At 50.8% G+C, this 243793-nt stretch overlaps 8 protein-coding genes, 1 long non-coding RNA gene and 1 other non-coding gene across 38 annotated transcripts; 6 read left to right on the forward strand and 4 right to left on the reverse strand.

The window, feature by feature from the left end:
- The first annotated feature begins 7165 nt into the window (after window positions 1–7165).
- Window positions 7166–7329, forward strand: LOC114705373. Its single transcript, XR_003736379.1, has one exon. It is a non-coding gene; the product is annotated as a U1 spliceosomal RNA (small nuclear RNA).
- Window positions 7330–13851: 6522 nt separating this feature from the next.
- Mdfi (MyoD family inhibitor) lies at window positions 13852–30177 on the forward strand. 3 transcript variants are annotated; one of them, XM_037199896.1, is made up of 5 exons: window positions 13852–14115; window positions 15382–15468; window positions 21913–22095; window positions 25161–25388; window positions 29373–30177. In XM_037199896.1, the coding sequence occupies exons 2-5, from the start codon at window positions 15393–15395 to the stop codon at window positions 29627–29629; spliced, it is 744 nt and encodes a 247-aa protein (XP_037055791.1). In that variant the 5' UTR covers window positions 13852–14115; window positions 15382–15392; the 3' UTR covers window positions 29630–30177. The 3 variants fall into 3 exon arrangements, with proteins under 3 accessions (XP_037055791.1, XP_028743063.1, XP_037055792.1); XM_028887230.2 differs by lacking the exon at window positions 13852–14115 and adding an exon at window positions 15127–15167; XM_037199897.1 differs by lacking the exon at window positions 13852–14115 and adding an exon at window positions 15153–15206.
- A 5728-nt stretch (window positions 30178–35905) lies between these two features.
- Window positions 35906–36931, forward strand: LOC119086822. The gene is made up of 2 exons (XM_037200189.1): window positions 35906–36036; window positions 36211–36931. The coding sequence occupies exons 1-2, from the start codon at window positions 36007–36009 to the stop codon at window positions 36862–36864; spliced, it is 684 nt and encodes a 227-aa protein (XP_037056084.1). The 5' UTR covers window positions 35906–36006; the 3' UTR covers window positions 36865–36931.
- A 17205-nt stretch (window positions 36932–54136) lies between these two features.
- On the reverse strand, window positions 54137–106155 carry Tfeb (transcription factor EB). 2 transcript variants are annotated; one of them, XM_028887205.2, is made up of 9 exons: window positions 105898–106155; window positions 59919–60156; window positions 59586–59840; window positions 59114–59194; window positions 57509–57629; window positions 57356–57412; window positions 56143–56218; window positions 55529–55676; window positions 54137–55184 (listed from the first exon to the last, which is right to left on the reverse strand). In XM_028887205.2, the coding sequence occupies exons 2-9, from the start codon at window positions 60132–60134 to the stop codon at window positions 54702–54704; spliced, it is 1437 nt and encodes a 478-aa protein (XP_028743038.1). In that variant the 5' UTR covers window positions 60135–60156; window positions 105898–106155; the 3' UTR covers window positions 54137–54701. The 2 variants fall into 2 exon arrangements, with proteins under 2 accessions (XP_028743038.1, XP_028743036.1); XM_028887203.2 differs by lacking the exon at window positions 105898–106155 and having other exon boundaries at window positions 59919–60333.
- A 2996-nt stretch (window positions 106156–109151) lies between these two features.
- Pgc (progastricsin) lies at window positions 109152–117103 on the reverse strand. Of its 5 annotated transcripts, none has more exons than XM_028887239.2 (9): window positions 116957–117103; window positions 114776–114935; window positions 114301–114418; window positions 113336–113454; window positions 112724–112923; window positions 111342–111461; window positions 110660–110807; window positions 109793–109891; window positions 109152–109454 (listed from the first exon to the last, which is right to left on the reverse strand). In XM_028887239.2, the coding sequence occupies exons 1-9, from the start codon at window positions 117013–117015 to the stop codon at window positions 109302–109304; spliced, it is 1176 nt and encodes a 391-aa protein (XP_028743072.1). In that variant the 5' UTR covers window positions 117016–117103; the 3' UTR covers window positions 109152–109301. The 5 variants fall into 5 exon arrangements, with proteins under 5 accessions (XP_028743072.1, XP_037055869.1, XP_037055870.1 ...); XM_037199974.1 differs by lacking the exon at window positions 116957–117103 and adding an exon at window positions 116568–116652; XM_037199975.1 differs by lacking the exon at window positions 116957–117103 and adding an exon at window positions 116129–116537.
- Window positions 117104–147343: 30240 nt separating this feature from the next.
- Window positions 147344–164161, reverse strand: Frs3 (fibroblast growth factor receptor substrate 3). Of its 7 annotated transcripts, none has more exons than XM_037199600.1 (8): window positions 164075–164161; window positions 155513–155656; window positions 154885–154994; window positions 153850–154314; window positions 152917–153103; window positions 150267–150428; window positions 149317–149468; window positions 147437–148735 (listed from the first exon to the last, which is right to left on the reverse strand). In XM_037199600.1, the coding sequence occupies exons 4-8, from the start codon at window positions 153913–153915 to the stop codon at window positions 147785–147787; spliced, it is 1518 nt and encodes a 505-aa protein (XP_037055495.1). In that variant the 5' UTR covers window positions 153916–154314; window positions 154885–154994; window positions 155513–155656; window positions 164075–164161; the 3' UTR covers window positions 147437–147784. The 7 variants fall into 7 exon arrangements, with proteins under 7 accessions (XP_028743026.1, XP_037055495.1, XP_037055496.1 ...); XM_037199601.1 differs by lacking the exon at window positions 164075–164161 and adding an exon at window positions 163629–163897 and having other exon boundaries at window positions 153850–153938; XM_037199603.1 differs by lacking the exon at window positions 164075–164161 and adding an exon at window positions 163629–163897 and having other exon boundaries at window positions 147437–148699.
- Window positions 156076–156416, forward strand: LOC119086736. The gene is made up of 2 exons (XR_005090078.1): window positions 156076–156166; window positions 156338–156416. It is a non-coding gene; the product is annotated as an uncharacterized LOC119086736 (long non-coding RNA).
- On the forward strand, window positions 157861–164338 carry Prickle4 (prickle planar cell polarity protein 4). 5 transcript variants are annotated; one of them, XM_028887194.2, is made up of 8 exons: window positions 157861–157949; window positions 158374–158574; window positions 160147–160292; window positions 161279–161386; window positions 162044–162181; window positions 162470–162673; window positions 163237–163444; window positions 163891–164338. In XM_028887194.2, exons 2-8 carry the CDS (start codon window positions 158382–158384, stop codon window positions 164205–164207), a joined length of 1314 nt encoding a protein of 437 aa, XP_028743027.1. In that variant the 5' UTR covers window positions 157861–157949; window positions 158374–158381; the 3' UTR covers window positions 164208–164338. The 5 variants fall into 5 exon arrangements, with proteins under 5 accessions (XP_028743027.1, XP_037055499.1, XP_037055500.1 ...); XM_028887197.2 differs by having other exon boundaries at window positions 157866–157949; window positions 158539–158574; XM_028887196.2 differs by having other exon boundaries at window positions 157870–157949; window positions 158378–158574.
- A 168-nt stretch (window positions 164339–164506) lies between these two features.
- Tomm6 (translocase of outer mitochondrial membrane 6) lies at window positions 164507–166138 on the forward strand. The gene is made up of 3 exons (XM_028887198.2): window positions 164507–164778; window positions 165586–165686; window positions 165858–166138. The coding sequence occupies exons 1-2, from the start codon at window positions 164651–164653 to the stop codon at window positions 165680–165682; spliced, it is 225 nt and encodes a 74-aa protein (XP_028743031.1). The 5' UTR covers window positions 164507–164650; the 3' UTR covers window positions 165683–165686; window positions 165858–166138.
- Window positions 166139–171876: 5738 nt separating this feature from the next.
- Window positions 171877–242657, reverse strand: Usp49 (ubiquitin specific peptidase 49). Of its 12 annotated transcripts, none has more exons than XM_037199594.1 (9): window positions 241873–241936; window positions 237123–237204; window positions 218153–218227; window positions 181014–182388; window positions 179421–179625; window positions 173816–173924; window positions 173286–173340; window positions 173135–173203; window positions 171877–172273 (listed from the first exon to the last, which is right to left on the reverse strand). In XM_037199594.1, exons 4-9 carry the CDS (start codon window positions 182358–182360, stop codon window positions 171968–171970), a joined length of 2091 nt encoding a protein of 696 aa, XP_037055489.1. In that variant the 5' UTR covers window positions 182361–182388; window positions 218153–218227; window positions 237123–237204; window positions 241873–241936; the 3' UTR covers window positions 171877–171967. The 12 variants fall into 12 exon arrangements, with proteins under 12 accessions (XP_037055489.1, XP_037055487.1, XP_037055486.1 ...); XM_037199592.1 differs by lacking the exon at window positions 241873–241936 and adding an exon at window positions 241687–241816; XM_037199591.1 differs by lacking the exon at window positions 241873–241936 and adding an exon at window positions 240561–241543.
- Window positions 242658–243793: the final 1136 nt, after the last annotated feature.

The following is a 243793-nucleotide window of genomic DNA, read 5'->3' on the forward strand; positions in this document are numbered from 1 at the left end:
CCAGAGTTCAATTCCCAGCATCCACAGGGTGGCTCACTTTGTGTAACTCCAGCTCCAGGAAATCCAAGCCCACTTCTGGCCTCTCTAGGCACCAAGTGCTCATGAAACATACATTACATGCAGACAAAACACTCAAAGAAAATAAAAATAACTTTTTGAACATGGTGTGGTGGCGCATACCTTTAATCCCAGCACTTGAGAGGCAGAGGCAGGTGAATCTCTGTGAGTTCGAGGCCAGCCTAGTCTACAAAGCCGGTTCCAGGACAGCCAGGGTTGTTACACAGAGAAACTCTGTCTTGGAAGAAGTGGAGGAGGAGAAGGAGGAGGAGGAGGAGGAGGAGGAGGAGAGGAGGAGAGGAGGAGGAGGAAGAAGAAAGCTCCCTGTAGGGGCAGGCATTTGAACTTGGTCTTCAGTTAAGAGGTGGGGTGAGAAAGTGTTGCTTTTACTGGGGTTTGGCTTTGAGAGTTCAGAATCTCTCTGTGTCTGTCTGTCTTTGTCTCTGTCTCTCTGTCTCTCTATCTCTCATTCTTGTGGTAAAGATTCGACCTCTTCTTAGCCTCTTGTGCCTCCCTGCCCTGGTGTGTGTGTGTGTGTGTGTGTGTGTGTGTGTGTGTGTGTGTGTGTGTGTGTGCAGCTTTAGGGAGTCAGTTCTCTTCTTCCTTCATGTGGGTCCCAGGGACCCAATCAGACCATCAGGCTTGGAAGCAGGAGCCTTTATCCACTCAGCTGTCTAGACGGCCTCTTTTTTAAGGGATCTGATACAATCTCACTCCTAGTCCTGAGAAGGCAGACAGGCAATACCACACCTGGTTTTTGCTGAGCTTTAAAAAGTGTATTATTGCCAGGTGGTGGCGGTGGTGCACACCTTTAATCTGCACTCAGGAGGCAGACAGATCTCTGTGAATTCGAGGCCAACCTGGGCTACAGAGTGAGTTCCAGGACAGCCAGAGCTGTTACACAGAGAAACCCTGTCTCCAAAACAAAACAAAGTGTGATTATCATTACCATGGGCACACATATCACTGTGTACTTACGGAGGTGCTGGACTCTGTGCCTGGACTCGGCTCTGTAGCCCTGGCCATGCCGAAACTCACTACGTATTGTTGTCCTCAAACTAACAGAGGTCTCTCTGCCTCTGTCTCTGCCTCTCCAGTGAGGGCCTTTCTGACACAAGGTTCTTACTCTGTGGTTCAGGCTGACCTAGAACTTGGGTTTGTTGTTGTTATATTATTGTCATTATTTTAACTACATTTATTTATTGGGGGCACACACATGTGGAGATCAGTGGGTCTCGGGAATTAAACCCAGGTCATCAGACTTGGCACCAAGCACCTTTACCTACAGAGTCATCCCACCCCAGCCTGGAACATCCCACCCCAGCCTGGAACATCCCACCCCAGCCTGGAACATCCCACCCCAGCCTGGAACAGCCCACCCCAGCCTGGAACAGCCCACCCCAGCTCTTGCCTCAGCTCCCTGTGTTCTGGAACTACAGGTGAACAGCTCCACAGCCAGCACGGTGTCGTCTTGGTGATCGTTGTGGTTTAAGGAACTGCACTTGCAGGTCCAGAGGGCAGCTCGTGCGAAGGCACTGAGGGGTAATTTTTGCTCACCGACTGTTTCCCACAGCCAGCCGCACTTGTTAGCACATGTGCTCATTCCTGTCGCTGCCGCAATTACCGTGACGCCAGCCGCTAAGCCGTGTGAGTTTTTATATTATAGTTGGTCAGAGGTCCAACCAGGGCTGGCAGGGCTAACCTGACGGTGTTGTCATGGTTGTGTCCTTCCAGGGTGCCTTCGGGAGGGAAGGCTGAGTCCTCATGCTGGCCTTTCCCTGCCTTCAGTGACCCCGGGCACTCTGGTCTCAGCCAAAGGCTGATTCGTTTTGAGGATGGTGTGGTGCACTGGTCTGCCAAGGTGATCATCCTATTTCAAGGTCCTCGTTCCTACAAAGTCCTCTCCGCCATGTAAGGGAGTGTGTTCACGTACGCCTGGGATGCCCTTAGAGGCCGCTGTTCTGTCTGGTGCGGTGTGACACCTCACAGGCCCTGTACATGCTTTTTGTTGTTTGTTTTTATATTTTAAACATTTGATTCCTATGTATCTGTGTGTGGATTCACACCAGCCACAGCACGCATGTAGAGGTCAGAGGACAGTCAGAAGGAGCTGATTCCTTCCTTCTACATTGTGTGCTGCCTAGTTTTATGTCAGCTGGACACAAGCGAGAGTCATCGAGGATGAGGGCGCTTCAACCGAGAAGACGCCTCCCTAAGAGTGGGCTGCAGGCAAGCCTGTGGGGCATTTTCTAAATTAGTGACTGATGGGGAGGGCCCAGCCCATTGTGGGTGGTCCAGCCCTGGGCTGGTGGTCTTGGGTTCTATAAAAAGCAGGCTGAGCAAGCCACAGGGAGCAAGTCAGTGAGCAGCACCCCCCCCCCCATGGCCTCTGCTTGAGTGCCTGTCTCCAGGATCCTGCTCTGTTTGAGTTCCTGTCCTCGCTGCTTTTGATGATGAACAGTGATGTGAAACTGTGATTGAAATCAACCCTTTCCTCCCCAAGTTGCGTCTGGTCATGGTGTTTCGTCACAGCAATAGAGACCTTAACTGAGACTCTTGGTCATGGCATTTCGTCACAGCAATAGAAACCTTAGCTGAGACACTTGGTCATGGTGCTTCACCACATCCACAGAAAAGTAACTAAGACAATGGTTGTGAGCTGCCAGGGGTGTGGGGGACTGAACCTGGGTCTTCTACAACAAGTGCTCTTAGCTGCTGGACAATCTCTCCAGCCCCCCCCCCCTTTGAGATATGGTTCTACTATGTAGCCCATGGTGGGTGGGGTCATCCCTCCGAGGGGGGGCCTAGGTTCTATAAGAAAGCAGGCCGAACAAGCCTGTAACAGTACTCCTCCATGGCTTCTGCCTCAGCTCCTGCCTCCCTGTTCCTGCCCAACTTGGGTTCCTGTCCTGACTTCCTTCACTGTTGAACAGCGATGTGGAAGTGTGAGCCAAATAAACATTTTCTTCCCCAAGTGTTTCTGGTCATGATGTTTCATCACAACAATAATAATCCAGGCTGGAGAGATGGCTCAGTAGTTAAGAGCACTGGCTGCTTTTCTAGAGGACTGGGGTTCAAATCCCAGCACCCACATGGCAGCTCACAACTGTAACTCCAGTTCTAGGGCATCTGACATCATCACACCAATGCACATAAAATGAAGTTAAATAAATTATTTAAAAGAACAACAACAGCAATCCTTACTAGGACAGCAGCTCACAGCCTTTGTAGCTCCAGTTCCAGGGAATCTGACACCCTCTTCTGGCCTCCATGGACATCAGGCATGAACATGGTGCAGAGATATATATATGCAGGAAAAACACTCATGTAAAAAATAAAAAGAATTGAGAGGGGAAGTGAGGGAGGGAGAGACTTGGCAGTTAAATATGAGATGTCTTGCGCAGGATTCTGGCTCAGAGAAAAGATATTAGGTCAAGACTAAGGAACCTGAATTAACTGGGGTTTAGTTAGTAATGACGTGTCAACGTTGGTTTTTCGTTATAACAAATGTTAGTGGGAGGATTGACTGTGACATGTGTGTGTGTGAGCTCTCTGTACCTCTTTTTTTTTTCTTTTTCTTTTTCTTCTTCCCTTTTCCTTTTTATTCTCCCAATGTTGGGGACAGAACCCAGGACCTTGCTCTTGCTAGGCGAGTGCCCTACCACTGATCTAAACTTCCTAATCTTTTCTTGTTTTTGTTTTCATTTTCAAATTAACATTCCTTATTAATTTATTTGCTGTGGCAGACAGAGTGTGTGCACATGCCTGAGCACATGTGTGGGGTCAGAGGGCCGCTGCCACCGCCAGGTCCTGAGGACTAAACTCAGGTTAGCATGTTCAATGGCCTTCACCAGCCTGGTGTCTTTTTTTCCCCTTAGACAAGGCCCCACAAAACCAAGCCTGAGCAGCCAAGGATGAGCCAAGCCTGAGAAAACTCCCTGTGCAGCCAAGGATGTCTCTGAACTGCTGAGCCTCCCGCCTTTACCTCCCCAGTTCTGGTAATGCATGTACAAACCACCGCACCCTGGTGTAGGTGATTCTGGGGATCAAATCCAGAGTTTCCTACATGTTAGGTAAGGTCCTCTACCAACTCAGCTGTGTCCTCACCCTTCTGTGGGAGGCTCTGGTTTTTATTCAAGGTCTCACTCTGTATTTCTCTGTAAGTCAAGCTGACCTGGAACTCACTGTGTAGACCAAGCTGGCCTCAAACTTGTGATGCGCCCAGCTCTGCCTCCTGAGTGCTAGTGTGACAAGTATGGGCCACCAAGTCTAGCCTCAGTTTCTCCATGAAATTGTCCATGGGGCTGGAGAGATGGTTCAGGAATTAAGAACACATACTGCTCTTTCAAAGGAGCCAAGTTTGGTTCCCAGCACCCACCTTGGGCAGTTCACAACCTCCTGTAACTCCAGCTCTAGGGAATCCAGGGCCCTCTCTGGCCTCTGAGGGCACTATGCTCATGTGTACATACCCACACAGAGACACACATAAACACGTAATTTTATTTAAAATGAAATAATTCTCTAAAAGCAAATAACAATTTTCTAAAAGAAAACCATGATATAAAAAAGAAATACTTTAAAGGTTAATAAAGTCCTGTGAGACAGGTACGATCAGAATCCTCATTTTCTAGGTAACGAAGCTAAAGCATGACGAGCTAGCTTCCCTCATGGAGGCCAAGACTGGGAGTTCCGGCTACGAAGGAAGTCCGTTTCCCTGCCTCTGAGGGACTGTTCACTCTCCTCCCTCAGCCCAGAAGTTCTCCTGCCCTAGCCCCAGCCCAGTGGCAGGATGTTACATTATGAGGGCTGGATTTCTCTACCACTCTCTCCTGGACACTGAACATCTTCGATACATTCATGTCCTGTGTCTGGGGTCTGGACTCCCCAGCCAAGGGAGCTTTTGTCTGCTCCCCTGGGACATTTGGCTGTGTCTGGAGGCATTAAAGGGTCAATCAGTTCTCTCCTTATCCTCGGGGACTGAGCTCAGTTTGTCAGTCTTGGCCACACGTGCCTTTACCTGCCAAGTGATCTCACTGGCCTCGAGGTTTTTTTTTTTTTTTTTTTTCATGACCAGAGGGTTTCTGGGTAAATGCTACTGGTGTTACTGAGCAGAGGTCCTGCATGCTGCTGGGCATCCTCTAGTTCCAATTACAGCTTCCCACCAAGAATTACCCCCCCCCCACTGTCAGTGCTGCAAAGAGTGAGTAATGTGCTCTGATGACCTCCCCAGGACTGGCAACTTCCTGTTGTCCTAGGAAATAGGACATCCTGCAGGTCTGCCGAGAGGCCCCCAACAAAAGTCAGAGTCTGGTGACTAAAGCGAGACAAGACCAGGGTCCTCTGACAGCCGTGACATACACCCAGTTTTTTTAATTCTCTCGCCCACTTTCCCCGAGAGGACAATTGTATGTGCCTAACCACATGCCCGAGTTTTGAGTTTGGGAGCCGTGGTGACCACGAGTACAGCAGTGACTCTTGACTGAGAACCCCACCCTGGGGAACAGGCTCGGTCACTAAGACTCCCTGACCTCCATCGTGATCCCCTTGGCAGAGGTACAGGATGCTCTATTTCCCGGCGCAGGAGGAAGTTGCGGGCCTTCAAGAGGTCATGTCTGAGTCAGCCTTGGCCTCGGATCCCAAAACTCACAGAAACATGAAAGAGACATCGGCATCGTGGCTGGGAGCCACGGCACCGGCTGGGGAGGCGTGGCAGGGAACGGGCAGTGCTGAGTCAGCCTTCCTCCGGCTGCCTGCCGACAAGTCATGGCAGCTGCCGGAGTTGGGGTAAGTCCAGGTTCTCTGGACTCTGGCATCTCTGCATATAAAAGGCAGAGAACACAGGCCCTCTCTGTTGGAGAGAGAACCGAGTCGTCAGAGAGAGCATCTTTAGTGGGTACTGACTCAGCCCTGGGCGTAGCTTGTGGGAGAAAGTGGAGCGGATGAGACTTGTCTTTCGGAATGCCGTCCTTTGCTCTTATAAACCGTGGGTCCATTTCTAGTGAGGTGCTGGGAAGCAGTCAAGGTCAAACACAGCTTCTGAGGAGAAAGAGAGAGAGATGGGCTGGGGGTGTAGGAGGAGGGTTGTAGCTTTGGGAGCAAGCATTCAGCTTCATTTCTTCCCTTCTGGATTTTGCAAGGAGCTAAAAGCCAACAGATTGCATTCCCAATACTCCCTCCCCATGGGAGGAGCTAGTGAGGGATAGGAAGGCCCGAGGGTGGAGGCCCCCCTTCTCTGCTTGGGGAGGTGACTTCTGATGCACAGTGGCAGGCCATTGAAGGAGGTGGTCAGCAGGAGCAGGGCAGGTGTCATCCTTGGTGGCAGCCAGTTCCTGTGTCTGGCTTCCTACCAGCCAGCGTGGGTCCCTGTGTTCCAGCAGCTTCCTGGCCCTCAGTTGTCCTCTAGGACACCTGTAAACCAGCTCCTCCTTGCTTGACACAGCTGTCTCCTTGAAGTTTCTGTTTTCCTGATTGGACCCTGATTGATACAGAAAACATCACATGATAAAGGTGAAAATCTATTGCTTCTTATTATAGTGAGGTCCAAAGCAGAAAGGAACCCCCAAACTCTTGGTAATCTTCCCATTAGTGGAAGGGGCCATCACACATCAGCTTGTCTGCTTCAGGGTAAAGCAAAGTGACCCCCAACATGAGTTCACGGATACACAGGGCTACACCCGTCCTTCCCAGTTCTGTCACACACACACACACCACCTGAAGTCCTGTCTTATTCTTCTGCTATCAGGGGGTCCTTTCTTCTCACTGCCAAACCCAGCCTACTTTCCATGTATTTTTCATTTCTACTTTTTAGCATTAATGTCAAAGGCCCCCCAAACACCAGCTGACAGGGGACAGAGCCACAGAGGTGGCCAGATTCTCTCTCCTCAGCCCCTGATGTCATGCCATGGGGCTTTCTGGAGTTCAGGAATCTCCCAGAACTGTGTTGGGAATGCTGTTCACTTGCAGAGGATGTTATTTTGGAAAGGGAGCCTACAGCTCCATCAGAATTGTCAAAGGGATGTGGGACCCAGAAGAGCTCCAGCCAGGAGGTTAGGCTGCACTGTCGGCAGAATGAGCCTTCCTTCAGGCAGAGCAGTGCACAGCTGGCCAGGTGTTTACCTGGCAGGGCAGCCCCATGATGATGAAGGTCGTTTCCCCAGGGTAAGGCTCATCCGATGCACTCTGGGTGTGCTGCCCACTGTGGTTTCCCCCCAGTGTGGGAAACTTGACCGTGTAATCTGCGGTAATAGGGGAATGTGTTTGTGTTCTCCCCTGAGTTGGGGGAAACACTCCATTATCTCTACCACTGTGGAATTCATGAAAGTATGCTCTATTTGCTTGTGCTGTTTATACTACATTCTTGGTTTTGTTTTTGTTTAGCTTTGTTTTTTTTTGGGGGGGGGGACATGGTTTCTCTGTGTAGCCCTGGCTGTCCTGGAACTCACTCTGTAGACCAGACTGGCCTCAAACTCACAGAGATCTGCCTGCCTCTGCCTCCTGAGTGCTGGGCTTAAAGGTGTGAGTCACCACCTCCCGGCTTATACTACATTCTTTTACGATGGCAGCTGTGTACTCCAGTTTGTCCAGAGGGATAAATAATGTGAAGGTGGGCAGGCGGATCAGAGTGATAGGTCCACAAACCAAGGGATTGAGATTAGTGAGCTAGGATCTCTCTCTCTTTCTCTCTCTCTCTCTAATAAAGGGAATTATTGCTTAATTTTTAAAGAGTTTATGTTTGGGTTGATGAAAAGTTTTATAAACATGTTGTTGCACAATATCATGGGTATAACTATTCCAACTGAGTTGGACACTTCAAAATTGCTGAAATGAAAAAATTCTGTATTTGTTTTGGTTTGGTTTTAACTGCAATTTAAAGTAATAATGTAATGTAACAAAACCCACTGACTTGTGCATTTTCCTGGTTGGCTGTTGAATGCTGTAATAATTTGTATATGAAGGAACAAATAACCCAGAAGAGCCGTGGCAGTGACCCTTTAGGTACTACACCATAAAAGGCGTGACCCAGGAGAGAAGTAAGTGGTGAACTTGATTTAATTAAGATAAAAAAAAAATGTTAAGAAGAAGACAAGGCTGAAAGAAAATATTTGCAAAAGTCACATCTGAGAAAAGACTGACTCAACGGATGAAGAGTACTTGCTGTACACACTTGAGGACCTGAGTTCAAATCCTCAGCACCCACAATACAGCTGGGCATAGCCATACTGTACCCCCAGTGCTGTGGGGACCGAGAAAGGAGGGTTGCCGGGGTCTGCTGGCTGTCAGCCTATTGGGACATGCTCAGTGAGAGACCTGACCCCAGAAAACAGAGCCCAGATGTCCTGCATTGGATTCTGTGCATACACAGGTGCACTCCACACACACACAACTTTTAAATCATACAAGGAACTCTCAAAACTAATCCATAAAATAATGAACTACTAGACATGAGACTCAGACATCTCACCAAAGAAGATGTATAAATAATAAGATATATATGACAAAACAACATTAAAGTTATTTGACATCATATATTATTTTTAAAAATACAGGCCAGGGGTGGTGTCAGCAGCAGCGCACGCCTTTAACTCCAGCGCTCAGGAGGCAGAGGCAGGTGGATCTCTGTGAGTTTGAGGCTAACCTGGTCTACAAAGTAAGTTCCAGGACAGCCAAGGCTGCACAGAGAAACCCTGTCTCAAAAAAAAAAAAAAAAAAAGAAAAGAAAAGAAAAGAAAGGAGAAACACGAACTAGGGCTGGAATTTTAGGTGTGCACTGCCACAAACAGCTGTGTGCTGGAGACTCAAACCAGGGCCCTGTGATTGCCGAATAAACACTTCACCAAATGAGGCACATGTCTTGTGCTGGCTTCTTTTAAGACCAGGTCCTACTGTATATCCAGGCTGGCTTCCAATTTGGGATCCTCCTGCCTCAGCCTCCCAATTATTGGATTATTACAGGTATGTGATTCCACATCTGGACTTGACGAGCATCAAGGAAGGGTTTGAAGGGAACCAGGTTTTTTTGGGGGGTTGTCTTTTGGTGGGATTTATTTATTTATTATGTGTATGTGCATACACACAGAAGTGAGGAGGATACACGTACCTCGGTGGGCGTGTGGAGTCAGAGGACCACTTTGTGGAATGATTCTCTCCTTCCACTTTTACATAGGTGAACTCAGATTGTCAGGCTTACAGAGCAAGCACCCTGACCCACTCGGCCACCTCACCTACCCATATTCATTGTTCTTCTGAGTCAGGGTCTCATGTAGCCCAGGCTAGCCTGGATGTCACCATTCACCTGCCTCAGCCTCCTGAGGGCTGGATACAGGCAGACACCATTATGCCTGTAATTTCCATTAGAGCTGGAGAGTGATGGTTAATTCCTTCAGAGCACACAAACACACAGATACCCTCTCCACCCCCTGCCAGGTGTTGTAGCTCATGCCTGTAGTCCTGGCTAAATGGGACGCTGAGCCAAGAAGCTGGAGGTCAGTCTAGGCAGTATGGTGAGACTTCACCTCAAAACAAGAGCACTTTATACGACCCTCATCTGGGAGGGTCCTGCCTCCTAGAGACAGTGTCCTGTCTTCAGTTTCTAGGGCACTGAGACCACAGCTGTGGTCCAGCTGCAGCATCCAGACCAGCTGTCTGGCCTCTGTCCGAGACAGGAAGAGGGAAAGACGGGTGCATGCTGCTGGACACAGGGGGTGGGCACCCCTGGAGTGGCCAGGCCTCGTGAGTGCACTAAGAAAGAGTTGGAGAGGAGACTGGAAAGGGCCTTGTTCTACTTCAGAAGGCTGGGAGCTACAGAACTGTGCAATGACTTAGTTATCTTGGCTACTTCGAGGGCTCTGGAAGGGAGCTAGCGGAGTCCACGTTACCGTGTGTCCAGCCCCTCCCCTCTTGGTGTCTCCTCCCCCCTATACAGTTGGAGTGTGCATAGTGTTCCCTGGACAGACACCCTTATGCCTGTAATTTCCATTCGAATTTCCTAGAAAGGGAGCGTGCTAGTGGGCAGGCAAAGTCCTTGTCGTCATGAGCTTTCCTGCACCATAAAAGAGGAAATACAGAAACTGGAAAGGTGGCTCTTCCAGAGGAACTGAGTTCAGATCCCAGCACCCACATCAGGAAGCTAACAACTGCTTGAAACCCAAGCTCCAGGGGATATTCAGTCTACAGTCTCTCTAGGAACATGTGTTCATGTGCACACATACCTCCCCAAGAATGTGCACTCATGTGCACAGACACATACACATAATTAAAGATAACAAAAAGGAATTTTTCTTTAAAAAAAAAAAGAGGAAATACAGGGAGAAATACAGGTTGGGGAGATGGTCTCAGTGCCTAAAGTGTGGGGACTCGAGTTTGGACCCCCAGATCCCATGTGAATGCCATGTGGGATACAGAGGCCTGCCTTGGACTCAGCCTCAGAAGGCATAGTCAGGGGGCCCCTGGGACAAGCGAGGAAGACTAGTGAAGTGGGTAGCCATTCCAGCTTTAATCTGGAAGTTCCAACCCCCATTGAGGCTTCGGCAACTGTCACGCCTACAAGGCGGGGCCAAGGGAGGACCCTGGAGACCTGAGATGGAGATCTGGATGGGCCAGCGTGCTCTCTCTGTTCCTGGACCCTGACGGTGGAGGCAGACCGAGCAGAGCTCCAGAGAACACCGCTGGACTGCGATACACCTTCCCCAGACCCCTGCGACCTACCTTATCCCTTCATTTGTAAGTCACCCACTAAATAAATCTTCCTTTTGACTATGTGGAGTGGCCTGAATAATTTCACCAATGACTAGCCATGTCTGTGAGCACTGGGTTTGGTGGAGAAGAGAGCTTTCCTCGACAAGAAGGGGGGAGAGGAAGGCCCACATCAACCTTGGATCTCCACATACATGTACACTAATACATGCATGCCACCCATACGCACACACGTACATCCTATATACATGCATGAAAACAGAAAACAAGTAATAAATAAAAAGAGAAACCAGGCATGGTGCCATAAGCTTTTAATCCTGGCATTGGGAGGCAGATGGATTTCCATGACTTGAAGGCCGACCTGGCCTGCATAGGAAAAGGAAGTCACCTAGCTGTTGGGGGTCACGTGAAGGCAGGTGGGGTCTCCAGTTCCTGAGGCTGAGTTTTCCTCTGAACTTAACAATTGATTTCAAGAAAGGAAGGGCTGTGCCTGGGTGCACAGCCACCTGGGTGCACAGCCACCTGGGTGCACAGCCACCTGAGTGCACAGCCACCCGGGTGCACAGCCACCTGGGTGCACAGCCACCTGAGTGCACAGCCACCTGGGTGCACAGCCACCTGGGTGCACAGCCACCTGGGTGCACAGCCACCTGGGTGCACAGCCACCTGGGTGCACAGCCACCTGGGTGCACAGCCACCTGAGTGCACAGCCACCTGGGTGCACAGCCACCTGGGTGCACAGTCACCTGGGTGCACAGCCACCAGAGTGCACAGCCACCTGAGTGCACAGCCACCTGGGTGCACAGCCACCTGGGTGCACAGCCACCTGGGTGCACAGCCACCTGAGTGCACAGCCACCTGGGTGCACAGCCACCTGAGTGCACAGCCACCTGAGTGCACAGCCACCTGGGTGCACAGCCACCTGAGTGCACAGCCACCTGGGTGCACAGCCACCTGGGCACAGATCCACCTGGGCACAGACCCACCTGAGTGCACAGCCACCTGGGCACAGATCCACCTGGGCACAGACCCACCAAGTGCACAGCCACCTGGGCACAGATCCACCTGGGCACAGACCCACCCGAGTGCACAGCCACCTGGGCACAGATCCACCTGGGCACAGACCCACCCGAGTGCACAGCCACCTGGGCACAGATCCACCTGGGCACAGACCCACCCGGGTGCACAGCCACCTGGGCACAGATCCACCTGGGCACAGACCCACCCGGGTGCACAGCCACCTGGGCACAGATCCACCTGGGCACAGACCCACCCGGGTGCACAGCCACCTGGGCACAGATCCACCTGGGCACAGATCCACCTGGGGGCACAGACCCATCCGGGTGCACAGCCACCTGTTACACATCTTTGACCTCCCCCTAACTTATCCAGGCAACCTGGCCAGCTCCTTCAGGAAGAGACAGGGCCAGGGCCAGACTAGGTGGGACACCTGGCCCAGGTGAAGACTTAAAAAGAGCATCCCATCTCACCCATGTCAGTTCAGTCAGAATGGGTATGGTCAGGGAGAAAACAAAGAAACAAAAATAACACCACTTCAGGCAAGGAGCTTTGTTCATTGCTGGGGGAATGCAGGCCTGTGTGAGATGGAAATCCATGTGGATGTTCCTCAGAAACTAGGACAAGTTTTTACTAGGATTCAACCCAGCTACCATTCCTGGGTGCACACCGGAAGGACTCTACATCAGTTTACCACTGAGATTACTTGTGCATCCAAGTTTACTGCTGCTCTGCTTATAATAGGAAACAGAGCCAGCCTAGATGCTCATCAACAGATACATGGATTTAAAAAAAAAGTGCGGCTCACAAGTGCAATGGAATTCTATGCAACCCGGAAGAACAGCGAAACCACAACATTTGTGGAAAATGGATGAAACTGGAAATTATGCTAATCAAAATAAGGCAGACTCAGAAAGACAAATACTGCATGTTTTCTCTTATCGGTGACTTAAAATTACACATATATGTATATATATAATTATGTGTGTGTGTGTGTGTGTGTGTGCCCCTGCATGTGTATGTATGTGTAACTGTGTATGTATAGATGACAAAACTCTAGGAAAGGGATCTGAAAGGAGCCAGGGAAGAGCGAGGTGGGTGGAATAAATGTAACAAAGAGGGAGCCAGCCAAAGGAAGCAAGGGAGATGGCCGTATGGGAGGGAACAAGTCAGAAGTACGAAACATGTGCGTGGTGAATCATTACTGTATAAGATAATCCAAAAAATACTAGGAATAGCTGAATAGCTGGCCCTGGTGACACACACCTTTAATCCCAGCCCTTGGAGGCAAAGCAAGTGTTTGAGGGGTAGCCTGGTCTACACAGTGAGTTCCAGTCCAGCCATGGCAACATAGTGAGACCCTGTCTCAGAAACAATACAATAATAATAACTCCGTGAAGACCGGAGTGGAGGTGCTCACCTGTAATCCCAATAGTTAGGACGCTGCAGCCGGGCATCGGGAGTTTCAGGCCCGCCTGGCTACACAAGTGGACTCACCCAGATCCGCCCTCACTGAAATGCTTTTTATTCAAATACGGTAGCATACCAAAAGGTTCACGGTGGGGACATAGCTCGATTGGAGGAGCGCTTGCCCAGCATTCAGGAAACCCATCCCTAGAATAAGCCGGCTGTGGTGACCTGTAATCAGGGCCCTTGGGAAGTAGGAGCAGAAGGGTATGAAGTTCAGGGTCATTACTGGCTACACAGGAGTTTGTGGCTAACCTGGACTACATGAAAGCTGCCTCAGCAGCAAGAAAAGTACCCTGCGTGCTGAGTCCTCAAAGGGGGCACACCTGTGGAACCAGCGTGGCTGAGGTAAAGGTGCTCGGCAGCTAGCTACACAGAAGTCAACGCGGACTTCTGACAACTCACAGACGACTTGGAAACGATGAGGCTTAAGGATTGCGCTAGTTCCAAGGGCCTTGATCTGAAACAGAAAAGCGTAAAGGTGGGTCGCTGAAGCCAGCAGGAGACTGGAGCTGCTTTTGAAGGCAGGTGAGGCCCAGCCTACCGGCTCAGGTAAGCCGGGAAGAATGCAGCAGCCGCCAAGCCCTGCAAGCCGCGGGCGCGTCGCGGTGACTCAGCCCGTACCAGGAAGAAGGAGTGCACCCAAGCTCTCCTCCAGACAGCAGCCTGATCTCGGAGGGCTCTGGGGAGCCGAACCAAGCCCTCCGCGGCCAGCATCCCGGCATCCAGGGCGGGACCCCCTCCCGCCCCGCCTCCTTCCCAGAGCAGTCGCTCCAGCCCATCGCCGGGACGGACGAGGCTGAGGGTGGTGAGGGCTCTGCGGGCGCCGTGGGGGCCACGCGGGTCCTGGCCCCGACGGCGCCCAGAAGACCTACAAGAGCTGTAAGTAGCGACTTCGAGGGCTGGGAGGCGACGGTGGGCAAGGTCCATCCCTGGCGCCCCAGCTTCCCTCTGGCTGTAACGCGGGCTGGGAGGAGGTGGCCTGGCGCCGCCGCCGCCTCCCTAATTAGCCCTGGTGGTACCGACTCAGACGCCGGGCTTGGGGCAGCTCAGGTCCAGTGTGGGTCCCAGAGAGGTTTCCTACCGAGGATCACCTCCATGGGCCTGCCCGGCCCCACCTGGCTGCCAACAAGCTCTCGGAATCTGGTTCTGGGGTCACTCTGAGGGATCTCCGGACACCCACACACACCCTGATTGGTGACAGCTCCTCCCCACCATCAGAGTTTACAATTCCATCCGGGCCAACAAACTGACCTCTCCTTACCTCCTTCTACACTCACCCTCGTGTTTGAAAGTTGGGGTGCCGGCCTGGAGCGGGGATGGCAGGGCACTGGGGATGCTTCTGGCTGCTATGGGACGGAACGGAGTAGGGGGGTGGCTGGTGAGACACCAGAAACCGGAGGTCCAGTTTCTGGCGGGCTGGACCCCAAACTCCAGGCACCCAGCTTCCAAGTGGAAATCGAGGACGTGAACAAAGAGCACCAGAGGAATTAGTTTGCCCTCGTCTTTGGGACAACGCGACTTGAGGGCTACTACTATTCAGACCATTGTCCCGGGGTGATTGTGACTTCTTTCTTTTGGTATTCTGGAAACTTTTGCAAAGTTTAAGACCAGAGGAACACACGCGGCTCCTTGTGCAACCCGCGAGGTTCTCCCGGCCTGAGGAGGCGGAGATCTGGGGAGACTGGAGCCCCTGGCTCTGAGCGAGGGGAGGAAACCAGACGAGCTGGCTTCCTGTGGGGGCTCGGGCCTCGGACGCCCCGCGGACAGACGTGTCCTGCCCTGGCAGCGCCGAGCCCCGCAAGGGGGAGGGGATGCGTGGGGGGCAGGGGGGAGGCAGAGACAGCGAGGAGGGGGCGGGGACAGGGTGGGCCAGGGAAGAGGGGAGGAGCGAGGGGGCTGGAGCGAGAGAAGGAAGAAGGAAGGGGCGATCGGTGGGTGCGAGCTGGCGCTGGAATGGGAGCCAAGAGCGAGTGAGCGGGGAGGGGGCGCGGGCGACACCCAGGTGTCGCATGGTGGGGTCCACGCGGTGACCTGCCTGGGAGCACAGCTTGCACGCGTCTGTGCTAGGGCACCCCAGCCAGTCCCCGGTTCCCCACGCACACTCGGGGGAGGCCCGCCCCGCCCGCTGAGCGCTGTTTTCTCCAGGTCCCGGGCCGATGTCCCAGGTGAGCGGTCCGTGCCTTCCTCTCTGCGACGCGCCCCATGGAGTCCCCAGCGCTGCCCTGGACCCAGGTAGGAGCGGGAATGGAAAGCGAAGATGGACCGGGGTGGGGTGGGAGGCTAAGAGGGTTTTTCGGGGGTGGGGTTGTTAGTTCTCTAGCGGAGACGCGGGCGGAGAGCTCCCAGGAGCTTGGGTGGGAGTAGGGATGAGAAGTCTGAGTGTTGGGGACCCGGTCTTAGGGGAGTAGAAGGGAGTACAGGGCTAGGGTGAGGAGGCCGGGCCCGGAGCAGGCAGCCATGGCTGAGCGGAGTTGGCTCCAACTCCCCCAGCCCCAGCTACACACACACACACACACACACACACACTCCGTGGTGTCTGCCCATAATATTGGGATTTGTGTCCCAACCATTTCTGCCCAGTGTGTAAATATTTATGAGGGCCTTAGGCGGGGTGTGTGGCGAGAGTGGGGGGGGGCGGTGTCTGCGGCTCCCTTCCTCCCTTCCCCCAAACTAAGCAGAGTGTAGTTCGAGCGCTTTTTGAAAACTTTTGTTCCAGCAACCAGTGGCTACAAACCTGGCCCCTTCCCTCCTTGCTAGCTTCGGCTCCCTCCACCCAATCTCTCCCCAGCGTGGCGGGCACACACGCACACACACACACACACACACACACACAGTCTACAACGTAGGAAAACGCCCCTTCCCCCACCTCAGAGGCTAAACTACCCTGATTCTCCCAGACCCCACAGACTAAGGAAGGGTGTGCGGGGACCTCCCAACCTAGCTTCCCAGCCCCTTGTCCTCACAGGCTAGAGCCTTCTCTTAAGGACGGCTCTGTGGAAGTCCAGAGTCGGTCAGAGTCAGGGGTGAGGGGTGGGGTGCAAAAGTGTAGGCCCAGATTTTCTGACTGAAACCCCTGTTTTGGCTCAGTCAGAGACCCTGCCTTCCTCCCACCCAAACTAACCTCTCCCTTTCCTCAAACTGTCTCAGTAAGGACGATCCAAGCCTGGACTTCAAACTCCCCTCCCTCATGGTCCTAGACAAGCCCTTTCCCCTTCTCTGGCCTCAGTCTCCACCCCCACCTCCCATGCCCCACCCCCAGCCTGGCCACTCTTGCTGGTGTGTCTCTTTGGGGACAGCGGCCTGTCTACCTGGCAGGCCCCTCACAGCTGTAGAGGTGGAGGATCTCCAAACACGGAGGGACGTCGGGCCAATGGAGACGAGCGTGTCTGCGCTCTTGTCTTTGCCAGCCCTAAGTCCCTGGTCTGGTAGAGCCCTTGACTTAGGGCTTAGGATTCTGGGGACTACGCTCCTCCAAGGACCAGGCTCCTTCAGCTTGGAAGGACAGTGGGGAGCAGGCGGCTGGGAGGCCTTTGTGTCTGGGAACTTTCTCTGTCTCTCTTGGCCTCTCTCCCACCCGCACTTTTCCATTCTTCCTTCATTTTCTCTGCTCTCTCCTCTGATATCTCTTTCCAGACCCCTCTCCTGCCTGACATGCTCTCCACCCAGCAGGAGAGGAGGGGAGCAAAGTGTGCCCGAGACAGGCTGCAGAGTCCAGGGGGTGCTGCTGGGAAGCCTTAGTCCTGGGCTGTAATCTGAGGCCCCCAGTGTCTCAGCAAGCCCCCTCCCCAGCCTGAACGGGGCCAGACAATGTGGCTTTTGTAACACTTGTCCCGTTCTGTACTGTTCTGCCTGCTACCCAGGAAGCCCAAACCGCAGGAGATGCAGCCAGAACCCCACAGATGCCTGACCCTGAGACCAGAACCCCCCATGCCCCCTGTGCACCCACAGGACAGGAGGCCACAGCACTGTCCTCAGAGTGGAAGCTGCTGGCAGGACAGCCAGGGTGTGACATGCCTCCTCTTTCAGGCGTCCAAGATGTGGACGGGGCACAGAGAACTCAGGGCAGCTGTGGTTGGGGCAGCTTTCCAAGTCCTCACACTCGCGACTCTCCCCCTGGCCTCTACCCCACCCATTCCCGAGAGCCCCAAGAGCCTGGCTCCCTAACCCACAAGATTTCTGCCTAGCACTGGGGTGTCACATTTCTATCCATGGCTCTAAATTCAATTTCCTGGGAATTGAAGCCCTTGGACCTAAAATAAAACTGGATTGAGCATAACCGGCAGCTCAGATCCTCTCCAGGCCTCCACTTAGCGGCCTGGGTCTCTGACTAGTGGATTTGCTAAATGGACATCAAAATGGTCCACCTTCTCTGGTCTCCTTGGGCTTCAAAGCCAGATGCCATCGTAATCTTTGATGTGGCCCCTCTTTTTCCTTCCTCTAACCTGGGGCACTGAACTCCAACACTCAGCCCCAGACATACAGAGTAAATACTGACCGCCAAAAAAGGGAAGGAGATGAACAAGGGTCCGGTTTGTAGGAGAAACTAACACTTCATTGCCAAGTTGTCAGTAATGGGGCCGTGTGGAGGACCGACTGGTAACACCAGTGTCAGGGAAGGCTTTCTGGAGAAAGAGATGAGGTTTCATAGACCAGGGAGGATGGGAGGCCATGTGGCCGTGAGGAACTATGAACGCACAGGTACTTTGGCCAGAAGCTGTTGTGATGACCCAGGGGCCTGGACAGGCTAGTCTGCCTGGAACATGAGACCTTTGTACATTAACTGTAGATGTGTGACAGAGGCCGTGAATAGACATGCTGGGAGCGAATGTGAGGTCTCAGCCGCCACTCTCTGGCCTAAAGTCCTGGTCTTCTCTTTCTAGAGACAGCCATAGCCCAAAGGGCAGGGAGATCAGGCCCACTGTCCACAAAGACAATGCTGGGGGCCGGACTCGGAGCCCCAGAACCTGGGAACTGGCCAGGTTTGAAGTGAACCCATCCCACCTGGAAGAGGTTCTCCTCTTCCTTCCTGGTGGAGAACCACCCCCCCAACCTGGTGGATATCAGACAGAGGGAATCCACAAGGTCCCTGCTGCTGGAGTGAGTCTCCCCAACTTTCCTGCGGGGCGTGTGGATTTAAATATGTTCTTCCCACTCCTTTCTAGACAGACTTGCAGATCCCACGTTAGGGATGAGCATGGCTTGGAGTGACTCCTGGCTGGATTTCACCAGGGGTGCAGGACACTAGCATGTTTGAGGTCACTGTAAATTAAAGAATGGTGTCACTCTGGTCAGGTGGGTGAGACAGATGTACAGCTGGGTGGCCAGATGGCACCTGCTAAGACCCCAGCTGGGGACATCAGCCTCTCTCCATCGATGCCCTCAGCAGGGTCCTTTATGCATGCCCACAGTGTTCCCTCTTGGCCTTTCCCAACTCCACCTTTCTTCTGCCCTCTCTCACACCCACATGTCAGGAGATTCTCCTTAGAGGTACTCTCTGTTCCATGGCGGGACAGTGGAGTCTTCGGGTTGCAGAAGGAAAACCGGGCTCTTTAGCCCCTTGATCTGCCAGCCCTCCACCCACCTGTCCCCGGCTCTCCTGCCCCCTGTCCCCGGCTCTCCTGCCCCCTGTGCCCGGCTCTCCTGCCCCCTGTGCCCGGCTCTCCTGCCCCCTGTGCCCGGCTCTCCTGCCCCCTGTGCCCGGCTCTCCTGCCCCCTGTGCCCAGCTCTCCTGTTCCCTGTGCCCGGCTCTCCTGTCCCCACCTGCCCTACAAGTGCTGTTCCCAGCCCTGATGGCCTTTTTCTTCCAGCTCTGCTGGCCTGTCTCTGAGCACTTGCTTTGCCGGTCCTCTGCCCCCCACCGTGACCTTCAGGAGGTCTGTCCCTCCATGTTCAGGCTGAACATTGACGTGAACTGACATGGTCCCTGAATGGCAAACTTCCTCAGGCCACAGTCTGGTCTCTCTAGAATTTTTTGTTCCGTCCAGGTTCAAGATCACCAGCTTGTAGTGATTATAGGAGAGCCACTTGGGTGAAAGGGACAGAGACGGGGACTCCCATCTCCTCGAACCCTCTTTCTTGTCTTCTTCTCTGGCGGATAACAGAGCAGGAATCTTGCCTCTGTCTATTCAGGACTGTGCACTCTGGTGACCTCAGGAGAAAGTCTGGGAAACCGAGGGACCTCAGTGACCAGCTGCTGTTCTGGGCTCCCAGCCTCAGTAACACCAAATGACGTGTGCTCCCTCGTGCCCACCGAGCTGGTGGCTCAGGGTCTTGGTTCCCAATGCTCTTCTCAACACCCCCACCCACAATGATTGTTTAAGATTCAGTGGATACTGCCTTCTCCAGGGTACCTACACACACACACACACACACACACACACACACACACACACACACACACACACACCAGCAGGCTTTTAAAGCTTGTTTTGTTGTTGTTATTGTTTGAGACAGGGTTTCTCAGTTTAACTGCCCTGGCTGTCCTGGAACTCACTCTGTAGACCAGGCTGGCCTATAACTCACAGAGATCCTCCTGCCTCTGCTTCCTGAGTGCGGGGATCAAAGGCGTGTGCTACCAATACCCAGCTTAAAATTTTTTTTTAAAGACTTAGTCTCATGAGGCCCAGGCTGGCCTTGAACTTGCTTTGTGGCCCAGGCTGGCCTTGAACTTGCTTTGTGGCCCAGGCCGGCCTTTAAGCTTTGCCAGCATCTCTCAAGCGCTGGGATTATAAGTGAGTGATACCACTCCCCCTTGGCATCACTCACGGGGTAAAAAAGCTAGCATTGTTTGCGTTTGTTTTTGGGTTTCGGGTTTTTGGCAGGTGCTGAGAGTAGCAACCATGGTTCTTGTTTTCTTGTCAAACGAGTGCTTAACCGAAATACTGAAATACACTCCCAGCCCTCTTCCTCACCGAAATGCAACCTTTTTTTTTTTTTTTTGGTTTTTCGAGACAGGGTTTCTCTGTGTAGCTTTGCGCCTTTTCCTGGAACTCACTTGGTAATCCAGGCTGGCCTCGAACTCACAGAGATCCGCCTGGCTCTGCCTCCCGAGTGCTGTGATTAAAGGCGTGCGCCACCACCGCCCGGACTCTGCAACCTTTTTTTTTTTTTTTTTTTTTTTTGAGTCAGATCTTGCTGTGCAAAGCTCTCACACAAACGCCTCCTGCCCCTCCTCCTCTCTGCCCCAGCTCCCATGTGCAGACGGGGCCCGTGGTTTGCCCTGGGCAGGCAGAAGCATGCTCACTTAGGCCTGCAGTCCTCTGTGCCACCCAGCAGGCCTCTGGGATCTCCGTCTGCATGGCCAAAGGGAACTAGGGGCTGTTCACAGGGTCCAGTGAGGTGGCTGGACACTGGAGCCCCCCTAGGCCTACTTCCAGCTTCTGATCCCCCCTCCCGATCCAAGTGCCCACATCTTCATGGATGGCTCCGTTCATCTCCCTCCATGGCTGTCGTCCCTCTGAGAACATCGACGTAAGAGAACATCTTGTCGTCTCCGTTCTCTTCCATTTGCAGGACCACCCTTTGTCTCCATTTCTCCATCTCTTGCTGGGGTGGATGCTGATCTCTTATCTTGGGCATCACTGCTGTTTTCTTCCTTCTCCCTCCTCCATCTCTGCAGCCCGCCTCCCCACAGCCCTGCCCATCGGTGTCTGGTCTCTGAGTCTCTTGCTCCTGCCTCTTCCTTCTCCCAGCATGGAGAAGACACAGGTGGAATGCTCGGAGACCACTGCCATCCCACTGCACAGCACAGCCTGGGGTCTGCTGCAAGGCAGCTGCACCCCGGAAGTGTCCTAGCTCGGGCTTTACCCCCGTGGCCCCCGGCTTTACCCCCAGCCCCGCCTGACCCAGAGACTGGGCTCTCAGACACCTCCCATCCCCTGTCCTTTCCTGGGAGCCCACGGGCCCTAGACCTGCTGCTGAGGAGCTGTGCTTTGCCGGTGGCCTCGTTCCCTCACTCCGCCCACCCTGCCCAGAGCCACTCTAATTACACGGGCTGCGGCTCACCTCTTCCCCAGCACTCCTGGCTGTCTCCTGGCCTCTCTTCCTGCCTGGGGCCCCTCCCTGCTCCTCACCCCCAGGTTGCTCTCTGTCTCCCCTCCCAGTACCCCCTCTCTGACCCAGTTTCTCCACGTCTGCCCTCTTCCTGTCTCATAGCTGCTTCTCACCCTGGTGTGCCCAGGTCCTGTCTAGTCTTTGTCTGTCTTCTTCGTGGTGACTTCCTTGCTGGTCCCAGACAGCCTGTTACTAGGTCTCAGCAGCTCTGCCTTCCCACCCAATCTCCTGAGTTCTCTTTCAGCATCCACCTTGTAGAGCCCGTCGGTCTCCACGGCGGTCTCTTTGACTCCATTGCTGAATGGCCTGTCTGTTTTTATTAGACTGTGTGCCTCTCCTCTACCTGCTTCTCTCTATGCTACAGGCCCCTGTCCTGATGCCACATACATGTACTCCCCCACGGACACTTACATGCCCACATGCCCTTGCACACACGTGAGTTATGATTCAGGAACTTTCATTTGAAGGTCAAATACCGCAGCAGATAAGGTGATAGCTGGGTGATTTGTGAAGGGACCGGAAGTAAGGAGCTCATGGAGTGCTCTGGCCTGTAGGTCGGACCTGGGTCTGGGCACACAGGAGGACACCAGGAAAACAGTCCTGCATCGTCTGCTTTTTTTCTAGCCCAGACCATGTCCCTCCTCCCTGGGCTGGAGGTAGCAGCAGGATCCACTCACCCTGCAGAGGCATCGTCAGGAGAGGGCTCCCCGGAGGAGGTGGTACCCTCCATGCCCCAAGACAGCGGTCCTGGGGCTCACCAGGCTCTGAACAGCACTGACCTCGATGTTCTCACAGAAGCTGTGACGTGTAAGTCCCAGGGGACGGGGGCCTGGGGTGGCAACTTGCAAGGGTTGCCCAGGAAATGCAAACCAGGTGTGTCGTCAGGAGTACAGGTGCAGCAACTCTCTACCCCGCCAGAGGCCAGGCTCCAGGCAATACCCTTCGCCTCCAAGAGAGAGAACCGGTGTGCTGGGCAGGACAAGATGCTGGAACACCATACAGCGTACCCTTCAGGGCAGGACCCGGGTGCAAAGGAAAGAGAGAAGCCCCAGATGCTCTGGGGAGAATAGAGCGAAATCCATCTTCTTTAGCAGGCCTGGCTGGAGGTCTGCATGGCGCCCCGGGAGCCAGACACACACAGAACTGCTGCCTTCCCTCATGGTGTCTCAAAGCAAATTCCCTGTCTTTGAATGAGCTTGAGGGCTTTCCTAGAGAGGCTTCACCGTAGATGGGAAACTGAGGCAGAGACCCAGACCAGACCAGGACACAAGCCTGGCACTCAAGTCTCCTGGCCCCACTCTGCTGTGCCCACCTGCTTTGTTGGTATAAATAATATGCCTTCCGTACTTCTAGCGAGGGCATCTGGGGCCAAGCTGGACAGCCTGGAAGTAGGGTTCTTGACTCCCCTGAGAGCAGTGTCTTCCGTCTTCTGCATGCACGCGCACGTGTGTGTACACACACACACACACACACACACACACACACACACACACACACGAGAAAAGGAGGTCACGGCCGTGGCCACGGGGAGGGGCCCCAGGTGAGAGTGGGACAGACACCCCTGTGTCTGTGGCCTTGAGTGTTTGCACTGTGACTCAACACCACCCCCACCCCTTGGCCACCCCACAACCGAGGCCACAGGCGAGCTTTGTGTCTGCAGAACCTCCCAGGGCCCTGGGCTCACCACAGACTCCCTCCCTCTGGCCACTGTGCCCATGTTTAGGCAGCAGGACAAGGGACAGTGAAGCTGGCCAGAGGCTCAGCCAGTCTCCTCCGGAGCCAGGATGATTCAGGCCTGGCCACTCCTGTGGCTTTGCTCCTGCTTGCCAGGTGCGGGCCCCAGCCATGCCTTGCCCCCGCCACAGCATGGCACCTCTGTGTCCCAGCTTGTCACTGGTGGTGTCCTCCCAGACTCCAGACCTCTCTCTGTACTTCCTAGCTGTGGAATCTTCTGTGAGAACCCGGCCGGGCCTCAAGATTTTTCATCTGAGAAATGTGCCAATAACAGACTGCTTGTGATGTTTAGAGACATTACTCATAAACGCATCTTAGTACACTGTCTTGCCCTAATACCTACTCAAAACGTGTTAACTAACTACTTCTTAATCCCAGCACTCGGGAGGCAGAGCCAGGTAGATCTCTGTGAGTTCAAGGCCAGCCTGGTCTACAGAACAAGATCCAGGACAGGGACCAAAACTACAGGGAGAAACCCTGCCTCCAAAAACCAAAAATCAAAAAAAAAAAAAAAAAAAAAAAAAGTATGGCAGCTTTCCTCAGTCCCTCAGTTCCCTGCCTCTACCCCGCCCCTTGCCTGTGTGTTCTGAGCCCAGCTAGGAACCTCAGGTCAGCCCCACTTCTGCGATTTACCAGCTGTGTGGCCTTGGGAAACTTACTTTCCACCTCCTGAACTTTGTTTCCTCATCAGGGAAAAAGATAGTGGTTCAGGCATGGTGGTCTACAGCACGTCGCAAGTGGAGACAGGAGGATGAGGGACTTGAACTCCTGTTCAAGGTCATCATCTCAGCTACAAAACCAGTTTGAGTCCAGCTTTGGCTACAAAAGACTGGGGGAGGGGGGTCTTATAAAGAGGATTCCATGAGAAAACAATTAGCAAGTATTGGGGACAGTGACTGTCACACAGTGAGTGTTCAAGGTCAGTGACCGGCACACAGTGAGTGTTCAAGGGGATGGTGACTGTCACACAGTGAGTGTTCAGGGACAGTGACCGTCACACAGTGAGTGTTAAGGGACGGTGACCAGCACGCAGTGAGTGTTCAGGGACAGTGACCGTCACACAGTGAGTGTTAAGGGACGGTGACCAGCACGCAGTGAGTGTTCAGGGACAGTGACCGTCACACAGTGAGCGTCCAGCCCCCCAGTCCAGAGCGGCACTGAGGCCCCGCCTTCCTCTCTCCTGAGCACCCCTGACATCCCCTCCTGCAGAATGTAAATCCACGAGTCAGCCTGGAGAGGTGAGGGCTCTAGGACCCAGCTAAGAGAATGGAGATGCTCCTTGTTTGCAGGAGGCATTTAGCGGGGGGGGGGGGGGGGGGGGGGGGGGGGGGGGGGGGGGGGGGGGGGGCAGACCTCTGTGACCCCTTCTTACACCCCCTACCAGCATAACACACATACCCTCACCTCCTGAGACTCAGGTGGAGCAGCCTTGGAGTGAGATCTAGAAAGCATCTGAGGGCTTTGGGGCATCCCCAGGCTCAGCTTCCTAAACCGGGTTGCTTGGACTAGGAGGGTAACCGGCCCTCCTGGAGGTCTCTCTCCACACCAGCTCTTTTCCTGCCCCCCCACACACACACCTTGACCCAGAAGCCTCTCCGTCACTGCCCACAGCAGCAGGGCAGGATGGGACTGCGCAGGGCTGAGGGCAGGAAGCAGAAGGGGCTGCTGTGAGGGCCCTCGAGTCCAGGGCCAAGCATGCGTTTCCAAACAGATGTTCCCAATAAGTCACCCAGCAGCACCAGGGGCGGAAACAGCTGGGGGTCTGGCACAGGCCGAGGTGACGGTTAACTGATTCACTGCCACCTTAAGCAACCGCAGCCAACAGAGTCTCCCCGACCCCACCATTCTAACCCAGATCCCAGAGCCTAAAGCAAGAGAGCAGATTTCATGTGCAGAAAGAAGAGGGGGTCCAGGCCCCTGCTTTGTACCTTTGGTTTTGGTTTCTCTGCGATGAGCCCTGCCATGGGAGTTGGGAGCTGAGCCCCAGTCTCCGAATGTCCCACGGTGTCACTCTGGCTTAGTCATTTCTGGTTTCTAGGCCTCAGTTTCTCCACATTAAAGGACACAGGCAACTAAGAGTGAAGCAGGCGGGATTCAAACCACTGGATGGTGACCACCCTTTGTCTCCATCTCTCCAGGCCAGCCTCAAGGGAACCCCTTAGGCTGCACCCCACTACTGCCAAATGGCTCCGGCCACAAGCACCCCTCGGAACTGGGCAGTGCTGTGCCTGCGGGGAATGGTGCTCCAGGAGGCCCCAAGGCCCACCGGAAGTCGCAGGCGCACCCACCTCTGGGCAGCCAGGCCGGGAGGAAGAGCAAAGGCAGCCCTCGGTCGGCTTCCCAGGTCCCGCTGCAGGCACAGGAAGGTAAGACCCCTGCCATCCCACAGCCGTAGACAGGCAGCGTCACCCGCTGCTGCTTAAGAAATGCATAGCTCTGTGAGTTAGAGGCCAGCCTGGTCTACAAAGCGAGTTCCAGGTCAACCAGGACTGTTACACAGAGAAACCCTGTCTCAAAAAGAAAGAAAGGAAGGAAGGAAGGAAGGAAGGAAGGAAGGAAGGAAGGAAGGAAGGAAGGAAGGAAGGAAGGAAGGAAGGAAGGAAAGCCTAGCTCAGCTGGACACAATGCTTCATGCCTACTGGCTCAGCACTTAGGAGGATGAGGCAGGAGCATCAAGGCCGTCCTGGGCTACATAACAAGACCCTGTCTCGAGCAGCAATAAGCCAGGCGTGGTGGGCCACACCCCTGTTGTCCAGCACTCGGAGACTGAAGTAGGACTGACATGACCTGAGTTTGCTTCCTGGTATCCACACAGTGGATATGCTGACTCCTCCAAGTTGACCTCTGACCTCCACATGCATGTGGGGTGTGTGTATCGAAGGGTAGACCTCCAGCCTCCAGTGAATCATCCATGGGGCCCAGGGAAAAAGCAGCTGGAGGCTGGGCAGAAGCCAAGGGGGAGGTTGATACAAGGGGTCCAGGAGCCTGGCTCAAAGGCGCTCTTGACGTCCTAGTAGCTCAGTGGCAAAGTACACCCTGTCTGTGAAGTGACCTCTGTCCCAGCCCGACTCTCTCAGGCTCTCTGACAGGAATGTAGCCACCTGGGCTGATCCAGCTTAAGCCACTTTATTTCTGGAATCAGAAAATTTTCACCAGGGGGTTGTGGGGCACATGCTTAGCATGCACACCGCTCTGCTTTCCATCCCCAGCACCAAAAAAAATGAAAAAAAAAAAGTCCTTTAGGAGTGGACCATCTGTTTAGTCAAAGCAAAAGGAGAGAATAAAATGATGCTGAGCTGCAGGTGTGGGTGGGGTGGGGGTGGGAGGAAGTGGGGGCACCTACTCATGTTGGGGGACCCTGGCCTGGCCCCCTGCGAGCAGGATTCAATGTGTGCGTTTGTTGTTGTTTTTAAGATTTGTTATTTTATGTGTATGAGTTTTGCCTTCATGTATGTGTGTGCACCATGGGTGTGCCTGGTGCCCTCAGAGGCCAGAGGGGATGTCAGATCCCCTGGAACTGGAGTTATGAATTGGTTGAGAGCCACCATGTGGAAACTAGGAATCCAGCTGGATGGACTCAAACCCAGGTCCTCTGCAAGAACAGCAAATGCTCTTAACCACTGAGTCAGTCTTTCTAGGGTGGGCCCTTCCCCCCCCCACCTCCCCACCTCCCACCACACCCCCGAATCTGTTAAGTAAGGCATTCTGAAACCTTCTCACCCCTTGGGGCAGATTCTGCCTGAAGTATTTTATGACAGGCAGCCATTCACTTAACTTGCTCTGGGGAAGGCGGGGAGGAGGCGTGGCTAGGTGGTCGAGCACTTGTCTAGCATGTTCGAGGCCCTGGGTTCAATTCCGAGGGGTGCAAGAGAATAAATAATAATAACAACTGTGGGTTCTGGGCATCTCCTGCATGCTAGTTACCTCGCCCACGCCCTCAGTGGCTCTCAGGAGAAGGGCACACATGGGATCATTATCCACGTGACTGGTGCAGGTATAGAGATTGTATTAGTGTGGGAACAGCCACACCAGCGTGAGAGGCTGAGATGGGGATCCAGGTAGGGAACATGAACAGTGTTTGATGTGCTTGGCATTGGGCAGGCTGACTGGGACTCCAGGAGGCAGGGACTCTGGGAAGGTTTTTATTAACTATACCAATTATGTTGAGGGATGCAAAGATCACCTGCTGACACACGGGATGGCTAGGATGGACCAAGGATTTAATACTGCAGTGATTTACCACATTTGCATTTGAAGAGAACTACTGGATCCATTTGGGGCATAGATAGAAGACCTGACTGCCACACCGGATGCTGGATAGCATCCATTGGCAAAGTGTAGCTGTGGTGGGTCGGGCTGGTGTTCTGTCCCCTGGCCTGGCCCTCAGGAGGGCTCCCTGCCCAGCACTCAGCAGGGAGAGCTACAGGCTGCCAGTTCAACTGAGTGCCGCTGTGTTCACTTTGTGTAGCCCAAGCTGGCCTCAGATCCTCTGTGTAGCCGACAATGACTTTGAACTTCTTTTTTTTTTTTTTTTTTTAAAGATTTATTTATTTATTATGTATACAGAGGAAGGCGCCAGATCTCATTACAGATGGTTGTGAGCCACCATGTGGTTGCTGGGAATTGAACTCAGGACCTCTGGAAGAGCAGTCGGTGCTCTTAACCTTTGAGCCATCTCTCCAGCCCGACCTTGAACTTCTGATCCTCTTGCCTGTACCTGCCACGAGCTGGGGTTGCAGATGCCCACATCTACAACTGTACACAGTGCTGGGACAGGACTCGGGACTGTGTGACCGCACTTAGTAGGGAAGCGTTCTACTGACTGAGCCACATCCTGTTCTAGGGACATGTGGCACATCTGTGACCATGACCGACCCAGGTGACTGCCCTGGCAGAACCTGTGTCTTAGTCAGGGTTTGCTATTGCTGTGAAGAGACATCATGACCATGGCAACTCTTACAAAGAAAACATTTCATTGAGGGTGGCTCACTTACAGCTTCAGAGGTTCAGTCCATTATCATCATGAAGGGGAGCAAGACAGCGTGCAGGCAGACATGGAGCTGGAGCTGAGAGGGCTGCATCTCGCAGGCAACAGGAAATCGACTGAACAGTTCCACTGAGGGAAGCTTGAGCAAAAGAGACCTCAAAGCCCGCCCCCACAGTGACGCACTTCCTCCAACAGGGCCACACCTCCTGATAGTGCCACTCCATTGGGGGCCATTTTCTTTCAAGCCGCCATAACCTGGCAAGGGTGAGATGACCATCTGCTCAAAGCCTTTCATGCTAGGAAGACAGAAGTGTGCCAGAGGGTGGTGAGGGGTGTGCCAGGGTGAGGAGAGTTCTCCTTTCTACTGGGCAGGGGCAGTGGAGCCTGCTGGAGAGATGACTTTTGGAGAAATAAGGAGAGAAAGGAGTGAGACTATTCCAGACAGAGAGGGAGGTACCCCTCGGCCGTGCTTGGCTGGGGTTCCACCAGAAGGTCAGTATGGACAGAGCAGAGTAGAAGGTGAGCAGGAATAGTCAGGAGAGACGGCTCACCAGCCCGAGGGCCACCGGGAACCTAAGCTGCTCCCTGGAGGGAGGCCGCGATGCTCTGAGCGGGATCTGATACAGCCTCTGGTTCAGTTTTAGTTTTTCAGCCTCTATTTTAAAGGTCTTCCTGGCTCTGGGACAGACAACAGATTGGTGAGGTACAGCCAAAGACAGGGTGTGGAGCTTAATGAGTGAGGGGTGAGCAGAATTCTGGATTGCATATTGTTGTTCATTTGTTTCATGTAGCCCAGGCTGACCTCAAACTCACCAAGTAGCTGAGGATGCCCCTGAACTGCTGATCTTCCTGCTCCTGCCTCCCAAATACTGGGATCACAGGTGTGCACCACCACGCCCAGTTTCTGCACTGTGGGGAATTGAACTCAGGGCCTCCCGCATGCTAGGCAATCACTCTATTAACTGAGCCGAATTCCCAGCCCTTTGGATATATCTTTAAGTGGCTAATCTCTGTACCTCGGTTTCTTCATCTGTAGAATGAGGCTAATTACAGCCCACATCGTAGAGCTGTTGCGGGAGCCTTAGGAGGGTGTACTTCCTGCACGGCACTTAGGACAGGGCCCGGAACACCTCCTCACCCCAGTTTGTTAAATACATAATCAGAGGGCAGGGACTCCCGGTGCAGGCTGCCTGGGCTCCTCCAACCCCACTCCACTTTGCTCGCCTCCTGTCCCTCTAAAGACACGGGGTGTCCCCACGAGCTCACCCCAGAAGCTGGGTGGCACTGTAGGCGCTCAGCCGCTCTGTCGGACCGTTGGGGCTCCCTTGCTCACGCCTCTCACTCGCCTACCCACTGCCCGCAGATTGCTGCGTCCACTGCATACTGTCATGCCTGTTCTGTGAGTTCCTGACGCTCTGCAACCTCGTCCTGGACTGCGCCACCTGCGGCTCCTGCAGCTCAGAGGACTCCTGCCTCTGCTGTTGCTGCTGCGGCTCCGGCGAGTGCGCGGACTGTGACCTGCCCTGTGACCTGGACTGTGGCATCGTGGACGCCTGCTGCGAATCGGCAGACTGCCTGGAGATCTGCATGGAGTGTTGTGGACTCTGCTTCTCCTCCTGAAGCCCCAGAGCGGCCCCAGCGCTGTCACACAAAGCCTGACACCTCCCCTGACCCCAGGGCCCCCTCAGAATCCCAACCCACATGTGAGAAGGTGGCGTGGCCCAGGAGCCATCTCAGCCACGGGACAGGTCTGTAACAGACACGCCTGCTCTCCTCGATGGGTGACCAGGAACACGGCATCTAGAACCTGGTGGGACAGGACCCAGTTAGCCGCCAGGACTCAGAACACTGTGAAAGGTAGGGGTGGGGGGTGGATGGGAGGCCCATGTCCTTCTCTACCTCTCTGCTCCAGGTGCCCACCTCCCTCTGCTAGCCCAGCTTGGAGGACAGAAAATGTGAAAAGACACCTGCCCGGCCCACTGCCCGGCCCCTCCCCTCCTCCCCGGCTCAGTTAGACTCTTGTAGGGGCCTGACCCGTATAGCGACCCAAGAGAGTGGGGCTTGGGGTGGGGGTGGGGTGGGAGGGGGACAGTAAGGAAAAGACTGGAAGTGGGGTAGAGGGAGGGCCTGTGCTATCCGTTGCTGTAAATAAAGATATTTGTTCAGTCTCCACTTTCTTCGGGACTTGCGACAAAGTGTGGGGACGTAAATGCTCCAAAGCAAACCCTTCCCGCCGGCCCCTTGTGTGGGCCCCGGATGGGCTGGTAAGTAAAACACTCACCACACAAGCGTGAGAAATTGGCTTTGACTCCCCAGAATCCACATAGAAGATGGGTGTAGAAACCCGTGTCTGCCATTCCAGCTCCTACAGCAAGACGGAAGGCAGACAGGAGACTCTCGGGAAGCCTGAAGGCCAGTTGTCACACAAGAAATTGTTTTGAGGGCTGGAGAGATGGCTCAGAGGTTAAGAGCACTGGCTGTTCTTCCAGAGGTCCTGAGTTCAATTCCCAGCAACCACCTGGTGGCGCACACCATCTGTAGTGAGATCTGGCGCCCTCTTCTGACCTGAAGGGACACATGCAAGCAGAACACTGTATACATAATAATAAATAAATCTTTAAGAAAAAAAGAGTTTTGAACAAGATGGAAGGCGAGGGCTGACCCTGAGGTTGTCCTGTGGCTCTCTCTCTCTCTCTCTCTCTCTCTCTCTCTCTCTCTCTCTCTCTCTCTCTCTCTCTCTCTCTCACACACACACACACACACACACACACACACACACACGCACACACACGCACCGTGCTGCTCTCTGGGATCCCTTTGGTTTCTGCTTTCTTCTTCCTAAGAAGACACACTGCCCTTCTCCACGGCTCATGGTTTCCCTTCCCACACGGAAGGAAAAAGGATAGGTCCACTTCTCACCACCGTTCCCAATGCCCGCCCACTGACAGCGCCGCCCAGCAAGGGAAGAGTTAACCTTGGCTGTAATTAACAACAGATGTGTTCAGGCTTTGATTAATTAATCTCCTGCTGACTGCAGCTCCTCCAAGCTTCCCGATGGAGTTGCTCCAAGGCTCAGGCTGACCCTGTGTCAACTACAGAGGGGTGCCTTAGGAAGGGGTTACCCCAGGCCTGCACACCCTGACTTGTACCTGAGATCCTGGGGGTCGGGGGCTGATGTGGCCTGAACAAGGGTCATATCCCTGGCCCAAGTCCTGGGCCCCAGTTACCTGAGGCAGGAAGCTTCATCAGGACCACAGGAGCCTGGGAGGCCATGGGTCCAGTGACCCATTCAGGCAAAAAACTGCCCAGCAGTTGTAGACCTGGGTATCACTGATCTGCCCTGGGGTACGTAGGCCCACAGGGATCAGGATCAGGTCACATGGCAGGGACTTAGGGGTCCAAGGACGAGACTTGGCTGAGGAAGGCCTGTGAAACGGAAACGTACAAAAGTATGAGCGGGTGCCGTTTCCATCTCGATGGCTGGAGTGGCTCACGGAGTTTCTGAGGGAAGGACGGACACTCGGAAGGGCTGTAGGCAACCCAAACTCTTTGGGAATACTACAGAGCAGTGCGCTGCCCTGCAGTAGCAGGGGGCTGTGACAGGGTCTTTCTATGTAGCCCCAGCTGTCCTGGAGTTCACTATGTGGACCAGGCTGGCCTCGAACTCACAGATCTGCCAGCCCTTCCCTACCCTGTACTGGGATTAAAGGCACACACCACCACATGCAGATTCTTTTTGTTACTGTTTCAACAAAATTTGTGAAGGTGATTTGATCCTCCCGGTAACCCCAGGGCTGAGACAGAGCCACCGTGCGCAGCGGATGGGTGACTTGGCTTTATTCTCGTCCATTCTCAGCAGTCATGAACACACCCATTTACATAAGTGTGCTGTCTCTGAAGAAGATTCCAGAAATTGAAAGGTGGGTGGGTGTGACAGTGCATGCCTGTAATCCCACACTCTGGTGGCTGGGACAGGTTAAGTCAGCAACATGGTAGGGTCATGTCTCAGACAGAGTCTGGAAGTGGCATCCCTGGGCACACGGGTGTCTCCGACTCGGCAGGGCCCCCAGTGGGCCTCTGTGAATGTCGACCACACACACGGCCTCCTCGGGCTGTCCCGGGCTCCCCCTGCCCTCCGCTCTTTTCACTGGAGAAGACTTGGGAAGTGGCTTCTGTTCACCCTGGCAGCCTCAGATCTCCCTCCGTCGGGGCTTGGGGGCTGAGAGGTGGTCAGAGAATCCAGGGTAAAGGATGAGGGGCTCCCGACCAATTCGGCGTCAAGCCAGGTGGGCAGGAAGCCCCTGCTGGCCTCCCTGTCTGCTCACAGAGTGCTGGCAGAGGCAGGAAGAGGCACCTCTGCAGTCCAAACACTGATTTCCTGTTGCAGGCTCCAGGCTGTTTTCTTTAGGATAGTGGCTGAATCCGAGAGCTGAGCGGGGTGGGGGCAGGACACAGGAAGGGTTTAGCCAGGCTCAGCATGCACACAACTTCATGTGCATACTCATTCCTATGCACATTCCTTCGTGTGTGTGTGTGTGTGTGTGTGTGTGTGTGTGTGTGCATACACACACACATATACCTTCATGTATATACACTTTACTTGACACACACACATCTCTACAGGAACTCCCATTCATATGCACACTCATTCACACACAGGCCCTTCTACTCACATCCTTACACATACACACACACACACACCCCTTCAAGGAACACTCCTCAACATGCATACACCTTTACCAGAACACCCATTCCATACGTATTTTCCTTCGTATACACATACCCCTACACACACACACACACACACACACACACACTCCACACAATCACATGGCACTCCCCCATTCTACATTCCAGAACCGAGACTCCCCTACGGAGGTTGAAGTCCACCCTGGATTGTCATACCTGCCCTGCTTCCCCACCCTTCATCTTTCCCAAGTGTCTCCTCTCTTCCAAGAAGCTGAGAACATTCACCTAGAGCTGTCCTCTACCGTTTGCACCAGCCAGCCTCCCGGGAAGGCCTCCCAGGCACCCCTTCTCTCCCCGACAATCCTCTGATGGCACCTAGCTTTGCTTACAGCTGGACAGAGCTGGGTGACGGTTCTCAGCTGGCTCTGCTGTGGGTCCAAGAACAAGGCCGTCCCCCTCTCTGGGCCTTGGCATCCTTTGTGCACACTGGAGCTTAAGGGACTCTGGAGATCTGATAGCTGGAGTCGGGGAGCGCCTGCCTCTGCTTTTCCCCTGACCTTTGGAACACTACCCTGGCCACCCTTGTCCAGGACATTTCTTCACTCCCGAGCTGTCCACACCAAGGTGGCCGTTCTTACACTTGTAGATAAGACGAGGAGCCCAATGCAGATGTCCCTGGCTTGAACCATTCTGGGACCTCACGTCCTGCCCTGAGTGGTGCTGCCCAGTGGGAGAGAGGCCGCTTGTGAGGCAGGATGCTCACGCATGCCCTCAGCCTCCCTCATACTAATGGGCACTTAGAGTTCCAGAATACCACCCCTGGCTCCAGAGCTGCTGGAGGGGGCCAGTCGTGTCCTGGGCCTCTGCCAACCAGTTGTGGGGTCGGCGTGGTCACTGAGGCCACCAGGACTGCTGCAAACCCCTATTTCTGGGTAGGTGGGGGCAGCAGGACTCCACTGTAGCTGGGAAAGCAGCGTGGCCACAGACTTGACTTTGGGGACAGATGTGACGACAGGACTCATCGATTTCCTGAGCTCTGGCTTTCCCAGGGAGAGGGGGTCACAATCTGGGGTGACACCCATGCCACAGGACCTCAGTGGCTTTGGCTCCCTTTCCCATCTCGGCTACCAACTCTCTTCTCACAGTTCCACCACCTCTAAACCTGCCTTTAGGGGGATAGCATCCTCATTACTGCAGAGGGGCAGGGGCTAGGGTGTGTTGGGGGCGTTCATACACTAGCTGCCCACTACAGTCTCAGTTTGCACCCCTGAGAAATCCTAGATTAAAGACAAGGAAATACTAATTTACTCAGTTTATGCTACAGACCTAGTGCTGTGCTGAGTGGAGGGCTGTGATTGGCTAGGCCACGGTCACGTGACATTTCTATGACTTGGAGAAGGTGCATTTCATGGCCATCCCTCCAAAGCCCTGGAGAGTAGAGGAGGCGTACTTTGGGGCTGGGGAGAAGGCAGGCTGGGAAACGAAAACAATGGGAGCCGCTAGCAGATTAGAGTGCTCTGTGGGGCAGGAGACATGTTTGGTGGGGTTGCTGGCCTCGAAACCCCCAACAGTGAAACACAGCTCGGGAAGGATGCATGCCTTCCACATCAATGGCTTGGTGGAGATGGAGGCGAGGTTAAGGCAAGGGGCAGACGGATAGGAGAGGCTTCCAGCTCTAAGAAAGAGAGAGGATAAATAGGGTCCTAGGAGCTAACACCCCAAGTGCAGCTCCCCTGTTCCCAGACTGCTCTGGGGCAAGGGTTGTGATGGGTCCTTGTCCTGCTGTTGACCAGGTGACAGGAAAGACAGGCAGTGGAGTGTTATCCCAGGTGGCCCTCACGACGCCTTCTGAGACCCTCCATGGCTCACCCACAGGGACATGGCCATCTGATGAGAAAGAAATACCAGGACACACAGAAGATGAAGGTATGGGGTGAGCTGGAGAAAGAGAATCAGGGCTGGGGGGAGGCTTAGCAGGCAAAGACACACACAAACCCACAAATAAAATGTGATTTAAAAAGAAAGAACAGAGACAGAAGTGGTTGAGTAAGGCCCTGCTCACCAGGAGAGGAGGGTGCTGTGGGGACCTGGCCCTCAGCTCCTCCCAAGGTCACCCATCGTGGGCTGTGGGGGCAGTGATGCCCCTCAGCCTGGGTCCCTCCCCAAACATGGAGCTTCCACAGAACTGGGCAGCTTAGCATTAATTAGAGGCCCTGGCTAATGGCTTGGAAGATTGGCCAGTTCCAGAGACGCTGATGAATAGAGACCTCGGTGAGATTTATTTCTAATTATCTCATTTGTCTCCCCCCATTACTCTTTATGGCCTGGATTTATGGGACCATTAGGGCCTCCCCTCCCCTGGCCAGGCCAGCGTGAGCATCAGCCTTGGGATACTTCATAATAACAATAATAATGTGCTCCATGGCCAGATTGATGGAGAATTTGCCTCTTGTCCTCTTCATCCTTGTCCTTGGGACCCCAGATACCAGCTGCCCCATGTCCCTTCCCTTCTAGGACCAGTGGTCCTCAGCTCCAAGTCCTCAGCCAACCTGAGGAGTCGAAGCCTGTGACCTCCTCTGCCTTCCCACTCACTCCACGCTGCTCTCAGCCCCTCTATGACACCACAGCCCAGAAGCTAAGGATGACAGTGGGAAGATTCTAGTCCAGAGGTCTAAAGTCTTCAAACAGCAGAAACATGTGTGGGGTTTTGTTGCTGTTGTTTGCTTTGGTTTTTGTTGTTGTTTTTGTTTTTCACGACAGGGTTTCTCTGTGCAGTTCTGGCTGTCCTAGAACTCTCTTTGTAGACCAGGCTGGCCTTGAACTCACAGAGATCCGCCTTCCTCTGTCTCCCAGTGCCGGGGCATGCGCCACCACCGCCTGGCAGTGTGGTTTAATCTGTATTGTCTCCTTGACTAGAAGGACAGAGGTGATCCCGCTCTCCAACTCGCCCACTCTCAGGGTGGGGAATCCCAGCTTCCTCCACTTAGAGATAACTGTCAACTCTTTGGCTTGGGGTAACTTCCCACCTCTTGAGGGTGGCATGCACCTCCTACCCCTCATACGTTGCCCCTGCGACTGTAAATTGGGACATCTCCTTAGGCAAAAGCTACCACGTGGACACTCACATACCATATTACCTGCTAGCGGTGTAGAAAACACCGTGGACTCACAAACCAAATGTCATACTATTCACCCAAGTCCCCAGCTGGGAAACCTGACTGTCTCCTGCTGGCAGAGCAGACATACAGACCAGTGTATTGAATTTCATCCAGCAGGGAGAAGACAGGATTCGAACTGCCTACAACAACATGGAGAAATCTCCTGAACACAGAGCTGAGGTAAAGGGGCCAGAGCGTGTTGTGTGCCTCTGCTCACACAAGCTGAGGCCAAGGGACTCCCATCCCCAGTGTCAAAGTCAGAATCACTGTCTCCCACTGCTGCCCTAAGGGTGGGGCTGGAAGGGCCGTGCGGTGCTCCCAGGAAGCTGGCAAGTGTTTGGATTCCTTTCTTAGATACTTTCCTGTCGCTATGGCAAAACACCACGGGCAAGGCAGATTGTACAAGACAGAGTTGATTTTGGCTTATGGCTCCAGAGACGTGAGGTCCGTCGTGTCAAGGAAGTCTGGAAGCATGGGGCGGGCATGGTGGCTGCAGCAGGATGCTGGGATGGTGGTGGGATGCTGAGAGCCCACATCTTGGACCACAAGTATAGAGCAGAAAGCAAACTGGAAATGGCATGGGTCTCTCAACTCTCAACGCCACCTCCAAGGACATGCTTTCCCACAGCAGCACACTTCCTGGGCCTCCAAGCAGTGCCACCAACAGGGGACAAGATGTTCAAATGCCTGAGACTGCGGGACGTTCTCTCTAACCAGGTCCTCACTTCCTTCCCTTCCCTTCCTTTTACCTGCCCTCCTTCTCCTCTATCCCCTGAGCCGCATCCTCAACCCCTGTCTCGTCTTCTTTTCCACGGTACCCTACGACAGCTGGGACAGGATGGAGAAGCCTCGTCTCTGGGTTCTCACTGCGTCTGCAATAGCAGTGTGAGCAGGCAGCTGCCTCCCGTATCCCACTGCTGCATTTCTGGGACTCGGGATCACAGGGCAGGGGCGCGAGAAGGCACTGCAGAGGGAAACGTCTTGCCAGCAAGAAGATGGAACTCATAGCTAGTGACCATGTGTTGCTTCTTACCATTGCTGCGTAACGAATAAACCCAACAGCTTTGTACCACAAGGAACAGTCGTGGCTTCATGCAGGAACGCGATGCTGGAATTTTGCATACAGTAGAGCCGTGTGGCCTGGCTCAGGGTCTCTCAGGAAGATTCAGTCAAGATGGCAACCAGGGTTTCTGGGGATGTAGCTAAGTTGATGGAATACTTGCCTAGCATTCATGAAGTGATTGGTTTGATCCACAGCACCACCTAATCTGAGCACAGTATCATACATCTATCATATCACCACTGGGGAGGTAGTAATCAGAAGTTCAAGGTCATCCTGGGCTACAAAGTAAGTTCTAGACCAGCCTGAGCTATCTGAGATGCTGTCTCGAATGATAATGATTAGTTTCTTATCTATTGCTATAATAAGATGCCATGATCAAGGCAACTTATAAAAGAAAGCATTTAATTTGGAGCTCATGGTCCCAGGTTAGTCCATGGCTGTCACGATGGGGAGCACGGCAGGACAGAGGCAGGCATGGTGCTGGAGCTTACATCTTGACCAACACCCACAAGGCACAGAGAGCTAACTGGGAATGGCTTAGACTTCTGAAACTTCAAAGTCCTCCCTCGTGACACACCTCCTCACGAGGCCACACCTCCTCATCCTTCCCAAACAGTGTTTGGGGTGTTTGTTTATTTTATTGTTGCTGTTTGGTTTTGAGACAAAGTTTCTCTGTGTAGCCCTGGCTGTCCTGGAACTCACTTTGTAAGCCAGACTGGCCTCCAACTCAGGGATCCACCAGCCTCTGCCCCCCCCCTCCCCCAGTGCTGGGATTAAAGGTGTGTGCCACCATGCATGATGGCATGCCACAGGGATGTTTAAGTGGGCTCACCCAACGTAGCCAACTTCCTCTAGAGCAAATGATCCATTTCAGCCAAACGTCTGGAGCCCAAATGACCTGGGTGTCTGAGTCAGCCCTACTCAAGGTGGAAGACATCAAAAGGGTGTGAATAAGTGAACCTGGAAAGCTGGAAGCAGTGGGGGTCATCTTAGAAGCTGACCACTGCATTTACTACAGATCCAGCTGCACAGCCCACATCATCTTCACATGTTTGCTGCTGTACTGAGACCCTAGAACATGCTACATGCATCAGGGCTCAGCACAACAGGAATTACTGTCCCCGTTTTACAGACGAGGAAATCAACCTGGAGAGCCAGCTAACCATTGGTATTTTTCTTTTTATCAAACCCAGGACATTACAAATGCTAGGCAGATGCTCTGCCACTTAGCCATGTCCCTAGCCCCCTTTACATCTTTTATTTTGAGGCAAAACTCTCTAAATTGTCTAGGCTAGCCTTGAACTTGCTTTGCAGGCTTTGAAGTTGCAATTCTCTTGTATCAGCCTCCCAAGCACTTGGAACCACGGGCCAGCGCCACCTGGCCCAGCAACCTTCTCTAAATAACATGTCCAATGGGTACCCCGGTGAGCCTGGTCCTCAGATCTCCTGAGTATATCTCACTCTGTTACATTGTTTCATAGAGAACAGAGTGTGCCCTGGGCTGGGGGGAGTCCAAGTCCCCGGGTGCTGACATGGGCTTTCTGTTAACTCCAACTCTTGCTATCTGTAACTGATGATGCTGCGTTCATGGAGACAATGTCTGCTCTGGTTAGTTTCTGCTCATGTTAGTCCATTCCGCGACTCCAGAGCAGAAACTGGACTCTGTTCCTGAGGCTCCTTCCAACTCATTCCCGCCACGATTCTCGTTCTTGCGGTTCAGTACAGTGACACCCACATTCCAGACGGCAAATGGAGAGAAGACAGAACTGAGAGCCAAGGCTTATGCCAAAGTTCCCTTAAAGAAGATTCCCGAGAGCTACTGGAGCATCTGCCGCTTCCCATTGGCCGGAACGTTGCCACTGGTCACAGTCAGCTGCCTAAGAGGCTGGGAGTGTAATCTTCCTTCTGGGTGGCCATGCCCTCCGCCAAAATTTCTATAACGGAAAAAATGAGCTGAGAGTGTGGCTCGGGGCTAGAGTGCTTGCCTAGTGTGCGTGAGGCCTCAAGTTCAATCCCTAGAACAGAGAAACTGGGAAGAAGAGGGAGACGGAGGGAGGGGGAGGGGGAGGGGGAGCGGGCAGAAGGAAGAGGAGAAAGGGATGAAGAGGGGGAGGCAGGGAGAGAATAGAAAGAAAAAGAAATGGAGAATGGCGGCATCAGGCCCAGTATCTATCTATCTATCTATCTCTGTGTGTGTGTGTGTGTGATATGTGTGTATGTGTTTTAATGTGTGTGGGTGTTTTGCCTGAATGTATGTTTGTGCACCACATGCATGCTTAATGGCCTCAGAGACCAGAAGAGGATGTTATATCCCCTGGAACTGGTGCTGGGAACTGAACCCAGGTCCTTCACAACAGCAGAAAGAGCTCTTAACTGATGAGCCGTTTTCCCAGCCCCACCCATTTTGTTTTGTGAATAGACTTCTGCTTTATTTGACTCTGCCAGGCAGCCACGAGCTTCAAAGAGAGCAGGCCCCAGCTCCAGGGCAGGAATCATGATTGATCTAAGCCAGCCATGGTGCTCTCCTGGCCGGTGCTGGTGATTGCTTTAGGAATGGGTATGTGACACCATCCTGGCCAACGAAGCATGAGGGCCATCTGCAGAGGCTCCAAGGGTGTGTGCCAGGGCCAGTCTCGTCTGCCCTCAGTACTTGTGTGCTGTCTGCATGTGACCTGTACACTAACCTTTGCTTTGCTCTGTTCATCAGACCCAGGCCTTGCACACGCTAGGCAAGCTCTCCTGTCCCATGAAGGAGCCTGTCGAGGAAGTCAAGACAACTCCCCGAGGAGGCCAGGGTGGAAAGAAGGGACATCTGCAGCTGGATGTGGTGGGGCACCCCTGTAATCCCAGCTCCTGGGAGATGAGACAGAGGCACAGGGTCATTGAGAATTTGAAGGTCAGCCTGTTCTACTCATCAATTTTGAGCAAGGCTGTATAACCAGGCTGTGCCTCAGTAGCAGAGAAAGTCTCCCAATGTCATAAATGCCTGGAAACCACACTACCTCTGAACTTTCTGGTGTGTGGTTGCGAGTGTGTGTGTGTGTGCATGTGCACGTGGAGGTAAAGGGACAATTTCAGGTATCACCCACCTTGTTAGTGTTTTGTTTTGGTTTGGTTTTTGGTTTTTTGAGACAGGGTTTCTCTGTGTAGCCCAGGCTGGCCTAGAACTCACAGAGATCCGCCTGCCTCTGCCTCCCGAGTGCTGGGATTAAAGGCGTGCGCCGCCGCCGCCGCCGCCGCCGCCGCCGCCGCCGCCGCCGCCGCCACCCCTACCACCTCCTGGCTTCTTTTTTCTTTCTTTCTCAGCATTTAGAGCTGCACCTGGGACCCTGTGCTTGCTCTCCAAGCACTCTCCATTGAGATGAATCCCAACACCACTCCTCACGTTGTTCTTTGAGACAGTGTCTCTGATTGTCCTGGAGCTCACCAAGTAGGTGATATTGGAGAGCCAGAAGACCCCAGCTTGGTCTTTCTCCAAAAATCCTCAAAGGCTGAGGTGGTGGAGTGGTTGCCTACCAGCGATGAGGCCCTGGGTTCTAGTCTTGGAGAGAGAGGGTAACAGAAGGTATAGTATAAAACAGCTACAAATCGCATGTGATAAAACATGTGCATAGTGAATATATAAACGTACTAATCGTTTTTTCCTGCTGCTGGGACCACACACCTAACAAGATGAACAAGGGAAGAAGGCTTATTTGGCCCACAGTCCGAGGAACGGGGCCATCATGGGAGGAGGGCATGGCAGCCCGAGGCTTGTCAGAATGGGAGTTCACATCGGCCATTTGCTCAGCTCTCCACAAAGCAGGAAACAGGAAACACTCACACACGGAATGAAAATAAGTAAATCTTTTCTAAAGTCTACAAGCACATTTTTTAGTAATTACTTTTATTCTGTTTGTGTTTTGTCTGCAAACACAAACAGAATAAATAAATAATAAATAAATAAATACCACAGGCTGCAGTGCCCAAATATGTCAGCAGAGGGAGTGAGATCTGGAACTTTAGTTACAGGTGGTTGTGGGTGCTGGGAACGGAACCCTGGTCCTCTGCAAAAGCAGCCAGTGCTCCTAACCACGGAGCCATCCCTCCAGTCCCTCCAGTCCCAATCCTGGTAACTGTAGTAGGGTAAACTCTTAGATTTCACATCACTTGGCATCTCAGTTTTCTTACCTATAAAGTAGAGATAATGATACCCTTCTCATTAAACATCTCTCTGCCACTATGCACACGCATGTGCCCGAGTGTGCAAGCGCACTTCCTGGAAGAGTTTTCAAATTGGAAGTGACTGTCACTGAGAGCTGAGTGTGCATGTAGGTGCTAAAGAGACACAATCCCAGATGTCCCCACCTCTCGGGGTGTTGGTTATGGCTACAGAGAAATGATCATCTCCCGGCTCGGGGCTCGGGGACAGGGAGAAAACAGAACTGCCTGGGTATTACCAGAGTGCCTGCCTGCTCTTTGGACAAAGTCCTCCACCCTCGGAACAACCCAAAATGTTGTGGCAACACACTCTTCCCCCACTTCCCACCACCGGGATTACTGGCCAGTAATTAGCTAGCAAGCTAGAGAACCTCCCAGGACCCCAGTTAGGTACCAGATATAATTGGTCCCTAATTAGAAAAAGTTGTCAAACGGGAACAATTATATCTCTTCTCCACTTCATCTCCTCCCCTCTCAGCCAGATCTCTCCGCTTCCCCTCGCTCAGTGAACCTTCCTTCTGTGAGACTGGGGGAAGGGAGGCTAGCAGAGGCCCTTAGTAGTCAGGATCACTGGACCCAGCCCTCAGGAGTGGACCTCTGCTCCCAGGAACGCTGTTTACTCTGGGGCCATTTAGGAAACAGAAGCGGGACATGGGCTTGTCATTCACGTCCGCGGCCCCGGGGGGTGCAGAGGCCCAGGCCTGTGTCCAGAAAGTGCTCAGAAGTGATTGGGAGCTGCGGGGCCCAGTGGTCTGGGATAGCTGACGCTCGGCTCAGGAAATGTGAAGTTAAGAGGGAAAACCACAGGGCTGGGGATGTAGCTCAGCTGCTTGAGTGTTTGTCCAGCATTCAGGAAGCTGTGGGTTCAGTCTCCAGAAACTTCAGAAACTGGGGTGTTGTGGCACACATCTGCAATTCCAGCACTCGGGAGAGGGAATCAGCAGGATCAGGAGTTCCAGGACATCTTCCGCTCCATATTGAATTTAAGGTCAAACTGGGCTACATGAGACTGTGGGGTGGGGCAGAGAAAAAGGACAAAAACAGGGGCTGGTGAAGGAGTCAGGTCAGGCTGAACTTCTGGGAAGGCAGCCTGGAGAAGCAGGCAGTGGTCAGGCTTTGAGAGACCGAAAAGTCTGCCCACCCCCAACCTGAGGGTGTGTGGGCTTCACCTGGTGAGCACAGGGCTCACCTTCAGCTAGCTAAGGAAAGGGTCGCTGCCAGCCACACTCAGAACTGAGGGGCTGCAGGGCCAAGCCAGGCCTCCAGGACCTGGGTGACCCCAAATGGCTCCTCATAGACAGAGGAGGCGAAGGGGTGTGGGAGCAGATGAAACTTGGTCTCTATTACATTCCGTGGATACCATCCATCCTCAACGGACTCAAAACTCTTTGGTTGGATAGCATCTGCCACAGAGTAGGGAGGATTGAAGACAGGGGAGAGCTCGGACAGGGAAGCCCAGAGTCCTGTGAACTGCACAGATCACACGCCACTCCTGAGACACTGGACACGGACAGTGTCTGCCCAAGGGCATGCAGGGAAGGGAGGGGATGGCCGTGATTGCTGGTGGTTAATAGGTTTCGTATTGGTGAGATAAAATGTTCTACTCCTGCCTGGAAACTGAGCAAGGAGAGGAAAAGCCTCACCGTGTGACACATACCTAAGTGCGTTCTTTGTACAAGTAGGAGACCTCACGGTCCAGCAGGGCGCATGCTGCTCCACCTCCTGCCAGCCAGAGGGCAATGGGGTTCACTCTGTACCTAACCACTGGGTCTGGGTTGAATAACAGGGGAAGGTATGGTGGATGTCCTGATACAAAGGGTCATTAAGCTGGGCAGTGGGCACTTGGAAAGCAGAGGCAGGCGGATCTTTGTGAGTTCAAGGCCAGCCTGGTCTACAGAGCAAGTTCCAGGACAGCCAGGGCTGCACAGAGAAACCCTGTCTCAAAGAAGGAAAAAGAGGAGGGGGGGAGGAGGGGGAAGGAGGAGGAGGGGGAAGAAGAAGGAGGAGGAGGAGGAGGAGGGGAGGAGGGGGGGGAGGAGGAGAGGGGAGGAGGGGGGAGGAGGAGGAAAGGAGGAGGGGGAAGGAGGAGGAGGAGAAGCCGCCTCATGAAGCTGGGGCCAGAAGGAGGAGACAGGAGGGCTGGGGTGCAGCAGGGTTGGAAAATGCTCGCCCAGCCTATAGACAGCTCCTTAGGTCACAGCACCACAGCAGCAGGTGTGGCGGCCCACACCTGTGATCTCAGGACTTAGAGATGTGACTGAAGAGATGATTCACTGGATAAAGGCTTGTCAAACCAGCCTCAGGACCAGAGTTTAGAAACCAAGGGTGTATGTAAAAGCTGGGCAGGTGTGGCAGAGGCAGCGGGGGATCCCCAGGTCAAGCTGGTGAGGACGTCTAGCAGGTCTTGTGCCCTGGCTTCAACTGAGAGACATCAGGAGAGTGAAGAGTAATCAAGCCACCTGCCTCCAACTTCAGGTCTCCACAGGTGCACACACGCAACCCACACATTTGCACGCACACATGCCCACACCACATACATGGGAACACAATGCCACACACACACACACACACACACACACACACACACACACACACACACACACGCACACGCAAAGAGAAAGTTGAGATCATCCTTGCCTGCCTAAACCAGTTTGAGGTCAGCCTAGAATAGATGAGATCCCGTCTCAAAACAGAGCTAGAAATTAATTCTATCTGTTCTCTTCTTTGGACCCAGCACCTGAGGTGCCCAATTTTTAAATATTGTTTTGTATATATTATATTTTATACATATAGATACACAGACACACACATTTATGAGTGTTTTGTGTGCTTGTGTGTCTACATATCACGTTGTTCATGCCTGGTGCCTGAGGAGGCCAGAAGAGGGAGTCTGACCCCGAACCCGGAGTCACAGCTGGTCGTGAGCTGCCGTGTGGCAATGGAACCCAGGTCCTCGAGAAGAGCGGCCATTGCACCCAGCCATCTTGCCAGGGCACTAGATGCCCACAGGTGTGCCTGTTTTTTCATTCTGAAGACGTCTTCAGAACAGATACCAGGTGCTGGGCCCTGAGACCCGAGCAGGAAAGTGCCTGCCATCTGGAGTTTCCACCTCAGGTGGAGACAGGCACAGTGGTAACCCAGCTCCACTGGAGATACACCGCGAGCGTGCGCCGCTCTCCACAGGGCCCAGAAGCTTCTGTGACAGACAGAGGAGATGTTCATCTGAGAGAGCTGCATGAGGGAAGGCCATGGTCATCACAGAGCAGCCAGAGCTGAGTGAGTGCTGAGGTGCTTCTGGCTCCTGGTGAGAGCCGAGCCTTACATCCACTGTCACTGCAGGTCCTGGGGTCACTTAATTGGATGTGTGACCTTGAGGGAGTTACTCAAGCTCTCTGGGTACCTGTTTCCTCACCATCTACAGGAAAATACACAATGGTTTCCATAAAGCAAGCTTAGAGAATGGGGTGTGAACTGTAGCTTCCATGGGGAATCCAGGGGACGGGGTGCAGTAACTTAAGTTTTGGTTTTCCATAGGCGCTCAGCAGAGCATCATCACAAATGCTATTGGTGGCGGGGAGGGAGCCTCAGGTGACCACAGAGTCTCCATGTCACCAAGGGGAGGTATAACGGAGGCATGAGTCTCTGGTCCCCGGACTGGAAGGGTCACAAGAGAAAGTGGGGCCCTCCCTGTACCTGTTGTTTTTCCTTTACCCACCTCGCTTCCTCTACATTTTTCATTCCAGAAGCCTCTAGCATGAGGGTCTTCCAGGCTTCTCTGAAGAGGGGACTAATTAAACCTGAATTGACACAGCACTAATTAACTTCTTAATTACACGGAACCACATGATTAGAGGCACAGCAGACATTAATTGTTCATTAGAAAGCAGCCCTCCCCTCCCCTTCCCCAGACCCTCTGCCCACTGATGGCAGTAGCCCACCCCAGCCTAGCCCACCCCAGGGGATCTCTGGGAATGGTCACATTGTCCCAGTCTGGATTCAGGTGCCCTTCTAAAATAATGTCAATATACATGCTTCCCAGCTGAGGGTGGAGGTGGACACTCAGGAGGTTTTTTTGTTTTGTTTTGTTTTGTTTTGTTTTGTTTTGTTTTGTTTTGTTTTGTTTTGCTTATGAGACAGATTCTCATGTAGCCCAGACTGGTCTTAAGGCCTCATGTAGTCAAGGATAACCTTGAGTTCCTGATACTCCTCTGTCCACCTCCTGAGTACTAGCATCACAGACGTGGTCCACCATTCCCAGTTTATTTGGTGCTGGGGGTCGAACCTAGGACATCATGACATTGTGCGTGTAACTGAGCCACATCCCCAGCCCCTCTTTTGACTTTTTTTTTTTCTTTTTGAGACAAGATTTCATGTATAGCAGGCTGGTCTTGAAATCCATATATAGCCAAGAATGAGCTTGGATTTCTGGTCTTCTCCCCTTTATCTCCCAGGTCCGGGATTGCAGACGTGTGCCACCATCGCTGGCCCCACTCAGTTTCTACGTTTTGTTGTGTTTTGTCTTTCAACTTCAAGGGGACTCAAAAGGAGTCAAACCAGACCTATACTTTTGAGTTTTGACCTCTCTCTGAATTAGCAACTCAAGACTCAAAGATTTGTACTCATAGCTGGGCATGGTGGCACACACCTTTAATTCTAGCACTTGGGAAGCAGAGGCAGGTGGATCTGTGAGTTTGAGGCCAGCCTGGTCTACAGAGTGAGTTCCAGGACAGCCAGGGATATACAGAGAAACCCTGTCTTGAAGGGAAAAAAAATGTAACTGGAAGTTTTCCTGTGTCCTACCCGATCCCACAGTCACTCAGACCCAAATAAACATATAAACATACACAGGCTTATATTAATTACAAACTATATGGCCATGGCCTATGGCTCAAGCTTCTTGCTAGCTAGCTCTTATAACTAAACTCAGCCCATTTCTATTAATCTGTGTGTCGCCACGTGTTCCATGGCCTCACCTGTGTGTCATCACATGCTGCTCCCTGGATGTGGGAATGGCGTCTCCCCTGCCTCTCCTTTCGCTGTCTCCCTTGGATTTTCCTGCCTGGCTCCATCCTGCCCTGCCATAGGCCGGACAGTTTTATTTATCAACTAATCAGAGCAACACATATTCACAGCGTACAGAAAGACATCCCACAGCAAAAGAACAGAAAAGAAAAGAAAAAGAAAAAGACTGGTACTTACCTCTGCTGGCTACGTCAACAAGCCTCATCTGGGAAGAGGGAGCCTCACTTGAGAAAATCCCTTCCTCCCTTTAGCCTGTATGCAAGTCTGTGGGGACACTCTCTTCACTAATGAATGATGGGGAGGGTCCACCCCACTGTGGGTGGTGCCACCCCTGGGCAGGTAGTCCTGGGTTATACAAGAATTCAGGTAGGTGTGCTGGTCACCTCTTTAATCCTAGCATTTGGGAGGCATAGTCATATGGCTCTCTTTAAGTTCAAGGCCAGCCTGGTCTATGTAGTGAGTTCCAAGCAAGCCAGTCAGCCAGGAAAACACAGTGAGACCCTATCTCAAAAAAAAAAAGAAAAGAAAAGAAAGAAGGAAGAAAGAAAAAAAGAAAAAGAAAGGAAGGAAGGAAGGGAGGGAGGAAGGAAAAAAAGAAAAAAGGGACAGTTAGCTGAGCAATGGGTACAGAACAACGCTCCCCCATGGCCTCTGCATCAGCTCTTGCCTCAGGTTCCTGCCCTGCTTGGGTTCCTGTCCCGACTTCCTTCAATGAACTGTGAGTATTATCTGAGATACTTCTCCAAGATGTCACCTCCTCCTTCACAGACTCAGCCACCAGGTACATGACCCTCTCTAGGCCCGTTTAGATTCTCGGGTGTACCAACAGGGCTCGGGGTCGCCCTGCTCAAACTATGAGAGGTACGAGCAGGAATGCCATCAGCCCTGCACATAGAGCGGGGCCCACGTCTTCCTTCTCCCAGACACTCTCAGATGTCACCTGCTGCTCTGGTGTGACCGTCCACCTGGGCAGGTCACAGCTGAGTAGGAGAGGAGGCTGCTAGTGCACAGACAAGCTGCCAATAGTCCAAAGCCATCTTCTTCCCCGACCACTCCAGCCTCGGGTGGGTGCCCCTGCCCCTTCCTCCTCGGGGCCCTCCCCGACCACTCCAGCCTCAGGTGGGTGCCCCTGCCCCTTCCTCCTCCGGGCCCTCCCCAACCACTCCAGCCTCAGGTGGGTACCCCTGCTCTGCTTTCCACTGCCTGTTCCTTGGTGCCTGTCCCATTCTGAAGAACATTCTTTGCCAGGACATAACCCTCCCCAGACACTTATTAGGGTCATGCCAGACACCATGTGCTTTGCTCCTATAAACTCATTCAGCCGTGTCCACGTCCTGATGCCCTCAACATCCCCATCTTACAAATACAGAAATAGTGACAGCACATTTTGATGGACCCAGATGGAGAACCCATGCAGTCAGACCAAGTCCATGCTTTTAACCCCGACTATAATCACGTGACTGATAGATGCTGGGAGAGGCAGGATACCCACAGGACAAGAGCCTGTGGACTTTGTAGTTTCCCATTTTATTGGCAGGCGCTCTTCTCTTTTTTACATAAAAGAAGTCTATTTATTTTATGTATGTGTATGGGTGTTTTGCCTGCACATATGTAAGTGCATTACATACGGGCCCGTGCCAACCCAGGTCAGAAGAGGACATCTGATCCTGGAAATGGAGTCACACCTGGGTCCTCTGCAAGAGCAACAGGTGCTTTTAACTGTGAGCCGTCTCGCCAGCTGCCAACTGGCAGGCACTCGTGGGGTTTATGCCAGCACTGTGGGCATGCTCACAGCTGTGCATGGTGTGTGCATGTAAAGGCTGCATTCTGCAGTCGTGGGGAGCTCATATCCCACCCACATGGGAAGTGTGGGCAAGTGTTCAATGTGTGCACATGTCTGTGCACCCGGTGCGGGTCCTGTAGGGGCTGGGGGAGGGCACATCTCTGTCCTCTGTGTACTGATGGCATTCTGCCCTTCAAAGGTGAGGGCTAGAGTGGAGCTGTGGCAGTGTGTTTGTGTGGCATGTGCAGGGCCCCCCATTATGTCCCTGGCATCAAGAGAAGGTGTGGCTGGGAAGGAGAGTGGGTGGGAATTTATCCCTTCCCACAGGTCTTTTGTTTGGTTGGTTTTGTTTTGAAACAGTGTCTCATGTAGCCCAGGCTGGTCTCCAACTTTCTATGTAGTCAAGGATGGCCTTGAACTGGTCTTCCTGCCTCTACCTCCAGCGTGCTGGGATCACAGACAGCACACCCGGCTTGTGTGTGCTGTGGCTGGAGCCCAAGGGGAGCTCCACCTACAGACTCCTCTCCCCGCCCTTTCCTCTCTTCCCGCAGAGGTGGTGCAGAAGCCCGGGCAAGCTCTCTGACCATGCCGAGGCTCGGGGTGGCTTTCTCAAGACACGACACACATTGTGCACATGAAGACCATCACATGACCTAAGCATGTACATGCAGATGCTTATCTCTGTATGCTTGCTGGACCCCTTACATATACATGTTGATAGCATGTAGTCACATATTTAAACAGCATGCCAATATGGGTCGTTGGATTCACAGAAGACATATGTGACTTGTGTGATAAGTACATATGCATGTGTGTGCATGCCTGTCTGGAGAGTGGCATCCAGGCCAATGGAAGAAGGAAGGTGGAGGTAGGAAAGGTTACACCATGAAAGACCTGCCCTGCAGATCTGTTTCTGTCAGCACCTAGTACAGTGATCTAAGCCTTCTTCCTCATTTCTGCATTATAGGTGAGGATAATGACATAGTCAGGCAAGGCCGTGCATACCTGTCATCCAGAACTCAAGAGGAGGAGCCAGGAGGGCCAGGAGTTCAAGGTTATCTTTGGCTACATAGTGAATATAAGGCCAGCCTGGGCTACATTAGATGGCATCAGGGCCGGAGAGATGGTTCAGCTGTTAAGAGTATGTACTATTTGCCGGGGGGGGGGGGGGGGGGGTTGGGAAGAGGTAGCTCACACCTTTGATCACAGCACTCAGGAGGCAGAGGCAGGCAGATCTCTGTGAGTTCGAGGCCAGCCTGGTCTACAGAGCAAGATCCAGGACAGCCAGAGCTACACACAGAGAGAAACAAAAGCAACAACAATAACAAAAAAAAGAGTACATACTATTCTTGCAGAGGACCTGAGTTCATTCCCAGCACCACATCTGTAACTGTAACCACATCTGGCCACTCACCACAACCTGTAGCTCCAGCTCCAGGGGATCCAACACCCTCTCCTGGACTCTGTAGATACCTACCCACATATGGGACAGGTAAACACACAGACACATATGCACAAAATAAAAAATTTAATGTAGCCCTTGAGGAACTGGAGATATGACTCAGTGGTTAATAAAGGCTGCTCTTCCACAGAACAGGGGGGTCAGTTCCCAGCACCCACATGGCAGCTCATAACCATCTGTAACTCCAGTCCCGGGGGATCCGATGCCCTCTTCTGGCCTCCTTGTGCACAAGACACACATAGAGCAGATACACATACAAGCAAAACACTTAGGCACAGGAAATAAAATAATCAACAAATAAATAAAGTGACTGTGTAAAAGAGAGGCGGGGGAAGATGTGGGGCAAGGCAGTAGGTGCTCAGTGCATGCTCACTGAGAAGGCAATTGTGTGGGGGTTGACATGTGCCTACACATAGAACTTTCCGTGTTCACAGGGAGTATACTGGGAAAGCTGTGCATGTGCATGGGGCCAGATGCAGGGACGCATGGGAAACATGCCCAGGCCCTGGGGATGGATGCACAAGGCTGAGGGGTACCCGGTGGTGTGGCCGTGGGTTGTATAGCGTATGTTGGAGGCTGCAGCCAAGACCCTTATTCTAGGTGGGGCTGGCGTTGAGGGGGCCTGGCTGGGCCCAGGGGGTATCCCTGGCTGTCAGTCCCACGGTGGGTGGGGGTGTGCCCTCCAGCGGTGATTGAGCCTCTGCTCTCCCACCAGGCCTGCCAAAATACAGCAAGACAGGGTGTAATTACCAGCACTTACCGCGGCCATTACCCCCCTCGCTGCCGCCTGTGACACACGACCCGTCAGCTCAGCATTTGCACCATTAAGGGGCCTCATTAGCATCCCGGCTCTGAAGCAAAATTACCCTCACTGCTCATTTCAAGATGTCATCAATTTTAATTTAGGGCCCAAAGATAGTACAATGGGAAGGCCCTCCCTGGCCTGCTGCACACGGAGTGAGCCGGTGGGGGAGGGGCTGGGGAGCCAGGCCAAGGAGGGCATTGAGGGAGAGGGACCAGGCAGGCAGAAGGAAAAGCAGAGGCAAGGAAGAAGTCCACCCCCCAACAAAGGACATCCCTAACCCGGAGCTTCCAATGCTGCCCCCTCTTGGGGTGGGGCAGTGACCATCCACCCCCAGGATGTCTGGAGAGCTGAAAGCAGCGTTTAACCCCTCCTCCGTCCCTTACAGCAGCCTGAGTGGTTATAGATCTCCATCACAGATGGGGAAACTGAGGCACAGACTCTGCCATGCAGCAAGCTGTGTCAGAGTCCACCATGAAATGTAGATCTGTTTGGCTTTGCTGCTTCCAGCCTCCCAAGGCCCAGATGCTGTGGCCTTGTGGGACAGCCTCAGTCAACACATCTGGGGTGTGAGCAGGCAGAGGCAGCCGTACCCCGGCCTCAGACTGCCGGGCCCATCCGCAGGGACCCTCACTCATTTTGGCCTCTGCACCTTCAGGCCTTACTGCACACCGGCATCCCACACCTAGAGGGTCCCCTCCTCCTCCTGCAGGGGGAGCGCTCCCGTCAGCCTGGCCCCCAGAGACTCAGCTCACTGTCAACTCTGCCCCTTCCATCACTCCCAACCGTCACGTCTGTGTCCCCAGCTCACATGTCGAGCTCACTGAAACAGTCTAGTCCTTTATCCCGCCAAGGATATCCAGCTGGGGTCAGCTCTCAGGGAGTGCCTAGCAGTTACTCAGTGACGCTCCGCTAGCCGCAGGGGGCCCCACTCTCCATCACTCCAGAATGGCTGAGACTCCAGAGTGACAACTTCAGCCTGTCTCCCGTCGAACAAAGTGGCGCGCCGTGAAGGCGTGTCGGACGACTAGCGACCGAAGACAGGAACAAATGTGTCCGTGGGCAGGTCTCCCCAGGACAGACACCTCAGCTCCTCACCAGCCCCGCAGCCTCACGGGCACACTCCACGCCCTGTAATAGTTTCGGGACAGGAAGAGCAGACGCCACATTTGAACCTTGCCAGTGGAAGGTTGGTTGTCCAGACTGCCTGGCTTAGGGGACGGATGGAGAATAGTGTCTCCAGCCAGCTCGGCCTGGCAGCCGTCAGTCAACATGCTCAGGCAAGACCTGGTAGTCCATGAGCCTCAGTTTCCCCAAGCGTAAAGGACATTCCTCTAGTCACTGTGGGATGAGGCTTGAGGCAGCAGGAAGCAGGCTGGGCATGTGAGTTGAGGAGCAGGGCACTGCCTACTCTCCTACCTGCTGCAGCCCTTGGGGCCTCCTGCCTCCCCCCCCAACCCCCCACCTGCCTGGTGAGAGCAGTCAAGGGCCCATTCGCCAAGCCCGTGACAGGGTCCTCATGGCAGCCAGCTCACAGAAGACAGATCGCTGCCTTAATCACTCTGGAAAAGAACCCCAAGCCGATATAATATTATAATTAATTAATTCACTAAAAAGGTATTAAATTTCTCTCCCCCCTGTGGATATTATCTGAATTCATTGACCTTTAGAAAAATCACCCTCTAATTGTAACCAGGTCCAAAAGCATTTGCGGCCTATCCCTTTTACATTAATAATATCTTCCAGGACCTGGCTCTGGCTGCTTAAATATTGTATAAATTCCACTGTCCCCTCAGAAAAGCGAGAGCAAAGAAGAGAAGAGTCTGGAAGACAGCGGGAGGGTGGGGGCAGGACAGCGGGGTGGGGACCTGGGAGGTGGAGCAGGGAGGGCATTAAAGGCTCTTTCCAGCGGCTCCGATGGCCAGCCCGGTCGGCCAGAGGGCCGGGGAGGGGTTAGGCTTCGAGGTGGGCAGGGCCAGGTGTTGCTGAAGTCGGAAGGTGTCTCCGGGTGTGCAGCAGTGTGTCTCATCCTCAGCTTGGTAAAGGCCACAAAATAGCAAATGAAGAATCAGACTGGAAAGAATGGTGGGGATTGGAAATGCCAAGCAGGACCTTCCGGGCTCCCAGCTGTCCCTGTAGATGACAGGTAATCCAGAACCGGCAACCAGGGAAGAGGAGCCGCTGGTGTGGACAGACAGATAGACAGATGTAGGAACTGGAACTGAGGGGCCAGGGGATAGGACGCTATGGATGTGCCCCATCTCTGCTCCCCCAGCTCCTTCCGGATGCTCCCACATGGGACCCAAGGAAGGTACAGCTGCTGGGAACTTGTCCCACCATACTTTGTCCCCAAGGCCTTAAAGGGGTCTCCCTCGCTGGAAAGGGTCAGCGGGGCCATCTTTGCGTCAGAGCGCTGCACTCAGCTGCAACAAGACTTCCCCTTGCAGACGTCCCAAAGGTTACCCACCCTCTAAGGACGAAGAACAGAGTCCCCTGTTTAACCGGGGGAAAGTCATAACCCGCAGCCTGACTCCTTGCCAGCCAGTCTCTGATACATTTTCTGGTGCCTTGAAGTGCTGGAGGCAGCGACTGGGTGTGGATTTAGCCACAGAGGTGGACAGCAGCAGCCCCAGGCAGGAAGGGAGGGAGCCTTCCAGGCAGTGTGGACTGCTCAGTCCTGAGACTGAGTCCCCACACTGCTGCCTGAGCCCGCGCGCCCTCGTGTGGACAGAACCCCACTCACACCCCGGTCCCTCCGAGGTGCCACGCGGACCCACACTGCCCACACAGCAGGAACCCTGAGACCCGGAAGCTGCGGGTCCCGGTGACGGGGGTAGCTTAGTGTGGTTTTGAGGGGTTACATGAGGACGTAGAAGGTCACTCCCCAAGGTGACGGGAAGACCAGATCCACTAACCACCGGAAGTGCGGGCTCCTGAGTCTGTGGACCCCACATCCTAGGCTCCAGGAGACCTCACCCAGAGTTCAGGGTTCACTAGGAGTCTCAGAGAGAGGGTCTAGGGAGGAAAGGTCGTAGACAAAGAGAAGGACCCTGGACTGGAAGGAGATGTGCCCAAGCCAACTCAGGCTCTATAAGGCCATCCACAGCTCCACCTGACCTTGAGATCAATCCTTCAGCTCAGCCGACCCGGCGCCATCGCGCCCACGCTGTTGGGCGCTTTCTTTCTCCACATGTTAATTCTCCAGTGTTGATTAGATCTCTCATTCTTCGAAGAGGAAATTGCCCTCTTGGACATTTCATCCTGGGATTTTTAAAAATTCGTTTAAATTAGGCTTCTTTGGCCTTTTAGGGCCCTTTGAAGAGAAAGCCATTTTGGTCCCGTGGCAGAAGAGCCTTGAAAATCGAGGAACCAAGTAAAACCTGCCAAGGCCCTGCCGGGGCACCAGGTTCGCTTCCCCCTCCAGGGAAAGGGTCTAACATCCCAGAACCTGGAGCAAACGGTGTCCTGGAACCCCACTACCAGACAGTGCTGGAGCAGAAAGGAGGTGAGCCCACACCTTGGACTCCTAGCCAGGGTCCTCTGTTCCCATTTATTCCAAATCAGGTTCAAGCTGGTCCCTTTCCCCATAGCCATAAGGATACAGCCTGGGGGTCACCTCCAAGCGGCCTGTAGCTACCCAGACAGGGGACGAATGTTGAGGGCCCCACTAGAACACGGCCCAGCCAGAGCAACACCTGGGGAAGGCTCTGAGAGCAGACCTGTCCACTCTCAGCAGCACACGGAGCTGTGGGACCAGCATGGCTGCAGCGCCACCTTGTGGCGCCACTGAGACACAATGCCCCCAGTCGCACACCGTAAAGGTTTCTCTCTTCCCTTGGAGTCAGGGCTGAATTCAGGAGAACCTCCTCCAGACCCTCAGGGAAGGGGCCCACTGGGCTGGTTCCCGCCTGTTGTGAGCGGAGGCCGCATGCACCGCAGAGCCAGGACGACGTGATACAAAGCACAGTGTTTACTAAAGGCACAAAGTGGGAGGTCCGGGGGCGGGGGTGCTCTCCACCCTGAGCCCAGACTCCTCTTCTGGCCACCCCACCCTCATACCACCAGGGGAGAGCTGTTAGCACCAAAGGGGGGTGGGTGCCCCACCTGTGGGGGAAGTATCAGGCTGGGGGACAGGCTGGGCGCCATCTAGTCCCAGGAAGGCAGGCCTGGGCACCCCCAGACCGGCTGCTGCCTCAGAGGTACCTCTTATACCTCCTTCTCCAAAACGTCCTTCATGGAGGGACCCAGGCTCAGAAGAGAGGGCTCCCCTACCAGGGTTTCATCTTATCCCTCATTCACCCCACCCGTGTTCTTCCCCATCACGATTCTGCCCCCAGAGGAGGGGCCCATTGGCTGCCAGGCAGGCACTAAGTCCAAACGGGCCAACCACAGGGAAGGAGAAGCAGGGTAGGCGGCTACTTCACACCAAGTGCAGCCTGAAGGATGGGAAGGCTCTGCCCTGTCCTCCCAGCCCCCAGGCAGCCCCTGCTCCTTGGCACAGGGGCAGCCAGCGTCACAGAACATCGCCCTCCTCCATGCTGAAGCTGCTCCGTCGGCTGCTGGCCTTGGAGGCCTCAGGGGACATGGTGGAAAAGAGGGGGTCGGAGGCCAGGGGTAGCAGGGAGTCATCTAGGAGCATTAAGTCCAGATCCTTCTTGGACAGGTTGGGGAATGGGGAGGAGCCATGCTCTGTCCCCAGGGGATCATGGTAGCCTGTGGGCCCCTCATCACCCCCACCCCCAAAGCTCAGGCTGTGGCTGAAGTCCAGATGATGAAAAGGAGACTGCGGCTGGGCGGCTGGGGGCAGCGAGGCCTGGGGAGGTAGAGCCGGCATCGGCTCGGGGTCAGGGACCTCAGGCCCCAGCATCAGAGCCTCCCCCGGGCAATCTTCACCGGGCAGCTCTTGCTTCACCACCTGCTGGGCCAGCTCAGCCATGTTCACACCGGACGGCGAGGTGGTGGGGAGGCCGTGGACTCGCGCCTGCATCTCCAGCTCCTGTTGGGGACAGATGGGGTGGTGAGATACTCGATACCAGCACCAGGCTAGCCCTCCCTCTGCCCTGCTGCACCACCTGCCCCCTTCCCCTGAGACACTCAAGAACAGCATGTCTTGGCTGGAGAAGAAAGCGGGGCGTGGGGGAGGAGGGGGCAGCTTGAATCTAGACCAGGATCTATCTCTAAGTCACAGCTTTAAGCAGCAAATATCCTGACAGATACAGCTTCCTTCCCGAATGGGCTTTCTTTCCAGATCTCCAACCTCAGATGTTCACACCCTGACCCAGGGCTCTGGAGCCAGAGATCAGTGGGAGCCACCCGAGGAGCCCAAAGCCAGGGCCAGACCTGGATACGAAGCCAGAGCTGCTTGTTGGTCATCTCCAGGCGCCGGGAGTGGTTCTCCAGCTCCCGGGATTTCTGCAGATCCTTCTGCATCCTCCGGATGTAATCCACAGAGGCCTTGAGGATGGTACCCTTATTCCAGCGCACGTCCCTGCAGCCACAACCATGCAGAGTCAGAGGTGTGCACCAGAGGCCACCTGACCAGGTTCCTCCGACACTAGGCTTGGTTCAGAGCCCCAGCTGCCTCCACTCCTGCCCATGCCGAGCCTTGAGTAAAGGAGGTTTGTCCACAGCAATGACCAGCTCCTCTCTTGGGCTCAAGCAATCCGCCCGACCCATACCCATCACCCTGTCTTCAGCTCTCACTTGCCCTGCATCTCTCTCCTCTCCATCAGCCCGGGGCCCTTCCGACACTTTCCCATGACTCCTTCTCCAGGAAGTCCCCGCTGTACCCCAAAGCCTCCCTTCCCAACAGAAGCTGTCTTGACCCAGCAGAGGTAGGAACCCTCTCTTCCCAAACATGCTACCTGCATCATTGCCCTTAGCCACCGAGAACCGGTAACATTTGCAGCCGCTGCCCAGCCCGGCCCCTCCCCTCCCTCCAGAAACCTGCTCACAGGTCATTGGCCTTGGGGATCAGCATTCCCAGCTCCTTGATGCGGTCATTGATGTTGAACCTGCGTCTCCTCTCAACTACAGATTAAGATTCAGGGGCACGGTTAGAAAGGTGGGGCCCCACCTAAGAGAAGCCCCCAACCTAGAGTAGGCACCCCATAGAAAATCTTAGTTTAAAATAAAAGGGACCCAAGGCCTGGTATGATGGTTTAATCCCAGTACTCGGGAGACAGAGGCAGGTGGATCTCTGTGAGTTTGAGGGCAGCCTGGTCTACAGAGTGAGTCCCAGGACAGCCAAGGCTGCACAGAGAAACCCTGTCTCGAAAAAAAAAAAAAAACCAAGCTGGGCGGTGGCGGCACACACCTTTAATCCCAGCACTCGGGAGGCAGAGGCAGGCGCATAGATCTCTGTGAGTGAGATCCAGGACAGGCACCAAAACTACACCAAGAAACCCTGTCTCCAAAACAAGACAAAAGAAAAAGAAAGAAAGCAGAGTCCCGAGGCTGGGACTGCAGGCGGGAGGTCAGGGTAGTTTAGACAATTAGGGGTGGGGTCAGGAGACCCAGCCAGCTTTAGCCAGAGAGCTCCCTGGGGCAATCGCCTCCACTCCTATCGCCCCAGGCCCTGAAGACTGAAATCTAATGAACTGGAAAATTCAAGAAAATGCCTCCCAGCAGCTCCTCCCAGTTTCCTAAAAAGACTTAAAGCAGTGGGTTCTCGAGCTTCCTCATGCCGCAACCTTTCAATACAGTTTCTCATGCTGAAGTAAAAGGAAAATAAAATTCTTTCTTTTTTAGTTTTTCAAGACAGAGTTTCTCTGTGTAGTTTTGGTGCCTGTCCTGGGACTCACTCTGTAGACCAGGCTGGCCTTGAACTCACAGAGATCCGCCTGCCTCTGCCTCCTGAGTGCTGGGATTAAAGGCGTGTGCCACCACCACCCGGCTAAAATTATTTTCATCGCTACTTCATACCTGTAATTTTGCTACTGCTATGAATCATAATATACATATCTGATAAGTAGTATGTGGCCCTTATGAAAGGGATGGTTGACTCCCAAAGGTTGAGAACCATTGGCCTAGTTGAAAGGTGGGGTTTTCAGCGGCCCTGGAGCATGTGGTGACCAGGACTATGGCCTGCCCGTACAGGGCTAGGCTGGGGAGCGAGGCTGTGCCAGCTTCTCAGCCCTGGTCAGATGAGGGAGGGGCGGGACTCACTTAGGTTATGGTTGTCTTTCTTCTGCCGTTCCTTGGCCAGGGCCCGGCTCTCAGCATCTGGAGGTCAGAGAAGGAGAGAGGTGGTGGGAAGAAGGGAGGGAGAAAAGAGAAGAAGGGGGAACCCCAAGGGTACGGGAGAAAGGACGGCAGTACCTGTGAGCTCTCGCTTCTGGGTCAGGTCAGCAGGGCAGGAGCTGCTGGTGACACCTACCAGGGAGGCTGTGACCTGGGGGTCACTGCTGTACACGTTCAGGTGGCTGCTGGACAGGGGTAGCTGTAGAGGAAGGAGTGGAGGGGGGGGTGGTGAGTCCTCGCCTGGACCCATGGAGCCAAGAGCAGCGGTTCGAAGGAGTGGTAAAATTACCCGAGCAAGCCCCTCTCCAGGATTCGCTGTGCAATCTGAGAAAGCGTGGCCTAGCACAGCCCTGCCCTCAGGAGCCCTGGGCCGGGGCGGAGGGGTGGCCGGGGCGGGGAGGTGGAGGAGGAACCTAACCGGTGATGGGATTAAGTCCTGTTGGGAGGAGCTCAGTCGATTTGGAAGTTCCTGAGAGTATGGAACAGAGCAGGAACATGGATAATAAATGCTACAGGCAGGTCTGAGAAAGACTGGCTAGTTCCTACCACAGCCAGCCACGGGCCTGGAGACTGTGTGGATGGGAGCCACTGAGGGAAGAGACTGGATAATTAACTGCAGAACCCTGCTCCTGACCTCAGTGCCTACTAGCAACAGGTCTGAACTCGGCCCTGCCTCCTGCTCAGCCCCCTAGCAACGTCACCCGGGCAGTAGGAACAGAAGACGGATGACCTCCTCCGGGGACTTTCTCTCTTGACATGGCAATACGCGGTAGTCTGCTCCAGCCAAAGGACCCAGAGCAAACAGGTGAGCCCCAAGAAAACAGGGTCTGCTGCTGGGAATGGACTCCTGTCACCCACCGGTGCTCTAGTCTTCATTTTAGCTTTATGTTTACATTTTGTGTGTACGTCTGTGTCCACAGGCGGGGTTGTGCAGGGGCCCACAGAGTCCAGAAGAGGGCGTTGGATCCCCGGAGCTGGAGTTATAGGTCACGGACATGGGTCTGAGTTCCCAGACTCGGGTCCTCTGCAAGAGCTGTTCCATCTGCCAGCCACGGAGCCATCTCTCCAGCCCCACCCTCTCTTCGTCCCTTCTGATCTCCCCACAACCCAAGCCAAGAGTCAGAATGATCCTGCAGACAAGACTGTCAGAGAAAAGGGTCCTGTGGCTGGGGACAAGGCCAGCCCTACCAAGTGAGTAACCCAAACCCTTGGCCCTGGGCACCACAGAGGAGGGGATCCACAGATCCTCATAGGAACAATCAGTTCAGGGCTGACTGATTGGACACACTGCTGCTCTGGAAGGTTCTTCCAGCCCCCCCTCTACCCCACTCAGGGAACTCCCTGAGACTGCCCCAATCACATACACTGGCCAAGGTTGGGGCATGCCTGTCTTTTCTCCTTCTTAGGCAAGGTCTCACTTATATAGCTCCAATTGCCCTAGAACTCACTCTGTAGACCAGGCTGGCCTTGAACTCCCAGATTCACCTGCCTCTGCCTCCCAAGAGCTGGAATTAACCATACCCAGCTTGTGTTCCTTGATTCAGTTCTACTCAGGGTCCCTGAGTCCATGCCACAGTACTTGATGGAGGTGACTCTTGCCTTCACAGAGACACCAGCTCTGCTTTGACATCTCTCCAGCCCCGAACCCCTGTGTGTGCCGCCCCTCCCCCAACCCAAGAGTACCGTGTTTGGCATCTGCATCTCAGGGTTGATGTAGCCCAGCACATTGTCCAGGCGCATAATGTTGTCGATGACATCGTCAAACTAGAAGACAGAAAAGTCCATTTGGGGACGGCCCACCTCAAGAGGGGAGCTGTTCACCTCCCACACCACCACCTCACCCCACCTCCTCATCTAGAGGAGGAAATGGGCTGGAGAAGGGCCTACAGCTGAGCCTAAGGCTGGTTTAGCCTTGTCCCCAGGAACCCCTGGCCAGGGAGCTCTCCAGGGCTATGAGAGCGCTCGGCTTTTCTCTGAGTCTGCCTTATCTCCAGCAGAGCTTGTAAGAAGATGGTAACTCAGACGAGGGCTCCCTGGGGCAGGACTGTGTCTCCCTCAGACAGGAGCTCCCTGAAGACACAGCTCCACCTCGGCCACCGAAACCAGACTTTTCCAGACTGCCACAAGGGCCACCAAACGGGCGGCCCTCACTCACCTCCTTCTCAGGGTTGGAGCTGATGTGCAGCATGGCCATGGGACTGTTGGGGGCGCTGTTGCTGGCTGAGGTGGACAGTACATGGCCAGCCCGCACCCCGGGGGATGCTGCTGGCGGGGGTTTCGGGGAGCCTTGGGCGGGGCTGATGTGGGCCGCAAACTTGTTCCCGTAGGTCTCAGATAGGTACTCCCGAACCTTCTGGTGCTGGGACTGCTGCAGGTGGTAGGAGGTGGGGTTCTCCAGGTAGGACTGCACCTGGGGGGGAGGGAGGCACAGCTGTGGAGGGGGCTGGGACTCCTGGGGCAGGGGCGGAAGTCGAAGCAGGGGCCCTACCTTCAACACCTCGCCAGGCACGGGTGGCGGCGACTGGAAGTGGACTGGGGTGTTGATGGCCGGGGTAGGTGGTCCCCCCAGTTGCGGCTGCGGCTGCTGCTGCTGTTGCTGCTGCATGTAATGCATGACGGCTTGCTGCTGCATGCGCTCTCGCTGCTCCTCCTGCTGCGCCTGCTCCCGCATGAGCTGCATGCGCAGCCCGATGCGTGACGCCATGGCGGTTGCTGGCTCGGGCTCCCTGCAGTCGAAGGGAGACAGGTCCATGAAGTACTCATCGTCCTCGTAGTCTTTAAACGTGGGCTGGCACAAGTACGGTTGCTCCCATTGTACGTAAGGAGAAACTGAGTCCTGACAGAAGGGATTTGCCCAAGGCCACTGAGCAAGCTGAGCCATGAGCCCAAGTTCCCTGACGCCTAGACCAGAGCGAGCACTCTGTCCTTCAGCGGCTGCAGGAGCCCACCTGACCCCTCGCTGTCACGGCCACATCCTGAGCATTTCATACCTGGCCTCAGCTCCGTCCTCCTCTCCTGCCCCTCCCCTGGCCAGCCCGCACCACACCTCCTCTGAGGGCCTGAGGAGCCTCCAGATGCTCCTCCCCCACCATCTGCTCAAAGCTCCACCATCCTGTTAGTTCCTGCCTGCTCTCGGCTCAGAACTCTCCATGGCTCCCAGTTCACTCAGAGCAAAAGCCCAAGTCCTTAGACGTGGCCTCAATGGTCCTCTGTAATCTGCTGCCTTCATGGTCCCCCCCAGACCCCCACCCCACCCCTGCATGCTTCTCTCCCTTGTTCTACCTACTCCGGCCACACCTCCAGCCTTAAACTATCCTTCAAACACCCCAGGCACGCTTCCACCCCCGGGCCTTTGCACTTGCTGTCCCGCCACCTGGAACATTCTTTCTACAAACACCACAGAGGCTCGCTTCTCCTCCTCCAAGACTGGAGTGTCCCCGTATAGCGCCGCTTCAGGACCACCGAGTTAAAATGGCCTTATCCCTGACTCCTTGCTTCTCTGGATCAGATGCCACCTTCTAGGGCAGGGCATTTTTGTCTCTTCTTACATTACGTTTGGTGTTGCATTCCCTGTCTATCCCTTACTAGGAATGCAAGTCCCCTGAGGGGACGCATTTCATCTGTTGGTTTACTGCGCTACCTTCGGCCTCTAGCCTCTGGGGCATGCGAGACAGACACCAATGGTGAGGAGAATGGAGAGAATGAATAGTATCCATGAAGCAGACACTGGAGATGTAGTCCCCCCCAGCTCCTGGATCCCACGGTCTCAAAGAGAAAGGGGGCCACAGGCAGGTATAGTCCTGTGCCGAAGGGCCACTTCAGGGCTCCTCGCTGCTTGGAGCTTGACCCATTGTGGGGAGGAGTGGCTGAGGCCCCCAAACCTAGGCTGGGAGGTGGGGGACCCCGAAACTGGGCAGGCTCCGTCCCTGGGTCACTGGGTGACTGTGGCCAAGTCCCTTCCCCTCGCTGGGCCACAAATGAGAAAGCAGAACCCAGCAACTTCTCAGGGACAGCCCAAGATTGAGAGGCACAGGGCTTCGGGGTGCCTGAGTCCATGAGGGCACAGTTAGGGAGTGGGGGGATTTGTCAAGATGGACTCGTGGTCGAGCAAGGGCTTTTCCACGGGGTGGGTGGATGCAGAGCCTGGTTCCCACCTCTGTTGTGTGGCCTGGGCCAGCTGTTCAGTCTCCTAGAGCCCCAGTTTCCTGCTGTGTGGACAGTGCCTTCCTCCGTGTCCAGTAAAAACTGGATGGCCAGTGCAGTACCTGGCAGTCTGAGTTCAGGAGACTGGCACAATACAGCCAGGGTCTTCAAACTGGCATCCAAGGCCTCCATTAGCCATGTTGGACAGCCCTGGCTCCACCCCAAACCATGCTCTTCATAAAAAAGGGGAAGCAGAGGCACAGGGCAGGTAAGTTTCTTGTGGCAGGTCAGAGCTAGGATCCACCCCAGGTATCTAGTCTACCCGGGTCATGCTGTGGAGGAGAGGGTGGTATCCAGGGCTGGGGGCGGAAGCGAAGCCCAGGTCACAGGTCCCCAACCAGGACTCCATCCTCTCTCTAAGCAGCTCCCTAATGGCGTGAGGATGCCCTCCATGCTGTCTGCCCCGTAGTTCATAGCCAGCCGCTATCACCTCATCTTTCACTCTCTGCCCGGCGAGGGCCCGAGCAGTCCATGTCTACAGGGCACCCCCAGGAACCCAGGCTCTGACTCCCCGCCCTCCCCATTCCATAGAAGCCACCAGCTGCAGCCGAGACAGCCTCCCACACCCCTTCTCCAGCTCTGACAGAGGGGCGTCCCTGTCTTCACACCACAGCCCATTAGCCACCCTGGCAAACAGACCCCTGGCTCCGACCAGATGCGGCCCCACACACCCACCAGGCAGCCAGCAGCCTCCCCTCCACGGACAATCCGACTTCAGATGGCCAGTGGGGGCCAAGGGGCCTGGCCGTGCCAGCCGGCTCAGGGGAGGGCTAGGGAGAAGGAATCCCTTGTTCGCCTGACAAAGGGTTGGCCTGGCCACCTCAAGGACTGTGCTCGACCCAATAGGCCCTGCTCTGGCTGCATTAGCCTCAGCTCCCTGTCTGTGAAATGGGCGTGGGAATTCAGCCCCTGGGAGGGGGGCTCCTGGCAGATGGTGTGAACAGGAGAGTCTGGCTGAGAGGGGTGGGTACCAGTGACCTCTGAGGGAGGAAGCAGGCAGAAAAGACTTTCCCACCCCCTAGCACCTCCTAGACAGAGCTACTGTACCCCATATTCCTGGTGGCAAAACTCTAGCTTCCCCTACTGAGCTTGGGAGAAGAGGTGAGGACCAAGGGCTTGTGGGAATTGGGAAGGAGAGACCCTATATGCTGCTCAGTCTCAGGGTGGGCTACCCAGGATGAACCAAGAAACAGGGAAAGTCCAAATGTCTGTGCCCCTCCTTTCCTGTCCCTCACAGCCTGGAAAGGGCCCACTGTGCAAGCCCAGGAACATAGGACCCACAGGGCCTACCATGTACAGGTCCGACCACCTCCCTTAGAGGACCCAGAAAGTCCCGGCCTCTCCCACTGGCCCGGCCAGCCCCATCTGCACACCAGGACCCACGGGGTACTCCCAGCTGCCGTTTGTCCAGGTCTTCGGCTCCACCCAAAGCTGAGACAGTTTAGTCACGACCCGTGAGTGTCCCACAGACGGCCTTCACTGGCTGGGTGACCCGGGAAAATTATCAAGCCTCTCTGTGCCTCACTTTCTTGATCTCTGTAAAGCAAGCCAATGAAAGTGCTTTCCCAGCCGGGCACAGGGGCGCACACCTTTAATCCCTGCACTTAGGAGGCAGAGACAGGCAGATCTCTGAGTTCAAGGCCAGCCTGGTCTACAGAGTGAGTTCCAACAAAGGCTACATAGTAAACTCTGTCTCAGAAAAAAAAAAAAAGGTGCCTTTCGGGTGGGGCCGCTGTGAGATTCCAGGAGACCTGGTGAGTGTGGAGAACTCAGCCTGCAGGCATTCGGCTGCTAGAAGAGAGGGTCCCGCCTACTGTCCTGCCCACCTACTGTGGACTTCCCTAGCCAGTCATCTACATCTGAGTGTGAACCGGCTGGGTAGAACTGTTCCTAAGGAGATGGGGGAGTCAGGATGGGAGTCTAGAGAGATGTCAGGGGAAAGCCTTGTGTCCAGGAAAGGAGACAGCAGGGATCCACCATGAAGTGGAGGAGGAGGAGGAGGAGGAGGAGGAGGACACAACTACAAAGGAAAATGGGTAGAAAGAAGAAGCATCAATGCCAGGCGGGCGGCGCTAGCCTGGGAGAGACTATCCTTGTAGGGATTTCAGGAAGGAGGCACAGAGAAGTCAAGCGATTGTCCAAAGCTGCACAGCTACCAAGCAGTGGGAGTGAAGGCAGCCGACGCCTGCCTCTACTTGGAACTTTTAAAAGTTGGAATGGTTTAAGCCGGGCGGTGGTGGTGCACGCCTTTAATCCCAGCACTTGGGAGGCAGAGCCAGGCAGATCTTTGTGAGTTCGAGGCCAGCCTGGTCTACAGAGCGAGATCCAGGAAAGGCACAAAGCTACACAGAGAAACCCTGTCTCGAAAAACAAACAAACAAAAAAAAAACATACTATTCTGGACTCCCTGACACCTGAAACTAGTCCAAGTGGTCACCTTTGGGGGGGTGACAAATAGGAACTTGTTTATATGGTTCCCCCCCTTAGGAAGCATGTAACTCTCCGGTGTGATTATGTGTAACTTGTGTGAGGAAGGCTAGCTTCTAGAGGCCTGTGGGAGCCCGACCTGATCATGTCTGAACATATCTCTGAAAAGAAGGGGTCCCCCACCCCCCAAGGTCATCTCGCCAGGCCCAAGCTCTGCCCTACTCAGAGCAACGCTTGTTAAGCCAGGTGGGACCCTGAGTGGCAGAGGCATTGATGTGTTCCAGGCTGCTCTTAAACTCACTATGTAGCCAAGGATAGACTTCAACTCCTGATTCTCCTACTTGTCTTCCCAAGTGCTAGGATTACAGCTGTGCAGCACCACATCTGGTTCCATGTGCTGCTGGACATCCAATTCAGGACTCTGTGTGACCAAGCAGGCACTCTACCAAAGGAACTGCTTCTCCAACACTGTTTGGAAAGACAGGGTCTCATTATGTCGTCCAGGCTGGCCACAGACTCTTGATCTCCTGCCCCAGTCTCCCACACACCGGGAGGCACTTGTCACCCACACCCAACTTCTTGGGAATCTGTCTGCCTTGTGGGTAGATCCTTTAAAAGTTGGATCGCTGGGGTAGGGATGTAGTTGAGTCGATGAAGGGCTTGCCTGGCACACAAGGCCCTGGGTTCAATCCCCAGCACTGAGTGAACTGGGCACGGAGGTGGTGCCCACCTGTGACTGCAGCACACAGAGACAGGGGCGAGGGGAACAGACGGTGAAGGTCGTCTTTGGCTATGGAGAGAATTTGAGGTTAACACGCGAGACCTTGTCTCAATACATACATACATACATACATACATACATAATAAACAAAGAAAAAACTAAAAGAAAAGCTGTATCTCAAAGCGGAAATCCGTGTGGTCAAAGAGGAAATCCATGTCTCCGTGGCAGCACTGTAATTGGGACCCAAACTAGACATGACCTAATGTTCACCTAAGGAAAAGGGACAAAGAAGCTGTGTACGGGGCCAGACGTGGCGGCCATGACGTTAATCCTAGAACTCTGGAGGCAGAGGCAGGCAGAGCTCTATGAATTTGAGGCCAGCCTGGGCTACATAGCAAGCCCTAGGCCAGTTCCCCCTCCCCCCTGAAAAAAAAGCTGTGCACGGCCATTCCACACCACTTAGCCACTGACCCCACACACCACTGCCCGGGGCCCTCCTAGACGTGTGGCTATAGAGGCCAGACTCAGAAATTCCTGGAGCCAGGCTGGGTGTGGTGGCGCATACCTTTGATCCCAGCACTCAGAAGGCATAGGAGACAGACAGGCGGATCTCTGTGAGTTCAAGGCCAGCCTGGTCTACATAGGGAGTTCCAGGACAGCCAGGGATACATAGAGAGTTCCTACCTCCAAAAACCACCACCACCAACAAACACCAAAAATGCACAAAGTCCCATCTACAACTATAAAGTTCAAAACCAGGCACAAAGCATCTACTGTGTGAGAAGTCAGGATCCAGTTAGCCTTGGGGGACTGCCTGGGAGGGAGAAAGGGCCACCCTGCGGGAGGGGACCAGGAATGGTCTGTGACATGCTGCAGGCAGGTGTTGCTGACACAGGCTGACTTGTTTATGAGCGCTGGTCCAGCTGCTCGCTCCTAATTGTTTTCATTTTTGAAGCTCACTGGAGGAGGGAGGCCGACCTGGCACAGCAGAAGAGAAACAGCAAGCGATTTGCCTCCCCAGCAGCCCGGACCTCAGCATGTCAGGGTCCCTCAGCACGACTACCAGTTCACTCCTTGGTATGATCTCAGGAACAACTGGGGATCCGGCAAGATGGCTGGATGGACAGAAGCACCTGCCACCAAGCCCGAGGACCTGAATTTGATCCCCAGAATCCACAAGGAAGAACTGACTTCCACAAGTTGTCCTCTGAACCTCCATTCATACGCTATGGTGCACGCACGCACGCAAAAGAAGTTTTTTTTTTTTTTATTGCAGATGTTCATTAGCCCAAGGACGTCATTGTAAATGCAGAAAACACCTGTATGCAAACATACAGCTAGTATACATCATGCAGAGAAAATCGAGACAGTCTCAAGAGGGTACGGTGGCTCATCCCTGCGCCCCCAGCACTCCAGACAGAGTAAAAGTTTGAGGCCAGCCTGCTCTACACAGCTGAGTTTCAGGCCAGCCTAGACTACATAACAAGAGCCTGTTTAAACAAACATGGTAGCTGAGCGATGAGGCAGCCACTAAGCACTGGTTCTTCTTCTGGGGAGCCTGGCTCAGTCCCGGCACCCATATACGGACCCGCCGCCGCTGTCCACAGCTCCTGTGCCAGGGGATCTGACACTTTCTCTCATCCCCGTGGGCACCAGGCACACATGGGATCTATAGACATGCACGAGAGCAAAATACCCAAACACACAGAACGAAAAGAAATGAAGTCTCAATGTCCAGCAACAGGGCTGCTCAGTAAATTATGATTCATCCCTCCAATGTGTTTAGGGCAAACGGCATGAGGTTATGTGACGGGACAAAATGGAAGATGCACAATTTTATATAAAACCTGCTATCACCGCCCCCATGGTGTGCTGGGTTTGCAGTACACAGTGCGAGACACGCACAGAAAAACGTCTTGGGATGAAATTCACAAAACTATGACGGGCCTCATAATTAAGTACATGGGTGTTCAGTGGTTGTGTGTGTGCGCGTGCGTGCATACGTGCGTGCGTGTGTATGTGCGTGTGCTTATCTGTATGCAAGTGTCGAAGGAAACTGGAAGAAGGTGTTGGATCTGGAGTTGCAGGCGGTTGTGAGCTGCCCGACGTGGGCGCTGGGAACTGAACTGGGGTCCCTAGGGAGAGCAGCAAGGGCCTTTAACTGCCGAGCCAGCCTCCTGCTTCCACTTGCCAGCTTCCGGGATTACAGTGAGCAGCGTCACACTGGATCTTCATCTGCTTTAATTTTGAAGTTCATTCCCAACAGTGCTGTTGCTGTTCCTGCATCATGGAGACAGACAACGAGGTTGGGGCATAAAGTCCTCAGAGCTGCTATCAGGCCTGGGTCCTGGCAGCCCGGCTTTTCCTGGACTGGGAACCACCCCCATCCTGTTTTGGGCTGAGGGTGGCCACCTTTGATTTTAGGAGTCCCCTTGAAGAACCCTACTCATCAAAGGGTCAGGCAGCTGATCTCATTCATATAGCCCAGAGCCAGGAAGGTGTCCAGCAACAGTCTGAAATTGCCAAACATAAGAGCCACAGTTACCCTTCTTCAAAGGGCAGAACCAGTTTCCGCATTCCCAGAAAAGCACATGTCTGGCAGCTGAAACCGCAAAGTGTGAGCCCAGAGCTGGGGTGCCTGTTTAAGTCATTTGCTACAGACCTGCCTCTGCGGTGGGAGGATGTCCTTTCTCCTTGATGCTCCCACAACACAGCCGGTGGTTGTGGGAGCTGCAGGGTCAATCCTGAGGAAACCATGACCATAGACAAAGGCCTCTGGAACGGGTGCCTTGGCAGGGGAATGGACACCAGCAGGAAAGGAAGGAGTCGGGGCAGAGGGTTCCAGGTTGGGATGGTGTTCTCTGTGCAGCCTCTGCCGCAGGAAGACTGGGTGGCAAGAAGAGACAGCATAGGGGCCAGGAGTGTACCTCAGTGGGTAGAGAACTTCCCAGCATGCACCGTCAGGAGGATCAGAAGTTCAAGGCCAGTCTAGGCTACATGAGACCCTGTCTCAAAAGAGCAGGAAAGTGCAGACTAGCTCGGATGTCCAAACAATCACCATACCCCAGGACAAGGCCACTTCTACGACAGAAGTCCTTCTCTCACAAGGACTGTGGGCTTGGAATCGGAACGCAGTGGGTTCAAGTGTCAGTCTGGGCCTGACTCAATGTCTGCCTCAGTTTCCCCACCAGTCAGCCTGGTTTTGTTAGTTGGAGCCAGATTTCCCACAGAGTACCCCCCCGGTTAGGGAAAATCCACTGCAAAAGTGGAAGTGTGTACACAGAGAGGTGTCACCAATTCCTGTCACCATCATCATGTCTGAGCTCACAGGTAATGTCCCTGAACAAGTGTGTGTGTGTGTGTGTGTGTGTGTGTGTGTGTGTACATGGGTGTGCCTGCATGCATGTGCACATACATGTGTAGGCCAGAGGCTGACATCAAATATCTCCCTAAGTCATTCCCCACTTTGGTTTTGGAGACCGGGTCTCTCTGATCCAGAACTCACCCCTAGGCTAGACTGGCTGACCTATGAACTCCAGAATCCTCCTCCTGTCTCCCACTTCCCAGCAGGGGTTAGAGATGTTTGCCACCGTGCCTGGTTCTTCCTGGTCCTGAGGATGGAGACCGAGGTCCTGATGTTCTCGGCAGCTCTTTACCACCTGGGCCATCTCCATCTCCAGGGCTGAGCGCCATCTCTGCTCCTCTTGGGAAGAGGATCCTTCCAGACACCCAGCCCTTCACCCCACTCAGCCAGGGCTCCAGGCTGGCACAGAGCAGCCTCGGCGGGACTGTTTCCTTCCCAAAGCTTATGTTCCTTACGAAGCTCACTGTGAGGGGCCTTAGAGAGGCAGAAGAGCACTCTTCAGTTCCCTGGGCTCTCGGGCAGGCCGGGGCTAGACCACTGTGGGGACACCTTCAATGCAGGTTATCATCCCAGAATCTGGCCAGCGGCTCCTAGAGGTTAGGAGGGTAGCGACAAGACTCGACTACTTCCCACCCTGGAGGACAGCAAACCGGAACCACCTAGTATTTGTACACAGGTTGGGTGGAAGGTCCCTGGTACCAAAACAGGGTGCACACTTTTACATTTTTAAACTATATATATACCAGATTTATTTAACAAGTGTTTGCCTACATGTATGTATATGCACTACATGCATGCCTAGTGCCTGCAGAGGTCAGAAGAGGGTGTCAAATCCCTGGAACTGGAGTCATGGATGGTTGTGGGTGCTGGGAACCGAACCTGGGTCCACTGCAAGAGCAACAAGTACTCATGACCTCTGAGCCACCTCTCCAGCCCCAACACTTTTTATACCCTTTACATTTTCTTATTTCCGTGTGTGTGTGTGTGTGTGTGTGTGTGTGTGTGTGTGTGGTGTGTGTGTGTGTGTGTGTGGTGTGTGGTGTGTGGTGTGTGGTGTGTGTGCCTGCTTGTCCATATGTGTACCAGTAAATGCGGTTGCCTATGGAGACCAGAAGGAGGCATCAGATCCTCTGGAACTGGAGTTACAATTGTGAGCTGCCTTTGAGTCTTTCCCCTGTTTGGTGACACCTAATTGACGTGAGCAAAACGTACAAGTTTGGGGCCATTGAGATGGCCCAGTGAGTAAAGGTGCTTGCCAAGGTGGTGATGACTGGAGTTCTGCTCCCAGGATGCACGTGGTGAAGGAGAGACCAATGCAGCTGTCTTCTGACCTCCCACATGAACACTGTGGCACTCTCGAGTCCCTCTAACAAACAAACTTTTTAAATGCACAAATTTGAATCATGCAGTTCATGAACTTTTCCATCGGGTCCCTCCCGCCTGCACTCACCACTCTAAGGTAGACAGCGGGCATCTCCGGGCACCTGAGGGATCCCTGAGGCCACACCCTGAAGGCCTCTCCAAGCTGACAGTCACTGGTCTCTAAGACCATGACATTCTATCATGCAGAATGTGGCCCAGGCCTGCCTGACCCTTACAGGTGACGTCTGCAGGTCCAGAAATAGAGTGACATGCAGAAGTAAACCCATCCTGAGTGACGACATGGAGCTCAGCCTGTGGGGTCCACCGCTGGGGCGAGGCTGGGGTAGTCTGCCTTTGTTCTTCTCTTTCAACATGTGTGAGAGTGTGTGGTGTGAATGTGGTGTGCATGGGGGTGTGTGGTATGCATGTGTGTGAGCATGTGGTGTGCATGTGTGAATGTGGTGTGCATGGGGGTGTGTGGTATGCATGTGTGTGAGCATGTGGTGTGCATGTATTTGAGTGTGTAGTGTGCATGTGTGAATGTGGTGTGCATGGGTGTGTGTGTGTGTGTGTGTGTGTGTGTGTGTGGTATGCATGTGTATGAGTATGGTGTGTGTGTGTGTGTGTGTGTGTGTGTGTGTGTGTGTGGTGTGCAGGTGTTTGAGTGTGGTGTGCAGGTGTTTGAGTGTGTGGTGTGTATATGTGTGAGTATGTGGTGTGTATGTGGGGGGGGTGTATGTTGTGTGTGAGTGTGAGGTGTGCGTGTGTATGCAGTCCAGAGGTTGACATCAGGGGTCTTCCTCAGTCTCTCTTCACCTTAATCATTGAGACAAGGTCTCTCAGTTACACTCAGAGCTCACTGATCTGAGCTAGTCCAGCTAGCCAGCTTGCTCCAGGGACCCTGTCTCTGCCTGTTCCAGGCGCTGGAATTACAGGCAGGCCACTGCACCGACCCGGCATTACAGGCAGGCCACTGCACCGACCCAGCATTACAGGCAGGCCACTGCACCGACCTGGCATTTCCAGGAGTTCAGGAAATCCAAACTCTGGTTCTCAGTGTTTGATTGTGGGAAAGGACTTTATCCTCTGAGCCATCTCTCCAGCCCTGGTTTGTTTTATTTTTGAGGTACAGGGAATTGAACCCAGGGTCTCCCACACTCCCAGCAAGGACTTTACCCCTGAGCTATAGCCTCAGCCTCCTGAGTAGCTGGGATTTTAGAGAGCAGTGCTTCCAGGCCGGGCCAGAGGCTTGTTTTCCAACCCTGGGGGGGGGGGGCGCAGCATGGACTTCTGATGGCCCGGGGTAGCCTTCAGCCCTCACACTTCATCAACCCCAGGCCCCAGCTCACATCCCACAGGAAAGGGTGGGAGCTGCCACCTCCTGCCTGACCAGCCTGTGAGTCTGGGGCAATCTGAGCAACTGGGCACACAGGAACAGCTTCAAAGGCAACCCAGACCAGAGACGACGCCATCCTGACCCCCAGGGACCAGCTGCAGTCCTCCTGTGTAGGAGAGTCACTGAAGTGGGAGGATGGGGAGACAGGAAGAGGATGTGTAGCCAAGGCAAGTGTCGGGAGGGGACATCAGAAAAGTCCTTGGGCCGTGCTGAGTTCTGACTCCACACAGACCCTGTCTCTCTGCCTGCTCACTTGTCCCTGACGACGCTCTCTCCTTCTTTCCTACCCCTCTGCAGCCCAAGCTTTGCCTCAGCTGGCATTTCACCTCTTCCCTTGGCTGGAGTGGGACCAAGGGACTGAGCCCCCTGCACCCCAGGCTCTCATCCACTCAGAGTCTTGCCTGTGTCCACTCTGTTCTGTTCTTTGGTTTCTTGGTCACCCATCAGGCTCCCCAGCTTTCCTACACGAAAGCTCCCAGGAAAACCACTTTTCACGTTCTTCAGAACCTTTCTACCCGTCTATCCAGCAGACTTCTCAGGACAGGCACAGAACTCTCGGGGGTGTTTGTCAGCCACAGTCACCCCACACGCCCACAGACCTCCTCTCCTCTTGCTCTGCAGGCACTTCTGAGTCCCTGCTGTACGTCAGGTTCACACTCGACACAGGCCCACATCGGCCCTTGTGTGCCCCACAAACACCTCATGAGACAAACAGGAACACTAGCAAAAGAGGAAACCAAAGCTCCAGGGGCGTGTGGCCTGTCGGGTGTCACACTGCAGGGGAGATACAGCTCAGGCCTCCCCAGAGCATATGCCACCACTACCTCCCACAGGAGAACAGGGGCACAGGAGGGCTCCCACTGCTGCCCCTTGTACCCCCCCCAAGTCCTGCCCACCTATCCACTCATGAACCCCACAGAGAACTATGAAGGCCTGGGTACCACCCCTCTGGCTCTCCTAGAGGCCGTCAGACTCAAGCCCACCCAAGGCTTCGGGTCAAGAAGGTACAGAGCCAGGACCATGTATCCGGATCTCACTCTGGCCATTAATGCCTGGGAAGCACAACAAACTGTCAGCAGAATGTGATTACACAAACCAGAGAGGAGACGCCCGGCCTAGCCCAGGAGTCTGATGGCAGAGCGGAGGGAGGTCTCGCTCTCAGATGGCTTTTCAACAATCTGAGGGCAGATGAGGGGGACGCCAGACCAGGACCACAAGCACCAGCGCCCTGTCTGTGCCCACACAGCAACCTGAGCCTCCCCTGCAGTGAACTGCGGCCATGTTCACAATGGCGAGTTACAAAGGCTCCGGCAATGCTTGCCCAAGGCCAGAGCAGGGGTAGAGATGTACAACGGGCAAGACTTCTAGCTGTGTGGCTAGACAGATCCTGCTCTCTCTGGGCCTCGGCTCCCTGTGTGAGGCTGACGGGTTCCTCACAGGCTCCTTCCGGCCTGGTCTGGCGTAGAGAAGATTCCGGCAGCATGGATGCGCACACAAGGCTGGGCTTGTATACACGGTGGGTAGGGACTGCAGGGCTTAGACGGAAGAGCCAGGGCTGTTTCCACCGTCACTTCCTGGTGGTCTAGAAGCCCTTCTCCAGAACTCGGAGGGCCTTAGGAACCAAGCTGCCCACCCCAGCCTCTTAGGATCCTTTCTTGGGGCTGGAAAAGCTCCTTGTCAATTCCATAGCAACTTCTGCCTCTGGGCCCAAGGCCTAACTCTGTACCCACCTCCAGCTCTATACCCAGGCCTCTCTCTGTCTTCCTGAGCCACTAACGGCCCTCAGGCCACTGTCACCCTGTCGTACTCCCTTGGGGTCTGCAGACCCTCATCCCAGCCCCTACTACCCCACTCCCCCACCACACACACACACACACACACACACACACACACACACACACACCCCGCCTGGGGCTGTGAGGAGCTACTTCCTCTAGTCCGAATGAGTGTTTCAGAAGCGGCCTCGTAACTGCACAGCCAGGTTCTGCCGAGTAATAACAGATAAACAAGGCATGGGGCGGGGAGGAGAAAACGCCCCTGCACAGACACAGCTGGGCAGCTCGAAGGCATGAACTGCCCATGTCAAACATTTCCCTTACCGAGACGAGAGCTAATGATACACAAAGCATCCGTCATATGCTGCTAATCTAACACCCCATACAACCCTACCAACCTGTACCCATTTTACAGAAGGGACAACAGGGAGGGTCAGGTGCCATGCCTAAGGTCACAGGTAGGCAATGGAGCACTGGCTCTCTGGATCCACACCCCAGCTGCTGCCCCAGCACACAGATGTCTGTTTGGGAAGAGCACAGGGAAGCGGGTGGGAACAAGACGCCAGCCCTCCCCCAGAACTGTACCCCGTTCCGTCCTTCCTTCCCATCAGAAGCTGCTGTCCCACTAAGAGCCAGCAAGGACCCCCCCCCTTGCACCGCAGCCCCCGACCGCTGCCTGAGGCCCAGCAGAGTGCACGTGCGTTCTGAACCCCTCAACGCTGAAGTCAAGTCTGGCTTTGCCTCTGAGCAGCTGTGTGACAGCAGGCAGGCACACGGCCTCTGGGAGCCTCGGTCTCCCCATCTGTAAACAGATGGTAGCAATGCTGTCTTCCTTGGAGCAGGTGAGGGGTGATGGAGATGGTCAGCTCCCTGCCTGTCCACCAGCTGGTAGAGGCCTTTTATGTCCTTATCCGTCAACACATGACCTGATGTGGGTGATGGTGCATGCCTGTGATCCCCGCACTTGGGGGGTGGAGGGAGGAGGATCGGGAGTTCAAGGTCATCCTCAAGTACATGCTAAGTTTGAGGGTGGCCTGGGCCCCGTGAAACCCTCTCTCAAACACACACACACACACACACACACACACGACCCACAGGTGTCACACTCCTGAGTGCAGGTTAGAAGGACGGAGCCTCCAGGCCTTGGATACATCCAGACAGAGAATGTATCCTGACAAGTCCCAGATGTGTGGAGCAGTAAACAAAGAGACTTTACACGCTGACCTCTGAGGATTTGGTCACCTGATTCCAAGAGTGAAAACTGGTGACAAGAACGAGGAGAACAGGGTGGTCCAGGGCCTAGAAGGGCACAGGACAGGAATAATCTCCACCATGAACTTGAGCAAACAGCCCAGGAGCCCACGTGCGGGCTGGAGGGTGGGTGCCAGGCCCAGTGCATGAGGCACCCACACCCAGGGTTTATGGGACAGCAGAAGGGAAGCTGAGCTGGTACGGAGACTGGGTCAGGACAAACTGCATGTGGAACACCCACTCACACAAAGACCACGGCACCCACAGATACACCCTGTCACAGGCACCAACCTGGGGCTTTGCTTCCTCCAAAAGACAGGATAATTCTGAGACAGGACTCTCAGGTACATGGAGCCTCAGGGCACTAACACACACACACACACACACATACATACACACACACACACACACACACATGCACACACACACATGCACACACACGCAGCAGGCCAAGGAGTCTCTCTTCCATCCACATTGCCTTTACCCTCTATCATCCACCTCTCCCCAACTCCCACTGGCCCAAGATGGACAAGGACCCACATTTTTACTGGTTACCGCTTGATGGACCCTCATCATCAGTAGTTAGTGAGGTAACATGCCAGACTGCTGAAAGATGGACAGCAGAGTGGCACCATCACCTCAGGGTCCCCTGACAGACAGCCATGCTTATTGTATGGTTTCCCAAGTACACACACACACACACACACACACACACACACACACACACACACGGGACAGTGGCAATCGTACTTGTCTCCAGCTACAGACTCAGCAAAGGCCCTTGTCCACTCTATCCACGGACAGGTGACAGTTCTTACCTCCAGCACCCCACCATCAGCACCCCAACCCACACCCCACTGACCTCATTCACCACTGCAGGCTGGACTTCTGGGGCGCCCAAGCTCATGTGGGCACCACAGAAACCCCAAAGTGTGGGGCCAGAACCCTAAACAGGCCTAGCATTCCTAACAAAGAGCCACAGACTAGGGACCTGGTAGGACTGTTTCAGAGAGTGATTTCACAGGTTCTGAAAAGGTCTGTGACCCCAAAATATCTTCCCTCTGGGTCTGGAAATCCCCACCCCCACCCCTCTGAGACTGACTTCTGGGACGGGCTCCCACCTGAAGCTCGAGTCAGCTCCCACCCTGGGAGCGACAGCTGACAGCTGGCCTAGGGTTGGTGAAAGATGGACCGGGCTGGGCAGGGCAGGGTGGTGCAGAGCAGGGCAGGGCAGGGTCATCAGCGTTTGCCAGCCCCCACCAGGAGGGGGCACTCTGCCCCAACACCCACCCAAGGACTAGTACCCTAGAAGGCAGGCTCTGTAACTTAGCCAGCAAGGAAGTCCAGGCAGGAGAATTTTTAACAGCACCCCCACACAGAGCAGGGAAACCAAGTACCATCCCGACTGTCTCCTGGGGAAGGCAGAGTACTGAGACCAAGAGAGGACAGGAGCCCTGAGAACAGGAGGTGGCGGCCTGGAGGGGGAATTAACCAGGTTCCAAAATAGCCCAGTTGGCTCTGCCTCGCTTCACCCGGCGCAGCGTCTGGCTGCTTCTGCTTTCGATCTGACTCACGTCTGGTGGGGGCGGGAGGGGGTGGCCAGTACGGACTGAGGCCACTGGACGGCCACAAGCAGTGGTCTAGAACCCTCAGCAGAGGGGCCCTTCTCCCTGACTCCGCACCCTCTGCTCCTGCCCTACCCAAGAGTGAGTTGGCTCCAGGGGAGAGGCAACAGGGTACCAAGGCCAGGAGGCTCCCTTGCCAGGGTGCTGTGCCCAGCCAGCCCACCTGAGTGTCTCCAGGGATGTCAGCTGCCTGGCCCAGACTCAGCCTCACACCTGCATTGCCTGGAACACTCTGACCTCTCCAGCTGGCCAACCAGGAAGCCAGAGGGCACTTGCCCTGAAAGCTACCTTCTCCTCTACTGAGGTGAAAGGACCCTTCCAGATCAGCCTCCCAGTGCTGTCCAGGCCAGCCACCTGCAGCTCCCCCCCGGGGGCCACACGAGGTATGAGAGGAACATGCGAGTCTTTTTCCCTCCAGCCATTTCTACCTTTTGTCAGTCCTTAAACACCAGCCTTTTGCCCTTCCCAGGCGGCAGAGGAACCCCGACCATGCGCTGGGGTGGGGGGCAGCATCCTGCCCCCAGTAATTATCTTTATCTCCACGTCCTTCCGCCTCCTCCAGGACTCTGAGCTGTCCCATTTTCGCTCACAGGAATGTGACTCCAGCAGCAGATTCCCCACAGATGGAGGATGTTTGAGCCCAAACCTGAGAGAGGCCCAGAAAACCACACCTAGCACAGGTCCAGCTTACAGTTCCGGAGCAGAAGCTCCCCAGTCCTCGGCCCGCTGAGCTGGGCCTGGCCCGAGCATGGCCGCCTTCTATACCAGTGAGTAAGGGGAAGTGCAATGGACATGGGGAAGAGACTGAGCCGAGTGTCAGCGGTGAGGTGGCTGGCCCACGGCGGCAGGCACGGGCCTGACACCACCACCGAGACGTGCAAACTGTGACCAAACATCAGAAGAGCTGCAGGGGACAGCCAGGAAGGAAAGTCCAAGTCCTGGGGGTGCACGGGGCGTGCCTGTCCAGCAGGGATGTATGGTGAGCCCCAGCGCTGCCCCAGCCCTTCACCAGCTTCATGCTGGGGGCTTTCTTACTCAGCCACAGTGGCCTCAAACCCACTACAGATCTGAGGGTGACCTTGATCTTCTGACCTTCAGCCTCCACATCCTGAGCGCTTGGATCACAGGCTTAAGACTCAGGCTTGGTGCTGCATGGGGATCAAACCCAGAGTTTCATGCATGCCAGACAAGCACTCTACCAACTGGGCCACACTCCCAGCCCGCCACTCACTCCCTCTTTTGACTTTCCCTGGCACCACCAGGTGGAAGGCACAGCAGGAGGCTGGCAGGGCTAGGGCAGACAGCGGAACCAGAGACCTGGCCCTTCTCAAAGCCGACTTGGAAGATCCTTCACTAGGAACGATCGGGGGTGACTTTGCCAAACCAATCCCCCCACACCATGTTTCACCAACTGCATCTTGTTCAGATGGGCACACAAAGGGAGGGCAGCAGGGCTCCACCCCCCACTCCTCCCTCACCCCCCGCTGACTAATGGGCAGTGGAAGGTAGCCGTGGGCCTGGAGAAGAGGCCGGGGCAGGAAAAGAAGAGAAAGGAAGAAGAGCAGCTGCAAACAGTCTCGGGAAGTTGGAAGGGACGGTTAACGGGGTGTGGTGGCACATGCCTAAAATCCCGGCCCTCGGGAGGTGAGTTCGAGGCCAGCCTGAGCTACATTGTGAGTCCCAGGATAGCCAGAGCTACATAGAGAGAGCTTATCTTAACAAACAAATAACTGTATTTTCCTTTTAAAGGGGGACCGTGGGCTGCAGGCATGTGCCACCTAGCAGGGTCACACATCTATGACCATGCTAGGTGAAAACGTAGCACCCAGGGGTCTCTCACCTGGTGAGACTAGGAAAGGACTAGCCAGTTTCAGGAATGGAGTAAACACGTATTTGTTCACCGAGGGAGCTCCTGCCAGCTCCCCCTCTCAGCGAACGGGACCTTGTGGGTTCTCCACATCTGTTAAACACCGACTGTGGAATGGCGGCTGGCCCGGGGGAAGAGGCTACCTTGGACACAGACCAAAGCGAGCTATGGAAAGAGGGCTGGGCTGACCACCAGGCTGGGTTTGGTGAGCCCAGCAGAAGCTGCTGAGGGTCCAGCCACATCCTTTGGCCATGCATGGCCCCAAGTAGTTCACCTAAGCACTACTATATGCAGCCAGAGATGATGGCATTAGCATCCTGCCCAGTGACCCCCACATACCCTAGCCAAAACCTAGGCTCTCCCAGAGGATGATCTAAGCACACACACCCCGCCGCCACCATGAGAGGGAGCCAACAGCACACCTCCATAATCGGTATTTTATCACTTTCCTGCCCTTCCAGGACTCATGGACCCTACTTTTCCAGGTAGTCAGTCCCTGGAAAACTCCCAAATAGACTATTTCCAGCTACATTCTTTTGTCAGCCAGTAGGAATCTGGACTGAAACTGAGCTGCTAGCTCTCGGGCTTAGAAGGGCCAGCTGTGGATGAGCCAGGGACAGGAGCTGACCTCCCTGTGGGGACCTGAGAAGCAAGAATGTAACAGTCAGAAGCAAGACTGCCAGAGCCAGATCGAGTGGCCAAACGTGCGCCTAGAACTTCCTGACCCGTGGGCAGGTGAGAATGTCCCAGAAGCAGAGCTGCAAAGGTGGAGGGAAAAACAAGGCTTAGCAGAAATGCTAATGTGCAGAGAACACTGCATGTCGGGGGTGGTGACGGTAACATTAGGTGCCTGAGAAACCTGGCGTTGCCCTCTACCGGCAGGATGAGTCTAGGGTAGAACTCCAGAACGTCAACGCTCTAGGACCTCAGTGTTCCACTCACTGGCCAACACTGCTGTCGTGTTTAGAACTCAGGAGGGAACACTTGGGACACCAAGGGATACCATGTGATTCAACATCAAGAGCACATGCTTTGAGGCTGGAGAGACGGTTCAGCAGTTTAGAACAATGGCTGCTCTTGCAGAGGACCCAGGTCTTGTTCCCAGCACCCACATGGCAGCTCACAACCATTTGTAACTCTAGTTCCACAAAATCCGAAGTCCTCTTCTGGTCTGTGAGCACTAGGCACACACATGTTGCACAAATACACATGCACACACATAAAATAAAATTTCAAATCTTTTTTTAGAAAGTGTATGTGTTCTGAAGCAGACAGGGATGAATCTCCGTTACTGACTGTGAGAGATTCATTAATTTATCTCTCTCGTTTAATGGAGTTTCAGGCTCCTGGTGTATAAAATTAAAATAACCTCCATCCTGGAGAGTTCCTATATGGAGCAAGTGTGAAGTATATAATCCAGCATCTGGCAGAGTGAGAGCTCAATAAACCTGGAGAGATGAATACCGTTCATTCATGAATGGATGGATGGATGGATGGAGCAAGTGGGTAAATGTGTGTGGATGATGAATGGATACATAGATAGGCTGATGGATAAATGGATGAATGGATGGATTGAAATAATCTATAAATAGAGAGATACATAGAGTTATATATGCCAGACGGATATAATGGATAGATGGGTGTATACAGTATGCTTTCTATTTTACTTGTTGCGTGGGTAAGCACCCACACATGCATGCCACTGCATGCCACAGTGCTGGTGTGGCAGGCAGAGAACAGCTTTCTTTCTTTCTTTTTTTTTTTTTTTTTGTTTTTTTTTTTTGTTTTGTTTTTGTCGAGACAGGGTTTCTCTGTGTAGCTTTGCACCTTTCCTGGAGCTCACTCGGTAGCCCAGGCTGGCCTCGAACTCACAGAGATCCACCTGGCTCTGCCTCCCGAGTGCTGGGATTAAAGGCGTGCGCCACCACCGCCCGGCAGAGAACAGCTTTCAAGACTCACTTCTCTCCTTCCATTGCGGGTTCTGGGGGTCAACGGAGGGTGCTTTCACAGACAGTCTCATGTCGTCCCTGGCCTCGAGCTGCCGGGCGCTCTGATCAATGGTACTATGGCTCCTGCTCTGATCCCTGCAAGCGTCACTTAACTACTTGCTGGGGATGCTCTTAAGGACTCTCATGTGCTCCTTCGCGGGACCTTCTCAACAAGACTGGGAAATAAGGAACTCAACGGAGAAACTGAGGCCCTGAGAAGTTCCTGTCCAACTTTTACATTCTCTTTTATTTCATGTATGTGCCTTTTGCCTGTGCATATGTGTAGGTACCACACGTGTGCCCAGAGCCTGTAGGGATCAGAAGAGGGTGTTGGATCCCCTAGAACTGGAATAACGTATCTGTGAGTTGCCATGTGAGTGTTGGGACTCAAACCCAGGTCCTCTGCAAGAGCAATAAATGCTCTGGAGGAAAAATAAATAAATAAATAAATAAACCTGCTGACCCAAATCTCTAGTCCCCTGTCCAGTATTCTAGTTAGTGTGTAAGCTTTCCCAAGGCCTGTCCTGGGGTTTCTCTTCCTTGGAACTCCCATAATCCTCCAGGTAGGAGGTCCCCGATGCCACCGTCTGGGTCATGTCTGCTGTGCTCTACATTGAGGACTTGTCATAGCCGCTGCTGTGTCCTGGGGGAGGTCGTGATGGGAAAGGTACAGACAGAGTGAAGAGCCTGAGCAGCATGGAGGGAGGAGCTGCGGGTGGGAGCCAGCCTGCATGTCCCTTCCAGCACCCATCTCCACCTGTCCCCACGCACCGGCCCTGGCATGTCACAGCCCCACAGTCACTAAGGAATGCCCTGTCCCTTTGCTATGGTACTGAAGGAGGACACAGGCCTCATGCCCAGGATGGGCAGGGTAGCTAGGAAAGTGGCCTGTGGGAAACTGCGGAGGTGAGGAACATGGTGGACTCCGCAAAGGGCGTGTCTGGGGACTCTTCCCTTGGCCTTCTGTCTTGGGCACAAGGCAGAGGTGGGACCCTTCTTGCCTGGGCAAGGTTGCCCATGGCAGGCTCCATTGCTGCAGAGGCCCCTTCAGGCTAGAAACCTGAGGAGGCAGAGAGACTCAGGCCAGATTCTCAGAATAGAAGCATCTAGGCAGAATGTCCTGCTTCCCAGTGGAGCCAAGGCCTGTGAGGGGCTCAGGGCCAGTCTATGGTGCTCAAGAGAAGATTCTAGGCCCAGTCTCGGTCACACCTTATTTCCATATGCCTTTCCCTTATTGGGAGGGAACATATAATACAGCTGGAGTGGGGAGACTGAGGCAGAGCCTGCTCTCCAGCTTTGGAGGTCTGCTCTCCCCACAGACCTTACCATCCTTGATTGTTATTTATCTCGCTTTAAGCAGCACCTGGGGGGTCCGGATCCTCATGTATCTGGCTCCCCATATAACCCACGAGAAGCTATTTACCTTGCTTTCCCAGCTTGGCTCTGAAGAGCTGGGGTTATGCAATTTCACAAGTTCAGCCTGGAAGCCGGGACCAGTGGGTAAGCAGCGGAGCGCTCCTGGCCCCACCCCAGGACTCTCCTGATGACCAGCCCCCCCACCCCCTCACCGGAGTCTGAGGGCTCAGGCCCTGTGGGAGCTGCTGAAGAGACTAGGGAGCCTGTGGACAGTGCCGGTGCCAGACCCATGACGCAGGCCTGAGGCCCAGGCACACAATGGGGCTGTGTGTGCACCCAGCATTACCCTGGAGCAGAGCTGGGCAGGCCGGCATCTGGGCTCAAGCCAAGAATTCATTTCCCTGGAGAGAGCCTCCCACCCGTCCTGGGCAGCAGGGCTGGAGCAGGGGCTGAAAGGGTGAGCAAGCGGAGAGAAGGGACAGGCAGGAACAGATACAGGAATGGGGACTCCTGAGTCTACCCGCTGGCTGCCCGCTCACTTGGGAGAGATTTGGGACCTCTTACATAATAGGGACAGTGTATTCCTGGGATTTCAGCCTCTTCGGCAGTCAGAGAGACAGTGGAGGGACAAGAGAGGAACTTGGTCCCATATGGAGGACCTTACTGCTACCTCCACAGCTTGCCCAGGTGTGGACTCCATCTGTACAGGTTTTCTGAGGCCCCCACGACTTCTGGCCATCCTGTACAGATACCCTTAGGGTGCTCCAGGAGAGTTGCTGGCACCCTCCCTGGGGGAATGAGTCACCAGCTGGCTGCAGCCAGGGTGTCAGGCAGGCGGTGGGCAGGTCCAGCCGCCCGCTCCCCTCCCTGGCAGGTCTCGAGCTGGAAAACCACTCAGTTGGTATCAGGTGTTGACCACAGTGTCCCAGACTGGACCTCAACAGGTCACTTCCCTCGGGGGCGGGGGTTGCCTGGTGCCTGGATCCTGGGGCTTGATGCCCCCCGCTAGTCCCCATGTTATCTCCTTTGGCTGCGGGCGGAAGCGCCACAGACAAGGGCACTGGACGGCGGCAGGAGAAGGCAGCCGTTTCCCCCAGGAACACACAGGGTTTGAGCGGGGAGGACGGAGCACCTGTGGGCGCAGGGCAAGGGAGGAAGCCGAGCGACCTACACCTCGGGCTGTGGCCCAAATGGGACGGGCCCCTCCGCTGAAGTCACTTTCCATTCTCCGGCACCCGGGGAAGCCCCTAGTGACAGGAGCTTGCTGCCCTTGCTCCCTCGGGGGCTCTGCACCAGGTTTCACACACCCTTCCACACAAGTGTGGGACCCCACAGGCTTCTGCCCACGCTCCCCAAAGGTCACACACAGAAGTCACAGTGACAGCCTTTGCCCATCGGACACAGATGGATGACCACTCATCTTCTGATGCCCAAAGACTTCCATCCCCCTAGCCAAGTGACGATAGGTCACAGGCATCCGGTCAGCCTTACACAGCACAGTGTCTCAGAGCATACTTAGTCAGTGTGTGTGCGCGTGTGCGCTCATGTGTGTGTCCATGTGTGCATGTGTGTGTGTGCATGTGTGTGTGTGTGTGTGTGTGTGTGTGTGTGTGTGTGTGCATTTGTACCACTCCCATCTTTACCCTGAGAGGTTGCTCCTGTGCCCTGAGAGCAGAGACCACGAGGCCAGTGGGACCTTGTGGAGATCGGCCCTTTGCTCTCACAGATGAGCAGCAGACAGCTGAGGAAGAGTCTGCACTCAAGGTTACGATAGAGTCTGGAATCCACGGCTGCAGTAGCAAAGGCTAGCTCGACAGAGCAGGAGACAGGGAATGGGAAAGGGGCCAGGAAGAGGAAGGTGGAAAAGACCGCTGTGCTGGCCCCACTCTTGTGGGATGTCACGCGGGGCCATTTCACAGCTTTCTGTGCAGTGTCTGGGGCCTCTCTGTCCAGGCTCATCCCGCCTGTAAGAGCCAGCTCTAGGAAGACCACAGTCTCCGAGGTTGCCCAGGGTGGAAGAGCAGCTACCCCAGGCTCAAAGGTCTACCCCAAGCAGCTTGTCTGTGCCCCACACTGAGGGGCACACAGCACCCAAGAGTCTGTGCTGTAGGCACCCCCGGAGTCATCCGCCAGGGGCAGAGCACAGACCATCAGAGGACAGGGACATGGGCAGTCACCCACGAGAGCCCCAGGCCCACCGAAGCAGCAGGACCTCATCTCCAGACAAAACACTCGGAGCAAGGGGGAGGGAAGGGAGGGGCACCTCCACATCCTTGAGACCATAGCTTTGGGAAGTATGGGGGGGCGGTGACCAAGATACATATTGATGTGTTTATTTCAAAGACCCCAGCTTTCCCTGGCTGCTCATCTAACAGCTGGCCAGAGGAAATGGATGAGGCGTGTGCCGCGGAGTCCGGAGAGGACAAGGCCACAGCCCCTGGCTCCAAATGCCAGCCTCTTTCCCACACCTCCAAAGCAGGAGGGAGGGCCCCTCTAGAGCCATCTCCCAGACAACGGCATGGCTTCAGCCCGTGCACCTGCATTACAGCGCCGTGCACGGATTGCAGCCTGCATCTCGCCTGCAGAGCCGTGGACCTGACCCCGCTGTGAGGAATAAGCCCAGATTCCAACCCACCTCACGGCTGCTGTGCCCAGGTCACCACTGTCACTGTGCCTGGCATAACCGGTTCTTCTGAACCCCACCCCGGGGGTAGAGGAAAGCCGAGAAGTCTTCCGTCACAGCCCCTCAGCATCGCCCACGTCTCCCCGTTATTATCTCACGCCTCCTCCTTTGGCTGCCCCCACTTCATCCTGGCGTGGGGCCTCCGTCCCTTTTCTGAGACCCTAGTCTTCAAGGGGTCAAAGGCCAACTGGACCTGCAGATGGCTGCCCGGGGAAGCCTATGTGCTGACCTTTAGCCTCTGCTTTGTAGCTAGTGGCAACGCCCACAGCGTCCCCACACTGTCCCCACCCCCAGGGCTGGGGCAGGAGGAGATGGCAGGAGTGAGCGACACAGGAGCACAAATATGACACCTGCTGCACACGCAGCTGCAAGTCGTGACGGGGTGTGACCTAAGAGACCGCCCCAGCTCTCCTCCAGCCCCCAGAAGCATCCACAGGGGGCGCTCTGCAGCACGTGTTGGCAACACTTGGAACCAGAGCTAAAAATAGACGCCATAATGACTCAGGGCTAAGAATAAGTGGGCAAACAGCCCTCCGGGAAAGGCCACTCTGCCAGGGAAGCACCACCTCCTGCCCTTCCCAGCCCTTCTCTGGGCCCCAGGTCACCCACAGAGGAGCCCTACCTCTGCACCCGCCCGAGCAGGCAAGGTGTGCCTACACACACCCACAGCACAGACCATCCTCCAGCACCCTGCAGGAAAGATCGGGCTAACAGGCATCCGAGAGCTTCAGAGATGCCCAGTGCAGAGGCACCAAGACACATTTCTTTCCTTGTCCTAATGCCAATTCTCAGCAGGGCATGAAGAAGAAAGCCATGCCCCTGACTGGTACCTCTGCTCACCTGTGAAATGGGTCTCCAGAGCCAGCCAGCCCTGCTCTCTCCAGAGGTCGTCAGTGGGCAGAGACCAGAGGGGGCAGCGGTATACTACCGGACCGGTATCACACAGCAGGTGAATCACGGCTGGGGCCGCCTTCCAGAAACCACAAGCTGGTTTCATCTGTGCACATCTGTAGCTGGAGTTTGGGGTCTATGCAGCACACTCTTTCTACTGAAGAAACTCCTCTCCACATCAATGCAGCAAGACAGGGTGAGGGCTTTATTCCACAGAGGGGAGCCCCAGGCCCAGAACAGAAGCGCAAGATGTAGCGCCATGCGCCAGCCTTTGAAGTGTCTCCCAGGAACCACATGTTAGGCACACAGGACATTCTCATGCTGGGCGCCAGAGGGTGCGGGCTGGAACAAGGGGGCAGAGCTTGGTGCACATGCTCCAGTCCAGGAAGAGAGGGAGGAAGGAGAGGAACAGGGTCCCAGGCCAATCCTGGTCACTGAGTCGGTCACTGAGTCCAGCCTCAGTGCTGGTCCATCTAGAAAACGCAGCTTTGAACATCAGGATTTCAACACCATGAGGCACATTAGAGAGACATTAAGAGGATTAGTAGGGGTGGGGGATGGCTCATGAGGTAAATGTTCTGTGAAAGCATAAGGTTCTGAGTTCAAATCCTCAGGAAAAAACTCATACACAAAGCCAGGAGTGTATGCCCGTGCATCTGTAACCCCGCACTGTACAGGGAGCAGGTCCCCGGGGCTTTGCTGGCTCTCAGTCTGGCCCCAGGTCCAGTAAGAGGGCCTGTCTCAAGGGAATAAGGTAGACCCTGATAGGGCAGGTCACCCAATGTCCTCCTCTGGCCTCTGCACATGTGCACTGGCAAGTACACTTACACACACACACACATGCACACGCACACACGCGTACGCGCATGCACACGCACACGCACATACACACACATGCACACACGCGCACGCGCACACACGCACACACATGCACGCACACACACACATGCATGCACACACGCGCACGCGCGCGCGCACACACATGCACATGCACACACACATGCATGCACACACACGCACGCGCTCACACACACGCACGCGCGCACACACGCACACACATGCATGCACATGCACACATACACGCACAGGCTCTAACAAGTCCACCAAAGAACTTGCCCCACTCTGTACACTCTGTGTAAGCACACTCCACCACCAAGCTACACCCCAGCCCTCATTTTTTGTCTTTTTAGTTTTTTTTCAAGACAAGGTTCCTCTGTGTAACCCTGGCTGTCCTGGAACTCAGAGATCCACCCATCTCTACCTCCCTAGCACTGGGATTAAAGGCGTGCACCGCCATGGCCAGCTCTCTGATTGTTCTGTACAGGGGCTGGAGAGCTGGCTCAGCAGCTCAGAGCACTGGCTGCTCCTGCAGAGGACCTGGGTTTGGTCCCAAGCACCTGCAGGATGGTTCACAACCACTGATGGCTCACATTCCAGGGGACCTGACGCCCTCTTCTGGCTGCCGTGGGCACCATGAATGCATATGGTGCCCAGGTATATTGCAAGCACTCACATATCCATACAAAATAAAGATAAATAAATAATCGGATACATATTTATAGGTACAATTAGTATTATAATATATTCACACAATGTGGAGTGATTAAACCAAGCTAATTAACATGTCTGACACCTCAAATATTTATCATTGGTGATGATGATAACATTTAAAATTTGATCTCAGCTATTTTGAAATGTATAAGACATCATAATTCACTGAATTTGCTGTGCTGTCTGGCGTGCCCCGAGGGGAGGGGTAATATTTTCTTGTCATATGGAGGTTCCGCCTCCCTCGACAGGTGCCTCTCATCTCCCGCCACCACCCATACTGCACTTTTCAAATTCCACCCTCCATGCCTGCCGGACCACCAAAGCCATTGACAGAAACTGCCCTGGGAGAACCCCTAGGAGATTCGGGTTCATCAATCCGAGGACTTTGTAGAGAGGGCAACAGGAGGCACGAGAATTTGAAGTGAACCCAAACCAAGGGCAGCCGCCAATACTGGAAAGTTCTAGCAGCCCTGGGCAATAGTAGGCTAGCTCTTCTGCCACAGAGACCTTCTTAGCCCACCTGGGGACTTGGATTTCCTACCTAGAGGGGCAAGGAATGCCTCAGTTGTGTGACACAGAGTCCAGGGCCCACAAGATCCAAGTACTTTGCAACTCTTAGGTCACAACCAAACGGCAGGTAGTCAATATAGGCAGCTTTTTATTAAACACCAAACTGTACTATGGAGCTCATGCCCAAGCCTCTGGGCTCGATGCTCAGCAGACCGGAAGCTGCCCACAGCTTTCTAGAAATTGGAGGTTACACTGGGCACTGACCTTCCCCTGGCAATATAAACCTCTAGCTGGGGCTCCTTGGAAACTCCATGAAGGCAGTGCTCCAGAGGCTGGGGGGTGCCAGACCTGGCCTCGCTCTCTGGGGCCTTAGCAGACCACCTCCACTCAAAGCCAGGGTATCCCCGGCCTGCCGTGGTGATCACAGGCTTCTCCCCACAGTTCCTCCCACCGCCCTCGGTCACAGGGTGGGGAGGAAGAGGGATTCTCCAGACAGGCAGCTGATGTCCTCATGACCTTCCTCAGGCATCCCTGCCTGGGAGACCACAACAGTAACCCACCCAGAGCTCCCACACTTCCTGCAATCAGTTCACAGTGCTGAGTCACGAGATGGGTACGGGCATTGCCCATCAGGCTGCCAACAGGTTAGGACACCCACTCTCCAGACGCGACACCGAGGCCCAGGAGGGGCCAAGTACACCGCCAACGCTAGGCTTTAAGGGATAAAAAGGCTCTGGGCTCCCGGAACAGGACTCAGAGCTGAGGGTCAGGTCACAGACCAGGCCCACCGGAGCCAGCTGGGGCGGCAGAGGGCAGGACAAAGTTCAGGAGGTTACAGAGGCCCAGCAAGAGAAGGGAAGGGCCAACCCCTTGGTTTCACCCCAGTTACTGCAAGCGGGGAGGGGGGGGCAACCCTGAATCCTCAACACTACCCCACCCTCTGGGAGTGATAGAAATAACCCTCGCCAGCGTCCCCAGACGATGCCCACCCAGCCTTCTACTCTGACACACAGGACCCCTCCTGCCAGGCCCAGCCCTGCAGCCTCCACCAACAAGGAGCTGCCTCTCTAGAGGCTCTCTAGCCCCTAGACCACAAGCCAACCGACCATGCCAGGAACTGCCTCCTCCCGCACCCCTATCCAACACTCCAGAACCTCCATCCTCTGCCTGTACTTGCGAAGAGCCGGGCCCTGAAGCCTCACCCCCAAGCCATATCTCTGGGTTTTAGGATGACTACCTCAGCCCCAGCTGGGGTGCTGGGCCTTATAATCAATAGGTACCGCATAAACCCTGTGCAGGAGAGAGAGTCTCCAAGGCAACGGCCCCAAAGTTTTGAACCATGACTCACAGAAAGATGTATTTCATTTGACCTTGGAGGCACACACAAAACACAAAGTGCTTTCCAAAACAGAAGTTCCTGATATACTGGCACTGTGCAACACACTCAAATAGTTCTGCTCTATTCCGTGTGTGTGTGTGTGTGTGTGTGTGTGTGTGTGTGTGTGTATACATGTGCATGTACATGCGTGTGCACACACACACTCCAGAAGAAAACACCAGATTCCTGCTCTATCCCTCCCCCTCATTCTTCTGAGACAGGGTCTCTCACCAAACCTGAGCTCACTGTTTCGGCTCTTGGAATCCCCCTGTCTCTGATTCCCAACTCTGGGGTCACAGGCATCTGTGGCCATTCCTGGCTTTTATGTGGGTGCTGGGGATTCAAACACAGGTCTTTATGCTTCTCTGTGCAGTCCTGGCTGTCCTGGATCTCGCTCTGTAGACTAGGCTGGCCTCGAACTCACAGAGATCTGCCTGCCTCTGCCTCCTGAGTGCTGGGATCAAAGGCGTGCGCCACCTCCACTAGGCTTCCACAGCCCTTTTCTATGATTCCTTTTTAGTTTTTAAAAATGATCATGGAGGGCTGGAGGGATGGCTCTGTGGTTAAGAGTACTTCCTCCTCTCCCAGAGGACCTGAGTTTGGTTCTTAGCACCTACGTCAGGTGGCTCACAACCATCTGAAACCCTAGTCTCAGGAGGATTGGACTCCCTCTTCTGGCCACTATGAGGACCTACACTCACATGGCACACATACACTCACACAGAAACACACATATTTTCTTTCTTAACAACAACTGTTCATAGATACCACAGCACTGATTTCATGAGTTCAATTTGTGGCCTGGGCCATAGTTCAAAAAAGCCCTTCCTGACCACCACCTCCATATCTATGCAGCTACAATTCTAGACCTAGTAGGTGGCCCGGGAACCATGTTGCCATACTACCTGACCTCGCCTTTCCCTTCTCTCTAGCAAGCAGGAACTGTTGGGTCCTTATTTCTAGTAGGAAGAAACTAAGGCTCAGGGTCACACAGTACGTGGCTCAGGGAGAACCAATCCAAGTCTTCCAGAATGTACAGCCAGATATTTACCATACCACTCTCCATCAAAGATAACCACCTCAAGGGTCCGGGTGGTACAGCATCGGCAAGGCCTAGTTCAGACCCTCAGAACAAAGATGCCGTGTTTGCTATTGTTATTATTATTGCTGGGGCAGCGTGCTGCCATAGGCACAGACACATTCGCTCGTGGGTAAAGCGTGCTAACAGGCACAGAACACTTACTGGTTGCCAGCCTCTGTTCCGAGCACTTCATGTCTTTCAATACCCATGATGAACACACAGGATGAGGGACCTAGACTTGCCAATTCCATCTTAGAGATGTGGAAACCGAGGCACTCTGAAAGCAAGTTACCTGCCAGGATCACACAGCTGGAAGGGTTCAAACCCCGACTGATGCCCTGACTCAACAGAAATGGGATTTCACTCTCAGCTAGACACATCATGCCTACATGACCTTTTCACTAGGACCTAGAAACAAGTCTAGGGAGGTGAGGAGACTGTGTGGCTCCTAATTTCCCATGATTTCCACCACCCTCTGCTCCTAATTGGATCTGGGCACACTCCCCCTTAACAACTGGACCCTCCCCATTCTCCCCTCTGCCCTCTGTCCAGCCCAGTAGGCTGGGGCAGAAGATGGAGAGGCCAGTCCGATATACATGGTGAGACAAAGTCTCAGTGGAAAGACCCCTGAAGCCGGGCGGTGACGGCGGCGCACAACTTTAATCCCAGCACTCGGGAGGCAGAGGCAGGTGGATCTCTGTGAGTTCGAGGCCAGCCTGGTCTCCAAAGCGAGTTCCAGGAAAGGCACAAAGCTACACAGAGAAACCCTGTCTCGAAAAACCAAAAAAAAAGACCCCTGAGCCAGAGGGGCCTGGGGGGGGGCGGGGGGGGAGGGGGAGATTTCCTTTCTGAAAATGTCACAGATACGCGCGCGCATGCACACACACACACACACACACACACACCCCTGCATAGACCTGGGAGAGGGTAACCCTTGGAAGGAGGTCCCCGGGGTGCTCAGCTCCATCCCCCACTCAAGCCCCAATCATTTCCTCATTTCCCCCAGCCCTGCTTCTCACCCAGCCCCCTACACCTCAGTGAGAGGAAGTTGCACAATCCCCTGGGAGCTGTGAATGTGGCCTAGGATTACTCACCGCACAGAGGGAAGCTCCAGCCGGAAGCCTCTTCCCCTCTCTGCAGAAGCCTACCCTACCCAGGCAGGCTGCCTCCAACCTCCCCAACCCCAGGTTCCAGTCCTAGACAGAGGCTTTCTTAATCACCACCTCGGTTTCAAGGCACCCCGAGAGAGACACAGAGGGACAACGGCCAACACAAACCTCCCAGAGAATATCAGAGCTCTCCATCTTCCCCACTAGCCACACACCTGGGGCCTTGGCCTCTAGGCACCCAGGTCTCAGTCTCATACAGCCCCTCTTGATGTGAGAGACCCAAATGTCGCCCATCAGGCTCTGGGCAGATCGGAGCCAAGGCACTCTGGCCAGTGGGAAAGAATTCTTCCGCACAGGTGATTTCTATGGCTCGTCGGGGTTAGGGTTAGGCCTCTTCTGTCACAGCCTGTCACAGAGGTATGCCAGAGCCTGCACTGGACGGTGAGGGAAGGGATGGTGAATCCCCGCGCCCACGGGTAGATACTTGTCCTGAAGGGCAGGCCTTATTAAGCTGCTTTCAGACACCTCTACCCCAGAATGGAGCAGTTCGCTGGACCCTGCTTTCCAGCATATTTCAGAGGTGTAGCAGGGAACTGAACCAGCCATGACTCCTGGAAAAGCCAGAGGACAGTGACATGAGGGGAGCCCAGAACAGAGAGGCCAGAGAAGCCCAGAGAGGACAATTATGACTCTGACTTGCCCTGGGCTAGCCAACAGGAAAGAATGTGAAGGGTGAGCAGAAGTCTGGCTGGACGTGCAGAGCCAAGGCCGCCCTGGACCTGCAATGGGGCCTCAGATAAAGAACAGCCGTAAGTACCTCTTTATCACCCCCACAACCTTGGACTCCAGCTAAGGACAAAGTCAGAAGTGGATCTGTCCGGGCCCCACGGCTCCCACGGAGCCCCACATTTCTGCAGCCTTCATCAAAAGCCTGGGGCCCTCGGGGCGGTCCCTGCAGGGGGAACCACAGCACCAGGCTCATCACGGGTGCCTCTAGCTCAGTGGACGGGAACATGGTGAGCGAGGAAGGGGGAGAGCTAGAAAACCCATCTTGTCTGGGAACCCCAGTAGCCAGCCCCAGGGCTCCCTACAGAACACCTGTGTCCCATCCTGATGACAGCCCCATTATGGAGACAGGCAGCAACCTTACCACCCCATTTTTCAGATGGAGAAACTGAGGCACAGAGCACCCAAGTAACTTCTCAGAGGCCATACCATTGAGACTTGGGGCCAGACCATTTTCTGATGTGGGACAACTTGTCCTTTTTAGGATGCTTTGTAGTACCACTAGCCAATGTCATCAGACATTGCCAAATGTCCTCTGGCCAATAAATTGCTCCCACCTGAGAACTGCTGCCCTAGGAGTGGCTGAAAGTCAAGGGCTTTCCAATTTTGGCCGAAGGTACGAAGTCCTCCTCCTGTGCCAGATTCACTAGGCTGGAGGTCCAGAAGCAAGGCTGCATGTACCCTCTGGAAAGAGGGTACCTCCACAGCAAGCACTGCCACTTGGGGTCCCCTCCCACTCAAGCACGACTCCCTGGCAGCTTTCCAACACTAAGCAGTGGCCTTTCCCCATTTTGACCAGAGACCCCTCCCATCATAGAACAGAAAGGAAGACAGGAAAGAAACAGGTCAATCCTAATGAATACGTCCCTGGCCTCAGAAATGCTTCCCATCATTCCCATTCCTCAGTATTCTTGGGATTCATTCCAGGATCCCTTTGGATGCTAAAGTCCAGAAACATTTAGTGTCTCTTAAACACAGGCCATCTAACCCATTGCACGTTCTCCTATATGCTTTAAATCATGCCTAGGTTACTCCAAAACCTAACATCATTGTACTGTTTAGGGAACAGTAGCGAGGAAAACTGTGTACGTATTCAATACAGGTGCATGCCTATGTGTACGTGTCTGGGCGTGGGTGTATACACCAAAGTGCCGTGCCCACGGAACCCAGATGAAGGTGCTGGACCCAGACAGTTTATGAACCACCCACTGCGGTGCTGGGAACCAAACTTAAATCCCCTGAAAGAAGAGCAAGCCCTCTTAACTACTAAGTCTCCCTTTCAAATATTTCTAATCTGAAGTCGGCTCAATTCTTAGATGTAGGACTCATAGACAGTGGGCCCACTGTATACATCAATTATTTAGCATATGCATGCTAGCAAACATATAAAAAAATAGATTTATTTTAAAAATGAGGGGTTGAGCCAGGCAGCGGTGGCCCACGCCTTTAATCCCAGCACTCAGGAGGCAGAGCCAGGTGGATCTCTGTGAGTTCGAGGCCAGCCTGATCCAGGACAGGCACCAAAACTACACAAAGAAACCCTGTCTCGAAAAGAAAAAAAAAATAGATAGTGGCAAGTTATGGAAGGGAAGAAAGTTATTTCTTCTTTTTTTTTTTTTTTCTTGCTTTAAGATTCTCTATGTAGACCAGGCTGGCTTTGAACACACAGAGATCCACCCACCTCTGCCTGCTGAGAGCTGGGATCAAAGGGGTGAGCCACCAAACCCAGCTCACAAGAGCTGATTTTAGAGTTCAGTCTGTTCTTCCATCCAGGTGCTTGTAATCTGGGGCGTCCCTTTTATTTGAGCTTATGTGATTTATTTATTTGAATTTATTTTATTTTTATTTATGTGTGCATGCTTGTATGTGCAACTGTGTACAGGCACCCTTGGAAGCCAGAAGAGGGTGCCAGATCCCCTGGAGCTGGAGTCACAGGTGGTTGTGAGCTGCCCCATGTGGGTGCTGGAGTCCAACCAGTCCTCTGCAAGAGCAGTGTGCCATCTCTCCAGCCTCAAGCTCCCTCCTTACTGATTTGTCCTGTGTAGGCACAGGATCATTTATGGACACTGCTGAGACAGAAGGCCGTTCTCTCCTCCCTCCGTGTGGGTTTGGGGATCAAACTCAGGTCACTGAGCTCAACAGCAAGTGCCTTTGCCGCCGGGCAATGCTGCTGACCCAGTCACTTTTGCACTTGTATATTTATGCTGTCTTTGGCAACCATGCCGCATTTCACAATGAAACGGGGCAGGAAAGGACAAGATATAGGTAAACAGCAACAGAAATTCTAATATTTTCTTCCCACACCTGGCTTTGAAAACACTATAATTAGGCTCAAAACACTTGGATAATAACCTATAATTAGTCACAGTTCTAGAGTGTGTGATGATGCCTGGGGCCCTCTCTATGGAGACCCCCCAATGTGCCCAGCATGGCCCAGGCTGCAGGCTGCCCCCCAGCCAACCAGAGCTGGCTACCTCTTTCTCACCCCGCCCAGGATGCCCCTTCCTGGATGAGGGCAGAGTGAGCACCTCAGGCCAGGTACCCGAGCTCCCACCTCACTCTATCCTGGGTCATTCCTTCGAGGGCCCAGTGGCAGGCCCTGGAGGCCACTCTGGGTCATGCCCTGAGCACGAGGAAAGGAGGAAGACAAAAAGAACTAAAGTGGATGGAGAGAGAGAGGGAGAGGGAGAGGGAGAGAGAGAGAGAGAGAGAGAGAGAGAGAGAGAGAGAGAGAGAGAGAGAATATGCACTAGTATGCACTAGAGACAGATATTGGGGCTGTTCCAGTTTCTGTGGGAGTGGGGAGAGGGAGAAGGGTGGGAAGTGAGTGGAGGAGGGGAGAGTAGACTCACTGTCCTCAGGCCTCCGAGGATACAGACCTCACAGCCCCAAGGCTTCTACACAGCAGGTGAATGGCCCAGGGGCCTCCCCTCTCCTCCAGAATGCCTAGAAGGAAGGACTCTGTCCAGGAAGAAATTCTCCTGGGCCTGCAGCAGTGACCCCTAACTAAACAACCCAGAGTGTGGCAGAGCAGCCCTTTCTGGGGTTCAGAAGGCAGGAAGAGCTAAGGGCCCACCCGAGAGTCAAGAGGCCTCATCTGCCTGTCTTCTTCTATCTGCTGTCTGTTTGCCTGTTTCTGTTCTGAGACTTCCAGAAGCTTCTGTCCCAAACCACCTATGTGGACAGTACAGACTTGGGTGCAAACTCCACATCTGATGACCCCTGTGGTGCTGAAGGCCATGGTCTGCTAGCTGCTGGGTCTCTAAGCCTCCTCCTTCTTCCTCTCAATAACAGTGCTAGCCAGGCAACTGCTAAGACTCCAGTCAGCCCGTGGCAGAGCCAGCCAGCACTGCCCTGCTGGGACAGCTGAGCACACCAGGCTAGAGCTGAGTGATGGGGGGGTGGACAGTATAGTGTGTCCTCTCCTGGCCACTCCACATCCCTCGGGGACCATGGGGGGCTGAACAGGTGCTGTACTCAAATGGATTATAAACAAACCAGAGGACAGGCTGTGACTTCCCTTGCAAACAAGCAGAGCCCCGCCCCACAGACCCACTAGCAGAACTGGGATAAGCTGGGGGTGCTGGCAAGTTTTCTATAGGGAGAAGGAGGCCGAGAACCCCAAGCCAGAGGGGCTAGGGCTGGATCACTGCAGAAGAGGGCAAGGAGGGATCAGAGCGGAAGCAGAGGACCCAGGTCTTTGGTGAGCTGTGTATGAGGTCCTGGGAGTCCGGTAATGAAGTACCTACACAGTAGGGATCATGGAGAAGCTACCTTTTAGGGCCTTGGTTCTGGGCATATGATGAGATATGATTTGTGTTCACTCATTCGTCCCAAAAGATTTACTGGGCATCCACCATATTAGAGGCTCTCCTTTAGGCAAGGGGAATGGACCAAAACAGACCAAATCCCTGTCTTGAGAGAGTATCTATTGTGGAATATTAAAGATGTGTTACATTCATTTATGCTGTGGAATATTTGTTTAATGATGCAAAGATGTGTTGCATTCTTTTATGTTGTATAACATATTTGTTTAACTCTGAGAAGCTGTGTTACTGTGCCTACCTAAAACACCTGATTGGTCTAATAAAGAGCTGAACGGCCAATAGCAAGGCAGGAGAGAGAAATGGGCGGGGCTGCTGGGCAGAGAGAATAAATAGGATGAGAAATCTAGAAAGAGAGGGGGGAGCAAGAAAAGGAGGAAAGAAGGACACCAGGAGCCAGCCACCCAGCCACCTAGCCACCCAGCCACCCAGTCACCCAGCCAGCCGTGGAGTGAGAAGGAAAGCAAGACATATAGATAGAGAAAGGCAAAAAGCCCAGAGGCAAAATATAGTTGAAGAGAAAGAGGATAATTTAAGTTAAGAAAAGCTGGCAAGGAACAAACCAAGCTAAGGCTGGGCATTCGTAAGTTCCGTGTATGTATTTATTTGGGAGCTGGGTGGCCGGCCCCCTAAGAGTCAAAAACAAAACAAAACAAACACCACCACCAAAACCCAACTACGGCAGCTGAGGTCCAGTGCTATCAATCATCTGTTTTCTGGGACTCTAAGCTCCTCCTCACCAGCTTTGGTCCAGCTCCTCCAACCCTGAGCCCCGGCACTCCTGATAATGTAATACCCTCAAGAGGGAGATGAGACTAAGACAGGAAGATCCCGAGTTCAAGGCCAGCCTGAGTGACATACTGGGACATACCGTGAGTCTCAACATTTTAAAACAAACAAAGCCAGACATGGTGATGCCTGCTTGTCGTCCCAGCACTTGGGAGAGGGAAGCAGGAGGGTCAGAAGTTTCCAGTCACCCTTGACGACACGGAGAGTCTAAGAACAGCCTGACTACAGAAGGCCGGGTCTCAAAAGCAACAACAACAACAACAACAACAACAACAAAACCCACACAGCGGCCAACAAGATGGCTGCCAAACCCGGTGACCTGAGTCTGACCTTGGGTCCCACATGGTAGGAGAGAAACAGTTCCCGAAAGTTGTCCTCTGACCCCCACATAAGAAGCACGTCTACACACACACACACACACACACACACACACACACACACACACACACACACACAGAGTAAGTAAATATCAACTTTAAAATAATGTAAGTAAATAGGAGCCCAGAACCTTCTAGATGAAATGTCCTCTCCCAGGGGTCCCTCTGACACCCATCTAAGCAAAGAAAGGGGCGCTTTCTTCTTTCGCACCTTCTGCTTACTCTCAGTAAGGAGCGTGACTTAGGGGCGGGGGAACACTCCACAGATAACAGCTGTGCAGGCCTGGTTCCTAGAGCCTCATAACGGCGGGAGGAGAGACCTGACTCCACAAAGTTGTCCTCTGCCAGGTGGTGGGGGCGCACACCTCTAATCCTGCGCTCAGGAGGCAGAGGCAGGCGGATCTGTAAGTTTGAGGCCAGCCTGGTCTACAGAGTGAATTCTAGGACAGCCAGGGCTGTGTAGAGACCCTGCCTAAAACAAAACAATGTTGTCTTCCAACGCACACAAACCCTGGCACGTGCCCTCCCCCATCATACACAATCATGACTCAAAAAATAAATATGACTCAGTGATCAAATACTTGCCGTGTGGCCCTGTGTGGAGAGTTAAGGTGTCATGTGTTTAGCAGCCTCACTTGGGAGGATGGCTCCCTCCTTCCAACAGTGTCCCAGGACACCACCAATCACACTCAACAGTTTCAGCCTCTACCTCAAGTTCAATGACACTGTGCTCAGAGCTGTAACTCATCCACCTCACTCTGCCCTAAGCAGACAGCACGGATCTCTTAAGCACTTGTCCCAAAGTGAGACCAAGAAGCAGATGGCTAAATAATGCAGAGTTTCCTGGGACGCTCAAGTTTGGGTGTGGCTGGAGTGTCCCCTATGGGTTGAGATTTAATCCTCATTACTCCTGGTGGGGATTAAGATGCTGGAAATACAATCCTGATGCCCAGAGGGAGGGCCTTTGGGAAGTAAGTGATCAGAATTAGGTAAACCCATCAGGGTGGAGTCCCTGTGATTGAGTGCTGGGAGCTTCTTAGGCCAGAGCCCAAAGACCCTGGTTTGTATGCCCAGCACCCCCATAAAAGCCAGGCATGGCAGCATGTGCTTCTAACCTCAGCACTAAGTGAGAGGAGACAGACAGATCCCCGAAGCCATCCAGCCCAGCCAAATTAACAAGCTTCTGGTTCAAGGAGAGACTCTGCCTCAAAAATAATAAATAAATAAGTAAACAAGTATTGAGTGATGAAGGAGGGACACATGATGCTGACCTCTGGTCTACACACACGTGCATGCACACCCACACCCACGCACACGCACACCACATCCATACTTAAAAGCTCAGCCAACACAGCACACTGCAATCTCCCCTCACTCTCCTCCCAACACAGGACCAGAAGGGTCAGATCAGGTGAGGTCTCTCGCCTTCAACACAAACTGTGAACTTACTGATTGATTCTCTGGTGTTCTGTTGTAGTAACTCAAAACAGACCAATAAATGAGAGTTTGGGACAGAAATGTTGGCACAAGACTCAGAAGTAGGCCCTGCCCTAGAGATCTGCCTTGAAAGACAACATCAGCCAAACCAACCCACCACAACCTGAGACATCACTACTGGGTACCTGCACAGCTACAAGTCAAAAGTGTGTTCTGGGCACCAACAACTTGGCTTCTTGTGAAAACTTGCCAGAAATTCAGTTCACACCAGATGTGTAGTGGCATACACCTGTGAACCCAGAATTCAGGAGGCAGAGGCAAGAGGATCACAACTTTGAGACCAGCCTGACATATATACAGTAAGACCTTGTCTCAAAAAGAAATAAAATAGCCGGGCGGTAGTGGCGCCCGCCTTTAATCCCAGCACTCAGGAGGCAGAGGCAGGCTGATCTCTGTGAGTTCGAGGCCAGCCCGGTCTACAGAGCAAGAGCCAGGACAGGTACCAAAACTACACAGAGAAGCCCTGTCTCAAAAAACCAAAAAAGAAAAAAGAAAAGAAATAAAACAGGGCTGGAGAGATGACTCACTGGTTAAGGGCACTGGTTGCTCTGGCAGAAAACCAGGGTTCAGTTCCCAGCACCCACATGGCAGCTCACAACCATCTGTAACTCCAGTTCCAGGGGATCCAACGCCCTCTTCTGGCCTCCACAGGTGCTGCATGGATGTGATAGGCAGAAATGCCAGGCAAAACACCCATACACATAAAAATTTTAAAGGGGCTTTTCTTTTTTAAATAAATAAGCAAATAAATAGGGATGGAGAGATGGCTCTGCGATTAAGAGTGCCTGTTGCCTTCCAGAGGACCCGAGTTTGGTTCCTAGAACCCACCACAACTGTAAGTCCAGCTCTAGGGGATCTGATGCCCTCTTCTGGCCTCAGTGGGCAACTGCACACATGAGCACGCATACCCATATAGACACATACAACTTAAAATAAAAAACAAATCTTTACAAAAGTAATAAAATAAAATAGTGGCTGTGATGATGGTTCAATGAATAGTGCACAAGCGCCCATGCTCTGTAGTGATATATTTGTCCCCCAATATTTTGTGCACCCTAATAAACTTATCTGAGGATCAGAGGACAGAGCCAGCAGCTAGATTAAACATAGAGGCAAGGCAGTGGTAGCACACGCCTTTAATCCTAGCATTCAGGAGGCAGAGATCCATCCAGATCTCTGTGAGTTCAAGGCCACACTGGGAACAGAGCCAGGCAGTGGCGGCACACAACTTTAATCTCAGTACTGGGAATCACACACACCTTTAATCCCAGGAAGTGACGGCAGGAAGCAGAAAGGTATAGAAGGTGTGAGGACCAGGAACTAGAGGCTTGTAAGCAGTTGAGCTGAGATCCCTTTCGGGTGAGGACTCACGGGCTTTCAGTCTGAGGATTCGTGGAGTTAGCAAGGTGAGGTTAGCTGTGGCTGGTTCTGTTTCTCTGGTCTTTCAGCTTTCACCCCAATACCTGGCTCCCAGGTTTGTTTTTTATTAAGACCTTTTAAGATTTGTGCTACAACGTTCAATCCCTAAAACCATGTAAAAATGTGGGGTGTGATGGCACATGCTTATAATTCCAGAGCAAGAGAGACAGAGACATGGGGATCACTGAGATCTCCCAATCTCCCCTCAGTGGTGAGCTCCAGATCAATGAAAGGCCCTGTCTGAAAGAAGGTAGACAGTGTTCCTGAGTATGACGCCCAAGGTTGCCTCTGGTCTCTGCACACAAGTACACCTGCACACATACACAAATGAATATGTGCACACACACTGAAAAAATGAAAAATAAATCAATAAAAATCCTTATTTTTAAAGAAGTAAAACTCCAGACCTCAGAAAACTTGGGAACTACTGAGCACGAGATGTGAAGCCGGGCAGAGAAAGTGGAGAGGAAGAGTCCCCGCTGGGGACCTCTCAGGCCTGCTTGGTGCAAGAGCTGTAGCCCTGGGCTCTGCGGCCTGGAGAAAGGGCGTGGGAACCACCTGGGCTTTGTTTCCACACTGATGCCCAGGCCCCACCCCCAGAGACAGGGAGGCAAGGGCGTTTTGTAAGAGCACCCAGATGATTAGAATAATCAGCCAGGCCTGCGGTGAGATGGGAAGGTCCAATGCCCTCCTTGAGAACTATGACTTCATTGAGAGAAAACTTTGGTTGGAGGGAGAGGACACGGAAGATGTGACGGGAGAAGGCCCTTGAAGGAAGGAGGGCGGAAACCAGGGCACAGGAATCCCAGCTTTCTAGACACGGAGTCCGCTCGAGTTCTGGATTATTCTCCATAGCATCAAATCCTACTGTATGCATAACTGCCAACAAGGTGGAATGTCCGCTAGCAGAACCAGGCAGGGCACGGCACCCGCCAGGCTCCTGTCTCCTGTTCTTTATGCTTGTGTTGTTTAAAGGCGGGAACACGGTGCGGGTGGATCTCAGGGGTCCCCCGGGAACACAGTGAGGGTGGATCTCAGGGGTCCCCGGGAACACGGTGCGGGTGGAGCTCAGGGGTCCCCCGGGAACACGGTAGGGGTGGAGCTCAGGGGTCCCCCCCCGGGAACACAGTGAGGGTGGATCTCAGGGGTCCCCCGGGAACACGGTGCGGGTGGAGCTCAGGGGTCCCCCGGGAACACGGTGGGGGTGGAGCTCAGGGGTCCCCCCCCGGGAACACGGTGGGGGTGCAGCTCAGGGGTCCCCCGGGAACACGGTGGGGGTGCAGCTCAGGGGTCCCCGGGAACACGGTGGGGGTGCAGCTCAGGGGTCCCCGGGAACACGGTGGGGGTGGAGCTCAGGGGTCCCCCGGGAACACAGTGGGGTGGAGCTCAGGGGTCCAGCACTTACTTGTCTAGCATGCACAAGGTTCTAGGTTTGATACCCAGCACCAGGAGGAAAACAATACACAAACCAGGAAGCAACGATGATCCTGCCTGATGCTTCTGCCTCTCTGGCTGTCCTCTGATCTCACCCCCTGGCAGCGCACTCCACAGCAAAGCACTTCCTGTGGGCGCGATAAGTCTCAGGTCCTCCCCTATCGCTGGGACTTTATCTCTGCCCGCAGCAGAACACAGCAGCCAAGAGGACCAGCGTCTGTCTGCGGTGCAGAGTGAAGAGGAAGGCAGGCGGAGAGGGAAAGGGCCGGGCGGTGGTGGCGCACACCTTTGACCCCAGCGCTCGCTCAGGAGGCAGAGGCAGGCGGATCTCTGTGAGTTCAAGGCCACAGAGCCTGTCCTGGAACTTGCTCTGTAGACCAGACTGGCCTCAAACTCACAGAAATCTGCCTGCCTCTGCCTCCCGAGCGATGGGATTTAAGGTGTGCGCCACCACCGCCGACTATATACATACATATAATATATAGTATTTATTTTATGTGAGTGTTTTGCCTGCCTGTACGTCTGTGCACCATGTGCATGCGGGCCAGAAGAGGGTGGGTGATGGCTCCCTGGAACTGGAGTTACAGATGGTTGTGAACCACTATGTGAGTGCTGGGAATTGTAACCGGGTGCACTAAGAGCGGCTAGTATTCTTAAGGGCCAAGCCATTGCTCCAGGAAGGTGGTGTGTTTCAGGGTACTAGACACATCGGGTGAACTGTGTGAACCCTCAGCTTTTTTTGTTTGTTTTGTTTTAAAACAAAATGTTTTTAAAAATGTATGTGCTGTGTATGTCCATGAAGACTAAAAGAAGGTATCAGATCCCCTGGAGCTGGACTTACAGGAGGCTGGGAGCTGCCCAACACCAGTGCTGGGAATCCAGTTCTCTGGAAGAGTAGCAAGTGCTCATAACCATGAAACCATCTTTCCAACCCCACTTACTGATATTTTTTTTTTTAAGGCAGGGTCCAATGTTTCTCAAGCCAACCCCAAACTCATTATTATAGCCGAGGGCGACCTTGAACATCTGAATCTCCCGCCTCCGCTTCTCAAGTGCTGGGATGACAGGTGTGTACCACCATGGCCAGCACATCTGGGAGCAGGGATCAAACCCAGGGCCTCCTGCATGCTAGACAAGTACTCTATCAGCTGAGCTACACAGGCACCCCAGCCCTTCCATGGTTCTTTTTTCCCTCTCCTGGAGCACTTTAGGCCCCTGAAAAAAGAGAACTAAAAGAGCCGCAGAGCTGAGCGTGTGTTCATTACTCTGGGTCCGCTGTGCATTCTGGGCACCAACACGCTCGGCCCTTGCTCCTAGGCAGGGCAAGCAGAGTGAACACTCCTCAGTCATGGAAACAGGGGCACAGTGGGTGGCTAAACAGCTTGCCCAGGGTCCCATAGTGGTGAGTGACAGAGTTGGGACTCCAAGCCGGGTCGCCTGGCCCCAGAGCCCACAGTGCCGACATCATCCAGATGAAGTTACTCTCGGGACAGTGCTGAGTACGTGGTGGATGGTGTCATGTCCTGACAACACGGAGCACATGAGCCAGCCTTGATTCCAGGGACTCTGTCCGTCCCCAGATCTGCCACCCACACCCTCCCATTCTGAAGCCTGGTGTCCTGGAGCCGGCCTTCACTGGAGGGGACCCCACCCATGATTAGTGTTGTTCCTAGGCAGGCACAAGGAGGCTGAGCAGAGCCGCACTGGTAGCCGTGGATGGTGTGGGGTCTCTGGGCTCCCAGTCCTGTGACCTTGGGACTTTCTCAACCAAAGGCGCCACTGCCTTTCCTCCACATCTGATGAAACACGTTCGTTCTTACCGGGGCGGACTGGGGCTTAAAGGACATGCAGCCCATGGCCAAAGCCACACACCCAGAAGGCTGTCCTGTAAGAAGCCTCCTCGCCTGCCTGGGTCAAGTCAGCTTTCCAGAGAGGCCATACAAGACCCTGTCGATCTATCTCCTCACAGGACAGGGTCCCCCAGAGGACCTTCGGGCACCTGGCTCAGCAGCTCAGAAAGGAGGCCAGGAGACAAGTGGGGTCCCAGGTCAGAAGACCCTGGGCAGCAAAAAGAAGGTCCCCAAACTACCATACCTCTACTTTTAAAAAAATCTTTTGTATTTCTTTTTTCATATAATTTGTTTTTTAATTTTTATTTTATGTCTGTAGTATGTCTGTGCACTGCATGTGTGCAGCTCCCAAGGAGGCCAGAAGAGGAACTGACCCCACAGGACTGGAGTTGGGACAGTTGTGTGGTACCATGTGGGTGCTGGGAACTGACCTTCGGTCCCCCTGGAAGAGCAGCCAGTGTGCTTACCTGCTGACTGCTGAGCCAGCTCTCCAGCACACACACACCCTTGAAAGGAGAACGGATGGCCCAGTGGGTAGAGCTGGAAGTTTCCAGCACCCTGGCAGCTCACAACTGCCTGGAACTCCAGCTCCAGGGGATCTGATGCCCTCTTCTGGACCCTGTGGACACTGCACTCTGTGCACACAACCTCATCCAAACACAGATAAATTTTAAAAAAAAATTTTTTTTTTTAAAAGAACTTCTGGCCAGGCGGTGGTGGCACTCTCCTTTAATCCGAGCACTCAGGAGGCAGAGGCAGGCAGATCTCTGAGTTCGAGGCCAACCTGAGCTACAGAGTGAGTTCTACAACAGCCAGGGCTACACAGAGAAAACCTGCCTTAAATAAATAAATAAACAAACAAACAAATAAGAAAAATAAAAAAGGAACTTCTGACTAACACTGAAGTGCTCTTCTTCAGGAATTAAGGATGTGGGTCTTGGAATCGGTTGAGCCTGGGTTAGAACCCCATCCCTCTACTTCCAGGCTGTGTGGTTTTCAACAATTTACTTAACTTCTCTGAATCGGGGTAACAGGAACAATAATGCCTGCCCTGGTGCAGAGAGACGCATTCAGGGCTGGCAGCTATTGCTTGCAGCTAGGTTTTATTACAGTCCGGCTCTGGTACGGCACTGGAACATTCTAATAAATACAGTGTGTGTTCTCATCACTCCATCAGGGACGCTCATCCACACAACTCATCCACAACACTGACTGGAGTCCACAACTCCACGTCTGTTACACAAACCCCACCCTGTACTCACCAGGTACCTGGCCCTTCTCTGCCCTTAGCCCTCACAGCAGCTAAAGCATGACTGTTCCTAGTCTCTTTTCACAGCGCATGCATAGAGGCGGTGTGTGTGTGTGTGTGTGTGTGTGTGTGTGTGTGTGTGTGTGTACCCTGAGACAGGGATCCTTCTGGAAGCTCTGAGAATCTGAACACACCCCTCCCCCGCCCCGCCCCCGCCCCCTGGCGCGCGCGCGCGCACACACACACACACACACACACACACACACACACACACACACAGACACACGAGGAGGCCAACTCAATCTCCACTGTCATTTCTATGGCAGCCCCGAGCTGGGCCCCAAGTGTCCCCTGTCCTCCATCCCCAGGACAAAGGCTCTCAACCTGGCTTTCATGCCAGCTGTGGTTGGGGAAACCCCTGCTGCCTGCAAAAACCAACTTGACTTTGAAAAGGAAGAGACGGAAGCCAGAGGGAAGGGTGGCCGGGCCCCTCCCTGTGGGGGCAGGTGCTAAGTAACTCTATAAACCCTAACTAACGATGCAATTACAGCCATAAACAGAGCCCAGGAGGGATCAGGGCCAGAAGCCAGACCCTCAAAGGGCAGCCAGGCAGAGGGTAGGTCGCCTCCCACCTACTTCCCAGCATTCAGGAAATGGTGTGGGGGCAGGTGGCGGCTCACTGGTGATGGGATGGGCGGGCACTGGACACCCCCAGGGGTGCCTTCCCTGGCCCACTCCCTGCTCACCCCTGACTGAGTCACCAGGCCATCAGCCCTAAATGCATAGTTGTTGCCTCTCTGTGGATTCAATGTTCACCTCATTCCATGGGGCCTGGAACCAAGAGACCTGGGTCTCCATCTAGCCCCACCTCCTAGGTGGACAGGGAATTAGTATTCGGCTGCAACAGGCCCTGTAAAGTGTAAGCAGTATCGGCTTCTCTCACACAGAGGAACCCCAAAACAGACCTGCCTCCATCACATGCTCTGTTTCTCAACTGTCCTATAACCAGGAGGCCAGTCAAAAGAAGGGAACCAAAAGAGCCGAGGGAAACTGAGGCACAGTAAAAGCTCCAGAGGCAGCAACCCTTCCCCTTCTACGGCCTCTCCTGGCTGGACGGTTACTACGGCTGGCTCTCTTTGCGGGAGGGCAGAGCCTGGGGAACGGCGACTAGCTCCCCGGCCACCGAGCCCGGCCTCCGTTCGGATCTGCCAGCATCTGCACCTGGCCGCGCTAGAGGAAACTGGAGATCCGCACCCCCCACCTCACCCCCCAACAGTGCCTGGTCTGGGCCAGCGGAATCCGGGCCAGGGAGGGTGTAGGGGCCTCAGGCCCCATCCCAGAGGCTCCCCTTCCCTGCTGCATCAAGCAGCCCCTCACTCCGGGTCGGGGAAGGTGGAAGCCACACTTTCCCGGTGGACGGAGCCCTCAAGTTCAGTCCTGCGACTGTCACACAGAACAGTCCTCTGCAGGACAAGCGAAAGCTGACGCAGGTTGGGGAAGGGCGCCGTGGCGAGGGGCAGGCGCAGAACGGAGGGCGGGGGCCGGGGGAGCGCTGGCGCAGACCAGCCCCACCCGGGCCGGCGCCCTCCCTTCCTCCCCAGGGCGCGGGGCTGGGGCGCGCCAGGCGGCTGCGGCGCGAACCTGCTCGCGCAGCCCGGAGCAGCTCCGGGCAGCGGTGCGTGAAGCCAGAACCCAGAGCACGGCGGGGGCCGAGGGGCGGAGACCCAGGTGGCATCCGCCAGCTCCCTTCCAGGAGGCGCTGGGCGGAAGAGGCGACGGGGTCCGGAGTTGGGGGTGGGGGAGACGAAGGCACTGACCTGGCGGGGCGGGCGGGCTAGTCTGGGGTTGGACGGTGCAGAGAGAAGGGGGTAGACAGGGACAAGGGGGCGTATTTCCCGGAATTGGGGACCAAGAGGGTGGCTCAGGGAGGAGGGCAGCCGACTGGAAGCTCAAGGAAGCAGAGAGTGAGACGCACAGAAGGTGGGACCCGAGTTGGGGTTCCCTAGGGTGGTGGGATAATGCAAGAGGATAAGTTTGCCAGGGACACCAGGGGCTGAAATCAGGGGTGTCTTTCTGCAAGAGACCAGGAGGAAGACGGGCACCGAAGGAGGGAGGGATGGGACGTCCACACCACCCCCGGACACAGCAGCCCAGCCCACGGGGCGTGGCGCCTCTCCGGCCCTCCCACTCCCCCCGCGACCATCCAGGCTGGGCCTGGCCCCGCCGGCCTTGATACTTGCACACCTCCCGGGGCCTCGGACTCCCTCCCCCGAGCCCCCCGCCCCCGCCGCATCGGGGGAGGGGGAGCGAGCTCAGGGCCCGAGCGTCCCTCAAAACTTCTGGCAAGTTCACTCCTGCGCCTCCCGCCCTAGCTCCGCTCAGCTTCCCCGGGCCAGGAAGGCCCGTGCCCGCCTCGGCCACTCCCGCCCCGGTTACATAAGGTCGCGGGGAGGCGGCCCCCTGCCCGGCCTGAAGGGAGGGGCCCGAGGGGCTCCCCGGCTGACGAGCTGCACCGCTGGGGCCACGCGCCCGGTACCCAGGGCTGCACCGGCTGCGGATGGGTCGCGGTGCGGTGCACCCTGTCCTGCTCAAGTCTGTACCCCCGTCCACCCACCCCACCTGTCTCGGGCACCCCCAGGATGGGAAGTGCGGAGCTGGCATTCCCCAGTCCCCCGTGCACCCCTTGCCCCCTAGTCCCGCTCACCTCGCTTTGAAGGTCAATCTGTCCGCCGCCGGCGCCCTGCGGTTCCGGTAACTTGTCCCAAGTTCGGGTGCCGGGCCCCCGATCTTCGCCCGCCGCCCGCTCTCGGGCTCCTCGGGCTACGCGCAGCCAGCCAGGCCCGCCCCGTCCGTCCTTCCCGCCGCCGTCGGCGCCGTCGCCGTTCTCTGCGTCCCGCCCGCAGCTGCCGCCTCCGCTGTCACCTAGCCCCGCGCCCGGCGCTCGGGCTCCGGCTGTCACTCCGCGCCCACTTCCCGCTGCGCCCGGCAGAGGGCAGCACCCGCCCCCTGCGGACCGCCCCCGGAGGCCTACCGCGGCGCCCGCTGGGAAACGTAGTCCCTGCCCCCGCCGCGCGGGGCTCGCCGGGATTTGCAGTTCTACTCTGCTGGCCGAGGTTCAAAGGAATCAAGTTTTGACTTTAAACATCTGACCCCTTTTCCCTTTTCAGATTTTCTTTCTCTTCTCTATCAGTGATGTCCAGAGCTAGGACTTACTACATTATGACATCTTGTGAAAGGACTAAGCTACTTTTCCAAGAATGTGAGAAAGATGCAGGGTCCCAGGCGGTCCCTCCTGGTTTATGCAACAGGAGATACTCAGAATCGCCAGCGTCAGACTGAGTTACCTTGTCCTTTCATAACCTCCACTTGGAGAGACTTTTGACTTCTTTGTTTAATAATAATAACAATAATTGTTGTTGTTCTATTAATTATTATTATTTTAGGACTAACTGTATGAAGCAGAACTGTAGTTTATTTTAAAGTATATGTGTAAATAATATATAAATAACATATATTTAAATATATATACATATATATAAATAACATATATATATGTTTGGTTGGTTGATTTTGTTGACAGGGTTTCTCTGTGTAGCCCTGGCTGTCCTACTCGCTCTGCAGACCAGGCTGTCCTCAAACTCACAGAGATCCTCCTGCCTCTGCCTCCCGACTGCTAGGATTAAAGGCCTGTGCTACCACTGCCCGACTTAAAAATATATTTTTAAATATATATTTAAAACACAGAGGTTAAGACAAAGAGATGACCAGGAAAAGAATAGACCCATCAGAGAAATTGGGTGTGGGTTTCTCATTGTCTTTTACGATAGCCAGATTTCTTGTTTTGGTGAGCTCTGAAGTTATCTTCTGAGGACTGCTGAGAAACTTAAATAAGATCACAGGATGTTTCCTGAGGTGTCCTGATAGTGTTGTAACTGACCAGGTAAAAGATCATGAAGGAAGTTAAGCTATCTTAACTGTAAACAAGGCAATCTTATTTGTCAGGTTCCCAGACAGCATCTGGGGGAGAGTCGGGCCTTACCCCAGGGTACACATGCAGAGGCCTTACCCCAGGGTACACATGCAGAGAGAGGCCTTACCCCAGGGTACACATGCAGAGAGAGGCCTTACCCCAGGGCACACATGCAGAGGCCTTACCCCAGGGCACACATGCAGAGGCCTTACCCCAGGGTACACATGCAGAGAGAGGCCTTACCCCAGGGTACACATGCAGAGAGAGGCCTTATCCCAGGGTACACATGCAGAGGCCTTAGCCCAGGGTACACATGCAGAGGCCTTAGCCCAGGGTACACATGCAGAGAGAGGCCTTACCCCAGGGCACACATGCAGAGAGAGGCCTTACCCCAGGGCACACATGCAGAGGCCTTACCCCAGGGTACACATGCAGAGAGAGGCCTTACCCCAGGGTACACATGCAAAGGCCTTAAGCCTGGTTTATGTTATTTTTACTATTGTTTTATTTTGTTGAGACAGGGACTCACCAAATAGCTCTAGCTGGCCCGGAATTCCCTAGTGGATTAGGCTGCCCTTGAACTCACAGAGAACTACCTGCCTCTGCTTTCTGAGAGTGTGCCACCACTCCTGGCTTGTTTTTTTGTTTTTTTTTTTTTTTTTTTTTTGGTTTTTTGAGACAGGGTTTCTCTGTGTAGCTTTGCGCCTTTCCTGGAGCTCACTTGGTAGCCCAGGCTGGCCTCGAACTCACAGAGATCCGCCTGGCTCTGCCTCCCGAGTGCTGGGATTAAAGGCGTGCGCCACCAACGCCCGGCTCCTGGCTTGTTTTTTTAACTCATAATGAAATGGTCTCTGTGTTGGCAGACCTCACAGGAAATGCTCACTGTGCTAGAAGTCATAATCCTCAGCTGACAGGAGACCTCATCCAGACTGCAGAGTGAGGGAGACTCCTTTTCCTCTCAAGTCCTACCACGTCCCCATCCATCCTGTCTCAGGTTGGAATGGGGTGCATGACCTGGATCTTGCCCGTGTCCCTGCCCATAGAAGAGGCAGTTGGAACGGTATCACCACCACCATTTTACTGCCCACTTTCCGGTCTCCTTTCCTGTTTCTCCCTCAGACTAGAAGCTAAGGGCACTAAGATAGCATTCTTTCCTTCTTTCTTTCCCCTTACCTCTTCTCCTGACACGTCCTTTTCTCCACACCCCCTGCCCTCTTCTTCCCCGCCTTCCCCCTCTCCCTCCACCTTACCCTTTATTTTCTTCCTCTTCTTCTCTTTCTGCTCCTCCCCCCATCATGTGACCCCACCTTTCTGGGGCTTTCTAAGGAAGTGCAAGAATGAAGTCTAGAGCAACAGACCTCTCACTGAGCTGTCAGAGAAAGCCAGGGAAAGAGCTGACCCTCCTCCTCCTCCTTCAAACCCCAGTCCTGGGATTTAGGAGACTGAGTAAAAGTATAGTCACCTTAACTCAGCATCAACCTTCTGCAGCCTTCCTAGAAATAAGCATTGCTTCCTCAAGGACCCACAACTCTTAGAAATGAACATGGGCGCAACATCCTTCAGAAAATCCTAGTCAAAATCGATTCAAATCTGGAGAGACAAACCCTTAGCTCTGTACCATGTCAGTCCTCAGACATGTTGCCAGTGGACATTCCTGTGCCTTGAGGTCAGTGGGGAAATCTGGGAAGTGGTTCCACAGAGCCTTTTCCGTTTGCCCATCATGTACAAGCCTGCTCCCACCACCAGTCTTATCCTTCAGAGGGAATCTGTGAAGAGGCCCTGGAGGGTACAGCCTGCCTCCAAGCCTGGCTTCAAACTTCTTCACTTAGCATCTCAATGACCCTCCGAGGAACCTTGTGGCCACTGAGGTCAAAGTGGAACTTGCCCTGGCTCCCACAGTTCCCCAAGACCCAGGAATCTGACAGGTTACAACTCTGCCCAGCTCCCCCACCCCACACACCCGACACACTAATGAACCAACAGGCTGGTCAATGGGGAGAAGTATTTATTATTAGAGAAAGTCTAGGGTACAGGAAGGGGAGACTGGATGTGGAGAGCAAGGACAGAGGGTAGGGTACCCCTCACAAGCGGGGGAAGGCTGAGAGGGGAAAAGGCACGGGGGTGTCCAGATGGCAAGTCTAGACGGCAGTGGCCAGGCCCACCCTGTTATTGCCCATGTCGAAGATGGCGTAGTAAGACCTGAGGAAGACATCCCCAAGGATCCAGATGGGCTGGCCATCCGCAGAGGTCAGAGGGGAGGACTCAAGGCCCACCATGCAGTAGCCATTCTCCTGTTCAACAGAGAGAGAGCATTCACTCACTCGCTCATAGGTGGACTGAACTTCAGCCCCTGAGTGATACAAAGGCTGTAAAGGGCTTTTGTAGGACAGCTGACCCTCCATGGCAAGGGCTGCCGGGGCTTGGGGAGAGAGGTGGTGTCTCCCCAGGAGCTGACTCCAGGTTGCGATGCTCTTCCTCCACAGCCGGCCCTCCCCCTGCTCCCGGTCTGCAGTAGGTCAGCCTGGCAGTTAAGCCCTGACAACTGACCAGCTTGGATTCGAACCTTACCCTAGCTTTTCTGGACCCACTCTAAATGCTGGAGGCTCCGCCCACAGAAACTAGGCCTTACCTGCAGGATGTAGGAAGAGGGTGACAGAGGGAACTGGACACCGTTGAGGACAAAGCTGAGGGTAGGCAGGCTGCTGACGCTGTCACAGCTCACAAAATACTGCAGAGAGGAACACGGCCCAGGCCAACACGTCCTTAGAACAGTGCCCACCACACCTGCCACCTCAGCACCCTACACCCTAGGTCCGTACCCCAGTCTGCTTTGGATGGGGCGGGGACACAGCTCCAAGGGAACCCTGACTCACATTCTGCTAGCCCTCAGTAGCATCGGCATAGACGGGGAGGGGTTCGAGGAACCCTGAGGAGCCCACTACACTGAGCTTTGCTCCTGACTGAATTTCCAGCCCAAGAGAGAGAGAGTGAATTGTTGCCCTTCCTCAGCAAGTGGCCCTTTAACATACAGCCCAGTGGACCACGTAGCCAATCAGTACCCTCCAAAATTAGTGCGAATCGGTTCAGTAGGCAAACTCTCTGCTGACCTTAGGAGGGAGAGGAGCAGGAGAGAGCATGGCTCTGTGGAGGTGAAGGATGTGTGGGTCACAGAGCTGCCCCTTGCCACTCATTTGCTTGGCCCTGACTTCTAGTCAGTCATTTTACCCCCATCCTAAAGGCCAGTGCTGGATCCATATTCCAAGGCAACTTCAGTTCGGAAGAGATTCTTGCTTTGCCGTACTCCCTCATCCAGGTCTCCACTCGGCCAGAGCCACTCCCCCCCCCCCCCCCCCCGTGCCCTCAGTAGCTAAAAGCCTGGAGGCCAAGAATTCAGCTAGCCTTGTGTTCCCAAAGAGAAACTGTAAGTAACACACACTCCTGCCCGCCACAGGATGGCCTTCCCTGAGGAAGGGGGAGCCCTTCTTGTTGCACTCACCTCTCCATACTCTCCTTCCTCGGCTCCGATGACCTGCAGAAGGTCACTCAGGTACTGGGTGGGCATGGTGAGCAGAGAGGTGCCTGTGTCCACAATGCCTTGGCAGCCATCGGAGCACCAGCCGGAGGCCTCGCCACCAATGAGGAATCTGGATGGTAAGAAGAAGACAGCAACCTCGGTCCCTACCTGCTCAGGTAGTCAGAGGGGGCTTCCCACCACAGTGACCCCGGGAGCTTCAGGCAGAGACAAGCTGTTCTTGAGGAAGGTAAGGGGACCCCACTTCATAGCACCCTAGAGTCTATCCATAGCCATCTGAATGGCCATGGAACCTATGTTCAAATTTTCAAGGATGTCTGTGGACACACTGAACGCCAGAGCTGCTGGTTGTTACAAGGACTTTGACACTCAGTTTCTATCCTGTGGTGTTGGACCACAGGGGACCTCATGTCTGAGATTTTATGTGCTGCCCCTCCTGGTGCGGCCTCCAACCCCTCCTCTCCAGATTTAGCTGGACTTTGATGCTCCTGCACAGGTCTGCTGTGACTTTGGGGAGGGAGTATCTCAAAGGTCCTCTCCCAGGCATCCCCACCAGCAGTGCCTGGATGGGTGGATGGATGGTTTATAGTGTCCTGAGGTGCAGGCAGAGAAGGCTACACTCCCCAAGGTCCCACCACAGACTCACTCATCAATGCTAATCTTCCAGTAGAGCTCCTGGATGACAGGAATCCAGGTGATCTCTCCGGTGTACAGGCTCTCATCCACACCTCCGAAAACAATCTGTCCACCATTAGATCCCTGCTGGCTGGAGAAGACAAAAGGAAGGATAAGGATTGAACAGCGAAAGTCTTCCTGTGGTGAGTTAGCCATCTTCAGAGAAGAGCTCCGGACCTCACTTCACACCGAGGCTTCCTGAGGACAGGCTAGGTCTCGCTCAGACCGGGGCTCCCTGCAGATGGGCTCTGTCTCCCTCAGACTGGGGCTTCCTGAGGACAACCTGTGTTCCCCTCAGATGGGTTCAGACCCTGGAGTCATGCTGTCCCGTGGAGTCCCAGCCCCTCTGGAGGGGCAGCTACTTGGTGGGCCCCACGCGCTACTACAGTCTTCTGCCTTTACGCCATGCCAGTGGGCGGAGCCCATCACCAGGGGTCCGTGAAAGCCCAGCTGGTTGACTTTTCTCCCGGAGTGGAGAAGTGGAGATTTGATGACGGAGGAGGAGGAAACACTTTGCACATTGTCCCAGCAGCGCTCCTGGTAACCAGCAGTGTGCGGGCATGGGTGGGGTGCCCAGAGGTGACATGCAGAATGATTGTAAACAGAAGCAAAAAACAAGTCAGCTGAGTTAGTGACAGGGAAGGGGCCAATGTCGGATTGAGGCCCTAAGCTACAGTGAGTGTATGGACACTCTAGAAGGTAGCTAACTCTGAAGAAAAAGAGAGAAACATGAGGCCCAGGCGGTGCCTGCTCATATTTGCTCAAAGGATAACAACAGGTTAGAAGTCAGTCCTGGGCCAAGCCCCAAAGACTCCAGCACCAGTTGGAACAACAGATCAAAGGAGATGAAGCAAGAGATTACCATACAAGAGAGATATGGAGTGGAAAGTCTCAGCTGGAGGGGACCTCAGTGGGGGGGCACGGGAGGCAGACCCAGGAAGTGCTGGAGTGAAAGCCCCTCCCAGAGTTGAGCTTGTCCCAGCCAAGGAACACAAAGAACAATTGCATGGGCTGGCAGGATGGCTCAGCAAGGAAAGGTGCTTGTGGCCAAGCCTGGCAAGCTGAGTTCCATCCCTGGGACCCACACGGTGACAGGAGAGAACTGGTTCCTGCCAGGTGTCCTCTGACCTCTGCAAGCTCACTGTGGCGGGTGTCCCGACCTCTGCTCTAACACAAATAAATACATGTTGGAAAAAAAAAAAAGAGTGGACAGGAAACAGATATGGGATGGGAGTGCAAAACTCCGGAGCTGGAGAGGAAGGCTCTGGGCCGGGTGTGGCTGCAGCCTCCAGCCCTCAGACTTTGGAAGTTTGGGTAGTGGAAGGACAGAGAGACTGCTGGGCAGTCGCTTACCTGCCGAGGTAGACACCGAAGAGGGGCTGGGAGAGAGCGCCCTCCTGCAACAAGCCCTGCATGGCGGTGGTGGCGCCCCCTGCAGACAGGCCGGGGTAGGCCAGGCCCATGATGCCATCGAATTGTGCGTAGACAAAATTGGTCCCGGGCTCGGTCTCACTGAGGCCAAACTCCTGGTTGGGGACCTGAATGCCTTGGAGCTGGAGTGGAGGTTAAAACAGAGCGATAGTGACGATAGTGACTTGCAGCCACCTGGACCGACCTCCATCCCCGGGTCCTCTCCCCAGAGACCACGCTTGCTCATCTCTCCTCGCCTCAACTCCCGTCCCCCTTTTCCTCAGTCTAGCAGGGGCCGTCTTCTCAAGTACGACCACTGCACTGCCCCTGACCCACCCTCTCTCCTCTGAAGAGCTATCCATGTTCCTGAAGGAAGACGGCCACAACCGAAGGGTTCACCATGGCTCCCCCAGCTCCTAACACAGAATGGCCATCCGTGTCAGCACTGTGAATGGACCAGGTCTGTGCTGACTTCCCATCCTATGAACGGCTTTTCCATCACGTTCCAGGGGCTTTGTTTAAGGCCCCCACCTTCCTCCCACCCCCATCACTCACAGTCAGGGTGTCGTAGCCGAAGAAGCCGGTGAGGCTGCCGGTGCCGTACTGCAGGGAGAAGGTCTGCCCTTCGGTGTAGTAGGTGGAGGATTCGCTGGGGTTGTAGCGGGTGTGGGTGGCTGCCGCGGAGAAGAGGACGTGGAGGTCAGACTATTGAGTGGAAGGCTTCCTTCTCAGCCTGTGCTTAAACCTGGGGTGCCAGCCTCCCCTACTCACAACGGCAAGTCAAGGAGGGACCACGCCCTGGAAGCCCCCTGTGACTTCGAGGGTAAGCTCTGGAACTATGGTCTCTCTAGGCAGGGTTGGCTAGACTTCCCCTCTATGTCCTAGGTCCCGGAAAAACCCTATCGCAGACTGACTGTTCATCTACCTTAGGAGTGAATGGGCCTCTAAGCATGCTCTCATCCCACAGCCTCCACCTCTGCAAGAAGTTGGTCATACCAAGATCCAGGGGTAGTATGAGATATAACCAAAGAGAGACTCCTTGGACCAGAGATAATAGGATCCCAAGGCTCTGACAGGGACCAAAACAGTATTGCAAAATGCCTGCCCAAATTCCATCTGCCTGCCCAAACTACGGCAGGACAAGACCCCGTCCAGGAGTGTTCCAGCCCGCTCATCCTCTAGACACCCTTGATGCGAACTTGATGTGTAGTGAGGTCAGGTGGGGTGAGCAGAAGGCAGAACCCACTGCTGTGAAACAGACTGGAGACTACCCATAAGAAAGGGGTGGCATTGTCCTGGTCATCAGGATGGGTGGGATGGCAGGGAGTAGGTGAGGCAGGCTGGCAGAGATGAAGGTGTATACTGCTCAGCAGGAAAGCCACCCAGCTGCAGGGCCAGCCTCTTTGACGAGGCTTGGATAGGTCATGGGCCTGCATAACATCGCCATCTTCTCCAGGAGTGAATTCCCCCCGAGTCCCTGGGGAGGTGCCTGTCCCCTTCGCTGCCCATCCAGCACTCACTGCAGGCCTCGCTCTGGCAGTAGACAGAAGGCACCCACAGGTTGGAGGAGCCAGTGTCGAAAAGGACCAGGAAGTTCTGGGGCGGAGTCCCGATGCTGATCTCGCCAAAGTAGGCTGCCTGGTGGGGGAGAGGGGCGTGTCGTGAGGTAGACAGTTTAGCTCTGAGGGATCCAGAGGCTGCTCAGCTCCAAAGGTAAGCAGGAAAGGACCCGGCTGCTGCCCTCCAGACTCCAAAGCTGGTGGTCCTAGTCATCCCTGGAAACCTGCCCGAAGGCCAAGGATGCTCCGTCTATGCTACCCAGGGCAGTCACCAAGCTCTCGGGGGCTCGGGTGCAAGGTCGGTAAGGACTCCTCTCCAGGCTCTTCACACAGTCGCCATGGCAGACTGGAGGAAGAGTGTGCACTCCAGGGTGGAAGACAGAGAGCCCTCAGCTCTGTGGCGGGGATGGGGGTGGGGGGGAGTGTTAAGACTTACGTCCATGTAGGCTATGGGCTCGGAGAGTACACTGAAGTCACCAAAGTTGCCAAAGCGGTACTTCTGGCCGGGGTCATACTTGTGGGTTTTCAGAAAATCTTTGAGCACACCCTTTTCCTTCATGGTCTCACGGATAGTCTTCATTTTCGTCAGAGGGATCCTGCAGAGGGCTGCATGTTAGGTCAGGGCCCGCCTCCTCCCTCCTTCTTCCTTTCTCCTTCTGCACTGCCCCCCTGCCCCCGCCCCGTCTCTGTCTCTCTGTCTGTCTCTGTGTCTCCGGCTCCTTCTCTCCCCTTCCCCCCTCCTCTCTACCCCACACATGCCCACTGTCTGTCTGTCTGTCTGCCCCCTCTCCTCTCTGCCCCACAATGCCCACTGTCTGTCTGTCCTCCTCTCCTCTCTGCCCCACAATGCCCACTGTCTGTCTGTCTGTCCATCCCCCTCTCCTTTCTGCCCCACACATGCCCACTGTCTGTCTGTCTGTCCGTCCCCCTCTCCTCTCTGCCCCACACATGCCCACTGTCTGTCCGTCCCCCCTCTCTGCCCCACACATGCCCACTGTCTGTCTGTCTGTCCCCCTCTCCTCTCTGCCCCACACATGCCCACTGTCTGTCTGTCTGTCTGTCTGTCCCCCTCTCCTCTCTGCCCCACACATGCCCACTGTCTGTCTGTCTGTCCGTCCCCCTCTCCTCTCTGCCCCACACATGCCCACTGTCTGTCTGTCTGTCCGTCCCCCTCTCCTCTCTGCCCCACACATGCCCACTGTCTGTCTGTCTGTCTGTCCCCCATCTCCCTTCCAGCTTCTTCTCCTTTGTCCTCTTCTTCTTCCCTCTAGCTCTCAAACTCCTCCTCAATGCTTGCTCCGAGACTTGGAAATGAATCAGCTTCAGCCACATCCACCCTCGCCCCACGTGAAAGTAGCCCTGCTCCCAGGCCCCTTGCTCTGATATACACTGTAGTTCTCTCCCAAGAAGGGGAAGAGCTGGAGACTCGTTCTGGTTAGAATCAGAGTTTATGCTTTTGAGATGGCGTGTCCCGTGTCTCAGGCTGGCCTCAAACTTAACACTTATCAAAGCGGGGCCTTTACCTTCTGATCCTTCTGTCTTTACCTCCCAAGGATGTGCCGCCACCCTCAGGTTATAGAGAGCTGGGGATCGAAGCCAGGGCACCATACAAACGAGGCATACACTACCAAATGAGCCACATCCCAGCTCACACCGGTACACTTTTTTTAAGGTGCCAGAGAAAGCAGGTTCACCTCAAAGAATCCTTTCCTATGGTGGCCCTGACACCGAGCACTGACTGCTGCGACAGAGCATGGAGGGAGGGAACAGCACTAACCCCCCTACTCACCGCCCAGGGACGCCACTGCGCCTCCCCGAGAGTCCATGGGGAAAGTGGCTTGGAAGTTCCAGAGTTAGAACTTAGGAGTCATGGCTTCTGTCACCGGAGGGTGATCTAAGAGCTGCTGGCTGCCATTTCCCAGGGGCCTCTGCAGATCCACCGCTACCCAGAATGCCTTTTCTTTTACCTCTTTCTCCATCTTAAATCCTCCTTCTCTTAGGACTTCCTCTGCCAACCCTCTTCCTAAGAGCCACACCAGCCACCCCTATTGAGTTCGCAGAACAGGAGTGTCTGGGAGGAGCAGGCTTTTCACCCAAGGAACTACCAGGTAGCAGGCCTGGTGAGACGCTCAGCAGGTAAAGGCACTTGCTGGCAAGCCTGCTGACCTGAGCTTGGTTCCTAGAGCCCACGTGGTAGAAGAGATCTGACTCGTGCAATCTCCTCTTACCTCTCCATGTATTTAGTGGCTCAGGTACACTCACACTCCTCTCCCATACACAAAATAAACCGAGTCATAGTTTACAAAAAAGAAGTATGAGTTACCAAATCTACAAACACTCAAGTCTATGGGTATTATTTATAACCTGGGTGACTCTTCCCACTACTTTAAGTTATCTCTAGGTTACTATGAATACCCAGTAAGGGGCTGAAAATGTGGCTTAGCAGATAAGAGCACTGTTTCCTTTTTCCGGAGGAGCAGGGTTCAAGTCTTAGCACCGACAACCAGTTGTAGCTCCAGTCCCAGGGGATCTGACACCCTCTTTGGGCCTCCACAGGCACCAGGCTCCTGGCTCCCACTTCAGGCTCCCTGAACCTACAGTCCAGCTCCGGTCTTACCTCAGCAAAGCTGCCTCCAAGAGCGGGAGGCAGAGCAAGGCTACGACCATCCACTTCATGATGCCGGTTCGAAGCTGGTTTCACAGGATAAACCACTTCGAGCTCAACCGTGGTGGTGGAGTGAAGTCCTGAGCACCGCTGCCGCCTTTTATACACCCAGGAGCTAGCCCAGCCCCTGCCTCCCAGCCCTGGGCAAGCATGGCCCCCGAGCTAAGCTGTCCCTTGGACTCCGTGTATCAACTGTTCCTGTGTATTTTTCCTTCTGGAGCATGACCGTGGTACTTTTCATCTTATTGACTTTTTAATTCAAGCGGGAAAGGCCAGGAGGTAAAGTGATAAGAAGGGACAAAGTGGCCGAACAATGGAGCTGCAGAGATTACAGCTCTGGGACCCAGAGCATGATACGGGCATCTGGGGGTGAAGACTTGAATGAGGGGCCGGGGGCCTGGGGGTTGGTTCCTCAAGCTTGACACTAGTGACATTTGGAAGGAAATAATTCTTTGTTCTGGGCATGGTCCTGTTCACTGCGGGCGCTAGCAGGACCCCATCTGCCCACTAAGTGCCACAGCAGCCCCCAGCTGTCACCAAGTGTGTCCTGGCATTGTTGGCTTCCCCTTGGGGACAAGTCATTGAGAACTGCTGTTCTACCTCCAAGTGACATACTTGGAGGTCCCACGTAAGCCCTGTCTTCCAGCACCCCTTAAACCTCTGGGAGCTGGAGTTCAGGGTGTCTGAGAGCTAAGGGGTCAGAAGCAGGCTGCTGGTTCTGGTCATAATGGCAGCAGTGGCCGTGTGGGCAGTGCTGATGCTGATGCTGAGGCCGGTGCTAGCAGATGAAGTCAGAATGGAATGGCGGCTCCGAAGGTGTTGGGCATGAACTCCTGTCCTAAGTCATCAGGGCTCACTCACAGGGGAAAGTCACACCAGCTCTGGCCATAGGAGCCAGAAGAGATGCCCAGAGCAAGACGGGAGCTGAGGGGCCACAGCTGCCCCTTGCTGTTCCTCTCTCCCCCTCCCCATTGCTACCTGGGGTCCTTTATTGGCTTGGGGGCTTGGGGGTTTGAACCTAGGGTCTCATATGTGCTAGTCAGCTACCACTGAGATGCACCCTCAGCCCATCTGTGGGTGTGTGCATGTGGTGTATGCATGCCTACCTGTGTGTGCGCATGCACTCATCTGTGCAGGCACATGTGGAAGCCAGGGCTGAATGTCTTCTTCAATTGCTTATTCACCTTCTTTTCTGAATTTTCAAATAAATTTTAAATTACTTATTCTGTGTGTGAGAGAGACGGAGGAGGGAGGAAGGGAATGGTCATGTGGAATCTTCCTCCTCACCATAGAGATTATCAGCATTTTGCTTTTGGCTTGCCTTCTAACCCTGCCACGATGGAGGCCAAAGCCGACATACAGAGCAGGAGGTACAGGTTCTGTTTATTCCAGAACTCATTTTATTAGGCAGAATTCCTCATTATATGTACAGAATAACAATCAGAACTGACTGGCAATTATAATTTCCTCACAATCTCCCAGCCCAATTATATATATATACACGAATATATATGTACATATATATTGCAGTACATTTATTGCACAGCTGATATTATATTTATATCAAACTATAAAACTTATGAGTCTATAGATTGGCAGATAGGTCTACAGGGTATACTGGTACCTTCTCATGTCTGTCCAACAATTACAAATTCTCTCCTATGGAAACTCACCCACAAGGCTTATGTCCTTATGATTTATGACTATGAAATAAGAAGCAATACAATATTTATTCCACTGCTTTTCAATTTTAGGATGCCTAGAGCTCATAATTGGACAAAGGCCTGACATATACTTCAAGAGCTTTGAAGTACTGGTGCTCAAGTTTTCCTATCTCCCACAACGGGCATCCCTTATTACCCCCAGGCCAAGCCACAGAGTTACACCTAAGCCTCTGTGACCTTCTCACTGGTGTTTGAAAAGGTCCTGATGTTGTCATAACATTAGGAAGAGGACATGCTTGCATGTCTTCACAGGATATTGACCTGTCTTTATGAATCCTGAATCTCCTGGCCACACCATTTGACCAGGTCACTGTGGACAAGGGTTCTCTGAAGCTGCCAGACTGAATACAGGCTGTGAATTACTCATAGATTCTTAATATTGAGCATTCATGACTTTATGAATGAATTGATACAATTCCAGGTCCTTTTGATGAACTCTTCTCTGCTTATCAATGATATCAAAACTTATAGGAATATGATTATAAATAATAATTCTGTTCTAAATGTATTTTATTAATTCTGATCAAAAGATAAACAAGATTTAAGATAGATAGATAGATAGATAGATAGATAGATAGATAGATAGATAGATAGATAGAAATGAAACATTTCTATTCTATGACTATCTTGTTATTTTGTTGAGGCTCCAAGGATTCATAATTTTGCTCTGAGAAAATTCAACTGTTATGTTGCTAATAAGTCTAAAGATTTTGTCTTTTAAGAAGGTTCTTATAAGCTTCAGGAGATCAAAATTTACCAATGCTCACAATCCAAGAAGGACTGGGAGGAATGTGACCTGACTACAGTCTATGTCTCCCACTTGCAAATCTTTTTTTTTGTTTTTTGTTTTTTTGAGACAGGATTTCTCTGTGTAGCTTTGCACCTTTCCTGGATCTTGCTCTGTAGACCAGGCCAGCCTCGAACTCACAGAGATCTGCCTGGCTCTGCCTCCCAAGTGCTGGGATTAAAGGCGTGTGCCACCACCACCCAGCGCAAATCTTCTTTTTCTTCTCTGTGGGAGAAGGGGAGCTTTCCCTCTCCCTGGCCTGATACCCCCTTCTCTCATCTGCTGACCATGCATTTACTATTCCATAGGTACACCTAAGAGAAAAAGTTTCCTCTTTAAAGCTTCTCAAGTGCATGTTCTACCATTAATGCATATATTAATGCATATATTTGTTCTCAGCAGAAATTCTAATCATCTAAAGAGTTACAGGTTGTCACCCTGTAAATCTGATGCTCCTATCTGGGTTAAGCAATGACCTTTAAATGTTAAAAGAATTGTAACTGCTACCCGCCTGGTGGAGGAAAATCTTAAATATTGAGTATATAAAGCCCCCCACCAGCCCTTAAATCACCCCAATATTTTTATTTAGGAAAATCAGGCTTATAGACTCTTACAAGACCTTAAGAAATCAAATAAAATTTATTGAAGCCAAGGGGAATCTTACAGCCTGCTGTCTCCCATGGTCATTCCTAGAAATCAAAATCATAATTGTTATAGATTTACAAGATTGCTTCTTTACCATACCTCCTCAACCTGAAGAATTCCAGCATTTTGCTTTTGGCTTGCCTTCTAACCCTGCCACGATGGATGCCAAAGCTGACATACAGAGCAGGAGGTACAGGTTCTGTTTATGCCAAAACTCATTTTATTAGGCAGAATTCCTCATTATATGTACAGAATAACAATCAGAACTGACTGGCAATTATAATTTCCTCACAATCTCCCAGCCCAATTATATATATATATGAATATATATGTACATATATATTGCAGTACATTTATTGCACAGCTGATATTATATTTATATCAAACTATAAAACTTATGAGTCTATAGATTGGCAGATAGGTCTACAGGGTATACTGGCACCTTCTCATGTCTGTCCAACAATTACAAATTCTCTCCCTATGGAAACTCACCCACAAGGCTTATGTCCTTATGATTTATGACTATGAAATAAGAAGCAATACAATATTTATTCCACTGCTTTTCAATTTTAGGATGCCTAGAGCTCATAATTGGACAAAGGCCTGACATATACTCCAAGAGCTTTGAAGTACTGGTGCTCAAGTTTTCCTATCTCCCACAACGGGCATCCCTTATTACCCCCAGGCCAAGCCACAGAGTTACACCTAAGCCTCTGTGACCTTCTCACTGGTGTTTGTAAAGGTCTGATGTTTTCATAACATCAGGAAGAGGATATGCTTACATGTCTTCACAGGATATTGACCTGTCTTTATGAATCCTGAATCTCCTGGCCACACCATTTGACCAGGTCACTGTGGACAAGGGTTCTCTGAAGCTGCCAGACTGAATACAGGCTGTGAATTACTCATAGATTCTTAATATTGAGCATTCATGACTTTATGAATGAATTGATACAATTCCAGGTCCTTTTGATGAACTCTCTCTGTTCATCAATGATATCAAAACTTATAGGAATATGATTATAAATAATAATTCTGTTCTAAATGTATTTTATTAATTCTGATCAAAAGATAAACAAGATTTAAGAGATAGATAGATAGATAGATAGATAGATAGATAGATAGATAGATAGATAGATAGATAGATAGAAATGAAACATTTCAGATTTCATTCTCTGGCTATCTTGTTATTTTATTGAAGCTTCAAGGATTCATAATTTCGCTCTGACAAAATTCAACTGTTATGTTGCTAATATGTCTAAAGATTTTGTCTTTTAAGAAGGTTCTTATAAGCTTCAGGAGATCAAAATATACCAATGCTCACAATCCAAGAAGGACTGGGAGGAATGTGACCTGACTACAGTTTATGTCTCCCACTTGCAAATCTTTTTCTTCTCTGGGGGTGAAGGGAAGCTTTTCCTCTCCCTGGCCTGATACCCCTTTCTCTCATCTGCTGACCATGCATTTAATATTCCACAGTTACACCTAAGAGAAAAAGTTTCCTCTTTAAAGCTCCTCAACTGCATGTTCTACCATTAATGCATATATTTGTTCACAGCAGAAATTCTAATCATCTAAAGAGTTACAGGTTGTCACCCTCTGGACCACGGACATGCTGTCTAGCTGCAGGTCTGCACCCCATCCTCCAGCCCACAAGACAGGAAATCCTGCTACACATGTCTCACAGAGCCTGAAACAGACTGTTCTTCCTGGGTTTCCACTGCATTCCAGCCTTCAAGACCCTCAGCTTCGCGCCCATCTCAGCAGGAAGTGACCATGGATGATTTCTACACCCCTTTTTCACTTACCCCTCTTTTTCTGTACTGAACTCTCAAGCCCAGGGGCTGGAGTGCCCTTAAAAAATGTTCTATTATTAATTGTATAAATTCTGCCCATGATCCTGAAATGTATATACTATCAGATAGTCCCCCATGTACTTTTCACAATTGTTCTATATGTAAGTCTTGCTGTGTACACCCTGACTCAGGTAATTACTGTCCTCTCATAACTAATGGTTTGATATTGCATTGACTACAAATTTAAATTAGGTAAGCTGCAGCTGCAGCCTTGGTCCCACAGATGCTCATAACTAATTCAGATAATTTTATCTAACTATTCCTCCTTAAATACAGTTTAACCAAATTTATAACACTACCAAAGATCAATAGATAGAGTCAATGTTCCAAACTAACTATTTCTTTTTGATAAGTCAGAATCATAGTATTTAGACAACATTTGACCATATTATGCTATACTAGCTAATGATAGATTTTTTTTCCTCTGAGCCTCTTCTTTGGACAGAGATATTCTAATTATATACAAATATAACTATTAGATGGTTAAGCTAATTCTCAGCTTGCCATCTATATAGATTATTGATTATAAATATATTTATAGATTATAAATATATACTATATATATATATCATGTATCAATATTTACTGACCATTACTTATCACTTTTCCAGTCATCTCCAAACTTAATATTTATCCACATCATTCGTTGCCCTAGAAATAATTAAACATCCCCTTTTTTACTATACAAGAAAACAGGAATTGTAGTGGCCATAGGAATATATTATAGAGATTCAGCTGTGTATTAAAGCTATAACTGGAAAAATTCAAGGCATCTTTCTAAAGGAAGCCATTTATCAAGGAATATTTAGTGTTATTCAGTTTTTAATATTTCAGTTGTCTGCTGCTAGGAAATTCTTGTGTGTCCATATACTACCAGGCTATTGCAAAGAGTTAAGCTTCTCAGACCACTGCTGATTCACTAGGTAACTAACACCACTGCGGAGCCTAGGAGACAGGTGGGCTGTAGATGCATAGCTTTGTTTCTTGTGCAAATGAAGCTCAGACCATCCTTTGTCTTCAGGCCTAGTGGTGTTCCAGAGCAATTGACTCAGAACAAAGGAGGTTTTTTCATATCCAGGTGGAGTGAAGGATGGGGCAGGATTCCCTGCCAGAGTAGAATCATGTGGCTGGGAGAAAAAGAACAAGGTGTTTTTCTGTAGATGGTAGACAGAGTCACATGGCCAGAGAGAGAAGACAAAGGCAGATATTCTGTAGATGGTAAGGCAGATCTCTTGTAGAGTTTTCTCAGAGGCGGGAGTAAGGAGGAGAAAAGAAAGATGGAGGATGAAGGAACAGAGGACGAAGACGAGATCAAGAGCATGAGGGCTTAGTTATTACTAGGGCTATGAGGAGACAGGAAAAGTAGGTACAGAGAGGAACCGAGAGTCAGGATGGAACTGAAGCTGTATGGATGGAATTTTGTCTTAGAGAAATAAAGCAATGGATGAAAGAGCATGATGTACGTAGATTCTTTTCCCTCAGATAACCCCCTGCATCTTCCCCAGGACTCTGAGAGGAATCTACTCAGGGCAGGCCCTTGGGAAAATTCTGTTAGGTAGATAGGATAATAGGCCCGTACCCTAGGCAAGGCACCTCTCTCTTTAGGGCTTCTAAAAATCCCCCGTCTCTCCTATTACCCTCTCCCAAGCCCTTACCCACCTCCACTAACCACGCTCTCCACCCCTCTTAACCTTGCTACAACATTCCCATGACTTGAGTTAGCTAGGTCACCAGCAAACTCTCTACTTGGAGTGAGTGGGAAAAGTCCTCTGCCAGCACCTTCTCTGTCATCTTTTAACCCAGACTCACAGCCCCATATAGATTTATCACACCCTAGCATCATAGGCAGAAGATTGGGACCAGATCTGCTAGCCACCTGCCATCTATCCCGTAGGAATTTTCCATTCTGCCCACTGCTGCCCACCACCCAGCCAAAACTCTGGAGCCTCCCTAGGACTGTGATGAGGCAGAGAAGGGGGATGAGGGACCTGGAGTCTGCCTGGCCTGGCACAGATTGGAAGGTCTCTGCTTGCTTGTGTTTCAAGGCCAGCATACCTCTCCTTCCCTGCAGTCCCCAGAGCCCCACTGGAGTCTGGATTGGGGGAGTAGAGGAACCTCAGATCTGGGAAGCCAGCCTGTGGGATGATCTAAGTCCTGTAGGCTTGCTGGATCCCCCAACCTCACCGTTCAAAAACCTTTCTTTGACTTGCTAGGACCCCAAGAGTTCTTGTGAGCAGAACCTCTCAGCCAAGCCCCCCACACACACACACATCTACAGAGCAGGCCAGGACATCCCTGCTCAGCTGACAGCCCCTCGGGGTTCTGCAGCCCCTGCGTGCCCAAGCTGACCCTCTGACAGCTCTGCTAGTCTCTTTAGGGTTCCCAGATGTCCCGAGTCCTTCACAGCCCCTGGTCTGTCCCCCTACTCAATATTTATAAAGCTCACTTTTTAATGCGTTATGGATCTACAGGCCCTGAGGACGTCTCGGAAGTCACCAAGGACGTCGTCCTCTGTACAGTGTAGTATGTATAGAGTACTGACCCATGGCTTCAGCCTAAGCTCATCCTCTGTCCCCACACACTGCACACCCCAGCAGCGCAGCCTGCCTGGCGTTCGATCTCTACCAGTCTCAGGTGGGTCACCGGCTGTTTCCTGGGGTATTTTTAAATTAAATTTATTTACATATGTATGTATTGTGTGCACATTTATATGCACAGGCACTTACGTGTCACGGCTTATATGCAGAGATCAGAGGACAACTTGCTAGGTCAGTTCTCTCCTTTCATCACGTGGGTCGTAGGGATGGGACACAGATCATCAGGCTTGGCAACAAGTACCTTGACCCACTGAGGCACCTTACTGCTGCTCATCTTACATACTCCTGCCCTGGTGCATTTCACCTCTCTGAAGCTCCCAGTGGGCAGAGGCTGAGTGTTCACACACCCCCCCACCTTCTGGAAACTGTCTCAGGCTCCAGAAATCAAGAACGGTTGATAAGCCCCATCAGACTGTTTCCAATGGGGCTTAGCTGCTCCTCACACCCTGTTACCCAGGTGGTCAGGTTTCTACCCCAAGCCAACCTTCCCTTTCTATCTACACATCCTCCTTGCTCTCTCCTTAGCAGTCCCACTGCTTTCCCACTTTGCACATCCACCCGTGAAAGCTACCTCCCTTTCAAGACCCAGACAAAGCCCACAGAATCCTCCCTGTGGTGCCCACCTACTCTGAAACCACTGTGGGAAACTGATTTTCTTTTCCTTATGGTGTTTATCTCCTAGCCCCATGACTTTACCCAATTCCTAGCCCCATGACTTTACCCAAATTCTACAACCTCTAACTCAAAGGCAAGGTCTCTTTCTGCACAGGACTTCTTTTTTTTTTGTTTGTTTGTTTTTTTGTTTTTTGTTTTTTTTTTGTGATATATATTTTTTATTTTACAATACCATTCAGTTCTACATATCAGCCATGGGTTCCCCTATTCTCCCCCCTCCCACGCCCTCCCCTTACCCCCAGCCCACCCTCCATTCCCACCTCCTCCAGGACAAGTCCTCCCCCGAGGACTGTGATCAACTTGGTAGACTCAGTCCAGGGAGGTCCAGTCCCTTCCTCCCAGACTAAGCCAAGTGTCCCTGCATAAGTTCCTGGTTTCAAACAGCCAATTCATGCATTGAGCACAGGACTTGGTCCCACTGCTTAGATGCCTCCCAAACTGATCAAGCCAATCAACTGTCTCACCTATTCAGAGGGCCTGGTCCAGCTGGGAGCCCCTCAGCCTTTGGTTCATAGTTCATGTATTTCTATTCATTTGGCTATTTTTTTTCAATAATTGAGTAAAACTGAAATTTATTATATGCCACAGTCGTCCTAGGGACCTCCATGCTATATATATATATATAGCCTTTATGGTTCTATGGGTTGTGGTCTGATTGTTCATTTTATATCTAGAATCCACCAATGAGTGAGTACATACCATAACTGTCTTTCTGGGTTTGGGTTACCTCACTCAGGATGATTTTTTCTAGTTCCATCCATTTACCTGCAAATTTCATGCTTTCATTGTTTTTCTCTGCTGAGTAGTACTCCATTGTGTATATGTACCACATTTTTTTCATCCATTCTTCCGTTGATGGGCATCTAGGCTGTTTCCAGGTTCTGGCTATTACAAATAGTGCTGCTATGAACATAGCTGAGCATGTATCTTTATGGTATGTATCAGCATTCTTTGGGTATATGCCCAAGAGTGGTATGGCTGGGTCTTGAGGTAGTTCGATTCCTAATTTTCGGAGAAACCGCCATACTGATTTCCACAGTGGTTGTACAAGTTTACATTCCACCAACAGTGGAGGAGTGTTCCCTTTGCTCCACATCCTCTCCAACATTGGTTGTCATTGGTGTTTTTGATCTTAGCCATTCTAACAGGTGTAAGGTGGTATCTCAGAGTCGTTTTGATTTGCATTTCTCTGATGATTAAGGATGTTGAGCATTTCTTTAAATGTCTTTCAGCCATTTGTAGTTCTTGTTTTGTGAATTCTCTGTTTAGCTCTTTAGCCCATTTTTTAATTGGACTGTTCAGTGCTTTGATGTCTAGTTTCTTGAGTTCTTTATATATTGTGGAGATCAATCCTCTGTCAGATGTGGGATTGGTGAAGATCTTTTCCCAATCTGTTGGCTGTCTTTTTGTCTTATTGACTGTGTCTTTTGCCCTGCAAAAGCTTCTCAGTTTTGAGAGGTCCCATTTATTAATGGTTGTGCTCAGTGTCTGTGCTGTCGGCGTTTTATTTAGGAAATGGTCTCCAGTGCCAATGCGTTCAAGAGTGCTTCCTATTTTCTTTTCTATTAAGTTTAGTGTAACTGGATTTATGTTTAGGTCTTTGATCCACTTGGACTTGAGTTTTGTGCATGGTGACAGATATGGATCTATTTGTAATCTTTTACATATTGACATCCAGTTATGCCAGCACCATTTGTTGAAGATACTTTCTTTGTTCCATTGTATAGTTTTGGCTCCTTTGTCAAAAATCAGGTGTTCATATGTGCATGGATTAATGTCAGGGTCTTCAATTCGATTCCATTGGTCCGTATGTCTGTTTTTATACCAGTACCAAGCTGTTTTTATTACTATAGCTCTATAGTAGAGTTTGAGGTCCGGGATGGTGATGCCTCCAAGGGTTGCTTTATCATATAGGATTCTTTTAGCTATCCTGGGTCTTTTGTTTTTCCATATAAAGTTGAGTATTTTTCTTTCCAAGTCTTGCACAGGACTTCTTAAACAGTTGAAGACAAAGTCACACAGGGAGCTGGCAGTGTTTCTAGAATATGACAACCAGAGTTGGATGCTTGTTAAGCTAGATGTGGTGGCGGACACCTTTAATCCCAGCATTCATGAGGCAGAGGCAGGCAGATATCTGTGAGTCTAAGGCTTTCCTTGTCTATGTAGTGAGTTCTTTGTATGAAAAAAACAAAACAAAAAAGAATATGACAACCATTGCTTATCCTTCACCTATGGCAGACATCACTAATCGATCAAGTCAACCTTGGCAGACATCACTAATTGATTATGTCATTCTATCATACAGTGTTCAGACAGGGCCTTAGACTTCAGATTGTAGCCCTTCTCAGCTCATCATAAAGCAACAATCCCCAAGTCCACGTGTGTGTGCATTCATATGTGTGTATGTGTCTGTGCGTGCGTGTGTGTGTGTGTGTGTGTGTGTGTGTGTGTGTGTGTAAAAGGTGTGCTCATCTGTGTAAGCACATGTGGAGGTCAGAAGTTGATGTTAGGATGTATTTTGTTAATTAGTTCTCCACCTTATTTTTCTAAGATATATATATATATATATATATATATATATATATATATATATATATATACACACACACACACACACATATATACATATATACACATGCATGGCATATGTGTGTGAACACCATTGGAAACTGGAATTGGGTATTGTATCCCCTGGGCCTGAAGTTACAGGTGGTTGTAAGATAGCCAGAATAAGTGCTGGGACCTGAACTTGGATCTTCTGGAAAGAGCAGCAAGTACTGATGTATCATCTCTCCGGTCCCATTCACCATATTTTTTTGAGATGGGCTTTCTCACTGATCCTAAAGCTCACTGCTTCATCTCTACTGGCTGGCCAGCAAGACCTTGGGCCCTCCTTTGTCCACCCACCACCCCTGGAGTCTCAGGTTCGCACCGCCAGGCCTGGCTTCTCTCTGAGCTTACCTACTGAACTGCCCCCCAGCTTCCAAGTCACTGAATCAAAAGTGGGTTTGTTTTGTTTTGTTGTAGCTTTGATTTTTTAAAAAATTTGAATGCTAGAGTAAAAGCATTTGCTGCCAAACCTCATGAGCTGAGCTTGCTCCCGGCATCCCCCACGGTGAAGAAGAGAACTGACTCCCACAGACTGTCCTCAGATCTCTATGCATGTGCTGTGGTACACACATGCAAAACACATCAACAAGATATATTTTAAACATATAAAGATTTTGAAGAAAAATTAGGATATCTAAATTTTATTTAAAATCACACACACACACACACACATCACTTTTTATAAAAATTAAGCTGGGCCTAAAGTGTTTCTCAGTGGTAGAGTGCTTGCCTAGCATGCATGTGATCCTAGGTTCAAGGACCAACAACAGCAAAAATAAAGCGGGGGGGGGGGGGAATTAAAAAATATATCTAGGTAGCTTGCAAGTGTTTACACCTTTCAAAATTATCCAGCAGCGCTCGCTTATTGTACACACTTATGTTTTAACACAACCACACTTCCTATGCCAAGGCAACTTCTGTTCTGTCCTTATCGGGTCGGATTGCCACAGAAACACGTTTCCATGCTTTCAGAGAGGCCAAGTCCTTATCGGCTTCGCAGGCTGCACGCTGCTGTATCTTTTTGGTAGCCGGGAGTTCTTGGCCCAACTCTCTGGGGCCCTTCCAGTTTCCTATTGCTATCAATAGCTCGGACTCCCACGCTAGGATGCAGCCAAAGGCACAGAGTAGTGAGTCTCCCGTGGTCGGGGGTGTGCAAGCAGAGGCCCAAGGACCCTTTCTGAGGCACTCCGAGGGTTGCCCTGGGTGTGAGACTGGGCCCTGACCTGGAATTCTCCTGTGTGATGGGAAGTCTGAGCTTGTCTTTGGCAGCTCACAACATGAATCTTTAGTTACAGTTTCTGGTATTTGCTTGGATTTTTACTTTTTTCCTGAAGTGTTGTGGGAGTTTTGTATTTGTTGTTTCTATTACTGTTTGAGGGGAGGGGTGCGAGGCTCATGTTGTTGCCCCAATAGCCTTGAACTCATAGACAGTTCTGCATCCGCTCCCAAGTATCAGGGTCACAAGCCTGAGCCTTTTTATCGATGATACTTTGGGTTTTGGGTTTTGTCTTCTTGTTGTTGTGTTTGAAGACAGAGTCCCACTATGTCACCCTGGCTGGCCTGGAACTCACTGTGTAGGTCAGGTCAAACTGGAATTCACAGAGATCCTCCTGCCTCTGCCTCCTGAGAGCTGGGATATTTTCAATTTACACAAGTATGGTGTGTGCGTTCGTGCGTGCGTGCGTGTGTGTGTGTGTGTGTGTGTGTGTGTGTGTAGAGGGGTATATATGCCACAGTATGAGTGCAGAAGTCACAGGACATCTTGAGGGGCTTGGCTTTCTCTGTCCACGTGTGGATCCTGGGATCAAACTCAGGCCATCAGACCTGGTGACCCACAGTTTTTGGATTTTTTGTGATAGGCTCTCCTGCAGGCCAGGATAAGTGCAAACTGGCTCTCTTGCTGAGGACGACCTTAAGCTCCTGATTCTCCTGCCTCCACCTCCCCAGTGCTGAAGTCACAGGTGTGCACCACCGCGCCCAGCTTTCTGCTGAGGATGCTAACATTGGTGGCTGGGTCCCAGCTCCAGTGTCCCCACTCTGGTGTCGTCAGGTGGGGACTCCCTATCTCCATTACTCCTTTTGAATTTATTAAGTAGGATTCTGCTGCAAGCAAGAACTGGACCAAGGTGGGAAGCGGTGTTCCTCCTCCCCGTTTCCTGAGGGAGCCTAGGCAGGGGCTCTTTGTATCTTTAATCCCAGGACTCTCACAACTGCCCCACAGATAACTCACCTTGTCCCCTTCTACAGAGAAGTCAGTTTTATCTGTTCTTATCTTAAATATCCGGAAAGAAATCCCCGTGCATCAATGGATACATCAAAAGGCAGATTGTTTTTGTCCTCTGGTCTGTTTAATTTACGCTTCCTCGCAGATGACTGCTTGCCACCTTGCTGGGAAAGGGATACTCTGGGTAGCTGGGGATGCTCAGCTGGCCACTGAGCTGGCCAGCCCTGGGAAGGAGAGGAGGGGTGGGGCCCCAGATTCGGTTCAGCCATGGATCAAACATCCCTAGGATGCTTTGTGTGTTTCTCCTTCCTGTTTTGTGGCTCCTCCTTCTCCAAGTGTGATCCCTACTCATCTTATCTGAGTCTCCTACAAGGTCTTGCTGTGTAGCCCAGGCTGGCCTTGAATTCATGCTTGTCCGCCCTTACCTCCTACATGCTGAGATTATAGGTATGTACCACTCAGCCTGGCTTCAACTGCTTTCTCCATATCACTGACAAAAAAGGGCTAGGATTTTCATTTCTAGAGAAAGAATGAGATCACAATTCCTAGGAAAAGTTTGTTGGGTCAGGCATCTACTCTTGGACCCATCCATTGTGGCCAGCAGGTAGGAACCTACAGGAGCCTGGCTACTCCCTCTGGGAACATCTTGAAGAGAGAGGACAGGAACACTCGGAAGTAAGTCCTCAAGAGGAGCAAGGGGATGTTTCTGGGCCGACACTGTCTGAAATGCCCACATTTCTGGGGTGGCCCACGGACCCCGCACCCACCTTCATTCACCCCCCTTCCTGTGTGTGAAGGGATGTGACTTGCCGCTAGCTCCTCTTTAGGAAACCAGCTAACCATCTATCTGTTCTGAGCCTTGGTGAGCTTGAATATAAAATGAGATGAGAAGACCCACCCCGCACTGTAGCCACGTAATTCGGTGAAGCCACAGTTACAACCAGAGGATGAGAAGGCAGAACGGTTTTAGGCCAGGCCTGGTGTAAAGGTCTGAGGTAGAAGGATCACAAACTCAAGGCCTCTGTGGGCTACAGGGTGAGTTCAAAGCGGGCTGAGGCCGTGGCTCCCTTGGTGGAGGGCTTAGCATGCACAGAACCCCAGGTCTGATTCCCAGCATCACATACACACAGGACAGGAGGTGGAGGTAAAAGCGTTGGAAATTCAGAGTCACCCTCAGCTACATGGAGAGTTCAAGGCCAGCCTGGATTGCTGGAGAGCCTGTCTCAGAAAACAAGAAATCCAGAGTGAGTTCAAGGCCAGCTTAGGCAACTTAGTTAGACCTTTGTTTAAAAAGAAAAATGGAGAGTTGGGAGGTGGGGGGGCTGAGATGTTTACTGTTCAGTGGCAGGGCACTCATCTAGCGAGCGTGAGGCTCTAGGTTCAACCCCAGACACACACACACACACACACACACACACACACACACACACACACGATCATTTGTTAAAACAAAGGGTTCAAGTGGTAGAAACTTGCCTAGCAGGCACTGGGTTCCAGTATTGCCAAGAAAAGTGAATAAGGATTGTTGGTTTTAATGCAGCAGCGGCGGCGCAATGTTATTCATTAAGCGGTGCTGTTACTGAGTGAGAAAGGCCACGAGGCACCAGCAAAACCCAGTATCGGAGCTTTATTAGGAGAAGGGAGGGACAGAAGAGAGCGTGACCAGGCATGTGGAAGACGTGCACCGAGAGGGGGGGGAGGAGAAGTGGGGGGGGGAAGTCTGTGACCTGATTCTTTTTTCACTATTGTAGTTTTTATTTTTATTTATTTCATTTATTTATTTATTTTAATTTACACTCATAACATTCATTAATTACACTCATGATATTAATTACACTTGTGGTATTCATTGATTACATTATTCATTCAATAATTATATTTATGATGTTCATTAGTTACATTAAATGTATTGATTTATTACATTCATGATATTATGTCCTGATACCACTATCCTTTTGTGGCGACCTGATTCTTATGGTTACCCTGCACATGTGCATATATGCTTACCTGAGCTAGGCCACGCATGTGCATAGATTGTGCGATCACACAGTGCACGGATACATAGGCCATAAGGCCCTTTGCTTGGCTACTGAACTGTGCACAGGGGAGTGACCAGGAATCCCAACAAGGATAAGAGAAGAGGAGGGGAGGGGAGGGGAGAGGAGGGGAGAGGGGAGGGGAAGGGGAATGTGTATCCTCAAAGAACTCCAAGCAGTGTGGACTAGTCCCGCTCTCAGGTCTGCTGGGGATACTGCACAGCCACCCATAAAACAGAGGCAGAGGCTTTGGGTGTCAGAGTCTGGAATCCCTCCCCTTTGAGCAGCCACACGTTCACTATAACATGTTGTAGCATCTACGCGGAACAGATACAAGGAGTTCTTCAAGGCCTGCTTCCTTGCTCCTGAGGAGCTAGCTGCTCCCCGGGGTAGTCATCCAGAACACTGAGAGCCACTTGGGGACTCTGGAGTCTGCAAGTGTGGACTTCTCCTGTCTGCTCCTAAGGCAGCCCCAGGAGGAGGGGCGCTTTCCAGAAACATCCATCCTGTCCTCTGGCCCAGGCATATACCAAGGGAGATGTGGCTGGGGATCACGTTCAGGTTCAGTTGTGTCTACGTGAGCTGCAGACCCAGAGGCAACGCCCCTCAGCGTCCTCCCTAGTTCCTGGTCCTCTGTAGAAGGTGCCTTGTGTGAGTCTGGGAGGGAACCCGGCCTGCCCCTCTCCTCCCAGCCCTCAGATCTGCAGTCTTAAGTAGTTAGTGCCAGTACAGACAGCAATCAGGAGGAGCTGCTTGGAAAACAGAACTGTCACCCCTGAGTAGGCATGAGGGACCCACTCACCCGACTTCCTTATTCAGCTGCTTGATTTGTGCCAAAGGACAGCACCCACGGGTTTTTTTTATTTATTTTAAAGATTTATTTATTTTTAAGTGCACTGGTGTTTTCCCTGAATATATGTCTCTGTAAGGATGTCAGATTCCCTGGGACTGGAGTTACAGAGAGTTGTGAGCTGCCATGTGGGTGCTGGGAATTGAACCTGGGTCCTCTGGAAGAGCAGCCATTGCTCTTAACCCCTGAGCCATCTCTCCAGTCCTTATTTATTCATTCATTCATTCATTCATTCATTCATTCATTTGTGGGTGCTCATGCCACAGCACATATGTGGAGACCAGAGAACAACTTGGGTAATCAGCTCTCATCTTCCACTTTACTGGAGGACCTGAGTACCTAACCCAGGTCCTCAGTTCAAGGCCAGCCTAGGGCAAATGAGACCCTATCTCAAAAAGAGAAATGGGGGTGGGTGGATTTTAAGATGAGTATGGAAGTACTCACTGCGGGAGGTGGGGGGGTGGGGAGGCTGGGGCTGCTACACAATGAGTTCCAGGCCGACCTGGACTACGTAAAGACCGTTCTTTAAAAAAATAATAATAGTGATAGCGGCTGGAAGGATGGCTGAGTGGCTAAGAGCACACACTGCAATTGTCTAGGACCTGAGTTGGGTTCTCAGCACCCACATCAGGAGATACACAACTGTGTGTAACTTCAGTTCCAGGAGATCAATGCCTCTGACCTCCTCGGGCATCCACATTCACATGCACAGCACCCCCTACACATACATAAAATTAAAAAAATAAATCTGCCGGGTGACAGTGGTGCATGTCTTTAATCCCAGCACTTGGGAGGCAGAGGCAGGCAGATCTCTGTGAGTTCGAGGACAGCCTGGTCTACAGAGCAAGTTCCAGGACAGGCTCCAAAAGCTACAGAGAGAAACCCTGTCTCAAGAAACCCTGTCTCGAAAAACCAAAATAAATAAATAAAATAAAAGATAGATAAATAAATAAAATAAGTCTTTAAAGTAATAATAATAATAAAGCAATTTTAGCTCAGAAGTCAGAGGGCCTGGGTTTGGATCCTTGCCCACCTGTGGCTAACCATGTGAAACAAAGCAAATCTCAGGTTCTCTGAGCTGTAGGGTTTCAACAGCGCAACCCACTGCTGAGACCTGCGTGGTGGATAGAGTGAGGCAGAGAGCATATACTAAGGTGCACTGACCCATTGGCTCCCGCTGAGTTCATCCGCCCCCTGTACACTGCACACAGCTAATGCGGTCAGAGGGAGAGGGAGGGCAGGAGGATCTTAAGTTCCAGGCCGGTGAAGCCACAGAGAGGTATGAGGGAGCATGGGCGAGAAGAAGAAAGAGGAGGAAATGAGATGACGGAGGGGAACTGAGGAGAGAGGAAGAGATGAGGAGAGGGAAGAGGAGAGGGGATAGGAGAAGAGTGGGGGAGGAGAAAGGAGGACAAGGGAAAAGGAAGGGGGGTGGTAGCTTGTTTGGTTGGGAAGGCCGATAAAATGACCCCTAGTACCCTTCCCAAGCCCAGCACCTCGGGCCTTTGGGTTGAAGAGCGGCCATCCCCAGCCCACGTTTGCCTGGCTTTCTCCATCCCAGCTGGGAAGGGAGGCAGAGTGAGGGAGGACGGATGAGGCCCAGCGGTGGGAACTCGATGGCCCTGATGTTGATAGTGCAGATGGGCAGGCTCTGGCCACTGTTGCACAGAGGAAATAGTGAAGGGCAGAGGTGAGGGTGAGAATCTACTCTCTCCAGAGCGCTCAGGTGGGTGACCAGGCCAGTCTCCTTGTAAGCTGGTAGCTCATGCCTATAATCTTTATCCTCAGCTCCAAAGCAAGTTTGGGGCTGCATGAGACTCTGTCATGCACAACAAAACTAAATTCACCTTGGACCCCAAATCTTCCCACCCATTCCCTCAGCTTTCCAACTTGCCCTCCCTTCAGCTGCCCTCGAAGCAAATTGTCTTAGGGTTACTACTGCTGTGATGAACACTGGCTAAAGAAACTTGTTTATTCTGCTCACACTTCCACATCACTGTTCATCATCAAAGGAAGTCAGGACAGGAACTCCAGCAGGGCAGGAACCTGGAGGCAGGAGCTGATGCAGAAGCCATGGAGGAGTGCTGCTTACTGGCTTGCTCTCCATGGCTTGCTCAGCCTTATTTGTTTTTTTAATTTTCTGATACAATACATCCCGGCCAAAGCCTCCCCTCCATCCATTCCTCCCCCGCATCTCCTCTCCCCAAGATCCACTCCTCCATTTCCCTTCAGAAAAGGGCAGGCCTCCCAGGGATATCAACCAAACACAGCATAACAAGTTACAGTAAGACTAGGCACAAACCCTCATATCAAGGCTGGATGAGGCAACCCAGTAGGAGGAGAAGGGTCCCAAGAGCAGGTGAAAGAGTCAGAGACACCCCCACTCCCACTGTTAGGAGTCCCACAAACAGCCCAAGTTAACAGCGTGTATGCAGAGGGCCTGGCAGACCCACGCAGGCTCCACGATTGCCACTTCAGTCTTGGAAAGCCACTATGAGCCCTGCTTAGCTGATTCTGTGAGCTGTGTTCTCATGGTGTCCTCGACCTCTCTGGCTCCTGCAATCCTTCCTCTCTATCTTCTGCGGGGCTCCCCAAGCTCCGCCTAATATTTGGGTGTGGGTCTCTGCATCTGCTCCCACCAGTTGCTGGATGAAGCCTCTCTGATGACGATCGGGCTAGGCACAGATCTATGAGTATATCAGAATATCATTAGGAAACATATCACTGAATTTTTTTTTTGTCAGTCATGTTTGGTGTAGCAGGAATCTTAGAGAGTCTTATTAATAAAATCAAACCCAGAGCCAGTTATTGGGGTGAAATGCTGGATGGTCAGAGAGACAGAACAAACCACAGCTAACCTCACCTGGCCAACTTCTCAGCTGATCTTGTTTCCTCAGACTGGAAGCCTCTGTGTCCTCATCCAGAATGAATCTCAGCTGAACTGTGCTGCTAGAAGTCTGAAAGCTTAACCAGCCAAATGCTTCTAGTTCCTGGTCCTCACGCCTTATATACCTTTCTGCTTTCTACCATCACTCCCTGGAATTAAAGGCTCACTTCTTGGGATTAAAGGCATGTGTCACCATGCCCGGTCATTTCCAATGTGGCCTTGAACTCACAGAGATCCAGAGGGATTTCTATCTCTGGAATGCTAGGGTTAAAGGTGTGAGTGCCACCATTTTCTAGCCTTTGTATTTAGTGGCTGTTCTGTCTCTGACCCCAGATAAGTTTATTAGGGTGCACAATATTTTGGGGAACACAATACCACCACAGTTTGGTTCCATCCTAGGTCTCTGAGCCATCTAGCTTCCTGTTCCTGGCCATCCACAGCCCACCTTCTTATAGAACCCAGGACTATCAGCCCAGGGATGGCGCCACCCACAATGGACTGGGCCCTCCCCCATTGATCAGTAATAAAGAAAACGCCGTACAGCTGGATCTCATGGAGTCATTTACTCAACTGAGGCTCCTTCCTCTTTGATACTAGCTTGTGTCAATTTCACATAAAACCAGTCAGTACATAAATATATCCTCATCCCAGATTAGCACACTACTGAAGACTCCACGGTGGAGTCCATAGGGCCATCTTAGAGAGGAAGTCCTAAAGAAGGCAGGGAAAGCCTTTAAGGAGAGGGTGCAGGGCAGGACAGGGAACAGGGTGTCAGTGTATCTGGAGTGCATCATCTCACAGGAACACCACAAGCAAACCTTCGGAGGCCAGGATTCAGAAGGACCCTCTAGTGTCCGTGCTCCAGGGTCCTGGGTGACAGCAGCTATGAGACAACCCAGCTCTTTTTTTACACCCCTGCCCCTGAGTGGCTCTCCAGAGAAACAGGGGTAATTGGGGTTTACAAGAATTTCAGCTCTTCACCAGGTATGCCCCAAACTGGAGAGAAAGGTGTCTTGAGCTAGGCCATGAGCCTCGGGAAGCAGAGGGTCGGACAGGATAGACAGACATTATTGAGGAAATAAGACAAAACACAGGCCTGCAGAGCTGGGGAAAGACCCAAGCAGGAAAGGGAAGGGTGGAGGCGTAGGGGTGCAGTCTGGAAGGGTTGTTGTGGGGCAGGAGGCCTGAGGCAGTACTCCCCATCCCCCACCCCGGGAGGGGGCTGCAAATTAAAATGAGTGTGTGGCCCTCGGACAGACCTGGGATCTGGGTGGGGCTCGGGAGCACAGTGTGGGGCCACATTGTGTTCACGGTGTCTTGAGGCCAAGCAAGGCAAGGATGAACAAGAGGTAAATCGAGTCTCAGAGCCTCCCAGTCGGGCCCGTCTTCCCCTCCAATTACAGAGGACAACCCTAGCCCCTGCCGAGCTCCTGGACACAGGGCCTTTCCGAATGGTGGGGCTTCTCCATTTGCACATCATGAAGCAAGCCCGCTGGTAAGGAGCACACCCCCCAGCCCCCTCCCGTCTCTTCCCATCTCTCTTCCGTGGGTCTGTCTCTTCATGCAGCTGAGGATCACCTTGATTCTCCTGCTCCTACTTCTCAAGAACTGGCTTACCGGAGTTTATATGCCTCCATAGCTGGCTTGTGGGGAGCTGGGGGTGGAACCCAGGGGTTCCTGCATTCTAGGCAAGGACTCTAGCAACTGAGTTGCAGCCTCAGCCTGAGGCCCTGTCTGTTTTTTTGTTTGCTTGTTTGTTTTGTTTTTTTAAAGCTTCATATGGCCAGGCAGATCTCTGTGAGTTCGAGGCCAGCCTGGTCTACAGAGTGAGTTCCAGGACAGGCACCAAAACTACACAGAGAAACCCTGTCTTGAAAAAACAAAACAAAACAAAACAAAAACCCCAAAATTTCGTGTGTTGCTTGTTTTTTGAGGCAAGGTTTCTCTGTGTATCCCTGGCTGTCTTGGAACTCACTCTGTGGACCAAGCTGGCCTTGAACTCAGAGATCCACCTGCCTCTGCCTCCTGAGTGCTGGGACTAAGGGTGTGCACCACCATGCCCAGCTGTATTTATTTATTCATTGATTTACGTTAAAAACATATTTTTAAAGATTTATTTATTTATGTGCATGTGAATGTAGGTGCCTGCGGAGGCAAGAAGGAGGTGTCAGAGTCCCTGGAACTAGGGTTTAGGTGGTTGTGAGCTGCCTAATATGGGTGCTGAGAACCAAACCCCGTCCTCTGTAAGATGGGTCAGTCCAAGCCCTTAACCACTGAGCCAACTTTAGCCCAGATGGTGTCTCGATGCAACGGACCAGAAAGAATGGGTCAGGTGGTGGCTCAGAGCTGTCCTGTGACGGCACGAACCATTCCATCTCAGAGATACGCCTGAGCACAAGTGCATGTGTACATGCACAAGCCTGCACACAGAAGCATGCATGGATGCAGGCTGCACTTCTGCCTTGCTCCTGCCCTGTCTTCCTCAAAGGCTTCCTGCAATAGCCCTGTCTTTGTCTTCCTGTCCAAGATGGCCCCACTGTGTGGGCTCCATGAAGACATCTTCGCTGGGGCACTAGTCAGGATGAGGATATATTTGCACTGGGTGGGTGGGTGGGGCAGGCCAGGGACAGGAAATGTGTCTCCATGGCACAGCCGCACCTTCCTGGGAGGAGGAGGGGGCGAAGACCTCCCTATGATCCCTCCCCCTCTCCTTTGTCCCCCTGGAGAGGACAAGCAGGCTTGCCAAGTCTTCTGCAGGCCCTGCTTCCCTTGGGCCCGGCTCGGGACCTCTCAGCAGCACCACAGCTGAGCAGCCATCAGGGAAGGCAGTTGTATGGTGACTAGAGCAGAAATGGGTGCGGACGGGCCCAGAGCAGCACCAGATGGCCAGTCCGTCTGGTCCCACCTGTGGGTGCCTTCGGCCTTTCTCCTTTTCTGTATCCGGGAGCGGGGCCCAGGGAGCGTGGGGGCCTGCGAGCAGCCAGAGAGTCCCACCCTTCTGGTCTTGACCTGCCTCTGTCTGGAGGACCTAGATTTGCATGGCCCCAAACGCCTGTGCTTTGTGTTCCCCAGGAGGCACAGGAAAGGTGTGGTGGTAGCAGCAGGAGGCAGAGGGGAAGAGTCCCTGGGGAAGGGTTGTTGGGATTCAGCAGGCCATACCCAGCTGGGTGTCCTTAGGTGAGGGCAGTGCTGAGTTTGGAGACCCGGGTGGCAGGGAAGTAAGAGTCCTGTGGATACATCAAAGTCCAAAGAGTCTAATCAGGGCCCTGGATAAGGAGCAGGATCCGGACCTGATCCAAAAGTCCCAAGCTAAACATTGATAATGAGCTCAGGACCATCTGGCGAGGCCTAGGCCTTGCCACCAACCCCCAGGGAAGCCTCAGCTGGGTGGCCCTGCCAGGCTTGCCCTGCCAAGCTTGCTTGGGTCTGTATGGGTGTGCCTGGCTCTTTCTAAGATCAGGTGTGCTTGTGGTGGCTTCCTGGGATGTGATGGGGCCAGGGATGTGTCCAAGGAGAAGAATGGAGAGCCTGCATGGGAAATTTCCTGAGAGATGCCCTTGACAAGAATGGGAAGACAACTCAGATATGGAGGTTCTAGCTCTGTACAGAATGAGAAACTGAGGCCTGGAGCAGGCAAGGGACTGATGGCCTCAGAGGGTCTTCATGTTCTACACGGGGACAGCACAAGAAGGATCCAGAGGCCTCAAGTGACCCCATAGGTGTTCTGTCAGAAGCTCCCCTTGGGGACCTGCTTTCTGAAATATGCAGGGTGCAGAGACCCTCCCCGTCTCTAGAGTAGCTGAAGCTGTGGCCCTGATGGCTGAGGAGGAGTTCCCAGAGGCCTCTATGCTGGAGTCCCTCAGGCCTACTGTGGACATCACTGTGGTCTCAGCCTTAGCATTGCTACCCTAGTTTCTGAAGTCCAAGGTGTCCTGCTGCTGCCACCCAGGCTGTCCTCGGACAGCAGAGGTCAGATTGGAGGTTCGGGCTGCTGATGTGGAGCCCCACAGAGCCATGCCTGGCCTCCAGGACAGCGAGGGTATGGCAGAGGACACGCTCCGGCTCCAGGGATGGGACACAAGTGTCCAGGGTTTGTCCTCTGGGTCTCTTGCTAGGATCTGTTCCTTCCCCCATATTCCCTCTCCACTTCGGGAAGTGAACCCTTCTTCCAGTCCCAAGCCTCAGAGGCCTCCTCACTTCTCTCCTCCACTCACAGCCTCTGGGTCCCTACAGCAATGTGGGCATCATTGGTCAGCGTCCCATTAGGTTTACCATCTCAGTGGAGGGGAGGTGTCAGCATACAGAATCAGGGCACAAACATTTAGTTCCTTAACAACTCCCGACTTCTGCCTCCGCCCCACTCCCTCCTCAGCCCTGCCATCCACCCCAGTTACACGCTATGTCACATGGCTTCTGCTCAGGACCCTCCAAAAGCATCCTACTGCTCTTGGATAAAGTCCACCTGCCACTGGCCCATGTGTCCTGTTTCTGTAACCCCAGCCCGTGTCTTCCTCTCTCTGCAACAGGCTTCCCTGGTCTTTTCTGACCCTTCTTCCAAGAACTCAAGTCTGTTTGTCCCATGCCTACCAGGACCTTTGCACCTGCAATTCCCTCTGCCTGGAATTTCCTTCCCTCAGCTATTCCTCAGTCTGTCTTGCCACCCACATCTCTGCTCCAATCTAACCTCCCCGAGGTCATTCTTGACAGTGGAATGCAGGACTGTGAGGGCGAGGTCTCATCGTCTGCATCAAGGCGAGGTCCCCAGCCAAGTGCCTAGTACCCTAGCAGGTAAATGCTCAATAAATAGTTTGTTGGATGGATTGATGGATGAGCAATTGCACTGGACTGAACCCCAAGCCTCCTCACCACCCACAGCCTGGCCCCCGAAGGCCATTCACAGGTACACGGATCCATATTCCATAGACCACAGAGGGAGGTCGCCCCTAATTTCCCTGCTCACCCCAAGCCCCTCCTCAGCGCCTCCCCACCTACTTCTTCATTCCAGGCTCTCCTCTCTCAGCAGGCCAATTGCAGGCCCACACCCTCCTCTCCTTCCCCAAATCTACAAGATCAGGGCCCACCTCCTTCAGGAACGCTCCCGTATCAGCTGGCTGTTGCTATGAAAACCACAACAAGGCTAAGCTCATGCCGTGTATCAGTAGCCACTGAGAATTTTATGTGCCTTTGTGTGTGTGTGTGTGTGTGTGTGTGTGTGTGTGTGTGTGTGTGTGTGTGTGTGTAGCACGCGCTTGCATGCACACGTGTGTGAGGGATGGGTGCACGTGTGTAATTCTTGGCTCCAGTGGATGTCCGATGTCTTCCTTAATTTTTGTCTAGATTGATTTCTGAGACAGGCTCTCTCACTGAACTGGAGCTCACTGATGCTGCTAAAATGACTGGCCAGCAAACTCCAGCGATCCCCCTGTCTCTGCCTCCCTGGTACTGGGAATGCAGGTGTACTGCCACACTTGGCTATTTATGTAGTTGCCGGGGATTGAGCTTACATGTATGCAGCCAGTATTTCTACCCACTCAGCCATCTCAGTTCTCATGTGCATTTTTTTATTTTACTCAGCATTTTTCTAGGTACCAATCATTCCCCATAACAGATGAAGAAATGGCTTCAGAGTGGTTGAGGGGTATGCCTGAGGACCCCAGCTGTCAGAGACAGGGGCACATCTTCCATAACCCTGGGCTTTTAAAGCTTCTTTTCTCCACCTAGACAAAAGCTTTGGGGAGTCTGAGGCTTTGTTAGGGCTTACCTCACACAGTCCATTTGTATCCTGGACGTCCAATGTTTACTTGGGAAATCAAGGCCACTGTACCTGTGTACACTGGACCTCACCCCCCATGTATCAATCTGTTGATATGTTCCTAGGCAAAGGGAGACAAGGAGCCTCCGGGAACACCTGGTACCTCTTCCCCACCCCCATCCTGCAGGCCGATGCCCTCCATCCATAGCCTCAGCTCCTCCTAACACTGCAGGGCTGCTCCCGTCCAGTGCCCAGAGTCCAGAGCAGAGCAACCGTCTCACTGACCACATTCCTTCCCTGGTGAGTGAGAGGCTTTGGTTCTCATCTCTCCCTGCCTCACTCTGTCTGGGACTAACCTGGGGGAAACTGGGGCAGGCTGAAGGACGGACAGCAGGAGGAAGGAAGCAGCAGGAAGAGTCTCCCCCACAGCCTGGCCCCCCAGGGCTGAAGAAAGGGACAGGGAAGACACAGCCACCAAGGTCACAGGTTCAGTGGGAGCGCCACATCCTGCACTGTTTGAAAACAGTGATCATGGTAATAACACCTCACATCTGGCACGAGAGTGATGCCCTTGACCCCCCTGACCTCCCAGGTCCTCTCCAGGGCATTCTGCCAGCAGTGTTCATCCTGGAGAAACAGGGCCCGGAGAGGTGTCTGTCTACCCAAAGAGCAGGACAGGAGACAGAGAAGGTGCCACTGTGACCAGGGTGCTGTCCTGCCCATCCACAGCACAGAATGAACCAGGGCCACTAACAGGGATACTGAAGCCAGACTCTCATGGCCCAGCCCCTGTGAAGACACCCTTCCCAGGCCCTTTCTGAAACCCGAGTCCCCATGCCTAGCGTCTGTCATCTCCATGCCCATAGCAAGAACCAGTGCCACTCAATCCCAGGGCGTACTCAGAGGGCTGAGAGGCAATAACACCTGGATGCAGGGACCATTCAGAGTTTGATTTGCCAAGAACTCCTAAGCCAGATGGAGTTGGGGACAAGGATCTTGGCAGGTGTTTATATGGAAGAAGAGAGGATGGTTTCAGGCCAGGTTGGAGTTCCCAAGAACCGGGAGTAAAATGAACACCTAGGCTCTGTGTTGGTTGAATTGCAATGTCCAAAACAGGGCAGTGCCTGGTTGGAGGTAAGTGAAGGTCAGGCCTGGGTGCTGCTTTCGGCCACGGCTCAAACAAGAGCTCAGAAGGCATCCTGGGAAGAACCAAATGCAGGTGACGGTGGCACCAGACACCGCTTACTGAGCACCTAACTGCAAGCCAGTGGCATGGTTAATGTTGGCGGGACAGACATTTTCTCATGTGACTCTTGCAATAATTCCTGGAGGGAGGGACTATTATTATCCCTGTGTGACCGGCGAAGAAACGGACGCCAGGTGGTCAAATGGTGCCACCGAGTCTCAGGGCTCAGCACCCTGGGCAGACAGGTCTGCCTTGGTCACTGGGTGGAGAGGAGAGAGGACCTCTGAGGTGGCGACCCTGTCCCTGGAAGGGCTTGCACGGACTGGATGACAGACTGGTGAAGGGACCTGGCAGGCACACATGTGCTGGGATTCCAGCTGGTTGCCACAGTTAATCCTTTTTTGGGGGGCGGAGGTTTAGTTTCTTGAGACAGCATTTCTCTGTGTAGTCCTGATTGTTCTAGAACTCACTCTGTAGTCCATGCTGGCCTCAAATGCAGAAATCTGCCTGCCTCTGCCCTGAGTGCTGGGATTAAAGGTGTGTGCCACCACCTGGTGGTTAATCCAGTTTTTAAGATTTTCTTTTACTGTGGTGGTGGTGGTGGTACATATCTTTAATCCTAGTACCTGGGAGGCAGGGGTAGGCAGATCTCTGTGAGTTCGAGGCCAGCCTGGTCTACAGAGCAAGTTCCAGGACAGGCTCCAAAGCTACACAGAGAAATCCTGTCTCAAAAAGCCAAAAAATTAAAATTAAAGTAAAAAAAAATTGCATTTATTTACGTCTGTGTTACATGTATGTGTGCCCACAGAGGCAGGGGAGAGGGTGCCAGATCCTCTGGAGCTGTAGTTACATGAGGTGTGAGCTGACCAACATGGATGCTGGGAACTGAACTTGGCTGTTCTGCGTGAGCAGGATGTGCTCTTAATCGCCAAGCCATCTCCCAGCCCTGTGCTGGTCAACCTTGATTGCCAACCTGACCAAGTTTAAAATCACCTAGGGGACAGACTTTGGGGAATGTCTGCGAGGGAGTCTCTAGGTTGGCTAGCTGAGGTAGGAAGGAGGAAGGTATGACCCACCATACATGTGGGCAGCACTGGTCATGGGTTGGGGTCCGGAGACAGGACAAGGAGGAAGTGAGCTGACGACCATCAGCTCCTCACTGAATGGATGCCGCAGAAGCCGCCCTTCTTCCGTGAACCACAAACTGTGAGCCACACCCTTCCATCATCTGCTTTTGTCAGGTTTTTTTTGTTGTTGTTGGTTTTGGTTTTGGGTTTTTTTTTTTTTTTTTTTTTTTTTTTTTTGGTTTTTTGACACAGGTTTCTCTTTAGCTTTGGAGCCTGTCCTGGAACTCACTCTGTAGCCCAGGCTGGCCTCAAACTCACAGAGATCCGCCTGGCTCTGCCTCCCGAGTGCTGGGATTAAAGGCGTGCGCCACCACCCGGCTTTGTCAGGTATTTTTGTCACAGCAACGACCTGTAACTAATACTTCTGGGCTGGGATATGGCAGCCTGCTCACCCTGGCCCAGCTCTTCTCCACCACACACTGCCATGGCTTTTAGCATGACCCTTTCCCTCTAGTAGGATCTCACTTTAAGGTACTTGTCGGAGCACCCAGTGCTCAGGATCCTTTAACCTGACCTGACCTGAGAGGTCCTCCTACCCACAAGGAGAAATCAGGGCAGGCAAGGTCAAGCCTCCCACACACCTGCCCTGACCCCTTCCGTGGACAGAGGGAGCTGTCCCTGAGGATGTACAAGAGAGCAGGAGCGGGGTGGGTCTGCGGGTGCTGGACAGGCTGGGAGGAGCAGGGGCCTGGAATTTCAAAGGCTTTCTAAGTGGGGGGCACTGGAATGTGGTTCTACGAAGAACGGAGTCATTTGGGCATGGGGAGCGGTTCCCAGTGAGGCCGGGCCTGGCCCAGAGCAGGGGTGGGATGGGGTAGGAAAGACACGCGGCTGGCATGCAGCCCCGGTACAAGCCCGTTATTAACTCTTAGCCTGAGGTGAGACTCTTCACCTCCCGGCCTGTTTCCTCTCCTGGACACAGCGATAACAAAACCTGCCCGGTGAGGCCTGGCAGAGATAAATGGTCTCAGCCTCTGTGGAAAGCCGCGCTGTGTGCATTCGGTGAGGCCTTGTTATTACACAGGGGAGGGCCTCTCCGGTCTGACCTGAAATGTCACTCAGACAGGATGCTGGATCCTGTCCTTTCCTGAGGGAAGCCCAGGGGGCCAGCGGCGCCTGTTTCTAAAGAAGGGAGTGTTCAGCCGCTAATGTTGGCTGATGATTTTTGGACGGCATGGCTGATTCCATCTACGCTCCAGCCCTGACTGTTGAGGGACAGGTCCCACCACAAGGGCAGCTGTTGCCCTCCTGGGCACGGCGCCCATTCGCCTGTCCATCCCTTCCTGTAGGAAAGCAGTGTTCCCACACTCTACCCTGTCCCGGGGAGAGGAACGTTCCCGGAGTAGATGTGGGTCAGAGGCACAGGGGGAAGGCTGAGGTCCCCACTGGGCTGGGGTCCCCGTTTCTGGGCCTGTGTCTTGGACTTTGCCACTGAAGCGATGGTGGCTGGTTCTGGGGGACCCAGGGAGTCAGAGCAGCCTTTGGAACCCAGAAAACAAGGACAAGGCTCTCTAAAGGAATGCAGCAAGTCTGAAGTGGGGGGCCTCAGGAGTGGGGCCAACTGTTGTCGTCGTCCTCAGGAACAGCTGGGCTCCTTGCTTTTCAGACAGGACCTTACTATGTATCTTGGCCGGGCTGGATTTGCTGTGCAGACCAGGCTTGAATAAAACTCAGAGGTCCGCTTGCATCTACCTCCAACGTGCTGGGACTAAAGGTGCACGGCACCACGCTTGAAATCTGTCTACTTTCTAAGTGGAACCCCGTTCATCATCTGGCTGGCTACGTGTCCCATTAGCTCCGCATCTTCCAGGAGCAGAGTGAGGTCCACTTGTTTAACCTGCAGAGTGGCGGAGCCAGGGACAGAATCTGGTCTCTTGACTACAGCAGCCTCTGGCCACCCCTCGGCAGTGTGGAGGAATCTGGAGGACTGCGGGTGTAGGTTCAGCATGGACTGCTTGCCCTGGGTTCCATTCCCACAGGGGTAGAGGGAGAGAAAAAGGACAGGAGACAGGGGTGGAGGGTGGTGGTGAGGGTGGGGGTGGGAAGCCAGTCTGTCAGCATGGACCCTTAACTGTTGAAGTGTGGCTAGGGTCCCAAGGCCTGATCCTGGCACAGCCGTATCTCCTGTGTGCCCGCCCCCCCCCCCCCCCCCCCCCCGCCTCAGTGGACCTTCCTGTGTATCAGTGGACCTTCCTGTGTATAGACACAAGCCCTCCTGACTAGAGGCCGCAAGAACAGAGGTGTGTGCTGGAGGACACAGGAGTAGAGGCTGCAGAGGCCAGGAACACCGGCCACAGTGCCAGAGTGAGTCTGTTCTGCAGTTATCCTCCGGTTCAGAGATCAACAGGGCAGGGGAGGGAGAAGGGCCTGTGGCCAGCAGCTCCTGGGTAAGGCCGCAACTGCTCTGGGATCCTGCCGGCCCCGCTTAAGGGGACTCTCTCAATCCTGCTGTGACCAGCCCTCCTTGTCTGTTTAGAAAGTGTAAGTAACATCCACGGTCAGGAGGGCGTTCTCAGTCTACTCTCCACACAGAAGAGGTCCAAGAAGAGAGGCCAGACAGAGGCAGAGGGAAGGCAGTGAGCCCCATCCTGGGCTGCTGCCTTGATGAAGAGGGCCACATGCTCACTGCACAGGACGGGGAGCTGGCACACAGAGTGCCCAGAGAAAAGAACCGTCTATAGGTCTTGGGCGAACTGGCTCTCATCCTGTCTTAGGCTTCAGGGAGGAGGCACAAACAGCCTGAGGAAGAATGGAGTCCCTGCCACAAGAGGGCACCAGGTGGCCTGAATGATGGGGGTTGGCAGGAGGTCTGCTGGGCCCGCTGGCCTTGAAGAGTGGTAGAGACCCCTGGGTGCCCCATCCTGGGGTGGTTCTCCAGGAAAGCCTTGAATGACAAGCTGGAAGGCTAGTCATCTGTCATACGGTTTTCCTTGGGCTATTTCTGGGATTTTAGCAAAATCCTGTGTGAAGGTTCTGGCCTGGGCTCGCTGTGCTGGGGGTAGGCTGTGGTCTACCTTTGGGCCAACATACTAAGATAGCAGTAGTCCCTAGGGCTTCCCTGAGGGGCCCCAGAGGAGGAGAGTCTTGTGAAATGGTTCTCCTCCTCCCCCTGGTCCACGCTAGCCTGTGAGGTGAGTTTCACCTCCAGGTCCCTTCTCCATCTGGGCTCCCAGCAATTGGGGTCTTGTTTTGCAAGAGCTCGTCCACCCCTGGCAACTCTAAGTTTTATGCTGGGGCTTCTTTGAGAAGAAACAGCAATGACCACAGACTTCACAACAGCCCTGGACTGGCCCGAATGAAGGCCCCCTCTCTCTGAGGCCTGCCCGTTCTGCCATCTAGACCCCTGCCAGGAAAGACAGCACAAGTGACTGCACTCACTGAGGCAGAATTTAAAAATAATTATATTAATAATAAATATGTTAAGTTACATTTAAAACAATAAATAGAAAAATAAACTGATAAATAAAATCATCAGGTACAAAATGTTTCAAAACTCCAACCAAGAAGAAAAAAAGAAAAAAGAAAAGAAAAAAACACACACAGACAGACAGCTGACAGACTAGACAAATGGACATTAGGGAAGGGTGCAAAATGCAACCTTGGGAACCCTTCACAGTTTACACCATGGCTCCCTCCTCTCCAGCTCACCCTCTCCCCTCCCCAGCTTGGGAACTGGACTCGCAGGGGCTGACATCTTTGGGGACTCCAGCAGTGCAGGGAAACATCTGGTCCACCCCAGCGTCTTCTGCAGAGCAGCCGAGTCCCGGGCTGGTGGGTGAGGTGGAGGTCTGCCTGCGGGAGCAGAGGCAGGTGGAGGACCAGGTCTACAGAGGCAGGTCGGTGCTGTTGTGCCGAGTCTTCCTGACAGTGCCGTCATCTCGGGGCAGAGCCCTCTGCAGGTTGGACATGGCCACGGTCTTCTTGAGGTCAATCACGGCATAGGAGTCTGAGCTGCGGGCAGGGTGTGGGGTGGGTCCAGGAGCTCCAGGGACTGAGGGGTTCTGGGACCCCTTGGGACGGTCTGTGCCCCAGCCCTTAAGCTCCACCTGGATGTAGTTGAGCTGCCTTGAGGGCTCAGGGCCTGGCCGGCGGAAATCAAAGTTGAAGACCCTTGGGGAGCCTCGGCGGCGGGTCAGCGGGACAGGGAAGCTGCTGTGGTTACGGGAAGAGGCCCTGGTGCTGGTGGGTTTCTGTAGTGGGGTTTCATCCTCCTCACCATCGGGGAAGCCATTTGAGGATGGTGTGAGCCCATCCCTGGAGTCCCCGTCATCCCCAGCCTCCCCGCCCAGCTGCTGGACTTGGCTCTCCCACACAGGGGGGAGCGGGGGAAGGTTCTCATAGTGCAGCAGGGCAGCCCGGCGGTGGGCCAGGCCACTCCACCCTGGCTCCTCCGGGCTCAGTCTCCAGCCAGCCCCTGGCCGCAGGCTCCCGCTGACGTTCTCGTAGGTGCATTTGGGCTGGGCTGGGCACTCAGAAGGCCCTTCGTTGTTGTTGTTGTGGTGGGGAGGGTCGTGCATGCTGGGGCAGAGGCTCTGACACTTCATCACCTGCCGGCGAGCAGGGGTGGGGCCCAACACGAACTTGACCTGCCCTGGTTGCAAGAACACCTGTGGGTCCCGCTGGGTGGAACCCCGGGTCTGTGGTGGAAAGGGTGCCCGGCCCTCAGGCAGTGGCTGCAGGCAGTGGCGACTCCTGCGGTGGTCTTCTTCGCCAGTCGGTGTGTTGACATAGGTGTGGGACTGCAGGGGAAAGAAGGGAAACCGTGGGTTCCGGGGCTGGGAGGACGGGGAAGGCAGGGGCCGCAGGAGAGAAGACAGGAAAAGAACCAGAGCTTCTTCTGCTGCCTCCAAACCTCCCACCACGCTGCCACCCTTCTGGGGTAGAAAGGGGCCCACTGAGTTTCTGTTCCTTCCCACAATCTTTCCTAGGCCCCATCCTGTGGGAGCCCACGGAGGCTTCCTAGTGAGACCTTACTCAAGGTCAGAGACTCTGGGCTCGCTTTACCCAGCAGGGCTGCATAATGGGATGATTTGGCCAGGGGCGTGGTTACCGGGTCTTTGGAAGGGTCTACACTTTGTACATCTGTGCTTGGATCTTGCAAGGGGGAGGTCTGTTGCCTCTCCCCTTGGTATATTATAAAAAGCCCCTTTGAATAAAGCTCTGGGTGGCTGGGTATTGACCCAGGGCCCTCCCGAAGCTATCCTGTGTCTCTGTCTTTCTCTCCATCTCCATCTATATTTCCATCTAATACTTCCTCATTCCTCTCTTCCCCCCAAGAACCCTTCGACAGGTGGGAGCTGGACCCTCACGGATTCCCACATCACCCCACCTACAGTGCGGCCCACCACATGCACACCTGTTCATCGGAGCCAATGAGGGCGTGGGTGGACTCTTCTCCAAGTGAGGGGTGTCGCAGGCTGCTTGTGGAGGGTCTGCGGGCAGCGGAGAACCGTGTGCCCTCTCCAGGGCAGCCAGGGCAACCATTGGAGAGGCTGGAGACAGTGTAGCCTAGTGGTGGCAGCCAAGGGGGAGAGGTATGGGAATCACTTGGCAATCATTTACAATCACCTGCATACATTTGTGGGGTGCCTTGCAACTCTCAAGGCCCCTATTGTGACTAACCACACTGAACTGGAAGCCCTTCATTCTCCTTTACTTCTGCAATCGAACCCTGGCCTGCCTTTTGAAGGCATCATGAGGCTGACCCAGCATCCTCCTCTATCACAGCCTTCCTTTAAACACTGGAGGTACACCTGTCCCCATCCCTGGACCATCCCATGACCCCAGTCAAGTTTTGCCAGTGAGCACCACAGAAACTCCACAAACACAGGGGCCTTTTCTATCCCTTCTGTTCCTCACAGACCAGGCCAGAGAACACAGAGCCACAGCAGCCGTGCAGTCTGACTCGGTGACCCAGCAAGCACAGACTGTGGGACTCTGCACAGTCATGGCCAGAGATGGCTGCACCAGCAAGCCAGGAGAGGGGCATGCTGTACGTATCCCAGCCCAGGAGACAGAAGGAAGCAAAAAGCTCCAGACTGCTGTTTCTATGGCAACCCAACGTCTTCCTGTCTGCTCCCCAACCATTAGTCGACCCAAGGCCCAGGACTCTGCAGCTCCAGCTTGAGTCACCCAATTGGCCCTGCCCAGGGCTGATCCATCCTCAGGAATGGTTCTGATGATGGCTGAAATGTCCAGAAAAGCTGGCTCAATCCAGCTGTCCCTACCTGCTAGCTTGACTTGGGCCTCCTAGACTTGTGCTCATGAGTATAGACACTAGGGTTCCTGGGGTGGGGGCCTCCTCACCAGTGGGCTGGGAAGGCCCTCGAGGGAGGTCGAGCTCTTGGGGGTGGCTGTTGCGTGTGATGATGACTGGCTCTTCCATCACGTTGATGCTGTTACACTGCATGAGGTCCTGCAGCAGGTTGAAGATTTCCTCCGCCCGGGAGCACTTGAAAGCAAAGATCCCTGGAGAAGGCAAAGAGGTAATGAGGCCCCTCCCACCCCGGCTGACTAGTCAGAAGGAAACGTCCCTGACTCCAGTCCCACACTGGTGCTTCTCCCTCCTGAGCGTTTGTCCCGGGGGCATCCCAGAACCCCAGACGGGGTAAATCCACAGCATCTGGCTCCTACACTACCCACTACTATCATCCCAAGACCCAGCACTGCAGCCATATTCTCCAAGGTACAGCTGTTTTCATAAGGCTGGGTGCCTTCTGGGGTGAGGGGAAAACCACAGAGAGTTGCCCCATCTTCCCGTTCCTACCACTCCCTGCCCCTCAGGAAAAGTAAGCTTCATCCAGCGAGTAGCCAAATCCACCCCACGGCCCTCTAGGGACAGCTGGGTCTGACCTACTCCCAGATCATTCACAGAACACTCAGCCCAAAGGCTAGTCAGAAAGCAAAGGCCTCCTGTCCCTGCACATAGGTCCCTCACAGAGCTTGGGCAGAGCAGAAGAGACAGGGCAAGGCTGCCCTGTGGCTCCTGAGTGCAGCTGGCCTCTAAGCCCTTCCCAGTCCAGTCTGTCCCCAAACGGGGAGGACTGGGCTGAGCACCTGGAACGCAATGGCTCTGAAGAGGCTAGCCTGGAGCTCTGTAACACAGGATCGTGGAATTCAGGAGAAGCTACAGGGACACCTTATGCACACATCCACAGCAATGGTAGACATCACCAGGTATGGCACCACACACTCATAGTTAGTCACAAAGTTCAGGGCTAGCCTGAGCTACCCATTAAAACTCTGTCTCAAAAGACCAGGGGGAGGGGTGGAATCTGTAGCATAACGTTTGCCTAGCACGCACAGGCTCTGGGTTTAACCCTCAGCACCACAGCCACATAATGATAAATACAGTTAAATGGGAACATGGACAATGAACATTATATTACCGTTACAATGTTATCATTAGCCCTAGTATAGGGTAACAGAAGTTTGTAGAAACAGAATGAGAAAGATGGGGAGGAAAGAAAGGGCTATCCTGGCAGGAAATGTAAAAGCTGGAAAAGACACAAAGAGACAGTGACACACTGCTGTGATCCCAGCACTTGGGACGTAACAGGAGACTTACCTTGAGTCTGGAGACCAGTGAAGGCCACATATAACAAGACCATCACAAAGGGGGTGGGTGGGGGAAAGGAGGAGGGAGAGGAGGAGGGAAGGAAGGGACAAAGGGAGGGAAGGAGGGAGGAGGGTGTGTGTGTGGAGGGGGTGGGGTCAGAGAAAGCCTGGTATCAGGAGAAGCCCTGCACTGGGAACTAGGACAAGCCCTTTCAGGTGCCAAGTGTCGATCAACCTCACCAGGAGCAAGACTGCCCTGCATCACCTCTCTGTTCACATGCCATGCTTTCCTGTACCCATGAACTACGGGGATGAGGTGGGGGGCGGGGAAGGCCTCACAGCAGTCAACCCGGAGACTCACTGGTTTGTCACTGTCTCAGGAGAGACACTGATCTCCTCTACCTATGCTCACCTGCAGCACAATCCTAAGGACTCCTTGTGCTGAGCCACATCTGGACCTAACCGGCAAGCCCAGACCTAATGGAGCAACCTTCTGCCCCCGACCTCGGCTGCAGAGGGACATGTCAGGGATCCAGTGCATTCCACTGCTGCCCTGACCTCGGCTGCAGAGGGACATGTCAGGGATCCAGTGCACTCCACTGCTGCCCCGACCTCGGCTGCAGAGGGACATGTCAGGGATCCAGTGCACTCCACTGCTGCCCTGACCTCGGCTGCAGAGGGACATGTCAGGGATCCAGTGTACTCCACTGCTGCCCTGACCTCGGCTGCAGAGGGACATGTCAGGGATCCAGTGCACTGCACTGCTGCCCTGACCTTGCTGCAGAGGGACATGTCAGGGATCCAGTGCACTCCACTGCTGCCCTGACCTCGGCTGCAGAGGGCACATGTCAGGGATCCAGTGCACTCCACTGCCCACAGGTGATGGCAGACAAAGGTCAGGCTCTTGGAGGTTAATCTGTATATGAGAGACCCAAGATGCTGCTTCCCCAGATCTCCATCCCAAGCCACTCAGTCCAGAGCAGCCCAGTCTTCCACCTACCTCTCTTCACTATGTGGTATGGGGCCCAGGTGTATGACATGATAGCTCAGAGGTTTTGTCCTTACTGCAAGGGCAGCAGGACCCTGGAACCACGGCAACAATGGGAAGAGTGGTTTGTCTTTCCTGGGTGGGCTCTGGCCTAGGAGCACTGGCTACTTCATGGATTGTGCAACCAGTGACCCACAAAGGCTCCCAGGAGGAACAGCAGTGACTGAGTTGTGGAGAGTACTGGTCTGGGTCCACGTGATTCTCATAACACAGGCTGTGGGCCCCTGGCTAGGGCTTTTCTCTGCTCTGGGCACCACCGCCAAGTCTGATGTCCGAGGGTAGGATGTCCGGGGCCATTCTCCAATTCTGTAACGATTCAGTCCCTGTCCTGGAGGCGGAGCGGGTACTCACCCTGGCCCGTCTGACAGCGGCGGCCACTCTCGAAGGAGAAGAGGTTGGAGTCGTAACCATAGCGCCGCAGGCAGAGGTAAGGCCAGCGGACGGCTTCCCGCTGGTGCAGATGCAGCACCACCTCACTCTGGGTCAGCTCCATCACCCCCGAGCCCAGCTCCACCCCTTCATCATCCACGTTTGTCACCTGGAGGGAGAGCGAGCCAGGGTCAGCAGAGAACCCAGGAAGTCGGAGCCACTGGGAGGGGCAGTGTCATGCAGGGCTAGGCCGGGAGGGAGACCGAGCTGCTCTTAGCTGTACCACACAGAGCTGGGTCACACAGAGCAGCGCCACGGGTCATGACAGTTCTCTGCCATTTGCACAGACAGCGAGGAGGTTGTTGACCTCCAAGGCCAGGTGGCTAGCTGCTCAATGTTCAAGGACTTCTTGGGGCTCGATATTCAAAGGCCAGGATGGCCACGAGGAAGGGTTTAACTGCTAACTCAAAGTCGGGAGACTTGCTGACAGGCCCAGGGCAGAACAAACACAGCCAGCCTCCAACCCCAACAGTGCCGAGGGCTCCCTCTCCAGGCGGGGAGGAGAAGCACTGGCCCCGGGGAACCCCAGTGTGAGGAGAAGGCCCCTCCTATGGGATGTGCGAGCTAAGGTTCAGTGAAACGCCACTCGAGTTTCTCTGGGGGACGCATGCTCTCTTTAAAACACATTATTCTTGGCGGTAAGACTGGGTGGGGGTGGGGGGGTGAACGTGGAGAACAACCAAAAATAATAAAGAAAGCTTAGCACCCCCCCCCCCAAACTACCTCAGAAGCCAGAGCCAAGCACAAGGCGTCTTAATGAGTCCCCGACCGCAGCCTGTCCTCTCCCTTCCCCAGAGATACCGGAGGCCTAAACCGAACAGGCCACTGGGAACTCAGGGGCCAGGCTCTGGGTACCTTGAACTTGGTAGGGTGGTTGTGTGGCACGCTGTCTCTGTCCAGGCAGCTACAGCAGCTCCCCATGGTGTCAGAGCAGCCTGTCCACCCTAGGGAGAGAAGGGACGAGCAGGTCACCAGCACCCGGCCAAGCAGCTCTCAGAAGACCGACCACTGCACTGTGAGCGAGCACGTCCGTCTTCTGGCCGAGGCCGCATGACACAGACACACCCTGAGGGAATCCTCTCAATCCACAGCCAAACACGCTTGGGGTAAACATTAATTCACGTTAGAAAGAGTTCAGAATTCCTGCAGTGTGGGGACGGCAGGCTTCTCAGAGGTTAACGGTCAGTCTGGCCCTGGAAAACACTCGGGATTCTGACCCTCGGAGTGATAAGGACGGAGTCTTGAGCTGGAAAGGTAGCATGGCTCTAACAGGGCCCGGGGAGTGGCTGCCTCCGCTGTGTGACGGCCTGAGGTCCTCATCTGGATTCAGCAAAGGCGGTGTCACCTGGGTGTCCCAGACACCATCCTGGTCCTTTCTCTTTTCCTCATGTTCACCCACTCCCACTCCATCCATGCTCTATCTTTCCTCCCCTGCCCACCCCACTATCCACCGGAAATTAGTATTTCTGATATTCTCTTCAAGTAAACTGTTGCTACACTGTGATCATAAAACACAGTGAGCCAGGCGGTAATGGCTCACGCCTTTAATCCCAGCACTCGGGAGGCAGAGGCAGGCGGATCTCTGTGAGTTTGAAGCCAGCCTGGGTACAGAGTGAGTTCCAGGACAGGCACCAAAGTTACACAGAGAAACCCTGTCTCAAAAAACCAAAAGACAAAACAAAACAAAACAAACAACAAAACCAACCCACCACACCACCCCCACCCCCACCACCCCCACCACCACACCACCCCTCCCCACCCCCACCACCACACCAACCCACCACACCACCACCACCACCCCCACCACCACCACACCAACCCACCACACCACCCCACCACCCCCACCACTAGGAACACGCCCACCCTTAAAGACTGAACACTGGAACTCACAGAGATCTTCTTGTCTCTACTTTCCACGTGCTGGGGGAAAGAGCGCATACTACCAGGCTGGGCTCAAACTAGCGTGATTTTTTTTAAAACCTTCATTAGGCATTTCTTCACTGAGGGAAAAAAAAATGTTGGCACTGAGCATGTAGCTCAGGGATAGATACTTTATATGAAGCACCAGATTCAATTCTCAGCACTCCAAAACTAAAACAACTAACAAAATGCTGAGTTTTCTTCCCAAAGACCAAGCGAGATAAGAGACCTTAGCCAGCTTTTCCCTTCAGGTCATTGGATGACATGTCTCGACAGACAGGTTTCTGCCTTAATATGGAGAGGAAACCACTCAGACCTTTGTGACCTGAGGGGACAAGAAATACTTGGACAGATCCCAAAAAGAGGTTTTGTTGTTGTTTTGGTCTTTGTGTGGAAAATCCAATCCCGTGCTCCGCGCTGGCTACACACGTGTTCTGCTGTGTAGCGACACTCTAGGCCCAGCCGGCAGTCTAAAGAGGTTCACTTTGCTGCAAAGAGCCATGAGGCTGCTGAGGAAGAACCTGGAGCAACCCATTGACCTGTTCCCTACATTCCTCCCAAGAAACTCGACTGAGCGACACCTAGCCCCGGTTCTTACCTCACCCAGGCCATCGGGGAGCCGACCGTGGGAGGGGCATGGGAAAGGATTCCCACTTTACTCCCCCCGTCCTTGGTGGGATGTCATGGCGAAGAGTCTGCAGAGAAGTCACCGGGATCCCTGTGGGTCACACCTGGAGCTCACCTAGCACACGAGACAGAGACCAGACATTAATGGAAACCTATCCTCAGCCCCAACTCTTCATGAAACAGACTTGCTATCAGTGTATCCCACCTGTATTATCTGGTCTAGGTCCTAATGGGTCCTAGGTCCTACTAGAAAGATCAATGAGCACAAGATCTCAGACGAAAGGACCACCAATTCTCAGCCCTAGGACCAATGACGATGAACGCTGAGACGCCCAGCACAGCCGCCATTGAAGTCCCCAGTCTGGTACACTCTGACCACCATCTGACCTCGCAGAGAATTTTAACCCTACAAAAAGCTTTCTTTCTCAGAACAATATAACAATATGCTAGTTCAGCAGAGCACTTGTTTAAGACTGAAAACCAACGTTCTAGAATGTTTTGTTGCTATGACATATCTGGGTGTGTGTGTGGGGGGTCATTCTCCCGCCGCCATCTCTAACTCCTGCCCCCCTCTTTGAGGAAATATCTGTAACTATGGGAGTTCTAGTTGAAGTAACTTCCAGAAGTAGGTATTAATAAAGAAAGCACTTCCCATTTGAAAGCTGGACTTTCTGTTCCTATTGTCAGAAAGGCCAGTTACAAGAGGCAAATTCTCAGATTATTTGAGCCCCAGGTAGATGAATCAACGAACCAGGACTCGGAAGAAAACTCTTGAAATCCCTCCTTCCTGTTCCAGGAAAACAGTACTTCCCAGTGTCCAGCCACCAGCCCTGCATCCTGGGACAACTCTTAGGTAAAAGAACCCCACACTCTTGGTCTGGCTAATTTTTCTTTGGAAGGAGGAAGCAGGCTGAAGGGTGTGTGTGCAGGCTAAAGGCAGGTACTGAAAAGTCCGTGGGGGCTTAAACTATCAACAGGGTGTTGGGAAGGGATGTGAAGCCAAGAGCTACTGGATGCAAGGTGGGGGAGGGGTGGCACCTTTCCGACCCCCAGATATCAAACACATTAGTAGATAACCCACTGAGTGGGATTACATTGGGTGGGGCGGGGGAGGCTCCGGTCTGAGGTAGGTAGGATTGGGAATAGGCACTAGATGGAGGTATGAGGTCTGAAAATGAATATGAAGCCTTGGGAGAAGATGGGCAAGGTTCTGGATTCGGGCATGGTGCAGAGAGAATGAAAAGGCTGAGGAATTTCAGGACGGTGACTGCGGAAGCCTTTGGGCCACTGAGGGGAGAACGAGATGTGTCTGTGGGTATTTCAGGGGGTTGGGGGAGTGAGTGCGGGGAGGGGGGTGGTTCTGCGGGATCCTGGAGACCCGAAGGTGTAACCAGGGGGAGGGGAGAGGGTGGGGTCTGGGGAGCGAGAGGCAGAACTGGTTACAGGTTTTCTAGCTACCCAGACGGAATGCGGAGGTGGCGGCCGCGCTCCGAGCCTGCATCCCCGCCCCCAGCCCCCGGGTCCGCCGCCAGCCCGCCCGCTGGGGGCTTTCTCGGGTAGGAGCGGAGACTGCGGCGCGGCACGACACGGCCTCGGTGGAGCCGCCTGGTCCCCGCCCCGCCGCGCCCCGACTCACATCGCCCCGCTGCCCGGGCGGCGCCGGGCCCCGCTCCCGGGTCCCGCTGCAGCAGCAGCAGCCGCCCGCCCGCAGCTAAGGCCTCCCGCCCCGCCCCGCCCCGCTCCCGCGGGGTCGGAGGTCGCCGGCTGCACCAACGAGACGCTGCGGGCCGGCCGACCCGAGCGGGGGCGACCGGCAGGCAGCCTAGAAGGTCCCTTTGGAGGACTTTGCAGTCGGGGGCAGAGAGCATGCGCAGACGCCAGAGGGCGCTCGGGGCCGGGGCCTGGGACTCCCGAGGGGCGTGGCCTGTCTCGAGAAGGGGCCCGGCGCGGGGTGGGGCGGGGACCCGAGGGGTCAGCAGTCTCTCGAGCAGAGGAGAGTCACGAAAGATAGCGGAGCGGACCGGAGGACCGAAGCGGGGCAGGACTCGGAATCCCGGAGGGAAAGTAGCGAGGGGCCGCTGGGGACGGAGGGGAGGAGCTGGAGGGGCTGCGGAGGGGGCGGGGCCGAGGCCGGGGGCGGGCCGAGAGACTCCCGACTCTGCGCCGCTCGGCGGCGGTGCATCGCGTCGCCAAGTCCATGGAAACCTGCGCCCTTCCCGCCCCGAGACCCGAGCGCCTTCCTCAGGCTGCAGCACCCCTTTGGTCGGGACCACTGGGGGCGCGGCCCGACGGCGGGTCCCTCCAGGACGGCGCGGGCGCTTGCACTTGGCCACTCTGAGACCCCTGCCGGAGAGTCTTGAGTCCCCACTCCTAAACCAGCAGCTAGACAGGGACCCCAAGCGAACGCGGTAAGCACACGTCGAGCCTCCGCCCTGCGGGTGGACCTGCAAAGTCCTAGGGAAACTTTGGGGCTCTGTCGAGAGGCCACTCTATGAAAATGTACACGCCCCTCCCTTTTCCCTCCGGGTCAGGGACACCTTCCCCTGTCTACTGCTCTCCAGTCCCTGGGGCCTCTGAGACTCATCCTTCCAAGAATAGGTGTTGTTTGGGGAGGCCGAACCCCCGAGCTTGGTTGCATCTGGGGCGAGAGGCAGGAGCCAGTGTTTGGCATGTTTTTGCCTGAAAGGAGAGAGGAGGGAATTATGAGAGGAAACCAGCATATTAGTAAGATGGGGTCCAGTGGTAGCTGGAGATGAATTAGGTTGGTCTGTGGCGGGGGACAGGAAGGGTGATGGGTAGAGGTCTGATTTCTGATAGTTATTTCTGTGCCAGACAGTTCCATGCAAACTAGAACTAACCTGGAAGAGAGTACAAGCCCCCTTCTGGGGCCCCAGGAACCGCCCCCTCCCTTGTTTCATGGAGCTGAAACAGTGCTGCTGAGGGGTGTGGCTGTCCCTACCCCGAGTGTGGACAGTCCATCCCGGCCACCTTCCACAGGAAACCTGACCTGGGGGACCAACGGGAAGGAAGCAGGTGGGTGTGGAGCCAGGAAGGAGGGAAGGGTGGTACTGGACATCTGAGGGGGGACTGAGGGGTGTTTAGAATTGGGAGGCGCTCTGATGGTTATAAAGGAAACCTGCACAACACCCCAAAGCCTAGTGATTTACTGTTGATCTTCCTGAGCCTAGCTGCTGCTCTGAGGTAGATTACATCCCAAATCCCAAAAAACTTCGCCTTCTAGTTTGCTCATTGGTCAATGGATTGGTTGATGGTTGGGTTTTCAACTGTAAAACTGTTTAGACGAAACTGCTTCAATGGACTGTAAGAATGGACCGTATTATGGAAATTTCTAGAATGGTCACCGACACTGAATAAACAAAGAAGTTTGCTCTGGCTATCACCATCCCACACAACCCAACCCTTCACCCAGAATGCATGCACATGAACCCTGTTCTCTCTGGTTACATTTCTTTCTTTCTTTTTTTTTTTTTTTTTGGTTTTTCGAGACAGGGTTTCTCTGTGTAGCTTTGCGCCTTTCCTGGAGCTCACTTGGTAGCCCAGGCTGGCCTCGAACTCACAGAGATCCGCCTGGCTCTGCCTCCCGAGTGCTGGGATTAAAGGCGTGCGCCACCAACGCTCGGCCTTCTGGTTACATTTCTTGCTCACTAGCCCACACGCGACCTCGTCGGGAGCAGGGACCATCTTTCCTCTACTTCAGTAGTCCCAGCCAAAGACACCGTGACCCCACTTTAACTGGGGCAAAGAGGTGCACGAGGACTAGCCACTAACACTGCTGTTACCAAGCTGGGTGTGGTGGTCCATGCCTTGCGCTTCTGCACTTTAGAGGTCCAGGCAGGAGGCTCAGGGGTTCAAGGCTAGCCTTGGCGCTATGACACCCTACCTTGCGTTGCTTTAAAGGCAGGTGGTGTAGCCTGGTGGAAGAGGGCTTGCCGGGTTCGTGGCAGGCTGTGGGTTTGATCAGAGAGAATGGGTGGACACCAAGTTTTCTTGTACCGTTGAGGCATTTAGACTAGATGAGGAAACACTGGGCGCCAACTCGGGGCTGTGCCTACGCTTCCTTTGGGCACTCAGCAGGGAGAACTGGTACAGGCCAGAGAAGCTGAGGAAGGTTCCTGGTGAGGAGGCCTTCAAGCAGGCTCCAGAAGTGCGTAGCTGGAAAAATGCAGCCTGAGTAGGGTGTAGTGAGGAGGCAGGTGGGGGGGGGGGAGGGTTCACTGAGGAACCTTGGGAAGACTGGGAAGGTGAGTAGGAGAGGTCCAGCCTGCCCAGAGGCTCACGAGAGAGCAAAATGGTCCCTTGAATGTGGCCCCCCTCTTCTGAGACACCCAGCTTTGCAAGACCCAAGAATTTAAACTTCACAAACCCAGGGGCTCAAAGATCTGACTTTGCCACTTATCAGCTGTTTGACCTTGGTATCTATCAGTGCTGTCTGAACCCCAGCCTGGCCATCTGTAAAATGGGGACAATGCCACCCAAGTCACCTGGCCGTTGACAGGCCTGTGCGATGGCACTTGTAGAGCGCTTTGCATTGCCTGGCATGCTGGGAAGACGCACTGAAGGAGGTGTCCCTGTGTGTTTCTTCAGGCAGACCGCCACCAATGTCAGTTCGGAATTCTGACTGGTCCCTCCAACAGGACAGCCCTATGTTCAGGGAGCCAAACCCACCAGTCAACCCAGACGGTGCCTCAGGCCACCAGCCAGTGGAGGGCTATGAGGAAACCTCTGTTCAGGTAGGAGGGCCACTCTTTCTGAGACCACCATGCTCTCAGCCTCTGCCCCCATTCCCCCTCTACCAACCAGGAGATAGTCTGCATTTTTCTTTCTGTTTAAAAAAACAAAACAAAAAAACCCCAGCCAAACCTTTATTAGCCAGGTGTGACGTGCACACCTTTAGTCTCAGTACTTAGGAGGCAGACGCAGGCAGATCTCTATGAGCACAAGGACAGCCTGGTCTATATATTGAGTATCAAGTTCCAGGCTACCTGGGGCTACAGAGAGACACTCTGTCTCAAACCAAACTAACGACACGTGTGAAGGTCAGAGGACAACCTGTGGGAGTCAGCTCTGTTCTTCCACTGTGGGTCCCGGGGAACAAACTCGGGCTTGGTAAGTGCCTTTGCGGGCAGACCCACCTTGCTGTTCCCTGCCCCTCTCCCCGACTCTGAGGCAGGATCTTGTTTTTCAGTCCTGCCTCCGCCTCCCACTGGGTGGGATTGTAGGGATGCACACTCCTTCAGCTTTGCCTAACTCTGTGGACCTGTTCTCTTTTCAGGAGTTCATCCCTGCAAACACACAGCTCCTCCTCTAGGTCTGTCTGAGTCGTCGGAGACTGGCTGCAGGGAGGGAGTGAATGGGAGAGCTTCAGATCTATGGAGTGGTGTTGGGGGGGGGGGCGAGTGTTCCTTCCAGGCAGACCACAGATCCTTTTTTCTTTTTTTTGGTTTTTTGAGACAGGGTTTCTCTTCGTAGCCCTGGCTGTCCTGGAACTCACTCTGTAGACCAGGCTCAAACTCACAGAGATCCTCCTGCCTCTGCCTCCTGAGTTCTGGGATTAAAGGCCTGTGCCACCACGCCCAGCTGTTCTTGCTTAGTGACAGACAGGAAGGGTTCCCCTCCAAGTGGAGAGGGGCGCTTGGGAGTTGCTATGGTTGGAGGGAAAGTGATAAGAACAAGGAAGGGGAAAACCTAGCCCCCCACTTCTCCTGTCTCTCCCCAGGCCCCTCCAGGCTCAAGCCTGGGCCCGCCTTGCCTGGATGTCAACCAAGCCTCAAACTGGCCTGGGTTTCGGACCCTGCTTCAGCAGCTTCCTCCACAGGACAGTGATGTGGGTCACCCTCTGATTCCCCTCTCTGCTCCTTCGCTCTCTGTCCACATCTTGTCACGCACTGTGTAGAGAGAGTCTTGGTCTAGAATTCGGGAGACAGACTAAACGGCCCAGGTCTACCAGCAGCTGGAGGAAGTCATTCCCCGTAGCTTGAGTGTCCACACCTAATAACAGTGCAGTAATACGTGCTCTGCGTGTCACAGTGATTAGCTCAAGAGCAAATGGGAAAATGGACATGACACGGCATTTGAAATCAAGAATGGAATGCACAAATGTAGAAATATGGTTGTTTAGTATTTATTGAGGCCCCGCCATGTGCAGCCCAAAGGCTTACCATCTACTGGGGAGGCAAGACAATCTATGAAGCAGAGAAAACAGAAGTCAGAGTGATACTGAGATCTAGCTCAATGGGGACGGGAGCCACTGTGTCTGTCTGGCGATGGTACTGAGTGTTATGTGGCCCTGAGTGACGGCCATCTCCTGGCAGCACAGCGAACTAAGGCCTTAATTGTGTTCTCTTCCCTCCCTCTTGAGCACGTCCGCTATCCTGTCCCAAGGTCCTGTCAGCTCCCTCTGATCCAGCATCTAAGCCTTAGAGAACCTTGCCTTCCTAGTGGTGCTCAGACGAGGTCTGGGTGCTCGGGCCTGTTTCTGCAGGAGCGCTACTGTCTGGCCCTAGGGGAGGAGGAACTGGCCCAACTGCGACTCTTCTGTGCCCAGCGGAAGCAGAAATCCCTAGGGCAGGGGGTGGCCCGCCTGCTCCCTCCCAAGCTTGGAGGACGCACCTGTGAGAAGGTAGGGAGTGTCCCTCCCTTCTCCGCCCCAGCCTTCCCTTCTCCCACCCTTTGCTCTCTCACTTCTGCCGCAAGGGTTCTGGGAGTTTAGTGGAGAAATGTTTTCAGGGTCAGTGATTTGGTAAATGTCAGGGGAAGGGGAAAGCCAGGTTTGGGGAGTTGGCCTCTCTGGTGGAGATGGGCCTGTAGCACAATACGAACCACCAGATTGGGGGTCGTGGTTGAAGAAGCCGCGAGAGAGGCTCAGAAGGTTCGGCTTCTGACCAGCCCAGCACCTCTACTTTGGCAGTGCAAGAAGCTGCTGAATCCAGGAGAGTACGGGGTGTTTGCGGCCAGGGCTGGTGAGCGGAGCTGCTGGCACAGACCTTGTTTTGCTTGCCAGGCCTGTGGTCAGGCCCTGATAAACCTCATCTACTTTTACCACGATGGGCATCTCTACTGTGGCCGCCATCATGCAGAGCTGTTGCGACCTCGATGTCCTGCTTGTGACCAGGTAGAGCACCCAGGGGAGACATTAGGGTAATTCTTCCCCGGGGAAGCAATGCGGGAGCAGGGAACACCTTCCCAGGCTGTAAGGTCTCCTAGTAGAAGTGGGAAACAGGGTAGAGAGAACTAGGAAACAGCCAGGGCCACTCTGTTGCCCCGTGTTCTCTCTTGAGCTCCGGGCATGTGGGACCTGCTGCCTTTACCTCTGCTCTCCCCCAGTGCAAGCAGAGGTCCTTAAATTAGTGTGGACTCAGAACATTTCTAGATTCTTGAGTAGATATTTATCTCATCACTATGCCAGATGCTCAGTGCTGAGTCTGAACATGCTAGGAAGACTCTAACGTAACATGAAAGACAGTATGAGCCTTGGGACAGGAGTCAGGGAAGCCCTGGGGTCCAACTTCTGGCTGTACCACCGGCTACGCAGAGGATCCGGCCAAAGCCAGTCACCCTCCCTGAATCCAAGAATGACAAAGTACTCCAATCGTTAATGGATACAAGGCGTCGTTATTGGGTGGATGAATGAATGAATGAGTGAAGGAATCAATCGTTTTTCTCAACCTCTCCCAGCTGATCTTCTCTCAGCGCTGCACGGAGGCCGAGGGACGGCGCTGGCACGAGAACCACTTCTGCTGCCAAGACTGCGCCGGGCCTCTGGGTGCAGGACGTTATGCCCTGCCCGGGGGCAGTCCCTGCTGCCCCAGCTGCTTCGCGAGCCGCTACCAGAGTGCAGCAGGCTCTAGCTCAGTGGGGGCACTGGAAGGGCAGGCGTCCCTTGGTAAAGGAGGGGACGGTGCAGATCTAAAGGGGGAGGGGGCGGCGGCTTAGGCTAAACATAGAAGGGGGTAATCTCCCGGGTCGGAACCCCTGGTCCCATCCCCATGCTGTCCTGCCCACTCCAGCAGCGCCCCGTCCTCCCACCGCAACCCCCAGACGCGAGCAACGGGGCCCGTAGCTCTCACCGCGCGTCCCTGGCCTGCGCGCTCCGAAGGCCTCCCGAACCCACCCGGCGGGGCTGCAGCGCAAGGACTCGCTCCCGGGCGGGCGGGGGACGCGGTCGCCCACTGGTGGACGGAGGCGGGGGCCCCTGGGGTAGGCGGGCGGCAGCGGCGGCGCGCACGGCACAGCCTGGGGCGGGGCGGGAGGCTGCACGCAGCCCTGGCCCGCCTCTAGCACAGGGATTTGGGGGCTCTGAGATGGGCTTTTCTGACCGGTCCGAAACAGGGGAAACAAGACCCGATCCAAGCATCGGCTGGAACTGTGCCTCCTCGGATGACAAAATCACCTCCCGAGCTGCGCTTCCCTCCACAGTCGCCAGCCCCACCCTAGAAACCCCGAGCGGGGCGTCCGAAAGGCAGGGCCGCCCACAGACGCCCAGAAACCCCAGAGAGGACAGCCCCTGCCCCACCTGCTCCTCTTCCTCTGAGTCGGAACCCGAAGGTTTTTTCTTCGGCCAGCGCCTTCCAGGTCCCTGGAAGACCCCGGGAAACCTCCAGGCAGATGACAGAGACATCTCCAGGAAGCACTGCACCGTTTGTTAGAGATCTGGGTAGTGGGGTGGGGGACCTGTGAAGCAGGATAACAAGACTGTGCTGTGTAAAAGACCCGAGACTGAAGGCAGGCACGCGGGACAGTCCCATCCACACTGCACGCTCTCTAACCTGAAGAAAACTTTCTTGGGGACACACCACTGCCCAGAACCTCCTGGGTGGGTGAGCGAGCCCCTATCCCCAGCACCTCGCATAAACTGACGGAGTGGTGCAACAGCCCGGTAACAGGCTCCAGGCACCGGGAGGTGGGGCAGCAAGCAGGGGCTCCACCTCCAGCCTGGATTTCAAGTTCTCTGAACTGGTGGAAGCGCCGGGGGCGGGCCTTCTCGCTTGTTACCCCCGGCCGGCGGAAGTGCAGGGTCGGAAGTTGCGCGATCGACCCGCGACGACTCTGTGCGCCGCGCGCAGCCTGTGCGGAGGTGCTCGGTGCTGTTATGGCTTCTAGTGGGGTGACGGTGAGCGCCTCCGGCTCGGCCAACGAGGCCCCCGAGGTTCCAGACAACGTAGGAGACTGGCTCCGCGGCGTCTACCGCTTCGCCACCGATCGGAACGACTTCCGGAGGTAACCGAGGCTGGCTCCTCTCTGGTCCTCATAAACTTGCATTTCCCTTCCTGGTGAGGCTGCCATTCCCAGGGGTTTTACCACATTGACAACATAGTGGTCTCATGGTGTCTTTTGTGTTCTGTTGAGGCCGTAGGCTCAGAAAATGTTCTGGTGGCAAAAGACATCTGTCACGTGGCTCTCAAGGTATATAGAATGTCGCCCTGGGCTGGAGCGATGGCTCAGCGTTTGCTGCCAAGCCTGAGGACATGAATTCGATCGCTGGGACCCCGCAAGGGGGAAGGAGATACCAACTCCTGCGGGCTGTACTCGGACCTCCATACTTGCACCGTGTCAACATGCACGATCGCACACATACACACAAATTAATGTAATATTTTTAAAAAGTCATCCTAGTCGGGTGGTGGTGGTGCACACCTTTAATCCCAGCACTCCGGCAGAGGCAGAGGCAGGTGGAGCTCAGTGGGTTCAAGGCCAGCCTGGTCTACAGAGCCAGTGCCAGGACAGCCAGGACTACATGAGAAACCCTGTCTCGAAAAACAAAAAGAAAAAAAAGAAAGAAAAAGCTGCCCTGACCTAGGAGGTGGGGAAGAGGTTGTTTAGCCCTGGAAGAGTGCTAAGTTGGCTTTGCTTGCGCTAGGAATAGATGTAAACTCCAAATTCTCACGTGCATATTGGGCGACACACCACCGTATCAAGTGTCAATAACCACTCCAGAAGGCGGTGCTGAGGGGACACTTCCCATGGTATGTCATTAGCTTCTTGGGACTCTGACTTCAGTGTTAATTAAGTATATTCTCTACCCAGGAACTTGATCCTCAATTTGGGACTCTTTGCCGCTGGAGTTTGGCTGGCCAGGAACTTGAGTGACATTGATTTGATGGCACCTCAGCCAGGGGTATAGCCAAGTAAGCACTTAACTCTCCGTCTCTGCCTATTTTGGGGGGAGGGAGGGTTCCTAAAAGATGAGGTTAGCAATAGTAGCAGAGACTTGGGTAAATCCTCACCCTTGGATTTTAGGAGAAAGCAGTTTTCCTTTTGTTTTCCCATTTCTAATACCACCTATTATCTGGTTGCAGATAATGGAATTCCTGTGTACTCAAACTTCCCAAAGACAGCCTACTGTCTAGGAGCACAAGATACTACCCTGGTGGCAGCTGAAGTTGACACCCTCTCCGTGTCTGAACCTCACCCCATCCCTCTACCCCAGGGCAGCCCCCAGCTTCAGCTGAGATGTTGCTTCTGCACAGTTCTGTGTGCAGTTCCCAAGTTTCTGCAGAGGGTGATCTTTGCCCTTGTCCTAAGGAGTAGTGATGGTTCTTGAAAAAAATATTTCAAATAAAGCCTGCACACAAAGAGACGTTTTATTTTTTTAATAAGAAACTTCTTTCAAAACGAAGGTGTAAAAAGTCAGTTTACAAAAATCAAAAAACATGATTTGTATTTCACACTCAAGAGACAGGAATGAGCCCCAAACATGGATTGTAATAGAGATGTTTTGCCTCATTTTAAAAGAGAGAGAAAAGAAAAAAAAAAAAAAAAGCAATCGAAAGGGAACCACCTATTCCACAGGGATGCAGACCTGCTACAAAGCTGATTCTCGGTTTTCTTCTGTTGAGCAATCCTAGGGGAAGCCATTTGGTGTTTTTTGGTATTTGAATTCACTGGGTGGGTTTTTCCAGGCACCAGGTAGGCACTGTTGTTGGGACAGATTTGGGGGCAGGAGAGGGCACTGACGTGTGGGTGGAGGCAAACTCGTTAGTGGGCGCAGGGAAGCAGCTTCCTACCCAAGATTAACGCCAGTGCCACTGTCGGGTGGTCTCTGGAGCACGAGCCAGCATGGGAAGAATCCTGTGGCCATGGTATGCAGTAGTGCTAGAAATAGGCTCTCCATAGCTTCCTTTAGTCAGCTTACTGGGCATTTAAAAATAAATACTGCTTTTATGTGCCAAGGCCCCTTTGGAGCTGGTCTTGATGGCAGCATGAGTGAGGAAGGGTCAGTGTGACTGGGCCACAGCTGCATGACCATGACAGAGTTACTTCTTGTCCCTTTCCTAGATCTGCAGATTAAATCTCATTGAATCAGTTCCTGGGGCCTAGGAGCATAGCTCACTGCAGAAAACTCATGAATTTGACCTCCAAACACCCACTGAAAGAAAGGAGGGGGGGGAGGCAATTGAGAAAATTTTGCTTGTTTTGTTTTTTGAGACAGGGTATCTGTAGCCCAGGCTATCCTTAAACTTAAGGATAAAATAGCTGAAGATGGCCTTGAACTCCTTATCTTGTTGCCTGCACCAACCAATTGTTAGGATTATGGGTGTGCTATATACTATGCCTGGTTTTATGTGGTGCTGGGATCAGACTCTGTGCTTTAGGCTTGCTAGGCAAGCACTCTACTGAGCTACATGCCTAGCCATATAAGGGGTGGGGATTACCATTTTCTTGTGAATGTTTATCAGGTAGAACCTGTGAGATGTGATGATGGCTAGGAGAAACTATAAGTAAATTCAGGCCTAGAATTGGCTTAACATGAATCAAGACCCTAGAATTTAGTCTGAGTCACAGATACTCTGATGTTTGTTTTAGAGATCATTAAGAGACCTGGGCCTCATGGCACACACTTAATCCCAGAGCCTGTGGACCTCTGAGGCCAGTGTGGTCTACATAGTAAGTTTGAGGCTAGCACAGTGAGACCATGCCTTAAAAAAAAGGGTGGGACGGGGTGGGGGGGGGGACAACGACGACAATGCAGGGTCATGAATATGAATACAAGGATAAGGCTTGGGTTTGAAGCCATTACTTCTGATGCCCGCAAGGTGATGAAGAAGCGGCTTTCTAAGCTGTGTGACAGACGCAGACCCTCACATGACCTTGGCTAAGCTGGGAAATAGCAGCCTGATTTTTTTTTCCCCCCACAGGATGAAACCTTAAAGTATGCTATATGATCCTATAACTGAGTAGTTCTATTTAGTTAAAAAAAAAAATTCTGTGTTGAAACCAGAATCTAGACAGAATTAAGACATGATAGCTTTCAAAAGTATAATTGAAATGAAATTTCATTCTAAATTTAAGGTATACTTTCAAGTAACATTTACTGTTGCTTTTTGAAGCCATAATGTTGGTTTGGCAGTTTCATTTAAACTGGTTAGTGGAGCTGGATGGAGCCTGCCTCAGGCATGCTAGCTACGTGCTCTAGAAATGAGCTATTTTGCAGCAGCTGGTTGTATTTGAAGTGAAACATGCCAGCATTAAGTATGGACAGAGTTAACAAGATGACTGCTTGCCTCACAGCTCCTAAGCTATGGTGTGTGAGTGGACAAGTACATAGAGGTTCGAGTGATAGCTCCGGACTGAGAGCAGATAGGATTGTGGAAGAGAAGCTCAGTCCTGAGAAGGCGCTTGAGCACTGACAAAAAGAGAACCACCCGAGAGACCCACACTTAGCTGGTGAAAAACCAAGTGACCCTGGGAAATTTCCCCCAAAGATACAAGTCTTCACCCAAATAGTCCAAGAACTAGGCTGAGGGACCCAGTTTCCAAGTGTGCTTTGAATGGTGAGCTGGTCAACACCTTTCGGGAAGTCTCACAAGCTCAGCAGGAAACTTCTGGTCGGAGTGAAAGAACCAGGCTGTGAACAGCCCTAACTCATCAGACTGGTCTTGCTACCTTCCACAGCCACTTCGCACCATCCCTGTTGCATCTGCCCAGGAAGTCTTGAGGGTGGCGGTGACAGAGACATCATTTTTGCATCACTCACTCTGCATATTACACAGTGTACTGGTTTGTCTTACAATCTTGAGGTTCACATGTAGGGGATTGTTTCCTACACTGCTTCCTGATGGTCTGTGCAGAAGGACTCTAGAATTCCACTGCTATTGATTGCCTAGCCTCAGTCATGGTTTTGATAAAGGCTTTTCTGATCATTTAGCTCTCCCAGCTAGCTGGAAACCCTTCCACATGTAAGCTGCAACCCCAGACAGCGATGTGAGACACATTCAGGAAAGGGTCACCTTCCAGAAAAGGCTGGCATTAATGTTTGGCATACAAGAGGCGATGAACAACAGTGTATGTTGGCTGCCTTGAAAGACAGCCATTTGATGGATGATTACAAATACAGTTATGGACATTGAAACTCGAGAACTTGCTGGTAAGAACGATTTGCATTTGTACACGAGAGATTAGAATGTCTATAAAATCTGATAGCACATATCCTTTAAACACTACAGAGCCCCCTGCCACTGGACATAACAAAAGGAACCCTCCCCTTCACTTGTCAATCGCATGCAGACCATAATTAAGTACAAGGCACCAAATTTTATGAATTGTATAAAATTAGTTTACAAAGCTTTATCAGTAAAACAAATTTCAGATCTCCCTCCCGCCCCACCCCCGCCCCAGGTTTTCATTCTGCACTACTATCAACCACCTCTCAGCTTACTCTGGACACTGCCAACCAGTCCACCTCATTGGTTCCTCCCCTGAATGTGGATGGAGCTGAAAGCATAGCCAGAGCAGGGAACTCATACATTGTGAACAAAAATAAACTCTGCTATTGAGTCCATAGGACACATGAACACTTCTACAGTTTCCAATTTTATTCGTGACATTTTTAGAGACATCTAGAAGTTCTTCACCACGTGGCTGCCCTCCCATTTAAGCCAGAGGGGCTGGTTAAAGCTGGCAAGAGCTCTGCCTGCCATTTGATGAGAGCTACAGTTCCTGGCTGCCAAGGGTATCCCTGCTACCTTTGCACTAGCATGGGCGCTGCTCTGAGAGGCAACCACAAGCACGAGGGCCAGGCTAGACTGAGGTAAGAAATCGTTTTTGAGGGCTGGGGTGTATGTATTCATCTTGGCTGGCTACAGTGGTAAGTAAACACACCAGCCAATCACAAAGGGTTCACAGAGACTGCTGCTGGGAGAGCCAGCTAGTCAAGGTCTGTCTGTTCTTTCTTCTCTTTAGAATGTTTCAGTGTGATGTAACTGACACAGCCCTCTGCTTTGGCTGTGCAGACACCAGAGGCAGAAGACGGCACAGCACAGCAGCCCGGACACAGTGGACGGTGCTTCTGCAACAGAGACTCCTTAAGCACCAACTCCCTAACTCATGCTGCTGTTTCTGGGGCCTGAGGTGGTGGCTGAGGCTGCAGCAGCACCTTCAGGAAGGTGGCTCAGTGGAGACAGCTGGTTTCAGTTGCAACTCATTTTAAGTGATTTTATTAATCTCATAGTGGGTGTTCAGGTCAGCCAAACATTTATTTGATAAAGTCCCTAACTTGCTTACCAGTCCTGCTGATAGTTGCCATGAGACCTTTTTAAAAAAATGAATTAGAGAAAAAAAAAATGAATTAGAACCTTCTAATTTTCCTTTAAGTGTTTATATTGATTAATGTTTTCCCCTCTGGACAGACAGATATGTCTTCTCTGTCTCCAAGTCCTCTTTGTTTCTAGAGTAAACAACACAGGGTTTAAGAGGAGCTGCAATCCAGTCTTGTTTCCTTTTTCACTCAATGGTTTGTTATTCTTGTTTTTCAGACAGGGTCTCACAATGTAGCCTCAAACTCATAATCCTCCTGCCTCAGCCTAGCAAGTGCTGGCCTCAGAGGGTGTACCAGCACACTTGGCTTTATTTTTGAATGGGCTTTCCTACCATGGTAATAAATCATCACCGTCATGCATCTTGGTAATGTGGACCTCAGGGTACAGCTTTATATCAACCTCAGGCAGCGTGGGCAACCAGGACACTTTAAAACAGTGTCCTGGAGCAGGCCACGCAAAGCTCACAAAATAGCCCCCAGTACACAGTAAAAACCAAACAGCACAAAAATGCCATACATTATCGCTTCCAAATAAAAGCTAAGTACAGAAACCTCACAGTGTTGTAAAAAAGCAAGTTTAAATCTAGCCACACCATCCCTGTCAGGGGGAGCCATTTTCTGTCTGATTTTTTCTGTCTCAGTGATGTCTGGCAGGCTTGCCGAAGGGAGAGCTCATCTCAGATGAGGGCTGCAGGAAAGGCTACAGGTGTGCCTGGGAAACGTAGCAGCACCTCCTTCAGCCTCACTGTCCCTGTCCCCACCCCTTCAACTCCCTCACTGTCTGTTCCCTTCAAGTGACAACTGTACCACATTAACACCAGCTACTTATTCACGGGAGAGGCTGTGGGCACTGCAGAGGCCACTACAAGAGAATGAGGGTCTGTAGTGCCTCTGTCTGGACAATCCAGTCCCATTTAGAAGTGGAGCGAATTTGAAAGAGGTGTTTTTACTAACAGCAGAGTAAAAAGAGTCTCACTGTACCCTTGATGACTGAGGGCAGGTGGCCAGAGCAGCAGGCGAGAATAAGTAGCAGAGTGGGAAGAGAACAGGCAAGGGTTACGAGCAAGAGCTAGTCGCACGGTCAGTCCCTAGGGAAGCGAAAGCTCCCAAACCTTGGAGCACCAATGTTTTAGGTGCAGGAGAGCACAGAGGAGACCCTAGGGGCAGCAGGCATTGGGACAACCCCCATTCACCTTCACTGAATTCTGAGAAGGTTTCTAATCACTGACCCAAAGACCAATCTGGACAAAACCATGTGCTGACTCCAGACCTGAGCCAGGCTCCTGTTACAGGACTCGGGGAGTCAGGAGCATCCATGGCTTAACATGCACAGATCAACCATGCACTGGTTTATGCCTCCTCCTCCTATGCGAAGGGATGGCTCCCGCCTCCTCTTCTCACCAGTGCAGAGTGGGAGAAGCCCCGCTCTGAGAGCCTTCTTCCTGTTTGCCCTGGGGAAATCTGCTCCATGTCCCCCACCCCACCCTTCAACTCTTCTCTCCTAAAGAAGGAAGCTCGCAAGCTGTATCCCTGATGGTTACCGCTTTTGTGCGAACAGATCCTGTGACTCCACCTTCCACTTTGGAACCAATCTTTCCCACCAGCTGTCAGCCGGGCCCTCCTCGTGTACTCTGCAGTGCTGCAGGGGGCTTCTGATTAGTGGGGACAGAGAAGACATTCATGGCTGCTCTCCTGGCTGGATGACCACTTGACCCCTCCCCCCTGTCCCCACCCCAGGTCCCTCTATTATCCAGAAGCAACTGACAAAAGAATCTTCATAGAAGTTACTCCTTTAGATTTGTTTTATGAAAGGAGGGAATTTCCAAGTGTTTTCAAAAGACAGTGACTACCAATGTTTTGACAGGGCAGGAATCACCTGGCATTGTCTCCTCTAGGCCCAGTGAGGCAAACCCAGTAACCTGTTACTACGGCAAGCCTTCTTACCCACGAGGAAAAATGTAAGGACATTTGGATGCATGCCTCCCAGTCAAGAGAATGTGTACGTTCTGCCTTCGTCCTTGCCGCTCGACTGCACCTGAGCTCGGAGTTGGGGTTCTGAAAGTCTTGCACTGCCCTGAACTGTTCTTCGAGTGTAAAAAAGGATGTAGGCCTGGGTTTTGCACACTTCCTCGACACCGCATACATCCAGCTTTGAGTCATTACAGTGGACCCAGAAACCTAGGAAGCCAAAGGAAAGAGAAAATGACGACCTAGTTTACATTTCTAGACAAGTGTAGCCAGGAGATGGGAAGGGGACGGTGGGGACGGAGCCACCTTCTGATTACTAGTGGGGAGGGGGGACAAGTGAGTGACACCGTGCTCCCCATAACCTCTGGCTTTCGCCCCACCAAATACCACCACAAAGACTCTTGCCTACAGTATTGCCTGACCAATCTTCTGTCCTTGTCTCCTTTATGCCTTTGTATCGTCTCCTAGATCCTCCACAGAGACAGCCAGGATAATCAGACTAAGCAGAGGAAGAGGGGAGAGAACGGGAAGTGGAGGGATTGACAGCAGTACTTGTTTATAGACTAGGGCTGCTGAAACAGCCCATCTGTATCGTGCAGCAGCTGGAGACCGCCCTGGGGTAGGGCTGAAGTTCCTTTGGAGGGCCATTGATACTCACACTCCTGAAGGTAAGGGAGCTAATGAGGACTCAGAAAGTGCCCCACATGTCCTCAGAGTTATTTGAGTGAGGCCAGAGATTTATAACCCATTATTTCTGCATGACCAAGAGGGAAGCTGAGGTCTGCAGAATTATCATCACCATAGCCATAGTAACCCATCACTATTCAACACGACTGATGGCAGTGTGCTCATCTCCAGCACTGGATCTAAGCACTTTGATATGGGTAGTTCTGTTCAGTCCTAGCATAGCCTTACATTCTTGCCAAGCCCCCAACTTTCGTGACGCTTCTCACTGAACTTTAATGTCTGTAGTCTGTCCCTAGCTGACCCGGGGGCTGGAGATAACGACAGGCAGTCAGGTGTGAGCAAACCCCCTTTCCATGTCCCGACCCCCAGAGCAAAGGCACGCACCTCCCTCTGTGTTGTAGCAATAGGCTGTGTAGTGTCCTGAGCCAAACCCTTTCCCGTGATGCATGACCACTGCGGAGAGATCATAGGCAAAGGTCTCTTTGTCAAGAGAGGAGAGCATGTCCCTGCAGCAGTAAGGTTCCATGGTTAATACCTGGTCAAAGACGACATGGACCCCAATCTTCTCACGATGATTACGGCCAGACCACCTAGAACGTGGAAATGAATTTCTTACTCATTCAGACTGGTATAAGCTAGTTAAACAGGGAGCTAAGAAAATAGCTTTTATTTTTGCTTTTGCCCCCTGCTAATCAAAATCCACGTGTATATCTGCTGTGAAAGTTCCATGGAGTATTTGAACCTACAAAGCCCTAAAGAAACAGTTCAGGCATGGCCTCTGTATAGTCTGTCATTTTATACCGAATCCTTGAGATGAATTTGCATAAGCCCGAACAAGGCTAGGAGAGCACTGGCAGACATTAGGTGCACGCTAGAAACGAGACAGGCAGGAGAGCCGAAGCCCGGGCTGCTGGCTCCAACATCAGCTTTTCTTTCTTACTGGACAAGAACCGTCGACTCTCAACAGCAAGTGCAAGGCCCCACAGGAACAGGCTTCTCCTTCCCCACCAAAAAAGAGGCATCTGTCCTCCCCAAGCCCTCCAGGAAGCTCATCCCAAAGCTCACCTGAACCTTTTAAGGTGCAGCCGGAGGACCTGAGGTAGTCTGTAGATCATTAACTGCTTTCGGGCTTCACTCAGAACAAGGGGTTTGGGGTTAGATTTCCGTCGTTTGCCTATATCGTTTGGAAAGGTATAAGACACAGGCAGTGAGGAGCATCAACCAGTTACTGACCACTCAGCAGACATTCTCCTTAGCTTTCAAAACTCCGACCTCAGTTTTATTTATGGGAATAATGGGACACACCCCAGATGTGTCTTGCATTTCCAGCTTCACAGGCCTGAATGCAGCGGCTCTGGAGCTGTGGCTAAGATGAAAGGAGTGACGGGGCCCTGAGGTAACTCTGAGGACGGGGCTGTGCATCGCCATAGTGAAACAGTAGGAGCCTGCGTCCCCGTGACCAGGGAGCCACATGCTGGCCTTGGGGTGTCCTCTCCCAGACTTCTTTGATGTGACAGTCACTGTTATTGGGCTCTTAAAAGCAGCCAAACCGTTCCGGATACATCTGCTTTCAGATGTCTGCTGTCAGCAGCTTCCAGAAGTGATATGGGTTCAGGATAGCATACTGCAGGTGTCATGACTTTTGATGGAATATAATAGATGGCTGCCACCACAGGGAACACAGAGTTGAGTACCGGGGCTCTATCCTCTTCCACGCCTATCACTTACATTAGCTGCACGTTATGTTTAAAAGGCTTTCTCTTCTCACCAGTTAGGTCTCGCTGCACTTCCTGCTCCTAACGATCAATAGGCCAAGTGAATAAGCTACTCAAAACTCTGAGCCTCAGCTCCCTGCTTTGTTTTGAATGTTACATATTTAAGGCTTAGAAAAAAGATGATTATGATTACTAAAGGACAGAACATGAGAGCAGTTTTTTTCCCCAGTGTGTTTTGCTTATGGCATACACAAACCTTAAAAAAAAAAAAAAAAAAAAAACCTTTGGTAATCGTGATGGCTAATTTTGGTTATCACCTTGATACACCTGGGAAGAGGGACTCCTAATTGAAGAACTGCTTACATCATGTTGGCCTGTGAGCATGTCTGTGTGGAATTTCTATGACTGTTGATTGATGTAGGTGAGCACAGACTGCTGTGGGTGCACTACCCATGGGCAACTGTGCCTAGCGATATAAGAAAGGCGGCAGATTAGAGCTGGGAACAAGCCGGGAAGCAGATTTCCTCCAGGGTTTCTGCTTCAAGCTCTTACCTTGAGTTCATCCCCTGACTTCCCTTGATGATGGGCTGTATATAACCTGAAAGCTAAAATAAAGCCTTTCCTCCCAAGTTGCTTCTGGTCACAGTGTTTATCACAGCAACAGAAAGCTAACCAGGGCAGCAGTTCTATGTTTATGCCATAGTTTTTGACATGTGTTTCTCTTTCTTTCTCCCTTTTTTCGGAGACAGGGTTTCTCTGTGTAACAGATCTGGCTCTTCTGCACATATTCTGTAGACCAGGCTGGCCTCAAACTCAGAGATCCACCTGCCTGCTGGGATTAAAGGCATGCACCATCACTGCCTGGCTGGAATGTGTTCTCTCTCTCTCCCCTCTCTCTCTCTTCTCTTCTCTCTCTCTCTCTCTCAATATTTATTTATTTTGTATACAATGTTCTGCCTGCATGTATGCCTGTACACCAGAAGAGGGTACCAGATCTCATTAGAGTTGGCTGTGAACCACCATGTGGTTGCTGGGAATTGAAGTCAGGTCCTCTGAAAGGGCAGCCAGTGCTCTTAACCTCTGAGCCATCTCTCCAGCCCTTGAAGTGTGTGTTTCTTATAAACAAAGTGGGAAGATAGCCAAGGTTATCTAGTCCAGTGGTTGGTTCCCAACCTCTGGGTCATGACCCCATAGAGGTCAAATGACCCTTTCACAGGGGTCACTGAAAACCACTGGAAAACACAGATATTTACATTACAGTAGCAAAATTATAGTTATGAAGTAGCAATGAAATAATATTATGGTTGGGTCATCACAACATGGGGAACTGTACTGAAGGGTCACAACATTAGGAAGGCTGAGAACCACTGCTCTAGTCCAAAAGAACAAATGCTGACTCTAATTTTATTTCTAAACTATAGTCTTGTAAGTGCAATGGAGCCCTAAATCCTTAGAAAACAGACAACGGCAATCAGCTTTCTCAGTCTCTGAATCAGAGGCCTCTGTAAGCACTTATTGATCCGTTAGAAGTGAACAGACTGGAACACAAAGTTTGTGGTCCAGCGGGGGGCCTGCTGCTTGTCTCTAGGCTGTTGCTCTGAGGGCTCAGAGGAGAAAGCATGGCATCTGATTTCAAATTCTGTTTGTAGAACTTGTAAAAACAGCCCTGTGTGACAACAGAGCAGTCTGCTCAGGGCAGATTGCACACCAGAGTGTGTGTGCTGCTGGAGGACCTTGACCAGCGATGCAGTCATGACTTGTGGACTATGCAAAGATGCACACAGAGAGGGATGTTGCCCAGCTTTTCCATTCTTGACAACCAGACCCTTGAAAAGGACTGTAGCTCTGCTTAGGAAACCAGCAATGACCACAATCCACAGCAGAGGGAGTACTGGAGCTAAGATGAACACAGTGTAGACTGTCTTTGTTTCCTTAAATGAAAGTTCACAAAGAAAAAGATTCCTGACTCAGTTGGGATGGAGCAGTTTTGTCTCCGTTTAGTTACGGTAAGATCCAGAGAAGAAGAAGAGTGACAACCCTTACGCTTCACAAGCACCAAACCAATGTAGTTCATGTCTGCTGAAGCCATTCTTCTTCATTAGGCATGGAGAAACCCTAATCCAGACTAACCCAGAAAACAATGACTTCCCGAAAAAAAACTGAGTGTTTCCCGCCTAAGCTGTCACATCCAAGAATGATATAAAGTTGTTACTGCCCCTTTGTTCTTTTTAGGTAAAAAGCTTTGGCCAGGTGTGGTGGTGCACACCTCTAATGACAGCATTTGGCAGGCAGATAGATCCCTGAGTTTGAGGCCAGCCTGGTCTACATAGTGGAGTTCCAGGACAGCCAGGGCTACATAATAGACCCTATTTCAAACAAACAAGGAAAAAAAAAAAAAAAGCAAAAACACAGGAGATGAATCCTCTCCCACAAAAAACCCCAGCGTATACTCCAAACTATTATTATATAGTAGTGAACTGATATCTAGGTCACTGTGTGAGAGCCAACTTACATTTTAAGTTTTAATGCCTTAGAGATCCATGAAACAAAAATGTCTCTGATTTGCAAGCCCCTTGCCCAAGGACAGATAGTTCCTGAAATGCTGGAGGCTATTACTTATGGGAGATGACAAGCCACATGTTTTCACTCCCCTAAACAAGTTTGTTTGACCCATCTGCACCAGATGTGCTTGATCAGTGCGGGCAGGAGATTCACAGGCAGGAAATACGTCAGGATGTAAACTTGCCCCTGATTGGACTAAATGGGAAACACAATGAATTGTGGGTTTTCCTTCTTAAGCTACTGCAAACTGTGATTCTGGGTCATTTCCCAGGAACCCAGGTATGGACCTGACCAGAGCCCATACACCTGGCCAGTATTTAAAATTTGCTTCAAATTTGGCTTTAAACTGTGGTAATGGTCTTATTCTCGATCTGTGGAATCAACAATTATATAACCCATAATTTTGTATTTGTTCATTTCTAAAGCTTTATATGTCATAAAATCCAGACACTAGAGTTGGAGACATTGCTCAGCATTCAGAATACTGGCTGCTCCTCCAAGACAAGCAGGTTTGGGTCCCGAAGCCCACATGACAGCTCACAACCAATTTGAGGAGATTGGAAGCCCTCTTCTGACTTCTAACAGCATCAGGGATGCACATGGTACACAGGTGTACATACAAGCAAACACAGACGTCAGAATGAATCCGTCTTTAACACCGTCCCCAGACACACGCTTCCATCCATTTGCTGCACTTCTGTCTGTGCATGCTGGACTAGCAGAAGCACTACATGTCAGTGGTGACACAGAAGGGCCTGCACGGGTTGCCCACACAACCACACAGGAAGAGACCCCATTTAAATTATATCAACGACACAGACCCTTCTTTGTAACTTTCTCTGAAATGCAAACTCTGCAATCATGTGAAGAAAAAAATGGAAACTACCCATGCGGCTGCCATTCATCAAGGGCCAGAAGACACGCTGCATTGGTTATATGCACCAATATCTTAAAAGTCACATTTATTAAGCCAGGCGGATAAAGCACGCCTTTAATCCCAGCACTTGGGAGGCAGAGGCAGGCGGGTCTCTGTGAGTTCGAGGCCAGCCTGGTCTACAGACGGAGATCCAGACAGGCACCCAAACTACACAGAGAAACCCTGTCTTGAAACCGCCCCCCACCCCAAAATCACATTTATTTCCTTACCTATTTATTTATAGTGTGTGTGTGTGTGTGTGTCTGTGTGGTCACATGATAACTTGTGTGAGGCTGTTCTCTTGGTCAACCATGTAGGTCCTGGGAATCAATCAGGTTGCCAGGCTTGGTGGCAGTGCCCCCTACCTGCTGAGCCGTCTTGCCAGCCCCAGATCTTTGGTCTGTGTATGTCGGGTGTGTATGTCGTGTGTGTGTGTGTGTGTGTGTGTGTGTGTGTGTGTGTGTGTGTGTGTGTGTATAGGGGGGTTTTGTGCACACGTGCTGTGGAGGCCAGCAGACCCTGTGGGTGTCACTTTTCAGGAGCCGTCCACGGTGGCTTAGGTGGCTGTTCTAGTTGAGACGAGGGCTCTCCCCGGCCTGGAACTTGCTAAGTAGGCTAGTCTGGTGCCTCGAGGCTCAGGGATTCCCAGGATCTTCTTGTTTTTGTTGGGTTTAGAGCACACACCACCACACCGGACTCTTTTTACCTATGCTATGGGGCTCCACCTCAGTTCCCACTTGCTTGCAAAGAAAATCCTTTACAACTGAGAAGTCTCCCCAGCCCCAACATATCATTTTTTAGCATGAGTTTTAACAGACTTGAAATCTACAGACTCAGTACAAAAAAATACTTTCTCACGACCTGCAGCACTCAAATGGGGTGTATCCCCTGAAGTTAGACTACATGTGTGAACAGGACCTCAAAGCATTATGACGCTGAAGTACTAAAGCCCTCACAGCCCCCCTTTCAGAGACCACTTTCACACACTTCCAAATAACTAAGGTCAGTCAGAAGGGTCAAAGGAGGCACAATTCGTTTTGGAGCCTATCCTGGAACTCGCTCTGTTGACCAGGCTGGCCTCGAACTCACAGAGATCAGCTTACCTCTGCCTCCTGAGTGCTGGGATTAAAGGCGTGCACCACCACGCCTGGCGGAGGCACAATTCTTAGGCCATTGTTTTCAGTGTGACCAAGTGTGTGTATGTAGGTGTGTCAGGTTCTCTCTCCCCACCTCTGTGCAGGTTCTAAGGAGTGAACCCCGATCGCCAGGCACCTTGACTCACTGAGCTGTCTCACTGGCCCAGGTCTGCTTGAATATGTAAAGTCCGTATTAGTTACTACAGAGACTCTGAGAAAAGGGTCTCAAAAGGAAGGGTTAGACCCACTTAGTGTCTCATGTTTCTTCTGACTGAAGGTCAAAGGCAGCCCCTTAGACTGAGTTCCAGTTGCAATCCCGCCCCTCTCCAAGCAGCACTCACTGTTACACTGGTCACAAGCGTAGATTCTCCCCTCCAGGGCCTCTGTCTCCGTAAACTTGGCCAGCATCTCAGTGAGCAAGCACTCTGTCTGATTCAAAGGGACAAACCCCTTCTCTATGCAGTGGTAGCGTTCAGGGAATTCCAGGGACAAATCCCAAAAGGGCTCAATGGTATTGGATTTATAATTGCAAGATACACATGTAACCTGGAATGACAAGATTGGTTTGCAGATTATAGTTTGCATGCTTCCCACATACAACTGTGTTTGTTTTAGAGAAGACAAATAAATTTACCAACCACTCCCCCCAAAAAGGTTAATAAGAACTTAAATAACTTTACTAAAGGCACTGGAGCATATTATGCATGGCTACATTTCTAAGCATGCTATAACTAACTGGTTGTAACTGAGGAAGCACAGGCCACCCCTGTTTTCTTCTTCCCCTCTCTCCAGTGAATGCTGCCTCAGTGGAGATAGCCAGTTACCTGGGAGGCACTCGGGAACTGGCTGAGAACTAGCACGTCTGTCTGCTTGGTTCACACTCAACTTCCTCTTCACTGGGTCCCTCTATGCAGCAAGAAGCTCTTTTTTCTCCTTCCTTCCTTCCTTCCTTCCTTCCTTCCTTCCTTCCTTCCTTCCTTCCTTCCTTCCTCCCTCCCTCCCTCCCTCCCTTTTCCCACCCCCCTCGTTCTTACTTTTATTTTCCTTTGACATAGAGTCTCACTGCGTATTCCCTGCTGGCCTAGAACTCATTACATCGCCCAGGTGGCCTTGAACTCTGGTTTCTCTCGCCTCAGCCTCTCAAGTGCTGGGGTGATGACACATGTCACTGTCACACCTACAGCATCCCGTTGGCAGCGCCTCAAAATGGTTAGACTTACTCTCTACCCTAATATTCCCGGATGCTGTTCCACATGCAGAAAGGCGGGAGAGAGGCCTCGGTTTCCCTTCCTAGCCTACTCTTCAGTCTTACAATCTTAATAACTGGCACAAAATCTCTGCAACTCAGTGTAGAGGCTTTCCCCAAGTCTCCCATGTTGTCCACTCTTTATTTTTTAAAATCTACACAAATTCTCTCTGTCCATATTTTTATGAGGCTTGAGAATCCTTGCTCAGGTCTTGACAGGGTCTTGATCTGGAGAATGAAAGGTACTGAGGAGATGGAGTCTGGAATCAGGCACTGGAAAGGTTGAGGCAGGAGGACCGGAAGTTTACTAGCATCCTCAGCTGCATAGTTAAAGCGCACTGGGCGACTAGGGACTATACTTTGGTGGGTGGGGAGAGTTATGGGCAGCGGGAAGGAGGCTCGCTTGGTCTGAGGCATACTCCCAACTACTCCTTATGAATAAAAGGGACGGCTCTTACAAACAACTTAAGAAACAGTGTTCTACACAAACTGTTCAGTTTAAAGATCTGGACAGAGAGAACACCCAAGTTCACCTACATGATCACCGGTGTACAGTGTCAGGTACAAACAACCATTTTGAAACATGCAGAGTCACAGAAAATACTGGCTATACTAATTAGTCCAGGGATCTGGAAGCCCAAACTACCACCCAAGCTTCCCACCTTGCTTTGGGTAGATACACACCTACCTGACTGAGCAGCTGCCCGTGAAATATGGTGTTCACCACCTTTAAGACCTGTTTGGTGAGCTTCCTCTGGGAGAAGGGGATGAGGATCCGGCGTGTGGAGCCCTCAGACTCAAGCTCCTGCTGCACCTTGTGCAGCAGCTCGCAGAGAAATTCCTGTGCGTCCTGCTGGTCGTAGCCACGGAAGGCGGGAATGAGGCTCCATACCGAGTGAAGCATGGCAAAGGGCGACACCAGCGCCCACTTCCCAGACCACATGACTCGGAAGAGGGTGTGCAGTTCGTGGCAGAGGGAAATGTGCTTTGAGCTGGGTTCCTTGTTCTGAATGAGCTCCAGGCTCCTGCTGATGGAGGCTCTGCTGTTCCAGCAGAGGCCCTGAGGTTCACAGCCCTGGGCCCGGTCGCTCCTTACTGACAACTCGGCAGCAGAGCTGGTGACCGGCCTGCCAGAGAGCTGAGCCTTCCCATTGGTCGCTTGGGGAAACAGATGTTCGGAGGTGGAAGGGTCGAGGTTAAGGAAACATTCCCGGAACTTCTGGAGGTGGCTGAGCACCTGGAGGATGGAGTTCATGTAGCAGGTGTTGCCCAAGTTGCGTAGGCCGGTGACACCCGGGGCCACCGCCGGCTGACGGCGGGGCTTGAGGGCAGCCGCGGGCGCGCGCCGGGAGGTAGCGAGGGTAGCCGGGCGCACAGCCACGGGTCCGGGCGCGTGCAGGAGCAGGCGCGCACTCTTCCGCGGCGGCGCGCTGGCCAGCTCCTCCAGCAGCCGCCGCTTGACCTCGCGCCTCCGCTGCCGCGCCGCTTCCTTCTTGCGCTCCAGCGCCTCCTCCCGCCGCCGCTGCTCCAGCTGTTCGCGGCCCCTGGAGCTCTTCTCGAACCACAGCCGCAGCGTCCTGGCCAGCAAGCGCTGGCGCCGGTACCACAGAGCGGTGAGCATCTGCGGCTGTCCCTGAGGAGTGCGCTGCGGCAGGACCACGTCCTCGCCTGCAGCTGTGGACCGCAGCGTCCGCCCACGCCTCGCGGGCTGGTCCTGCTTCTGGCCTTGAACCGCCAGGAGGGAGCTTCTCAGCAGCTTCAGGTCCCCCTCGGGGTTGTCATTGAGCACGTAGTCCTTGCACAGGTAGCAGAACACGTAGAGATCCCGGACCTCCATGGCCAGCGGGTGTCCGGTCTCTTCAAAGTGTTTCAGTGCATGGTCTTCAATGTAGTGGCCGCAGGCCACGTGGGAGCACTTCAGGCAGGCCCATGCAGACTCTGTGGTGGAGCACTCCAGACAGCACCATTTCTGAGGGTTCAGGATAGAGTGGTCCTGGGCGAGCCGTAACCGCCCTACATGTTTGCATCTATCCATGTTTTAGCACAGTCGCCACTCTCTTAATCTGGCATCACGAAGCCCCCAAAAGGGAAAAAAAGAAGCAGAATTTCAGCAAAATATTTTCCTAGAATAAAGGGTTGCAATTGGCATTTCTGTGCAAGAGTTATTAGTTTTTAATTCAAAATCTGTTCTTTTGAAATCGAAAGTGGTATTTTAGGTACCACTAGGAGAAAGACAAAAGCCTCAAAACAAAACCAACCTGACAACCTTAGGTCAATTTCAGTGTATTTCAGAGCAAAGGTAGAGAACAAGGGAAAGATAAGGGAAACAAAGTCAGATGACACCTGAGGAGGCAGAGCCCGAGCCTCGATTTAAGCACCGCTTTAGAAGCTAGCCTTTCTGAAGAGAACACATTTTTGCAAAGAATGGCAAGTCTCACATCTTTACTGAAGAGTAAATACACAAATGAATCTGACAGACAAGAGGAGGTGTGGCTATTGGGACCACAGTGTTCAAGCTAACGACACAGACACGAGAAACAAGAAAACAGAAGCAAGCTTGCTGCCCTTCCGTTTTGAGACTTACTCTGTAGCCCAGGCTGGCCCAAATTCGTGGTAATCCTCCTGCCCCAGCAAACAAGTGTTAGGATAACTGATCTCTAACATTGTCTTTTTGTTGTTGTTGTTTGTGTCTGTTGTTTGTTTGGTTTTGAGACAGCGTCTCACTATGTACCCTGGCTGGCCTGGAACTCAAATGGAGCCCAGGTTGGCCTGGAACTCACAGAGATCCACCTTCACTGCACCCCCAGTACAGGGATCACAGGTGCGCACTACCATGTCTGGCTTTCAATGTTGCTTTTTAATGTTCTTCATAAAGGAAATATAGTAGGCAACTTCTCCAAGGGAATTAAGCTGAACGAATATTTTTAAAATGTCTTATTCTTTGGAAACCTTAAATTTTCCCAGGATTAAAAATATCCTAAAGGTGCCAATGGTGGCGTTGCACACCTTTGGTCCCCACACTGGGGAGGCAGAGGCAAGTGAATCTCTGAGTTCGAGGCCAGCCTGGTCTACAGAGTGAGTTCTAGGACAGCCAGAACTACACAGAAAAACCTGTCTCAGGGAGGAAAAAAAATCCTCCAGGCAGTTCTCTAAATTCTCATGCTCTTTACTTATTCTATTTTATTTATTTATTTTTGAGACAGGGTCTTGCTCTTATGTAGTTCTGGATGTCCAGGAACTATCCGAATCAAGATAGTGATTTCCCTTTGAGTCCTCTCTTCTACTGCATTATTTTCCTAATCATTATTCATTCTTACTCTCATTATTTCCTACTGATTTACAGCTATGTGCCCTTTATCATTTCTCTAGATGTGTCTGTTCATTCTGACTAGACAGAACCTTCTTTAGAGAGGAGTTCATGCATATTTGTTCTACTCCCTTATAAGGCCAAGACCTGAGTGTTCAACTATAGGGTGAACAATATTATGAGGATGACTCTCTCTGGGGCTGGGGACATAGCTCTGCCAGAGCACACGATTAATTCTCAACACTCGAGGGGGGGGGATTATTCTCCCAGTGAAACAGTCCTGAAATAAGCACTTTTGGGGCACAGCCAAATTACAGCACACATAATTGAAAACTGAAAAGACGAAAGGACAAATGATACTCAACGAGAGTGCAAGTCAGACTCTACCAATGGTGTTCTAAAATCCACCACTGGGGACACAGAATCAGCCATGAGGAAATGGAAGAGAAATCGGAATAAAACAGGAAACTGGCAGGTTTCCGGTCTTCAAATTCTAGTCCCTGAACTCCTAGCAGCATCAGATTTCCGTAGGCTCCTACCTATCAATTCCTACTTCCTACCTGATGAGTCAGGACCTGCAGAGGGCCTACATATCCATTTGGAACAATTCCAGGGATGAGTCTCTCACACATAAGAACCCTATGCCTTAACTCAACAAATTAGGGATGAAGAACTCAGAAACCAGTGAAGAATTCCTTTTTCCAAAGCCCTTCCCACCTCCCCAAAGGCAGGGTCTCCTTAGGCAGCCTTGGCTGGCCTGGCACTTGCAATGTAGAGCAGGCTGGCCTCAAACTCATATAGATTGGTGTGCCTCTGCCTTCTGAGTGCTGAGATTAAAGCTGGGATTAAATTCTTCCACTCAGACCAACACTGCCTGAAATGATAAAATATTCTCTCTTGCTTTCCAATAATACTACAGTAACTCGTCACGTGACTACCAAGCACTTGAAATGTTCCTAATGGGATTGAAGGACTGCACTTTTTTTTTTTTTCTTTTTCCGGAGACAACAGGATTTCTCTGTGTACCCCTGGCTGTCCTGGAACTCGGTCTGTAGACCAGACTGGCCTTGAACTCATAGAGATCCGCCTACCTCTGCCTCCTGTGCTGGGATTAAAAGCGTGCACCACCACTGCCTGCCCAGCAGGACTGAACTTTTAACCCCATTAATTTTAGATAGTCATGAGAAGCTGAGCATGGTGTCTCGTGACTTTAATCAGGCCAGCCAAGGCTACACAGTGAGACCTTGTCTTAAAAAAAAACCAAACAACAAAAGAGTCACATCTGGCTAGTGACTACAGTCTGTGATAACACAGGCTTAACCACACCAGGACAGGCTGAGTCGAGGCTTTCGGATTCATATGGGAATGGCCTCCTCTCACAAGATCCCGATGCCCAGCAAATGCCCATTTTCCCCTGGTGTGTCTTCAGGAAGTTAGCTGCCACCAAATCTGATGCCATGAAACACAGCACCAGAAGACTGATGTCTTCTAAAACCAGCTCCTGGGCTAAAATGAAATGGAGAAACAGCAGCAGCAGGCCTCACCCAAAAAACCCACACTGTCTCTGTGGAGACACGCTGAAGGAAAGGGTGCTCGGAAAGCCTTTCCTCCTGATCTCACATTCAATCTGTAAACTGCTGATGGAACACATCTTTTCCCCATCACACATCTGTAGTGGCGACTCACAGCCTGCCACACGACAGAGTGCACACGACAGGAAAACACTGGGCCCCTGGGCAGCGCACCGACTGCCTCAGCTAGGCAGACTAGCTTCTCTAAAGGACAGCGCATCTGATCTCAGGAAGGACGTCCCTAGGTGAAATGAACACACTCCCTCGTCCAGTGTGAGGCAGGGCAAAGGAGCACAGCCTCAGTCATGTGATCCCCACACGGGCTCTGACCACCTTAGCTCAGAACAGGCTAACCCACTCACAGGAAGGGTAATTACTTGGTAATTGTCTGACATGTACATCTTCCTCTTCATACTCCCAAAGGCCACAATAATTCTAAATTTTCACTAGACACACACATCACCCAGTGACAGGTACTCCATACTCCAAACAGATGAACCAGTGTCTCAGCAGCTCTGCATCGTTGAGGAGATCAGCCATTTTATTTATAAATGCCCTGCACACTCTGCATTCATGTGTATATGTGAAAAGAAACCCAGTAAGTATTAGCATTTGACTTTTAATCACCACAGTTTGCTTATTGACTGTTTTTATTTTTTTTAAAGGCAGGGTCTCACTCCTAGTCCAGGCTGTCCTTGAACTCATAGCAATCTTCCTGCCTCAGCCTGTCAAGTGCTGGATGTCTAATATTGCTGTGATGAAACACTATGACCAAAAGCAACTTGGAAAGGGTTTATTTCACTTACACTTCTGGGTAACAGTCCATCACTGTGAGAAGTCAGGGCAGGAACTCAAACAGGGCAGGAACCTGGAGGCAGCAGTTCATGCATAGACCATAGATGGGTGCTGCTTACTGGCTTGCTCCTCATGGCTTGCTCAGTCTGCTTTCTTATAGAATCCAGAACCACCTGCCCAGGGATGGCATCACCAACAATGGGTTGGCTTGTTGGGTCCTCCCACATCAGTTGCTAATTAAGAAAATGCCCTACAGGCTTGCCTGCAGCCTGATCTTACGGAGGCATTTTCTCTACTGAGGCTTCTTCTCTGATGACTCTAGCTGTGTCAAGTTGATGTAAAACTAGCCAGGACATGGGGTTATAGGCATAAGACACAATCCCACCACCTCATTTTATTTAAAAACTGAAGTAAAGCCTGTAGGTTTAGTTGAGTGCTCTGCTTAGCAGTCATGATGCTTTAGAATCAGTATTCTCAGTCACCATGGAGGGAGAGGAAGCCAAAAGCTAAAGCAGCTGGGTATAAAAGCAGAATCAATGCTTTAAATGATTCCATAATTAACTATCCCTAAGTGTCAAATAGAATGTTAGCAAAACCTCAACCACTGCCTTTTGTTCTGATGAGAAACTCCTAGACTTATTACATGATTTTAAAATGGTTAAAGATTTATTTCATTTTTAATTATATATATGTATAAATGACTATGGAGGCTAGAAGAGGAAGCTGGATACCCTGGAGCTGGACTCCTATCTGTTGAGAGGTGTCAGATGCAGGTGCTGGGGACTTAACTTGGAACCTCGGGAAAAGCTGGAAGCACTCTCAACCACTAAGCCATCTCTCCAAGAGATGATGAACATCATAAATTATCATTGTTTAAAAAACAAGACAAAAACCCTAAAGAATGAAAATGTCTTTTAATTGGATTATTCCCATTATTCTCACACCAAAAATGTGTTTGCAATGTGTAACTACATCATCAGAAATTTTCAATGAATAGGAAACAAATTAACGAAATCTCTACAGGAAGATTTCTATTTCTCTCTCTCTCAATTTTCTTTTCTCAGTTCTTACCTAAGGACCAAGGAATTCCTCCTTGGTCTTGGTGAGACCAAATGACATATATCCCAGCTCAGAGAGAGTAGACACTATGGTAACATGCTTACAGCATTCAGTTACATAAAAGAATATTAATTACGCTGGGCGGTGGTGGCGCACGCCTTTAATCCCAGCACTCGGGAGGCAGAGCCAGGCGGATCTCTGTGAGTTCGAGGCCAGCCTGGGCTACCAAGTGAGCTCCAGGAAAGGCGCAAAGCTACACAGAGAAACCCTGTCTCGAAAAACCAAAAAAAAAAAAAAAAAAAAAAAAGAATATTAATTACATGGTATTATCAACATCTGTGATTCTGCTCACTGCCATATGCAATCTTGCTGGGTATTTTAACCCTCCTATTCACTAAATGAACTCAGAATTGAGTCTCACACAAAATCTACACAGACTGTGGAGGCGACATAGTAAAGATGCTCTTAAATGTAAGTGTTAAATGAGGTGGGTTTTGGAGGATCAAGAGAGCCAGGTCTGTCACCACGTGTCACACCAGGGAAGTCTGTCCTAAGGCCAGAGGAAGCTGCTTGCCTCTCAGCACCTGGGGAGTGGGCCTAAGCACACTTCTCATTGCTGTTCCAGGTGCCACAGGACTGGAACAGGGTTCTCTTCCCTAAGTTTGTGGGGTCACTTGCAAAATCCTGGTGTCTTTAGGAGTGTGGCCTGTCTTCTTCAACAGTGCCAGCTTCTTAGGTAGCCTAGAGCTGGCCTTTGTCAGCACATCATGCTCAGTTTTCTTCTGGATCCCCATGTCTAGGCTCTTCCTTTGCACTTGCTGCTGCACAGTGTGCCTTCTTGGGGCGATGACCCACTTACCTTTCCTTGGTTCTGCTGCGCTGCAGTGCCCCTCCCCCACCTTGCATTTAGGTTTCTGCACCTGGAACTTGTGCTGTTCCTGAACCATATTCTGCCACATAGGGTGTTTGCTTGTTACTAATATTTTATTCTTAAGGCATAGGAAAAAATACGATTTGTTGTCAACATGTGTTTAAGATGCGTGTGGTGGTATACACCTTTAATCCCAGCACTCAGACAGTTTTCTAGTCTTTTGAGGCTAGCCTGTCTGCATAGCAAGTTCCAGGACAGCCAAGGCTGCATAGAGTGACCTTCAAAAAAACCACAACAATGACAACAAAATTATCTCCCCCCCACCCCCAAAAGTAAAAGGTTTTTACCTAGACATGGGGGCTCACACCTCTAATGCCCGCACTTGGGAGGCCTTAAGGAGGATCACAGTAAACTGAAGGCCAGCCTGGGCTACACAGAAAGTTCTAGGCCAACCTTTGTTGCCAAGAATAAAGAAAGACCCTGTCTGGAAGGATGGAAGGAAGAAAGGCAGGCAGGCAGGGAATGTGCGATGGGCCTTGGCCACAGATGACAGCTTCTGGTGTGCTCAGTGTGCTAAGGCCCTCCCTCCCAAGGTGTGCTCTTGTCTGCTGTCAGTGACCAAGCACTAATGCTAAGTCACAGGCCGGTCACAGCAGGTTTATAGTCAGGTGAGCCTGCTGAGGTTTCGATGACATTAGGATCTGCTTTCGTTGATGAAAAAGGAAGAGAGCCTCATCCTGGAACTAGGCCCAGCTTACAACACTGGTTTGCTTATGGAAAGAATCCGTTCCTGCCATGATGGGGGAAATGACAAAGACAGATGTGTCAACTGACAGCTGTGAGTACAAATGCTTTGCACCAAATACCAACTTCCTTAGCCACAGAAAGTCCCAGAACTGGGTCCTGCTCTCCACATCCCCTTCTGCTCTGCTGTTTGCCTCCTTTCCTCTGCTGTTAAATATTCTCAAGTGGCCTCTATCGCATAAGTCAAAGATAGAGGTAAAAAGGGAGATGCAAGTTGCTTGTCTCTTGACTGAGGCACCACGTTGGTGCTTTCCCCATCACCTGCCTGCGTTATCTCTGGCAAGAGCATGTGCACCTCTGTAACCCAGCACTGGGAAGACCGCAGCAAGAGTGGTCTTGAATTTGAGGCCAGCTGAGCTGAGCCCAGGCCACAGTATGAAAACCTCCCTCCACCAAAGAGAAAGAGAATGGTGTGCAGTATACTTCCCTTCAAGCGCATCCCTTAGTCCCCCGTTTCTCAGGGTCACCAGCACCTGCCTTACAGCCATCAGCTTCCCTATTCTGCATTTACAGTGGCCGCGCACTTCCTCGGGTAACTGCTCTCCTTTGCTTTTCTGTAACCACACCTCTGCTGTCCTCTGTCTTACTACTTGACATGCAGGCTTTCCTTGAAAGTTTGTCTGCGCACAGATTCTCCAGTTTCATCTATTTCTTTAAGTATCATTTCAATACAGGATTATGTTTAATTTCCATAGATAATTTTTAAAGCAGCTTACTGAGAAATAATTTCATACCACAAGCTCATCCACTTTGCAACTCTCCAGACATGGTGACACACACCTGTAACTCCAGAAGTTGGGAGGTGGGAGCAGGAGATCAGGAGTTCAAGGCCAGACTCTGATACACAGTGAGTTTGAGGCCAGCCTCAACTCAACAACAACTACTAACAGCATACATAGTGTCACACACACTATAATCTGAAAGAGAAAACATTTCTATTTCACTACAGCAACTTGGTGTTGAAATTTCACACTTACCCCTACACTATGAGTGACACTTGTCGGAGGAAGCAGGGCTTGTGCTTTCGTTGCAGGGCAGCAGTGATGATCACACTGTGTTCTACACTGTTGAATCTGGGTCTCCAGATGAGCAAGATCAATAAAAGGACTAAGAAAATGCCACCATGGGGCAACGATGAACCACCAGATCATCCAAGGATCAACCAGATTTCTGATCTGATAACCCTACATCACTGCTAATGAGATCTGTGCCTAAAATTTAACTCATTTTCCAGAATAACAAACTGAAGGCAAGAGATGAAGTTCAGAGAAATCCTGCACTCACTAGGAGATCACACACACACGCACACGCACACGCACACACACACACACACACACACACACACACACAGAGAGAGAGAGAGAGAGAGAGAGAGAGAGAGAGAGAGAGAGAGAGAGAGAGAGAGCGCTTGGCTGAGCACACCTTTAATCCCAGCACTCAGGAGGCAGAGGCAGGCGGATCTCTGAGTTGTCAGCGACTGCTCCAGCACCATGCCCTTGCCCCATGATGGTCGTGGACTAACTCTCTGAAGCTGTACGCAGGCCTCCATAAACTCTTTCTTCTGTAAGTTCTCTTGGTCATGGTGCTTTGCAGCAGCAGAAGACAGACACAGGTACCACGGTACCTGCGAGTGAGCTGCTGCTGTGACAGGTCTGGGTGGGAAGTCTGACAGAGTGCTGCGCACAGGGAGTGGAATCAATCCAAGAGAAAAACTGTGCAGCCAGCAGAGCTGAAAGGACAAGCCACTGGAGCCCCTGACATCAGACACAGAGCTCCAGGATTTGGAGTTTGTCCTGCTGAGGTTCCGTCTTGCTTTGATCAAGTATTTCCTCACTATGCCCCTATTCCTCCCTTTTGGAATGGTAATGTATACTCTGTGTATATGTTGGAAGAATGTATTTTGCTTTTTTTGTTTTGTTTGTTTTTCTTTTTTCTTTTTTTCTTTTCTTTTTTTCTCTGTGTAGCTTTGCGCCTGTCCTGGATCTCACTCTGTAGCCCAGGCTGGCCTCGAACTCACAGAGATCCTCCTGGCTCTGCCTCCCGAGTGCTGGGATTAAAGGCATGTGCCACCACTGCTCAGCTGCTTTTTTATTTTACAGGGAATTACAATTAAGAGATTGCCCTGAGTCTCAAAAGAGATTAAAAAAAAAAACCCACCCCACTTTCTTTTTTCTTTCTTTCTTTTTTTTTTGGGGGGGGGTTGGTTTCAGGACAACGTTTCTCTGTGTAGCCCTGGCTATTCTGGAACTTGCTCTGTAGACCCAGGCTGGCCTTGAACTTGCAGAGATCTGCTTCTGCAGCCCCCTCCCCCCAATGTTGGATCAGATGTAAGCTCTCAGCTCTACGGCTCCAATGCCATGCCAGCCTTCCGGCTGCCATGCTCACACCATGGTGGCCGTGGACTCACTCTCTGGAACTGTGAGCAAGCCCCAATAAACTCTTCTCTAGGTTGCCTTGGTCATGGTGCTCGGTCACAACAATAGAAAAGGAACTGAGACAGCAACTTAGTGTGACCCTGTCTCAAAATAAAAGGCTGAGGATATAGGCCATTGATAGAGTACTTGCCCAGTGTGGTTAAGGCTCCTGGTTCATTCCTAGAACCTCAAGAAAAACCATCCCCAAATGCGCAGAGATGGCAGCTGAGAGTGGGAAACCAGGTTGCTCTGTACGCATTACATATGTGTGCCTGTTTCAAGTATAGTAGTTCCAACAGTTTGCTGGGCCATGTCAGAAGGTCTGGAGAAAACTTTTGGAAATGGTTCTCTGTATCTACTGTGGGCTCTAGGAACAGGACCCATGTGGTCAAGTTTGCATAGCAAGTTACCTGTTAAGGCATCCCACTGACCCAAATCTACACCCCTCCTGCCCTGGGGAGTAGTATGTGTATGATATGCATCTATGTATATGTGTACATGTTCATGTGAATCTAATACATGTGTGCCACAGAACATGTGTGGAGGTCAAGGGACAGCTGTGGGTGTCAGCCTTCACCTCCACCCTTGTTTGAGACAGAATCTCTTTGCTGTCCATCATTAGGTAGGCCAGGCAGGTTGGCCTGCTAGCTTCTAGCGATTGCCCTGTCTCTGCCTCCTATCTCACGCCAGGAGTCTGGTATTACAGATATGTCTTGTGGTGCAAGCTTGAGGACTGCTGTGGAATACTGGTTTAAGTAGGCAAAGATGGGTTGCTTTGCCTGCCTAAGGCACCTGATTGGTCTAATAAAAAGCTGAACAGCCTGGGATTGGAGAGATGGCTCAGTGGTTAAGAGCACTGTCTGCTCTTCCAGAGAACCTGGGTTCAATTCCCAGCACCCACATGGCAGCTCACACCTGTCTGTAACTCCAAGATCTGACACCCCCCACATAACTGCAGTCAAAACACCAAATGCACATTAAAAAAAAAAAAAACTGAACAGCCAATAGTGAGGGAGGAGGTGTAGGTGGAACTTATGGGATTGAGAAGAGAGAGATGCCAGGGAGACACCAGGGGCCAGCCAGCCAGACACAAAGGAAGCAGGAAAGTAGGACATACAGAATGGAAGAAAGGTAAAGAGCCCCTAGGCAAAGTGTATAGATGAATAGAATGAATAGAAACAGGTTAAATTACATTAAAAAAAAAAAAACTAGTGGGATAAGCCTAAGCTAAGGCCGAGCATTCACAATTAACAAGTCTCCCTGTCTTTATTTGGGAGCTGATTGGTGGCCCAAAGAAATTTCCAAGAGGACCTGAGTTCAGATCCTCAGAATCCATGTAAAAGCTAAGCATGGTGATGCAAGCTCGTAAGTCTAGCCGTCACTAGTCAACTGCTGTAGTGAATCAGTGAGCCCCAGGTTCAATGAGAGATACTGTCTCAAAAAATAAGATGGAGGGGCTAGAAAGATGATTCAGTGGTTATGAGCACTAGCTGTTCCTGTTCTAGAGCATGACAATTTGATTCCCATCATCTATATGATAGTCCACAACTGTCTATAACTCCAGCTTCTGGTGACCTGATGCCCTCTTCTGGCCTCCAAAGACCCTGCACACAAGTGGTGCAAAGACATACATGCAAACAAAACACCTATACACATAAAATAACAACAAGTCTAAAAATATTTTTAGAAAGCCCATTGAACCTACTAGGTGTCTATAACATGAGGCTAGAGTGTCAGCACTGCCACACAGGCAGCAAGCTGTCAAAAAGTATTTGTTTTGAGACAGGGTCTCTTGATGTAGCCCAGGCTAGCCTTGAACTGCAGTGACCCTCCTACCTCAGCCCCACAGGTAGTGGGATTGCAGGCATGGGGCACTACTCTTGGCCCAAATATATTTTCTCCAAAGAAAACCAATTCAAGCTCGAAACTTAAGATGCCAGCAATTGTTTCTCCTGCTGCAGCCCAAGCAGCAAAACTGGGAATCTCCCTGCTTACTCCACACGGCTGAAGACGGCTTTCCACACATGGCTGTTTGCACAGAAGCCACATTTATGTGTTAAGAACCACTAGCAGAGAAAAAAAGGACAATTTCTGTGAATAAAAAAATAGATCTGACTAGAATTTTCAAAGGGATCCTCTGGAATAGATGCCAGTGTTGGTTATTTCAGTGGCTGTGCAAAGACATGGCGTGCTTTCAGCCCTGTGCCCCCAGCCTACCCTCAGCACACCTGAGTGTATCTGTTAGCACAGAGACCCACTGCATTTTGCATGAAGGGAGCCACAAACTTTTAGCACTTGATTTCAAGAGTAAAGATGACAATCAAGGCCATCCTTGGCTACAAAGTGAGTTTAGATCAGCCTGCTACATGAGACTGTCTAAAAAGCTAAATAAAAGCAAATAAGCTATTATAAATCAGCCACACATTGAATCTATAAATTGTTTTTAAAATGCAGAGAAGGGGGTGGCTATGTGTGTAATTAAAAATACAGTATGTGAAAAAAAAAAGCAAAGGGAAAATATTGTATTATATGTCACAGTGCCCTCCAATCTAATGAAAGCCAGAGAATAAAGAAGAAATGAGTCACACCACCTGTCCTGTTGGAAATGTGGGTAGGGATGGAAAGGAGACTCCCTTTGAGGGAGAAAACATTATTTATTTTTTAAAGGAGATGTCACTGAGAGACCTGGTATTTGTTGTCTTAAAATTTATGCATGAAGGGGCTGGAGAGATGGCTTAGAGGTTTAGAACACTGGCTGCTCTTTCTAAGGACCCAGGGTTCAATGCCCAGAACCTACATGACAGTTCACAACCATCTGTAACTCTAGTGCCAGGGGATCTAAGACTCTCATACAGAGATATATGCAGGCAAAGCCCCAATGTACGTTAAATAAATAAATAAATCTCTAAAAAAATAATCCAGGCATGAGGGGGCTGGAGAGATGGCTCAGCAGTTAGGAGCACTGACTGCTCTTCCAGAGGTCCTGAGTTCAATTCCCAGCAACCACATGATGGCTCACAGCCATCTATAATGAAATCTGGTGCCCTCTTCTGGCCTGCAGGGACACATGCAGGCAGAACACCGTATACATAATAAATAAATATTTAAAAAACAATTCAGGCATGAGGGGGTGGAGACATGGCTCAATGGCTAAGAGCACTAGCCGCTCTTGCAGAGGACCTGAGTTCAATTCCCAGAATCCATGTCAGATGGCTCACAGCTGCCTATAACTCCAGCTCCAGGGGATCCAATGCCTCTGGCTCAGGACGGACACACACACACACACACACACACACACACACACACACACACACTTGCGAATCAAAGTGAACATTCAGGTATTAGGCAGGAGGCCAATGTTAAGCATAGAGCCGTATGTTTACCACCCTTTCATTAGGAAACACCGTGTCAGGCAGTCTAGTGACATAGACTGTGAGGACCTAAGAAATCCCATTTTAAAAACTAGTCGTTTCAGAAAGAGCCCTCTCCTCATTCCGACTCCCTGTGCTTGGAGCAGCAAAGTGCAGCCCTCTTCAGCTTACTGCAGAGAGGCAGAGCATCTGAGCCTCCATCGCTGCTTGACATTTCATATCAAGCAAGGTAGCAAGGTAAGTTCTCTTCTTCCCAGGAGCCGGTCCCAAAAGCTGTTCATAGACGTGAGTTTCTGAGGAGGCTGTCTTTCTCCCAGTGAGACAGCTCCAAGAATATTCCAGTTGAGTGGTCAGTATATTTTTTCTCTAATACCCACCAAGCTCTCTCTGAAGGAGGGTTGGGGGAAGGCGCTTAGGAAGGAGAAGCAGCCGAGGGAGGCACAGTGAAGAAATGTCCACAGACTCCCTATACATCCTAAGTCGCTGATGTAACCAAGACCCCGATAGACTTGGCCACCTGGCCCTGTCTCTAAGGCAGGCTTTATCTGGGTGCCTCTACAGAGCCTGGAGTCCTAGAGGAACCAAGAAACTGGTCCTGACTTCCTCCAAAGAGCTTCATCCAACAAGGTACTCATAGTGAGATGTTAAACAATTAGAGAACATGTTAAAATTAGAAACAAGAAAATGTACTATCTTTTCAAAATAAATTGAAAGGTTTTATCCAATATTTTCCACTTTTCTAAAGTCTTTCAAAGTTATTTAATAGCAACACAGAGCAAGGATAGTAAAAGTCCAATTAAGACGTCAAAAGCAAGCTCAGTGCAGTTGAATTAAAGAGGCTGAGTTGGCCTCAGCTCGGCTTTCAGCGGGGGTGCACACTGAATCCCTGCAGAATGCGCTGTGTGGCAGGAATATAAAAGGGTCTTCTTTCAGTAAGGCACAGAAGGGTGTCAAAGACGTGAACTGTGCTTGAACTCTTATCCTTGTGTAAGAACAGTGCACGAGTCCAGTGAGCAGGTCCAAGCGGTGAGGACTGGCCCGGTTCTCACACAAAGGCCATACACACCCAGGCAGTGTTCTTGTGGTTCAAGTTCCACAAGCCTCAGCACCTCTGCTCCTGTTTCAAAAATAAAAACCAGCCATCCTGCCCTGCCAGCCAGTCCTACCATTATGTTAAGGCATCCAAGTCTGTACCAAGGCAAACATAGAATCTGTTTGGGGAAACAAACAAGCCAATCAGCTGCTAATAACTAAGTGTGGGTTCACTTCCCACAGCAGGGATCAGAAAGAAGAACTGGGGGACAGGATGCTGCATGAGCAAACACAGGCCGACAGAAGGACGAGGGAGGAGTGAGAGTCACGGCCTGAGCTCCCTCCCACAGAAGGAAGAACTACGCAAGTGGACACGGCTGCAGACGGGTGAGGAGAAGTAAGACGTGAATGCAAACCATGGGTCTTCATTTCATTCCCACACCTCCTGTGCTGCCTGTAGACGCTGACCAAACAGACCATCAGTGAGGCAGTTTTATAACAAAGACCAGTAATTCATTAGTTTGAACCTGTATTTGACTATCTGTTAAGACAGAGTTGCCTAGTCCAGCCCCCAAATCCCAGGTTCCGGTTATCTCTTCCGTCAGCCTCCTGAGTCTCTAGCCTACAGGTGTGCCACACTGCCTAGTTAAACACAGAATGTAATAGTTATGAAGGTTATCCTAAAGTTAAACTTCTCGTGTATGAAACACATGTTGTCTGAACCTTTTGTCCCTATTATCTATTTTTATTTTACTTACTTTAGTTACTATTATTCTTTTGTGCCTGCACGGTATGTCTAGAACCAGGGAAACTTTCTGGAGTTGGTTTTTCTCCTCTACTGGGGGTTCCAGGAATTAAACTCAGGTCATCGGGCTCACACGGTAAATACTTTCACCCACTGAGCTAATAAGGGTAAGAAAAAGCCCTTATTCTTACCTTTCTTATTTGTCTGTGGTACTATAATCACACCTAGGCCCTTCACATTCTAGACAAGTTAAGTTAATGGTTGGTAACAGCCCACAGCCAAGGATAAATAATAGTTTATTTATAATATAATAATATAAAGAAATAACACCAACAAACTGTACAAACATATATATCTTCACTCAGTGTATCATTTGAAGAACTTACTACAGCAAATAAGAACAAAATTGCTTTGAAGGAACTACAGATTAGAAACATCCTACCTAATACTGGCAGAGTAAAATAGTAGCATTATTTTTTTTTTATAATAGTGAGGGCCAGTCTCTTGGTTCCTATAGGACTCCAGGAGAAACTAACCCAGAGGAGGGACCCAGACAGGACCTGGGCTTGAATGGAAAGGTGGACGGAGGACCAATTAAGTGATGTGTTTGTACAGAGACTTTTCCTGTTTTGGCTCACAGTTCCAGGGTACGGATCATAGGGCAGGGAAGCCAAGTGGCAGACACACACACACACACAGAGAATGACCACTTTAAATTTATACATAGCAATGACATAAAATGCTTCCACAATAAGTTTTAGGTTAACACCTGAGAATGAAGAAAGTTATGTAGTAGACATACAATAATAATTCATCTTTTTAAAAAAATACCCAAACACTGAGGTCTAGTATTAACAGATGTCAGACACCTAAGTGACTTCAGAGTTCTGAGAACCCCCAAGTTGATCAAAGTGATCCAAAGGTACACCTTTAGTCAGCCAGAGAGGATGTGACTGCAAAGGACTATGGGCCTCTGCCTGACTACAGACTGGGCTCACCAGTGTGCGCAGTCTTTGCACTAACTGGTCAGGGCTCTTCCCACAGGGTTGAGGGGGAGTAGGTCTCCCAACTCATACACACAGCAGAGGAGCCTGCTGCCGGCACAAAAGGGTCTGACGGAGTCAGTCACTAAAACCAGCCAGCAAGGCTCTCTCTGCACTCACTCCTGTGCAGAGAACCAAAATTGATTTTCTGTGGAGCTGGCCTTCAGGGATAGAATGCAATAATCACCACACTCAAGGATCAGTGTGCTTAACAGTCCTATTCCTCACTGTAAATGAATCTTCACTCTGGTGACTCTGACCACATATGCCTCTTCCCAAGAAAACCGGTCATCATATCATGTTTTCGGAAAATTGAGGTTCTGAACTTCCAGAGTTAAGGTCCAGACCCTAGTTATAACTGCACTGGGGTAATGCCACCTGGGAGGGCTGTGAGTAAGATGCTTGTAGCCAGCTGCATTTTCAGACTAGGTAGCTCTCCATCCATGCAGAACACAGACAAATTTAGTCAGGGAAAGATGCTTTTTCACATTCGTATAATTAATTGATATTATAAATGATTAAACCTACTCTCAATTATCAAAAACTATATCCTGGAACTGTTCTAAAATGGAAGATAAATATCATTTATTTCCCATGACAAGCTGCTGAAGTACTGACTAGATCCCTTTTTATTTGATCTATTTCTTTTCTATTTATGTTTGGGGAGAGGACGACAAGCATGTGTCACAGGGCATGTGTGGAGGTCAGAGGTACCTGGTAGGAGCTGGGTCTCCTCTTCTACCACATGGGTTCCAGAGACTGAACTCAGGTCATTAGGGTTGGTGGCAGTGCCTTAACCTGCTGAATCATCTTGCTGGCTCTGTAACCACCTCTTAAACATAAACAGGCTTAGAAAAAACAGCCAGGCAGCAGTGGTGCACGCCTTTAATCCCAGCACTCGGGAGGCAGAGCCAGGCAGATCTCTGAGTTCAAGGCCAGCCTGGGCTACAGAGTGAGATCCAGGACAGGCTCCAAAGCTACACAGAGGAACCCTGTCGAAAAAACAAAACAAAACAAAGAAAGAAAAAGAAAAAAGAAAGAAGCTTCTCCAAAGTTGTAATGCAGTTGTAATGGCTGGTACATGGTTAAGGTGTGTAGCAGACTTCAAAACTGGCTTTTAAGGACTGAGCATGTTTGGTCCCAGCACTCAGGAGGCAGAGGCAGGTGGATCTCTGTGAGTTCGAGGCCAACCTGGTCTGCATAGTGAGCTCCAAGACAGTCAGGGCTATGTAGGGAGATCTTGTCTGAAACAAAATATAACAAAAATTAAAAAACCCTGGCTTTTGAGCAAATGTAACTGAAGGCAAAAAACAGCCAGAGGGACAGGGAGTTTGTTGTGAGATTGTGTCTTCTGGGAATGTCAGAAGCTACACTCAAAGTCTCACCAACATGACTGCCTAAGCATGAGCTGAACGAGGACAACAATAGACATTCGTGTGTGTGTGTGTGTGTGTGTGTGTGTGTGTGTGTGTGTGTGTGTGTGCCAGGGGCAGGCATCCTCAACTCTACCCAAAAAACTACAGGCAACTAAGGAATAAGAGCAAGAAACATAGTCTTCCCTAGGGAAGACCACACCAACTGGTTATTCAATTCTAAATGGTCAACCCTAAAAACATATATTCAACATACATACTGAGCACATTGTACTTACATATTTAGAAATGTATATATTCATACACACATATATACACATGACATAAAAACAAATATGCATATACATATATGTATGTAACAATGAATGAGGCCATGAATTTATAGTCTCAAAAAATAAAAGAAATAGTAATAATAATAATGATGATGATGATAATAATAATAAAGAAACGTGATTGGGGAGATGGCTCAGCGGTTTAGAGTAAAAATGCTTGGTGCTCTTCCAGAGGACCTGGGTTTGATTCCCAGCCCAAAATAGTGGCTCACAACAGTGACCTCCTCTGGCTTCTTTAGGCATCACACACCCATGGTACACAGACATACATGTAGGCAAAGCACTCATAAATAAATTCATAAACAAAAAAAATTTTTAAATGTGATTACTCACTGTAGTATGAATCCTAACTGGTCTTAATAAAAACCCGGAACCAGATATCGGGGTAAATGCTGAAAGATCAGAGAGACAAAGGAGCCAGCCACAGCCACACCTCACCTCACCAACTTCTCAGCCTGAAAAAGGGGTCAGCTCCTATCTCCTCCCGCTTTATATTCCTCTCTGTCCAGCCTTATCACTTCCTGTCTCCACCTCCCTAATGCTGGGATTAAAGGCTGAGATCCCAAGTGCTAGGATCAAAGGCATGCTTTTGTGGGCCGCCACCACTGCCTGGCTCTGTTTCTCTTTTAGACTGGATCAATCTTGTGTAGCCCAGGGTGGCCTTGAACTCACAGAGATCTGTCTGCCTTTGCCTCCTGAGTGCTGGGATTAAAGGTGTGTGCCACCACTGCCTGCCTGGCCTCTATGGCTAACTAGTGACTTAGCTCCACACTCTTCAGACAAGCTTTATTTGTTAGATCACAAACAAAACATCATCGCAATTCACTGTCAGAGTTTGAATTTTTTAATTTATTTTTTTATATATTTGAGACAAGGTCTCCTATGTAGGCTGGCCCTCCCAAGTGCTGGAATACAAGCATGCCTGGTTTATCAGCCATTTTCTTTTCTCTTCTGTAAGCTGATAAAACATGCTCTCCACTGTTCCTGCCATTCACACAAGAATTTGCCAAACCAAGAATGAAACTACTTTGTAGGTACTAGAGATTTAGTATTAGTAGAAACAAATAGATATTACATAGTCCAAGAGATCAAGCAATTGTTTTCAGTTGGGTTGTCTTTTTTTCATTAAATGATTAGCATTCTTTATACAAGCTGTATACAGCTCTTGCCAGACAGAGGTATTATCAAAACCTTTTTCTGTGGCCTGTCTTTTGTTTCTAGTGACTTTTCATTTATGAGATTTATAGTTAATGTCCACACACGATGTATTCTATAAAATCACGTTTTACCCCACTATGATAAAATACCCCCTCTTGTTTCTTCTATAACCTACTTAGGTTGCTTACATCTATCAGGCTGTTGGTTTGTGTGTCTCTTCTAGCCGCCCACTGTACTTGCCCTCTTCCATTACTACACCTCTCTGATTAGGAGAGAAGCAAGTTGTGCAAATCCTGCTGGTCTCTCCATCAGTTCTTTTGTAAAGTAATTTTGACTACTTTTGTCTCCATACCTATGAAGTTCACAACGAGCTTATACAATGTTGCCCAAATATATTTTCTGGAATGGTCAACTGCAACTGGGGTGGTAATTCACACCTGTAGTACCAATACCTGGACAGTGCAGACAGCCTGGGCTACAGAATTGGTCTGTTTTAAAAAACAAAGCATGGAGGAGGGAATAGGAGAAGATCTGGGAGATGCAAGCCTGCAGTTCTGATCCCCAGCACCTATGTGAAAATGGGCATGGGGGCCTGCTTGTAACCCTAGGCCTCCAGAGGTGGACACAGAAATCCTTGGGTAAGCTGGCTAGCTAGACCAGTGAACTTTGTTCTAGTGAGAGACTCTGTCTCATAAGTAAAGTGGAAGGTAAGTAAGGAAAACATCCAACATCCACCTCAGCTGTCTTAAATAAACATAAAAACAGAAAGAAGGCTAAGTAACTACTTAGAACAAGTACTGCTCCTGCAGAGGACCTAGTTTGGGTCTTAGAATGCACTTCAGGGGGCTCACAACTACCTATAACTCTAGCTCTAAGGGATCCAACACTTTTTTCTGGCCTCTAAGAGCACTTGCACTCACATGTACACACCCCTACATAGACTCATAATTAAAAACCTAAAACAACAAACAAAATCCTACCACCCAGTGATGAAGAGTATGTTGACAGTTCATATGGAAAACCCTGGTTATTAATCCGAGTGGAGGCCTTTCGATGTGTGATGTCAAAATGCACTTGATGTTGCCTAACTTACTGAATCTAACCATAGCTGAGAACATGGTATTTTCTAGTGTACAGGTTCTTGCCTGGTTTTTATTGTGTATCTGTATATCTCTCTCTCTTCTCTCCTCTCTCTCTCTCTCCTCTCTCCTCTCTCCTCTCTCTCTCTCTCTCTCTCTCTCTCTCTCTCTCTCTCTCTCTCTCTCTCTGTGTGTGTGTGTGTGTGTGCATGTGGGTGCCATGGTATGAATGTGGAAGTCAGAGGACAACTCGCAGGAGTCAGACCCCCTTTAACTGAGGATCTCCACCATCTGGTTCAGATCAGCAGGCTTGACTAGCAAGCACCTTGTCTATTGAGCCATCTCATCAGCTGTGTATAGGTCCCTCCCCTCATGATCATGTGGTGGACTAGGAGCTGTCGCTTATTTGCACTGTCCCAGTTGTTAAGAGAGCACATCGCTAGACCAGAAAAAGAGCAATATGCAAATGTGAAGTATAGTTTCTGTGTAATGTACATAGCTTTCACATCATTGTAAAGTTCGAAACCAGAAAAGTTCGAGTATCTTGATTTGGGAGCATTCTGTACTTGACTATTTAAGAAGCAGTGGAGTGGTGGTACATTCCTGTAATCTCAGCACCTGACAGGTGGACACAGGAGGCTCTCGAAGTCAAGCTAATCTCAGATACACAGCAGTTCAGGTTTGAGGCTGGCCTATTCTGTAAGAGGCCTCAACTCAACCACCTCTTAAAAAAAGAAAAGAATAGAGAGGAAATACCTGTAACAATAAATATGGGGAGATGCTCCCAGAAGAAAGAGGACAAGTGATGGCTGTTCCTGGGGAGAGATATTCTCAGCTTGACTGACCACTAAGTTTCAGTGCAGTCTCTGCCCACTGTTCCAGGTAATCCTTAGGTTATAGAACACAGCTTGCTATAGGGCTGCCATGTTTTACATTTATCTGACATTTCCCAGAAAGGTGGTGGCTCAGGAAGGCCTCCTGGATGAATGGGTGAGTAGCCAGAAGGATGGCAAAGCCACACTTAGCATGCAAGGGAGGCTGTGATCAGCTGAGAGGAGTGCTCATGCCATTAACATCACCATTACAAGATTCTGAACACTGGACGGCCAAGACTACCAGAGAAACCATGTCTCAAAAAAACAAGTTATGAAAGGCAGTTTGAGTGCAGCTTAGGTTTGCTAGGTTCCTGGAGGATGGAAAACGGGAAGCATTGAAATGTAAATACAACTGCTGTTTAAGATCTAAAGGATGACCCTGGACAGAGAGTCAACCCAACTCTTGAGGGTGCCATGCCATGATGGATTCCTCCAGCATCACTTTTGTGAAGGTGACTGGCTGGAGGAAAGGCTCAGCTCATGAATGTTTGTTTCCCAAGCAGCTGTAGACTCAAAACAGTTCTGTCTGCAGAATGTTCAACACAACCCTCTGTTGATGGGGTATCTTCATGTATGATCCCTACAGACCCCAGAAATTCTATTCCTTTTGTTACACTTAAAGTTTTAAATTTTATTTATGTATAAGTATCTCGTCTGCATGTATGTATATGCATTATGTCTCTGCATGTCTGTGGAGGCCAGAAGAGGGCGTTGGATTCTCTGGGACTGGAGTTACAGGCTTGTAAGCTACCATGTGCATATTGGGAATAAGAGGACCCAACACTATAAACACTGAGCCATCTCTCCAGCCCCCACTGCTCCTTTTTATAGTAAAACCTTTGAGATTTCTTGAAACCCTTCCACGAACCACAGAACATTGAAGAGAACTAAATGTGAAGCATGCAGCACACGTGCCGTGCTATACAATCTTTTGTTAGTCTTTAACATTAACCTCTGAATTTTCATGGATTTCTTTTTCAAGAGGTTATAACCATTTTATCTACACTGATTGTAGCATATGCTAAAATAATACAACCTTTGTTCAACCTTTTGTTGTTTAGTTTGTTTAAAAAAAAATAACAATGGGGCTGGAGAGATGGCTCACTGGTTAAGAGCACAGAATGCTCATCCAGAGGATCTGAGTTCAACTCCCAGCACCCACATGGCAGCTCACAGCCATCTATCTGTAACTGCAGTCACGAGGGATCTGACAGCCATTTCTAGCTTCCAAGAGCATTGTGATGCATAGACACACATGTAGGCAGAACACCCTTCCACATAAAAATAGAAAAGATTAAACAACAACAACAACAACAACAAAAGACCCGGATGGCAAGCTAAGGCATGGTGCAGGGACTAAGGAAACCGTATTCAACAACAGGGCAGAGTGGGTAAGGCAGGAGCAGGCAGAGGGGCCTGAAGGAAGCTGAGAAGAAACTTCTTGGCTCTTAGGGAATACTAAAAGTCTTCACAAGACAGTATTTGAGGCCTGGGAACAAGACACACTGACCAGTAAACATGGAGTCTGTCCTATTTAAAACTAATTGAAATGCTCTCATTCCCTGGCTTTCCTTCCCCTTTCCATGAACAGCTGCACAACTCTCCCACCAGATCAGGACTGAAAGGCTCTGCCTCATCCATCTTCGAGGAAAAGTTTCCACCCAAAGACCTCTTCCATTAAAAACTGCCTCCAAAGACAGACGGGTTTATGACCACCACTAAATTCAAGGCCCACAAACTTAAGTCCTACTCTGGGCTGAGCTCCTGTTGCATTGCAGGGTTCTTACTCACTAGTCTACCTGACACAGGTCCTCTCAACTTACAAACACAGCTTTCCTAAGTAGGAAGGTAAATGATTCAAGGCAGCTGTCATTTCCTCTTGTCTCCAATGCCAATGCTATATGCAAACTGCCTTAAAAATGCATGTGTGCACCAGCCTCTTCTATATATAAAGACTCTAAGTTAAAACAAAATAAAAACAAAATTTTTCTTAAAAAAGCAATAGAGTGCTGTTACCAAAGTGATGCAGGCAGCTAGAGGTCCTTCCCCAGGAGAGGGAGAGAGCAGGCACCATGGTCTCTCCCCACACACACATTTCTAAGAACAACAGAATGCCTAGTCAATATTCAAAGTATGTACTAAAAGAATGAGGAATGCCAGGCAGTGGTGGCGCACGCCTATAATCCCAGCACTCAAGAGGCAGAGGCAGGCAGATCTCTGTGAGTTTGAGGCCAGCCTGGGCTACAGAGTGAGTTCCAGGACAGCCAGGGCAGAGACACCTTGTCTCAAAAAACCAAGAGAAGAGAAGGGATGTGGAGGCTTTTCTTAGAAGGGGACAGTCTGGGGGCTGGAGAGATGGCTCAGAGGTTAAGAGCACTGCTTGTTCTTCCAAAGGTCCTGAGTTCAATTCCCAGCAACCACATGGTGGCTCACAACCATTTGTAGTGAGATCTGGTGCCCTCTTCTGGCCTGCAGGGGTGTGTGCAGACAGAACACTGTATACATAATAAATAAATAAATCTTAAAAAAAAAAAAAGAAGAAGAAGAAGAAGAAGAAGAAGAAGAAGGGGACAGTCTGAGCAAGGCCAGAGATCAGAAGGGTGTCTAGTTTAGTAACAGCGTATGAACCAGAATACCTCTGGGAAACCCTAAAGAGCTAGAAGCAACAGCCCTCGGGCCATTTTTAGAACAAAAAGGGGGCTGGAGAAATGGCTCCACAGGTAAGAGTACTTGCTGCTTGTCTAGAGGACACAGTTCCATTGCCAGCACCCACATGAGGGCTCACAACCGTCTAGAGCTCAAGTTCCAAGGGATCCTGTAACCTCATCTAGCCTCCAAGGATACCAGACACACATGCAACGTACAAGCAAGCAAAACCATGCGTACATCTGCAATAATAATTTTTAAAAACAGAATGTGGTCAGACAGGGTGGGACTGTCCACAGCAGGTGGACATCCATGTCCTGTGCGTGCTTTGGGCGGACAGGACGAGGCTATCCCTCCAGCAGTCGTTCATCTGGTCCAAGGTGACCCATCCTAACTCCAAACAGAGTCTGACCCCAGCAACCCAGATAAATGAGCATCTAACCACAAGTCTTCACTGGCCAGAGTGAGTCTTATCAGTTCTGTTCTTGGGAAACACTGGTTCTTTTTTTTTTTTGTTTTTTGTTTTTCGAGACAGGGTTTCTCTATGTAGTTTTGCGCCTTTCCTGGAACTCACTCGGTAGCCCAGGCTGACCTCGAACTCACAGAGATCCGCCTGCCTCTGCCTCCCAAGTGCTGGGATTAAAGGCCTGCGCCACCACCGCCCAGCCGAAACACTGGTTCTTTACAGAGATTTTATTGCCAACATTCCTGATGTTAAAGTGTTTTGTAGTTTTGTTTTCATGGAGCAAACAATAGATTGAGGTTTGAAAGACACGTGAAATTAAAATCACCAGGAACCACTGTTACAGGTCCAAGCATCGGAGAACAAAGTCTTGGCGTGTGTACTTGTCATTACTTGGAAACAGATGTGGTTGTAAGAATAGAAGAACCACTATATTTTGTTTTGTGTGTGGATAAACAAATGTATTTTTACGATATCTCAAGTTTTTATTGTGTTAAGTATATAGTTGCTTTTTGACTCAAAAAAATAACAAAGCCAGGCTGATGAGATGGCTGGGGGTAAAGGTGCTCGCTGACAAACCTGAACGCCAGAGTTCAATCCCTGGGACTCACATGAGGGGAGGGGAGAACCAACTCTGCAAGTTGTCCTCTGACCTCCTGTGTGTGTGTGTGTGTGTGTGTGTGTGTGTGTGTGTGTGTAATACACACCCACAAGTAAAATAAATGTTTAAAACAAAAAAAACTGGGCATGATGGAGGTAGAGGCAGGCAGATCTCTGGAAGTTTGAGACTAGCTTGTTTTACATAGTGAGTCCCAGGATAGCCAGAGCTACATAGTGAGACCCTGTCACCCTGTCTCAGAAAGAAAGGAAGGGAAGGAGGGAGGGAGGGAGGAAGAAAAAACAAATAAACAAAAAGCCAGCAGCAGCAAGCGTGGAGAGCCCTGCCAGCCTCTGGTTCTGTGACTCTAGAACACAGCCCGCTAGAGAGTCCCCCAAGTGAGCTGGAGCACTGGTGCTGAGCTCTCTGCTAGAGTTTTCTTTTGTATACTATTATTTTCTCATTAAAAGTACTTTTTAATTTAAAAATTTTCCGGTCCTACAACTATAAAATGTGAATGGAGAAAAATTTAATAATTCTTTACAAATGAACGAAGCAGTAAGTGGCATCAGCACAGTGGCTAGGTCAAGCCAAGCTAGCTAGCTTGGGATTCTATCGCTTTCCTGCTAACTATATATGTGACTGACAAGTGGTGTTTCCAGACCTCAGTTTCTTCAGGAAACAGAAAGAATACTCCTATTAGTACACATGGAATTGTTGCATTAGTCAATTAATTAACAGGTAAGAAATGCTTCAAGCAGTGCCTGGCACCAACAGGGCTCAGGAACACTTAGGTCATTAAGCGACACTATGGGCAGAGTCACCGCCAGCAAACTAACCCTGACTAGCCAGCTCCTGCTGAGGTCCCTTTGGCAGACCCTCACAAACTCTCCTTCCTAGCAGTCAAATGATCCAGGTAACGGACAGAGTATGACTGGGGAAATCATTACTCTGGGTTATTGCTAGTTCTCTTCAAATGAAACCCAACCACTTAGTTCCACACAACCTACCATGCCACTGAGTTACGTTTGACTACTGGGTTATGACTTTCAACTGTCTGCCTCCACAACTGGGGCCTTGGAAACCCTGTAGTACTGTAGCTCCGACACTTGGGCAACCTCTCTCAAGCGTCCTTTTTCTGAAAGCCTCTGCTTTGCATGCTCCAGTAGCTGCTGGGTGAACAGACAAAATTCAAGCAGTATTTGCCAAAGAAAGACTTTGAAGACACATGGAAATGTCACTTCAAATGGTACAGCTCCACTGGAGACAGACTCGAAGTAGCAGACCTACCTAGGGGGCCTAGTGAGCATCTAGAGTCTTTTTGAAGAAGATGGCAGGAGCAAACTGTGCCAAGTGTGGAATGTGGGCTCTGTGGTTGTAAATCACAGGCTGGGATGTATGACTGGTAGGAATCTGCTGGCTGCACAGCAAATGCTGGTCAGTGACTGTCATCTTCAACTACAAAGGATCAGGTGTGGCTCTCTATATCTGCATTCTTCAGTTGGTTATTTATCTTATTGCTATAGTGACAGGTGGCCACAAGGCATTTACTCATCTGCCTAAAACTGGAAAGTGGAAAGGCTCACTCACAAAGGGAAAACACACAACGGGACTATTGAGTTTTGTACTGAGCCATGTGACAAGCCAACTCCTCTCACCTCTCTTTGCACTCCACCGTTAAAGTCAACTTAAAAACCTACCTTGAAACCTAAGAGTTAGAGAGGATGGATTAGGAAGACTGAAAACCGTCTTGCTTTTTTCCCTAAGTATCTACTCTTCTTGCAATGCCATGTAACTCAGAGCAGCTGGGCCTCAGGACAAGCTCAGGGGAGTCGAGAGTCTAAGCCATTCTCTGCAAGGTTTAGCCTGGCAGTTATGGTCACTAGCCCATCAGAGGGCATGATGTGGCCAAGGCTAGCCCATCAAACAGACAAGAAGGGAGTGATCCACATTAAGGAGAGAGTTGTCCTCTCAGTGATGGTGTCTTGGTTCTCTTGTCCACATGAGTTGAGGCCATGCTAGTTCTTTGTAGGCTGCAGAATTTTGTGAGTCCCAGAGTCCTCTTTCTGTCCTCTCAAGAATCCCAAGGGGTTTTGTTTTGTTTCTGTCTGTTTTAGGAAGTTAGAGTCCTGGTTGAGTTTAGGTCAGTTTCAGAAAATCCTATATTGGTAAATTTACTTACACAAAGCTTTGCAGAATGTGTGGCTCTGTCTTTTGTGAGTGTTACCTAGAATGAGTGGCCATTCTAGGAGCTGGGCAGTGATCCACTAGAGCAGTGGTCCTCAACCTTCCTAATGCCACAACCCTTTACTACAGCTCCTCATGGTAGGGTGACTCCCAACCATACAATCATTTCATGGCTACTTCACAACTGTAATTTTGCTACTGTTATGAACCATAATGTAAATATCTGTGTTTTCTGATGGCATTAGGCAACCCCTATGAAAGGGCCATTTGACCCCAGGGGGTTGTGGCCCACATGTTGAGAACCTCTGATCTATAGTCTCATTCCAGTCTTTCAAGATCAATATTTAGGATTAGACTCCCGTGTGTGCTATTTAGGGGTAGGCCCAGGAGCTCATAAACCCTTTTATAGGCTGTCTTTCTCTACCTCCTCCCAGGTACTATACTCTGCCAGCCAGAAGAATGAGGCCTTTGAGAGCCCACTTTAGAACATTTTGCTATGACAGCATTGATTTTATTCTTAGGAGCAGGGCTGCAGGACAGAGAAAGGAAAAAGTAATGGGTGTTTCCTCTGATGTTTGTACTACTACAGACCCTGACTGAGGAGGAAGGGCCCCGCTGAGGGGACTGAGGATGAGACGGAGAAGTAGGGCGCTTTCCCCTTCCAGCCCTGTCAGCACTGGAGGCTTTATGGGCAACAAGATGGCTTAGCGAGTACGCTGCACCCTGCAGAGCCTGACAGCCTGGCTCCGACTCCTCCAAGTTCTCCTCTGACGTCTACACACGCATTCAGACCCATGAAGTCAGTGAGTGTGACACACATTAGCGGCTTCAGACTGACGCGCTCTGTCACGCCTGGTGCCTGACTGGGCCTGGTGCACTTCTGGGTTTGCCTGCCTCGACCACCCCCGAGACCTGGCTTGTGAGATTTCACATCCTGCTCTTCTCTCAGCCAGCTGCTAGCGCCTACAGTTCAGACCCCTGGCTGCTGCTCTGTGCAGATTTCTGGCTACATTGGCTGTGAGAGGCCACACAGAATGTGCTTACTCTGTCTTACCCATCACTAGAACTCTCTAAGAGCAATTTTTAAAAATTACCAACATACAATATAAGAGGGCTGGAGAGATGGCTATCTGTTAAGAGCACCTGTTGCTCTTGCAGAGGACTCAAGGTTCAATTCTCCAGTTTCAGAGGATCCAAAAGTATGGCACATAGCATGCATGCAGGCAAAACATCCATACACACAAAATAAAATTTAAAAATCTTTAAAATTTAATATAATAAAAAAGTTTAAAACTCTAATGTGTGTGGGTGGGCATTTTCTTTTTTCGTTTGTTTTTGAATTTTTGAGACAGGGTTTCTCTGTGTAACAGTCCTAGCTATCTTGAAACCTGCTTTTTAGACCAGGCTGGCCTCGAACTCACAGAGATCCGCCTGTCTCTGCCTCCTGGGTGCTGAGATTAAAGGTGAGCGCCACCATGCCCAGCAGGGACATTTTCTTTAGTATAGTCAAATAAATTCCCCCTGACACTCCTACAAACAACCCTAATGAAACTCACTGACTCACCAAAAAGTAAAAAGAAATGAAGCAGGAAATAGGTCTAGTTAGTTGGGAAGAGAAAGAGGATTAGCAGGAGAGGGAGGCGGATGGGAGGCTAACAGAGTTGTGAAAATGATCAAACTATATAAAGGACGTGTGTGAAAGTGTCACAATGAAAGCCACAGTTACCACCCCTTCAAGAGGAGACCATGACGTTTTCAGTACTCATGTACTATGCACCACGGATGTCACTGAATATTCACCATGACACACACAACTATGCCTTGAAGTAATTTACACGTCTCGGGATATATTTATTGAAATTTGGGAGAAATGCTTTATTAGCCCCTTTCACAGTCTCTACCAGTTGTGTTCCCCTAACAAGTGGCGTCTTCAGGATGTTTCAGAGTAACATTTGAGAAATTATATATACATTTTTTCATTTGTATGGCTTTAATTATGGTAAATATCAATTTTTGCTTTATGTTAATTGTTGGTAGAAATCTTTTTTTTACTGGACTTGGTAAAAATTGATTTGTGAAAAAATCATGTGTTCTAATGAACTCAAAGTACTTATTTTCCAAGGGTGGTGGTGGGAGAATGGCCCTTAAATTATATAATCCCATTAATCCTAGCACAGGTAGAGACAGGCAGATCTCTGAGTTCAAGGCCAGCCTGGTCTGTGAGGGAGTTCCAGGAAAGCCAGGGCTACACAGAGAAACCCTGTCTCAAAACAAACAAACAAATAAAATACTCACAATCAGCTTAAAAACAAGACGATAAATTGCATAGCAGTGAACAATATGATTTACTGAACTCAGGTCTCTAAGGACATGGAGCATATGATGCAAATATAGGATAGTCAAACAAATGTCAGAAAGACACGGCAGCTGTTCCAGATGTGTTAGCCCAGGCCTTTAATCCCAGCAGAGGTAGGTGGGTCTCTCTGAGTTTGAGGTCAGTCCAGTCTACATTATCTGGCTCCAGGACAGCAGAGCTACATAATAGAGACTCCGTCTCAAAAAAATAAAAAAAAAAAATAAAAAATTTCCCCTTAATTCAATATTTCAAACTTTCTCTCTTTCTTTTCTTTTCCTCCCCCTCCCCCCCACAGACAGGGTTCTCTTTGTAGCCCTGCCTGTCCTGGAACTCGAACTGTAGACCAGGCTGGCCTTCAACTCACAGAGATCCTCCTGCCTCTGCCTCAAGAGTGTTGGGATTAAAGGCATGTGCCACCATGGCCCAGCTTAATTCAGTACTTATAAACTGTTCCGAGACTTGAGTATGATCTTCTGGTTTACCTGACTTGAAAACCAGTTAGCGGCCGGGCGGTGGTAGTGCACGCCTTTAATCCCAGCACTCGGGAGGCAGAGGCAGGCGGATCTCTGTGAGTTCCAGGCCAGCCTGGTCTACAAAGCAAGTTCCAGGACAGCCAGGACTCTGTTACACAGAGAAACCCTGTCTCAAAATAAAAACAAAAACAAAACAAACAAACAAAAAGAAAACCAGTTAGCAGCAAGGGAATAAAATTCATTCAGACATACATTTTCTCATTTATATTCATCCATCTTCACTTTCCCCTCTTTCTTTCTCTCCCCCATTCCCATTCTTTTTCTCCCCCCCCCTCCCTTTACTGGGCTGAGATTAATCCAGAGCCACACGTACTAAGCAAGAACTTTACTACTGAGCAGCACCCGGTCCTGCCATTCTCCTAAAAGCCTATTTACATCAGTCAGTCAGTCACCAGGAACTACTAATGTAAAAGAATGAGTGTCAGGCAGGTGGCACACGCCTGCCACCCGGAACTAGGGGAGGGCTTGGGCTACAAAATATGTGCTTGTTTAAAAAAGAAAAGTGTCAGGTCCTATCTAGATTCTTTGCTAACAACAGTTCTTATTTGAGAACAGATCTAGGAGCTGGGGAGATAGCTCAGTCACAAAGTGTTTGCCTAGCGAGCAAGAGGATCTGAGCTGAGGCCTCACCACCTCGGATAAGAAGACAGATGTGGGGTTTGGAGAAGTGGCTCGGCAGTAAGGAGCACCTGATGCTCTCCCAGAGGACCTGGGTTCAGTTCCCAGAACCGCATGGTGGTTCACAACCGTCTGTAACTCCAGTTGCAGGGGATCTAATGCCCTCTTGAGCACCAGGCATACACATGCACGAGAAACACACACACACACACACACACACACACACACATACACACACACACACATACACACACACACACAGAGTGAGAGAAAGAGAGAGAGAGAGAGAGAGAGAGAATTAAAACTAAAGAAATCTAAAAATAAAAAGGTAAACAATACTTGAAGAGTGATATCTGAAGTTGCCCCTTCTCTACAGTCTATTTTCTTTCCTGTTGCTGTGGTTAAACACCCTGACAAAAACACTTAAGGAAAAGGGGTAATTCGGCTCACAATTCCAGGTTACATCCATCACTGTAGGGAGGTCAAGGTGGCAGGAACTCAACACAGCTGGTCACATGACATCCACAGTGATGAGCAGAGAACAATGAATTAATGCGTATGTGCTAGTGTTCAGATCACCCTCTTCGCTCTTACACACTCACAAACCCTTGCCCAGGGAATGGTACCACCCACAGTGGTCAAACATTCCTACCTCATCACAATCAAGATAACCCCTACAATCAATCCCTCATTGAGACTCCCTTCCCAGAGAATTCTAGATTATGGCCCACATATATACACCACACATATACAAGAACGCATTTAAAACACGTGTGGTGGTGCATTCTTAGAGGAAAAAAAAAAAAAAAAAAGGCTGGGCGATGGTGGCGCATGCCTTTAATCCCAGCACTCGGGAAGCAGAGGCAGGCGGATCTCTGTGAGTTCGAGGCCAGCTTGGTCTCCAAAGCAAGTTCCAGGAAAGGCGCAAGGCTACACAGAGAAACCCTGTCTCGAAAAACCAAAAAAAAAAAAAACAAAAAACAAAAAACAAAAAACATGTGTGTTGGTGCATTCTTATAATCCCAACAGTTAGGAGTGAAGGTGAGAGGATCAGGGATCAGGAACTTGAGACTAGCCTGGGATATATGAGACCCTGTTTTAAAAAAATAAGTTTGGCTAGATACTGTATTAGTTAGGGTTTCTATTGCTGTAATATAACACTACAAGTGGAGTATGGTGGCACAAGCCTTTAATCCCAGCACTCAGGAGGCAGAAGTAGGGAGATCTCTCTGTGTCCAAGGTAGCCTGGTCTACAAAGCAAGTTCCAGGACAGTCAGGGATATATAGAGAGACCCTGTCTCAAAATAAACAAACACAAAGTTCAATTAAAGTGTATTTTGAGGTTAAAATAAAAACTAGAGAAACTCTGTGGTCATTCACATTTTGAACGTCAGCTTCTTTTCCCATTAGTATTCTATTGATATTCGTGATTATCTGCACTTAGAAATGGCTGGAGTTGGTGAGTGATCAGATAGACATCTAGCTGATACAGGGGTCTGATGACTGCATTAATTAACCTTCAAATCATTATTACGTGACTCAATCTAATGTGCCAAGTAATCTCTTTTGATATGAAAATCTCTTCAAGGCAATTACAGGGCCTTGGGAGCAACTTACTACGCAAAGAAAATCTCACACAGGCAAGAACATTTTTTCTTCAAATAATAAAAAGAATAAACTTAAAACTAACTGGCATTTTATTTCCATTAAATATCTTGACAAAACTGGCACTAATTTTGAAAACAAATGAAATCAAATCAGATACAACAGAAATGCTGGGCAGACCCATCCTATTGCTATACTGGGGTTCCATTGAGATACTAAACTTCGCCGGGCGGTGGTGGCGCACACCTTTAATCCCAGCACTCGGGAGGCAGAGGCAGACAGATCTCTGTGAGTTCAAGGCCAGCCTGAACTACAATGCAGGTTCCAGGACAGCCAGGACTACACAGAGAAACCCTGTCTCCAAAAACCAAACCCTAAATAAATAAATAATTGACACTAACCTTTCTAAGTCATTTGCTGCCTTTAAAAATAATTTTTTAAAAAGTTACAAAATGTCAGACCACACTATCCTTCAAGCACCTGTGTAGTGGTATTTGCTCCGCCCATGACCCTGGCTACACAGCCCAGAGGAGGCAGTGCTTAGTGTGGTTTTTAAGTCACCGCTGACAAGGAGCTGGAGAAAGGACACAGGCCCTTCTCCAGGCTCCTGGCTTCCAGGTGGATTCACTCAGTTCAGAGGACGACTCCTGCTGTCTACTCTGTTCTGTAATCATGAGTGTATTTCCTCAATTTATAACTTAGTAAATTCTGTTCGGGGCGGTGGTGGCACACACCTTTAAATCCCAGCACTGGGGAGGCAGAGGCAGGCGGATCTCTGTGAGTTCGAGGCCAGCCTGGGCTACCAAGTGAGCTCCAGGAAAAGGCGCAAAGCTACACAGAGAAACCCTGTCTTGAAAAACCAAAAAAAAAAAAAAAAAAAAAAAAAAAAAAGAAAAATTCTGTTACCCATTTAATAGGCTCATGTGGATTGATCTTAATACATCCAGGGAAATATGAGTCACTGATTAAGTGTGTAAGAGCCACAGTGATACCCAGGCACAGTAGCACACACTACAGAGAGCTATGAGCTCAAGGCCAGCCTAGGCTTCATGATGAGACCCTGAGTGTGATCACACACACACACACACACACACACACACACACACACACACACAGTGACTGTTAACTCAGATTCTCCTGGAGGGGGGCAATGTCTGGGTTAACAGACTCAAAGGCTGGAAGGGACACGGGCTCTCCTTTTGTTTACTACCTTGTTTCCAGCCCAACCCCAAGACTGCAACATAGTAGATGCTCGGCTAACACTATGAAGCAAGAAGCCAGGAACATGCCACACGAAGAACAGGGCTCCTGACTCTGGCACTCTGGGTTTACTGCTCACAGCAAACCTACAGAGAAGAGCGAGCGGTATGCTCACTTTCTACAAATTTTTTTAATGTCCAAGACTAATTAAGGAATTAGTCTACTAATTCATCTACTTCTACATCCAGTCAGTTTCATAGTATGGAGCCTTCTGAAAACTCACATTCCCAGGAATGGATAAGGATGGAAAACAAACCATGTTTTAATATTGTTATTAAAATAAAGCCAACCTCATCAACCTCCAAAAGTCTGAGCAGTTCCTAGAATCCCTGCAAGGCATTGTTAAGGGTAGAAATGCTAAAAGCCATACTTGGATCAACATTTAGAAAAGATGCTCAATGGATGGGGTGGGATGAGGGAAGAGAAAGGAAACCATCCTGCATGCAATGCCACTTAGAACAAAGCCAAGCCATTTGGTCGGCATAATGACTCTTGAACTATCACTCTTCATCCTTCAGCATCTATTTCCCTCATTTATTAACATTACGGGAATTGCTGTTTGAAGAAAAGAAAAACCAATGCTTCCTCTAACAAGACAGAGCCCAGAACAAAAACCACACAGGCCACCGTTGATCCGAGTGCTCAGGAGGCAGAGGCAGGTGGATCTCTGGTCTACAGAGCTCAAAGGCAGAGCTACAAAGAGAAACTCTGTCTCAAATAGCAGCAACAACAAAATAGACCAAGGGAGGAAAAAGAGAGCTGGTGTAGCTCTGTAGTAGGACACTTTCATAACATGCACATGAGACCAAGGAGTTCAATCCTCAGGACCCCACCCACCCCAGACTACAACACACAATCACACATTTTCTTTCACAAACACAAGAAAAAACAGTTAGTTATTGTGATTTTTCTGAGAAATATTTGGCCTTCTAGTCGTATTTAAATTCACTCATTATTCCTAAATTTATATCTCAAACCTTAGAATTTATATTAACTAACCCACATCCCCCTGGTGAGCAGATAGCCTATACTGGAATCCTGAAACTGCCATTTAGACTACAAATTGTCTGCCACCCCCCACCCACCCCTTTGTGTGGCCTAGCCTTGCCTAGAACTTATGTAAATCAGGCTGGCCTAACTGCCCCTGACTCCTGAGTGCTGGGATTAAAGGTGTATGCCGTCCTAAGTGCTGAGATGACAGGATGCACACCACCATGCCTAGTACTCACTCTAAGATTAATAACAGTATTTAAACCATTTGAGTGGGTGACAGGATTAAATGAATAATGCATTTAAAACACTGCCCAACACAAAATACTAAATGTTGACTTCTGTTTATATATTACCCTAATAAACAGCCTCACTAGCCAGAGCAGATGAGATAATCCATAATGGAAGGGCACCCCAGGATAACAACAGGGAACTGCTACAAGAAAGAGATGTTTTAGCCGGGCGGTGGTAGTGCACGCCTTTAATCCCAGCACTGGGAGGCTGAGCCAGGTGGATCTCTGTGAGTTTGAGGCCAGCCTGGTCTACAGAGTGAGTTCCAGGAAAGGCGCAAAGCTACACAGAGAAGCCTGTCTCGAAAAACCAAAAAAAAGAAAAAAAGAAAAAGAAAAAAGAAAGAGATGTTTTGTATGTGCTTACTCAAGGTAGGCAATCTTCTGCATGACCTCAGTAGGTGGGGGCAAGCAATGGGGAAAGCATTAAAGACATTTTGAGGGGTTGGAGAGATGGCTCATTGATTAAAAGCAGCGCTTGCTACTCTCCCAGAGGATGTGGGTTCTATTCCTAACACCATGTGGTGGCTCACAACCTCCTGCAACTCCAGTTCCAGGGGATACAGCTCCCTCTTGTGGCCACCATGAACACCAAGCACACATGGTAAACAGGTATATATAAGCAACACACACACACACACACACACACACACACACACACACACACCCCAAAACAAAAAAAAAACCAAACCAACAACACATTTTCAAAGTTACAATAATACTGTACAATAAGAAAAAAGAAACTCAAAAGCAGGGGCATGGTGTTACACATCTGCTTCCCAAGACTGAGTCACATGAATGTTGGAGGATCAGGAATTCAAGCTCACCCTCAGCTCCATAGTGAATTCAAGGCCAGCCTGTCTCAAAAAAAAAAAAAAGAAAAAAAAGAAAAGAAAAGAAAAGAAAAGAAAAGAAAAGAAAAGAAAGAAAGAAAGAAAGAAAGAAAGAAAGAAAGAAAGAAAGAAAGAAAGAAAGAAAGAAAGAATTTCTTCTTCATTCAACTAGGCTGCCAGACTCAGAACCAAAAATCTGGCATAGCTATCTAGAAAGAAGAAAAACTATGTGCATCCTGCACAGACAGAACTTTTTTTGGGGAGTGGGGGTGGGCAGGATCTTACTATGGAGGTGAGGTTTGGCCTCAAATTCATGATCCTTCTGCTTCAGCCTCCTGAGTGCTGGACTGGTCTGAGTGCTGGACTAGTGGTGCATGCCACCAGCAGCTGACACAAGCTGAGGTAGAACAATTATATATAGCCCGAGAATGGTTGTTTATTCATATACACTGTAAGATACCCAGTAAGAGCTGGAGGTGTATAACTCTGTTCTCACAGTTTAACAACACACTCCAAGAGAATGAAATGAGGCTAAAATGGAAACTTTTCCTAAAGACTCTCTTGCCCTCAGCATTAGCCTTCCCTACGACAGATGAACCCCCAGAGTGTAACATCACAGAGCGATGCATGTATGCAGTACCCGTAGGTGATAGTTACCAAGTACTCCCTGTGTTCCAGGCATCACTGCACATTTGTCATAGGGACTAATTAGTCCTCAGCATCAACATATTAAGTATTTTATTATCTCTACTTTTAAGTCGGGGAATTGAATGAAGCTCAGAGATCAACTTGCCCAAGCAAGCTAATAACGACTGCCCCAAAGGTGTCTGCTGTCAAAGCTCATGTTTTCCATCATTAGACCAATGGTCTCAACCTGTGGTCATGAAACCTTTGGGGTTATCGAATGACCTTTCACAGGAGTTGCATGCCAGATATTTTCATTATGATTCATAACACTAGCAAAATTACAGTTATGAAGTAGAAACAAAAATAGTTTTATGGTTGGGATCACCACAACATGAGGAACTGTATTAAAGGGTCACAGCACTCGGAAGGTTGGGAATCACTGCACCAGACAGCGAAGAAGGCTGCCCAAATAAATGCTGCATAAACTTCTAGACTCTGGTAGGGACCTAACATTCATAGACAGTTTGGGTTCTCTAGAATATTTGAATTTTAGACAATAAACATCTATGAGCTTTTGAAGTTTTATTTGATTGCCGCTTGACACACATCTGCAGTTGCTCAAGTGAACAAGACCCCCACGGTGAGCCTGATGTCACAGCAGCTGGCAGTAGGGGCGGGGAGAAAAAGAGTGGGTAATTACTCTTGACAGGCATGGTGAGTGCAGTCTCTAGTCAACCGCCAATCGACTTCAAGCTTTGTTTCAGTATCCTTGCTAGTCTCAAGCCTCATTTTATCTTTAAATACAACTGTACCTCCTCTTAATTTATGGTATAAAAAATGTGCAAGGTTAAGATGGACGCTGGGATGAGAAGTTCAGAACATCACCAAGAAACAGATCATAATTAACACTCCCTCAACAAGACTGTAGACAGACTGGTCATACCATCAGGAATGATTCTCATTAATAATTTTACTACAGCTTTGTTCCTTACCCATTAAACAGCTTTTTCCCATCTTCTTCCATATTATCACATAATCATTGGCTGGGTTTTCTTCTTCTCTATTACCTATGAGGGGAAATAACCTGTGAGCCTGAGCTGGCAAGAAAAAAGCAATTTCACAATTTTATTTATAAATTCAGAAAAGGATTAATATACCACAACACAATGAAATTCCTACAACTTTTTGACACTGATATTTTAAAAAATAGGAAAAAAATATGACCCATGCTTCAGCTAAGAGCAAGCAAAGATTCAGTCATTTACAGGGAGAATGAGCCACAAACACAAGCATTAAAGGTTTTCTTCTGGCCCGGCAGTGGTGGTGCATGCTCTTAATTCCAGCACTTGGGAGGCAGAGGCAGGTGAATCTCTGAGTTCGAGGCCAGCCTGGTCTACAGAGTGAGTTCCAGAACAGCCAGGGCTACACAGAGAAATCTTGTCTCAAAAAAAAAACTAAATAAATAAATAAATAAAAATAAAAAAATTAAAGATTTATTTATTTATTATGTACATAGAAGAGGGTGCCAGATCTCATTACAGATGGTTGTGAGCCACCATGTGGGTGCTGGGAATTGAACTCAGGACCTCTGGAAGAGCAGTTGGTGCTCTTAACCTCTGAGCCATCTCTCCAGCCCCAAAAATAAAAAAATTAAATAAAGGTTTTCTTCTGAAAAAAAAAATGGATTTCTGTAAAGAATACACATTGTCTTTACATAACTTAAAACTGTCAGAACTGGGCCGGGTGGTGGTGGTGGTGGTGGCGGTGGCGGCGGCGGCGGCGGCGGCGGCGGCGGCGCACGCCTTTAATCCCAGCACTCGGGAGGCAGAGCCAGGCGGATCTCTGTGAGTTCGAGGCCAGCCTGAGCTACCAAGTGAGTCCCAGGAAAGGCGCAAAGCTACACAGAGAAACCCTGTCTCGAAAAATCAAAAAAAAAAAAAAAAAAAAAAAAAAAAACCTGTCAGAACTGAAAACTCATGCTAACAAAAATATTCAAGTATCAAAAGCTAAACTTATTTATGCATAAGTGAAATGCATAATGGTTCGGAAAGGGTGTGAGACAACTCCTTTGTGTTAACTGGGTTTATGTCCTATACGTAAGCAGCAAGTATCTTTAAAGGCAACATACTCTATACACAAGAATATTATATTAAGCAAAGATAACTAGAGTTTATGAGTTCAATAAATTACACATGTAACCATTGTTTAGACTTCTGACACTTTATTGAGGATTTAATAAAACTTGGTGTATTAGCTGCTATGTAACAGAACGGCAAATTCTTCATTTTATCAGCTTAACAGGGAACACAAGAATTCCTCTTAAAAGAAACTTGCTTTGCAAAAATATGCACCCTCGATATGGGGCCCCAACCTCTCAGGTCCAGTCCCCTTAGAGTGGGTGGTTCCCTGAAGAATGGCTGTCAAGATCCCAGAATGGCTGTCAAGAAAGGGAAATGGCTCTGCATTCTCCAGGGGGAAGAATTTGTTGTTTTATCTCTAAAGGGACTGAGAGAATGATGAGAGGGACAGAGAAGAAAGGAAGAGCTAGCACAATAGGGCCAAGCTGGGACTGGCTGGGGGAGAGGCGCCCAGGCCAAGGACAGCTGAGAGTTGTCTGCATTAATGCAAAGCTAGGCTCTCCACCTCTATTCTGCTCCCTTTCTTTAGTTAGGTATACAAATCCACAATGCCCTGTGTGAATAGAGCCTTTCTGAAAATCAGAGGCTCCAAGTTTCACATTGGGTGCACTTGGTGCAAATCAGTAGCACGGGACAAGAAAGTCTGGCCCCACATGGCAGAAGGAGTTGCAAGACCACGGAACTCACAAATACTTTTAGGAGAGCTCTTATTTACTATATATTACAGACTGCAGGTCTGAGGCACTTACTCAGACAAGCTACACCAAAACTGTATGGTTGGAGCCTCAAATTCAAACAGTCCTCCTGTCTCCTATCCAAACCTGATTTCTAAAGTAACAACACCCCCAAAAACTAATTACAGTTAAAACCAAGTAATTTTAATTCAATTCTAGATGGTCCCTAAGCTATCTTAACCACCTCTATACTCAATAGCATGTAGGATATATAACCACATGGAATTTATGTTTAGCATCCTATATTTGATCTTGATCAAAGGCCATGCTGGGTGTGGTGGCACATGCCTTTAATGCCAGTGCTTTAAAGACTGAAGCAGGTAGGTCTCTGAGTTTGAGGCCAGCTTGCTCTGTGGTGCTAAGTATAGAACTGAATATTGAATCCAGGGTTGTGCTCAGCAGGCAAGCGTCTACCAACAAACACTGTATCCCTAGCCTACATCCTTCACTGCCATAAGAGAAGCTGAGGCTAGAGCTCGGTGATAACCTGCTTGCCTAGCATGCTCAAGGCCTCAGTTCAAATTCCAGCACCACAAATCTCAAATGAGAGCTGGCTCTGTATTTCATTATATCTAATAAGACACTAGAAGGCCCTGTTTATTTATAAGGGGCACAAGAGCACGGAAGTTTTCAAAACGCCATAGATTTAGAATCAGGGGGCTTGAGCCTATGGCCCAGGCTTATGAGCTGTGAGACCCTGGACAACTCACCTATAACTTGAGACCCCTACACTTCCTCCCTATAATGAATATAAAATCAGCTGTACTCCCAAAGATGTCACAAAATCAATAAGAAAAATGTGTATAAATATATTATAAATGGACAAGAACTGTACATGTGTGATATTATCCTGGTTAGAGGAGAACCTAGTACTCAAACATTCCAGGAGCACTGAGCAAGCTGTGAGGAAAGAGCCAGATCATCTACACAGAAATCAAAGAATTCTGAACTGTGCTGGGCATTTGGTTCTTCATTTTAGTTAAATGATATCTAGTTTTAACCAACAAGCTTCACAGGAGCTAAAGGACATAATTAGATGAGAATTCTACTGGACTGATAATTTCTTCTTACAAAAAGAAAAAAAAGAGAGAGAGCTAAGAGCAATTGCTTAGTTGGTGTTCCTCCCAATCTTGCTAGTTAAATGTAAGCAAAAGCAATCCCAAACTGCATCTATAATGACCAGCAGCAGAAGCAGGCACAGCAATCACCTTAGCATGCATTGGAGTACCCATTTCATCACTTGGGAATTCTAATCCTACTTTTATACCTCTACAGACAATAAATAGTGCTAATTGGGAAAAAGTCTAACCTTCAACATAGATTTAATCCAGCACTGGCAGCAGAGCCAGGCAGATCTCTGTGAGTTCAAGGCTAGCCTGGTCTACAGAGTGAGATCCAGGACAGGCTCCAAAACTACACAGAGAAACCGTCTTGGAAAACCAAAACCAAAAAAGAAAGAAAAAAAGAAAGAAAGAGAGAGAGAGAGAGAGAGAGAGAGAGAGAGAGAGAGAGAGAGAAGAAAGAAAGAAAGAAAGAAAGAAAGAAAGAAAGAAAGAAAGAAAGAAAGAATACTAGAAAATGGGCTGGAAAGATGGTTCAACAGTTAAGAGCACTTGTTACTCTTCCAAAGGACCTGGCCTCAAATCTTAGCACCTACACCTTCTTCTGGCTTCCAAGGGTACCCCCCTCCACACACGCAGATAAATAAATAAAGTTCTAAAAAAGAAGAAAGACAGAGACAGACAAGGAGAGAGTCTGACAGAGTAGACAATGGGCTGGAGAGATGACTTCAGTGGTTAACTGCCGTGGAACAACCTTTGTACACTGTAAATATGTATTACTCTTACTGGTTAAAAAAAGAGCTGACTTGTCAACAGCTGGACAGATAGAGGTTAGGAGAGACTTGCAGACAAAAAGAGAGCACGAAGGGAGGAGTCTCAGAAGAGACACAGAGAAGCAAGATGAACTTGCCAAGCTGAAAAAAGGTACGGCCATGAGGCAGAGCACAGATAAGAAATATGAGTTAATTAAAAATGTAAGAGCTAGTTAATAGGGGCTAGAGAGATGGCTCAGAGGTTAAGCTCACTAGTTGCTCTTGGTCCTGAGTTCAATTCTCAGCAACCACATGGTGGCTCACAACCATCTACAATGAGATCTAGAGCCCTCTTCTGGGCAGAACACTGCATACATAATGAATTGATAAATCTTTAAAAGAAAAAGGGGGGGGGGTGCATAGAAATATGTGCAAGCAAAAAAACCACCCATATAAACACACACACAAAAATAAAACAAAATAAAAAAGAGCTAGTTAATAACAAGTCTGAGCTATCGGTCGAGCATTTATAATTAATAATACGTCTATGTGTGGTTATTTGGAAAGTGGCTGGTGGGACAGAAAAGTCCACCTACAGTTAAGAGCAAAGGCTGTTCTTGCAAAGGACCCAGACTTGGTTCCCAAGTACCCATGTCAGGTTGTTCATAAGTACCTGTAGTCTGTGGGCATTGCATTCACACTCACAATATCCCTAGACGCACACACATACATAACCACATAAATTAAAAATTTAAACAAGAAACACTAGACATTAGTTTTACAAGCACAGAGCTGCAACTTTAACAAGGAGGGAACATGTGGGGATGTTCACTGTACTCTACCAGACATCACTACTGCTGGAGTGTTTCAAACACATTTGCTCGGTCAGGTGTCAAAATGAGATAGGTGTCAGTGATATCTGATAGAAAAAAGCAGGGTCAGACTGCTCAGTAAATGACTAGCCCATGCATGGCTAAAAAAAACAGGCACCAAGGGCCAGTGCTTTACTGGTGTGTTCCAGTGACCAAGGAACACAGTTTACAGTGCTGTGCCTATGGTTTGAAATTACTGAACGATAAACCTACCCTTTTCCACACCTCACTTCTAGAACTGACCAAGCAGGAACAGTAGAAGAGAAGCCCTTTTAATGCTTGATTTAAGTTCTTTAAAACAAAACATTTGACCTAGTGTGGTGCCTCGTACTGGCACCCCAGCACTCAGGAGGCTGGGCCAGGGAAAATGCCTTGACTTCATGGCCAGTTTTGGCTACATAGTTCTAAGGCCAGCCTAAACTACAGAATAAATCCCTAACTCCAAAAACCAAAAGAAAAAAATCTTTAAATATAAAGCATAGATTTTCACAATTTTAAAATTCACCAAAATAAGCTAGACAGTGGTAGCACACTCCTTTAATCCCAGCACTCTGGAGTAAGAGGCAGAGGCACGTGGATCTCTGAGTTTGAGGCCAGCCTAGTCCACAGACAGGGCTATACAGAGAAACCCTGTCTTGAAAACAAACAAAATTCACCAAAATAAAACTAGACTCCAACAAGGAAGAAAAATATAGCTTTTAAATTTCACAAAACAGTAAGTAAACCAAAAGAACATGTGGTGAGGTAAACCACGGGTACATCATTTGGAGAAGACTTGGAATGTCTAGCTTGGTGGTAGATCCCTGGCCTAGCATGCCTGAGGCCCTGGGTTTAATCCTAGCACCATGGAGTGCTATTGCCGAGATGAAAGGAACACTTAGAGGACAGACTGTTGTAGCCCTAGACAGAAGATTAACACTGGTTAGCCTGTGTTCTTCTACTCTGCATCTCAGATTCCACATCTGTATATGGAACATTTGAGTTCTATTATGTTAACTTGCAAAATCCTTCAGATTTTATTATTCTCTGATCAAGCTCTATCCTGTGCATTAATCAAGGAGGAGAGCTAAAATGAACTTGCGATGTACAATTCTTCCGCTGCAGCAAAAGTTGGCAGCTGCCACAGCCATCCATTGTTTAAGTCTTATCAACTGGACTCGCTTGGGTTTCCAGGGACATACATGAACCAAACATCTGCTTGTAGCTCTGCTCCAGCGGTCATTCCACTAACACTATGAACACGGATCCATAAGAGGAAACAGGGTGAGCAATGGGCTCCCTGACCCCAAAGGACTCAGCACAAGAACACTTCAAATTTAAGAAAAATTACTCTTAGATGAGCCTTTAATCACTCACTGTTTTTATCTTTTGAGGGGTTTATGCATGCGTGTGTACAATATGAGTATGTGTGCATCCCTGTTTGTGAATACAGACACATGCCTGTAACAATATGTGGCAGTCAAAAGACAACCTCAGGTGCAGATTACTGCTGGATGCGGTGGCGTACACCTTTCACCCCAGCACCATGGAGACAGAGGCAGGCAGGCAGCTTTGAGTTCAAGGCTAGCCTGGTCTACATAGGGAGTTTCTGACAACCAGGACTGCAAATGAGATGTCTTAAAATTGTAGAGACTGAAAAGCAAATTGAATGGAGTTAAGACACACCAGAATGTTGTGGAATATTACTTTAACTATGTAAAGATGTGTTATATTTGTTTATGCTGCATTTGTTTAATAATGTAAGGATGTGTTGCTATTTCACCTTGCCTGCCTAAGGCACCTGATTGGTCTAATAAAAAGCTGAATGGCCAATAGCTAGGCAATAGGGGGATAGGCAAGGCTGGCAGGCAGAGAGAATAAGTAGAAGGAAGGATCTAGGTGTGTGTGTGTGTGTGTGTGTGTGTGTGTGTGTGTGTGTGTGTGTGTATGTGTGTGTGTGTGAAAGAGAGAGAGAGAGAGAGAGAGAGAGAGAGAGAGAGAGAGAAGGAGGAGGAGGAGGAGAAGGAGAAGAAGAAGAAGAAGGAAGAAGAAGAAGAAGAAGAAGAAGAAGAAGAAGAAGAAGAAGAAGAAGAAGAAGAAGAAGAAGAAGAAGAAGAAGAAGAAGAAGAAAATGAGAGAAGAAAAGGGAGACACCAAGGGCCAGCCAGCCAAATACGAGTAGGACACAGAATGTAAGGTTAAAGTCCCGAGGCAAAACATAGATGAAGAGAAACGGGTTAAGTTATAAGAGTCAGTGGGATAAGCATAAGTTAAGGCCAAGCATTCATAACTAATTTTAAGTCTCCATGTCATGATTTGGGAGCTGGTTGGTAGCCCAAAGAAAGCCTGCTACACCAGAAGACTTGGAATGCCTGTGAAAAGGAGGATGTTCTGGTGGGAGCTCCACCTCACCCCCTGGCACCCTGGCATCCCTATACCCAAAGAGTCTGGAATGTTTGGAAGGAGTCTGGTGGAAGATCCACCTCAACTCCCTTCTCCATCTCTTTCCCTAAGCCCTCCAAACACAGCTCCTCCAAACCCGCCCCTTCAAAGCCCTCCAAACACAGCTCCTCCAAACCCGCCCCTTCAAAGCCCTCCAAACACAGCTCCTCCAAACCCGCCCTTCAAAGCCCTCCAAACACAGCTCCTCCAAACCCGCCCCTTCAAAGCCCTCCAAACACAGCTCCTCCAAACCCGCCCCTTCAAAGCCCTCCAAACACAGCTCCTCCAAACCCGCCCCTTCAAAGCCCTCCAAACACAGCTCCTCCCGCAGAGAGGCTCAAGACCACTCTAACAGGGTATATAAGCAGCATCCCCAAAAACAGACATGTGGTTCTTCCGGTCTCACATCCCAGTCTCCTCTCTGGGGTGCTGGGAATCGCCCGGGAGCGCTTTACCCATTAAACCTGGGCTTTCCAGTTCGGTCTGATTCAGTTTGCTGTGTCCGCAGAGAGACTTATCAGAGGATAGCAGGCAGAACTGCAGAACTCGAAAACTTCTACCCTCAGATCTCCACTCTCACTCCTAGTGGCCACTGACCAAGGCCGAGAGGTTTGTTCTCCAGAAGGAGGACTAGAAACTCTGGGTTTAGATACACAGTACAGCAGTGACAAAGGGTGTGGGGGGGGAGCAGGCAGACAATGGTGATACATGCCTGTCAAGCTGGTCCTCACACACAGGAGGCTGGTAGTTCTGAGGCCAGCCTGGGCTACTTGGGGAAGGAGGAAGAAAGCTAACATCCTGAAAGGTGAGGCATCCAGCTCTTTCTCCACTCTGCTTCCTAAATGCTGTACTCAGGTCTGCAAGCTCTGCTATGAGAAAAACACCTACAAATGCCAACTACTGTCAGAGACCCTTCAAAAAAATCAGGTCCCTGGTTAGTCAATTTTACAGGGAAGAACTCTAGATAAATGCAAGAAGTCTGGCAAAACCAGATTTTAGATTTTTAGCGGCTCATTCCTGAATGAATAAGACACTCACAGTTATATATTTAAGGCAGTTCTCTAGATAAAAGACCAAGACAAATAAGGTGATTTTAAAAACGCTAAAGTAGGCTGGGAGTGGTGGCGCACACCTTTAATCCCAGTGCTTGGAAGGCAGAGGTGAGTGGATCTGTGTGTTTGAATCCTGTCTAGTCTACACACTGACAGCCAGACAGGACAGCCAGAGCTACATAATAGAGACCCTGTCTCAAAAAAACCAAAAACACCAAAACATATGGAGATGGTTCAGTGGTTAAGAACATTTTCTGCTTTTGCAGAGGACCCAAGTTTGGTTCCCAGCATTCATGGAGCTCCCAATTTTAACTACAACTCCAGAGCATTGTAGATGCCTCTGGGTATCTGTGCACATATCCCACATATGATAAATGCATATATACAAATCTAAAAATAAAAATAAATCTCAAAGGTTTTTTTGTTTTGTTTTGTTTTTTTGCAGGGGGGGGGTGTGGAGGAGTGGAGGGTGTTGCTTTTTGAGACATAGTTTCAATGTAGCCCAGCCTGGCTTTAAACTCGCCATGTTAGCACGGATTGAGTGGGGATGGAACTCAGGGCTTTGTGCATGTTAGATGAGCACTCCAACAACTCATCTTTATCCCATATTCCTAACCCTGTACTTGTTGATCAATGCTGGCTCTCTGTGAACAGGCAGAACTACCGCTCTGCCATGGAAAGCAACTGTGGCTGTTTCTCCACGCTCTGATTTCCTGTTTCCTTGTTTGTTTGAGACGGGGTTATCATACAGCCTAGGCTGGCTTTGAGCTGGCTATGTAGCAGAGGGTGGCCATCAATTTCTGATCCTTTGCTTCTACTTCTCAAGTTGCTGGGATTGTAGGCACATGCCACCATGTTTAATGGTTTTTGATATCTTTTGATAGTCTATTTATTTGAGTTTTGAGTACTGGGGGTTTGGGGGTTTTAATCAAACTAAACCAAATTCACTCCAGTAAAGCCACTTGTCCCCATTCAGCATGGATGAAGACAATGAGAAAAGATAAATGGCAAGGTGGGGAGCAACTGCAGCACACCCCACAGCCTTTAAGCAGAACATTTAAGGGAAACCCCGGCATCAGGAAGGCAAGAGCATCACACTTTATACTTTTGCCAAAGTGTGATCTCCCCCTTTATGTTTGTGTGTCTGAGACAGACTCTATGTTATCCAAACAGGCCTTGAAATCTGTGTTCAAGAGATCCTCCTGGGCCAGCAAGATGACTCAGTGGTCGAAGATTTGGTCCCTAGCACACACAGGAAAGAAAAGAAGGGAAGGGAGGATGGACATAAAGGAAAGGAAGGAGGCAAGGAAGGAAGGGGTCTACAGACATTAAATATAACAGGAGAAGTAAATCCATAAAGCTAAAAGAAAGAAATCTAGGAGACAACCTGGGAATGTTAAGTCCAAGAAGCACTAATCAGGAAAACATATTAAGGCTGAAAGTCTTAATGGGTCTGACTACATGAAATTCAAGCATTTGAACAACATAGACAAATAGATGAAACTCAGATATTCTTATGGTTCAAAACCAACCAGGGATTGTGTGACTGTGTCTAGATATTAAGTTTATGATTACTATGATCATATGTAATTTCTAGTTTCTATAGGAAACCAAGAACATACAGAGGCAGCACACAAAGGGAAGCAATCAGCTGAAACATAAAGAAATGCTCCAGCTCATCAGTGCCCTACACAAGTCACATTCAGACATTACTACTAGATGGTAAAAAGGAGACCAAGTACTGGGACAGTATAGAAATGCCACGCTTGTGGGGTGCAAAGTGATACATCCACTCAGTTCCTAACAGTACTTATGCCATCATGGCAAACCTGAGTCTGTCTCCCAGAAATCCCAAAACATGCCCGTATTAGACACTGCAAGACTGCTATTGGTAGTATTGTTTACAGTAGCCTAGGTACCCATTGCTATGGGGATCTACATACACCATGGAATACTATGTAACATTTAAGACCAATTAGCTAAGACTCTATCCAGCATAAATAGATCTTCAAATAGTAAACAAAGTGAAAACCAGAGTAAGACAGCATTTCCAAGAGATTCTAAAGCCAAATTCTAAAATAGCAGGGTAGAATCAAATATTTTGTGACCAAAGATAAACACCACCCTATTACTCAATGTTTTACAAAGATGACTGTAGAATTAAGAGCTTATATAAGCTATGTTAGGGAGGATTCTGTAGGGAAGGAATACGGGAAAGGTGAACAGAGGCCTTTGTCCACTGCAAGAGTGCCCAAACCATGGAAGAGTAAAGGTCTCCAAGCCTGATGAGCTGGTTTTGATCCCTGGGATATATCAGAAAAAGACAGCCAACTCCCACCCACAGTTATCCTTCAGCCTATACACATCCCATAATAAAAAAAAAAATCTTTCTTAAAGGCAAGGTGTGGTGGCACACGCCTTTAATTCCAGCACCGGGGAGGCAGAGCCAGCTGGATCTCTGAATTTGAGGCCAACCTGGTCTACATAGTGAGTTCCAGACCAATCAGGGCTACATAGTGAAACTGTCTCAAAAAAAAAAAAACAAAAAACAAAAAACAAAAAACAAAAAAACAAACCCAAACAAAAAACTCCCAAAATTTGAAGAACAATTTTGTACTCATGCATATATCAATGAAACCTTCTAAAATCTCTTACATGACAAGAGTCACATTTAAATAGACATACAGGGGACAAGCAATTATATATATTACTACTACAAAGTGAGAAGCTCAACATGTGTCTATGTGTTGTACATACTTGTTACTGTGGGTTTGTATGTGTGTGTGCTCCTGGATGTATGTGGATGTGCATGTGGAGGCCAGAGGTCAATACCAGGTGTCCTTCCTTGATCACCATTGTTTAGTTTTGGAGGTGGAGTCTCACTGAAACTCAAGATTTGGTTAATCATGGCTGGCTGGCTGATGAGCGTCTCTGCTCCGCCCCCTATGGCACTGAGACTGTAGGAGCAGCACTTTGTTGACTAAGCAATTTCCCAGGATCATAACTTTTTTAAAAAAAGATTTGTTTTATTTATATGTATGAGTGTTTTGTTTGTATGTATGTATATGCACTACATGTGTGCCCACAGATTTCAGAAAAAGGCATCAGATAACCTAGAACTGAACCTGGAACCTCGGGAAGAGCAGCCGTGCTCTTAACCACTGAGCCACCTCTCCAGCCGCAGAACTCATCATTCTTAAAACGAACTGAAGCTGCACTCAAACCCGAGCCTGATGCACACTAGGCAAGTGCTCTACTCCACTAAGCTATATCCTTCCATTTTTTTCATAAAATAGAAATATATTTTGAGAGCCAAATACAGTGGCTCACACTTTTAATGCCAGCACTTGGGAGGCTGAGGCAGAAGGATCAAGAAATCAAGACTAGTGCGAGGTACATAGCAAATTCAAGGTCAGCCTGGACTACATGAGACCCTATCTCCAAAAAACACAAAACGAAACAGAAATACTAAAAGGCAGCTTTAAGTTCTTTAAACAACAAGTTGGGATGGGACACCAAAGCAAAATCTAAAGCTCGAGTGACAGCCATGCCTCAGTCCACAAGGAAGACACGTTCCCTCACACTTCCGCTGGAAAAACAACTACTTTCTGGAGAATTTTCAAAAACAGACAACACCACAAAAATGTCTACCTGCTCAGGAACGGTCTCAGCAGAGTCCCATGTCCCGAGAGACCGCGCAGGCAGACTGGGGACCCGACATGGGTCCTCACAATGTGCTCATGACCACATGCTAATACAAACTGACTCACACTGGCAGGTGGCTGTCAGTTCTGCACTCACTGCCATGCCGTGAAGACCTCCGTTCCCACATACAAGGTAAGGCATGTGGCAGAGAGGTAGAGACAGGATGATCCCTTGGGTTCTTTGGCTGGCCAGCCCCAGGTCCCAGTGAGAGACTCTCAAAAAAAAAACAACATAGATGGCTCCTGTAGGATGCCATGAGTTTGACCTCTGACCTTCACACACACTCGAACACACACATGTACGTAAGTCACAGTTCTACTCCACATCTCCTTAGGACAGAACATGGGGGCTAAAAAGCAAACAAACCTGTTACCTTCCCCCTTTTCTCTGATCTTTGTAGACAAGGGCTAGCTATGTAGCCCAGGCTAGCTTAAACATGTGGTTGTCAACTTGCCTTGGCCCCCTCAGTGCTGGAACTACAGCATGAGCCACCATGTCAGGCATTATACCTCTCTCTCTTTTGGCTTTTCAAAACAGGGCTTCTCTGTGTAGCTTTGGTGACTGTCCTGGAACTCACTCTGCAGACCAGGCTGGCCTTGAACTCACAGAGATCCGCCTCCCGCCTCCCGCGTGCTGGGATTAAAGGCGTGAGCCACCACCGCCCAGCCTGTACCTCTCTTTTTATCTCAAATATATGAACATAGTACAAATTCCTAGAAAGGAATATACACATTTTAAATTCTAACAAACACTGCCAAATTCACCTCCACAAAAGCTCCCATTCCTGATCACAGTGTAAGAAGTTCTCTGCTTTCCCACAGCCTACTGGTAAGCACTGACTTACTGACTTAACAGTCTTGCAGGTATAGTAAACTATGTTTCATTTTATATCTAAATGTTTTGAACTACTGAATTTAAAGCTCAGGTGCATTTTACAATTAATAATAGCTGTAGACTAAGATGAACTGCTTACAGAAAAAAGTCAAGAGTCACATTAACAGTGTAACCAGGGAAGCTGGTGCCACTCACAAACTAAGAATTTCAGCATGGGGCACACCACGGCATCAACCGAAAGACACAGATGTGTCATCAAGGCAGATTTATTTGCCTTTCACTTGACATGCAGCGGCAAGGTCATTAGGCTCTGCCATACATTCGGGACACTGAAGAGTGCATTTGGTTCTACAGTCACGTTCTCACTTTCCTGTCTACGCATTTACTTAGTTTTGCCACTCTGACAACAGAACGTGGGCCTTGCCCATGTTAGGGAACTGCTGAACTACATCCCCAGCCTTTAGAGCTCTTCTTTGCTGATAATACCTCTCTGATCAATACATTTTATGAAGTGTTGCTAATGAATCTGATCTTTTCTAGATGTTATAAAGTACAAAGGTGCAATTGATGTCTAACCCTGAGCATCCAATAAAATTAAGATATAGATAGCTGCAATGAACATAGAAAAAGGAACAGAAAAATAAATGTTGGGGCCAGCCAACATGGTTCAGTGGGTAAAGGCGTTTGCCACCAAGCCTTATGCCTGTGTTTGATCCCTGGAGCCCACATTAGTGCAAGGAGAGAACCAACTCCCACATTGTCCACTGACCTCCATGAATAATCTGTGGCATATGCAGACAATACACATACACTAAACAAATAATTTTTTTAAAAAAAAAATTTAAAGTTTAGCTATCCATGAGGATATCCTAGACATTCTGAGATTTGTTTCTTAATGTGGTGGTTTGAATAGGAATGGTCCCTGTAGGCTCATATATTTGAATACTTGGTCATTAGGGAGTGGTACTACTTGAGAGGGATTAAGAGATGTGACATGCTGGAGTAGGTGTGGTCTTATTGGAGGAAGTGTGTCACTGGGGGTAGACTTGGGGTTTCAGAAGCTCAAACCAGGTCTAGAGGCTCATTCTATCCCTGCTGCCTTCAGATTCTGATGTAGAATCCTCAGCTACCATGTCTGCCTGTGTGCTGCCATGCTCCCTACCATGAGGATAATAGACCAAACCTTTGAAACCAAAGCCAGCCCCAATTCAACGCTTTCCTTTATAAGAGTTGCCATGGCTGCGGTGTCTCTTCACAGCAGTAGAACAACAACTAATAGACTTACAGAGTTTTTTTAAGGATTTGCCTATTTTCTTTGTAAGTGCACATGCCCGTGTAAGTATATGGGCATCACATAGGTGCAGGTGCCCGAGGAGGCCAGAAGAGGGTGTTAGAGCCTCTGGAACCTGAGTTACAGATAGTTGTGAACTGCCATTGTGGGTGCTGGGACCAAACCTGGATTTTCTATAAGAGCAAAAGAATTCTTAACCACTGAGCCATCTTTCCAGCCTATCATTATTATTATTATTATTATTATTATTATTATTATTATTATTATGCACGTATGTATGAGGCAGTGGGGGTTATGTGCACTAGGTTTATGTGCCTGCAGAGGCCAGAAGAGGGCAATGGATCCCCTGAGCTAACAGTTTTCAGATACCCAAAGTAGTCCTGAGAACCAAAATCTAGTCTCCTGTGATGCTTAGGTATGAAACTGCAGATTACTTTGAATTCCAGCTCATTCTGCCTCCACCTCTCCTCCCCAAGTGCTGGGATCCCACCATGCCTGGCTGGGATTTGAGTTTATAAAAACAAAACACTAATTCAGACCCACATACTCTGTAAGTGACCACATAAATGAGATGACCTCTGTTCACAAATGTTGATTCGCTGTCAAAGGCTCATGCCTATGAAGATAAACCTATTAGCAATGATGGCTGAAATAAGATAGTCACACATCTTCTTACCCAGTTCTCTTCAAGATTATCTCCAGGTAACAGTTTTTTTCAAGGAGAATCAAATTAGTTCTAACAGGGACTTTGACCTTACTATCCTGATAAATCAGTAGCTATTATTATAAAAATAAGTACCATAATTTATCTGCCATTCTAGAAGAGTTTCAGCTCAAAACTGATAACCCAATAAACCTCTACCCATCCTACTCAATTGTCAAGTAAAATTTACATTCACAGATAAAGAGGTCCTTCAGGCTACTTTAAGAGTCAAATGCTCTTGCTGCTTTCACACCCCCACACGGGCGTGTGCAAGTGAACACACACAAGTGACCCTACACATACTCTCCATGTCAGACTGAACGAAGAAAGAGAGCAAGAGGTGGAAAGAGCAGGACCTTGATGTGATATGTGCTAAAACTTAGCTGTAATTTATATTTTGGTCACTGAGCTGCCTTTTGAAAAAGCTGATACCACAGCAAGACTGTCTTTCCTTTGGGGAGCTGAGCAGCAGATAAAAGCATCTTCCTAAGGCACCAGGCACGGTGCTGCCCTGCCACCACTGAGGAGTCCCTGCCCATCTAGAGCAGCCCTGCCGGGTGCTTCTAAAGACAATGCTGGACGCCCGCTATTCTTCTAATGGGGTGGAAGCAGTAAACTATGCAGAGTGCTGTGCTAATCCTCCCCCAAATCCCATAGCTCTGGGCGGGCGGGGGGAGGAACAGCACACGAAATATCAAACTGAACCACGGGCAGTAGCTCTGGGTTCCAGAAGTTCCTAACATTCTTATATCTAAGGAGGACATGGTGGAAAGGGAGAGAGACACATACAAAAGCCTATCAAAAACATGCAAAAACTAATTTTGATCCTAATTCTTCTAATGTGCTAGCCAACATTTGCCCCAATCATCTGTCAGTCCCACTGCATGGGAGGCATGGAGCAGCAGGCACTTTCACACAGCGAGACTGGGAGAGATGCTACCAGAGTGTAAATTACTAATTAGCTCAAAGGAAGACAAAGAGAGAAAATACCTGTCACAGAGTACTGTTTACAACTTGACATATAATACAAACAGCCCTGAACATTTCAGAGGAGCCTTTACTTCCCAGACTTCTATTAACATGTGAATGGAAAGGAATAGTATTATAGTCTTTAAAAACTGTCCATGTCTCAGAAACAATAACACATGACTAGAAACAATGCTTCCCAAATAATTTGTAATTTTCTCGTCCTTATGAAAGGAAAGTGTTTCTAATTATTACAATCAGCTTTTATAAGGAGCTATATTTCATAGCTCTGATAACAGCTTAAAGAGGAGGGAGAAAAGGAGACGAAGCCCACAAGTTCTGTGGTTCACATTTGTCAGGATGCAACTAATAGCCTCCTGGCTTAAGTTAGACAGGCCTGTCTCCATTCACACATTTAACATCTTAAACACTGGAGAGTGACTGCAGACGAGATGGGGTCAGTTCATTTCTGTTTGGGGGTGGTGGCCATGTTACTATTTCTGTGGATCACCTCACTGTAAGGCAGACCTATTTGCATGAATTCAGGTCAACACTTCTGAAGTAGACCCTTGTGTACATTGGTCCTTTCTGGCTCCTTGAAGCTGCATAGAGATCTTCAAGGTAGGAATTTCATCTCAAATATTTCATGGCATGGCTTAACAGTCCTGATTCTCACACAATCATCATCATACAATATTAGCAGCTACCACATCTTAAGGATGTGAGTTCCAAGAAGTTCTCAACAGAAAAGCATTTGACAACACAATTTTTTGTTAATAGCAGGGGCCTACACATCTGTCATTCACAGATCACAGAATCTTTCCGGCATCTACTAAAGAAAGCACACTGTATAACCTTACAAAGTCCTCCTAATATTTATTTACTTAGGTTTCTTGAGAGAAAGTCTCACTGTTAGCCCAAGCTGGACAGAAACAATATAGCCCAGGCTGGCCTGGAATTTATGGTAACCCTTATGGCCCAACCTGAGTGCTGTGATTCCAGGCCCTGTATCAATACCTCTGAATTCTAAATTCCATCTTGACATTACTTTGCCCTAAAGACTTTGACTAAAATAAAATTTATACCAAACTTATTCTCTTTCATTTTTCCCCAAGATAATTATTTATTGAGACAGGGTCTCTCTATGTAGCCCTGGCTATCCTGGAACTATATAGAGCAGGCTGGTCTCAAACTCAGAGATCTTCCTGCCTCTGCCTCCAGTGTGGGCCACCACACCTGGCCTCTATTTTAATTTTTTATGTGCATGAGTGTGTTTGCCCGTATGTATGTGCGATCACCACATGCATGCCTGGTGATGCTGGACCATAAGAAGTCATAGGATCCCCTGGAACTGGAGTTATAGGCGATTGTGAACTGCCATGTGGGTGCTAAGGACCAAACCTGGATCCTCTGCATAAGCATCAAGTGCTCTTAACCACTGAGCCATCTCATAGGTAAACCCCCTTTTCTTTTTTAAAACAAATGTGTTCATATTAATTTTTCCTATTTTACTTGTTTAAAAATACTTAGAAAATGTAAAGCAAGTCAGGTGATGTGAAAACAAGTAGCAATTTTGAGTATCATTTCTGTGACTTTCCTCCAGATTGAAAAATTGTAATAAAACCCATAGTCTTCAAAAAAAAAAAAATAGTTTTGCAGGTCATAGTAGTGAGTTAGACAGACTCCCTGTGGGTTCAGGCCAGCTACATTTTTAATTTTAATGAATAAATTGATTTATTTCACCAAATAAAAGCAGAGTATTTAGTACATTTTTTAGACAGGCATACATAAAGAGAAAATAAAAAAAGTAAAATAGCAATGTTCTGAACAGATTTTTACTTATGGATATCTGCGCTGAAGCATAACTTCCATTTTTTCCTCAAACAGCAATAATCTTTCAACAGAGTGAAAAATATTTTTCCAACTTCAAAAGTAGACAGGCAATTTGCAACACAGTAAGGTGCTATAAAATTGGTTTGGGGTTGTTGGTTTTGTAAAAACAATCTTGGAATAAAATTTAGGAAAAAGCACAGGAGAACTTTGATGCCATATGTGTATGAGATGGCACCCTTATGGTCCTAGGTTCACCACTCACAAAGAAGCAGAGGGTGGCACATGGCGGCAGGCACCTGGAACCCAGAACCGAGGTAAGTGCAGGAGGCTAAGAATTCCAGGTCAGCCGGGGGTGATGGCACAGGCCTTCAATCCTGGTGGGAGGCAGAGGCAGGTGGGACTCTGACGCCAGCCTGATCTAGAGAGTGAGTCCAGGACAACCAGGGCTACACAGAGAAATCCTGTCTGGAAAAACAAACAAACAACAACAACAAAGAATTAAAGGTCATCCTTTTCCATACATAGACAGTTTCAGATTCTAGGCCAATCTAAACCATATGAAACCCCACCTCAAAAACAAAAACAAAGAAGAATGAGACTTGTTTCAAAACAGACCACAGAGCATTTAAAGACTGGCAAAGTCCCTAAGAGGCCTAATCTCACAGTTTAGATCCCTAGTGCCCACATAAAAAGCCAGACAGGGTGACACTGTCTGTAACTCTAGGACTAGGGGAGCAGAAATGACAGACTCTGGGGCTTCCTTACTGGCCAGCCCAGCCTAGTTGGGAAGATGGGATTTAGTGAGAGACCTTGTCCCAGAAAGAGGTGGGGAATCAGTGACCGAGGAAGAACACACACTTCCACCTGCACATGTATATGTGCACACACAAGACTGAGGAGCCGAGAGGTATCAGCGGTAGAACACAAGCTCAGTGTACATGAAGCAGTGGGTACAATCCCCATCATCAAAAATAAAAGAGTAAATGTATCCTTGAGTTGACAATTGACAAAACAGTATTTGTGCTGAGAGACTATTAACGACCAAGTACGTCTTTATAGATATAGGCAAGTCACTTCATCTCAAGAGACACTTTATTTCAATACAGTAGACCTTGCCTCAGGATCACTGTGAGGCGTTGGCTTCCAACAGAATCTGGAACGAGGGTCATGCATTTCATTGATACCTTCTGGTACCAGGGAATAAGTAGGGTTTTCATTTTTTGTTTGTTTGCTTGTTTGCTTATTTGTTTTTGAGACAAGGTCTCACCTTGCAGCTCAGATTGGCCTGGAACTTACTACATAGTCTAGGCTAGGCTTGAAACTCCTAGAAATCCTCCTGCCTCAACCTCCTGAATGCTGGAATTACAGTCATGGGTTACCACACCAGCTAGAGCTTTTATAAACACCATAATAAGCAGATATTTTTTTCTAGTAAAAGATTGAGGATAAGGCAAGAATAAATAAATACAAATATAGCATTAAATATGTGCTGATTAGAAAAAAAAATTTCCTGAAAATAATAAAATGCTAGAAGAGATTACCTACAAGGTTGCCCTCCTGCCACTGAAGATTTATAAGAAAATGGGGTGTTTTGATCTACCTGGGATGATTTGGGTGGGATATTGACTGAAGTTGCAGGATAAACCCAAAGTCTTTTCAAGGTCTCTTCCCATCCAAAGACTCTAAGATTAACCACAAAAAAAAATTAATTATGTACAACCTACTCATCCAAATCTAAAAATAAGTTTTATTGTTAGCAAATAAGACAATAAGCAAAATAAAAGTGATGTTCCACTGACAGCTGGGTATGGCAGCCAGTGCCTACAGTCCTGGCACTAAGACTAGGCAGGAGGATAGCCATGACTTTAAGGCTAGGTGAGAGTACACAGTCAGTTTCAACAGGGTGAGGTCTGATCTCAAAACAAAACCAAAAAACTACAGACAAGCCAGGTGTGGTAAAGCTCACCTTTACTCCCAGCACAGGAGAAGCAGAGGGTGGGTCTCTATGAGTTCATGCCAGTCTGGTCTATCTAGTAAGTTTCAGGCTAGCTAGCCAGGGATATACAGTGAGACCCTGTCTCAACACAAAACATTTCTACTTGGTGAACAAAAGAAATCACAGCTTGAACTTAACATTGGAGTCCTTATGATAAGTAATAGCGTCTATATTAAAAGATCATCCATTTGCAGCCAGGCATGGTGACCCACTGCTTTAATTCCAGCATAATAGCAGCAGAGGCAGGCCTATCTCTGTGAGTTAAAGGCCAACCTGGACGACACAGCAAGTTCCAGGCCAGCCAGGGCTACATATTGAGATCAGTGTCTCAAAAACAGAAAAATTCACCCATTTTCAGTTTTGGAAATATGAACTGAGGACTGAGAGTGTGGCCAGCATGTGTGATGCTCTGGAGTTCACTACCAGCACAGAGGAAGAAAAAGAAAGGAAGGAGGGTGAAGGAAGGAGGAAAGAAAAAGGGAGAGAGGAGATGTTGTGAAACAACCATTCACAACAACAGTGGTTCAGCACACTACAGCAGTGTAACAGAAACAAAATAAAGACTCAAATAAGCTCCTTCCTTTGACTGAGCTTGTAGTTTGTATTTTCAGGAAGACAGATAAACACATCACCTTTTGACAACAGCATCATAAAAACGCCACTATCTTAATCAGAATACAGCCAGCCAAACACAGCTACAAGGGCATGTACACATACCTTGCAGAAACAGGCATCTCATATTAAAGTCACTCTTCATTTCCAAAGTTATTATTTCTAGACTAATCTCAAATTAAGAAGCAAAACTTTGTAATTAAATTTTTCTATAAGTTGGTAAATAAATCTACCTACCTTGAATCTGCCTAGAAGAATTCAGAAAACAAACCATTGAACGATAAGCTTGCCCCATCAGTTAAAAGCTAACCCAGAGTTCAGATTTTAAATTATCCAAATGTGTGTGTGTGTGTGTGTGTGTGTATGTTTCTGATAACCACAAATCAAAAGCAAACTTTGCCAGAAACCTAAGTTTTGCTACTTATGCAAACATCCACCAAATAAGAGCAATGTAAAATCACACAGCTTTGGAAAAGAGGGCTAGGCTTTGCTTTTTAGAGAGAGCACTAATCCCAGAGGTGGGTATTTGCTTCTCCTTATGTTTGTTTGTTTGTTTGTGACAGAGTCTCATGTCACCCACACTGGCCTCATACTCACTCATGTGGGCAAGGCTGACCCTTCTGCCTTGGCAGTGCTTAGGATGACAGGCATGCACTACCATACAGTGCCAGGCAATCAAACCCAGGCCTTCAGGAATGCTAGGCAAGCACTCTACCAACTGAGCTACACCCCAAGTCCCTAGAATAGGGGTTGTTGAAGTTTGTTGTCTAGCTTGCAGTGCTAGGACCAACGCAAGGCCTTACACATGCTAGACAAGTGCTCCACCATCAGCAACACTTGCAACCTCCACAGGACTTCAAGGAGAAAAGGTATCATCATTGTGTATCTGAATGTACACAATGAAATAATCTCCACTAGAAAGAGGCTCAGTGGGTGAGCACTGAATGCTCTTCCCTGAAGACCCAGGTTAGATTTCTAGAACCCACACACAGCTCCCAACTGCCTGTAACTTCAGTTCCTGAGGATCTGATTCCCTCTTCTGCAGTGTCCCTCTGCAGGCACCAGGCATGCATGTGGTATACAGACATACATGCATGCCTACAAAGCACCCATACACATAAAAATTAAATTTTAATTTAATCTTAAAAAAGATTCTCAAGAATAGTTTGTACCCTCTGTCCCCATGAAAGAGAATTATACATTACTTTCACATTATCAAATGCAAAGTAAATAGTCATCAATATTTTTAGCTAAATGTAAAATAAACACTTTATAATGAAAATCATTAAAATACCACCAAGAAAGAATAACCTAAATTCTGTCCCCAAATTCTAATCTTCCTTTTAATCTCCAAATCAGTCTTACAGGGCCAGGAGATGGCTTATTGGGTAAAGGAGCTTGCCGCCAAGCCTCACAATCTGAGTTCGATCCCCAGCAACCCCATGATGGAAAGAGAGAACCAACTCCGCAAGTTGTCTCCGACCTCCACATGTGCTCTACATACATACAATTAAGTAAATGTAAATATTTTAATTAAAAATAAGTATTACACATCAAAAGGTTCGAAAGAACCTTTAGAATAGAAATATGCCCTTCCTATTCACAATCATCAAATATAGCAGGCAGAAGGACTACAATCTTATCTTACAGAATTTTTTTCATAAAAGGTGCTCATAAATTCATTATATTATATAATCTAAAAGATAAGTCCACAGCTCTAAAACTCTCCACAACTCTACACTCCATCTTTCTTTTTTACAGTCTGAAAAACTGGGGAGTAAGCAGCTACACAAAAATGTCCCACACAAAGCTGGAAGCCCTCAGAGCCCTGACTTCAGTCTCCCCCTTAGTAGACTTCCCTGGTTGGTTAGTCACCTTTCTCTGAGTGAGTTATCCTCCTTCTTCAGTCCCTGAAAACAGCTAGGCAGAGATCTGGCTGACCAATGAGAACAAAAAGGGTCTTATCCTTCTCTGTCCCAATGGTGAGGCACTCTTCAGTGGAAAAGAAAATGCTGTCCATTAGATGCCCTGCCAGCACCTGTCAGGCACAAAACTACCACACCACCCACCCAAACTATGGCAGAGCACAAGCCCAGTGTAAACAAACACCTGTACCTATTAGCACATTAGTGAAATCAAAAGGGCTTTAAGCACCTAGGGCTGCCACTTTTTCTATTACACAACAACCAAATCCAACCAAAGTGGGTCTCGTCTTTTCAAAGTGGACATGAAAGTGGGTTTTCAAGCGACGGAAGATGGAAACCGACTCCTTGAAGGGAGAACAAGGTTTCTGGAATTTCCTACTTTTAGGGACAAAAGGACTCACAAATTCAACCCACATTTCTCTTAACAAAGAACTCCTTTGCTGCACCCCACCTGGGCCCCTATTTTTCAGGTCTTACCCTGGTTTCCAGGGCCCCTTTCACTCACCATGGTTCCTTATCTTCTTCACCAAAGGCCCCCACACTGGGTTCTTCACTACAGCGTTTGTGCCCTGCCCCTTCCAGACCTTCTGGGGCACCTCAGGGCAAAATGCACATTCAGTCCCCACGGCTGTGCAGCCCACCCCGGTTCTTCCCATCAGGACTCTCCCGGCTCCCCTCAGCCTTGTTTCTCTGCCCTCACTCCCCACTCCATCCTCTAAAGCCCAGGGCCCCTCTCCTCCCCGCTCCTCTCCTCAGGCTGCTTTTCGCCGGTCCCTGCACTCCCCTATCTGTGCCTTGAGGAACCCCCCTCTTCCCTCGACAATTCCCCAGTCCCCCTGTCCCAGGGCACCATCACTCAAGCCGTGCTTCTCCTCGCGTCCTTCCAGCTTGTTCTTGTTCTCCAGAACTGTCCTATTGACGCCCAGCTCGATGCAAGCCTGCCTTTTCACTACCGCTCCAGTTTCTGACTCCACCTGGTTGTAATCCAGGTCCCTTCGGCCTGCCTCACTTGGCAGAATTCACACCCACCACCCAGCTATGGACCCACACCTTGCCGACAGATCCCACCCCAGCCGATCCCAGCCCTTCAGCTCATCCCTGGCTCCGCACTAGTTCACACCCTTGTCACGTCTGGCTCTTAATCACTCTCTCTCCCCTACTCCCAACTACTCCCCGGTTCTGCTCCTTGTCTTCCACTTGCAACTCCTCTGCCCTCGGTACCCCTCACCCCAGCACCCCCCACCTGCCAAGCCTTGCCTCCTGCTCCTAGCCCTGACCCCGGATCCCTCTCCCCAGCCCGGGGCTTCCTAACCTCATCCCGGAGCCAGCCTGGGTTTCTCTCCCACTCCTCTCCCCGGCTTCTAACCCTTTCTCCTAATCCTCCTCATCTCCCACTCCGCGGCCGCTCCCCCCGCAGCCTGCCTGCCCCTCGCTCCCCTCAAGGCTTTCACCTCAGACCCCAGACGTCGCCCACCCCGCCAAAACGCAGCGCCCGCGCGCCGGGGCTCGCGCCTTCGCTGTCGCCGCCCGTCGTCCCGCCCCGGGCGCCCCAGGACCGCCGGCGTCGCGGCCCCGCCCCTGCCGCCGCTCCTCCCGCCCGCCAGGCGCGCGCCGCCTTTGTCGCCCCTCACCCGGTGTTTGAGGGGATTTTTTTTTTTCCTCTCCTTTAAAAGGGGAGGGCCGGCATGCCGGGGCCGCGTGTCCCCGCCTCCGAATGTCTGCGCGGGCTCCAGCCGCCGCGGCCCCCACGCCCCCCGGGCCGCCCCCTCGGCCGCCCCGCCGGCCCTCCGCCCCCTCCCCACCCCCCCTCTATTTACCGCCATCATCAGCACGCGCGAGCTGTCACCAGGGCGCGAGACAAGCGGGCCGGCCACGCCCCCTGCCGCCCATTGGCCCGCCTGCCAGAGCCCCGCCCCCAGGGCCCCGCATTGCGCCAACGGCGCGCCTCGCGGCCGCGACCCCTGCCCTCGGCGCCCTCTCCGCGGGTTCGCGCCGCGGGCACCAAGTTTCGGGTCAGCCGTGAAGGCGCGGGTGGCCGGCCGGCGTGAGAGGGCAGGCGCGGAGTGGCGCGGGAGTCGCAGGCAAAGTTTGGTTGAGGCACAAGAGGGTACAGAAGATTTCTAGACAAAGAGACTCTTAAAGGTGCAGAGACTAGTGTCTGGCCCTCCTCCTTAAAGGGCCAGACACTCTCCGAGCACCACTCCTTCTTCCCAGCCCTCTGTCTCCCCGGACCCGTAAAGGAAATTTGCGCGAGTGCCGCTTACTCTGCGGCTTACCTTTAATATGTCTCCCCGCTCCACAGAGGCCTTTTCCACTCCTGCTTGTTTTTTGGTTTTGTTGTTTTCTTTACGGTGCAGCGGCAGCCAGCGAACCATGGAGTTTCCCCGGGGCAGCGTTTGCAAAAGTTACTCTTGGCGCCCAGACAAGCACACACGTGTGGACTTTTACCACTGACGACCCAGGCGGGATTCAGCTGTTTTATGAAAATCCTCTTCAACGGGAGAGGGAAAAGATCGTTGTTGCTCCCAAATGGGGCCTGGGAAATAAATCAGACCGAGGTGGCAGTGGTCCTAAGGACTTCCGAGAAGGATGAAGTCCATTCTGAAACAGAAAGACTGGCTTGCAAGGTAGGCAAGCTTCCTGGGCACACTGTCCTGACAAACCTTCCAGGGAAGGATCCCTCCAAATAAGATAAAGTGTTAGAACACCCAAGGCAAGGCTAAGACGGGTAAAGACATTTTTAATTTAAGAAATAAATATATTATATGCTACAGTGGATCAAGGCTTTACGTCTGTAAATATGAAATAAGGAAGCAAAAAAGGCAAAGATTAAAAAATAAAGCCGGACATGGTAATCAAAGCAGCCAGGAGACAGAGGCAGCAGTACGGCACTGAGTTCTTAGTCTCTAAAGACTGCATGGTGAATTCAGGGCAGTTTTAACTGAGTAATAAGACCATGTCTGTATTGTAGCCTAGGAGGAAAGAGCCTCCTGGGAGAGGACTGAGGCCCTAGGTTCAGTTACCTTGGTGGAGGCATGTCACCTTTAACAGTTCTCTTTATGGAATTCTAAGGTGTAACTCTTTACCTTAAGTGAATGCAATAATAAAAATTTAAAGGCTGTTTTTCCTTCTCTTTCCCAGTTCCCAACAACTTTTCTTGGAGAAGACAATTAAGCATCTTATTCACTGTTCCTAACAAGGTGCTTTTCTGAGTGAGGAATCTGGAAGCCACTTAAAATTTGAGGAAGTTGTGTGCTCAGCCTAGCTAGAAGGAAAAATTGTCCCACCACTGTGAGCACACATTACATCTGTGGCTCTCAAAGTCTATCACCAGAGGTTCTCTGAGACCCAAATATTTTTAAGTTTTAAAATAATATTGGAAGTAATCGCTCTTTGTTGTGGGAATGTCATTTACACAGCTAATAAAAAAGAACGTAAGGGCAAAGAATGACGCTCAGTGGTAACGCACTTGCTGCTGAGCCTGCCTCTCCAGGTCCATCCCCTGGACGCACACGGTAGAAAAGCACAGGCTTCTGCAAGTTGTCCTCTGACCTCCCGACAGTAAACACAACATACATGCGCACGCACGCACGCACGCACGCACGCACGCACGTACGTGACTTAAGGTTAATGCTGGCAGGATGATTCAGCCTATGAACCACCAAGCTTGACAGCTGGATTTGATACAGGGACTACATGGAGGAGAAATAATTCCCAGACATTGTCCTCTCACAGCAG

This window comes from Peromyscus leucopus, chromosome 16_21 (genome assembly GCF_004664715.2).
Source record: "Peromyscus leucopus breed LL Stock chromosome 16_21, UCI_PerLeu_2.1, whole genome shotgun sequence".
Taxonomy (NCBI): Eukaryota; Metazoa; Chordata; class Mammalia; order Rodentia; family Cricetidae; genus Peromyscus; species Peromyscus leucopus.

Excerpts from the sequence above, each read along its gene's own strand:
- Mdfi (XM_037199896.1), top strand. The coding sequence starts at position 15,393 with ATGTCCCAGGTGAGCGGTCCGTGCCTTCCTCTCTGCGACGCGCCCCAT. Across the intron at positions 15,469-21,912 it reads CAGCGCTGCCCTGGACCCAG|CCCAGACCATGTCCCTCCTC; the intron begins GTAGGAGCGGGA and ends CTTTTTTTCTAG. Across the intron at positions 25,389-29,372 it reads CCCGCTGCAGGCACAGGAAG|ATTGCTGCGTCCACTGCATA; the intron begins GTAAGACCCCTG and ends CACTGCCCGCAG.
- LOC119086822 (XM_037200189.1), top strand. The coding sequence starts at position 36,007 with ATGGAGAAATCTCCTGAACACAGAGCTGAG. Across the intron at positions 36,037-36,210 it reads CTCCTGAACACAGAGCTGAG|ATACTTTCCTGTCGCTATGG; the intron begins GTAAAGGGGCCA and ends TTCCTTTCTTAG.
- Tfeb (XM_028887203.2), bottom strand. The coding sequence starts at position 60,311 with ATGGCTCAGCTTGCTCAGTGGCCTTGGGCAAATCCCTTCTGTCAGGAC. Across the intron at positions 57,630-59,113 it reads AGATGCAGATGCCAAACACG|CTACCCCTGTCCAGCAGCCA; the intron begins GTACTCTTGGGT and ends CTTCCTCTACAG. Across the intron at positions 55,185-55,528 it reads AGCTCTGGCTTCGTATCCAG|GAGCTGGAGATGCAGGCGCG; the intron begins GTCTGGCCCTGG and ends TGTCCCCAACAG.
- Pgc (XM_037199972.1), bottom strand. The coding sequence starts at position 115,671 with ATGTGGCTGAAGCTGATTCATTTCCAAGTCTCGGAGCAAGCATTGAGG. Across the intron at positions 113,455-114,300 it reads CTGCCAGAGCGAGGCCTGCA|CCACCCACACCCGCTACAAC; the intron begins GTGAGTGCTGGA and ends TCTCCGCGGCAG. Across the intron at positions 109,892-110,659 it reads AGGAAGGAGAGTATGGAGAG|TATTTTGTGAGCTGTGACAG; the intron begins GTGAGTGCAACA and ends TCCTCTCTGCAG.
- Frs3 (XM_037199600.1), bottom strand. The coding sequence starts at position 153,915 with ATGGGGAGCTGCTGTAGCTGCCTGGACAGAGACAGCGTGCCACACAAC. Across the intron at positions 150,429-152,916 it reads CCGCTGTCAGACGGGCCAGG|GGATCTTTGCTTTCAAGTGC; the intron begins GTGAGTACCCGC and ends TGCCTTCTCCAG. Across the intron at positions 149,469-150,266 it reads AGGGCCTTCCCAGCCCACTG|GCTACACTGTCTCCAGCCTC; the intron begins GTGAGGAGGCCC and ends TGCCACCACTAG.
- Prickle4 (XM_028887194.2), top strand. The coding sequence starts at position 158,382 with ATGCAAACTAGAACTAACCTGGAAGAGAGTACAAGCCCCCTTCTGGGG. Across the intron at positions 158,575-160,146 it reads GACCAACGGGAAGGAAGCAG|GCAGACCGCCACCAATGTCA; the intron begins GTGGGTGTGGAG and ends GTGTTTCTTCAG. Across the intron at positions 162,674-163,236 it reads GATGTCCTGCTTGTGACCAG|CTGATCTTCTCTCAGCGCTG; the intron begins GTAGAGCACCCA and ends AACCTCTCCCAG.
- Tomm6 (XM_028887198.2), top strand. The coding sequence starts at position 164,651 with ATGGCTTCTAGTGGGGTGACGGTGAGCGCCTCCGGCTCGGCCAACGAG. Across the intron at positions 164,779-165,585 it reads GATCGGAACGACTTCCGGAG|GAACTTGATCCTCAATTTGG; the intron begins GTAACCGAGGCT and ends TTCTCTACCCAG.
- Usp49 (XM_028887185.2), bottom strand. The coding sequence starts at position 182,360 with ATGGATAGATGCAAACATGTAGGGCGGTTACGGCTCGCCCAGGACCAC. Across the intron at positions 173,925-179,420 it reads CGCTTGTGACCAGTGTAACA|GCAAACGACGGAAATCTAAC; the intron begins GTGAGTGCTGCT and ends CAAACGATATAG. Across the intron at positions 172,274-173,134 it reads TTGCTACAACACAGAGGGAG|GTTTCTGGGTCCACTGTAAT; the intron begins GTGCGTGCCTTT and ends TTGGCTTCCTAG.